The sequence below is a fragment of the Thamnophis sirtalis genome, unplaced genomic scaffold (genome assembly GCF_051295495.1).
Source record: "Thamnophis sirtalis isolate CommonGarterSnake01/CBP01778 unplaced genomic scaffold, rThaSir2_p1.2 scaffold_2, whole genome shotgun sequence".
NCBI lineage: Eukaryota > Metazoa > Chordata > Lepidosauria > Squamata > Natricidae > Thamnophis > Thamnophis sirtalis.
The window spans coordinates 122868828-123112620 of record NW_028261382.1 but is presented as its reverse complement, the minus strand read 5'-3'; the positions used below and the strand labels follow the sequence as shown (position 1 = coordinate 123112620).

General features: G+C 39.7%; 2 protein-coding genes and 1 long non-coding RNA gene across 5 annotated transcripts; 1 reads left to right on the top strand and 2 right to left on the bottom strand.

The window, feature by feature from the left end:
- Positions 1-3982: 3982 nt before the first annotated feature.
- Positions 3983-22584, bottom strand: LOC148049148 (uncharacterized). The gene is made up of 3 exons (XR_015695607.1): positions 22456-22584; positions 21674-21768; positions 3983-5075 (listed from the first exon to the last, which is right to left on the bottom strand). It is a non-coding gene; the product is annotated as an uncharacterized LOC148049148 (long non-coding RNA).
- A 2-nt stretch (positions 22585-22586) lies between these two features.
- GRHL2 (grainyhead like transcription factor 2) lies at positions 22587-122054 on the top strand. 2 transcript variants are annotated; one of them, XM_087706804.1, is made up of 16 exons: positions 22587-22965; positions 46550-46739; positions 47176-47243; positions 48431-48827; positions 50412-50467; positions 55430-55586; positions 59128-59239; positions 69646-69740; positions 81136-81294; positions 99717-99804; positions 99909-100042; positions 102707-102738; positions 104643-104737; positions 106666-106751; positions 114988-115052; positions 116949-122054. In XM_087706804.1, exons 1-16 carry the CDS (start codon positions 22946-22948, stop codon positions 117061-117063), a joined length of 1869 nt encoding a protein of 622 aa, XP_087562930.1. In that variant the 5' UTR covers positions 22587-22945; the 3' UTR covers positions 117064-122054. The 2 variants fall into 2 exon arrangements, with proteins under 2 accessions (XP_087562930.1, XP_087562929.1); XM_087706803.1 differs by having other exon boundaries at positions 99906-100042.
- Positions 122055-126426: 4372 nt separating this feature from the next.
- NCALD (neurocalcin delta) lies at positions 126427-181553 on the bottom strand. 2 transcript variants are annotated; one of them, XR_015695606.1, is made up of 6 exons: positions 181334-181553; positions 142116-142512; positions 137870-137975; positions 135535-135639; positions 126829-126911; positions 126427-126590 (listed from the first exon to the last, which is right to left on the bottom strand). XR_015695606.1 is itself a non-coding variant. In XM_087706805.1 (5 exons), the coding sequence occupies exons 2-4, from the start codon at positions 142491-142493 to the stop codon at positions 135542-135544; spliced, it is 582 nt and encodes a 193-aa protein (XP_087562931.1). In that variant the 5' UTR covers positions 142494-142512; positions 181334-181553; the 3' UTR covers positions 126427-126911; positions 135535-135541. The 2 variants fall into 2 exon arrangements, 1 of the variants encoding a protein (XP_087562931.1); XM_087706805.1 differs by having other exon boundaries at positions 126427-126911.
- Between the last annotated feature and the right edge of the window lie 62240 nt (positions 181554-243793).

The following is a 243793-nucleotide window of genomic DNA, read 5'->3' as shown; positions in this document are numbered from 1 at the left end:
GTATTTTGCAAACCAACGTATTGTATTATTTTTGGTTCAACATTCTGGGCAGGCAGGTAGGTTTGTAATATTGATAACATCTATATAGGCTATTTACTACTCATTTTAATAAGCAGCTGGCCACATTTCCAAAGCAAGCATAGAGTTGAAGACATGCAGCGTTTTTATTTTCTAAGCATGTTTCTGGATCTGTGTAGGACCTAGAAACATAAACCTGGTTGTTTTCATTTTTTAATTTAAATGTCTAAGATATACTAAATTGGGTGAGACCAGATTAATCGAAGGATGCAGCTCAGGAGTTCCATATTATCTTTTTTAAAAGAACTATAAACATTGGATATGCGAACTGGGTCTTTCCCCTCCCTTCCTCCTGTCCTGTTTTCCTTTTATTTCATGTCTTTCAGACTGTAATCCTACAATTACAGACTCTCTTATTTTGTTGCTAATCTGTAAAACTGTTCTGGGAGACTTTTTGGCTGAAAAATGGAGTGAAAAGGTCTAAAATAAATGGATGAGATTGTTTAGATAGCAAATCTAAAGAGTTTGGGACTCTGATTTGTAAAAGCAGCAAGTATGGGGTGGGAAGTTTCTCTTCTTTTACTCCATCACTTAACCCTAGAAGCTTCACCCTGTAAAGTAGACAAGTCACAAACGTAACAGTAATGGCTAGTGTTTTTTACACATCCTATTATTAGCTTTCCATGTCCCAACACAGGGCAGGCCATTCATTTAGATCTTTTGAAGAAGATATCACAAATTTGTAAGTAGACTCTATGGCCAATAGGTGAATGAAATGCTGTGGAGATTAATAATACAATTTTTAAATTTATACATTTGAGATGTTAATGGACTGCAATTCCTGTGATTCTTGACCATGTTAGTTAAGGCATATCAGAGCTGAAGGCTAACAACACTAGGAGGTCCATAAAATCCCCATCTCAATAGCAGCCCTTCAAATAAGAGTATAAATAAGATAATACCCTCCTTTATGAGCCCTTCTTAGAAATATTTTGTTGAGCATCTCACATTTTTTCCTTGCATTTTATAAATGCAGGCTGGTTGTCAAGTACCCAAAATGCAGTTGTGTGACCACAGGGGGTGGACATTAGAACTTCAAATGGTTGCTAAGCGACCAGTCATAAGTTGAGGACTACCTGCAAGCAACTAATACCCTTCATAAATTTCTCTAATATCCTTTTGAAACTATTTTAAAAGAGTCGTGGTGGCGCAGTGGTTAGAATGCAGTATTGGAGGCTAATTCTGCTGACTGCCAGCTGTTTAGCAGTTCGAATCTCACTGGCTGAAGATTGACTCAGTCTTCCATTCTCCTGAGGTGGGTAAAATAAGGACCCAGATTGTTGGGGGCAATATGCTGACTCTGTAAACCGATTGGGAAGGCTGTAAGGCATTATGAAGCAGTATATAAATCTAAGTACTATTTTTATTGCTATTTGAACTGAACTTGTCCTATAGCAGACAATTGTTGTCTACCGGTCTGGTTTGATCTATCTCTATCATCTATCTATTTTTCTTCCTTCCTTCCTTCCTTCCTTCCTTCCTTCCTTCCTTCCTTCCTTTCTTTTTCTTTCTTTTTCTTTCTTTACCTACCTACCTACCTACCTACCTACCTACCTACCTACCTACCTACCTACCTACTTTTATTGATCTATCTCTCATCTCAAAGAGTTTAATCTTCTCAAATATGCTAAATATAAGGCAGGCCAAGAAAGAGATGAATAGATATATCTTTTAACAAAATATGAACAGCCAGATAAACAAGAGATCCTTTGAAATGGAAATGACCACGGGCTTCATCAACAAGTCTCATTCTTTATACTCTTGTTCTACTGTGTTAGCATTGCTTTTTGAGGGTAAATGTTTACCTTAAGTTCCTGTCTTAGAGTATCTTTTAGTCATTCTGCATTACATGTTAGAACATGCTGAGAGATTCCTTCTCTATGGCAGAATGTCAATCAACATCTTTAAAAGCACCAGTTAATATAACTTAACAGATGTTCTTAAAGAAGTCATGGGTAAATTTCTATTTTTTATAACAAGTGTCTAAACAGCCATACATTAAATGCATATAGGAAGTAAGAATAATAAGTAATCGGTGGTAATCTTTCAGCCAAACATGAGAATGAGTAGTATGTGTGTATATATATTTTAAATTTTAAAATATTTATTTTATACATGCATACATAATTTTAAAATTTATTAATTTTAAATTAATCTATATTAAAAGAATTGACAAATGAGACAATCTACAGTTAAAAGGAAGTATAAACAAAAGGCAGGTTTTGAATGTTTTTATTTGAAATATTTATACATTACTTCACATTGGCTTATAAACTTAGCAATACATATACAAAATGTAAGGTATTTAAAGGGCAACAAGTAAAATATGTAAAACAAACACAGATCAGTAGAAGAATCCCTATTTTTCTCTTGGACCAGGAGAAATTTCATGTTCCTCTGAGAAAGCAGCACAGAGTCCTGGGGTTGCCCTACTAAAACCACTCTTCCATAGCAAAGAGAACTGTAGCCAAGCCTGGAAAGTAAATCTTAATAAGCAGGTAGATTTATGAATATCAGAGGCAGGTTGGTGCAGTGGTTAAGACACCAGGTTAGAAATAAAAAAACATGATTTCTAATCCTGCTTTAGGCCCAAAGGCAGCTGGATGTCTTGGGCCAGCCATTTTCTCCTAACCCTAGGGTGGGCACAATGGCAAATCACTTCTGAAATCTTGCCAAGAAAATGGCAGGGACTCATTCAGGCAATCACCACTGATTGATTCAACACTGATTCAAACACACCATCTATGTATAGGTCCTTATCAGGGGTGGGTTTTAACCTTCTATAAAAGAGGTTCCACAAATGTTAAGTGAGTTTCACCACATTTTACCAGTTGGCCAAGCCCACCCAGTCACATGGCTGACAAGCCACTCCCATCCAGTCACATGGCTGGCAAGCCACTCCCACAAAACAGGCCACACATACAGAAGAGGTTCTAAAAAAATTTGAAACCCACCACTGGTCCTTATCCGAATTACCACTAATAAAGAACTGTGAGCCAGCCACCACTAAAATTTTCTACTGATAATATACTACCTTAAGAAGCATGGGGAATTAAAAGAACAGCTTGCCAATAGAGGCAAGATCATCACATTCATAGCTTAACCTTGTTCCATGGTGGAGTGAGTACTGAGGAAGCTGCTTTCTTGGAAGGGTAATCACCACTTGCTTTTCTTAGCACTGACCTGCTTGATCCTCCTATTCATAAAATAATGCTGGACTTCTGGGTGTTCATTTTCCCTTAAGTCTCCAATCTCTTCTTACTAGTGGGTAAGCAGCTGCACTCTTTCTCTCTTTCTATTTTATTCTCAAGGATTTCCTATCCTCTGGGAAATGAAGATAATGGATGCAGCTGTTTATGGATTTTTTGCTTATAGCAGTGCATCTATTTTGTGAGAGGTTTTTAAAAAGTGTAGCAACTGCAACAATATTTGGGGGGACTTGTATATCTCAATCCAATCCAGTGGTGGGTTCCAGGTGGAACGCCCCAGTATGGGCGTACCGGTGCCTGCTGGGAGCAGCAGGCACTGTTCCGGTGCTTCGGAGGGCCCACCCGCCCGCCCACATTCCTTAGTTGTATTTAACACAACCAGGCCATCTGCACGCAACCAGGCCATCTGTACAGTACCTGCACGACACTCTGTTGAGCAGCTGGAGCTTCGCGGGCAGTGGGTGTGCATGCATGCCCAGAGCACATGCACCATGGTGGATGCCCAACCCCGTCCTGTTGCAACAGGATCCGGAACCTACCAGTGGTCCAATTCTAATGAACCACTGCACTTACCTTGGGTTGATGGTGAATCAGTCACAGGCTCCTGCCATGTGAATCTGTAGACAACAAGCTATCCATTTGGTTAACATCATGATGTGTGAAAACTCCATCTGCTTGAAATAAACCCACATGGAGTTTGTTTTTGGCTTTATTTTCAGGCCTCTTCCAGATGGGCAGAACTACATTTGAGCATTGATGCATCATGTTAAATTCGGCTAAATGAATCTTGTATATCTCATTAACCTTCCCTGCTCACAGAATGAACCAGTAGTTGTGAGCTTGCATATTCACAGTCTAATTTTATGCCTGGGTAAGTAGGGCAGGAAAACTGCCATTTTATCTCATTATGTTTAGTTTATCATATTAGCTTATTCAAAAATTTTTCAAATGTTCCTAAGTAAATGCACTGTCCCAGTATAGAAGGAAGAATGGCAGAACCCGGGGGCACAGTTAAACAAGGGATCAGTCTAGAATCAGTTAAACAAGGGATCAGTCTAGAATCCTTATGTAGCCACAAGCAAACTAAGTTCAACTTCCCTTGAATCCTCTTCACTCTTACCTACCCTGTTAATTGAGAAGATTCTTGTGCATAGGCATTATTAGCAATAAAACAGTTTAATTGGACCTTTCGCACTTGACATCCAGTCTATATTAAACCAAGCCATTGCAAGACAAAATAAGGAGGCCTGGTTGGCACAATTAAAAGGCAGGCATCTCAAAGTGATCCTGAAATCAGGATCACGCAAAGACTATGACAAACTTTAAAGTGTGCAAACTTTGAAGCAGGTTCCTTAAGTGAACACATTTAAGTTGTACCTGTTGTGAGCAGGGTAATATTAGGTTCGGAACTCTGTTTCCATTGATTTTCCTAAGTCATGCAGTGTTTCTCAACTATAGCAACTAAGATATGTGGACTCCAACTCCCAGAATTCCCCAGCCAGCCATGGGGCTTGAAGTCCACATATTTTAAATTTGCTAAGGTTGAGAAACACTGTTCTAAACAGAGCTTTTTTTTTTTTTCAACATTGACCAAATTCAAGTCTGTGCATAAATTTCTTCCCTCCCTTCACATTAGCTGAGTTTCATCCTCCAAGAATAGTTTTGAATCATGTCTTCGCTTTTTGGAGAGACGGCAGGGATGCCTTTTTATTTCCTGAAGTGCTGGAATTAAAGCCCACTTGAAATCATTTCAATTATAGGAGCGTTGTGGTGAAAATGGTTTGATTTCTGGAAAACAAAAAGGGAAATCAAGCACATCATTTTCTGTGTAACAGAGATATTTCATCATGAGTTGAGGCTTGTCTGCTTTATATTGCTCAGGCTATAGAAAAGGGGGGATTAAATAATGCACAAACAGCATTTAGAGTACCTGAAATGGCCTTATGGTAAAGTACACATTCCTCCTCACACAGTGGCAGTGGAGATGAGGCAAGAACAAAGGTGGTATACTGCCAATTTGCACGAACCGGTAGTGGAGGCGGTGGGAAGCTCCACCCATCCACCCAGACGTCATCAATAACCTTCTGTGCATGCACAAAAGATTCTGCACGTGCGCACTTGTGCTACCAAACCAGTAGTGAAGATAATAGAATACAATGACTAGGCAAGACAGCTTAAAGACCTCTATGTCTGAGGAATTAGCCTCATAAATTATATAATTCTCCAACATGAGAAGCCAAATATGACACTGGACATACTGATAGGTGTATGCCAATCTGGAGCAGGCCACTGTGAATGAATGGGAGAAGGTTGCGTTTTCCTCCAGCCCTTATTCTTATTTCACCCCTAGGAATCTCATTTGATGGGAAGGAGACATTTTATGGGGGATGAACAATGAAAGAATCACAACCTTCATCCCGCTTTTATCTCCATGTCTGAGGTTAATGCCATGCAAACATGGATAAAAATTGTGATTAAGATACTCTACCTACTCATGCTGTGACTGAGATATCATGCAAGCCAGATCTAATTAGTCCGGCCTGATGCCCCAATCTGTCTAAGCAAATCTGTTGAACTTGAAGCAAATTTCTCCAATATCATTGCTGAGAGCAGAAATACAATAATGTGTCCTACACCACTTTTCTTAGCTGTGACATTTAAACCACAGGTAACAAGAGTGATGAAAGGGTGACTTTATGATCAGTCCTCACATTTATGACCTTCAGAAGGCTGTAAAGCAAAGGAAAGTAAGATCATAGGCAAAGTTATGGTTTCAATTAGTGAAAGCGGCTACTTTGCTTAATTACTGATTTGATGCCAATTGTGGTTGCTACATGAAAACTATCTGTACGTTTTCATTGATTTCACATTGATGGAACAATTTTTAAAGAATTTAAAGCATTCCATAAAAAGTAGAAGATTACAAAACTTTTGATTTTGTATCATTTCGAAGCCATAAATGATGCTGGTCTTCCATCTCAAGCTCCAACAGTATCCGAGTTCGTTCAGAAGCAGTGAAGCAAAAAATTGAGAACTTCTATAGCAATTTGAAAAGGGCGCTAAATTCAACATTAAGAAAGGAGCGGTCCTCCTTATGGATAACAGGATGCAAAAGTTCGAGAAACAACAACAACAAAAAAAGAATCATAGAATGATTTGGATAGGTCAAGGCAACAAAGCAGGAAACCAATAAGGTTTTCTGAAGAAAAGTATCAAAAAACATAAAGTTCTTCAAATGGATATCATTGAATAAGGTTTGTATCTAATGCAGCCTCAGAAATAAGATATATTAAAGCTTTCTCTCTTTTCCAGGCACTCTTGCAATGCAAAGCAAATAATTGCTTTTTTCAATGCAATTAAAATGTGAAGCCAACTTTCAAGTGGATCTGGAGAGGCCATATTAAATGCATCAGTGGTTCATTTCACTTCTAAAACATACTTTTAAAACTACAGGATGTATCTTCATTTTAAAATAGTTGAATCCAGGCCCGGAGTTAGGCTGCACACATTTTACACACATATAATTGGAACTTTCCCTGTACTGAATTCCTGGGAGTCTCATTCCAAGTGGTCATGCATGCCATTCATTCAATGAAATATCCCATTTGTCAATGGCTTGCAGGAATAATTATTATTTAAAAAACTTGGAGGTGGAAATAGAATCTCCTTAGGCTTTTAAAACACTGGGTGCTATTTAAAACTATGTTTCCATCACTACAAAATTTTCCAAGGAACATGGTTTTGGTTTTTATTCTCTTATTGTCTCAAGGTGTTTTGATATGGCAAATTGTATGGATAAGCATTTAATTTTAACTGGACTATTGGGATATTTATTTGGACTACAGTAATCTATAAAAAAGGTTGGCCGTTCGGTGATTCAAATCCCTAGTGCTGCATAACGGAGTGAGCTCCCGTTATTTGTCCCAGCTTCTGCCAACCTACCAGTTCGAAAGCATGTAAAAAATGCAAGTAGAAAAATAGGTGCCTTCAGCATTTAGTCATGCCGGCCACATGACCACGGAGAGGTCTTCGGACAGCACTGGTTCTTTGACTTTGAAATGGAGATGAGCACTGCCCCCTAGAGTCAGGAATGACTAGAACATATGTGCGAGGGGAACCTTTACTTTCACCTAATCTATAAGAATAATTGGTAGACGAACTAGGTAAGATAAGGGCATTCTTGTGCAAAATGTGAAGGTGCTGAACATCTGAACTATTCGAAATATACTTTACGAATGCATAAGGAACAAGGGCTACAATGTGCTCTTCCATGCTGACAGGATTGCTTGAACCAACTCAATAGTTAACTAATCAGTTCTAGAGTGGGGGGGAGAACTTCTCCAGAAGGCAAGTTGAGGACATCTCTATAGAAGAAGACCAAGATTCATTTGTTCAGCTTGTTTAAATCTGTTGACCTGTCACTGTTACACAAAGCCTTGGTTTTGTTGACCACAATTTGTTGACTAAGCTATAATTGGCTGTTTGAGCCCATCAGGCTAAGCTATGAATTCTCTTTTTAAACCACAATGGCTAGTTTTGCACAACACACAAAACCAAGTAAATTACATTGCAGCTTATCATGATGTGTATAGCCCTATAGTGGTGCTTTTTCCTCTATTTTAGCTACTATCTCAAGGTACATCTCATATCTATCATTGTGCATGATTAAAATGAATTTATTTAAATTTTGCTAAATTTATATCCCATCCTTTCCCAAGATCTTAAGGTAGCATACATAGCAGATGTCCTCCTCTATTTTTCCCCATAACAATGATCCTGGGCACTAAATAATTTTCTGACCCCAAGTCACTTCCATAGTTGAAATGGAACCTGGATCTCGCTGTCCTAGTTCAACAGTCTGCAGTAATTATTACACCATGTGTCACGTTACTATCATGAGATATTTCGTGATGTTTTTTCTCTTCGTGGAGTTGGGGTGGGCATGGTCTACACATGATGCATCCGCCCCCCCCCCCAGTTTGACACCCTTGTATTACACTATATCGATTTAATAATCAGTTAAAAAATCTGATCCCAACTATTGCTGCAACATATGAATTCAAATTTCAGATACTGTTTGTTTCTTTAGTATTTAAATTTGAGAAAATCATAGCAAAGAAATATGTAATATATTAAATATTGACAAGATCTTTCAAATCTCATTGTAGAGGGTAATCTGATATCGGAGCTAAAGGGCTAGATTAGACACTTGGGTTAAATCTCCATGCAGATATTGCTCTCACTACCTAGTGTTTTTCAAATTTGACAGTTTAAAATCTATGTGGACTGGCTGGGGAATTTGGGAGTTGAAGTTCACGTATCTTAAAGTTGCCAAGTTTGAAAAGCACTGGACTAGTTGGATGATATAACAGCATACTTTACAGGAATGTTGTAAAAATAAAATGAGAAAGGATCTGTCTGCTGTAGTGCCTTTGGATTATAATTTTTATAAACTGCTTACAGAATGGACATTTCAAGCAAATGTTTTCTTTACAATGCTGCATTAGAAACATTTTCTTGAGGTTAGAGTTAGAAGTATACAGCACCGATACAAGACTGCATTTGGGACGATGATCCCAGATCCATGAGAGAAGGTAGAAAGAAAAGTGTTAAAGAAATCTGCAGCACATTGCAACTGTTACTAACTCGTGTCTTCCAAATATAGGTAAAGGTAAAATTTACGTGCTACCACCAAAGGTGGTTCCTATTTTTCTACTTGCATTTACATACTTTCAAACTGCTAGGTTGGCAGAAACTGGGACAAGTAACAGGAGCTCACCCCGTTATGTGGCGCTAGGGATTTGAACTGCCGAACTGCTGACCTTTCTGATAGACAAGCTCAACATCTTAGCCACTGAGCCACAGTGTCCCGCTCTTCCAAATATACTGGGCTACAATTTCCACTATCCCCGCTCTACCATAGATGATGGATAATGCAGCTAATACACTTGGAGAGCATTCATCTGGGGAAGGCTTGTATTGTATATTAAAATGCTCCAAGACACAACTATTCGTTCCATTCATTTGCTAACCAAACAGTTGTAAGTCTTACCGAACCAGCAGGAAAACAGAAAGGGGAGAGAAACAAGAGCTTTGTTCTTCCCTCTAACTCTCTTCCTTATCTCCTCTGCCACTATTTATTTTGTTTCTTTGCTGTGCAAATAACCAGCTACCTTGCAGTGGGGCTCAACCCAGCCCTTTTATGCCCTGCAGTCATGACAATGTCTTTTAAAGGGAAAATTGATTCTTTGGAATGCTGTGCGAGCACATACTTATCTTAGCCCTACAGCCCACACCTGTTGAACAGGTAAACCAGATCCTCAGCAATGGGCCTCAGCTACGACATTCCAGCTTGGCAAGCTATTACTCTCTAATTGCTACCTGTCAAGCAGGTAACTTAAGCTTTTGAACCAAGCCCAAACAACCGCATGTTCCCACGAAATCCTAAACTTCTTGACCTTTGACCCCAACACAGGGTTACAAATAATTTTAAGAAGGGATGGTTGGAATATATGAAGGCACTCTCAAATGGTCACCAAACTCAACCCAATCCAGCAACAGTCATTATTTAAAGGGGGCTCAAAACATCATGCCTGAAAGACACAACTGTATCTTACATGCAAACTTGAAATGCTTCATCTGTGTAGAGTTAGCCAGCCACTAACACCAATGCTTCTCAACGTTGGCAACTTTAAACTACTGTATTTTTCAGAGTATAAGATACATCCTTTTCCCTCAAAAAAGAGCCTGAAAATCTGGGTGCATCTTATACACAGCATTTTTTGCCTTCTGAAACCCCGCCCCCTTCACCAAAATGGGCATGCATAGCTTTTAGGAGCCTTGCAGAGTGCTCGTGGGGGCTGGGGAGGGCAGAAATGAGCAAACAACAGACCATTTTTTGCTCAGTTTTGCTCCCCCCCCAGCCCCCAGGAGCACTCCAAAGCCTCCTAAAGGCTATGCATGCCCTTTTTTTTGACAAAAAATGGGCCAATTTTTGTGAAAAACTGGCCATTTTTTGCTCATTTTTGAGGGGACCACCCCCCAGGAGCACTGTACAAGCCTCCTAAAGGCTATTCATGACCTTTTTTTTTTAAGGCCCATTTTTGCAAAAAACAGCCCATTTTTGGGAGGTCTGCAGAGTGCAAAATCTTTTTTTTTTAAATTGCCTCTTCAAAACCTTGGTGCGTCTTATATTCCAGTGTGTCTTATACTCCAAAAATACAGTATATGGACTCCAACTTGTAGAATTCCCCAGTCAGCATTGGGAATGCTCTGGATATTAAAGTTCAGCTTAATGTTACCAAGGTTGAGAAACACTGGTGTAGCAGCTGGAAATATCAACAAGTCACCTTCTGCTTCACTCTCTGGCATTGCACTGAAATCTGTCAAGTTTCCCATGAGGAAACCAGTTCCCAAAGCAGTATTTGGGAAAGGTGGAACAGGCACTTCTTGTTCTTTTCTTCCTTCCAGTTCAGGCTTGTCGAGCACAAAGCAGCAAGGCAGAGTCAGCACTTGTTCCAAATAAATGCACCTCCAAGCAGGCTTATGCAATACGTACGGTATTGGGCAACTATATTTTCTCTTCCTTTTACACCATAAAAATGAATCTCAGAAAACTGCATATACTCCCCTTGTGCCATTTCGTAATTAGGGGAACATAAGAAGTTTTGTAGATAAATCGAGGTGTTTAGATACGGTGTATCAGAAAGGGACAGATGATCAAAGGAAGTAGCTTCCCTAATACTAGCCAGAGATGTGCATTATCGGGTAACAAATAATGATTCATGTTTAATTATTTGGTTCAAATAAATAAAGTTCATGTTTAATTTCTTAGGCAGTGAATGGTTTATTCATTTTGACATCTCATTTGCGTCTTTGTTAAGAGTGTGGGAGAATTTATCTTTTTTCAGCTTAAGGATAGATGGCTAAACCGGTAGTAGGAATGCTCACTCACGTGTTTATTATTACTCAAAATAAATATTGCACCAAACAGAACCAAATCCAACCAGATACTGCATTTGCAAGCATATATATATATGAAATATAATCAATCCTATCTGCAATTAATTCAGGGTCCACATCTTCCTTCCTCAAATGTCTGTTTGATAAACTATAAATAATCATTTAAAAACACATATAGCCTGAACCATACAGCAATTTACAATCTGATGATAAAAGGAGAACTTTGCCCTTTGTTAGATGTTTTTTTACCCAGTGCAAAATTAATACTCAGATACAAGGCAATGAATGCTAATATAATTGTATCTGCAGATACCAATCTGCTATAACTTTTTTATTTTAGAGATTTAATTTTAAATTAAGAGCACTTTTTGAATACCTTTGCTAACACAGCAATAGCCAGCAGGGATGAAATTGCAACCACGCAAGTGTCTGGACTTCTAATGGTAGACAAGACTATATCTATTTTTTCTGTCATCCATGATTGGTTATGCTGGTAGTGGCAACACTGTGAGAAGTTTATTTTAGTTGTGTACCAGAATTATATTTTTCCAATCAATCTATGGGTAGTACAGATAATCAGATTATACAGCCTTCAACTAATCACAAAGTCAGCTAAATTACTAACATTTATGTAGGATTATTTTGATATCAGTTTACAGGAGAATATGAAAGTTTAGGTAATGTTATATGAATAGAGTTGTTTATCAAACTTTTGATTTCTGATTATGTCCGTGAAATCCCAGATCCAGGTCCAACTTAAAAGGGACATGTGAAGATTATCAATCTATGCTGGGTCCCAGTGGCTAATGTCAATGGTAAGGTTTCTCAGCCCCTATAAGTTCACACATTGAAACTTGCTTATGTTCCTGATACACTGCACATGCGGGTGTGAAGTGTGACAATAGCCAGGAGGGACAAGTTTGCAGATTTTTATTTATTTTTTGCAACAACATTAGTACTTTAAATGATGCTTCAAACCTTTTTTTTGCATGCTTCTGTTCTAGTCATCCAAATATATGCACAGTGATGCAATGCTAGTGATTTTTAGTAGAACCTGTTTATTCCTAAAGCATAAAATAATATGTGTGTGTATGTGCATGCCTGCATTTAGGTGTGCAGAAGAAATAACCATGTGCCAGCAATTAATATTTCTATTACTGCTTTGAGCAGCTGCCCATGGTTTCAAAACTGTGAAATGACTGTAAGCTTTTAGCACGTCTAATTGCAGAGTTGATTGTGTGACGGGTACTTTGAATATTTGCACAATAATTTTCTGCTACCAAACGCATGTTTAATTGTGACCAACTATAATATTTAATTAATATTTAATGTTTAAACACATGGGTGTCTCCAACGTGCTAAGCTTTAGTTAGGTGGAGCCTGGGAGAGGTTCAGTCAATTGTTAGCTCCTAATTAGTGATTAATCCTGGAGAGGAATATTCCCACACATTATCCAAATATTATTTGGTACCTTTTCCAATTATGAACCCAACATCAAAAGAACTGAACGGTATGGATTTTCTTACCCAGTTTTCTGACCAGTGTGGATTAATCAATTGTAGCAATCAATTTGACTATATATTCAAATCAATGGTGTGGAAGTTTGCTGACACAAGATAAAACAACCATAATTACAGGAAGAAGCTGAAACATTTGTTTTCAACTGTGTCGAAAGTTTGAGGATCTTAAACTGTGTTAATAAATTGCAATTTCCTATAAAAACAGTTAAGGAAGTCTGGAATGCCCTTCCTCTACCAGACAGATTCCAAATGTTTGTTTGGAATTTGAGGAATTGCTGTTGTAACATACTGATTATTTGGATGGGTGAGCGAATACTTTTGGCAATATAGTGTACCTATGGAGCAGTGGTGGGATTCAATTTTTTTTTTACTACCGGGTCTGTAGGCGTGACTTGGCAGCAGCAGGATACTGCAAAATCCCCATTCCCTCCCCACTTCTGGGGGACGGATACTGTAAAATCTCCATTCCCACCCCATTAACCTGCTTTCCAGCTCTGTTCTCCTGTGCAGGGCAATAGAAGAAGACCCAGCTGGAACTCCGATCAGCTGGGACTCGGGAGACAGCAAATAGATGGGGGCGGGGCCAGAGGTGGTATTTGCCAGTTCTCTGAACTACTCAAAATTTCTGCTACTGGTTCGCTAGAACCAGTCAGAATTGACTGAATACCACCTCTGCTATGGAGGACACCTACTTAAAAAGGATGGTGTCCAGCAATTTCCTTTTGGGTAGGACAGTCCTAGCCAAAATTAACTTTACTGTACAGAAGTCCGTTTCTCAGGCTGACTTCTGGGATTAAGTTTTATTGATACAAAGCCAACTAAAATGGATCAAGAGAGAAAGTATCAATTCATTCAGTCTTCAGAACTAGATGGTAGATTTCAGCTTCTTTTTCTGACTGAGTATCTTATTCTGCTACATCTTATTCAAAATATGTTAGTTAGAGGTAATATAAATCTACTTTGATTTTCCTAATTTGTAGAACTGAGTACTAGAGTTGTATCCTGATATTAAATCAAATTTATCCTGAAGAAAATAATGTCATAATGTGTGCATTCTTCCACAAAGGGCAACAGGAAAATAAAGGAAGAAAAATCCAGCGTCATTGGGTGGTGCCCAGCATTAATGTTATGTAAACAGTGAGATGGTTCATACAAAGAAATTCCAAGAAGAGCTTGATCCAGCTATAGCCTACGCTAGAAACAAACATGCAAACTTCTTCCTCTATAGATACCATGTAGACATAAAGTGCTTTTAAGGTGCAATAGAAAATACTGCAACATTTGCCTCAGTTAATGATAACATTTGCTAAGAATCTAGGAATACAAGCAGTTCACTTCAGCCCACACCACCAGCATTATGCAGTCCACTTATTCTGATTAGCAAGGTTCCTATGTTCCTATACTGTGGTCTAATCTACATCATCTATCCCCACCGAGCTTCATTTCCCATTTTAAAACCATCCAACCAGCTTATCTTTCCACATGGCTGAAACAATATTAAACAGGGAGCCAGAGGTACTTTGACTTTTGAACCAATCAGTATCAGGCTGCAGCAAACTGTAGAGAAAAAGCAATTTCTGAGAAAGTTACAATTAGGCATTTTCAGTGTTATCTTCAGTGGGTCTGAGAATCTTCCTTTAATCTTGTTTATGTGGAAATTTTCTAGCTTTTTCCCATCAGAAGCGATTTTTCTAAGAAAAGGCAAATTAGAATCTACATAGTTCAGGTACTCAGGAATCTTTTATGAATTCAAAACTGGAATGAAACTACAGATAAAACCCCCTTTTTTTTACATATGTATATATCTGTGCTTCCAATATCAAAATCTCTTTGAATTCATAATAAAATGAACAAAAAGATGAATGTATGATTTATGATTTTAATGATTAGACAGAATAGATTATACATAGAAGAGTGTTAAGTAACTTTAGAGGAAGAGGTAAATTTATAATTGTACTTATAGTTGTTATAACGAAGATTGGAAGCTATTTCCCCCCCCTTCTTTTCTATTTTTTTGTATGTTTCCTTGCTTTCTTTCACTTTCTTTTGATTTCTTTCTTTTTCTGTTTTCTTCCTTATGCTAGTTTGTATTGATTTTTATCTTTATTTTTAAAACTTTTAACAAAATTGTTTTAAAAAATGAATATGAGGTGGAAATCCACGCACATTCCCTTGGCTTACAAGAGAGGAAGGTTAAAAATAACAGAAAATATCCAAACCAGTGATGATATTCTGGTGCTGATCTAGACATAATGCAATCAATACTTGCTATGGTTTAGTTACCACATAATAGACTAAAATAACTTTCATCTCCAAAAGCTTTTATTTCAGAAATAGGATTGAATGTGTATCTGTCAGCATACCCTTTCTCTGACCAGAGAAAATAATGTTAAAGCCAAGTTTTTAAGAGATATATCATGGCTCAGATTATAAGAATTTGGCTGCATTGCTAAGCATATTGTTTTGGTCATCTAGCTTGCAGAAATATAGATGCAAAGGTGGGTAAATATTGCCCATAAAATTTGCGGTGGTTTCTTATGATCCTAGGGACATAGTCAGATTGTTAAAATCAACATCCTCTACAACTTTATTCATTCATGCACAGCAACATGAGAGGAAGTTAAATAAATGAAGATAACATCTTTTCCCGAATGCTAGAAAAAAAAGGGGGGAAGATCAGATATACAATATTTAACTACATCTATAAGAACAGATGTTTCACTGCCACTATAAAAGTGTGCAGTTTTTCTACTTTGAAATATAAGTTAAGTGACAAGATAGATGGTATTTTGAATTCATAGCTTACTCTTATTAAGCCATCATCAGTTTTTCATTTGACAACAAGGAAACAAATCTGCAAGGGCACACAGTGGGCTTGTGGCTGACTAGGGTCCCATCACAAAATAATGCAACCAGTCACTGAAGTAGCATTCAGAGCTGTCTTCCTTCACAATTGCACTGCTTGTGATAAAATTAGGAATATTTTCTGAGTGTAGAATATATTCTTATTTCTGTTTCCATTCCAGTTTCAAAGCTACAAAGGCAGAAGTCCCACGACTCCAAATGATTTTCCTGGGCATTATAAATTAGTTTTTTATAGTTCAATCATCAGCAAAAAAATATGGTCATCGTTCAAAACTTCCATGGCAGTAAATAGACACTAAATTGGAAGTAGGGGAAGGAACTGGCTAATGGAAGAGGGACAGATCACATTATCTTTCCATTTATGCCCAACATGGAAATAAAGTGGGCTGTCAGAGGAGAGAAGTACCATTCATCACACCCAACAAAGAAATGGTATTGCTGCTACAAATGGAACACAGTTTATTGGTTTCCATTGCAGCCATCTACTATCTCAATATGATTTTTGCAGGCCACTAATTTTGTAGCTACATTTACATGGCTGCAACAAACAGAAAAACTTCATGGTTCGCCCATTTAGCCGCCGATGAAGTTTGGGTAAGACAAATTACTGCTCCCATTCATCTCTCTTAAATATGCAAGTTATTGTTTAACGAACCTAACAAAATGGATCTTTAGAATGATTGCAAGCTGCAACCACATCAAACTAGTTTAATTTCTTTATTAAATCAAGTGTGGGGGTTTTTTGATGAAAGAAAACTTAGTAGTTAAAAGGAAAAGAAAAAAAAGTGAAGGTGCAGGGAAAATTGTGGCAAGTGTAAATAACTGCTTATTCTATTTACTTTCTGAACAGGAATAAGGAAGTAAGTTCTTCAACACCGTCACTGTTTTTTAATAAAATCATCTGGGGGGGGGGAATCATGCAGTAACTTGAAGCATGCAGTTCACAAATACACTGCACATTACTGAACACCATTCAGAGTAGTCTCAATTACATTTTCCTCAAAACATCATTAAAAGTAGTCTTTTTTCAAATTAATTCCAAAGTAACTTCATGGACACAGTCATGGAGTTTTCTTTGTAGAACAATGGAAATAGCTTGCCATGGTCCTCTTCAAGATGTTTCTGGACTTTTCAGGCTGGCCCACAGATTTGTTACTCCCTGGTTAGTCTCCCATCCAAGCAGGAACCTATCAAGGTCAACCAGGTAAATCTACCTGCTGAGAGTCAACATCTCCAAGGATAGATAAGTTCCTTTATAATGAGATGCAAACAGAACACAAGAAGTGTTTGTGAGCTTTAACATAGTACTGAAGCTAAAAAGCTCATTTACCTCTGTTACAAATTGACTAAGTACCAGTAATCTAATTCTAGGATGCTCAGTGAGGCAGTCTATGGTGCTGATATACTTTTAGTTGCCATTCTCAGTGGCATCTACCCCAACCTTTTTTTCACACTGAAAAAAAAAACTTTAAAAACTAAAAAGAGGGGCAGGCTGCAGATCTAAGTTCTGGCCTCCTTCATTAATTTTATTCCCAGAAATGTTTTGCATCCCATTAGCTTTCTCAGAAAATGAAGTAATAGGCAGCTACAGCCTAAAACCTGGTTTAGAAACATGGCATTTGCTCAGGAAAAAAGGTCATATTAAGCAGGGAAAATAGAAAATGTCATATAGGAGAGGGGGGTTAGACATGAATGGCAATTAACATTCTGATAAGTCTGTGCTGGTTATATCCCCCATGCAATTAACTATGTAAATCAATGTCCTTCTCAGTAGCCAAGATGTTACACACAAAGTAATTCAAATATTCAACATGATTATTATTATATGAGCTAATTAGGGCAAAATCTCATACCCTACTTTGAAAAGTCAGTAGATAAATAAAAATACTTTACATAAGTAACAATCTACGTGATGACAACTCTCAGCGTACAAAGCTAATACTAATACTGAGAGTTTAAGTGAACTCCTAATTCAGAGGCACTAATCCCAATTGATTATACTTATGTTCTGTCTTTGTTGTAGAGCGTGCATAGTTTCTTTCTCACTTCTATTCTTACATTAATCACCTTAGAAAGATTAACTCTGGAAAGCAAGAGGCTGGAGTATTTAATGTTTACTTATACTCAACAATTTTTTATTTTCTCATGCTGATTCCATATTCTGTACAGGTTAAATCTCTAAAACTGGTAAAGATCAGCAAGCACCACATCTACACTGTCTTTGCCATTGTTATTTACTTTTTCTACAGACGTTTCCTGTACTTCTAGCTATTTCTAATACTACTACGATATCCTTTTCTAACAGACTTACCGGTATATAGTAAGATAAGTTTTGTAGCAACTAAAGCATTTACTTTGGAAGAGAAACATGATCTGAAACACTCAGTGAGCCATAAAGATTTACTCAGTAGGTTTAGGCAACTGATTATGTCTAATCTACAATAATAATGTCTGGGTTGATTGAAAAAAAGGACAGGATAGAAGTGCATACCCCCCTACCCCACTTCAGATAATCAGAAAATACATCATTGATGAAGGTGCTTGTATCTGAAAATGTTTGCAGATAGTTCATTGCTCTCTCGTTTGTTTATATTGCAATTGTTGTTTTTACTATTTTTATAATGTTAATTGGACAACCAAATTACAACTAACCTTTTTTGTTAACTTCAACGGAAGATTCTTCACCATCAAAATTTATTACATAATCTAAAATTTTAGAAATATAGACAAAGCAATCATATGTATATATTCAAAGTACAGATATCCAGCATTAAATATTTATTAGTGAGCAAAGAAAGGTAGCCTATATTTTTACTAACATACCTAATCCATCAATCTATTCTCTTTATTTTTATTATATCAAGAGAAGGTATTTTTATGTGGTGTTTTATTCATGGAATGTTATTAAAAAAAATACTATTCTTGTACTGTGCCTGGTTTTACGGTTATAATAAACAATGACTGGATACTATTCTAATAATTGCAAGCACAAGGATTCACAAGAGCTTTGAAGGGTTTGTTTGTTTTTTTGAAGTGTTAACTGCTGCAATGAACCTCAAGGATATGAACAAAGTATAACTAAGTTTGGTTCAATTATATTTGTTGAAACTATGGCTATATTAGTGTAGAATAATCAGTGCTCACTTAAATATTTTAAGTATTTTCTTGACCTATAGGCTCAAAGAATAATCTGTACTTAAGGCATTCTGAACTGTCTGCACAGATAATTATGGTATTGAGAAGAGAATTAAATCTAATTCCAGACCGTCTCTACGTGTCAAATTAAGCAGTATTGCCTTTGGGAAGCACAGTGCTAATAACTGACCATATCAATGACTGTTTTTTTTTTTGTCTCCGGTTTCTGTCAACAGTTGCCTACAATAGGCAAAGTTAACAATTTACCACAACTGCATTGTTTAAAAGCTAACACACTGCTGTGTGAACTGCTGTAGCTCTTGCTTTGAGAAGTAATCCAGGATAACTCATGTTTGAACAGGTAAGACCAAGTGCCAGGGGATATGAAAGAACATTCATAAGGCATACTTTAGATGGTTGATCAGGATTCCATTTCTTATCTTCATCAAACCCTGATAATGCAGCTCCATCTGGAGAAATCTAGAGAAGGCTGATGTAACATTAATTTCATAGATTTTGGAAACCATGCCATTGTTCCTAATATAATATCATGACGAAAAACCAGTCATGATGGTAATAAAGTGTTTTTTTTTACTGAAGAATTGTAATGAATTGGGAACTATAATAAATCATTCCCCTAATATTAACTGTATTTGGTTGGTCATATGGAGATGACGAGAAACAACTGAGTAACATTATCCCAGATATACCTGCTAGTTATTTCCTTCAAGAACTCACTTCTGCATAAATATTGTTAGACTGTCAGAAAGTCAGTAATACATAAAATAATTCTCTAAGGTGTTGTGATAAATCATAAACATGGAGAGAGAGGAAAGGAGTTTTGCTGTCCTACCAAGAGATTATTTCGGCACCCTCCAAACATTTTAGATTGCAATTCCTAATATACCAAGTCAAATGTTGCTTTAGCCATGCATTCTAAATCACGGTAGGCTATACATAAAAAGAATGGCCACCATTAAGGTAAGGCAACCCAATCCATTACAATCAAGCTTCTATCTTCTGCTAGCTAAAAAAATAAATAAACCTTCCACGACCTAAGTCACAACCCCCTTCAAAACAAATTATATAACAAGATGATTGCTAAGTTTTAAGATACATAAAGGATTAAGTATAAGTGCTACCTGTTGCAAAATTAGTAGCTGGGTTTCTGCATGGTGCTCTTTATTGGAATCTAGTGCAGGAGCTTTCATTGACATACCGATAGAAAAGCACAAACATATGTAAGCCACCCCTGTGTTAAAAGAACTGTTATTCAAACATCTGTTTTCCTTCTATTGTATTTATTAGCAGCATTGCTTTGATACAAATATAACCCATTAGTATAAATTTGTTTTACATGTTTCTAGAACACATAATTTTATGTACTTGTAATTATATTTTGTAGCCTTCATCAAATGTTGCTTGAATATCTGTTTTTCTGGCATTATACAGCAAACCCAAGCAATACTATTATTAAATGGGAAAAAATTACACACCCATGCTAAATTGATATAGAAACATTTGCCTTTGACCTTGGTTTTTTTCACAGTAGAATTATAGCTGTTTGAGAAAGGAAGTAGCCAAAGTGAAAGTATAGAAACATTAAGTTTCAAATGTAATAAAGCATGAGACTTGCTCTTTAGTAACTCCCACTCTATTTTTCCTGTTTATTCCATTCAAATTGTAATTAGGATTACACATTTAAGCATCACATTCTTTTATTCTATTTTTTGGACAAAGGATTAAATCTTGATTTCTCTTAACATTCGGTCTGTTCGTTTTAATTCACAATGGGCAGGTTCAGTAATAAATATTACATTGGACGTAACTTTTTCGGTGTACAATATGACCCAAGATTCACAGTTTTTAAGCTAATATGCATCTTGTATTTCCACAGTGTTTGAGAATTAGGGTATTCATCCCCAATTCAGGGCTATTATTCTGAATCTATGCTATTTGGAAAGAAATTAAAGCGGAACTTGATTGCAAAAAAAGTTATGTAGGTTAAGTTTTAATTTGATATACAAAAGCCATCTAGATTTAAGATTATATTGCCCACTGAAAACATCCATCTCATTCCCTATTTTTGGTCCACGTATCTTATATACTTGTCTTGCAATAGTTGTTGACAGATTTTTCCTCAATAAGTCTATTCCACCTATTTTTTGAAAGCCATGAAACTAGTGATTATCATCCCATTGTGCAGTGTAAATTCCATTGTTACTTTTTTACTACCCCCATAAAACCTAATAGGGCCACAAGAGATATTTACTAGTCCATTGAATGATAACTATCAGATGGTCATTTATGTTACATCAAAAGAGATCATTCTCCTAAAATCTTTATCTGTTCAACTCTTCTTCCTCTCCACCACTGAATGGGAAAGTTCCTCCTTACATGGATATCACTTCCAGAGTGTTAAGAGGGATTGACTTCCAAATAAGTATAGATAAAATAGCAGACTGAATTGCTTATTTCCACGTCATTGATTGACAGTAGCCTGTAGCAAACACTAGATAAGTCTTTCCTGGAAAATGGGGGAAATCTTGCATTTCACTGGTAGGCCGCTCTATACTTACAAACAGATTGCTGTTTGTGGAAATAGCAGAGGATAAATTAGCAAATGCAAAGGACTAAGAATGAAGGATCCATCCAAGGTTTAGGGATTGGATATTGTGTATTATTGTTCATTTCCACTCCTAAATTTACTTTTTAAAAAGCTCCTAAGCACTTCCTGAAAGCTCTTTTAAAAAAAAAAGAAAAAAAAAAGAAAAACAGCATTAATTCTAATTTATTACACACCGTGCAGGGTTGAGGTCAGGCAGTAAGGCAAAAGGCTATAAATACTGCAAACATTACAGCATGGGGGTGAGAAAACACACAATTCATATTTATTCTTCTTACCCAAGGAAGTAGTTTGAAAGTTTTCAGTTGAAGCAAAGGGGGTAGAGGTGGGATGCGACTGACCTCCTTTTGTCTATCTAGCTCCATAAATCTAGCTAAAAACAAAACAAAACACCACTTTAAGCAAATCCGAACAAATTTGAGATCTGCAATGTAGAAGTCGCCATAACTTAAGTCAGTCCCTTCTTGGCCCTAGGCAGGCCTGCAAATCCTGCAGTATAAAACCCACGGCACTTCGAAACACAAGGAATTTATGTAACAGATTTAAAAAAAAAAGGTATTGTGGGATGGGCGGGGGAAAGGCTGCTTAAGGTGGCCGTTTCATGTCCCCCAACCTCTTGTCGAAGTCCACACAGAGGGCGGGCAAGTGCCTGGCGCTCTGCCTCGGGACTCCAGGCTGACTTCCCCGCCTTTTGGGCGCGAAGTTTAGAGGCGGGCGGCGGGGTGACTTCGGGACTCGGAAAGCAGCTGCAAAGCCCAAAGCGAGTTTGCCAGGGCCGCTCCCCGCAACTCTGTCCCAGCTCAAGTCCAGGCAACCCTGCGGCTTCCTTGCTGTCTGTCTTCTCCTCCTGCACCTCCCATTTGCAGGAACAGCGGCAATCTCCTCAGGCTAGGGAGTTCGGCTTCCTCTGCCGGGCTTCACCTGCCCCTGCTTTCCCAGTGTCCCATTCAGCTTCTCTGTCTGCCCCCAATTCCCCGCCCTTCACCCCCGCGCTCCTTCAACCACTGCGGCTCTGCTTCCCAGAGGTGCGATCGCGCCGAGTTCTAAGCCAGGGCCTTACCTGAGCGCGCCTCTTCCAATGGCTGCTCACCTGAAGGCCCGCTCCACCCAATCAGCTCGCGGCTCGTCCCTCCTGCCTGCTATCCTTGAGTGAAAGAATCCAGCTTCTCTTGGGAAAGTTACCTGTAGGCGCCTTCAAGCTTTTGTTGCTTGGCTGCTCGGTGCCCTAAACCGCGGGGGGGAGGGAGTGCAAGAGGAAAAAAAAGGGCCAGCCAGTCTTCTTCCCACATGCGAGGGGCGGGGAGAAGGGGGCTTTACCTGTCCCACTCCTACCTCTGCGGCTGGCTGAGGGAGAAGTAGAGGGGGGAAAGAAAAGCAGAATTACCAGTAGCTCTGGTTCTGCCGTCCCGGGAGCTCGCTCGCTCTCACACGCGAGCGCACACACACGCACACACGCACACACACACCTTTACCTGCACAGACTTGAAAGTCCAGTTTCACCAGAGAGACTGAGGCATCTGGAAAAAGGGAGAGAGTTCATTGGATCAAACATGTCACAAGAGACGGACAAGTAAGTGATCACAGCCAGCTTGCTACTTTTGCTGCTCCTGAACGGATCAACTGGTTGGTTGTGTTTTCTTTCCCTTAAAAGAAAAGAAAAAAAAAACCAAAACAAAACACGATCTCGGTGGTGGACGCACTGCGATTACATTTCCTCCTTTATACAAGGAATACAGGGGGTTAAATAGAACCCACAGGAGAGCTATTGAATTCCACCAACTTCCCCAATTTCTTTTTCATTCTTCCCCCTTAAAAAAAATTGGCTCTGGATTCTCTGTGTAACTTTCCCAAAGTTTGGGGAGAGCTTTACTTCTGTGCTATAGAACTGGAGGACCAATGCTTTCCTGTCCTTCAGGGCCTAGATATGAAACGTGATTCTTGGCTTTTGTATGTGAATGCAACAAAAGAGCTTTTATATTGGATCAGAAACGGCCATCTTCCCGTTTTCTTGGCACTTCTGCATGTGTATTTTGGGACAGAAAGATGTAAAAGGTGGATCTCAGGAATTCTTTATTTCAAACTGGGGGGGAGTTAAGATGGCGAGAAGGGGGGGGCAGGGGTAACGGATTAAAAACAGCCTGGTTCTAGAATTTAAAAAAAAGCATATTATAGAAGGGAGCATGGAGGGGGCAAAAATATGGGGATCCCCTCCCTTCAGTAAGAGGAAGTGATTTCAGGTAAAAATATTATTTCGTTTTTACACTACATTGTATGTACATGTGGCATAAAATATTCCACTCCATGATAAAAAAAAATATGAATTTCACTTCCTTAAACTCTCAAATAGGGGTAAAATCAAAATGCACTTTATTAAAAATCTCAAAATTCTTTGAAAAGCTCTAGGTTGTACATTGAGACAGCTTGAAATAAGCAACAAAGCCTATTGTTTAAGAATGTTCATAATAAACCAAATAACATTAGCATTTTTGTTAAAATTTCTAACGTGCCAACGCTAAGGGACATTATGATTCTGAGATTGTTGCGTGTGCAGACATAATAACGCTCTATTCTATAGTGGCCTCCCTTGTATTCCTCTCCCCATTTTCAAATGTGTGCAAGGTGGAAGTTAGACAATCTTGTACAGGCTTCATCTCCCCCTCCCAGCACCTCCCTATGACTGCGTCTTCCTTATGGCAGTTGTTACTGGCTCCTTCTGAGCTTCCTGGTAGCTGCAGATCCTACCAATACTAAAGGGAGAAGGCCAGAATCTTGCAGTGGGTTGGGTCTCAAGATCAGGAATAATAGATTGTATCTTGAACTTCCTTCTGAGCCTGTGCAGCACCATGCATAAGAAAATCATCTCTAGCACTGGGACAAAACTCCTGTTGTGGAATTTCTATCCTGGGTTATTGACCTACAGGTGTGGAAAAGGGAAAGATGAAAGAAGAGGGGAGGGAAGTAGAAATCAACAGGATTCAATTTAGCAGGAAAAAAGGATTTAACAAATTCTTCATGTGAGAAAGCTGGTTGCTGAAAAGGACTGACTCTCTTGAAACTTGAGAGTGGAATACATAAAGTTCCATAATTAGACAATGACTAATATAGCAGTGATGTATTGGTCCCCCTCCCCTGTCTGTCCATTGGGAAGAAATTTACCTCTTCATGATCAGTAAAAGCGGGCAAGATCATTCAAAATAAGGTGGCCTTTCCATGGAGTCTTTTGGAACTTCTTCTCATGCGTAACTCTCAGTTGATTCAAGATTGTGTGCAAAGGGCAATGATGGTTTTGATTTGATAAAACAAGATGAAAAGGTTTAATCTTTTCATCTTGTTTTATGTTGCTAAACACAACACCTATTTTAATTACTTTAATTATGGAAGGCCATTTGGCTCTATCTGGACTCGCTTTTTAACAACATAATCAATGCGCAATTCTATTTCTTTTTCTTCCTTTTTCTTTTTATTTTTTTTCCTTCTTACTGTGTTTGGGATATGTTAGGAGTATGTATGAGATTGAATGAATGATCCCACTTTTTATTATTATTACTGTTGTATTTTTTGTGTTCTTAATTATTACGTGGGGATTGTTTGAGTGAGTGAATGAGTATGTATGATTCGGAGGACCTGGTGGGATTTGCGGGGGCCACCGGGGTGGTTGGGGGGACTACATCCACGGGAGAGGGTCGGAGCATTGCGGTCATAACAGGGAGAGGCAGATATGGCGGGGACTTTAGGGCTGGCCATCATCGGGGAAGGAGGGTTCGCTACATCACAGAGATCCCTCCTTCCGGCCCTACAAATCCCACTCCAAGGTCAGATGGCGCGAGTAGTCAGGACCCTGATCTCAGGCTGCTGTCGCTAAATGCCAGGTCTGTTGTTCACAAGGCTCCCCTCGTCCGGGACTTGATAACAGACGAGGGCGCAGACCTGGCATGTATTACTGAGACCTGGCTGGGCACAGAAGGAGGAGTCCCCCTCGTAGAGATGTGCCCAGACGGGTTTCAGGTGCTTCATCAGCCGAGAGCTCAGGGAAGGGGTGGCGGTGTGGCTATTGTAATCCGGGAGTCTTTAGTACCTCGTAGGATCCCTGCTCCGGAGCTTGTCGGGTGTGAGTCCCTACTGGTGACGCTGGACCTCAAGGGTCAAGTGGGTTTGCTGCTTACGTACCTGCCTCCCAACTGCGTTGCAGCAGCCCTCCCCTCGCTCCTCGAGTCAGTAGCCGAGCTGGCAGTTGAGTTCCCTAGGCTTATGGTTCTGGGGGACTTCAATTTGCCTTCGCTCGGTGAACACTCTGATGGAGCGCAGGAGTTCATGGCTTCCATGACAGCCATGGGCTTGACCCAAGTAATTCGAGGCCCAACTCACTCAGCGGGTCACACGCTCGACCTCGTATTTCTTTCGGAGCAGTGGAGTTATGATCTTGGTCTGAGGGGAAATGAGATCATTCCCCTGTCGTGGTCAGACCACTGCCTACTGAGGCTAGACTTCCGGAGGCCAAACCCCCACCGTAGGGAGGAGGAACCGACCAGGTGGTTCCGCCCCAGGCGACTTATGGACCCAGTAAGGTTCCAGACGGAGCTTGGGGTTATTCCAGATACTCTCGCCCACAGTTCGGTGGAGACTCTTGCTGCTGCCTGGCACTCGGCAGCATCGGAGTCTCTGAACCGGATTGCGCCACTACGGCCCCTCCGGGTCAGCGGCCCACGGAGGTCTCCTTGGTTCACCGAGGAGCTCCGTGAGATAAAGCGCCGGAGGAGACGCCTAGAGCACCTGTGGAGGTCTGATAGGTCCGAGTCGAGCCGGGCACTGTTGACAGCTTGCACCAAGGAGTATATTCGGGCTCTAAGAACAGCCAAAAGATCATACATTGCCTCCTTGGTAGCGTCCGCCGAGTCCCGCCCAGCCGCCCTGTTCAGGATAACCCGCTCCCTCCTAAATAGGAGGGAGACGGAGAACCCCTTGCAGGGTAAGGCTGAGGAGTATGTACAGTTCTTGGCGGACAAAGTTGCTCGGCTTCGATCGGACCTGGACTCCACTCTTGCAGATCCAGCCGAGACACAGGGGAATGATCTGGCAGACCATCTCTGGGTTGAGTTTCAGGATGTTGCCTCCGGGGATGTGGACAAGGCTATGCGAGCTGTGAGTGCCTCCACCTGTATACTGGACCCGTGTCCCTCCTGGCTGGTTGCCAACAGCAGTGAGGTGACACGAGGCTGGATCCAGGCGGTTGTTACCACCTCTCTTCGGGAGGGGCATCTCCCCACCGCGCTGAAGGCGGCGGTGGTGAGACCCCTCCTGAAGAAACCGTCTTTGGATCCAGCAATTCTTAACAACTATCGTCCAGTCTCCAACCTCCCCTTTGTGGGGAAGGTTGTTGAGAAGGTGGTGGCCTTCCAGCTTCAGCGTACCTTGGAGGAAGCTAACTATCTTGACCCCTTCCAGTCTGGCTTCAGGCCCGGCTACAGCACAGAAACCGCTTTGGTCGCATTGACCGATGATCTCTGGAGAGCCAGAGATGGAGGCTATGCCTCCATCCTGGTTCTCCTTGACCTCTCAGCGGCTTTCGATACCATCGACCATGGTATCCTTCTGCGACGACTGCGGGAGGTGGGGGTGGGCGGCACTGTTTTGCAGTGGTTCTCCTCCTACCTCTCGGACAGGTCGCAGTCGGTGTTGGTGGGGGGGCAGAGATCGTCCCCAAGGCCCCTTACTTGTGGTGTGCCGCAGGGTTCGGTCTTATCCCCCCTACTATTTAACATATACATGAAACCGCTGGGCGAGATCATTCGAAGGCACGGGATAAAATACCACCAATATGCGGACGATACACAGTTGTATCTGTCCGCCCCGTGCCAACTCAATGAAGCGGTGGAAGTGATGAACCGGGGCCTTGAGGCTGTTAAAGACTGGATGAGAGCTAACAAACTGGTACTCAACCCGGAAAAGACCGAGTGGCTGTTGTGTTTTCCTCCCAAAAATTTGGCTAATGTTCCATCAATCAGGCTGGGGGGACAAAATTTACACCCCTCAGACAGGGTCCGCAACTTGGGAGTCCTCCTGGACCCACAGCTGAGTTTCGACCATCATTTGTCAGCTGTGACCAGGGGGGCATTTGCTCAGGTTCGCCTGATGCGCCAGTTGCGGCCCTACCTGAATCGGGAGGCCCTCACAACAGTCACTCGAGCCCTTGTGATCTCTAGGCTGGAATACTGCAACGTGCTCTACATGGGGCTGCCCTTGAAGAGCATCCGGCGACTTCAGCTAGTCCAGAATGCGGCCGCGCGAGTGATCGTGGGCGCACCACGGTTCGCCCACATAACACCGATCCTCCGCGAGCTGCGCTGGCTACCTGTTGGTCTCCGGGTGCACTTCAAGGTCCTACTTACCACTTACAAAGCGCTCCATGGTAGTGGATCTGGCTATTTGAGAGACCGCCTTCTGCCAATTACCTCCCTGCGTCCCATCAGATCGCACAGGGTAGGCCTCCTCCGAATTCCATCCGCCAGTCAGTGCCGACTGGCGACTACGCGGAGGAGAGCCTTCTCAGTTGCAGCTCCGACGCTATGGAACAATCTCCCCGTGGAGATTCGCACCCTCACCACAGCCCAGGCCTTCCGCACGGCCCTCAAGATCTGGCTATCCCGTCAGGCCTGGGGATAAAAAATCTAGTTTGTCCCCTCCCGAATGATGAATGAATGTTGTGCTCCATTTTTAAAATTATGTATTGTCTTATGTTTTTTGTCTTGTACCCCCTTTCCCGCGTTTTGTAAGCCGCCCTGAGTCCCCTCAGGGAAAAGGGCGGCCTATAAATTATAATAAATACGAAATACGAAATACGAAATAATCTTTTACATCATCTCCTGGAACTTTTGGAAAGTGGTTTTGTTCCCTATAGCACATTATTCATTATTAAAGTAGGTGTACCCATTAAAGTCTGGTATGAAGGACAATTGTTTAAACAACAGATTTTGATCAGTATCTGAGATGTTACGTATATGCCTGGGTTAGTCAAAATGTCTTGAAAAGCATAGGCTGTTCTAATCATTTGAGAGAAGTGAAGAAACTATGTGTTTTTCTTTACTTTTTGTTTTTTAATGTATTGTGTTTCTGTGGCTAAAGTAGTCAACCAGATTTTGCTTTAATGCCGAAATTAATTTGTGTAACGTTTAGGTACATTCCTATGAATATTTTACTTTATATCCTGAATTTGTTGGATTTGTGTCTCAATAAATGGGTTTAGGATTACTCTGCAAGACATATGTGATTGGTAAGGCATTCTCGTTTATTTCATGCGAGATTTTATACAAAGTTTTTAAAGTATTGTTGTTTTAATTTTTATTTACATAGTTGCATTAAAGTCATCTAGTACTTAAATTATTTGCACGTGAAAATAAGGCAAATAAGGTTCCTTACAAAACTAACCAATAAATCCACAATACCTTTTTTTAAAAATAATCCTTCAAAATTATTATATATGCTACTAATTTTAAATTATTTTTACACTATAGCAACTATTTTTATTACTTTTAATTCAGAGGAAACTAGATTGAAAGACTTCTAATGAAACTTCATCTTTTATTCTCAGAAACAGTTGAACTGAATTTGTGGGAGATGGGAGAATTGGGAAAGTTAGCGAAGGGTTCAGAAATTTCCAGATTTGAATCTACAATAAACCATAGAGACTTTTGTCAAGAGACAGCTACTTTAATCCCATGTTGTATGCAGCAGTAACTTTTCTAATTTGATGTCTTGTTTCCATTTGAAAGGGTCTTCCAAATGTTTCTAGCTGTGTACATATGCACAGTTATCTTCCTTTAGTTTTTATTCTTGCAACAACTCTTTGAGATTATATCTGACTCAAAGTCAGCCAATGATCTGGGATTTAGAATTTGGATCTTCCCTGTCCTAATTCAACCCTCTAATTATACAACAATAGTTCATTTAGCTGTGAAGCCTTGGGAAACAGGCAATTGTCTGCATTTCAGGAAGGCTATATGTGTTTTTTTAAACTATTTTTCTGAAGACAATGTAATTTTATTTTGTGAAAACTAATTTTTCTCCTTGTCAGTAGAAGCATTGCCCTTCATGAATGTTAAACACAACAGGCTATTAGAGATGAGGAGGATATAAAACCCACTTCATGCAATCCTCTCTGTGAATATGGAAGAGGTAGTTGAGTACATATTACTAAATTCGCATACTACAGTGAGCCAATAAGTAATATGATCTTGAGTTAATGTGATATATGAAGGGAGTGGAGGGTAAGCCACAGTTTGAAACCAGGGTTTGTTATTTTCTTACTAACTGTTACTTTCTTTGGAAGATGTCAAAATAAGGATGGCTGGTTGGTTTGTGATATCTTAGTTTAATCTTGAATTGTTTCTGTGCCCATTCAGGTTTCCAATCAATGCACAGAAATGCAAGGCCAAACCAGTTAAGACTGAACTTATCATTGGCTAAACAAGCCATAATTATTTTGCTCATCTGTAGAGTTTCTAGCATATTCAGTAAGCAGTGGAGAAAAATATTACAACTTGTTTGCTTTGAGCACCTTTGAAAAGTATCTAGAAACTTCAAATGGTGCAAATTCAGCAACAAAACATGTCACTGGTGACAATACTAGGATCATATTACGCCTGAATTGGGCAATCTGCATATCTTTCCAATTGTTTTGTGGACACAATTTAATGTGCTGATTTAAGTCTGCAATATTTTTTAAGGCACATAGTTCTCTCATTATACACTTTTTCACGCATTAAGATATGCAGGTAAGGCTCTCTTAAAAATGCCTTTGCATTCAGAATCGATTTATTGGGTGTTTGTGAGAAGGCTCCCTAACTGTGCAGTTCACTCTCTAGGAACTGGTGTTTGATTCCCAGTCTGTTTTCTGAAGATAGACTTAAGACTCATCATGGAAACTAGGCCTTTTTGTTTCCCTTAGATTGATTTCAATATGTATTTGTGTCATTTAATTACGTTCAAGGGTTTATGTACTTCTGCTAGCCATTTTGAGATGGAAAGTTGAGAGAGAGAGAGAGGGAGAGAGAGAGAGAGAGAGAAAGAGAGAAACAATGAGCAAATGAGCTATAGCATAGCATAATTATTGTATTATATTTGTAGCTTGTTTTTGTTGTTAGATCACTCAATGAACTACTTACAGCAATAAAATATTAACATAATATCATAAAAATTGAATAATAGCACCAGCACGTACACTTATATACCACTCCATAATGCACAACACTCTGTAAGCAGTTTATATGGTCAGCATATTGACCCCAGCAATGTGCGTCCTCATTTTATTGACCTTGGAAAGATCGATGGAGCCAGTCAGAATCAGACTCCTGGCAATGAGCAGTCAGCTTTAATACTGCATTCTAACCACTGCACCACTATGGCTCCTTAAACTACCACATAGAGCAGGGATTATCCACCTATGTCCTACAGGCTGGATGTGACCTGCCCCTTGAAATCACCTGGCCTGTGGTCATCCAAATAAATATATTTACCCAGTCTACAAGAGAGAGCACACTTAGCACCTCCTCGGGTGACCATCTTGGTGACAGCTTCACCAGATACATAGCCAGAACAACAATTCCTTTTAAAAAAAATGTTTATTTTCATATAAATCCACAAGTATGCCATTACATCTTAACAAACACTATTATATGTTATCCAATATTATATCAATTCCTCTCACCATATACCAACAACAACTCTCATTTGCTGTTTTGCTTTCCATACATCATCATATACCTTGTTCTACAACAGCCCTACCTCCTCTCCTTCTCTCCCTCTCCCTCCCTCCTTCTTTCCCTCAGTATTTTCTTCTCCCTCCTCTCCTTTCTCTTCTCTACTTCCCCTTTCTCTCTCCTCTCCTCTCTCTCCTACTCTTTTCCTCACCTCTGCTTCCCTTTCTCCTATCCCCTCTCGTCTTTCTCTCTTCCCCTCTTTCTCCCCTCCTCCCTTCCACTCTTCTCTACTCCTCTCTCCACTTCATCTCTCCATAGAACAATTCCTTTGGAAATGATACTAGTGATTCCATGGACTCTGGATCATACATAGAAGAAAATTGCCAACCCCTGATAATGCAGCAATTTAAAGTAGCACAAACTAAAAAGGACTCTCTAAAGAAAATTTTTGATGCCTTTTCTAAAAACAGAAAGTATGGAAGCTGTATGTGATCCTCAAGAATGTGTTCAGTTTGTGAAAAATGTAAGAAAAGAACTTCTCCTTTGGGCGTAACACACAGTCATAAAAAAGCAAGGACATCTTTAGAAGGCTAATAATACTTCTGGACAAGTTCATATAAAGCCAGGAAATCCCTCAGGTAGAGTAGTTTTTAAAAGGCTAAATTGAGATGTAATTACGATAGTCAAGCAATTTATGTAGGCAAGACAGTGTAAATGCAGTCATGTTGATTGAATGATGGCAATTCTGGGATTTCTGTTTTTCTGCTCACCACGATGTCCTGATCTGAATTATGATGTGCATTACAAGTCATTTTAGAAGTCCTTCATCACAGTGACACTGAAGACCGTTCACCTACCATGAGTACTCTTAGAATTATACTTCAAAAAATTTTTTCCCTCCTGGGATAGCTTTAATCAGTTCTTGACAGCTTCATCCCATTAACAGTTTCTTGACTGCTAAATTTGTCACTATTGCACCTGCATGACAATTCCTGAAGGAATTCCTTATCATTGTCCGCCATAAAGATGGGAAACCTTTTGGGAGTTAGTGGTTGCACTTAATCTTTTAGTGAGTCAACAATGGTATGAAATAGATACTGACCCAACACCCAAGATGATAGGGACAGGATTTCCAGTTTTAAATAGAAAATCCTGCTGGTGTCTTTGAAACCACAATTAGGCATCAGTAAATAATGGAGAGAGGGAGGGAGGGAGGGAAATAAAGTTGATTTGGGGGGGGGGAAGCTGGTATATAGAACTGATGATGAAGTGAAAATAATTCCAATTAGGTTGAATTTCTAATTTACCTCCCTTATTGCTACGTTTCAGGAGGCCAGCATAATAAACCGTCTAGTTTTAATGCACCCATCTAATATTTGATTCCAAAGAAGAGTCAATTGCCTTTTAAAATCTATTATTTTAAAACTATATTCATTATAATATATTGGATTTCTCAAAATTATTCTCATTTAAAGGTAAAGGTAAAGGTTCCCCTTGCACATATGTGCTAGGCGTTCCTGACTCTAGGGGGCGGTGCTCATCTCCGTTTCAAAGTCGAAGAGCCAGCGCTGTCCGAAGACGGCTCTGTGGTCATGAGGCCTGCATGACTAAATGCCGAAGGCACACAGAACACTGTTACCTTCCCACCAAGGGTGGTTCCTATTTTTCTACTTGCATTTTTACATGCTTTCGAACTGCTAGGTAGCTGGGACAAGTAGCTCACTCTGTTACGCAACGCTAGGGATTCAAACCACTGAACTGCTGATCTTTCTGATCGACAAGCTCAGTGTCGTAATCACTGAGCCACCACATCCCTTTGATTAAAAAGCAGCACACAAATATAAAATACACAATCAAGGAAAGCTCTCTGCATTCCTAGCAACCCACACATCTCCAGGCATTTATATACTGTATTGCCCTAAAAGTAGAATCCCTTTCATTTAAACAGGATATTCGCTCATTCGTTGGAGCCAGGTTTAGATCTCAAAATTTGTAAAAGGAATTCAGGCGAGACACGTTTCAGAGAGAAGGTCTCCAATCAAGCAGATGTAATCAAAATAGCTTCAGGGAGAAAACCAAGTTTTCTTCTCCAGCTCATGACAGCCTAGGAACTCTTCATTACATTTTGGATGATTTCTCCATGTACACTAAACTTTATGCTTGTAAAATTAAGAGGCGTGTACAGTACAGTTTTCTTAGGTTTGTGTGTGTGTTTTAATAAACATGTATATCGCAAATAAATAAGTCATAAAATATTAAGTGGGAATACATACAACGGGGAGCCACCGAAACACAATCCATTTCAAAATATCAACCATCAATGTGCACTTTAGCAAGCTGGCTAATCCAGTTTCCCATTCATAATAAACAAGCATCCATGGTGCCAAATTAAGATGACATAATTAAACCAAGACGATTAAAAAAATGTTTGCACATTTCCTCTATGTTGACTCTTTGTGTCCTTTTACTTTGGGAGAAAAGCATCAGGAAGAGACTGTCAATAATTATCCTTGCAGGGAATTATGGGAATATTTGTCCAATTGCACACTTGGTACATGAAATTGGCACTGTAATTCTGTACATAATTATTCAGAAATGATTTCAGCCTGTGCTGAGGCTTGTGTGTTAACCCCAAATTCAAAGACTTGATATAAAGTTATCTCGCTGTGGATTTGTTATAATGGATGAAAAAACTGGGATTGGAAAGTTATAAATAAATGTTTCTTCTTTTTCATTTTCATCTCTCTCTCTCTCTTTTCTGTTGCCTATAGAAAGTGAGTTAATAAGTTGCTTAAGGTAGAGATTTATCTCCTTTTGTTGTTTGAAGTGCAGTTCAATAACAAATTTTACAAGTCCATTGGATCAGCAAATATGAATTACTGAAAGACATTTTTGCCCTTTTAATTTTAAAAGAGTATAACAATTGGATATGTTTAACTAAATCTTGTCTGTAAAATTCTATCCTGTGCGGGATGAGGAAAGAACCTATTTTTGCATTCAGACTTTTTATGTATATTATAAAATAGTCCTAGCAGTCCCATGCTAGGACTATTTTATAATATATAACTTCCAGTTGCAGACATGAGCTAACATGAGCATGAGGTACTTTGATCTCAGGATCCCTCCTACAACAGGGGAAGAAGAAGAGGAAGAGGGAAGGAAGGAAGGAAGAAAGGAAGTTATTATCTATATTACAAATAAATAGAAATACTCTACTGGCTATATCTCAAAGTAGTTACTAGGACTTAAAATAATGAAGAAGTTATGAAAAGATGCTTCAAATATTCTATCTTATGTGATTCACCAAACAGAAACATAATTAAAAGAATGTCCACCCTACTTAGATGCCTTTCAAGTCAATAAAACTTCCATATTTTGTGGTGGTATTAAATTGAGGATGTCCAATCTATTACAAGTATCAAAAATGTTGCTGCCTCATTTGGCTTCTAATTTAATCTTTTCTTCCCCTGTTTCATGATTTCCTTAATCTAATCTCCATCATGTTTTCTGCAGCAGTTTTAGTATTCTTCTCAGTGCCCACAAGTCTTTCTGCCAAGTTATTCCTTTTTTTAAAATTGAAATAACTGTAGTTCCTATCACTAAAAGAAAAAGAAATAAGTATCCAGTTGTTTGTCAACTCATTTCCCAGCTTGGCCTTCTTGGGAGGGGGAAGGCAGAGTTTTCTTAAAGAATAATGGCAAGAGGCAGATATCATTCTGATCACGCTCACTGTTCTCAGAAAAGAAGAGGGGGAAATGAGATCTTGCTTGCTTCTAAGTTAGAATGAGATAAGAGTATGGGTGTACAGAGCCCGGGTGTACAGAGTATGATGCACTGATTGCATCTGACACTAGTGGTGAAATTCAAATGTTTTTACTACCAATTCTGTGGGCATTGTTTGGTGGGTGTGGTGTGGCTTGGTGGACGTGGCAGGGGAATGATAATACAAAATCTCCATTCCCGCCCCACTCTGGGGCTAGCCAGAGGTGGCATTTGCCAGTTCTCCGAACTATTCAAAATGTCTGCTACCGGTTATCCAGAACCTGTCAGAACCTGCTGGATTTCACCCCTGCCTGACACCATTGCCTTTGTGGTCCACAGATCAAATAGTTGGGTTAAAACATTCAGGATGTTTTTTTAAATAGGGGAATAGAAGAGATTAAGGAGCAAGAATGGATTCTTGCAAATGGTTACACCACCATTTTAGACCTTAGAACGGCTGAAAATTCTATAACCATGCTTTTTTTTTTCTTGTGTAAATATGTTTTATTTCATTTTCATTTTCATTTCATACGGTCACATATATACTGTGCATAACCGGGGCCATATAACATTGAGCAATAAACACAGCCATCCTTATCAACAATACTCCCCAAAATACAAACCCAATATACCACTTCAACCCTCCATACACCCTTTCTTTCACCCCCCTCCAACTTTCCTTTCTCCCCTCCAACATTCCCCTCTAACCTACTTCCCTTCCCCCTCTATCACTCCTCTCTCCCAATACACTCCCTCCCTTCCATCTCACCCTCCCTCCGATCCTCTCTCCCACCCTCTCTACCCCTCTTTCTTCTTTCCTTCTACTCCTCCCTTCGGTGTATTTCTACTATCTATCAATATATTCAGCTTCCTATTTTTACACTAGAATTAACAACGCAACAGTATACAAGTGCAATCATATTAATCAGTTTAAAATCCAGCACATACTATATTTCCCCCCTCCCCCCTCCTCCCTAGAACCCCCCTCCCTTCCCCCCCCCGACTTCCCAGAGCCCGTACACGGTATAGCTTTTTATCAAACACAGTCGAAATATATTAAAACCAAAGAAATTTTTAAAAAAAAGAAGGAAAAAGAAAAAAAATCAGTAAAGTCTCTACGTTGAACTCAGCTTCTTGCCGTTACTCAAACTTTAAGCAGTTTACATTATTCCTAATCTTAGTTGTTTGATTACCTGCAGGGTTTCCCCAGAGGTTATTTGTTGGTTCAACTTTTACCTGTACTCTTCTCTAACCAGGGGTATTATCTCTTTATCTAAGTATCTGTCTGTATCTAAACCCTTAATTTTGTCTCCTTTGTACAATTCTGCAAAAAAAAAAAAAAATTCTGGAATGCCTTTTAAATCTCCTCCTGTTAAAACACCTCCTTCCCTCTATAACACAATTTGGATACATTTCAAATTTTCCTTTTAATTTCCTCTTCCAATTCTTTTCGTTTTTGCCCTAGTTTATGTATTTTGTTTATATTCATCAGTACTCCTCTCATATACGCTTTACTTGCATCCCCTACAAATCCCATGAAAGTACCCTTATTCTTATTCAGAGCAAAGTGTTCAGATAGCAATTTTTTACAATCATTAATATACTTTTCATATCTAGATAAACTCTCATTCAACTTCCAAGACCTTCTTGCCTGCACTACCCTTCCCAATTCCATCCAGACTGAGTTATGGTCCGAAAGGACCCTCGCCGCAATCTTTGTCTTCTTCACCCTAGAAAATAAATCATTAGTAATTTGTGTAGAATCAATCCTTGAAAGGGGTAGATGTCCATCAGAAAAAAGGGTGAGGTCATATGCATCTGCATTTCTTTCTTGCCAAACATTTCTCAATTAGAAGTCGTCCATCAAGTCTTTTTCCCTTCTAGAGTTAAATCTAATGCGATATATCTTCCAAAGGGATCTGCTTCAATTAGTTCAGCCTTAATGTCTTTTCTTAAGTATACAACTATATCATTTTTCTTTTCCATAGCAGAGGTCACAAAATATTGACCAAGTTCAAGGTTGAACAAGTATTTTTGATCAATTGATTTGATATGAATTTCTTACATGTAGATTATATCGTTCTTAAACTGTTTGAGATAGTAAAATATTTTCTTTCTCTTCTGTAAAGAGTTCAGACCACAACTCCTTGGTCAATGGCCGGTGGTTATTGAGATTGTTGCGATGTACCTTGTTTTCCCATTCGTCTGGTAGTCATACGGTTAGATCTTTGTTCCCTGACCCCTTGCACTCCGGAAGAAGCAAATGGTGCTTTTGTCTGGTAGTTGTGTGATTTGCTGTTTATCTTGTCCTTCTCGTGGTCTTTCTCCAGATCCAGATAATTCAGGGTGTCCCACCTTCAGGATCTTGTGATAGAAATCTCGGGCTTCCCATACAGAGTTGAGACAATATTTTTGCTTATCAAATGTAATTATAATACCGAATGGCACATCCCATCTATACTGTATCTGACGGTTTCTAAGATCTTCCACTAGAAAAGCATAATCTCTCCTGGCTCTTAGCATTTGAGGTGATATTTTTTTGAAGACAATCAAGTCCTGCCCGCCAATTTGAAGCCTGGTATTATAAGACTCTTGTAGTATTATGTTTCTGAACTCTCTTGTAGCAAAGTATATAATTACATCTCGGGGAAATTGCTTCTGTTTTGCCAGCCAAGAGTTAGCGCGATAAATTTTTTCGATCTGCCAGTCAAAGTTGGACCCCGGTCTTTCCACCAGACGGTCAAAAGCCTCTGAAAAAATCTGCTTCAAGTTCTCCTGTTTATCCTCACGCAGCCCCCTGACTCTTAATGCAAGCTCCATCTGTGTGTACTGCATCATAACAATTTGTTTTTCAGCGTTTTCAACTCTTCGTTGCACCACTTCAATTTTGGAAGTCAAGTTAGTGTTGGCTTCTTCAAGAACCTCTAGCTTATCTTCCATTCCAGAAACATATTCTGTCAATACAGTTACAAGTCCCAACATATCATCATTTGTTTTGGCAATCTTGTTATCAAGCTTATCATATAAGTCTTTCATCTCATTCTTTATCTCCTCTCTGAATTCTCTGAAAGCTTTTGAATTCTGCTCTCTAAATTCTCTAAAAGTTTCAAAAAAAAGTTCTTTTGTTAGCAAATCTCCAGTAGGGGGTGTAGAGGGTGGAAGCTGCGACTTTGTGCCAAGTGAAGGTCTCCCCGAATTTAATTTTGTTGCCATTATATCTTTTCTTATTCAACAATTATTCAAACTCCACTGGCCCACTGTGTAGCTTACGAAGAAAGGAAGTATTAAGTCCCCCCTTTATTTTTTGAAAGCAACACCCAACTCAAAGAGCCTTTTGGACCAACAGAATTTGCCCATCCCTGGAAACAGAGAGTCGGTGCATATTTTGGTGGATTGCTTGATTTCCTTAATGCAGATCATGACAATGGTGGTAAAAAAATTTGAGGATTACCCTGCCCAATAAGAAAACTTGGGAAATTGTCCCCTGACTTCTGGCAATTTTTCAGACTCAGCATGAGAAGTTTTGGCTTTCCATAGCTTTCAGGCAAGAAAATTTAAATATTATAATGTAAAAATAAACTTAACATGCCTAATTAAAAAGAAATCAGAAGCTGGCCCTAAAGACAATTTTAAAAATATAAGTGCCTGGTTTCATCCATCATGAGATATGCCTGCCTCCTTAAATTAGTGTCCCGCCCTGTCGCTGCCTATCTGTGTATAAAAAAGGATACCAAAAAAGGGCTTACGTTCATCAGCTAAATGATTCACAACCCAGGCTAAAAGGAAAGCAATGTCTTTGAATGCAGATGTCTGACACATCTAGATCATTCAGAGATTCACACATTCTGATTGAGATAAAATAATGATACTATGAATCAGAACTGAGCAACCTGCATTACTGCATGAGGTTTCCACACCTAATTTTGTAGCACCTGAAGTGTCCTCCTTCCAAATTACATTACTGAAAACTAACAGCAAAAAACACATTTTTACTGATACAATTATTTATTTTGGTTTAACAGTGAAGATGGGTGCATTAAGTCTCTGCTAGGCTTCATACATCTCTTTTGTATTATATCTTACCCTATGCTAGTGGTGGGGTTCAAAATATTTACTACTGGTTCTGTGGGCGTGGCTTGGCGGGCGTGGCAGCGGAAGGATACTGCAAAATCCCCATTTCCAGGGGAAAGATACTGTAAAATCCCCATTCCCCCCACACCACATTAACCTGCTTTCCAGCTCTGTTCTCTTGTGCAGGGCAATAGAAGAAGACCAAGCCCATCAGCTGGGAATCCAATCAGCTGGGACTTGGGTGGCAGTGAATAGATGGGTGGGGCCAGTCAGAGGTGGTATTTGCCGATTCTCTGAACTACTCAAAATTTCCACTACCGGTTTGCCAGAATCGGTCAGAACTGATTGAATACCACTCCTGACCTACGCTAAAAAAAGCACTTGGAAAATTCAGCACCATCATCTCCAGTGGTGTTCCTCCATCACTCAGCATGCCTGTACTCCTTGTATCACAAATAATTATTCATCCCTGCTATAAAACATATTTCAATAAAGAAGAAAAGCCTTTTTAGAAAGTTTTATACTGTTTATATTTATTTAATCATGTATACAGTATGTTCCCCTTGAAGTCAGTCTACAACATAAATCATTCTGCACTGAAATATAAGAATAGGATGATGTGTTCAACATAAATTATTGAACGAACTATTTTTAATGTGGGTGTTTTAAGGCAGGGACCTCCAACCTTGGTAACTTTAAGCCTGGAGGACTTAAATTGGACTTCAACTTTAAGCCTGGGGGACTTAAAGCAAAGCTGGCTGGGGAATTCTAGGAGTTGAAGTCTGCCAAGGTTGGAGACCCTTGTTTTAAGGTATTGATTAAACATATGTTTAATATGTTTCCCTCAGAAGCTTAAGGAGGAATAGATGGTGCCCTTTCTCCTCTTTTTCCCACAAGTCTGTGAGATTGGATAGGTTGAGAATGACTGGCCCGAGATCATCTAGCAAACTTTCTTCTCAGCTCAGCTCATAAACCTAACCATCATGCCACAGTGATTCTCTTACAACCACTGTTATTGAGGGAGGGATTGTCATACCCTAAACTGATGCCAACCTTGTGCGATAGTCCAAACAGGAAGCACACCCAGAAGAACTAGCTCTACTTTCTTGTAAGTTTGTAGGTTAGCAGTAAATCTTTCTGCTGGGTAAGTTTCCCATTATCTAATCATTGCCCTGGCTGCAATTGTTCCTATTTCCTAAGATAGCAATAGACATATACCACTTCACAGTGCTTTACAGCCCTCTCTAAGCAGATTATGGAATCAGCCTATTGCCCCCTAACAATCTGGGTCCTCATTTTACCCACCTCGGAAGGATGGGAAGCTGAGTCAACCTTGAGCCTGGTGAGATTCGAACTGCCAAATTGCAGGCAGCAGGCAGGCAGCAGAAGTAGCTTGCAGTACTGCACTCTAACCACTGCGCCACCTTAGCTCTTTATTCCATATATCATTACAATTGTATGTAACCCATTCATTTGTACACTATGTATCCATCTGGAGATAGAGGGGATCTTCTCCAGGCAAAGCTAATTTAAGAAGGACGGACAAATGCAAGAACAAGTGAATAATTGTTTTTTTTAAAGATACACCTCCCCCTTTACATATAAAAGCTGATTTGACTGGGAACTGAATCCTACTTACGATTCGGTAATATCCTTTGCCTTAAAAGACAGCAGATGATCTTAGGGAGATGGTGGAAAGATAACATTTATATTTATTTTCAGATTATGTTTAGCTAGAACTGAACATAATTCCTAGGGTGGTTAGTGTGGTGCAGAGCTGTTCTTGAGTATCAGTTTTAAGGTACTGGAGCAGCTATTATTTCTTTGGCTTATCATCTTCTAGTTCCTTGACTTCATAGTGTTGATACATACTTTCAAAGACAAGAGAGGTCTTGTTTTTATGGAGACAAATCAATGCTGTGTGTGTGTGTGCGTGTGCGTGTGTGTGTGTATGTCTCTGTGTGTGTGTGTATGTGTGTGTGTGTGTGAGAGAGAGACAGAGATAGAGACCAAGACAGAGAGAGAGAGAGAGACAGAGACAGACACATAGAGAGAGACAGAGACAGAGAGAGACAGAGACAGAGAGACAGAGGGCAAGACAGAGAGACAGACAGAGACAGAGACAGACAAAGAGACATAGCGAAAGAGACAGAGACAGAGAGAGACACAGACACAGAGAGAGACAGAGACAGAAAGAGAGACAGAGACAGAGGGCAAGACAGAGAGACACAGACAGACAGACACAGACAGACATAGCCAGAGAGACAGAGAGACAGAGACAGAGGGCAAGACAGAGAGAGACAGAGAGACTGAGACTCACTCCCGGATTGCAAGCCTGCCTTTGGAAAACCATGGAATTATTCCAAAATAAAGCTCTACATATTATTTGGCTTAAAAAGAAATTTCCCTATTGAGAAATCTGAAAGGTGACCTTTCTTTGAAATGAGCTCAATTTTTTTTTCTCAGGACAATATTTGTTTATTTGTCAGGTGAAAAACAAACACACAGCCCAGTGTTTTGCGGTGGGTGATTTGCTACTTATAAGAATGAAACTGAGTAGATGCATGCATGACCCCCATTTGCTTTTTCTTCAAAGCTAAAATCCTCCTATTGACTCATTCTTCCTTGAAACATCAGATGTAGCCTTTCTTAGCCCTTAGGCCACCTCCCAGATGTATGGAAGGACAACTCCAGAATGCTCAGCTACAAATCTAAATAGGTTTGCTTGATTGACTTCTAGTTCCCTATGAAAGGGAGTGGATTGCAGCGAAGTAGAAGAGAATTTCTGGAATTGGCACCAGTCTCTTTAAGGCTTTATTTCCTGACACTCAGTGAAGTTCAGTACATTTTTAAACAATAGGTAATGAACTCTATCAAAGCCAAGGAGAGGTTTGTGTGTATGTGTGTACAGAATTTCAGGAATAAAATCCTGGATCACCAATCCTCTTCTGCACCATTCTTGGATCCATTCTGCTCTTGGTCCCTTTGCAGGTCTCACAAATTTTGCCCCCAGGAAATTACTCCTGTCTTTTGTGCTGCATCTGACTTTGACTGCTTCACGATTGCTTAATGTATAGATTGCATCTACCTTCTGGGTCATTCTCAATTAGCTGGCTTCATCAAAGCCAGTGAAGCCTTGCCTTAGGGGAAGGTCAGGGTTAGGTTGAGGTTAGCCACATCAAGATAACTAGATGAAGATTCCCCCCACCCCCACAAACACACTATAGAGCAAGCAAACTTTGCTGGAAGGCGATAGAGGAGATAAATAACATTTTTCTGCAGTTGGCAGAGAAATTGAAACTTACAGTTCAAGAGTTCCATTTAAAATATAATCATTAGCTTCTCCCACACATTTTTATCTACTCCTCCCAGGCCTTACCTGCCTCCCTCATATTCCTTCTGCCATTCATTCTTTGAAAATGGCACCTGTAAAATTATTTCAGCCAAGTGTTCAGATAAGCAGCAATGAATTTTCCTTTCAAATAATCCAGAGTGGCACTTATAATATTTGGTATAATGCAGTAATAATAGGGAAAAATACCCAAGCAAATGCAAGAAGCTCTTTCTACAGGAAGCTGCTATGCAATAGTGTGTTTCTTGCAATACAAAAGACCGTAACAATATAGCAATAGCAGTAGACTTATATACCACTTCATAGGGCTTTCAGCCCTCTCTAAGCGGTTTACAGAGAGTCAGCATATTGCCCCCAACAATCCGGGTCCTCATTTTACCCACCTCGGAAGGATGGAAGGCTGAGTCAACCCTGAGCCGGTGAGATTTGAACCGCTGAACTGCTGATCTAGCAGTAGCCTGCAGTGCTGCATTTAACCACTGCGCCACCTATCCCGACAACCCAAGATCTATATCCGCACAAATTGAGCTGCATATTCTTTGTAACTGAGGTAAAAAAGGAATGTAGTATTTTTTGGTGGTTCTAGGCCAGCAGCCCCCACCCCCCAATTTTTTGTGCACCAGGCACTGGTTCCGTGGAGGCAGTATGTGAAACCATACTGGATGGGGTATGGTTTCACATGTTGCCTGCATCACACAGATGGGGCTTCACTTGTTTGCATAGCCTGTTTTACGGCATGCTATGGCCCGGTGCCGGTGTTCTAATACAAAAAGTGATATTTGCTTTAATTTCCTTTTTTTAAACCGATTTGTTCCTGGTAGGAAGATATTTAAACATGGAACAGAACTCTTTTGAATCACCAATATTAATGTCATTTGTTTGATATTTGTTAAGTTCTGGAAGTCCATAATGGGTTTTTATGTCAGAGATATAAAAAGGTTTGCATGGAAAATATGTGTCCTTGAAATTTAGATAAATACCTAGAGACCCTTCAAAATTTAACACCAAATAATAATGATTAGGACATTGGAGAAACTTATTAAATTAATGGGAAACAATTGTTTTAAGCATCTTAATTTAATGTAAATTTAATTTAGCTTTTATCCCACTCCTAGCATTTTTGTAAGAAAATTCATGGCACTTTATTCAGTGATTAAAGACAATTCATGGCCTCAAAAAGATTGAACATTTCTGATTTTGAGCACACATGTTCAATATTTGGCATCTTTTCTTTTTAAAGAATCTAATAGCTGGTGAGATACACTGCTTACCACAGATAACAATATTACATTTCATAAACAAAAGTTAGATTCTGGTGTTAGAGCCAATTTCTTATATTCCTAAGGATGTGCTTAGGTTAGTTATCCTTAGCTTCTGATAATTTGTCAAGCAGTGGGTTGACATAAAGAAATGTCATAATTTCTTATGAATAAAGAAACTTTAAAAACATTTTAAAACTGCATGCTAATTCAGTATGGACAGTTTACACTATCTCAAGATATACCTAATTAAAAGGACGGAGCTGATATAGTATATGTCAACCGCTTGTTAAAATATTTTAACTTCTAGCATTTGATAATGGTAAAGTTATTGTGTAATTGATTCCTACCTACATGTTCTGACTTCTTGACATAGCCTGGTATTTCTCAACATTTTTCCATGTCTTGTGTCAATAACTCAACATGTTTGGGCAACTGTTAGGATTCGACTTCTGACATCTCATAGATCCCACTTCCCTTTAAAAAAAAAACCTCCAATCTTCTAGACTAAAGCCGGATGTGGATGGGAGAAACCTGTCTTCGTGGCAGTGAAAGATTGGACCATGTGATGGACTTGTGGGTGTTGGGGCAGAATCTTGAACTTTCAACTGGGTGGGAAAGCCTGGAAGCTTTCAGATTCGGGTTTTCCCAGATGTGCCAACATGACATCTCTAATAAAGTGGAACTTTGAGGAAACCCAAGCCTTGGAGTTTTATTTTGTTGGGGGTGTTTTTTGAAACCCTGACATTGGGGCTTCTAGCACATTGCTACTGTATGATCGCTATGTATCTTTAACAAGCTCATAGCACTGGATAGCGAGTAGATTGGAGGAAGATGCTGCCTTTGAAATGGACCCACTGGACAACATTTTTCCAAAGTCAATGTCAAACACAGAACTCACCATGGCCACTTTTGAAAAAACTCTATGGTTGATTTTGCACAATTTCAATACTTACTTTTTTAATTTTTAAGGTCTGATGTTGCAATTGAATGTATAACCAAACTTAGTCAATAATTAGAATTAGTAACCCACATTTTACTTGATTTCCAGAGTTATGGGAGTTCTGTATTTTTATTAGTAAAATCAGTTTTTTGGCTGGGACAACTGGACAACTCTTTCGGTCATCACAGCAGTGGTGGGATTCAAATTTTTTTTATTACTGACTCTGTGGGTGTGGCATGGCTTGGTGGGTGTGGATTGGTGGGCATGGCAGGGGAAGGATACTGTAAAATCTCCATTCCCTCCCCACTCCAGGGGAAGGTTACAACAAAATCCCCATTTCCTCCTGATCAGCTGGGACTCGGGAGGCAGAGAATAGATGGGGGCGGGGCCAGTCATAGGTGGTATTTACCGGTTCTCCAAACTACTCAAAATTTCTGCTACCGGTTTTTCTCCAAAACTGGTCCGAACCTGTTGAATACCACCTCTGCATCACAGTATCTTACTTGTATGTAACAAATATTGAACCATGTTGGGAAGTGGGAGGATAGCAAACAAAATAAATAGTTTAAAGGAATATTCTATTTTTAAAATCTTAATATTTGGGTCAAGACTGGCCATGTATTATGTAAGTTGAGTTATTATTATTTATTGGGATCTTCCACAAACAATTTAAAGTATGATTCCAGCTCTTTTTACAGGCTTTATGATTTTTGAATATATTATGGACTACTATAGATTCTTTGATTTTTTTCATAATTTCCGATGATTTCTTAAGCTAAGCGGGTTCTTCCCTATTACAAGTGGCCAAAAGTAATTACATGAAAGAAAAGCACATGTTTTCTTATATTACACTCTTCCTTCAAGGAATAAACATGTTGCCCTCATTTTGCATCTTGATATCACTGTATGAAATAATTCTGAGAGGATTTGACTTGCCTAAAAGCCGGGTACAAAATTTTGTTTTGGACCAGAGAGATTATAATCCCTAGTCTGCTATTCTGGTTCAAGATAACCCTGTGAAAGTTCTAGCAAAATGGAAACCAAGTCCCAACCTTTCTGATTCTAGTCCAATACTGTAGCCCAGTTTTTGTCCATCTCATCTTCACCTGTGGTGTTTGATGATACCATCATCATCATCAGAGATGGTATTCAGCAGGTTCTGACCAGTTCTGGAGAACCGGTAGTGGAATTTTTTAGTAGTTGGAGAACCAGTAAATACCACCTCTGACTGGCCCTGCCCCCATCTATTCTCTGCCTCCCGAGTCCCAGCTGATCAGGAGGAAATGGGGATTTTGCAGTAACCTTCCCCTGGAATGGGGAGAGTATCCTTCCACTGCCATGCCCACCAATCCATGCCCACTAAGTCATGCCACGCCCAACAACACCCCCCCCAGAATCAGTGGTAAAAAAATTTGAATCCCGCCACTGATCATCATGAAAAATGTTGCAGACCATCATATCTGGAGGATACTACATAGGCAATACTGCCCTAGTCATTATGCAAAATGGTTGTCATTGGAAATGCAGTATTACCCTGTTTCCCTGAAAATAAGACCTCCCCAGATAATAGGCCCAATCGGGCTTTGGGTCGCATGCACTAAAATAAGCCCTCCCCTGAAAATAAGCCCTCCCCAGCAGCAGCCATGAGGTGACCACACTCGCTGCCTCCTGCACCTCAAAAATAATAAGACATCCCTGAAAATAAGGCCAGGTGCTTATTTCGGGAGTCAAAAGAAAATAAGACCCTGTCTTATTTTGGGGGAAACACGGCAAGTTATGAAGAGGAATTTTTATACAAAACTATAATGAAATGTACACATTGGAAAGACTTTAATATTGGTTTAATATCTTCATCTTTGTTTCCAGTTATGGAATACAGAGAAGATCAGTTTTGTTCATTGTTTGTGTCTGGTTTTCAGTGGGATAACAGAGCATACCAATCATTTTTTAAAAACATTGTTGCATCCTATGTTTTTAAAATTATTAGATTAGTTTTTCCCCTGCCATCCTGTTTAGGATTAAAATGAGAAAGTTTCGGATGTGATAGCATGCTTTTTTGTATTTTTAAACCGCAGTAAAAACCGGCTTGTGACTATAGTGCCAAGCGATGCCCCCTTTAATACCAGAAGAGCTTACACAAGTGAAGATGAAGCTTGGAAGTCTTATCTGGAAAACCCCTTAACAGCAGCTACTAAAGCTATGATGAGCATCAACGGAGATGAGGACAGTGCTGCTGCTCTGGGATTATTATATGACTATTATAAGGTAGGGAATAAAATGCTGAAAATGGGTTTTTACAGCAGGTAAATCTGTTGCATGTAAATAAATCTGGCTCCAGTTGCATTTCCAGACTCAATCCAAGAGGTTGATGTGAGGATAATTGGTCTGACACCTAAAGGGCAAGGGCATTTTTTAAACTACGTTTTTTATGAATTGTTGTGAGCCATTTGGAGTCATTATATGAGATACAATCCTGGAAATAGAGTAATTAACCAAGGGATATATTTTAGAACTAGTTATAATCTGCCCTTGAAACTGTAGTCTGCTTTCATGTGATCCACAGGCTACCAAAGACCAAATAAAACTGATCTGAAGTTTTAGATCTGGTCATCAATTCTAACTAAGTTGCACCACTATCATTAAGCAGCCCTTAATAGCCTTTAAATAAAGGATTCAAAAGTTTTATGCCCTGATGTTTCAGGTTCCAAGAGATAGAAGATTATTGCCTGTTAACAAAGTGAGTGATAATCAAGAAGACCAGGAGAAAAGGTATGATATCTCTAAATCTGTCTCTCTCTCTTTCTGTGTATACAGTATGTGTGATGGAAGATTTTATCTAAAGTTAAAGATAAAATTAGCCAAGTTTTTTTTTTTAAAAAAAAACCAGACTGGAAGTGTTGGGAATTTTAGAAGACAATAGATTAAATATTGTAAATGCTTCAGGTTTTAAAAAAGAGATTGAATAACCATTTGTCTAAAATGGTATAAGGTTTTCTGCTTGAACAAGCTGTTGGACAAGAAGACCTCCAAGGTCCCTTCCAACTCTGTTATTCTGTTAAACATTTTCTTAAATGTTAATTTTTTTTTTATATTAGTAAAAAGTTTTCACTGCATTTGCCACTTCCCCCTCCATAATGGTGGCACATTCAATCACCTTACCCATGGTACAGTGGAACTTCCAATCACAACCGTAACCCATTCCAGGATTTCGGTTGGCACCCAATGACCAGAAGCAAGACTGTGCATGCGCGCACACACAAAAAAAGGCACAGAAGGGGAAATTGCGGCAGGAAAAATCACTGCGGATGTGATTGATTGCTACCTGAGGATGTGTTCGTGAACAGAGTGAAACATTTAGCGAATTTTTTGGTCTGCACCTGATTTGGTCATGGTCAGAAGCATTTGTGACCCGAGGTTCCACTGTATCTTGTTCTGAGACGTGCTCTTCTTTCATATGAGGGCCATGTTCCAGAAGGAACACTCCTGGCTGATTCTTCCACAGCTAAAGAAACAGCATAATTTCATAGTGGAATGATAGACAATGGACAAACTACCCAAAGAGTGGAACTGTTACATTCATGATACCTCAGATGACTTATTGTTATTTCTATACTGCCCTTCTTAAATATGTTCCAGGATTGTTTGCAATATTAATCCAAAGCATTATAATCATCAGGACAGCAGCCTGGAGTATTGTTTATAATTCACCTTTCTTTGAAGGAAGTCAAATTTGACATTCATAATTCTCTCCTTCCACTTAGCCCAAGGTTACTAGTGAATTTCATGACTCAAGGCAAATTCACATGCAGGGTTCCCTATTCTAGTTCAACACAGATGTCAACAGACATGCTAATAACATTTAATTAAATAAATGATTTGATTGTTTATTTGCTTCTATTTAATCTATTTGCCGCCTCTCAAGATTTGCTTTTACTCGCTGTATCTTTTCCCCTCAGAAACTGCCTTCCCACTAGCGAAACGCAAAGTAACTTGAGCAGCAATGGTGAAAACAGAGTGCAGGTTTTGAAAACGGTGCCAGTAAATCTCTCCGTCAATCAAGAGCAGTTGGACACTTCCAAAAGGGAGCAGTTCAGTTCAAATGTATCAGGAAGCCCATCATCCATTTCTGTGACTGGAGTGATGGTGGTGAAAGCAGAGGAATATACCCCAGTTTACATGACTCCTTCAGTGCATTATGCCAGGGGAGAAAATGAAGAACATCGGGGGGTCATATTTGAACATCCGCATTATGAAGTGCCCAGCATCACAGCCCATTCAACCTATATGAAAGACGATCAACGCAGCACTCCAGATAGTACTTACAGTGATACCTTTAAAGATGAGGGAACAGAGGTATGTCTATTATTTTGGGGAATGTGGGAGCAGAAGGTGTGAGGTTCATTCGTTGTTCACACATTTTTATTTTATTTTTATCAATGGAAGTCAGGGCAGTTCATTCACTTTATCACCCCAATAAGTCAGTGATTTAGATATGAGTGAGAAATAAACTTCAAAACAATGGCTTTGGCTAATGGTTATTCCTGAGTTGCCAAGTGGGATAAATTCCATCTTTGGAGGAGGTATTCCAAGTTTTTTCAAAGGCAGTAGATAACTAGCTAGTTTCAATGCTGTTATAGGTTTGTAGGATTATCTCTGCAACTGATGCTAATGTCAACATTCCAAGTAATAACCCCAGGTTGGCTTCAAAGCTGACAGCTAATTTTCTTTCAAATGACACACAGAGAGATAATTTTGTTCTATTACATTTTCTTATCTATTACCTTAATGTATTTGAATTTTGATTCTCTTAGAATTTGAACATATTATTTTAACTTTTAAAAAAAATTTAGACTGTTTTGAATTTTGTACGCTGCTTTGTATTTGTAAGTTGTCCTGGAAGATTTAATGAAATATAGATTGTATACTTTTTTAAAAAGTGAGATTTAGTGTAGTAAGAATCTCTTTTGTACAGAGGTCTGAATATGTTTTGGGAGATTCTTGGGTGAAATAACAGAGATATAACATTGTTAGAATAGTTCCCTTTTGACATTTTTTTTTCTTTTGGGACATTTATTCGAAGTATAAACAATGAAATGTTCCATTATTATGGGACTTGCACAGTAATTATGGCACCAAATGCTAAGATTGAAATAGGCTGTATGAACTCTTGCAAAAAAGCTTCTAAAAGGAGAATACATTGGGAGCCAGATATAAAAGATCTGATAGAAATTATTTATCCAACACCTGGAAAAATTTAGTGATGGAACACAAGCATGTGATGAGCTTAAGCACATTCTTTTTCTCCTGGAGAAATCATATTTTGAGAGGTGCGTGTTTCTATTAAAAAATGTTCTCTTCCTGGTTCTGCCAGATGACATTTCTTAGCAGATGGAATCTGGAGCATGCCTTTTTTTGCCAGGCCTAATGGAATGGGTAGACATAGTCAGATGGAGATGGTCCCTCAAACAATTTGGTCTCATGCAATGAAGTGCATATTGCAGCCAGCTGAATATAAATTGAATCCCAATGGAGCTCAAGGAGAAAAGGTATAACATGCGCCGATCATAACATGCGCCGATCAAGGAGTGCACATAATTGCATGTGCTACCATATTCCATACCAGACCTCACTTCTGAAGGCTCTTCAAGGGCAGACCCATGTAGAGTGAATTGCAATAGTCCATTTGTGAGGTTTTAAAAAAAAATTATTCAAAGTATTTTCGAGTATTCAATTTTGAATACAGGTGTTTCTAAAACTACACTTCTTGCCTCTTTTAAAGTTATCTCGATATTTTGTACCTCATAGGAGTGTTTTAGAAAATATTTTGTCTTTAGATCTCTTGGATTGGATCCAGTCAAGTGGAAATCAGTAGAGCTTAAGTTAGTCGTGATGATCTGCTCAACTACTCTTGATATATATTATTTCTTCATCTTTCAGAAATTTCGGAGTAGTTCTGTAGGTCCCGAGGAATATATTTATGAACAAACAGCCAAGTAAGTATTGACAATGAGAAAATACTGAAGGTACACTAGATTTATAAAAACTTCTGATTGGCTTCAGGCTATACATTTGCATGGAGGGCACTGATTTTGCTTGGGCATTTATCATGAAGAAGACTTTTTAAACTTGCATTCAGCATAGTCAGTCTCTTCTTTTCTTCTCCTCTCTAAATGAAATTCAGAAGAAAAAATATATCTTGTAATGAGATCCAGTAGAAGTACGTTTTATCCATGTAATTTGTGCCACGTAGCAAAGCGACAGGAAGAATTGGAAAATTTCTTCTCTACATCATTTTGAATGACCAGAGGGAGATATCTATGGTTGGGAGTGTGATTTCTTCATCTTACTGCAATATGTGAATGCAATATAGGTGTATCTTGCACCCAACATTGTTGCTCCACCTGAAAAGAAAATGGCAAGGATTAGTTCTATCTACATAGTTGCTGGATTCGTACACAGCAGAAAGTGCTTCACAGGAAATTTTGTAGTTACTAAGGCTAAAATGAAAATGCCTGGCATCTAGCCATGCTTTCTGTGCCATTCAGCCTGAACAAGGCTTCACTAGATCTTTGGGCTAGAAGGACAGAGGTGGAATAGGGTTCTGATAGCCAGGTATTTGAATTGAGTCCAAATAGCTATTGGCAGGTAGTGCTTTAAAATTGGTGAGATCCTGCAATCACTGCCCCTACCAACCATCTAGATCAGTGATGGCGAACCTTTTTCTTATGGCGTGCCAAAATTGTGTGCACATGTGCGCATGCCCACACCAATTCAATCCTCCCCGCCCACATGCATCTGTGACACTTCCCCCCTGCGCATGTGCGCATGACCCCTTTCCAGGCTCCGGAGGCTTCCCTGAAGCCTCGGGTGGGCAAAAAACAGCCGCAACAAGCCAACTGGAAAGTTTGGGAATGAACTTCTGGTTCGCCCATTGGGCCTATTTTTTGCCCTCCCCAGCCTCCGAGGCTTTCTTGAAGCCTGGGGAGGGCGAAAACGGCTTATTCCGGCCCTCCGGAAGGCTGAAAATCAGCTGGCTGACATGCACATGTGCTTCGGAGCTGACTGCTGGCATGCAAGCAAATATGGCTCCACGTGCCACCTGTGGCACACATGCCATAAGTTCGCCATCACGGGTCTAGATGCTACCTGCAAAGGCAGATTCACACAAAGTGCAGTCCAGTGATCAGGATGAAGGTTAACTATATTGGAAACATCTGATCCAAGTACGGTCATAATTGGTACAACATTCAAAACTGGATGAAGGCTCCTTAGCCACAGCTTTCACTGGCTACTTAATCAGAAAACCAAGAATCCAGGAAGAACGCCGACACTTCTTGAAAAGGAAGCACAAAAGAATAACTGTAAAGAATAATCACCAGGGCAGATACCTCTGTATTATCCAAATATTTATTGACAAATAGCAACATGATAGATTTTTGTTCTATCAAATCCTAACAACCTGCACAGCCACCAGTTCCAGATTTCCTTGGCATCTCCAGCACAGCCTGGAGTGGTGAATCATCCTTGGCAGTAACTTCATTTGAATGCCGCTTGTCCAATGAAGGGGTGCTTAATATTTCCCTTAGCAATTGATTCCAACTTACATTTTCCCAAGCAATTCAGGCAAGATCTGCCTTTCTGAAAATTGAATTCAGTAATCTGCCCTCTAGAACAGGGGTGTCAAACTGTCCGGATATGTCATATGCAGGCCATGCTCAGCCCAGCTCTGCGAAGGGAAAAAAACATTGTGAAATGTCACATGATGGTAACCTGACACTGTGAGTTTAACACCTGTGCTCTAAAATGATAAGTTATTACTCTTGGCCTTTTTTTTGGCTGGCACCTCTTCAGACATTTGTAAAATATTATTTCCTCCAGCTAACCATTCATACCATCTTTGGTTTCTTTCCCCATCACTTAGTTTTTAGTCCTTTAATTATTTCGTGTTGCCCTTCTCCAAACCTGTTCAAGATGATCTGAATCTTTCTTCAAATGTGATGATCAGAATTGAATAAAATACCCGAACAGAGTAAAAAGGAACGATGATTCCCTGTGATTTAGAAAACTTACATTTTCACTGATGTAGACTAAAAAGCATTCACTTGTAAGTGCCCTAATTTGGATTCCTGCACACAGCTGGAGTCAAGGCCCCTTTGTTGAAAACATGGATTGTGTGGACCAGAAGTGAATTGTACTGTGAATTTTCATATTTTTGTTCAGGGATTCTCTGAGACATGAAAGTCATTTCAAGTTTCCAACAGAGTAAAAAGATTAAGAAAGACTGCTTTAAGCTCTCCAGAATCTTCTATCATTCATCTTCATTGGATAAATCTAGGTTAAATCCAATCTATATTATTATGAGAGAAGGAAAGGCATTCACTATTCACATTCTTCACAACATGCATAAGTTTCAAAATCTCTACCATCTTGATCGTAATTTTTTTTTCAAAATGAAAAAAAAACCCTGCAACTCTAACCTTCATTTTATGTACAGCCTTTTCCAGTATTATATTAATTTTTTGAGACGCAGCAATTGAGGTTTGTCCAATATCTTAAATTTATCCATAAAGTATATTTAGAAAGACATTAAGATACAGGTTTTGTTTTTGATCCCTTTCCTAATGACTCATAGTATGAATAGAATTCACCTTCACAGCTGTGCCGCATTGTGTTGACATTTTCATTGGATTAACTATCAGAGCTTCAAGATCAACCAAGGTCATCTGCATATATGTGAAGATAGGATTCCTTTTCTCAAATGTGCATTATGTTGAGATTATTTGGATCAAAGCACATTTCGCATTTTGGGAAATATCCTCAAGCACTTTTTTATTTTACATTTGGACACCTGAAATAATTTGCACTCATGGTTCTAAGTCAGGGCTGTAAAACTTGCAGCCGACGGACCAGATGCATCAAATGTTGGCCACGCCCATGCCTGGTTTAGCGAAGTGGGAAAAAGTTGTGATACATCATGTGACAATGCCATGACAAGCAAGTTTGACATCCCTGTTAGAAGTCATTATTAACTATGTTAAAAAAAAACCTCATCCATGATCTCAGTGCAGAGATTGTCTGCACTGCATATATGTGAAGGTAGGATTCTTTTTCTCAAATATGCATTATATTGAGATTATTTGGATCAAAGCACATTTCCCATTTTTCTTCCACTTTTCACCTTTTCCTTTATAAATACAGAAGTGTGGAGGAATGCATTACAAAAGTATTATTTTCTTTTTAAAAAATGCAAATGATACCCTTTTTCTTTTCATTTTTTTCAGAAGCAGAAGCTTTCTTAAATAAGTGAAAGAGAGGAATATTATCAATATAACATAGGCTATTTCATATAATTAGGTTTCAAAAGTAAAGTAAAGCATTTAATCAAACAATTTCTTAGCAAGCCAAAGGTGTATTTTTATCTAGGAACTGGTGATTAAATAAGAATGAACCCTGTTAGTTTTAGCCCTGGAATAGCACTTTTTCAACTATTGACAGTTTTACAATCACATTTTTGTTCACATCATGTTTACCTACTGTTCTTTTAAACTTCTGTCTGTTCAAAAACACTATTGTGATCACTGTCAATGATATAGTGATTTGAAAACATGTTTCCATGAAACACAGGAATTTTTTTAAAAAATCTTTAAAAACAGGAAGCTAGAATTCTGCTGGTTGCATAATCATAATAACAACACATAGTGCAGACAGTGGGGTGTGGCATTTATCACACCAGTGATGTAATAAAGAGGAGGAAAGACTTAGGCTTGGGTTCACTTTGTTTTTCACTAAAGCCTAAGATTCACCAGACAGCAAAAGAATTGAACAGCAAGGGGCCTCTAAGGAAGAATTTAGTTTTTTCTTCCTACTAATAGAGTATGAGCTTGAGAAAGTGAGAGAGGCAGACAGATGCATAGGATAAAATGAAAGCAATCCTCCTCATTGGAGGAGAAACATTGCAAAACAGACACTCTCAAGATCTAGTCTTCACCCAGAGTAAATCTTTTGTAAAACTAATGAATTCATTCAAAGCCAAATACTTTGAATTACAATGGGATGTAATCCACTCTCCCTGCAGTCACTATGAGAGCTACATTATTTTAAACATAGAAGAAAGTTGAGTGGAATGGCAGAATATATGACAATCCCTGCTGAAAAGTAAATCCATTTTTGGTTTAATCTATCTTGAATTTGAGACTAAGTATAAAACCTAACATTCAGTTAGGAAGGATCCCTGGATTGCAAGCATGTATTTCATATGAAATGTTTGCCAGTTGATAAGGTGAGGAGACTATAGTGCTGAGTCTGGATATAGGTTCAACAGTTTGCTTAGTGCTGGGTAGCTACTCTTAAATTTAACAATTAAGAACAACATCCCCATACAGGTAGTCCTCGATTTATTACCATAATTGAGACTAACATTTCTGTTGCTAAGCGTACTAACTGCATTCTGGCTACTTCTGCTGTCTGCCAGCTGCCTCCAGTTCGGCAGTTTGTTTCTCATCGGCTCACCTTCCATCCTTCCAAGGTCGGTAAAATGAGGACCCAGATTGTTGGGAGCAATATGCTGACTCTGTAACCGCTTAGAAAGGGCTGTAAAGCACTTTGAAGTGGTATATAAGTATAAGTGCTATTGCTATTATATGAATTGATGCATCAATCTAAGGCAGTGGGTCTCAACTTTCCTAATGCCACGACCCTTTAATATAGTTCCTCATGTTGTGGTGGCCCCCAACCATCAAATTATTTTATGTTTTCCGTATTTTTTTCAAAAATATGTGTTTTCCGATGGTCTTAGGAGACCCCTGTGAAAGGGTCATTCAACCCCCAAAGAGGTCCTGACCCACAGGTTGAGAACCACTGATCTAAGGCATGAATTTATAATAATAATTCTAAGGCCTTTATTCAACTTTTCTTCAACAATGTATTTTCTACGTTTATTCTTATTTTCTTTATAGTAACACATTTCGATATACTTTGGAAGCTACCAAATCCCTCCGCCAAAAACAAGGAGAAGGACCAATGACTTACTTAAACAAAGGGCAGTTTTATGCCGTAACACTGAGTGAAGCTGGGGACAACAAATGCTTCAGATATCCAATCAGCAAAGTCCGGGTATGGCTAGTCTTGCATGTATAGTAATTGATAATGTTGGTTGGCTAAAGACTTTTAATATGTGTCCTTGTTTTCATTCTGCTGAAATGTGAATTCAGTTCTAACAACCAATCTCTTAATAGAAGTTTAAGCTCATTCTTTTCCAAAAAGATTGTGAATCAGAAACCTGAAACTGAGTTCTCAATACAAAATATCATGGACCACTATACCTGTCCTGGAATGCTAAATCGTTGTAGGCATTGCCTGTTTCTTTGAAATGTTAAGGTCTTGTTTTGCAATTTAAGATTTCTATATAAAAAAATAAAAAGTGATGATAAGGATTGCTCAAAAGCTACTAGAACTAGTGGAAATTGTTCCTTCAAACCCATAGCTTAAAGCAGGGATACCCAAAATTGGCAACTAAAGAAAGTGGACCCAGAATTCCCTATCAAGCATGGCTGGCTGAGAAATTCTGGAAGTTGAAATCCACATGTCTTAAAGTATTAAGACAACAGCATCTCTTCAAATTCAGTAGGGCTGTTTTAAGATCCTTTCCCAGTTTATAGCCATTTTTGTGTATGGATATAAGTTACTTGTGCCAGCATTGCTTTCAGACTACCTGAAAGCATTAGTTAAAAGGTTACACTAGGAACACAAGCAAATACAAATGTATCTTTCATTGGGTATTGAGAAAACGTCGTTTTTGATACCAAGTAAGTTTTTATGAGTAGGAGGTACCAGAAAAAACCGCATGGGGGGGAGGCAGGTAGCAACCTTGTTCTCTGCTTGTGGGCCAGAAAGAGAAGCTGCCTGTGAGGGAGCCCACGGAACAAAATAAAGGCGCTATGGGGATCCTCCCCTAAAAGACAGCGAAGAGCCCTTGCCTGGTGCGCCCCCCCCCCTCAATACTTTTCACCACTGCTTCGGTGGGCGTGGGTTGGTGGTGGTGGGTCATGTGACTGAGTGTGCATGAGTGATGTCAAGTTGACCATGCCCACTCAGTCACATGCCCATCATCTAGCCACACTCACTGACCCAGTAGTAAAAATTTTCAAAAACCACCCCTGTACATCTCCCTGTCATCAGTTAGTTCAGTAATTCCAGAAGGTATGGAGACTTGAAGAAAGATCTGTAGTGATAATGCTAAAATTCAGGCAGTTTCAGTGGAAGACGATGGTCCTTTACTTCTCCAAGATGCTTGGAGCTCTAAATATGAAATGTGGGTGATGGCAAACCACAGACCACAATCATAATTCTGGTATTCATTTACTAAGTTTCACAAGAAGGAATTATTGTGGTTTGTTATCTGGGAATAGCCAGGCTTCTTTCTAATTTGAATTGGTTGAGTGCCATGTGAAGCTGGCATTTTTGGTCTGTTGGCAGGGCTGGGATTTTTTTTCAGGTGTTTTTTTTTTCTTTTTAGCTATTCTGAGAAATACTAGGCAATTCGATTTAACCATCAGTTCAGTGTTACTATGTGCTTGATATGACACGACTCTAGGACACTATGGGAAATCTACCACTGTGGATAGCTGGTAATTCAGCAAGGAATTCTTTGTCCAGTGTAATCAGTTCAGATGGTAAAAGAATCTATTCCCCAAGGAAGGTGGTGGGCTCTGCTTCACTGGACATGTACAAACAGACCTTAAAAAGCAGAGCCTGGGGGATGCTTTAATGTGGATATCTGCAATAAGGAGGTCATAGGACTCAACAGACTTAATTGACTTTTCAATCCATTTCTGTAAGTTGAGGATTGCTTAATTGTTAGGCTTTATGAGTTTCTTCCTCGGTTTCTCTTGACATGGGACCTTAGTTAGTTTAGTTAGTTTACTTTATTGTCATTGCACATGGTACAACGAAATTAAATGCCGTCTTCAGTGTACATTACAATTATAAAAATAAAAACACAAACATACATCCTTTACATTCTATATAATTGAAATTGAAAACCCAATATTGCATTAATATTGCACTATACCCTACAATTCAATATAGTTATTGCCCTGGGATGGAAGCTGTTTTTCAGCCTATTTGTCTTTGTTTTTAATATCCTGTACCATCTGCCAGATGGCAATAGTTCAAACAAAGGGTGCCCAGGATGAGATGGATCTTTAAGAATGTTTTGAACTTTGTTAAGGCAGGGGGAGCTATAAAGCTCTTCCAAAGAGGGGAGAGGGCAACCAATGATCCTCTGGGCAATGATGTTGACTCTCTGGAGTCTTAAAGATCCACCTCATTCTGGGCACCCTTTTTTGGAACTATTGCCATCTGGCAGAGAATACAGGATAATAAAAACAAAGACAAATAGGCTGAAAAACAGCTTCTATCCCACCAATGATCCTCTGGGCAATGATGTTGACTCTCTGGAGTGCTGTCCTATCTCCCACTGTGCAATTGGCAAAGCATTGACAGATGCAGTAACTTAGAATACTATTTATGGTACAGCAGTAGAAGGTCAACAGCAGGTATTCATTCAGTTGTTGTTTCCTGAGAAGTTTCAGGTAGTATATTCTCCACTGGGCCCTTTTGACCAGTGCTGCAATGTGAACATCCAGGTCAGGTCCTCTTTTAAGATACACCCAGAAATTTAAAACTGGCCACTTGCTCCACTCAGTCTCCATTGATAAATTTGGTTGCCCTATGATAAACAAGGTACATTTACAAAAAGCATTGGAGCAGTGGTGGGTTCTGGATCCTGTTGCAACCGGTACCTTGCAACGGGCCCCGGCGTTGCGCAAATGAATGCACGCAGCGTGTGCGCACACATGTGCAGCGCGCACATGCATCTTACCCTCCAGCGATGCCTCCTTGAGCCTCCGCGTGGCTCCAGCTGCTCGACGGAGCATCGCACAGGCACTGTACGTGCCATGCACGGAAGTGCTGAAGAGTTTAAAGACAGGTAAGGAGTGCGGGCGGGCAGGTTGGCCCTCCAGAGCACCGTACCGGAACGGTACCTGGTGCTCCGGGCAGGCACCAGTACGCCCGTACCGAGGCGTACCTCCTGCAACCCACCACTGCATTGGAGGCACAACTGGATGATGGAGTTTTAAATAGAGAGCATCAGCCAGTCAGTACTCAACTGGATTCAAATCAACCATGGTAGATGCCAATATTGGAAATACAAATGGTGCCTGGTTGATAATCCTGACTGTGATTGTGGGAACTCATCAAACTTTACATCATATTATGATGGAATGCCTCTTCAGAAGGTTCCCTGGATCTCTGCATGAAATGCATCATCTCAAGGGCACTGATGTCCACTGGCTAAAAGATCTAGATACCCAGCCATAGGCTTAGCTACCCAGTAACTGCTCTCACACATAACTCAGTTTTACACGTAATTTTACTCATCACTCATGCTGTGGGTGTTTAAAATAATTCACTGCTCTGATGTTTTATATTTTGATAGACATTTTATATGTTTTGTGAATTTTTTATGCATTAATGCTGTATTCTGCTACACCATGGGAAATGTGTGTGCGCATGCACGCACATTTATATTGCTTAACATTTTGGTTAGTGACCATAACCAATTGAGGATTGTTTTGTGGTCTTTCTCTAGAGTGTGATCATGGTTGTATTCAGTGAAGATAAAAACCGGGATGAGCAGTTGAAGCACTGGAAATATTGGCATTCACGACAGCACACAGCTAAACAGAGGGTCTTGGACATTGGTGAGTGATGAAGTATCCCCGTGAATGCCTGTCTTCAGAGACGTTTTTTATTACCTTGGAGACTACCAACTGGAGAGCCAATTCACACCCAGAAGTCAATTTTATTCTGGAGTTGGAATAGCCAATTGGCAAACCAAGTCTGGTTGGTATGCAGCAAGGTTGCACTAAAGTATTTTTCACGCTTGGTGCAAACTTACAACATGGGATTTCCTTTTCACCTCTTGAAAACTGTAGCATAATATTTCTGTGAGAGTAGTATTCAGTCTAAGCAAAGACTACATCTTCAAAGCCTAAACTGAATTTATTTTATGAGTTAAATACTTTAGGTGAACTAGTAATATGAAAACAAAGTTAATTCAAAACTGCAGATTCCAGTTTCCAGAATTTCTCATCAGTTTTCTGTCACCAAACTGCCCGCTGAGATAACTTATTCTCTTTCATTACCATGGTAACCAGTAACACATATTCCTATGTATTTTTCCAACTGGCCATGAGATATAATGCATTTGACATCAGTTTTTAATGCTCCTGATATCTTCCTGATACACTCGGTTGTATCTCATTAGTAATCCTGGGAGTCCTTGTCCAAGACATTTGGAGATGTCTAAACTAAGGGAGGATATCTTTATTTGATCATCTTTCCTAATCTCACCTTATCCTCTTCTTCCTATTTACTCTTCTGTCATAAAGAATTCTATTCTATTGATTTATTTCCTCCATCTTTCAAAATAATTAACAAAAAATTAACAGTGGTTGGCAGTAAAGATTCATCCATAAATCATTTTATGCAATATAGTGCTTGTAGCCAATGTTCCCTCTAATTTTTTTTCACTGTGTGCAGAAAAGTATAGTGTTTGAGCGGCACATTTTCATGCCTGAGCACCTGAATATTTTACACAGATGTTTCACAGAGCAATTGTTTTATAGGATCCAAATTGGAATGGAGAAAAATGGTGTGTGTGTGTGTGTGTGTGTGTGTGTGTGTGTGTGTGTGTGTGTTTGAGTGAGTGAGGGATCCAGTAAGGGAACTGCGCCTATTTAGAAAAGAAGGTAAATTATTGCAAACATGATCAGTCAAAGATAAGTATGGGGACAGGTTGGGTGGTAGAGAGAAAGTGATAAAAGAGTGGGAGAGAGGATGAGAGGAAGAAAAAAGAGGAAAGAGAGACATAAAAAGATAGAGAAGGAGAGAGAAAGTGACAGAAGAGTGGGAAAGAAGGAGAGAGAAAGAGAGACAAAGAGAAAAGAGGGTGAGAGAGACAGAAAGAGACAAAGAGGAGAGAGACGGGAGAAGGAGAGAGACAGTGACAGAAGAATGGAAAAATAGGAGAGAGAAAGAGAAGAGAAAGAGGATGAGAGAGACAGAGTGAGAAGAAAAGAAGAGGAATGAGTAAGAGAGAACATCTCATTTCAACCCTGAGGTGCACATATTCTCTTTGATTGGTAATTTTATTTGTCCATTTACTATCCAATACTCTCCTTTCTCCTTAAGTTCATCAAGAATTCCCTTCTTTTTATTGAATTTATCACAATACCTTGAGAACAACATTTTCAGCATAGCTTTACAGCTATTTAAAATATATAGTAATTTAGGTCAGGTTTTCAGAACATTAGTCTATTTATAAGTCACTAAGTGCAAAGAAACAGAATTCAGAAAGTTGGCTTCCCTTTTTGTAATTGCTTATTGCCTGATTAATTTTCTACCTACATTTTTGATAACTGATATTCACTGTTGACCCAAGAAGCCCATCGGAGAAAGAAACCCTCCCTTTGAACTTCATTGGGTTTCCATGGAATGAAGTTTGATCTTTTTCTCAACCATACAGTAGCATATTCTTTCTAAGGAGGATATAATCAAGAAAGACCATAATTGCCTATCAATCTAACAGTATGGCGATTGACAATGCCTTTATATTTCAACTCTAACTCTTTCAGTCTTAAAGGTTGGGTGAGGAGAAATCCAAAAATTCTTTTAAAGAGGAAAAAAAATGCTTGTACAATTGCACTCATGGAGACATGTATATATACACAACACACAGAGAAACAAACTTAACAAAGTGTTAAGTCTGCCCACCAACACACACTCCCTCCCTCCCTCCCTCCCTCCCTCCATCTCTCTCTCTCTCTCTCTCTCTCTCTCTCTCTCTCTCTCTCTCTCTCTCTCTCTCTCTCTCTCTCTCGTATCCCTCCTTCCTTTAGCCCAACACTCTCGCTGGCATCCCGGCCAGATGAGAGGGACTGCAGAGGGTGTCTTCAAGTCTAGGGCAGCGAGTCATTCAATGGGAAAGTTGCCTCTTGGAAGGAATGACCCGGCTTGGCTGCCACTTCGTCTCTCCTGCCTCGTCTTTCCTGGCTCTTTGCTTCTCAGTTCGGTCATTGGGCGGCAGATCGAAAGCGGGAGCCAAGCCGGGTCATTCCTTCCAAGAGGCAACTTTCCCATCAAATGACTCCCTGCCCTAGACTAGAGGACACCCTCTGCAGTCTCTCTCTCTCTCTCTCTCTCTCTCCCTCCCTCCCTCTCCCTCTCTCTCCCTCCCTCCCTCCCCCCCTCTCCATCCCATGCCTTCTCCCAACCCCCACACCCCTTCTCTCAGCTACTTTCTGCCTTGTGGTTGCTGTCTCCAGGCTGGCTCTCCTCTCCTATTATCGTGGAAGGCGTCTCACAAAAACCACTGCGCGGCAGTTGGAAACTGCTGCGCGGTGTTTTGTTGCCACGTGTGCGGCCGCCCACCCGCGCAGCTTAGAGGGAACATTGCTTGTAACCCACCAACTGAAAAGCAGAGTTTTATAAAGTCTCTTGAAATAATTAAATTATGTAAAGTAAATTTTAAACAATTTTGAGGCTTTTGTCAAATTTTGTCCTATTCAGCTCAGGAGATAGTGGTGTGGTGGCAAATGTTGGAATTGCATTGCAATGTTACATACATGTGCTAAAACAGTAGAGTTTGCAATGTAATGGCATGAGACTGCCTTCACCATTTTTGTGAAAGGTTTTGATCTTGTGAAGAACTTCGGTCTACCATCTGTCTTCTTGATACTGAAATCCAGGTTGGCAGAGTTAGTATCCATGTGCCACCTGCCCTTCTTCCTTTTCCTTGCCAGACCAAGATATTTCATAAGGGAGCAGGGTTGTATTCTTTCTGACTTTAAAAATGAAAAATTCCCATAGTAGTTCAAGTTGCAGCTCACGCAAATCATACTTCTTATTAAAGAATAGCAATATAGCAATAGCAGTAGACTTATATACCGCTTCATAGGCCTTTCAGGCCTCTCTAAGCGGTTTACAGAGAGTCAGCATATTGCCCCCAACAATCTGGGTCCTCATTTTACCCACCTCGGAAGGATGGAAGGCTGAGTCAACCCTGAGCCGGTGAGATTTGAACCGCTGACCTGCTGATCTAGCAGTAGCCTGCAGTGCTGCATTTAACCACTGCGCCACCTTGGCTCAAGGTGCTTATAAAGAAGTTTATAAGACATTGTATGTTAATATTAGCTACTTGAATAGTGTTCTTATATGATCTTTTCCTTAGTTTTTTTTTCTCTCTCTCAGAGGAAATCAGCTTTTCCTGATTCTTCCAACCTTTTGTCAGATTTTAACTTTCATTTATGATGATCTTATTTGGACACAGCGTACAGAAGATTACTTAGTTGGTCTTCTATGTTCCATTTATTCAGTTGTGTAATATTGCAGTGTTTTATATGAAATTGTAGCCCTCTTCAGAGTTCTCCATTGCTCACATTAAAAGTTAAACTCCAACTTTTGTGTTTTTACCTAGTTTAGAATCATAGGAATTTTGGACTTCATCTGGTCTAACCCCATGCTTAATGTATAATCTATATATAGAATGTGAGCTCAGGTAGTCCTCGACTTATGACCAATATTGAGCCCAAAATTTCTGTTCCTAAGTGAGACATTTATTAAGTGAGTTTTGCCCCATTTTATAACCTTTCTTGTCAGAGCTATTAAGTGAATCACTGCAATTGATAAATTAATAACACGGTTGTTACGTGAAACTGGCTTCCCCATTGACTTTGCTTGTTAGAAGATTGCAAAAGGTGATCTCATGACCCCCGGAACACTGTAAACACTGTAAATAAATATAAGTTAATTGCCAAGCATCTGAATTTTGATCATATGACCATGGAGACACTGTAACTGTTGTAAGTGAAATAAGGGTCATAAGTCACTTTTTTCAGTGATGTTGTAACGTTGAATGTTCATTAAATGAACTGTTGTAAGTCAAGGACCACCTGTATAGTATCTCTGACAAAGCCATTGCTTAAATACTTCCAACAAGGGAGAAGCCACCATTTCAAGGGCACCCTCTTCTTTTCTTCACCACCTCTTGTTTTTAGTAATTTTCTCCTAAACTTCTCTGCCATTTCTTATACCAACTGATTCTAGTTCTGTGTCAGGAGTTCTGCTTGATAGCTATTTGAAGATTGTTACCATATCTCTCCCTTCCCCCAAATCTTCTCTACTTTGGCCTTGTCTTGCAGTACAATACAATACAATACAAGAGTTGGAAGGGACCTTGGAGGTCTTCTAATCCAACCCCCTGCCTAGGCAGGAAACCTTATACCATTTCAGACAAATGGCTACCCAACATCTTCTTAAAGACTTCCAGTGTTGGGGTATTCACAACTTCTGGAGGCAAGCTGTTCCACTGATTAATTGTTTTAACTAAAATTTCTTCTCAGTTCTAAGTTGCTTCTCTCCTTGATTAGTTTCCACCCATTGCTTCTTGTTCTGCCCTCAGGTGCCTTGGAGAATAGTTTGACTCACTCTTCTTTGTGGCAACCCCTGAGATATTGGAACACTGCTGGAACACTGCTATCATGTCTCCCCTAGTCCTTCTTTTCATTAAACTAGACATACCCAGTTCCTGCAACTGTTCATATATTTTAGCCTCCAGTCCCCTAATCATCTTTGTTGCTCTTCTCTGCGCTCTTTCTAGAGTCTCCACATCTTTTCTACATTGTAGAGACCAAAACTCAATGCAGTATTCCAAGTGTGGCCTTACCAAGGCATTATAAAGTGGTAATTAACACTTCATGTGATCTTGATTCTCTCCCTCTGCTTATGTAGCCTAGAACTGTGTTGGCTTTTTTGGCAGCTGCTGCACACTGCTGGCTCATATTTAAATAGTTGTCCACTAGGACTCCAAGATCCCTCTCACAGTTACTACTATTGAGCATATGTACCTGTGCATTTTGTTTTTCTTGCCTATATGTAGAACCTTACTCTTTTCACCATTGAATTTCATTTTATTAGATAGCGCCCAATTTTCGAATCTGTCAAGATCCTTCTGTACCTTAAGCCTATCTTCTGGAGTGTTGGTTATTCCTGCCAGCTTGGTGTCATCTGCAAATTTGATGAGTTCCCCATTTATTCCCTTATCCAAATCATTGATGAAGTTGTTGAAGAATACTGGGTCTAAAACAGAGCCTTGGGGTACTCCACTGCATACTTCCCTCCATGTAGATGCAATTCCATTGACTACATGTTGAGTGCGGTTGGTTAGCCAATTATTAATCCATCTGGTGGTGATGCTGTCTAACATCAAGCAATTACTAACAAGTAATTGCTTGATGTTTATACAAGTATTATGGAGTAAGAACCTTACCAAAATACTATAAGAAAAAGATATTCAAACACTGAAGCTCTATGTTTGGACATATTCACAATATAAAGATAAAATCTCTTTAGCTACCTTTGTAGAATTATGTTATCTAGGAATGAGGATCATTGATGAGCTGGGATTTTAGGAGGAAACAGATGAGGATTGCATTGCCAATCATTTATCCATTTCCCAACTAGCTTTCAAAACTTCTTTTGCGGTCTTTGAAAAGATATAGATATTTATTTTCTGAAATAAAGAAAATGGTAAGCAAGTAAAAAGAAAAATGCATCTAAACATTAGGAATCAAAGTTTCTTACAGCATTATCAGATAAAATCAGTTCAGTTACCAATTATATATTTTAACTACTGGTCAAACCTGAAAAATGACCTGAATCAGGTTATTATGAATATTGAGCAATTGTTAAGGCACAATATCGGGGGTAAACAGCCTTAAATAAAGAAGTTTTGCTAACAGGAGACCTTCATTATTTTAGTTTGCAAATTCCGGAGCAAAGTGTTGCATCTTTCTTTTCCGAGAGCTTCCATACAGGCACTTGTGCCCCGCAAGGTTTCATGCCAAGAGATGATGGAAAAGTTTACCATCTTTTGTTTCCAGGCCATTTTTTTTAAAAAAATTCTTCTTACAGAATCATGTAAGGTGTCAGGCCTGCAGTTATTAGGATCTTTGGCCTGCCATACTCTCTATTATTTTCTTATGCTGTTTCATTAGTGTAGTAATTGGGAGGGGGAATAGAAAGGAGTAGAATTGTGGAATTTGTTGTTATCATTCCTTTCTAGTCATCTTTTGTCTCCACACCTCTGCATCTGAGTGGAACTAGATGGGTGGAAATGCCAGCGTGGGCGAAGAAATTGCACCATGTGATGGATTTATGGGTGTGGGGATAAGATCATGAACTTTCAACTGGGTGAAATCCCAGGAAGTTTTTAGATTTGGGATTTTCTACAGATGTGCCAACATGTCTGTCTTATTAAATTGGAACTTTAAGGATAGCTCTGCCTTGGACTCTGATTTAATTCTGCATGATATTTGGAACACTGACATAAGGAACACGTTTAGATCACATATTTGCATCAACATGCAAACAATATATTTAGTTTATTCCTAAATTGGATGTTATCTCAGGGTCCTAAAGAAGGATTTGGATCTACTACCGTGATTGTGAACCTATGTCATGCGTGCCCTAAATGACATGCGAAGCCATGTCGCCCAGCATGTGCAGCCTTGCCTGTTTGTCTTCCGGGATTCTGGCACGCATGCGTGTGATGAGCAGCTGTCCTCTGCACGTGCGGCAGTGCCAAAAACTGGTGTGTGCATGCACGCCGGCTAGCTGATTATTAGGCATGCATTAGGCAAACCTGGAAGTTTGGCTTTTCCGGAGCATGGCCCCAATGACTGTGCACAGCATTTCCACACGACATTTTTGATACTCGGTGCTGAAAAGGTTTGCCATCACTAATCTAGTAGATTAATATTAGCAAATGCAGTTTAAGATTATTAATTTTTTAATGTTCATAATGCTGACTGTAGAAATAGTTTTGCAAAATGATATGTTTTCAGTGACATCTGGTGGGCCCAGGGATGGTGGCAGTGTATTCATTCTGGCCCTCTATCTTTTGGAAGCTACACTATGTTTCAGTAAGTTTTCCGAGTGAAATTCAAAGTACTGACTGTCATCTTTAAAACCCCTACATGCTTTGGGCCTGGTGCCCTCTAATATTTCTTCTAGTGATTTCTGCCCATCTTCCAGGACTGGAAGAGTGGACATCCTGCAGATACCCATTGCTGAAACAGTGTTACCTGGTGGGCCTTGGACATGTACCTTGATGCTTGCCCTGTGAAACAATCTAACCCCCATCCCCAAATTGGGATGGTCCTGACTCTATTGGCTTTCTGGAAGGCTATGAAGAATGGTGTCTTTTCCCAGGCACTGGGGCTAGGATGCTAACAACAGGAGTTTGGCATGGGTGCCCATGATGGATGACTTTGGAGATTGTATTGGACCTCGAGTTGCTTTGCTTGTTTTTGCTTTTAATGGAAATTTTTTATTTTGCTTTGTTTTGGCTTGCTCTCTACCCAACATTTCTTTGAGTAGATGGGCAGCCATATAAATTGGGTATATATTGCAAGAAAAGCCAGGGGAACAATAGGAGGAGGAGGAAGATGTAGGGAAAGGGAGATGATGTGCTCTCTACTAGAATTCAGGGTTTTATGTTAACAACATTGATGGTTGATATCTAATCTTCTATCTAATATTTTTAATGGTCCTGTAGTAGTAGCTTAACTTCAGAATACTATTCTATGTTGTGAAGATTTCCCCCCCCCCTTTTTTTTTACTAGGTAGATTAAAAATCTGATATATGGACATTTGGGAAACTTCCTCTTAAAGAAAACCAGATCTATTTGAAAATTCCACAGATCCCTGTGCCCTCCGGTGTGTTCAACATTCCAAGCAGATAGTTTCACTTGTCCAGACAGCATCCCAGTCTTTCAAAAGAGTCTACCCTAAATTCTTTCCTTTTAGTCAGTCAGAGATTGCTATCATGTAAATACTATGGGGAATATTAATCTTTTAATCTTCTCCTGAACAGAATGTATGTGTTTCATTTTTTTTTTTTAAAAAGAAAAGAAAATGAAGAAGGGACAAGAGAGTGGGCAGAAGTTTTTCACATGTTTATTATGGAAATGTGCATTTTGATTATGAGAGGTCTTTTCTATGAAGTTAAATTAGTTTAATTCTGTAATTCTTTTATTCCAAAAAGCTGGTTTCTGGGTTTATATTGCCCACGAATTTGTTTTGAAAGTGAATCCCTAGAATGTGTAATAAAAGCTTTAAAGGTTCTACTTCAGTTCATTTATATCACTACTTAAAATCTTGGGATTCCTATAAATCTATTTTGATGAATGATGAATCTTAGAAAATAGAATGCATTGCCATCGCAGAATAGATAATAAACCAACAATCTCTAGACCATGATCAAGAATGTGTCATACAGAATGTTCATGTTTTTCCCCCTTCCAGCCAAACCAGATTGGCACAAAACTGCATTTTGGAAAGCTGCCCAGGTGTGATGAGATCTACTTCCGTCTTCAACCCATGAACAATTTATTTATTTGTTATAAGCCATTGCAGTGGGAGTAATTCCTGATGGTTGGCAATATAAATAAGCCATAAATGTACAATAGCCTCAGAATATGCAACAATAAAACTGTAAAAACAATAAAAGCACAACAATAATAGAACTAAAATGAAAAAGAAAAGAACAGTTTACAAGCACCACTCCAAACTAGCCACAATAACATTGACTCTGAAGTCCTTTTTTTTACAGCCTTGCAAACCACAACTGCTCTACCACTTGGGGTTATTCTTCAAAATGGGGACCACTCTAGAAAAATGGTGTCTTTATGCAGGGAGTTGTTATATTTCCCTAATCTGGACCAGAACACCGAACAGTCTACCTCCACCCTATCCAAGCGGTTTACAGAATCAGCATATTGTCCCCAAAAAGTGGAAGTCAAAGCATGTTGTACTTCGTAGGCTAAAACCAATATTTTGAACGATGTCAGAGGAACTATGGAGAGCTACAGCAGTGCCTGCAGTGAAGGTCTTATATGGCTGTACCTGTTATCACAGCCGTGATGGCATAGTGGTTAGAACTGCAGGCTATTTCTGCTGACTGCCAGCAGTTTGGCAGTTTGATTCTCACCAGTTCACCTTCCATCCTTCCGAGGTTGGTAAAATGAAGACCCAGATTGTTGGGGGCAATATGCTGATTCTGTAAACCGCTTGGAGAGGGCTGTAAAGCACTGTGAAGTGGTATATAAACCTGAGTGCTATTGCTCGCAATTGCTATCACACACATTAGTATCTAGGCTGCTGCATAATGCAAACTGCAAACTTGGAAGGCAACGCCATATATAGAGCATTGTGATAGTCTAATTATTGACGAGGGCATGTGTTATTTTTGCCAGGGTCTCCTACTCCAGGTGGTGCCTCTTCTGCTTCTTTTACTCATGCTATTTTTTTAATGTTCTCTGTCTTCTAATCCTGGACAATATGTAAGACGATTATATCCTTCTACTTATTCATCAAGAGTGAATGTTTGTAGAACACAAGTACAAAGAGAAAGGACAACTGGCATCTCGTTACATTTTTCCGTGAGATGTGCAAAAGCTATTTAAAGCTAAATTTAGTTGACATCTACAGTTGATTGGTGCCAATTCAGAAAAAAAATCTATTTTTTGTCTTTTATTAATGGTTGAATTCTGCATACTTTCCAGGAAACCCTCCTCCAATTATTTGTTCTATAATTAACTGCCCCAATAAAATATTTGCTAATATAATGCCATCAACCCAAATTAATATTGGGCTGGCATAATTAGGCTAATATGTGGGAAGCTGGTTACTGTAATCTTTCAAGTATCTTATTACCAACTTTGAAGAGTAGATGTAGTATCGTTTAGAAAACATTTGTCTTGGCAAATTGAGCCACAACTGCAGTACTAAATTGCAAATCAAAAATTATCTATTATCTATCATCTATCTATCTATCTATCTATCTATCTGTCTGTCTGTCTGTCTGTCTGTCTGTCTGTCTGTCTGTCTATCTATCTATCTATCTATCTATCTACACACACACACACACACACACACACACACACACACACACACACCCCTACACCTACGTATACATGTACATTATATTGGAAGAAATGTCTGCATTTTATATAAGCATCTATGATCTTTTTATCGTTTGTTACAGCTGATTATAAGGAAAGCTTCAACACCATTGGAAATATTGAAGAAATTGCCTATAATGCTGTTTCATTCACTTGGGATGTTAATGAAGAGGCAAAGGTAAGATCTGCTTAGCAAACAAAATTTAAGGCATTATTTTGCACTGTTGGGGGGGAGAAAATAAAGCCAATTGTGTACCACCATAAGCTCTTGAGTAAAAAATACAGACATTGTAATAATGGATATTTTGTTGTTCAAAATACTAATCTAAGATTGCCAATTATTGAGAACTTTTAAATTAGTCTTGTTTAAGTACCAGATGTCAGTGAAGCTATTTTGAAAGTCTGCATGAGGTACTATTTCCTCTTTTATTAAGAATATCAGACCATTTAACTTGAAATTGTCTACATTATATATAGATCAATATTATGTCAAGGTTTTAGGAATGCACAGTTGATTAAAGCATAATAGTTCCATTTATGCCTAAAACTGAAACATAGGTTCAAGCATAACACTAATTTAAAAGCAAATATTATGGCTTAATGAGATGTGTGAGAAAAAAACCCTTGGTGTTCCAATAGTTTCAGTGAATCAGGGTAACTTTAGAGAATGGCATACCATGAAGTAATACTTTCCAGGACTAACAGAACATTGACCTTAGGTCAGGGGTGAAATGCTACCGGTTCGTACCAGTTTGCCCAAACCGATAGTAAAATATGCTACCGGTTCGCATGAACCGGTATTTCCGACGATCAGCTGTGACGCGCGATTTATATTAGCTAGAATCGTCAGCTTTCCTGCTTTTTAGCTAATCTAAATCGCGTGGCACAGTGGATTCCCCTGTCGCTGTTTGCTTATCTTTGCAGGCATGCTTGGTAACAGGCTCTGCCCACCCGCCTGGACGTCATCACGTCAATTTTGACGCTGTGCACATGCACAAAAGCTCCTGTGCATGCATGGGTGTGCACTCACATTTGTGAACCGGTAGCAAAGGTAAGTTGATTTCACCCCTGCCTTAGGTATAGTTAGTATAGGATCAAGAGAATCACTTCTCCCTGACCATGTAATGCTTCTAAAAGCAACACTTACTGAAAAGCATTTATCTGATCAACTTTGTCATCATCTGGAGATAGCTTTAGTGTTATATTTACAAGGGCAGAAGGTCAACATCTGCAAGATGGCAACCGCTTATTATAATATCAGGATCAGAAGGATGTAGCATGTTGGATGTTCCAAAATACACCCACAATCCTGTAAATTACCAATTGCTCTAGTAATATTTGCAGATGAAGGAACAATGCCTCCTGGAATTACTGAGGCAAATATTCCATTGCATAGTATAATTGTATAATTTGCTGGAGAGATATTCTTAATTACCATTCCTGTTTGTTCCTGCAGCATAACCAAAATTGATGGTACATTTGTAGAATGTGCAACATTTTGGAAGAGTTAAATATTACCTCTTAGTTGTCTCTTCTGCAGGCTAAATATACTCACTTCATTCAATTTTTCACATAGAAACTTGTCTTCAATGTGGCTCTTCTCTGAACACAAATAGGTTAGGGTCCTCTTCCTTATGATGCACTCTTATACTAATTAGTTACATGTGAATCTGACATCTGCATCATATCAGTCATTTCTATACAGATAGAATCTTTCATAACCATCTGGAATAATACCATAGGGAAAAAGCTTCCATAGTGCCAGAAATGAGTTGGTAAATCAGATTATATATGTGATACTACTGTGTCCCCAGACACTTCCTTAATTCTCACCATATTCACTGCCGATCTGATTTCTTTTTTGTATCATTATGGTAAAAAACAATGAGGACAATACGTTGCAGCGCATTGACCTTCGTGCATTTATAGCAATACCTTAGGATCCCACCCAGTTCATATGGGATAAATTGTGTGCCTTGTGGCTATGATCATAGGGAAGCCATTTTGCAAGTCTCTCGTGTCAAAAGAAACGGTTTCAGGGAATGTCTCCAGCAGGTAACTATTGACATAGAGTTCCTATATTAATTTACTGTGGTAAAATTCAGATTAAATGCATACTGCAGTCAGGGATGGGCTTCAAAATTGTTAGCAAGGGGTTCTCTGCCTGGTTGCTGGGTGGGCGTGGCCATGGCGGTTATGGCCTAGTTGGCCTCCTGTACCATGGCGGGAGGGGGGGAGGTGTTGCTCTCCCTGGGCTCCGAAGGCTTTTCTCAAGCTTCCGAGAGGGCAAAAACGGCCTCCCCAGGCTCCGGAGGCCTGAAACGGATTGTTTCCAGCCTTCCCGAACTTCTGGTAGACCTGTTTCTTTCCCTTCCTGAGACTCCGCACGCACCATGCACTTACCTGCAAAACGGGCCACGTGGGGACTCCTGGCAGGGGCAGGGTGGGCGGGGCCAGCCAGAAGTGGAATTTAGGGGTTCTCCAAACTGCAGAGAATCTTAGCTAGAGGTTCTCCCGAACCCCTGCGAACTCCCAGCAGCCTACTCCTGAGTCTGAAGCTGATTGGTTCACTAGAATAAAATTATCCTTCAGATCTTTAGGTGCTGTAGATTTTCCTAATCTAGTTCAACTGTGTATGTCAGTGAGAAAGAGATGTATATTTCATTTTCCTAGAATAATCTTCTTAATACAACAATCGTAACAATACATTTTCTGTTAATGATTGACATTTTAAAAAGGTGGATTAAAACTGGAAACTATATTTAAACACAACCATCAAAATATTTATTGGAGAATGCACTTCTTTCAAACACATTTAAAATAAAATGTTTTCCCCAATACACCATGACGTCTTTAAGAAAGGCAGTGTACACACATGATTGAACAGGTGTGTGATCGGCTTTTGCAGCAAATTGAATTTTTATGTAGTTGCTGGGGTGTGGTGCAGGGTTTCAGAAGCTGCTTAAATGAAATGTAAACATTTGTTGTAGACATTGGTATTGAGCTGAAACAAAGGCGTTGAATTTCTCTGGAATTTATAAGGAAAAAAAAAAGCTATAAAATCATGCTAACTCTGCACAAAGGACTTGTATTTATTTAATGCCCTACTCTAGCCTGAGTTGAGTATTCCCAAGTAACTACATAACATAAAAACAAACAAACAAATACAGTGGAACCTCCGGTCATGACCGCAATCCGTTCCAGGACTTCGATCGCAACTCGATTTGGTCGTGACCGGAAGCAAGACTGGCTGTGCATGCGCGTACAAAAAATGATGCAGGGAAAATTGCCGCAGGTGTGTTTGATCACCACGCGAGGATGTGTTTGTGACCAGAGTGAAACATTTAGCGGATTTTTTGGTTGGCACCCAATTTGGTCGTGGTCAGAAGGGTTCTTCTGTGCACAACTAGTACTTGAATTTGTTTCACAATATGTTGCTAATAGGATCTTTTTGTGGCATGGAATTCTCTTGAACTAAATATCTGTTCTCTCTCCTATAAATAGGATTCTTATTTTTAAACCATTAGGTTGTTAAGATTATAACTACTGTAGCTGTCTTATGCTAGACAAGACTTCAGAGTCTGTGGACATTATTGGTATCCGCCCTTTGAGGTGGACCAGGTCAGGAAACACACTCAATAATTTTGATATTGGCTATAATAATGGAATCATCAAAACCTGACAGTGTTTTCTTTCCCTTCCTCTTATATCTCAGGAAATTGGGGGAAGAGGGGTCATGAGAAGCTAACCTACGTTAGTTCACTGGCATAAATTGTGGTTTTTCTCTCTCGTGCCTTTTATTATTCCCTATGGCCATCAATAGCTTTGCAGTATCTTGTACTTCTGCATCTGTTTGGCTAAAACTAGATAAATGTTTGGCTAAAACTAGATAATTGACTCAGTGGCTAAGATGCTGAGCTTGTCAATCAGAAAGGTCAGCAGCTTGGCGGTTCGAATCCCTAGCACCACGTAACCGAGTGAGCTCCCGTTACTTGTCCCAGTTTCTGCCAACCTAGCAGTTCGAAAGCATGTAAAAATGCGAGTAGAAAATAGGAACCACCTTTGGTGGGAAGGTAACAGCGTTCCATGTGCCTTTGGCGTTTAGTCATGCTGGCCACATGACCACGGAGAAGCCTTCGGACAGTGCTGGCTCTTCGGCTTTGAAATGGAGAGGAAGACTTTCCCCTAGAGTTGGGAATGACTAGCACATATGTGCGAGGGGAACCTTTACCTTTACCTAGATAATTGAACAAACCATGAGCCGGATGACTGTATTCAGCAGAGCAAGAAAATACTTGATCCTAGATTGTTCACTTTATCTAGGATCTGTTATCTGCATCCAAATATTGGTTTCCTGTGTTGTGTCCTTAAAAGAGAATTCTCCTAATCTCAACCAGGGTGTGTTCCCTGCTGCATTGATGATCACTTGAGATGGGGACTTCTTGGTTAATGGCAATGAAACAACATCTTCCTCTCTGGAAAAATGCAGTTGGTCGCCACATTGGCAATTTTGATGGTGCTATACATTCAGAAAATTTTATAGCAATATGACCCAAAGAAAAATGTATTACAGATGTTCCTTGACTAATGACCACAATTGGGATCAGAATATCTGTTGCTAAGCAAGTTGTTTGTTAAGTGAGTAGCGCTAATTTTGCAAACTTTTTTCCCTGGTGGTTAAGCAAATCACTGAAGTTGTTAAGTGAATTGTGTGGTTCTTAAACGAATCTGGCTTTCCCCCATTGATTTTATTAGTTGGAAGACCCCTAGAAAGATATGAAAATGTCAGGCATGTGACCCTGGGATACTGCAGCTGTCATAAATACACGCCAGTTCTCAAGCACTCAAATTTTGATCATTTGACCACAGGGATGCTGCAATGATCATTAAAACCAGTCATAAGTCACTTTTTTCAGTGCCGTCATAACTTCAAACTGTCATTGAATGAATGGTCATAAGTTGAGGACTACCTGTCAAGAGCTTGTTGCACCATCACTCTTAGTAGTTTATGTAGATTTTACTTTTCTTTTACTTAACTACTTTGGAATTTTTAAAACTAAAACTTCCTTCTTCCTGTGAAACAAGTTTTGATTATATCGTTTCTTGCTGTTCCAGTATAATTTTAAGGAGAGTTCTGTGGAAGTCTTCGCAAAACTTTATTAGAGCATGCATGAGAAGCTTCTAGGAAATGTTATGCAGGTGTGGTGGTACAGATAAATTTCTTGATTCAGTTCCAATGAAACTCCAGTTAAAGAGAGGTGAGATGAGAGGATGAGCACTAGAGGAAACATTGCTGGAGGAGATAAGCATCCAGTCTGAATGGAATGAGAAAGCTTTTCTTCCTAAACCACTCTCTATGCCTGTGGTGTCTCCTGAATGTACTGGACTACAACCGCCATAATTCCTACTTACCAACAGGGGTGGGTTCCTGCCAGTTCTAACCTCTTCTATAGAAGAGGTTCCACAAATCTACCATGCCGTTTAGAACCGGTTCCAGTTCCCTCCCCCCACCCGTCCGCACTATGCTTCCCCTCCCGCCGCTCACTGATTGGCTGGCTCACCAATTGCCTCGCCCATCTCTAAGAGTCCTATCTAAACCTTAAAGTCTTAAAGCTGTCAAGTTTGAACACCCCTGGGGTATTTTTTTCTAAAGAGTTAGGGGTGCAAAGGTCTTGTAACTTGATAGCTTTGAGACTTGCGTTCTTCAAATGCCAGAGTTTCTGAGCCAACATTTTGGTTGCTAAGCAAGAGTGTTGTTAAATGAGTTTCACCACATGTCACAAGTTGGCCACACCCACTCAGTCACATGGCTGGCAAGCCACTCCCACTCTGTCACATGGCTGGCAAGCCACTCCCACTCAGTCACATGGCTGGCAAGCCACTCCCACAAAGCAGGCCACACCTATAGAAGAGGTTCTAAAAAATTTGAAACCCACCACTGCCTACCAGAGATGGGTGGGAGAGGAGATATACTCCCATCACCTCTGTTGCCAGTGCAGGAGAGTCACCTAGTCCTCTATAGCAATTTTGTAAAACTATAAACATGGGCATCTGAAGAACCTTAATTTAAGCACAGTGCCATTTTGGGGAAAAAAATACTCTTTTTTGTTATTTACAGTATTTGTTTCATGGTATATCATAGATATTTTAATTGTTATTGAATTGTATAGTTTCCAAGCTGCTAAGTGTTGCTAGATTTTGGCGAGGTACAAAATATTACCAAGTCTTGAAATCATGATACTGGTCCTCAGTAAACTTCTGAGAATTTGCTAGATGCTGGTACCAACCCTAGTTACTAAGCTGGTACTTACTTAACAGCTATTGAATATCATCTTTAAGGTCATCTCCATACTCTTCTATTGGTTGCTATATGGACTGTGCTACTCCTTTCAGCCCAGTCTGCTCCAGGCCAAAAGCTCACTGAGACTTTTTTCGTGCATCAGAAGGGCACTTTTTGAGACCTATGCATGCATTTTGATTCTAAGTTCTAACCCTACAGACAGCCAAAAGTAGTTACCAAATTGTAATTCTTATTGTAACAGGAGGAGAGAGTTATGAAATGCATGCCTGGAGATTAGTCATCATACTTACGTATTGTTTCACTTTAATTGAAACTTCTGTAGGTTTTTTCCTTCTGGCCCACCCTATCTATTCTACTCAAAGAAAGAAAAAATAGAGCTTTCAAACTCAAAAAAACCTCTAGACTAAAAATGTTTGCACAAGCAGGTTGTTCTCAACTTAATGACCACAATTGGTACCAGAACTCCCATCACTAAGCGCTGCTGTCCTTAAGTGAGTCATCACATGTCTGTGCTGATTTTACATCCTTTTTTGCCATGGTCAGTAGGCAAATCACATGGTGTTGAGCAAATCCAGCTTCCCCTTGACTTTTCTTGTTAGAACCTGGCAGGGAAAATTGCAAATGGCAATCAAATGTGCTGCCCCACTCACACAAACACACATACATGTAAGTGTGGTTTAGAGAGTTTATTAATGTTCACCAGCAATTCCCTTCATCCACCCTCAGAACTGTCCCAAACAACTCCAGTCACAAGCAGGCCAAAAGGTTAGTCCACAAGGCAATGGCCAACAGTCCATAAAACAATGGAAAATTACTCCAACAAAGAAGTCCACCAAGCCAAATTGAAGTACACCCACAGGAGCTCACTTGACAAGAGAAGTTCAGAGTTTCCAAAGTCTAGCAGGAAGCACCAGGAACAAATACACACAGCCAGAAACCAAACACATTCCCAGCAACGCCTCCCTCTGTCTGCTGTTGATAAATAGTTTTCCGGTGCAGGCCATCAAAACAGGCGGCACCTTCTCCCAAGTAATCTGCAGATCTCCGTTGCTCTTGTCTCTTCTCTGCCCTGCGTGCTCTCGGATCCATCACAGCAGTCAGCTCCTCCCCCTCTTCTTCACCAACCATCCACCCCTACAATCACCATGGAATTTATGTGATGTATAACTCTACAACTGTTATAAATACGTACTGGTTGCCAAGTACTCAAAAATCTGATGATGTGACTGCAGGGATGTTGTGACAGTTGTAATTGTGAGGACCAGTTGTAAGTTGCTTTTTTTCAGTGCCATCATAATTTGAATAGACGCTAAATGAAAGGTTGCAGTCGAAAACTACTTGTAATTGATTAAAGCGTTTGTGAAAAGATACATGATAATTCAAGAGTCATGTTTGCAAGCTTTATTTTTCCTTCGCTCAATCTTTACTCATGATCTCAAGGCAGTAGGTGCAATGCTTTATTCCATCCCAGTGTACTTGTTTAGCAAGATAATATGCTTTTGTGATCTTTGTTTCTTTTCCTTCAAACTTCTCTCCTTCCGTAGCATCCATATAGCATTTGGTGCTGTAAATCTACTCTTCTCTCTTGAACTTCTTGTTGCTGGAGTTACAAAAAAACCCTTTTGAAAGCACATGATACCAGAGTGTTGCTGAAAGATAGTTTATTTTCCAGATAATTGATGATGGGTTGTTCATTTTTCAGAAGCAACTGCCACTGCAGCACGATCATCCAAACCACAAAGCTAAACAAAAATTAAAAACAGACTCAGGGAATTGAGTAATGCTGATTTCACATGCTTGCAAATTGCCTTTCCATAATTAAATATAAATCTTCTCAGTGTGGGTTCAGAAGGAGGGTAATTGGATGGTGTACTGAGCATGAAACCTTTCCAAAAAACATTGATTCCCCCCCCACCTTCTTTCTATTCCACTTTCCTCTGTGTGCTATAAGGAAGAACATGACATTAATACTGATATGACAGGCACACATCACGAATGTGCCTCTCTTGATTGTTTAAGAGATCTGATATACAGTGTGTAGTGTCAGAAGAGGAATATTCTAATGTTCTGAATGATAATCTGTGTAACATATTTTGCATCATCCCTCTTCTTCGGTACATCTCTGTCAATATAATTTACTACAACTGAATTTATTTCTTTAATTCAGTCTTCCCAGCTTATAACCTCCAAAGGTCTTGTGTAAATCAGTTTTGCACTGTAGACTTTTAATGTCAGGAATCAACAAGGCACTTGTTAGAACGAATCCACTTTGTGATGTACAGACATGGTGATACCTCTAAGCTAGATTTGATGATAGAAAGGCAATAAAACTTACATTTTTTAACTTTTGAGTCCAATTAAAGGAGGTAACTAAAGTCATAGTTCCTCTATTCTCCCCCGCCCCCCACCTCAAGATACTTTGAAAATACTGGGGGGAAAACTGAACTTGAAAAACATGTTATGTCATATTTTCTGGAGGTGTTCTTTTTTAAGAATCCAGTGACTAAATTTCTGCTAACAAAGGGAATATTGTTCTGCATTGCATCCATTGTCAGAGATGCATAATGAAGCTTATCAACAGCTATCAATAGACAGACAATAGTGCTGTGGAAGACATCAAGGGGTGGGGGCAACAGAACAGCACTGCCACCCCCTTTCATACATGTTCTAAATTCTGTGTGCTGAAGGTGCCTGAGGAGTTTATATTAAGACAGGGAGCGCTGCTCATTGCTTAATCTGAATCTGTCATGTTTTCCCCAGCAACTTTCATAGCAGTTAAAGTTCAACCATGTAGTTCATAAGCATGGAGTTCCTGAGATACCATCAAGAATAGAAATGCTGCTGCGCTTTTAGTTCGGTCAAGTAAACAAGCTGAGCTGACTTCACCCTAAATTACTGGGCAGTACTATCTACTTGGTGATCAGATGATTGCTGCTAAATTCTCTGTGCAAAGCTTTTTCACTCTGTAGTCTATTAAACCAAGCTCTCTTTTCCTTTAGTCTTCTTTTTCTGAATGAATTCAACAACAGTGAATTGTTGTTGTCCAAGAGTGTCCAAGAAAATGTTGCATGAGTTGATTGTATTATCTCAGTATTATCGATACTTAAACTGATAGAAGGTATCAGGATTAAACTCCATGGACAACTGAGAGGTTCCTAATGCATCACAATAAGCCAGTGATGGATAACTTTTGATGGCCCCGAGCTGTGTTTAACATTTCTGGAGAGACTAATGGGAATAGTGTCTAGACAGGTCCCAGCATTTAGTCAATCATGATTGATCTCAAAATGTAAGGGTCATACCTGATTACTATTTTAATAGCCCTGTTGGCCAGTCTGGAAAATTGAAAAATATTCCAGGAGGAGGAAATAGAAAATGACTTTTGTAATTTTGCCAAGAAAATTTACACTGATACATTTATAAAGTAATCAGAAATTGAGATTTATTTGATGGAGTATGTACCTACAGTCGCAAATCAAAAGACAACATTGCATTAAGACTAGGACATAATTTTTTCTAGATATTTGTGGGAAATTATTAACTTTTAAAACTGTGTTAAGTCTACCTTAATTTTTATGAATTTCTTGCCTTCAAATGCTTTTTTAGTTTTCCAGAGGAAGCCCCTGGAAGCCACAAAGAAAGGATTATAGACCACATATTTTACTAGGGCTATAAATTGTCCCCAGAATTTATCTATATAATAGCCAATTATAACCAATCTTATTCATTGTAGACAATACTTAGCTAAATGTACAATGGTTTTAAGATGGGTTCTTCACTATATATAGCCAGTATATTTTGTCTGGAATTCCCTTAGCATATGGAATTGGTCTGGCCTGACTTTGTTGACTTCTCAGCCCTTCTTAAAGATTCCACCTAAAATCATTTTTCACGCAAAGATGCATCCTACAAGAACATATAACCTTTTCCCTCTGAGGCACTCATTACAGAAGTCATAGCAAAAGTCAATATTCTCAGAGTATCATCATTTCCCAAGATTAGATTATCAGACAGAAAAAGCAGAGTCTTTTTTGCAACAGTATGATTCTGAAATAATCTGCTTGAAGACTCATGTCATGGAGCTCTTAGCAACATTTATTAAAATTTGTAAAATCCATCTTTTACTTTAAAGAATTCTTCTGTTGTTTCCTGTTGTCATAAGATTTTTTGGTTTTAAGATTATTGATAAGGGGAAAGTTATGCAATGATTTGTTTTGTTATTAAATTTTAGAACATGGTCAGTGCCAGAGTTCCTCCAAAATTGTGTCCAGTTTGCAGAGTTTAATGTGCTAGAAGGGGAAAGGTATAGATAGATAGATAGATAGATAGATAGATAGATAGATAGATAGATAGATAGATAGATAGATAGATAGATAGATAGATAGATAGATAGATGATAGATAGAATGAATACATTTATTATATTTAATACTTGATTAAATATATCAAGTATATATTTGCATGGAGGCACCATGGGCTGGTCCTTCACTGTTTCCAGGATGGCCCCATGGACCAGATCTAAGCTGAATAGGGCCCACGGGCCTTGAGTTTGACACCCTTCTTCTAAAGGTATATTTGCCCTGTATCACAGAAAGATTGCTGCTGACCTAGACATAGGTTCATGCGCTAACTAGTAGTAGTAACTAATTAGTAGACAAATTTTAATAAAACAACAGGAAATTATCCACAGAAATATATGTATCTTTTCTAATGTCAAATCTTACACTAATAAAACCTATGACACCAAGCAGCTCAAGCTGGCCTGAAACCTCTACTTACTATTCAAGTCCTACAAGGGAATGAATATTGTTTATTCAGTTGGTTTTAAAACCTTATGTACAGTTGACAATTTTGTAGGGCAGCAGGCACCATCAGCAGGTTGATGATGGTGACTATTTTTGTAGTTTCGTTCCCCTGGGGAACAATGAGTTTCAAGAAACTATTGTGAAAGAGAGAGGAGAAGAATTTCATATATTGATTTCTGCGACTGAGACTTGCACTACTGTAATTTTATTGATTCTAACACTTCACTTGTCTAACAGGTATTTTAACTGAGCTGAACAAACTATTTTGCCAGATTAGTTCCATTTCTTGAAAAGAACTGTAAATGAAGTAATAATTAAGTAAAGCAACTCACGTGGATGTCTGTTGATACGGAAGAAAATTTCTCAAGGGGAGCTCCAAATGGAACTTGAAATATGAAATAGAGCTTGCAGGTCGTTCTGTGTGGAAAAGTGTATCTGTGTAAACCTCTATCTTTTCAACCCTATCAGATTTTCATCACAGTGAACTGCCTAAGCACAGATTTCTCTTCTCAAAAAGGAGTCAAGGGTCTTCCTTTGATGATTCAGATCGACACATACAGTTACAACAATCGCAGCAATAAGCCCATTCATCGGGCCTTCTGCCAAATCAAGGTTTTTTGTGACAAGGTAAGATCATATATTTCTCAATTATGACATAACTGGGAGAGCAAACCTTTTTTCCTTCTTTAGTTAATTATTCGTTTTCTAGATTCGGTTTTTATCACCGTTTATGTCTACAAGTCCTTTTCATTTTAGCTTTGTTTCCATTTCTTTCATTCTTTCTTTGCTATTGAGTATTTCAATGATAGCAGCAAGCGGGGAACTTAGGTGGGATAACATTTTATATTCCAGAATCCCCTAAAAGTTCTGTCACTCACAACTCTGAAGGGCAAATGACAACCTCTATGAAAAAATGGTTCCATGTGGTTAACGGCAGTCTTTCCCTCACACAATTTTATTTATTTATTATTGACTGAGTCCTAACTCCTGGTTATTGCAAGAAGTCCCTACTGTTTTCAGAAGTGATTTCAGAAATAATTTGCCATTCCCTTCTTCCTATGTCTGAGACAAAATGACTAGCGCAAGTCAGTGGTAGGATTCAAATTTTTTTTACTACTGGTTCTGTGGGCATGGCTTTGTGGGCGTGGGTTTGTGGGCGTGGGTTTGTGGGCATGGTAGGGAAGGATACTGCAAAATCCCCATTCCCTCCCCATTCCTGGGGGAAGGATACTGTAAAATCTCCATTCCCTCCCCACCTCACTAACCTGCTTTGCAGCTTCGTTTGTCTGTTCAGGTCAACAAAAAAAGATCAGCTGGGAGGCAGCGGGAGCAGGGCCAGCCTATTTGCCGGTTCTCTGAACTACTCAAAATTTCTGCTATAGTTTCTCCAGAACCTGCCAGAACTGGCTGAATACCACCTCTGGCGCAAGTGACCCAGCTAGCTTTGTGTCTAGGGAAAGACTAGAACTCATTGTCTCTCAGTTTCTAGTCTGATGCCTTAAACATTGCTCCAAACTGGATCCCAATAACAGTTGAGACCTGGAAACAAACAAACAATTAAATATTTGGCTACAGATTTAAAATTAAAATTAGCCTTTTTTGACCCATTACTGGAAGTACAATATCCAGAACTCAGAGCTGGGAGTTATAGATTATAGTCTTAATTTGGAGTACACCGTTAGAAGTTAGTCAAAGGAAGATATCTAGGAGAGTCCTGGAGAATACAGGTAGTCCTTGACTTATGACCACAATTGGGACTAGAACTTCCATTGCCAAGTGAAATGTTGTTAAGTGAATCACGCCCAATTTTTTTGACCTTTTTTGCCATGGTGGTTAAGTGAATCGCTGTGGTTGTTAAGTGAATTGTGCCATTGTTAAGTAAATCTGGCTTCCCTCATTGACTTTGCTTGTTGGAAGGCAGCTGTGATCATGTGACCCGAGGATGCTATAGACCAGTGATCCCCAACCCCCGGTCCGCGGACCGGTGCCGGGCCGTGGAGTACCTGGCACCGGGCCGCGCAGCGGCCGGGGGCCATGATCGCGGCAGCGGCCGGGGGCCATGATCGCTGCAGCGGCCGGGGGCCATGATCGCTGCAGCGGCCGGGAGCCATAGTTTCTTTCTGTATGCAAATTAGGGCTAACTGGCACAAGGGGTGTTACTGGACCACTGGTGGCACTCTGACGTCACCAGCGGCCCACCGCCCCCCTGTGTCCAGCGCCGCCCTTCTCATTCCTTTTCAGCGCTTCAGCGCTGGCCGATTCCTGAAAAAAACCTAAGAGCGCCTGCGCAGCTACGTAGGGCTAGCGTAGACAGCGCTAGTAGCGTAGCCTTGCACTTTATATTTATGTAATTGTATTTTATTTTGTAAGGCATGTTTAAATACAATAAAATAAAAGTTGTTTAATCAAAACAATCTGATATATAAACAATCAATGTGTCGTCGCGAACAACGCCCCCCCACCCTGCGCGCGCTCAGCGGGCCATGGTAAAATTATCAAAGGCTGACTGGTCCGCGGCGATAAAAAGGTTGGGGACCACTGCTATAGACCAGTGTTTCTCAACCTTGGTCACTTGAAGATGTCCGGACTTCAACTTCCAGAATTCCCCAGCCAGCATTCGCATTCGCTGGCTGGGGAATTCTGGGAGTTGAAGTCCGGACATCTTCAAGTGGCCAAGGTTGAGAAACACAGCTATAGACATTGTAAATACATGCCAGTTGCCAAGCTCCCATTTGATCATATGGTCATAGGGACACTGTGACTGTCATAAGTATGACGATCAGTTGCAAGTCACTTTTTTCAGCACCGACCTACCTTCAAACAGTCCCTGAAGGAATGGTTGTTAAGTCAATGACTAACTATAAGTAGACATTTCATGAAAGCCAGTTTAGAACTCTACTGGCAGACAACTGGGAAAGGATTCCTATTATAAAACTAAAGTCCTGGAATAGGACATATACAATTGGATTGATCTCTGAAGCATTAAAGCAAATGAGATGGAACGTGATGAAATCCAAGAGAAAAAAATGGTAAAAAGTAGATAAAGTAGGACAAGTTTCAAAAGGAGATAGCTAAAACCAGGAATCTGGTAGCACCTTTTAAGGTTAACGCATTTTATTAAAAGGGATAAGTTTGACTCTGTTGCTAAGTGACTATTTTTTATTATGGTCAGAATCATTGGAATCATGTATGGAATTACACGAAAATTTCATTCCATCTCATTCATATGTGTAGGAAATCTAATTGTGCAGCAGTGTTGATTGTTCAGGTATTAATACTAAAATGTTTCTTATAAGCAATATATTATTTTAATACAAACTTCTCACTGTGGCTTCCTTCAAATTCTTACTGAAGCCACTACTTATAACAAGTATTTTTAAGCTACTGCTTAGCTTTAAAAAACCTGTCCGCTTATCAGTTTAATAGAATTTTTGAATAGGATTTTAATAATAATTTATTTCCCAAGGCTATTGGAAGTTTTCTATTCTAATATCATCATAGAATATTTTATGAAAGGTAGAAGTTCTGCCTGAGCGAGTTATTTGCTCACAATATTTAGAGTAAATAAAGAAAACTGCAAATACAAACTGAATATTTTTTATTATTAACTTATAAAACTTAAACCATATAGTAATGCTATTTTCTTTCCGTTTCTTTGGCAAAAAAAGATAAAATGAACTGGCAACAATAATTTCAAGACACTGATATTTCAATTAAATCAGATATTTCCATTAAATTATTAATTATATTACATAGCATTATATTCTGCTATTTTTTTTATGGAGCACTTAGAACAAATTGACATTTAAAAAAGAAATAATACAATTAGTAAAAAGAAAAAAAATACAGATTAACAAACCAGTGCAAAATACATTGCAAATGAATAAACAATTGACATTCTTAAAATTATTTTAGAAATAGTAAAGAGCCCTTTTGTAGTTAAGGCATCAGGCTAGAAATTGGGAGATGGTGAGTTCTAGTCCCACTTTAGGCACAAAGCCAGCTGAATGACCCTGAGCCAGCCATTTTTTCTCAGCCCCAGGAAGGAGGAAATGGCAAGCCATTTCTGAAAAACCTTGCCAAGAAAACTGCAGGGACTCCAGACACCATTAAATGGAAGGGGGAAAAATGGTAACAAGGAAATCAGATAGCTCTTGGTTCTTTACACTGTTGTAAAAAAAAAGGAAGTGTAACACCCCAACACCCACACATGCACAGACACAAACACAGAGAGAGAAGGAGGGAGAGAGAGAGAGAGGGAGGATATGGTCATATTCATATTGTGTAAATGTGCAAATGAAGACAAAGATTTCTTACAATTCAAAGAGAAATACAACTAATTTCACCAATGGTGGGAAAGACTGAGATCCATCTATGAGTTCAATCTTGCTCTACTGTCTACGTGTTTTGCCCTAGGGTGTGACTTTAAAATCCTCTGTTCTCTCCTTTTTTATTAGTTTGTTTTTAAACTAAGCTTGGATTGGGCAGCCTTTCAAAAGGATGCCTTGAAATAGAGGACTATTTTTTTTTCAGAGTAAGATAGTTCTCTGCAAAGTATAACATCACTTGATCTCCACCAGAGGAATGCTTGTTCATATATTTCTCTATTAGATATTATTTTATCCCTTATAATCCCAAGACTCTTGGCACTGCTTAGGGGTATTCAGAAGTTGGAAGTTTGTTGATAGCCAATATGTTATGAAAAGGCCTGTTGGGATACCATTGGACATTACATCCCAGTCCAGCAATTTTACTCTGCCCACAGAGGAAAAAATAATAATAGCTGAGATCTGGTTGCTAAGCAATGAAAACTCATAAGATGCAGTAGCGGATGGGGTGGGGAGAAGGCATGACAGAGTAGTAGAGCAATGTAAGGCTATCCAAGCTGTCTCATTAGCTCACAGAATAGAACAGAACAGAAAAGAACAAAACAGAACAGTATAGAATTCTTTATTGTCCAATTGTGATTGGACACACAAGAAATTTGTCTTTGGTGCATATACTCTCAATGTACTGTATGTACATAAAGAAAAATAAAATAGAATATATTCATCAAGAATCATAAGATACAACACTTAGTGATAGTCATAGATTACTAATAAGAAATCAAATCATACTAGGAAACAAATAAAACAATATAAATTTTAAAGACAAGCAACATGGTTATAGTCATAGGTGGGAAGAGATAGGTACTAAGGATGAGAAGAACAATAGTAATACAGTCTTAGTAAATAATTTGACAGTGTTCTGGGAATTCGTTGTTTAGCAGAGTGATGGCATTAGGGGAAAAACTGTCCTTATGTCTAGTTGTCTTGGTGTGCAATGCTTTATAGCGTCGTTTTGAGGGCAGAAGTTGAAGCAATTTATGTCCAGGATGCGAGGGGTCTGGAGTTATTTTCACAACCCTCTTTTTGACTTGTGCATGCTTTACAATATGTATGTACTTTGCTTCTGGATTGTTCAACAACTACAGTTGCAATGCAATATCACAGTAACCCCCACATCCTTTTTTTAATAAAAAGGAGGTGGGGTTGTTGCAAGCAATGATTCTTAAGCGTTGTGTTTTAACGTCTATTTTGTTACGTCAAATATTTGCAGAGATTTAAGTATACAGCTGCCTGATAAAAGCTCAGTAAATACCAAAGGAGTTTACAGTCTTATTCGGACTATTCTTCCGCTTGATGGTTGTTGTTTTTTTAAAAGGAAGGTGGGGTAAGGAGGGGGGGGGGAGAACTTAAGAGACTAAGACTCATCAAAGGTGACCTATAGATGACAAGAAGTGGAGCCTTTGAATTATACATATTCATCACTTTGACTATCCTGTTTAATTGATACTTCAGATTTCATGGTTGGGAAGCAGGAAATGAGTGTTGACAGATCTAATCAAAGCCCTTTTAAAAGTGAGAGAAAAGAGCACAAGGGTAGTTAAAATGTTACTCTTATCAAACCTGGAGTCTGGGTAGCTCAGGAGGCTTAAATGAGGATGTGTGATCATTCAAACTGAAGCTTGCCCCAGGCTGCAGATTGCCAGAAATTGGGAAGGCTTAGGTTCTTTGTTAGGTTAGTTACAAAAGACCTCTCTAGGCCCCTGGATTCTGAGGTTGGTTGGGTTTATCCTTCTTGAACTGGGTCCCCTCAAGATATGTTGAAGTTCTCTTCAGTCATGGCTTGGAATTCTAATCCTACTGCATCTGGGGAAGACTAGGTTGGAGAAGGTAGGTTTATTTATCTACCTTACTTTCCCAGTAATGATTAGAATTAGAATTCTTTATTGGCCAAATGTGCTTGGACACACAAGGAATTTGTCTTTGGTGCATATGCTCTCAGTGTGCATAAAAAGACAAGAGATACATCCATCAAGAATCATAAGTCATATGGATCAACACTTAATCATAGTCATATGGATCAGTGGAACCATAAATCTCTTTGGGAATGTGGTCCTAAGGTAAGCTTTTATAGCCAAGAGTTCCTTCAAACTGCAGTTACTGGACTGCAGGCAACCCTATTCAAGCACTCTTTGAGACCAAGGAGTAACAAGCACATTAATAATAACTCAACTTCTTCACGAATGGTTCATGCATGTCAGTGCTTCAGAATATTGTTTTCAGATCCATATCCTTCTAAAACCTTTCTTGGGTTTATAGGTTGTCCTACACCACAACTGAGCCCAAAATTTATGCTGCTGAGCAAGACAGTTAAGTGAATCCCCCCCCAATTTTATGACCTTTATTGGCACAGTTGCTAAGTGAATCACTGCAGTTATTAAGTTGGTAACACAGTTGTTAAGTGAATCTGGCTTTCCCGTTGACTTTGCTTGTCAGAATGTTGCAAAAGGCGATCACATAACCCCGGGACACTGCCACCGTCATAAATATGAGTCAGTTGCCCAGTGTCTGAATTTTGATCACGAGACCATGGGGTTGTTGCAAAAGTCATAACGGTCACAAGTCACTTTTCAGTGTTGTGGTAACTTCAAACGGTCACTAAATGAACTGTTATAAATCAAGGACTACCTGGCTGCACCCTCAGGTTAGCCCAAACTCTTCTGTCCATTACTGTGTATTATGGCCCATTCATACACTGGATTCTGACTGCCCCCGCTGCAAACAGAGAGGAATAGCTATAAATTAGGAGATATTCCACCACACATACAAATACTACTTCTTCATCAAACATTGGGATAATATATACTGAAGAAAACTCTTCCCGGTTGTCATTTGAACCGTCTTTTAGGCCTTGTGGCACTTGTAGGAGAAGAACTATCAGTAGCTCGAGCAGAGATAGCCCTACCATTCAACAGAGTGAAGTGGCCATCCCAGGCAACAAATAGAGGGGCAGATTGGACGATAGAGCTATACATGCTCTATGAATTGTCCTTCGTATGTTAAGCTTCCCCGTTGCTCTCAGGTGGTATGAAGGAGGTCAGTAATGGCTAACATTTTTCTAAAGGCGTACCAAAACTGTGTGCATGTGGGCTATTGCGCATGCGCACGTCTCCACCCACCTGTGCATGTGCAAATGACCCCCCCACCTGCGCATGTGCGCGCGACCCCCGTCACTGCACATTTGCAAATGACCCCTGCGAATGGGGGGGGGAGATTTTCGCCCTCCCCAGGCTCTGGAGGCTTTCCTGAAGCCTGGGGAGGGCGAAAATAGCCTCTCCCGGCCCTCCTGAAGGCTGAAAATCAGCTGGCCGGCAGGCACATTTGCGCCAGAGCTGAGGGCTGCCATGCCGGCAAATATCGCTCTGTGGCCACCTGTGGCACGTCGTGGCACGACAAAACCGCTCTCGACTAAAGTGCGCCTGATTAAACTGCGTCGCTGACGTCATCAGCAGAGCAACAACAGCGAGCACAGAGAAAGAAGGGCGCTTTAAATAGCGCTTTGAAAGCAAGCCGATTCAAGTTAAGGTAAGGGTTAGGTTTAGGGTTAGGTTTAGGGTTAGGGTTAGGGTTAGGGTTAGGGTTAGGTTTAGGGTTAGGTTAAGTGTTAGGGTTAGGTTTAGGGTTAGGATTAGGGTTAGCGTTAGGTTAAGGGTTAGGTTTAGGGTTAGGTTTAGGATTAGGATTAGGTTTAGGGGGGTTAGGTTTAGGTTTAGGGGTTAATTTTAGGTTTAGCGTTTACAGCGTGCTTTTTTCTCCGTGCTGTTGTCGCGCTGTGATGACGTCAGGTACGCGGTTTCGTCAAGCGCTCTTTAGTCGAACGCGGTTTTGTGGTGGAACCGTGGCACGTATGCCATAGGTTTGCCATCACAGAAGTAGGTACTACTCCCACAAGTGTGGAAGAAGGGGGTCTTTACACATTAAATCAGCTTCTAGGATGTGAGGTATGTGAGAGGAAAAACAGTCCATTTTGTCTCTCATCTCAGGAAGTAAAAAGCCTTCAAATAACTTTTCACTGGGCTGCCTTGGTTACACGATCAGAAGCTACAGGGAGCAAATAATGGCATTTAAACAGAACTAACGACAGCAGAGTGGGACGTGGTCGCTAAGACCCGGAGGTTGTTGATCCGAAAGGTCGGCAGTTTGGCGGTTCGAATGCTTAGTGCCGTGTAATGGAGTGAGCTCCTGTTACTTGTCCCAGCTTCTGCCAACCTAGCAGTTCGAAAGCTTGTAAAAATGCAAGTAGAAAAATAGGAACCACCTTTGGTGGGAAAGTAACAGCGTTCTGTGATCCTTTAGCGTTTAGTCATGCCAGCCACATGACCACGGAGACGTCTTCAGACAGTGCTGGCTCTTTGGCTTTGAAACGGAGATGAGCACCGCCCCCTAGAGTTGGGAAAGACTAGCACATATTTGCGAGGGGAACCTTTACCTTTACCTTTAACAACAGCAGAGGTGGAGGTTAGGACAAACCTGGGGCCTATGTTGTATTTGTTTTCTCTCTGTAAATCCACATGTGCCATCTAGTGGCATAGCGTGAAAATACTGATAGTTTGGATAAATAAATATTGTGGAAAAGGAGGGTTAAGGAATATTTTATTTATTATTTTTATACCTTGTTTTTCTTTGAAAGAACTCCAGATGGCATAAATAGTTTCTCCACTCCTCACCTTGTCTTCATTGCAACCATGTAAATTGTAGGTTAGTTCTTTGTGATAGGCATAAGATATTTGTTTTCTTATTCAGTTTGTTTTAAACGCTTACATTTTTCCAGCATGTGTCCAAAGCATGTTACCCAAGATAGAAATAAACTACAATAATATAAAATGAATAATAATGTATGTGTTATAAAATATCCAGAATATGTTGCAGCCTGACAGGAAAAAAAAAAGAAATGCCACGAGGAAAAAATTCCAAAGAAATGAAAGAGAACAGTGACAGTCACTGACTTCACATGGCAAACACATATGTCATACAGTACATATCTCACACATGTGAAAACAGCTGGGGCTTTGGTTGGCCAGGCATTCCCGTCATTTTGAAATCAATGGCCATTGCTGCAGATCACCCTGGATTTATGGCAGGTCACAAAAACAAGGCCTAAAGATGAAACAGGTTAAAAGTACAATGGGTAAAATCAATTATAACCATCATTTCAAAGATCGGATAGTGTCATCTAGGATAAGATGACTAATGAACCCTGACGTTTCGGAGGCAGCTTGGGTTGTTCCTGATGGTCTGCTGAATGGTCTGATACAGGCCTCAATTGCAACCTGGAACAAGAGAATGTTGAGGTCTTAGATTGGATCCTCCCAATGCAGACTCTTTCCATTTTTGGATTCCATTAGTCCCTCTTGGTTTACAGAGAAATTGAGGGAGATAAAGCAGATGAAAAAATGCCTAGAACACTGCTGGAAGTTGACAAATATGAACTCAACGAAACATGGAATAGAGCCACTATTAAGCCTACTTTGTGGCAGTAAGGATGATGAAACATAAGTACTTCTCCGCCTTTACTATATCTGTGTATATCTGTCCAGTAACCCTTTTTAAGGAGACTTGGGTCTTCCTCTGTAAGAGGGGGAGCCAGGGGTTCTATCTGTGGGGCTACACAGAAAATATGCAAGACAATTGTTAGACCAAGATTCACCATAGTTAGACTCCAGATTTAGTGTAGTGGGTATTTTCTTTGGAGATACCTAAGATGCAGTTTTACTCTTTTATCTGGTATGGGTTTGATCCTTGAGAGAAGAGGTTGCCCCTCTCTCTCTTAAAGAAGAGATGGTTAGCATCTCTTCACAAAAAAGCATCCCGTCACAAAAAAAAAAAACCTTTGCTAAATCCAACTACATTACACATCATCCAGGATCCAACCTTCCCCCTTTTAGGGAACATTGTTGAGAAGATGGTCTCACAATATCTTCAAAAGATCCTGGATGAAGTGGGTTATCAAGAGTTGTGGGTCCAGGAAGACCTTTGCACAGCTTCATGTTGTGTTCCAGTTGCATTCTTTCCTGGAACAGAAGGCCTTGCTCTTAGTCATGGCTTATTTTCTGAATCTATTTTGGAGATTATTGTAATGTTGGTTACCTGGTGGCTGCCCTTGAAGAGAATTTGGAAGCTTGTGCAAAATATATACTCCAAGCAGTTCATGTTATGCCTCTGCTCTGCAAGATACATTTGCTATCGGTGTGCTCCCAGGTGCAATTCAAAGTGCTAGTAGTGACCCATAAATCCCTGTGTGGCATGGGGTTATGATATTTGAGGGACACCCTTTCTCCAGTTTACATCTACTCATCCTATCAAATCAGGGGTGGGCTTCAATAATTGCAGCAACAGATTCACTGCCCTGTTGCTGGGTGGGTGTGGCCATGGTGGGCGTGGCCTAGCTGGCCTCCTGAACCACAGTCAGGGGACATTTTTTCACTGCCCTGAGTTCTGGAGTCTTTCTTTGAGCCTCCAGGAGGGTGAAAACTGCTTCCACCATTTCCGGACTTCTGGAACCTCCAGTAGCCCCATTCCCCATACTCCCTGAGCCTCCACGCAGGGACTGCACTTACCTGGCATGATGAACAGGACATGTGGAGACTCCTGGGAGGGGCAGGGAGGGCGGGGTCAGCCAGGAGTGGGATTTGGGGGTTCACCGAACCATGAAGAATCTTCACTAGCAGATCACCCGAACCCGTGTGAACCCTGAGCAGCCCATCCGTGTATCAAATCCAGCAGCACAGACATGTTACAGATCCTGTTTGCTAACTAATATCACCTGAAGGATCTGGAAAAAGAAAATTTTCTGCCATGGTACCTGCTGTTTGGAACACAATTCTCACAGAACTTAGATTGCCCCCTGCCCTTCTAGTCTTTAGAAAGCATCTGAAGATATAGATGTGCCACCATGTGCCACCATGCTTGGGTGTGTGTGTCTCAGAATAGTAATGAACCTCAATACTTACACTGAATAGAATGTCTGGCTTTTATTCACTTGCTGATGGTCTTTATGTTTATTGTTTAATTGAGTTTTAATGGTGGTTGTAGTATGCTTGTGTGTTTGTTACATTTATTTATATTTTTAGTGCTTTTGCTGTTGTTTTTGTGGTAAGCCACCACTCAGATTTACATAGGTGGCAGAGGTGGTATTCAGCCAGTTCTGATAGGTTCCGGAGAACCGGTAGCGGAAATTTTGAGTAATTTGGAGAATTAGCAAATAGGCTGACCCTGCCCCTGCTGGCTCCTAGCTGATTTTCTTTTGTTGCCCTGAACAGGAGAACAGAGCTGGAAAGTAGGTTAGTGGGGTGGGCAGGGAATGGGGATTTTGCAGTAACCTTCCCGCAGGAGTGGGCAGGGAATGGGGATTTTTGCAGTATCCTTACCGTGCCACGCTCACAAAGCCACGCCCACAAATCCACACCATGCCCACAAAGCCACACCTACAGAACAGGTAGTAAAAAAATTGAATCCCACCACTGCATAGGTGGGACAGGTGGCTTATACAATTAAATAAATTAGACAACATCAGTGCCAACAGATCCTGTAGAATAAAAAGAAGTCAGAGTGAGTTGTCATTGATCCAGCCAATAGGAGGCAGCTATCACAGAGGAATAGCCTTTGGGGGGGGGTGGCTCTTCCAACTTCATCTATTGTAGATCAGAGGTGTGGGCAACCAATGCAGCGCCTACAGAATACGCATTATTTGACAATAATGACTTTCACCTATGAGGACAGGGGCCACCACGATTGGCTTTGAATGCAGTTTTCAGGTCATTTTTACAGGTATCTCCAGATATTTTGAATATATTTTTTAATGTAATCCATTTCTAAAAGGACTGCCATAAATTCACGCTGTATTTGCAAAACAGAAGCTGTTCTGTGTCTAAATTTGCAATGCAGTTGACTCACATTAAGGCTTGACAGTCCAGGGCAGAGATTTGTTTCCGTTCAGTGTTAATTCAATTGCTCTTAAAACCCTTTCACCTCCTGGAGAATAGCTAGCTATTCCTTATTACCATAAAATTGTACTTTACAAAAAAAAGGCCTTAAATAGCACTAGGCAGGTTGTCAAGGAAACTCAGCTCTGACACCAAGCAAATTTAAGATTAATTTATTGTAGGCAGAAGCTGCTATCAACTACTGGAGTGGAGGAGTTTGTGTCATAAATCATGGTCTTTTAAAATACTATGTATGTACTGCTCCTACAACTATTGCATCATTTTATCTTGGTTCTATTTCCTTGCTGTCCCAGAGAGACTCGAGAAATTGAACTATAGAAATCAAAAGTAGTCTTGCTGACATCAGGGTGATAGAACATGTCCATCTGGCCTCTGCAGTAAAAACTTTCCAAAGTTAATATTTGACTTAGATTCTGATAAGATATTACTTATCCATCTTGAATAAGCTATTACCTTATACATATACATATACATATACATATACATATACATATACATATACATATACATATACATATACATATACATATACATATACATATACATATACATATACATATACATATACATATACATATACATATACATATACATATACATATACATATACATATACATATACATATACATATACATATACATATACATATACATATACATATACATATACATATACATATACATGTTGTATTTTTTTGCTGATAAATAAATAAAGGGAGACTAGTATAGATCTATTTCAAGCTATTTAGCTCTCATCAGCTAGCCAAGAGCTAAATAGCTTGAAATAGATCTATACTAGTCTCCCTTTATTTATTTATCAGCAAAAAAATACAACACAAATGTACAAAAGGCAACAGTAAAAATATTGGGTTTCTGTCGTGATGGACTCTTGTGACGAGCCGATTGACAGATATGGAAGCAGTTAGCTTCCTCCCATAATTGGGGCATACCAGGGGTTGTGACACTAAATATATACATAGATACATAGATACATAGATACATAGATACATACATACATACATACATACATACATACATACATACATACATACATACAATCAACAAATGCATATACACAGGCACCAATCAGTCAGTTTGTCTGCCTGTCAGTCTATCTGTATCTCTATTTATCCATCCATCCATCCACCCACCCACCTACCCATCCTCTCATCCATCCATCCATCCATCCATCCATCATCTATCTTTACCTAAAATATCTGTATCTATCCATCTTTTTGTCTTTTCAACTTTTATAGGACTTACCACAGCTGTTGATCATGCTACTGAAAATTCCAGAAATTGTGGTCCTAAGACATTAGATTAGCAATTTACCACAGTAGGGAAGACTTATGCCATAGGATCTACAAAGTTGGCCAATCTATGGTCCAGTTGCTATATCTGGGAGGAGAACCTCAAAGCATCTCATTCTTATGAGATACTTTGTCTTAGTTTTGAGGTAATCAGTCCTTGGAATAGAGGAGTTCTCTCTAAAATAGGATATATGATGCCCTTATATCAGCCCCCTTCCAGATAAATTGGATTTTAGCACACTTAATGTATAGTCCCACTTCTATGCATTAAAAAGAAAGCAAAGAAGGAAGGCAAAAACGCCGTACTGTGAACAGTATGTGTGCATACATTTTTGCAAAAAATATATTCAATATTACCATGCTAGGGTCTGGAATGATTTAAGAAAATATTCAGATGACTAACCAAGCTTGTGAAATATTAACATTAAAAGTTTAGCCATTTCAAACACAGCACGGCGTTGTGTACCCTGCAACCCCCTGCCTTGGCATCATAAATTTCTAAAGCCTTCCCATGGCTTCCCATTGGTTTATAAATCCCCCTTCCCCATCTCATGCTAAGGGGGAATAAAATGCTATGGGGAAGGTAGCTTGTTAATTCACCAGCTTGGCACCAAGTTAAATAGCACAGCAAAATTCTAGGCAGTGGGATGCAAACCAGAATCCTATAGCCATTTAATAGAGATTCTGGTCTCAAGCAGTGAGAACAGCATGATACAATGAAGAGCATCTAAGATTTTCAGTATTATTACTGTTCGTGGTGATGAACAAAAGGGTAGTTTGACTCCACTGTGTTAGCAATGGATAAATGACTGACCCTGCTTTGCCTTTGGGTGACTTCCCAAGTATGATTTTTGTGACAGCAGTGAGGAAGTTGAGGCAGGGTTGAAACCCAAGAATCATATGCCTTGTGCTTACTTTCATGCCTGTGAAAAAACCTCTCTGCAAGAGGGAGGGAGGGAGAGAGAGAGAGAGAGAGAAAGAGAGGAAGAGGGAGAGGAGGAGATGGAGGTGGAGGGAAGGAAGGAAGGAAGGACAGAAGGAAGCAAGCAAGGAAGGAAGACAGGCAGGCAAACAGATAGACAGACACAATTTTAACTTTGGTCAATAGCTTCCTTCTCAGTTGTTTACTCTCAAAGGAGTAAAGTACTTTGTTGAGAAGATATTTCAATTGCTGATATTAATTATGAAACCTACTAAATCTTACCAATTTTATTTTCTGAATCAGAGAACCCAAACTATTCCTTTGAGTTAAAAGTGATCATTTTAAGCATATTTCTTAAAATAATTTTATTTGGGGAGGGGGGGGACCAAGGTCAGCCAGCTAGTTTTGTTCCTAAAATAACTCTAGGACTCACCTGGTTTCTAACCTGGTGCCTTAACCAGAACATCAAACAGGCTCTCTTTGGTTATTTTAGTTGCTCTAAAGGGAACATGACATTAATGGCTTATGGCATCCATTCACAATCTGACCTTTCCAAACACATTAGATATTCCAAACACTAATCAACATGGTTGGAGAAGTTGCAATCCAATACAATGAGCAAGTCTGATATTAGAAATGAAGTACTAATGGATTGTACTGGCTGTTCATTTATTATTTGATTTATAGGCTGCTCCGTTTAATCACAACTCAAAAGTGGTGGCAGTTTGACCTAAGGAATGAGAACATGACTGTATAGCACTTAACACTTAGACTTATATACCACTTCATAGTGCTTTTACAGCCCTCTCTAAGCAATTTACAGAGTCAGCATATTGACCCCAACAATCTGAGTCCCCATTTTACCCACCTTGGAAGTTGGAAGGATGGAAGGCTGAATCAACCTTGAATCTGGTGAGATTAGAACTTCCAAATTGCAGTCAGCCGGCAGTCAACAGAAGTAGCCTGTAGTACTGCCTCCTAACCACTGTGCCACCTCGGGTCTTATGTGTATATATTAATTGTTTCATTATTTTCTTTATTTATCAAATGTATTTTCTATTTGCTTGTCATATTTGAAAAATAATTTTGGAATGGCAATTTTTTAAAGGAAAGGTATTGTTCCTTTGGGCTCAGTTCAACTTCTAGGTGACTATACCAAAACAGTTTGCCATTGCTTCTTTTAGGATTATTGTCGGTGGTGGTTGTGCTGGTTTTTCAGTCCAGGTTGCAACCTTAGAATTTCTAGGGAATGGCTCTTATGCCAATATAACAAAGTTTGACCGCTTCGTCTTCTGATCCCAGACGAGGATAGGCAGACGCTGCCTCACCCCTAGACCAAAACAGGCATACAAGATTGAAAAGTAAAAGCATACAATAAGGCCAGCTCAAATTACAAGTCAAAAGCACCACAACAAGACACTTTCCTATAAGCTATATTTGCTCATTCTGGGTTTTTTTTCCCTCACCCACCCCCTCCATCTAAGAATGTCTGCATCTGGCCCCATAGGATTAATTTTTTTCAAGTGGAGATTTTGAGATACCACAGATACCAAACATGTTACACTATGGTATAATTTAGAAGCTTCCAAAGAGGTGCTCTGCTTGCTAATATGTGCACAGTAGTAATGAGTTCCTTAATGTAATATATTTAATATTGTAGAGCAGTGATTCCAATTTGCTGTAAAGCCAACTAGCCAGCAAAGCTAGATTTTGAAATCCCACAGAACACATCTGTATCTTTTAAATGTCTGCTTCAGTGGTGGGTTCCTACTGGTTTGGATCAGTTCGGCCGAACCGGTAGTGGTTTGACAGCCTGGGTCACTGGAACCGACAACAACCCAAGCTTGACATGCCCCTGAACTGCCATCTTGTTTTTTTGCTTCTGCGCATGTGCAGAACAATTGTAATTGCACTGGGCATGCATGTGCAGTGCTCATCAAGCGCGCACGAAGCACCTGTGAGTGAACCAGCAGCAGTGACTGCTGGAACCCACTCCTGGTCTGCTTGCAAATGTGATTACAGTTTCTGTATTATGGCTTTGTTCATTCTGATAACTGGTATTCATTAGTCTTCTGCCTCTGCAATCAAAAGTGGGACCAATATGTGTGTTTATCTGTGTATGTGTGTTGGAATTGGAATAAAATGAAATTCAATGGTGAAAAGAATAAGGTTCTACATTTAGGCAAGAAAAATGAAATGCACAGGTGCAGTATAGGTGTTACCTTGCTCAATACTAGTACCTGTGAGAGGGATCTTGGAGTCCTAGTGGACAACCATTTAAATATGAGCCAGCAGTGTGCAGCAGCTGCCAAAAAAGCCAACACAGTTCTAGGCTACATAAACAGAGGGATAGAATCAAGATCACGTGAAGTGTTAATACCACTTTATAATGCCTTGATAAGGCCACACTTGGAATACTGCATTCAGTTTTGCTCACCACAATGTAGAAAAGATGTGGAGACTCTAGAAAGAGTGCAGAGAAGAGCAAGAAAGATGGTTAGGGGACTGGAGACTAAAACATATGAGGAACAGTTGCAGGAACTGGGTATGTCTAGTTTAATGAAAAGAAGGACTAGGGGAGACATGATAACAGTGTTCCAATATCTCAGGGGTTGCCACAAAGAAGAGGGAGTCAAACTATTCTCCAGGGCACCTGAGGGCAGAACAAGAAGCAATGGGTGGAAACTAATCAAGGAGAGAAGCAACTTAGAACTGAGGAGAAATTTCCTGACAGTTAGAACAATTAATCAGTGGAACAGTTTGCCTCCAGAAGTTGTGAGAGATGTTGGATAGCCATTTGTCTGAAACGGTATAGGTTTCCTGCCTAGGCAGCAGGTTGAACTAGAAGACCTCCAAGGTCCCTTCCAACTCTGCTATTGTATTGTATTGTATTATAATTAAGGACTGGATGCCAAATCTCGAAGTACAGTAAGTGCTGTGTAATATTGTGATAAGAATGGAGTCTCTGCAAATTTACATCCTCTCCTGTTGTCTCGTGATAATTGGTTTTATTTCATTATTTGTGAGCTGCCCAGAACCATTTGGAGTATCCAACATTAGATTAGGGAGACCTTGGTATGATTCATCAAGATGAATTTTTTGCTTTTTATAAAGAACATCACTGTCTTTTCATTCTCATCTCAAATAAGTATTTATTGTCAAGGAGCCTTATTAATGTTGTTCTTTAGAAGTAGCAGAGTTAAAAGCACTGCCTCTCTCTTTAACTATCTTTGGGTAGGAAGGGGTGGGAAATAGTAATTAGCCTGATATCTACTGGGCTTCCAAAGTTGAGAATGGGTTTGGAAACGGATGCCACCATTTTCGTGCTACATCTTAAGCAGGATGTTGCTACCCACATATCACAGTCAAAGTACAAATAAAATAATCTGAACAAACCAGTGCCTCAAAAATTCCTACAACTTAGCTATAACACATATATAGCCTCATTTCAATATTTCTTCATTCTATTTGGCTACTTGTTTGTTTTACAGTATTTATAACCTTCTCCAATCCCAAAGGACCCTGGCAGTACACCCATATCAACACAAACAGTGCTGATGATCTTACCTAGTTTGGATAATGTAACGTTTGCATGAAAACAATCAAGGTCCAAGAGCACCAAAGACCTCTCATTTCAACCCTGAGCTATAAATATTCTCTTATATCACAAACAGGAGTGCTTGAGGGTGCGGCTAAAAGTCAACATGATGGCCATGCAAACATAATGGAAGCTTTGGCTATTTTTTTATGTGCTTTGTATGTATAACGTACATAAAAGGGACGCGGTGGTTCAGTAGTTAAGATGCTGAGCTTGACGATCAGAAAGGCTGGTGGTTCGGCGGTTCGAATTCCTAGTGCTGTGTAATGGAGTGAGCTCCCGTTACTTGTCCCAGCTTCTTGCAACCTAACAGTTCGAGAGCATGTAAAAATGCAAGTAGAAAAAATAGGACCCACCTTTGGTGGGAAGGTAACAGCATTCCGTGCACCTTCAGCATTTAGTCATGCCAGCCACATGACCATGGAGACATCTTTGGACAGCGCTGGCTCCTCGGCTTTGAAATGGAGATGAACACCGCCCCCTAGAATTGGGAATGACTACAACATATGTGCAAGGGGAACCTTTACCTTTATATGTAACATGCATAAAGTGTAAGCTTTGCTTTCATGTTGAATTTTTTTAAAAAAACCATATTCTGTGAACACCTCGGAACACAAAGAAAACCAGAAATACCATAATAAATTGGTAATCAGAACAATGTTCAACCCCCAAAATAATCACAACTAGTAAGAATAAGCCCACATGGTGACAAATGCCTTCTCTATACCAGGGGTCTCCAACCTTGGCAACTTTAAGACTGGTGGACTACAACTCCCAGAGTTCCTCAGCCAGCAACTCTGGGGGTTGAAGTCCACAAGTCTTAAAGTTGCCAAGGTTGGAGACGCCTTCTCTACACAACAGCCACTTACAAGTCTGTGCTTCTTGTTACAGGGAGCCGAAAGGAAAATCCGGGATGAAGAAAGAAAGCAAAACAGAAAGAAATCGAAAGGCCAAGTTTCTCAGGCAACTTGCCCTAATGGTGAGGATGCAAACTTTTTCCTCTTGGTCAGTACAGTGCTCCATCTGGTGTTAATAATGTCTTCCCAGTCAGTAACTTCCTCTTCCATTTTCCCTGAACAGCAGAAGGGAAGATGACTCCTGTGCCTCTCCAAAAGAAGAATGACATCACCTATTTCAAAACTATGGCTGACCTGGAGTCCCAGCCTGTTCTTTTCATACCAGATGTTCATTTTGGCAATCTCCAAAGAGCTGGGCAGGTAAGAAATCAGGCAATGTGAAGATCTATCCTGCCTTGCAACCGTTTGGTCCCTCCTCTATTTCTCGGAAATAAATGAGCATGATCCATTCTGTGTAAATAACTTTTGGGAGTCCACCAGTGGTGGGTCCCATTCCAACCAGTACGGTTGGAACAGGCCTGGTGGCGTCCACATGGATCTGCGCAGCACGCACATGCGTCTTAGCACCTCCACGAGCCGCTGTGACGCTCCAGCTGTTCAGTGGAGCATCGCACAGGCGCTACATGCACCATGTGCAGAAACGCTGAAGACTTAAAAGACTGGTAAGGTGCTCGGGCGGGCAGGTGGGCCCTCCAGAGCACCATACCGGAACGGTATGCAACCCACCACTGGAGTCCACTGACATAAAGATGAAGCTGCCTTCTTCCAGATCAGATTATAGGAATAGCACTAGCAGTTAGACTTATATACCGCTTCATAGGGCTTTCAGCCCTCTCTAAGCGGTTTACAGAGTCAGCATATTGCCCCCAACAACAATCCGGGTCCTCATTTTACCCACCTCGGAAAGATGGAAGGCTGAGTCAACCCTGAGCTGGTGAGATTTGAACAGCCAAACTGCAGAACTGCAGTCAGCTGAAGTAGCCTGCAGTGCTGCATTTAACCACTGTGCCACCTCGCAGATTATTTCACCAACTAAGCCAGTAGAGCTACTAGGAAATGGTGGTGGCAATTGTTGTGGCGGCTAGTGGAGCTGGCAGCAGAGTTGGACAGTGAAGAGGTTGGGGAGGAACATGGCCAGTCCTGGGGGCTGAGAAAAGCTCAGACGAGGGCTCTGCGTTGGGGGCAGAGAGGGAGCTAGATAGCAGTAAGGCAGAGGAACAGCTGGAGCCTGTTCCCAGTGTGCGCATGTGCAAAGCTGTTAGAAGACAAGAACAACTAAGAAAGTAGGGATGACTTGGGAGTAAAGCCATACCTTGGAGATGATTGGTCCCTCCCATAGGAAGCAAAAGAGGAGCAAATGGGGTGTGGGCTTTTGTAGGAAACAATTCATTCCTTCGGTCGTTTCAAGATTGGAAAATTCTGTTTGTGACTATAAGAGACTGTGCCAAGTGTTGCCTTGTCCTGCATTTGGAAACTAGTTATCTGGCAGCTCTCCAGACGAGATAAGGTTCTTGTTGATAAACATTCCTCTGAAAGACTGTTTGCTAAGCCTTGGAAACTGTGAATGAAAGGAATTCACAGTCGTGTAAATAAAAGAGTTTTTGCTGGGACCAAGACTCTGCTTCATGCTTTTTAAGGAAGCCTAGGTCAGAATAGCAATCTTGAATCTGCAAGGGCTCATTCATGTCATTGTTTCATCTGGTTGCCAAAGATTGAACAGAGAACTTTCTGTATGCCACTCACATCCTCTGTCTTTGAGGTGTGGATCACAACTGAAATTAAATCTACTGAACAGAGCTAAGATTTGAGCTATCAAAATCCAGCTCTTTTGCTCAGCCTAACCAAATTTAAAACAGAAAGGGCAAAAGTTAAATGTTTCTTTTAATCTACTATTATTTAATAGGTATGAACAGAGTTACTGTCACCTAAAAAGTATTTTCCAAGATTGAAGAAGGAAAGCTGAGATGTTAAGGTTCCTTTGATCATGTCTCTCTTTTTATGAAGAAATTCAAGGGGAAACTGTTGCAAACTCTTCTCAACGGAATTAGCAGAAATTACCAATTTTAGTGCATCCTTTGTTCTTCAGGTCCTCCAAGGCCAAATGTGACCCCTGTCCCAGAAAAAGCTGTGTCTTCCTCATATTAAAATGTCAAATTGCCTAGCATCAAGTCAAATATGGCTGGAAAGTATTCTTTTCAAGCAGGGGTGGGCTTCAAAAATTTCAGCAATGGGTTCTCTGCTTGGTTGCTGGGTGGGCATGGCCATGGAGGGCGTGGCTGTAGTTGGTCTCCTGCACCAAGACAGGGGGGGGGGCATCTTCACCTTCCCCAGGCTCCAGAGACTTTCTTCCAGCCTCTGGGAGGGCAAAATCTCCCTCTCCCGAGATCCCGAGGCCTTTCGGGAGGCCCGTTTTTCCCCTCCCTGAGCCTCATGAAGGCCCTGCACTTACCAAAATGGGCTGCGTGGAGACTCCTGGGAGGGGCATGGTGGGATGGCAGGGGCAGGGCGTGGTGCTCACGGCCAACCAGGGCTGGGATTTGGAGGTTCTCTGAACTGGCCATAACGTTAGCTACGGGTTTCCTTAACCCGGGCAAACCCGTAGCAGGCCACCCCCGTTTTAAGCCATTTTTTTCATATTAAAGCACAGCCACATCTTCTCCCCAGATTTAAAGGGTGTTGACTCTTCCAGGATGGAAGGAAATACAGAGCGAAAGAGAAGAATTCCATCCTATCCATATTTTTCAGAGCAGTTTACACCTTTGGCAGACAAACCAACTGTGTTTACCTGACTTTGTTTAATTCAAACAAGCAACAGAGAATGGAAGAATTCTAAACTTTGAACAGACATGACCTGTCAGAGACTTTTTTTTCTCACAAATCCTCTAAAAATGAATGGGGCATTGCCAAAACTGAACAAAATGAGCAACTGATTTATGTGAAAAAGAGCAAGGGCATGGCTTGGCCTCTTGCTTGATTTCCTGGACACACCCTAACTATAAATCTGTTTGTTGTTCTTTTTTGCAGGTTTATTATAACAACGATGATGAACGAGAAGGGTATGAGCTTTACAATACATTTTGTAACTTAGAACCCAACCCCCTTACACAAAATATTAATATAAACGTGAAAATTCTCATGCAGATCGAAGCTCTTCCCCTCCCCCCCAACAGTGCTGTTTCTTTTGTTGTAGAATTTTTATTGCTTCTGATAGAAATTATCTGATATTTAGTATCATAATCTGCACCTCCTGAAATATAATTTTGGCTTAGGTATGCTTCAAAAAGATGTCCACACCAGGACATCTGAAGCAAGGCAAAGCGAATTCCGGATTATAGAAGACTTAATACATTTTTGTTTAACAAGTTGAATAATGCACCTTAATATAGTTCAGCTTAATATAGTTCAGCTTGCCAATTTTGAAATATTTTGTGAAAATAATCATTGGTAAATCATCTGGAGTTCAGTGATTGTTGGAATTTCCTCTTCACTCCGCTTACCTTCCTGTGATCTGCCTGCCTGCCTTGTTGACCTTTAGAGTAGAAATTGCTTCATATCTATGAATAACACTGAAACAGATCCCCACAATTAAACAATGTGATCTGCAAGGACTTGGATGTATAGCTCTTCCGTCATAGAGCCTGCTTTCTGGAGCAGGATCCCCTCCAGAAATCCATATAGTCAGGGCTGTTGAACTCCTGGCCCATGGGCCGGATGAGTGATGTGCTGGCCACGCCCCCATGCCCAGTTTAGAGAAGGGGGAAAGTTTCAATACGTCACATGATGCCACCGTGACGATGTGAGTTTGAAAACCCTCTGTAGGTCAATCTTTATTGTTATGTATAATTTTTTTCCTTGATATCTATTATCTGCTTTTGAATTATTAGTGTTTCTTAATTTTGAAGCACAAGCTGCACAGAGACATTTGAAATCAGAAAGCCTCTAAATTATATCAAATAAATAAATGGAAGCTTAGTTCCCCAGAGTTTCAGTTTTGGTAATATATATAAGCATAAAACTGGTTTATAGTCTTAACTTTTTTTGTGCCTAGTATCTTACGTAACATCTCAAGCTGTTAGTTTAGATAATACATCAGTTTTATGCCCATGGAATTAACAGTACCTTGTTCTTAGAACAGGCCTATCAAAAGTGCCAGCATTTCCTTAAAAATTATGATTTCATCGTTTCACTAAACAGGCTGATCTTGACTTTTTTTGTAAACGATGAATTGATTTATGTTTATTATGTTTTAATATGGTCTGAGTGAAATTATAACATGATGTTTGATGGAAATAATTAGCAATTATTATTGCATTATATTATTGCAATTTGGAGAGAAAGCCAAAGGATACATGTCAGAATTAATGCTACCTTTTGAATGTTTTAAACAGAGAGCAAATATTATACTAAAATCAGCTTGCCTGATGGCTGCTGTCAAGGAATAAAGATAATTAAAACGGCAGCATAGAGAACAGACCCATAGTACTTACTGCAGCTTTTGCATTGATATCTATCAATATGCATTCCACAGCAAGAAGGATTTAAATCCTATCAAATAAAGTTACATCAGATTCAGTTAGTGTGAAGGTGCTGATTTTTTCATTTTAAAAAAAGTATGCTTTGTGGAGACTCCATTGGATCGATATTCTATCTTTAGTTAATTTTGATCAGCAATCATTCCCTAAACAAGAAGGATTATTGTCAAATGCAAAAGACGAGGATCACGTGAGAAGTTCCAATTAAACTGATTTATTGTTCATGCTTATTGGCCATCTACTAAACAAAAAGCACTAATTTTATGCTAGATAAGAGTTCAAGGGACTTTGTACTTTGTTGGTAACTACACAAGGATTCTAGGCTGATTCCTCTTTTGACTCTGCCTGCAGGCTCTGCTATTCCTTGTCCTACAATTATTGTATCTTGATTAATTTACAAATCTGTTTCCTTTTGTTTTTCTGTTCAGTGGCAGTATTCTAGCTAAACGGATATTCCGCACAGTTGAAGAGGACCTTGTTCCACCACCATTGAAACAAATAAAAGAAGAAGGAACAAAAAAAGGTATTTATTTGTTCTTAGTCTTAAATTTGTCTTTGTCTTATATTCCTTGCAGCAATTGATGATCAACTACGTGTAAAATACACAGCACTTTCCCAACTGGATGCCTCCAAGATGTAGTGAGTAGTGGTTCCAAAGAAGATGCAAATAATAGCCCAATACATTTGGCGGCTTTTGAAAGTTTGGTTAGCGGTTGGGACATAGTTGAGAAATAGCCAGGCTCAAAACCTCAAAACCAGGGTATATCACGAAATCACATAAATGCATATTATAAGTAAATTACATGTAGCCCAGTGGTGGGTTCCTACCACTTCAGACCAGTTTGGCTGAAACAGTAGTAGTTTGGTGGCCTGGGTTGCTGGAACTGGCAGCGACCCAGGCCTGCCATGCCCCCAAACTCTTTCTCCCGGCAGCACCTATGTCACCGCCATATTGTTTTTTGCAAAAATTGAGGCATTTTCCTCTTCTCCCATCCTCCAGAAGCATTTTCAGGCTTCACGAGGGCTGGAGGAAGGGAAAGAATACACCCGTTTTGGGGGGTGTTTTTACCTTCTCCCAGCCCTGCTGAAGCCTGCATAGTGTTCCTGGGGGCTGGGGAGGACAAAAACTTGTTTTTCTTACTGGGTAGTTTGCAGTCGCTCCCTTAGCTCGAGCAAGACTGGACCCCCCCCCTGTCAAAACTTTTCACCACCGTTTCAGTGGGCACAGCTTGGTGACGGGGCCATGTGACTGAGTGTGCGCGAGTGACATCAAGTTGGCCATGCCCACTCAGTCATATGCCCCCCATCTAGCCACTCCCACTGAGCCAATAGTAAAAAAATTTGAAACCTACCCCTGGGGTAGTCCAGACTTACAACCACAACTGGGCCCAAAATTTCTGTTGCTAAGTGAGACATTTCTTAAGTGAGTTTTGTACCATTTTACAACCTTTCTTGCCATAGTTGTTAGGTGAATCTCTGTACCAGTGGTGGGTTCCGGATCCCATTGCAACTGGTATGGTGCAACTGGGCCCGCCGTCCACCGTGCACGCATGCGTACTTACTATCTGTGACGCTCCACAACGCTCCAGCTGCTCAGTGGAGCATCGCACAGGTGCCGTACGCTCCCTGCGTGTGCGCGGAAGCCCTGAAGAGCTCAAATACAGTAAGGATGGCGAGCGGGCCCTCCGGAGCACTGTACCGGAACGGTACCCGGTGCTCCTGGCAGGCACCGGTACGCCCGTACCGGGGCGTACTGGTCGTAACCCAACACTGCTCTGCACCTGTTAAATTAGTAACATGGTTGTGAGGTGAATTTGGCTTCTGCATCGACTTTGCTTGCAAAAAGTGACCCAGGGACAACCATCATAAATGAATCAGTTCCAAGTGTCTGGAGTTTGATCACATGGGGATGCTGTAACGGTTATATATGTGAAAAACTGTCATGTCACTTTTAGTGCTGCTGTAACGTCGAACAGTCACTAAATGAACTGTCGTAAGTTGAAAACTACCTGTACTTAATTTGAAAATTCACTCTATCAGATTTGAGTATTTGCATTATAAGTTAATAAATTTTTTAGTTATTAATTGGTAAATTTGATATCAATGATGGCAAGTCATCCAATTCTTTAGAGAACTTCAAGAACTCAATTCTATAGAGAACTCCAGTGTAACTACCATGAATTGATTTCGAAGTTCTAAAAGTTTTAAGAAATGCTGCTATTCATAACAAAATTTCTTGGAAGGGGAAAAAGGACACCCTTTCCAAATCAGCTAATATCCCTCTTGCCCCATGACATACTTATTTTCTGTGATAGTTTTATTTTTAATAGAAGTGTCTGGCTTTTTTCAATTGTCAGTTGGGGGAAAGAAAGAACTTGCCGTCCAAGGGAAATGATTCATTTGTGGGACTGTTAAACGTCTTCTCCAAAGTTTGATTCTTTATTTTTTTAGTTCTGCTGTATGTGAGGAAAGAAGCGGATGAAGTGTTTGATGCTTTGATGTTAAAATCACCCACAGTAAAAGGGCTTATGGATGCAGTAAGTATTTATCACCTCATCTCACATTTTATTGCATTAAAGCAACAAACATTGATTTGATTTCTGGGGTAATTGCAGGAAAAGAAATAATAATTGTATATCTATACAAACTTAAAAATGACTGAACATTTATTCAAGACCAACCAAAATGCTGCAGAAAAATGACATTAATGAGCAAAATATTTATCATATACATAAATTCAACATGTGTTGAGAAAAAAGTTGTTTATTGCATTTATCCTTGGCTACTGATATCTTTTTTCAAGAAGCTGTTCCAGATTGAAGAGGAATTTGAAGTAGTTCATGTCCTTTTTGATTAGAAAGACTTCTTTATTTTTGTCCTTGAACCTTGAAAAAAAAAAATCAGCCATAACAGTGATTTTCTGGAAAGAGTATAAGAGATTCTCCCCTAATCCCTAAAATTATCAGTCTGACAGGACTGGCAGGAAGAAATCTCTTATACCTTAAGTTGGACCTGAAACATTGAATATTTATTGTGTCTAATCTCAATGTTGTCTCAAAAGCAATTTGTTTTCTAATTATTTTGAAATTCATCCCTATTTTTCTTGATTTCCAAGTCTGTGTGAAGTAAGCCTGTGTTAGCCACCTCCTTTTAAAAAACTTTCCATAACTCTTTCCTGCATTCCATATCTTAGGCCCATTGACTCAAAAAATTGAAAGAGTGAACCAAAATGTTGGTGGATGGTGACAAATAGACTTCTTGACTGCATAAGATGAGAAGGGATGATGAAAATGTGAAATTGTTTTGCTGAGAAAGACTGTAGAGCAGACTGATTGATTATGTGTATACTGCTTACTCAGGCAACTCTTACATGGCTCGCCTCAATAGTTTAAACATACGTAAAATCAATTTTAAGTATTAAAATATTTTAAAATATGCTGCTATGTTCCATTAAAACTCCCCAACTGGTTTCTTAAAGGATAAAAATCAGTGTTTTATTTAACCCTCAACAGTAAAGCTCTTCCAATGTGAATGGCCTTCCCATCCTTCCCTCCCCCTCCCCCCAATCTCTCTAGCATGGGCAGCCACAGAATTTCCTGTCCAAATCAATGTTGCCCCAACACTGGAAGTCTTTAAGAAGATGTTGGATAGCCATTTGTCTGGAATGGTATAAGGTTTCCTGCCTAGGCAGGGGGTTGGACTAGAAGACTTCCAAGGTCCCTTCCAACTCTGCTATTGTATTGTATTGAGTGGTGGATTTTCCTAGAAAAGACAATCACAGTTACCAAGAGCCTGTGCTAAAAAGAATTTTATAGGCAAAAACCAACACCATAAATTATTCCTGGAAACCAGTAAAGTTGTCCCAAAATAGGTACATTCTACTGCAATTTCATAGTTTTGTTCTGAGCCATTTTCAAACTGCAACAGTTTGCCTAAGAGATGAGAAAAGTATCATCCATCCCTTTGACATCTCTGGTCCAAGATGACACACAGCTGGTGGACCCACCAAACCTGGGCAAAAGTTCTCCTGGAGAAGCAGTAAATCTGGAAAAAATCCCCAGTTCTATATTATGCATCAGGTCTTCCTGGGGTATTCAATCCCAATAGGCACAAAAGATGAAAATTGGTGGAACTAAATGGCTTCCGTGCCTAGAATAATGCTGTCTTGCTCTGATTCAAATATTATCCATTTATTTGCACAATTTATTAGGTTGTTTTTTTTACAGTCAAGTTTATTTATTTCCTGTAGTTTGTAAAATGAACATGTTTATTTTAATAATAATTAAATATTATTGCATTTATGAAAAATAATTTATTATACATTACTTTATGTTCCTGGTGTATTTTTAAAAAATCCCATCATGAAAGGCAGTGGGAATGAGTAAACAGATCACATTCATGGATACCTCTTGCTAAATGGGTTTGTTTGCCAGAAAAGGTAGGGTTTAGAATGCAGAAATATTTTAACCTATGTGCTTTTGAAATTTATGCTGCATTGCAATGCAAACGTGCTACAGATATGTTGCAAATCTTTGCAACGGTGCCATCTTGATGACCTTCATATTTCACTTCCCATAAGGGAAGGAATGCTTTCATAGATATATGTTATACTTTGAAAAGGCAATATAAAATGTTTTTTTTTTCTTAAAATTGCACACTCATATACATAAATTTATGCCCACTTGAGTTGGGAAGTTCTTGGCACCTTAAGTGTAGCAATGTTTCCAGGACTACAACCCACCGTAATCGTAAAGCAAAAACTCTATTATTTACAACTTGCATATTTCTCCCATTTTTCAAATTTTGATCTGTGGGCTCACCCATACTTTGCATACTTGACAGTATTTTCTTATATTTATTATTCACATCATTTTTCGTCCTTTTATAATAGCACACCAGAAGAATGGGCAGTAAATCTTCTCATTCTGCTTTTTCCCAAGACAAGAAAATAATATGGCACCCTTGCAAACCAATTGTTCCAACAGGAGCTCTCACAGGTAGCCATTGTATTGTCAAAAGCTCAGAAGAAGCAAGAATAGAATTGCTGAACATAACATTCAGACTTTGGGGGATAAAACTTTTTAATAAGTTGAAAAGAACAATGTAATGCACCATCAAAGGAGAGGCAATGTTCCATTTTGAAGGGACAGAACTTTAATTTTATCAGGAAATTGCAAATATTTCCATCTGAAATACTCTGTCCCACTTCTCTTTATAAAACTTTATAAAGCCTTCTTCCAGAAAAATCAGAGGGACCTGTTTAATAGTAAGATATAAGAGGACTATATAAAAGGTCATATTTGGGACATATACATACTCAGAATAAAGCATGTATGTGTTGTTGTTGTTAGTTGCGAAGTCGTGTCTGACCCATTGCGATCTCACGGACAACATTCCTCCAGGCCTTCCTGTCCTCTACTATCCTGTGGAGTCCATTTAAGCTCACGCCAACTGCTTCGGTGACTCCATCCAGCCACCTCATTCTCTGTCGTCCCCTTCTTCTTTTGCCATCAACTATTCCCAGCATTAGGCTCTTCTCCAGTGAGTCCTTTCTTCTCATTAGGTGGCCAAAGTATTTGAGTTTCATCTTCAGGATCTGGCCTTCTAAAGAGCAGTCACGATTGATCTCTTCTAGGACTAATCAGTTCTACATACTAAATAGAACATTTGTTAAGTACCGCATAGTTCAGAAAAACAATTCTGGAAATTGGATAACTCGGGGCTGTTATTAAGAGTCTAACCAGTCATTATTGACAGCTAGAAATTACTAGTAAGTGATTAAAAGCAGTGACTCAGATCCCTGGCTTGCAATAATTTGCCACTATATCCATAATGCTCAAAACAACAACTATTGAATCTGCTTGCTATCGGTGCCAACTGAATATTTTTTGATTATCTGCCTCCTGTTTTCATGACAAAATTCTTCCTGCTTTTGCTTGTGGGGCAGCACTGCTGTTTCTATCTTTATGAAGAGCAAGACAAAGTCCCTTAACATTGCTTAAGAACAGGGGTGTCAAACTTGATTTCATTGAGAGCCGCATCAGGGTTGTGTTTGACCTCGAGGGGATGAGGGGGCATGGTGGCTGTGGCCAGTTTGACATCACTCATGTCGGGGGTGCCTAGGCAGCCCAAGTGCTCTGCCAGCGAAAACAGGCTCCCGAGCTGCATTTTCAGCTGCAATGACCTCCTGCAACCCTCTGCCAGTGAAAATGGAGCTCGGGAGGGCTGCCTGCAGCTCTCCCACCCTCCTTTGGCAGCGGTACTGCGAGCCGGTCCTTCATTGTTTTGAGGGCAGCCTCATGGGCCAGATCTAAGCACCATGCAGGCCGGATCCGGCCCCTGGGCCTTGAGTTTGACACCCCTGCTTAAGAGGCTTTTTCTGTTGCCATTTTCCCTTGGCTTGGCTCTTCACAGGAAAGGTGTGAAGTGATTCTTCATTAATTTTCAACTGCCTTTTTGCTCAGAACAGATTCCAAAGCTGAATTGCAAACACAAATTAAGACATAATTAAAAGACTTAAAAACACATTCACAATAAAATTAAAAACAGAGAAAAAAGAGTGAGAAAGCAAAAAAGATTCTAGAGATAATTCATTTCAAATTGCTGGAAAGCCAAACCGAGCAAACAAGATTTAATAGTCTGCTTTAAGTGTAAAGAACCATTGTGCAGGGAAAGACCTCGCATAACTAGTTTTCATGCCAGTATTTTCCTTTTCATTGGCATTATGCAAATAGTTTTTTTTTTCAATTAAGAGCAGTCATTCACCACCAATTGTGGAATCAATAAAGTCTGCCAGGCTGTCCATAAGCAAAGGGAACTTTTCTGTTACGTTCTGAATTAAAAAAAATACAGTGAGCTCTTGACTGAGAAAATGGTTTGTCTTCAATCTCTTTTACCTGTTAAATTAGAAAGTACGTATCTGCAACAATTTCATCATGCACATGATACAAGTCAACATATGACATGCACCATATTTGTACCATATCATTTCCATAATAGTATATATGAACCATCAATATGGATAAGCAGGGATAGTGATCAATTGCACTAATGAGCTGGGGACATTTGACCTGATTATGCATATTAGGAAGATAACCAGAGGTAGTATTCTGCTGGTTCGGATCAGTTTGCCTGAACCGGTAGCGGAAATCGTGGGTTGTCCTGCCCATCCGCCCCGGCTCTATGCCATCCCATTTAGGCACTTTTTAAAGTCAAAGCACATTCGCGGAAGGCTGAGTGCATGTCCAGACGGGGCGCATGCGCTCACCTTTGCGAACTGGTAGGGAAGGTAAGGGAATACCACCCCTGAGGATAACTATATAAAGGCATCCATCCTGTTCTTTTGTTTCCCCAATTAGTTTTTTTCCCCTTGCATTTCAATCACTTTTGAACACACACACCCCTCAATGGCTCTGAATTTACAGAAATTCAGAGCCATTTGAGTTTGTCTAAAGCAATGGTGTCGAGGAGGAAATGTATGATCATAACTAAAACAAGGTTGAGTTTTAGACACTTTGAAATTAATCACAATTGGCCATTAGGATTTTAGAATTGTATTTAAAGGGACCGCACTGGAGATCAGAAGTTCCATTTTAAAGGAAAGGAACAGTTTAATCCAGTGTTTCTCAGCTTTAGCAACTTTGATAGAATGTGGTCTTCCATTCCCAAAATTTCCTAGCAAGCATGCTGGGGAATTCTGGAAATTAGAAGTCCACATACTGATATATCCTTTCCTGTTGTCATTTTCCAGCAGCCTTCTGCACTGTTGCTGTGAAGTGCTCTCTGGAATTTTTTCAAGAGGCACAAGAAGGAATAAGGAAAAGGAGGCATCTTAAATATTACCTCCCACTCAGGGGTGGGTTGCTAATCCCGTTCCAACTGGTTCGGTTGGAACGGGGCCGGCGGCGTCCTCGTGCACGCGCGCAGTTCACGCATGCGTCTTAGCGCCTGCGCGATGCTCCAGCTGCTTGCGGAGACTCGCGCAGGCGCTGTATGTGCCATCCAGATGCTCGTGGAGAATCGCGCAGGCGCTGTATGTGCCATGCGCCTGCATGAAAGCGCAGAAGCCTTCAAAGACCGGTAAAGGAGCGCAGGCGGGCGGGTGGGCCCTTTGCTGTTCCCGGAAGTTACTTACTTCCGGGTTCGCCGACCAACCGGTTCGCGGGGACCGCCGCGAACTGGTTGAAACCCACCCCTGCTCCCACTCTCTGTCTAGTCTATTCTGATCCAACTCAGAGCTGCTTTCTCAGTGCAGAAATGTAGATGAGGTGATCCTTTAATCCTTTCGTTTTAGGTCTGCAATTTGATTGTGTTGACCTGCAATGGGGAAAGGTGTTTGCTTTGATGTGTTGTGAAATCTGGTTGCCAAGGACAGCCTGTATCCCCTCCCCAACCTCTCTTGACGTGTTTTCCCAATTTGAGTGTCCCTGAAAAGTTAGTTTGTTTAATTTATAAAGACAGCGGAGTGTGTCCTTTAAGAATGCAGAAACAATTCTGAGATCTGCATTTCTTAAGTGAAGAACATGCTGCAATGCATCTGCTCCCAGTTTGCATAAACATAGATGGATAGATTAAAACTTCTAAGCATTATCAAGATGGAAGAACTATTCTGGTACCCTGTTTTCTCCAAAATAAGCCCTCCCCAGATAATAAGCCCAATTGGGTTTTTGAGCGCATGCACTAAAATAATCCCTTCCCCGAAAATATTGCAGCGCAGCAGCAGCCATGAGGTGACCACACTCACTGCCTCCTGCACCTCAAAAATAATAAGACCTCCCTGAAAATAAGGACAAGAGCTTATTTGGGGGGGGGGGGAAAGACTCTGTCTTATTTTTGAGGAAACACCGCAGTACTGAGAACATATGGGAAACACAGAAGGGGAAAGAATGTTCAGCCATTACTTGGGAGATTTTCTGTTGGAATAACTCTAGGAAAAGCTTGCACATACGGAGTGCAAAATCATATTAAGGCAGTTTTGTGAATAGTTGAGATAATGGTAGTATGTCAGAGCCTCGTCTATTAATTCCAGTATTTTTGGGAATCATTTGTGTTTCTCTTTTGCCAGCAAAATCTCTCACAAGAATCTTTTTCTTCAGTCTTGGTTAATGCCATAAATGGGGATCAAAGATTCCACTCTGCACATATAACTTGAAATATTTTGGTTATAATATACGTGAAATAACTGGTATAACTCACTCCTTTGGGTGCTAACATTTTCTTAGAATCAACTAAGTTCTAAGATCTGTTATCTCATGCTTCATCAGGATTCTCCTTTGGGGATGAGGGCTGATGATTCATTGTCTTCTTTATAAGATGCTGTAGCTTAGAACCTTTTTCAGTTTGGCTTTCTGACAATGTGTCCAATTAAACTCCCCAGATTTCCAGATGGCACAGAGAAGGAATTATTTTTTAGGTTTCTGTATGCCCAATTGGGCACTAGTTGTACAGCACAGATTCAACTAAAACCGGAGCCTCTGAAAAGGATCCGTCTTGCTTGCTGTATTCCAACTTTATTTTCATTTATGCCAAAATGTGTGGTTTGGGATTGTAAATGCAGTCTGATCATAATGCTCTGCCTGGAACAGCTTCCTCCCACCCCAGCTTTCATCAAGTGAAGCTTCTGGGCACTCTATAAGGCTGTGCCACATATTTCCATCTGTCTGGTTTCATGAAACCAAAGTATGATTGGCTGCAAGGCAAGTGTATTACCATTGCTTAGAATACTCTTTGTTACCTTCAACATTTGGAAATTTAGGCCCAGTATCAGTATCAGATCATGGTATACTCCCAAATTGCTTTCTGTCAACTCACGAAGATTTCCTGACCTGCTCCTGAGTTGCCATAGGCAGGGGGATGGGGAATCGAGCCTCGCAGCTGCATCGAGGAATTTGCACCTCAGTCAAAACACCTCCTAGCTGGCCAAAGTCAAGGCCATCTCCACAGAAACATGCAACGGCTGGAGGGAGTGATTTTTACAACCCATGTTTGCTTTGTCGGGGAATGTGACTGATTACACACCTTGGGCGGGAGGGGGAAACAGGGTCAGAGGCAAGACGCGAACCAAATGAAGCCAGAGCTGCCTTCACTTGGGTCCGTGCTGACATGGCACTCCTTATAAACAACTGGATTTTTCTTAGGCTTTGCTTGAGGCTCCTGATTTCATTAGGGCATCAGTTGGAATCAGTGGTGAAATGCAAACTTTTTTACTATCAGTTCTGTGAGTGTGGCCTGGTGGGCGTGGCAGGGGAAGGATACTGCAAAATCTCCATTCCCACCCCACTCTGGGGCCAGCTAGAGGTGGTATTTTCTGGTTCTCCGAACGACTCGAAATTTCCTCTACCAGTTCTCCAGAACCTGCTGAATTTCACCTCTGACACTTTCACTAATCTGAAAAATTCTTGCAAGGAGATTCACTTTTGATCTTAGGGGCTCAGTTCTCAGAGGAGTTGATCTTAATTCATTCTTTAGAGGAGAAGCCTGTTTTAAATCAGTAGAGATGAAAGCCATAAGAAAGAAACCACACAGAAAGTGTAGTATAGGCAAATATTAAAATACTAAAAGTGGCAGGAAGCTACACCTAAAAGTGCTCCATTTCCTGTGTGTAAGTCCCACTCTGTCCTGCCGAACCTGGAGTGCAATCTCCAGGTTCTGCAGCACTAAGAAAGGACATTGTGTAGCCTGCTATGAATTGCCTAATTCTAACTGAGGGTGGAGATTCTGCAGTAGGTTTGCTTTTAATAAATCTCTCCTTTTCTTTTTTTTCTTAAAATATAGATTTCTGAGAAATATGGCCTTCCAGCTGAGAAGATTACAAAGCTTTATAAAAAAAGCAAAAAAGGGTAAGAGAAATCAACTAATCCTGCAGTTCGTGTTTTTATAAAATAGTCCTGAGACCGCAGCTAAGCTTTTAAATCTTTCACGGTCTGATATATGCTCACACTGCAAGACAGATTCCCAGATCCAGGTTCACACAGGGATTGCAATAGATATCAAATCAACCACTGGCTTCTAATTAATCTGGGTGGTTCTGCTATAGTATACCTTAACTTGGTGCCCTCCAGATATGTTGAACATATCCAATCATTGAACAGCACGGAGATGCTGTGAATGGTGTGAATTGTAGTCCAGTTCTTCTGTAGTCCAGCAGATTAGTAGAAATTGTTCTTGGAGGTTAGTAGCTTGGGACCTTCAGCATAGACTTTGGAAGCTGTATCAGCACAGTTTCTACCCTTATCACTTGTGTTATTTGGAGAGCCATAGTGGGCTACCACACACATGCTTATTCAGTGGGTCCTCAGTTACCCTACTTGTTGCAAACAATGCCCTTGGGACTTCTCAATTTGGCTTTGTGCTTTGACCCAAGTAGCTGAAGCATAAGTAACAAAGCTACAATTCACCTAATGATAACAGCATGAAAATGAACCCCTTGTAAGATGCCAGCTATAGAAATTCCTGTTTCCTTCTTAATTTTTTAATTGCCTCTTTTGAATAATGTGTAAATGTATTACAACGCATCCTCCCCAGCAGTCTACAGTAAAGAGAAAACCACACCTTCATCAACACTGGCAGGACAAGCTATTGTATACAAACCCCACGTTCAGTAGCACTGATGTTACCTGGTTGGGTAATAAAACATCTGCAATTTAACAACCAGGCTCAGAGAGCATCAAGGACTCCACAGTTCAACTCTGTGGTACATATATTCTCTTCTATTGGAACACCTAAATGAGGTCACTATCTTGATTTCCCTTCAGTTAACTTACCATAATTTAACTGTAGATGTTTAACCTACAAATTCCTCTATGGAATCTTGCTTCACCTCCTGACAATTTCCAATGGTCTTACACTACAGCATCAGTAAATCAAGCTTGATATTGTCTATTCTCTGGCCATGAGCCTCAAGCAAATGTTTTATCAGTTCTGTATACTATCATGGCTTAACCCATTCCCCTGACAATGGCCCTGGACATGTTGGCTTATAATTCCAGCCATTCCAGCAACTAAGGTGAAGATGAAGGTATATTAAAGTGGTAATCCAGCAGCATCTGTAATGTATGCTTTCCGCTTCCTGCTGTGGTGCACAGGAATTATATTGTAAAGTATTTTTTAAAAATACAATGAAATAACATAAGAAGTTGCACAGGAGAATTAAGTGGGATTCCCCTAGCATGGACCTAACTGGAGAATTAATATGAATTTGAATCATTAACAGAAGAATATGCATGTTGACTCAGGACAAAGAATCACAAAATATTTTATGGGGCAACTTGGAGTTGGATTTCAAGTTGGAGAATGAGTTTGCCTGTGAATTTTGTCAAGGCCCTCGTACAAATGGCTAACATAAAATAAAATCCTTGCACACAACCTTGAACCATCAATTTAAATCTATCCCTTAATTGATAGACTTCCACAGCCACAAAGCTACTGTTTTACAACCATGATTTGTTGAATAATCTAGAATTGTCTGAGTTCGGAAGGCATGCTAATCACAATGGATAGTTCATACAACAAGCTGAATCAAAATGTCTATGGAGGCTCCCAAGTCATCCAGATCATGGTTGTCCCAAAGGTGCTTTTTCCAAAGGCAACTGGACTTTTTTTTCCCTTGAAGATCCAGTTGCCTTTTGAAAAAGCACCTTTGGGATTGAATCAAAATGAAAAAAAAAACTTGTATTATGAGTTTGTGTATTTAGCCATTATCTCAACTTTCTTAATGTATCTCTTTCCTGTTTCAGGATTCTGGTAAATATGGATGATAACATCATTGAACATTATTCCAATGAAGACACTTTCATCCTAAACATGGAGAACATAATGGAGGGTTTCAAGGTCACGTTGACAGAAATCTAGCCTACACCGGCATAGACCTTGTGAAGTGAAAACGTTTTGCCATCAAGGAAGAAATGATAATAAAACCCTGATTTCATTGATAACGGAGAAGAAAGGTTGTTGCAAAACTAAATTGGAAACAACCACTTCTTTTTTTTGCCACTGGAAGCCAATTTGGCAATTACTGATGAGTCTGTTCAAAAGAACATTTCTTCACAAAGTTCATTATTTATTGCTCCTCACTCTGCAATATGTAAATAATCAGTGGACCCTAGACTTCACAATCATGATGTTGCAAAGGTATAACAGAGACTTTAAATAAAAACAACAAAAATAGTTAAGACAAGGAAAATAACAAGTTGAAAAATAATGTTAGTTCCACTGGGACTTAATCACTGAAATTTCACCTTCTAAATGAATTGCTAGAAAACCTGATAAGCGTTAACAACGTGCAAAGTGCCTCGTGATCTTTGCACACCTACTGTATACCAAACTTCTAGTGTTGGTATCACATAGCTTAGCCATATCCCTCCCTTTGCAGGTCAACTGAGGGCTTTTAAGATTTTCAGATGGCATGTACTTTGTAAGTAAAACACCATCCATTTTAACTTCTGTATATATGTGTTTATAATATGTAATAATATATTTTCCTATCAGTGTGGATGTGTTTACTGCCACTCTATTCTGTGTTTGGATAAGAAGTTGGCAGAATTCCTGTCCAAAGACCAAAGTTCTCTCACCAGCTATTGATTCTTCAGGGTTTTTGATACCTTTTGTTCAAAGCTTATCCAGGTGCCACATTATAAAGTTAAAACTCCTTATTGTCACAACTAAGATTATTCTATACCAGCTTCTCAGGTCTTTCAAAGAGATGCTTTCTGTTATTTTTAGACTTCCATTAAGTCAGTCATTTACAGAGTAGAACTGAAGGCCGTTTGGAGTGCAGCAGCTTGAGAGAGTCAGGCTTATTCAATTATGCTGCGGTCTTCCAGTTCCTGAAATAGTTTTCCTATCTCTTTATCTCTCTATCTCTCCCTCTCTCGCTTTGTTTTTTAAATCTTCTGTGATATGCATTCTTAATGAATGGCCGTTCACTTCTGCAATGCATCGTGCAAGATGTCATAAAAGTGACATTTCTATATCATTCCCACCAACGGCTGCTTCCAATTTTTACCCAACCTTTTCTAAACACATGTTTTTCCATTCAAGTTACCTCTGAAAGTTCCTGGCAACATGGAATCAGTGTGAGTTTAGCAAGGTATTTTATTTTTTTGCTTTTATTTTAGGGAAATTATGTGCTTTATAAAACAACAGACACATAAAATTGGAAGGAAAGTTTGGAATTGTGTAGTAGAGAAGTCCAATCCCCTGAACATGTCATATGTTGGAGGATATAAATACAGGTGGTCCTTGCCTAATGACCAATTGTTTAGTGACCCATTCAAAGTTATGACTGACCTCATTAGAGGTCCTGGTTCTGGAGTTCTGCTGGAAGGACACACACACACACACCAAACCTGCATTTACAACTATATGCAGGCACATGATTACAATGTTCAGTATTTTTTGCCAGTTTATGGCATTTACTTCTGGTTTCCATAAAAAAGCACACAATAAGAAAAATGGGTTCATTTAACAACCACTGCAAAGAAAATGTATAAAATTGGGCATGGTCCCATGGTGAACCACAACTCCTAGCTGTAATTCTGGGCTTGAATACAGTTGTATGTTTACAGTTGTAGAAGATGTAAATACCCAGTATGTATGTCTAGCAGAGGAGAACCCATCATCTGTGCATCGGCCTCTTTCATGTTCAAAGCATCTCTTAAATGTTCAATTGATTCTCATGCTGCTTTCAGGAGTAGCAGAGAATCGCAGTGCCCAACAGCTTTCTATATATATGGAGATGGCTACTTTATAAAGGGTTGGACTTAGATTTCTAAATACCTTGCACAAACCCAGAGGGTTTTTTCCCCACTCTTTCACTTCTTGAAGAAATCAAGCCATACCCATGATTAGGGCCAGAAATGAATTCAATTGATTTGCATTTTAGCAAAGGGACATTTAGCTACTGATTAAAATACACTTTTCTGACTTTTGTAGTTCATAGATGTGTAGCATGCATTTCTTCATGAAATTGTGTACAAAAATTACAGAACAGATTTGATCTAGTGCAGGGGTGTCAAACTCACATCGTCACAGCATCGTCATGTGACATATCATGACTTCCCCCCCTTCACTAAACCAGTCATGGGTGTGGCCAGTACATGACACACCCAGCCTGTGGGCTGTGAGTTTGGCACCTCTAATCTAGTGGTGAAGCAGGCTCGAAACCATGAATTCTACTCCCCTTCCTTGGCCATGAAAGCCAGGTGGGGGACTTGGCTAGTCATTCTTTCTCAGCCCAACTCACCTCACAGGGTGGTTGTGGGGGGAAATAGGAGGAGGAAGTTGGATATGTTTGCTGCCTTATTTGTAAAAATAATAAAGGTGGGATACAAATAAACAAATAAATGAAATAAATCTCCATTATGTTAGGGGACATATTCGTAAAATTCCTGCATAATAGATAAAATTGCAAACAAGAGAGTATGGACATAGACATCTGTCCCAGAATATGTATCAGGTTAGTAGTCCCCCCCCCCAAAAAAAAACCTTAAGTGCAATAAACCAAACCATATATATTTGCAAAAATTAGGATCTGAAAAGAATTAACTTCACAGTTTCATGAGAATTAGGGACTGGGGAAAAAAATGAAATGAATGTATTTGCTCTTCTCTACTTTTATACATGAGTCTTGGTAGTTTTTGCCTTATAATTCATACTGAAATGCAGTTCGTGAACTATATTTATTGAGAACATTTTACAATATGCATGAAGGTGGGTTTTTTTCCTCTCCTTAATGGACCTAAACCAAAAAAATACAGATCATTTTCTGCATGGATGGCAGAATAATTTTGGAAAGACTGCAGGTCATATCCCATCACGTTCGCTATAATTTTCCCCCTTCCAACTCAATCTGTTGCGAAAGTTTTGTCAGTATATCTCCAAAGGCATTTGTATTGTATGAATGGTTTTTTTTATTTTTTTATTTTTGTAAAACTATCGTTTCCGATAAATCCCACTAGAATGTAAATATAAAAAGTGTACAGAGGAATACTGTTCTTGATTTGAATCTGTGTACATATACTGCCTACCATTTTTTTGTTTTGTTATTGTTATTCATTATGTAGTCTGGTTTTTGTATTACTTTGTTGTTTTTAATGGCACTTAGCAATAGCAGTAGCAGTTAGACTTATATACCGCTTCATAGGGCTTCTCTAAGCAGTTTACAGAGTCAGCATATTGCCCCCAACAACAATCCTGGTCCTCATTTTACCCACCTCGGAAGGATGGAAGGCTGAGTCAACCCTGAGCCGTGAGATTTGAACAGCCGAACTGCAGAACTGCAGTCAGCTGAAGTAGCCTGCAGTGCTGCATTTAACCACTGTGCCACCTCGGCTCTTCCATGTATAGGGCTAATGGGAAAGGACACTAGCAAAGTAGCAGGACAGAGGTGACACATACAAAAAGGCCATTGTCTTCATCAGTAGAAACTAATGAAGACAATGGTCTACAGCATCAATCCATAAACATTTCTCGGATAAGCCTTCTCCAACATAGTAAGCTTTCAGATCTGTTGAGCAATAACTCCCAGGTTTCTGAAACTTTCAAAGCAATGGTTCCTGATATATATGAAAATAACTCTTTTTCATATAGCCATTGTTTTACAGCATAGTGTCTTCTAGAGATTCCTGCTACAATGATTTATTTGATTGCATGCCAACTATGTTCTGGGTTGGTTGGTCTCCTGGCAACAGCCTGGGCTAGTGCTAGCAATTTTCTTAGCCAGAATTTTGGTAATGTTCTGCCATTGCCTTCTTCCTAGGGTTATGGACTTCTAGCATTTGATGTATTGTGCATTAAGCACTACTAAACTGGCTCTTACGATCTGTCCTTTGCCTAAATCACTCCTTTATTTTCCAGGCTGTGGAATGTGACCTTAAAAATTTACCCTCTAGGTCATTCAACCCACCCATACATTCCTTTTGCCCTCTGCACAGATGATCAGGTGTAAGAACTTCCCTTTAGCTTGCTGTTGGTAATGGCTGTGATGCTAATCAGAAAAAAAGGCTTTTAAAGGTATTTTTTTATATAAATCAGCTTGATACCAATTTTAAAGAGCACTTCATCCTGCAGGCATTTATTTTTCTTGAAGCATCTTGGCTCTTTGCATCTTTGAAGTTTAAAATTTCATTGACTCACTTTTTATGTCTTTTTTGAGTTTTAAAATGTCACAGAAGAAATGTCAGACCTTGAGATATTAACAGCTTCTTTAACCATATATTTATTGGTTTTCAGTTGGAATTTCCAAGTTCAGCCAATTATTTTTCTTTACTTTGGAAACCTTTATTGTCCACTTGTATACTTGCATAAAATTGGATCTCTCTAGAAGTGTAAAAGTTTGAAGGCTGATGGATTAAAATTATAAAGATTTTTTTAATAGCAAACTTGTTTTTAAAATGACATATAGTGGTGAGATTCAAATGTAGCTTTGCTTTGTTTTTGATCAGCAAGGGTTGAGGAATCAGGTGTATTCGTTGAGCACCACTTGGCACTTGCCAAAGATGTGCAGAAGTTTCTGTATCCCTCCAGCACTGCAATTCACGACCGCTTGATAGGTTGGACTAAAAAAAGCAGACATACATCAGCCAAAGTAGATGAATTCCGGTTTTACAGGAAATTTGCATGTGATAATTTATACATACAGTAGATACAAATTTAGAAATAATTACTGTAATTTAAATGAGGAGTACAATGACAGGCATGCTTTAGGTCTTCTTATTCATAGGCAGCTTTCTTACCCAGAAATCAGCCAGAGTGCTTTCAACAGAGGATGCCTGATTTAGAGGGTTCCTTTCAGATTTTGTTCAGCTCCCCCACCCGACCCCACTGGCAAGTAGGTCTTTCATTGAAATAAAAGAGACATCAAATGAATCTATTTATTACTGATGTTCTTCTAAATGGAGCTGGAAAACATTGTGTGTGTTCTGTTGTACAAGATGGAAAAGCCACTGGTTTTTTCTTGACCAAAGTGCCCTAGATCATTGATGTTAATTTTTAGATATTCCTAGCAGCTTGACTGTTGATGAGAATTTGGAGTTTTGGTGTCTGTGTAGATGTCGGTATCTACAGTTACAACAGCAATTAGAAGTCATAAGGGAAGTTGGCTTTGTCTAAACTTCCTGTCCAGATATCATTTTGGTGTAAACCATATTTATGGTGAAGTTGTCCATTCAGAAATCTAGGCTCATCTGATAGTTGGGCACAGTTCCTGGTATCACAGAAACTGGTACCAAATGCTAATATTTCATTAATATTTATGCAAATGGAATGAAATGTATTCCCTCCTGATCCAATATGTTGCTTTTTGGGAATGCAACTTGCAAACACCATAAAAAGGTACAATGTATCTCTGAACTGCGTATTTTATGGTTGATTGGATCAGACAAAGCCAACTAAATGATGGTTTAATTCAACATCTTAGCAGATTGCGGGAACCAAATCATCCATTATAGCTGCCCCCAACCTTTTGGGCACAAGGGACTGGTTCCATGGGGAGGGATTTTTCTGCAGATCCAAGGGGGCATAGTTTTGTGTGCTGTCTGCATCCCACACAGATGGGGCATTGCTTGTTTGCGCATACCAGTTTCTGGCATGCTGCAGACTGGTGCCAGTCCACAGATCGGGGATTTGGGACCCCTGATCTACTAGGTCAAGGAGCAAATGTTCACAAGTATCTCAGCAGATTAGGTTATAATGCTGAAAATGAAAAACGATTATTATCTTAAGAAATAAAGATTGTGTGTGTGTGTGTGTGTGTGACCTTGATGATGCATCCATTAGTCAAGGAGTTAGTTCAGGGACAATATGTAGCATTTACAGATTTTGCATTTAGATTTTGCATTGAGAATATTTTAATAAATTGGTACAGCTACAGTCTATATGGACTAGAAGTTTGGGGGTTTTTTTAATGAAATTTTCAGGAAGTTGAACTTAAAAGTTTTATAACATTATGGAATCTAAAAGAATTGCAGATTACACAGGAATGATATATACATTAAATATCAAAAGCTCTCATCTCATTATAAGATGATGCTTTACAGATCTCGGCACTGAATGTTGCAGTTAATGTCAGCCTTTAACTTGTCTAATTGTAAGGACCATGTTATGACTTCTTATCCTAGCAAAAGTAATCATGATCAGTTAAATCTATCCATTTTTAACTTATCTTTTACTTTTACATGGGAAAACAGGGACATATAGAAGCTTAATTTAGCTTTATATATTTTTTTCATTATTGATCTCACTGCCAAATAAAAATGGCTGATACAGACATAGAAGCATTGGATTTATGATTTGAAACCTTCCTGTTTATTTTCTAACTTGATATACCTGTTGGTTCTAATTTGATATACCTGTTGGAAAGATGCAAATTAGCAAAATTTCTCCTGTCATGACACAGTGATTGAAAAATTGTGGATTCAGCCTATCATCACACTGCAAAAACTGTATGGGGAGAAGGCCTGCTGAAATTTTTAAAGTGGATACTGTTTGTTAACTGTTCTAACCTTGATGGTTTTCTTCTAATTTCAATTCCTCCTGCAAGATACTGACATGGTGTAAAAATGAAAGAGTACTTATGCCAAAAACTCTGTGCAGTGCCCTCATTTCTGGAAAGCAAGCTTTGTATATAAATATTGCGTGTTACCTAACGATAGTTTTGTAAATGGGAAAGGGGAATCTATAAACATATAAATAATACAGGTTTATATTTTTTGTACATTTTTAAATGGAAAGAAATAAATGTTCATAAAGTATAATAATCTTTTGTTGATCTTTTTTCCCCACAGATGTTAGCCATCCCTGGGTATTTATTTACATTCCCTCAAAAGCACACATTGAATTATATATAATCTACTTGGGACATATTATGCCTGGATTCACACAGAACAATACACCTAAATCTAGTTTAACAATACAGGCAGTCCTCATTTAGTGGCCATTCACCATTACAACAGTAGCGAAAACGTAATTCTACAACCAATCCTTGCTTTTATGACTTTTGGAGATCTATAAAAGGAAGAAAAGCTGAAATCATGAAATCATGTTTCACTTAGCGACCATTTTAGTGAGAGTTGCTGGTCCCAAATGTGCTCATTAAATGAGGACTACTTGTACACAGTGCTCATCTTTACAAAACATGCCATGTCTGCATAAATGAACTGTATTATGGCTTGATTCACACGAGATGGCAATCTTATTTTATAAGAGTTATAAACTCCAAGAGTATACTTCATGTGGGCTTCATTGGCACCACGTTCCAATCATACCAGTGGTGGGTTCCGGATTCCCTTCCAACCATTACGGTTGGAACAGCTCCGGCATCATCCATGTGGACCCGCGTAGTGCATGTGCATGCATCGTACTTGCCTGTGACGCTTCTGCAAGCCTCCACGACACGTCACTCAGGCACCATATGTGCCATGCGCGTGCACGGAAGCACCAAAAGCTTAAAGCACAGGTAAGGAGCTCGGGCGGGATGGTGGGCCCTCCGGAGCACCGTACCTGAATGGAACCTGGTGCTCCGGGTAGGATCCAGTACGCCAGTATCAGGGCATACCGCCTGCAACCCACCACTGAATCACACGTCCTTATTAATAGTGAGATACGATTCAAAAAAGGCATTCATCTGGGGCCAGGTTGGAATGAACAGCAGGTGTAACTTTAACTATAGCTGCTAGGGCAGTCCTTCATGTTCTTATTGTTTGCTGTTACTTGGCCACACTTTAAATTCATACTCAAATCCAGAGCTGTGGAATTGCAGCCGCCAGTTGTCTAGACTCTAGCCAATATGTGGCAGCCAGCAATTAAATCAAACACGCCTTTGACAGGCTCATGGGCAAAGCAAAAGACACAAAATCTTCACCTAAACCACCGAAAAGCAAGTCCCTGTGCTATCACTGGTCTTTTCCCTCCAACTTTCATTTTGACAATTTTATATCAATCTCTAAAATGTTTGTTTGTTTCTGGTGAACTGGTAGGTCTTTCATGCCTCTTGGTGTCAGACACCATGCATATCTCAGGGGTTGCCACAAAGAAGAGGGAGTCAAACTATTCTCCAAAGCACCTGAGGGCAGAACAAGAAGCAATGGGTAGAAACTAATCAAGGAGAGAAGCAACTTAGAAGTGAGGAGAAATTTCCTGACAGTTAGAACAATTAATCAGTGGAACAACTTGCCTCCAGAAGTTGTGAATGCCCCAACACTGGAAGTTTTTAAGATGATATTGGATAATCATTTCTCTGAAGTGGTGTAGGGTTTCCTGCCTAGGCAGGGGTTGGACTAGAAGATCTCCAATGTCCCTTCCAACTCTGCTATTGTATTATTGTAATATTGCATTTATCTGAAAGACCACTGCCATTTGGACTTTTCTGAACCCTGTGGACATCCATAGGCTGTATGAGAGTAGGAATATTCAGAATACTTTGAAATCATGCTGGCGGCTTCCGAAAATGATTTTGGTTTTCGTCAAGAAAGATGGAAAGATGGAACTTTCTAGAAAGCATAACAGCAGTGAATAGTTGGAAGGGAACAAAATTTAGGGGTACCGTGACAGACATGATATCTGCATACCTTTCAAAAATAGTGGGTTACAGTTATGTATTCATAAAAGGAAAAAATATGATCAGCTGCAATCAATTATTCCAGTATGAAAAAGTACCATGTCACAAAATGGTGTACAATACAAAATTATTTAAAATTCAACATTTAAAAACAACATTTGTTCAGCAGTAATACAGTAAAAAAAATATCTTACTTTTCTTCAAACAATATTGTCATATGTTTGGCACTGTAAGAATACATGATCACAGGTTCATCGTTCTCTCTCTGATTCGACTTCTCTTTTTTAAAAACCAATCAGCAATGTTGCTGCTGTTAAGTATCTGCATATATTATACTGCACTTCAACATACATGAAAGAACATGTGGGCTCCATTCCACTGCTAAAACAAACAAATTATGAGGGGAAAAACCTGTCCCACATCAATAAGACAATATCCAAATTTCCCACCTGGTCAGTATCTGTGGCGCATGAATTACTCTGTAACATTTCTAATTTTGATTCTGATATCAAATCTGAACACTTTGGGGAGGGGGAATTAAACAGATCTAGGAAACATTGGGTTCAATATAAAAAAAAGTTAAGCATGTTTAAAGTCATCTTGCAAGCTGTTGATATTTACTAATTCATCAGTGCATGAAATTGAGTTGATAAAAATCATTCAATATAATAACTTTTAATGTATCTGTTTAACATAAAATTATACATCAGCTATTTTCCAAATGGAATCTCCACATGTGTTTTGGACTTCAGTTTCCAAGATTCACAGCAATAAGATAAACTACTGCGATGGCTGAGAATTCTGAAAGTAGGTTTCCAACATAGCAATAGCAATAGCAGTTAGACTTATATACCGCTTCATAGGGCTTTCAGCCCTCTCTAAACGGTTTACAGAGTCAGCATATTGCCCCCACAGTCTGGGTCCTCATTTCACCCACCTCGGAAGGATGGAAGGCTGAGTCAACCCTGAGCCGGTGAGATTTGAACCGCCGAACTGCAACTAGCAGTCAGCTGAAGTGGCTGCAGTACTGCACTCTAACCACTGCGCCACCTCGGCTCTTACTTCCAGGGCAGGATGGGGAAAAATAATACAAACCATGTGGATAGGAACTTACAGAAATGACCATTTTTCAGGATCAATTTTTCTATGAAAAGATCAATAGGAAGAGAAGGAAGGAAAGAAAGAAAGAAGGAAGACTTTTCAGGCAGATCATAATAACAAGTTCCAATTTTAAACAAAACAAGTGGACAAACATGGAATGCAATTTCCCTATACAAGTAAAAACAGTTGCATCATTTGTGCATCATTAGAGCAATGGGGTAGAAAGGAATAATCAGTTTAATTAACATGCAGGTCTCAATACTTTTAATAAGCCAAACACTAAGGATTCAGATTTAAGTAGCTTTTTCCCCCTTACATTTTACAACAACATGGCCACTACCAACACACACTAGGATCACACAGTCAGTACTGCTTTAAAAATGCAAATCACACTGTTAAGACTTTCACAGAATTTGCATATCATGTGAATGATGGACGGAAGAGCTCATCCAATAGGAAACGAGTCAGTACAGTTAAAGTTATTTTCAAAACAGTATATACAGAAATACAGATGCATTTCCCAGGGTAGGAAAAATATAGTCCAGCAAAAAGCATAGAAAAGGAAACCATGAATGCCATGCTTTGGAACACAGAAATTATATTATCATTCATCGAATCAGTTCTCAAATGAACTAAATGGGTTATGTTCTACAGATATGCTTTAACGTATCATGCTGAACATTTAAAAACAATATATACTTTTTCACTTGATCCCTGAAAGGAAGTAACACCCACAGAAGCCACTTTTATCAATGGATTCCTTAACTTGATCAGGAAGCATGCTACATAGTTTGGATACTTATGAGCACAGGAATGCATGGTTGATTCACACTACACACGTAGAAAAAAGGGCTGATTTGTAACAAACCCACAGATCTGAGGCCATCCAGGGCTAGTTTAATGTACTCATGTCATCCTGCACTCAGAAAGACTCATGCTGATCATGACCGATGTGTCTCACAGATGTCAGTGAAACACAGCAATGACCAGCATCCTCTAAACTAAGGTCAACACACTGATAGCTTTACTGCCATGGAAATTCTGTAGATAGCAAAGCAGCACTTATTGTGTTCTAAATTTGTTCTTGAATCTTTATTCAGTTCCAAGATTACATGTGCTACCCTAAAATATCTGAGAATAGAATGGCAATTGTCTCCAAAATGTGTGGTAATACTGGGAATTAAAGGAACACTCCCCCAAGCATTGCATCAGCATCTCCAAAGGGCTGCAATCAAAATCCCACAAAAGCAAATGGAAATTGTTCTGAATTTAATATTTACTTGCGAAGGCCTATAGTAAAAGCCGGGTGTATTAAAAAGGAACCCTGAAATGTCTTTCAGGTGTGTGCTTGCATATATGCTTGAATGAAAATATCTCAAAATTTGGCATGAATCATTCCCGATAAAATCAGCTCTTCTAAAAGAATAAATAATAAAATGCCTTTGCACTCCTTCAGGGTTGCCAGCATTGCAACAAGTTGTCACAGCTTTGGACCGACAATGCACATCACTGTTTAAACGGCACTTAAGAATGAATTATGGGTCAAAGACAATCATCTTGTAATTGGTCTCTAGAAACAAAAGACTTCCCTCCATCTACTTTCTGACACAGCTGCTGACTCTGTTAATTTAAGATAAAACATGTAAGCTATGTTGTAGAAAAATCTGCATCCTATATGCCCGATCCCAACTTTTTCCCATTCAGAGATGTCCATGCAGTAGATGTAAAGATGGTGGCCACAACTCTGTGATGGAAGACCTGAACTTCTTTACCTGCATCAAAGTCACCCGTTACCTGAATCAAGACAAGAATTCTGCTACTGTCCCCCTCAGTGGAAATTCATGCTTCCACTAATTCTTACTCATATTTTTTTTATAGGAACAATGGAAATCTGAGCACATAAAATGAACACAAACGCTGGTCAACTGTATCCGGTGGAGATAGGAAAGGTAGGCGCTTCCCCCCCCCCTTGCAAAATCTGTGAGCTGGTGAATCTGGATAATGTGGAGAGAACTACAGAGTAGAAGAAAACATTACTGTTGAAAATGTCCTACTCTTCCTCAGAGAAGTGAGGAGAGTATTCTCCTAGATTCCTATTTGTTCCATAAACCATGAGGGTCTACAACAACTCACCGCAGACAATTCGCTATGGCCAACTTGCCACAGGACAATTTGCTGAGGAAGAAGAGTAGTAGTGGGTTCTGGGGGTACGGCCCGGTACGGCTGTACCGGTATTAGCTGGGAGCAGTGGCCATTGTACCGGTACAGTGGCTGCCCGCCTGCGTTCCTTACCGGTTTTTGAAGCAACCGGGCTAACTGTGCATGTGCGCACAGCGTGCAGCGCCTGCGCAACCTCCGCCAAGCAACTGGCTGTCACAGGGGGGTGGTGTCTGCATGCTTGCGCAGCACACATGCCCGATGAGGACACCCGGCCCCATGCACAGCGTACCGGTTGCAACAGGAGCCAGAACCCACCACTGAACAAGAGTTACACTAATATTGAAGAAATGATGGCATATAATCATTAAAGAAAGGATGCCAAAGGAGGGACAAAATGGAATGTGAATGACAAAAATTAAAATAATTTTTAAACTATTTTAAATAATTAAATTGAATTGTTGAATTGTTCCATGGCAGGTTGTCCTGCAGCAAGTTGACTATGGCAAGTTGTCCTGTGGCAAATTGGGCGGAGCAAGCTGTCCCATTCCAAACAAAGAAAACCTTCTATTATACAGAACACCAATTTGGGAGGAGCAAGGAAATGTTAATATACCAGTTAAAATCTTGCCTTACTTGTCTTCCTTGCAGCTGTTCTCAGGACTTTAGCATCCAAATGGTTTCTGCTTTCAACCATTAATATAAAAATGTATTCTGTTCTTCATATTTTAAGTTAGCAGAGAGGAAACCACACACGGAGTCCCTAAATCAGGAAACAAGGCTCTGGGCCAAAAGATTTGCCAAGCATCCAAGCAAATGGATGAACACAGCTGCTTAAACAAAAGGCAATGTTTTTTTAAAAAGGGGGGGGGACCCAAGACACATCTGGCTGCTTTTTTGAAAGAATGAATTGTATCCATACCCTTGCATGACCTCAATTAGACTTTTAGTAAATTTGCTTTTTAAAATTTTTTGAAATCAGCTATGATTTAAAATACTCTTAAGCAATGTTATGAACACCCATTTCTTCATAAAATACTTTAGAAATTTGGTCAGAAATGCTTTAAATTTACAGCCATCGGCTTGTGGGACTCATCATTAAAGAATGGTACGTTCCATCCAAACTTTTAATATAGTGGAGCTACTATATCAAATACTGTAGTCAGGTGGATTGGTGAAAATTTAAACCATTTACTGCCTGATTTATGTACAGTTTTACTTTGCCAAAATTATGTCCATTATTTCAATAAAAATATCCAGGAATAGATTTGTAAGGTGCCCAATGCTCTTAAAAATCAAAGATGTTGTTGGTCTGTGGCTTTTTATTTTTAGAAGAAAAATAACACACTGCCTCATAACAGCACAAAGTGTTTTGAAGAGAGTTATTCTTGATTGCAATGCCTGGACATGGAACAAATTGATTCTCAGCTCTGTAAATTCACAATTGAGAAATCATACATAATTTCCCTGTCCCCTCCCCAGTTTTTTTTTTACCGTAAATCCAATTGTAGTAGCCAAAAAATAAAATTCAGAAGCATGATTCTTTGGAGATAAACTTTACATATCTCTTCATGCAACCTTCAAAAAACCTCCTAAAAGCAGAAACTTCTAAAAGGTTTCAGCTCTGACTCTTCCAAGCCAAGATTGCTACATCTCTTATGGTTTTTAAGAGGCCAAAAAAGCAATTAAAAAAAACAAAACAAAAAACAAGGCCACAAATCTAAAAGTTCAGCCAACCCCCAGTTAAATGCTCATGGGAGGATTTGACTAATTTTCTTTTTGGGTGGAATTCAAAAAATATGTAGCTAAACCCAAATAAACATTTTTAAAACAATCCTTCTTACCATAAACAGTACTAATCGTTTCACAACCAACACCTTGGTTGAATATCTTTTCCACAGTTTCCTTACTGAAACAAATCCAACAATTTAGGTCGAAAGGGACTATTGTTATTTACAAATACTGCCTCTGTTCCCACTTAACTATGCCAGTAAGGTCTCCCATTTCATCTCTTCTTCTCTTACATGTCAAGTGACCCTGGTGCATTTGAAGGCATAAAACATCCCCCTTAATCAGCTTATTCCCAAATTCTGAACTGAAGCTGCTGCCTGACAAATCATGAAACCAGACAGTTGCTTTGGGAAGGGTTCCAAAATGTTTATAAACTCCATTGTGTCCCTCCATTTGTCTTCAACGTAGCTAACATTTTGTACAAGGGATTTCAAGGAGATGGAGGAGAAGATAACTGTATAATAAAACAGTTACCTTTGGACAAAAAGCACAAAACATTTAAAAAATCAATTATATGTGTATTTGTGTGTGTGTGTGTGTGCTCGCACGCGTATGGATATATTTATAAATACATTACAAATAGTATCCTGTATTTTAATTAACACCTACCCGAGTCCTGTATTTTACATTTTTTGAGGTGCAGCTCAGATATGCACATTTGTGAATGTGCTGTCACAAAATGAGCATGATGAATTTGGAAGAAATACAGGCTGTTTTACAAGTTACTTCTGGGGTATGAAAATTATTGAGATGGGGAATCAATGGTGGGATTCAAATTTTTTTACTACCAGTTCCATGGGCGTGGCTTAGTGGGCGTTTCAGGGGAAGGATACTGCAAAATCCCCATTCCCTCCCCACCCCACTAATCTGCTTTCCAGCTTTGTTCTCCTGTTCAGGACAACAAAAGAAGATCAGCTGTGAGGCTGGGAGACAGTGGGAGAGGACCAGCCTATTTGCCGGTTCCCCGTACTACTCAAAATTTCTGCTACCGGTTCTCCAGAACCTGTCAGAACTGGCTGAATAACCTATCTTGGGAGAACTCTTTCTCTGCCACTCCAGAACTTAAAATGCAGTCACATCAAACTCCTCCTTGGGTGCCAAGTGCTTACAGTAAATCATGTAATTTCTTTGGACCCCTTTCCATTCAAACTGGGGCAAAACTACATGTTACAAGGCAAATGGTACTATTGTGCAAGAAAGGGAATTGCAGCACAACAACATTAACCCTTTCCCAATTTCCCAATTCTCCATTACAATATTCCCTTTTCTGCTCTTTTCGTGCCAGTGGGACTCCAAAACCATTGATGATGGAGGAAATTGCCGTGGCAAGATATTTGAACAGAAAACCTAGCTGGTGCTAAATGGTTAAATATATAGATGTCTTGCCTGCCAGCTGATTCTCTTTTTTGCCTATACTTCCAGATCTCTAATTCTTCCCTGGAACAATGTCCTGTTTCCCATTTCTATTGTTTTTCTAAAAGCCAAGCTTCACGACTGGAGCTAAAGAGGGAAATGGCTTTGGCGTGGCAGTGGAAGAGGAAAAGATCATGCATAACCATATCTTTCCTGCCTGCTTTATTTCTGCTCTACAAATCTATCTTAGTAAAGTTACATGCTTAGAAAATATGTTTTCAATTATATTGGAACTACTGATTCTCTTCACCGAAGTACAAACAAAATAAGGCTCTGTCACATGCAAGTACAACATTCTATCATTTATCACCATATCCTCATTTTCCAGAAGTTCTTCAAAGCTAGAGGCCTTCCAGATTTAAAAAGTGCCTTCATTCTCCTCTACCATGGCATGCATTGCTCCCAATATTTAGCTCAGTATTCAGCTCAGTTCTCAACTTGCACAATTACTCTTCCTGATTCAAGATGCTAAATGACAATCAAGATAACGATAAAATAAAATATAATTCTCCTCTGGCCTTTCTCCAAACAAATCTCTATTTAAGTATAAGGAATTTCATTTATAGAATCTGATTTTTTTTAAATGGCAGAAAAATTTATATAATCTGTATAAACCCATTATTTTCTATAGTTTTACAAATGGCACGGCATCTCTGAAGGGTACAGCATAGGCTAGTCTGAATTATTCCTTATCATTAATTCTATTATAGCTCACAGCTTTGCAGACAAAGCATTAATTGTGTATTACTTCAATTTACTCCATGGTGCTATTGGTCCCTTTGTTGCAACACTCAGACTGGAGGATTGAACTCACCATCATTTAGAAAAGAAATTTCATACCTCATATACTGATCACTAAGGATTTCTTAGAATGAATGACATATTCATTGTATTTATTCTGTACAATGACAATAAAGACTATAATATTTAATTTGCCATCTTGGCTTCTATATTGGAAAATAAGATTTGCATTGATTTCTTCAACACCAGTAGTAGTATTTCTGTTGCTGTTATGGTCCATTGAAATAACCCTGATTCCTGATGATTACAGAGATAGGTCTTGGCAACGTTTTCAGAAATAGCCTGCCAATGCTTTCTTTCTAAGTGTGAGAGAGATTGGCCCAGAGTCAGCCAGCTGGCTTCCATGTCTAAGGCAGAATTAGAACTCAAAGTATCTTGGCTTCTTATCTAGCACTTTAGTTACATGACCAAACTGGTTCTTCATGTATTTCTCATAGCTACGAATTTAAGCCTAAATCCTAGCATAAGCTAGTTTTCGAATACCTTTAAGGAAAATGTGTAGTGAATAATACACCCTATGTCTAACCTCACATGGTAACAGAAATTTGTATATAAGGTATCTTAACCCCACATCTCATATAAACATTAGCACACTCTCCCTGGCAAATGTATTAAACCTCCCCCCCCCCCAAGATCAGTGGCCTCTTTATTCACTAGAATGATATTTAAAAAAAACCTATTTGGCATTCCCCAATATTGGAAGGAACATGGTTTCTATTGGAGCCAAGACACTCATTAAATGCATGACCCGTCAAAACCACGGAGGACAAAATCGCGCTCGACGAAAGCGTGCATTTGACGTCATCACAGCGCGACGAAACAAATTAAAAATTGAAATAAAAATAAAATTAAAGCAGTTAGGTTAAGGGTTAGGTTTAGGGTTAGGTTTGGGGGGGTTAGGGTAAGGTTTTCGCTTTATTTTTACATTTATCGATCACAGCGCGATGTTTTCGTTGCGCTGTGATGATGTCAAATGCGCGCTTTCGTCGAGCGCAATTTTGTCGTCCGCAGTTTTGTGGTGGAACCATTAAATGGAATGTAGCCTGGTCCCCAATCTTTACTGCCAGTGAAGATGGAAGGTATTTCCCAATGGAATACCGAACCAAACCTGAAGTACCTAACCAACAGAGACTTTTTATTCTGGAATGATGCCATGCCCTCCCCTCAGCTGTCTTTGAAGGTCAATACAGTAAGATTACCTATCCAGGGAGATGATGCCCCTGTGCTACCGGACACACAAAAACGACCCAGCATACACTTCTCCTCTACCTCTTTTGCAAAGACCTTCATATTAGCCTTCTCTCTCCACTATTGCATACACACCCAGAGTGCAGAGGACAACTCTACCCCTTCCTGCTGCTTTCAGACCTTGCTATAACATAGAACAGTGATGGCCAACCTTTTTCTTGCTGAGTGCCAAAAATGCGAGTGGGCACACACAATAGCGTGCATGCCTGCCGGCACCCATAATGCAAAGTGCACCCCCACATGCGCATGCTTGCACAACCCCCCCTTCCCCCCCCATGTGTGCCGCACTGCTCGCCTCCATGCTGAGCTTGGTATTTCCTCCGGGGGAACGGGGGAAGCCCTTTTCACCCTCCCCAGGCTCCAGGAAAGCCTCCGGAGCCTGGGGAGGGTGAAAATGGCCTCCCTCTCTGGAAGGCCGAAAATCAGCTGACCAGTGCGTGCATGCACGCTGGAGCTGACGGCTCGCAGGCTGGCAGATATGGCTCCGTGTGCCACCTGTGGTCTGTATGCCATGGGTTCACCATCACAGACATAGAATATTGTCAGGTTCTGTGCAGCGGTGCTGAACGCCCATCAGATGTTCCATAAATTAATAATAAGGAGCATTCAGTGCATCACACAAAATGCTCTTTACCATGACAGGTTTAGTTTGTCACACACCATCCTTCATGCTCCCTTATACCCATTTAATGCGTCTACCTCTCCTGCTAAGATTTCTTTTAGACTTTTGTTTTTATATATACTTTGTTTTATAGCTTTTGGGTTTTTTAAATAATTACTTGATGTATGTTCTATGCTTTTAAATTGACTGTATCCCATCCTCCTTATGCTGGTCTCTGACCATAAGAAAGATTTGATTGATTGATGGCAGTTATTGGCTGACTTCAGTCTTCTCCACATGCGCCTCAGATCTTACAGAGTTTTAGAGCCAGCTTGGAATTGGCAAACTAGACATGACTTAAGGCATTAATCCAATTAGGAAATAAATCCTATTCATACTCAGTGGCACACAGGCCGCACTAATCACAATTTGAAAAAGGACACGGTTGTGACAGTTGCACTCTCTGTAATCCAGAATGCATTTTAGAGAGAGTGTAAGCACAACATCTTCATGGCTGGCCACGAGGAAAGCAAATAATGCCACAAAAGAAGGCAAAGGTAGCCTTTAAAAGGCAACACCACCCATGAATGTTGTTCTGGCAAAGAGACATATGAGACAAAAGAAACAAACCAGAAAGACACAAAGTAATACAAACATCAGTTTTAAAACTGTCCGGCACTGCTGGGATCACATTGAAGGAGACGAACAATAGATGGGTCGCTCTTGGCTCCTCGAATGAACTCTTCCAGAGAAAGTTTTCCTAGAAAATAAACGGAGATGCTGGTTTCGGTTTTCAAAATAAATATGAATCATCACTACCTATTATTAGGTTCACATAGTAGGCTAGGCCAGAAGTTACGGTTAAAAAATACAGTGGTACCTTGGTACTCAACTGCTTTGAAACTCATGAAATTTGGTTTCCCATTTTGATGTGAAAAATTTGTCCTTGTACTCATTGTTTGTTTGCTAATCAATGCAAAAGCTAGAACTTGTCAGTGTCAGCTGCCTTGTGACTTGCTACATTATTCCTTACAGAAAAATTTGTTTGGTACTCATCATGCCTCTCAGAACCAATTAACAATAAGTACCGAGGTACCACCGTTTCTTTGTCCTCCCAACATACTAATTCAAAACAAAACATATTATAATTTAATATGGTAGTCCAATTCATGCAACATATTGAGTCATAATTTATTTGAGGTTTGGTTTAATCCCTGTGATTTGTAAACTAAATTTTACGGTTTAATATGCAATGCAAATTTAGCCAGTTTGTACAAGCAAGTATAACCCTATACATACTTTCCTTAAAAATAATATCTTGATCTTAAGCATCGTATGATTGCCACTATACATGAAATTTCTGCAGTGCTGAATGCACTGAGTTAGTAAGGGAGGCAACCACAACTTCTTCTGCCCATTTTTCCATCTCAATCCTTTGAACCACATCAGTTGCTCTGCACTTTTTAGCATAGGGGTCATCAACCCCCAAACTGTGGCCCACTACTGGGCCATGATCCGTTCGGAATTGGGCCACACAAGCAGCAGGTGAGGACGAAACGCCACTCACGTGAGTGGCAGGTGCTTATGTTCATGCATGAAGCTCTACTCGTGCGAGCAGCAGATGCTTGTGTTAACACAAATAGAGCTATGCTCTGTTTGTGAGGATAACCATTGTCTGAAGTGGTGTAGGGTTTCCTGCCTAAGCAGGGGATTGGACTAGAAAACCTCCAAGGTCCATTCCAACTCTGTTATTCTATGATGTTTTATGACAAGGGCAAGGGAATGTTTTGGTATAAATGGCCAAGAGAAGCTAATATTCAGTAGCAAATTTAAATATGAATTTCTACCTTACACCAGCTCAGATATTGTTGACACAGCTTATTATTGTGTACTGTAAGCTTCTCCAAGCTACAGACCTCTTAAAGTGCTGGATTACAACCTCCAAAACATCTAGAAAGTCATCCTGGGAAAGCTTGGTCTGTTCAGATTGGCACTGGTTCACCCGAATCGTATCTATTTGCTCTTAAATTACAGATGCCGAAAACTGAATCTGAGACTCCTTCTTTGTGGAAGATGATCTTTACAATGGTTCCTGCTTCAAAAGTGTCCTAGTCTACATGATTGTAAAATCATCTCCATTACTCAAGAACTGGGAAATATCAACTTTGGTGGCATTGATTAGTTATGGGGCATTTGGCATCTGCAAAAACTGAATTATTTGGGTATGTCCTAGGGCTAGGCAAACAAAATCTCTCCATAGTGCATGCAATTAGTAAAGCCTTTCCAAAATTGATCTTTTATACTTTGGAAGTGAAAAATTACCTACAGTTCCGGAAAACAAGAAAATTTTGAGTCAATCAAGACACTGTGCTATCAAAGCACAATGATGCTAAGAGGGAGAATTGGAAGACACATCTATAGCTTTCATAATATCATTATAAAATAAATACATTTTTTGTAATTGGATTGTAATCAATTTTTAAAAGCAATTTTCAAACTATTTCCATACAACCATAAAAAAAAGATCTGACTTCTTTCTTACTCCTAGATTTGGAAGCAGAAGTCATGTTTAAAGGAACTGAGGAATAGATTTTAATTGTAATGTTTCCAGGATTTGTCTTGCTGTGCCATTATAACTGGGATCTGTGATGTGTGTGTGTGTGTGTCTGTCTGTCTGTCTGTCTGTCTGTCTGTGTGTATATGTGTGTGTGTCTGTGTGTGTATTCTTCCTGGCTTAAATCTAAATCCTAATATTTATCTGAGTAATGGGTTGAGCTGCAAGACAGCAACCTAACAAGAGGCAGCATTTGGCTTGTCAAAAATTTTTTCACAGTAATACTAGCCATCATTCTTTCCCAGAGGTTTATTGATGGATCTATGAATCAGTGGCATACTTAGACTACTTAGTCAAAGTCTGCTCTTCAAAAGGCATCAAGAGATCAGAAACAACAGAAGCAAGTTAAAAGGAAGATAATCCAAAGATAATTTACCATCTCTGTTGGTATCCATCTGGCGAAAGATTTTCTCAGTTCTTTTCTCTGGTGTTGATTCATCTTCCGGCATCTTCATAACTGAAGAAACCATCTTGTAGATTGCCTAAAAAATGGAATATGAAAAGGAAGGGTCTAGAAGAATTGCATAATTTCATAAAGTTCATTGGGAATTTGGTGCATTGACAGACCTATCCCAAAATAGCTTTCAGGAGTTTAGGTAATTAAAGCTGTCTTTTCTACCTTCGACTTCACAGATATACCACACAATTCTCATTATCCCCAAAAACACATTGAGATGAGAAGACATAATGATTATCAATGGAGTTATTAACCAAATGATATTTGGCTAGAGAAATTTCATTACAGTTTAAGGATGGATGCTTCCTTAGAAAGGCCTCTAGATGATTTGCTCAGATTCTAAAATTATAAGGGAAGATTTGGTTTTTCCGAAAACGGTAATTACAAATAGTCTTGGTTTACAGCAAAAGCATCCTTTGGTTAATCCATCTAAATGTTATCCCTGTATTATGATCACTGGGACAACATGACTGCAACTCAAGCAAGTTAAGGCATGGGCAAAAAACTGAGCTGAACAGCATCTACAATGCAATCAGTAGCTTGCTATGGGGCACATAGAGGAACAATTCTAGTTATTCTGAATTAAATCCTACTGACAATTTAATTTCATATAAATAAGCATACAATTATAGCCTTAAATTGATTTTCACACCAGTACACAGAGATCTTGGTTTCCCAGGGCTAGTCCCCTAGTCCCTTTGTTTCCCTTTGTTTTCAAGTACACATCACACCCTTTATGCTATACTTTTTTTGTACGTGAAAAGACTTACTGGAACCACTTCTTGTCCCATTCCTATTGGTTATGTCGAAACACTTGTTGCAATAACCAATAACAGAAAATGCTAAATGAATGCTCATTATTTACGGCATTAATTACTGAACAGTGGGAGTAAAAGTTAATGACCAATCCAGTACATAATCTAATTGTACATTCGAATGTTTCTGTGCTTATTTACTGTAAAGATTCAGTATATTGTACATTTAAAATAAAGGGGGGGGGAAATAAAGCATCTTTAAAAAGATTACTGTATAATTAAAAAACAATAACGGGGAAAAATCTTATTTGAAAAAAATATAGAATGGTGATTAGTTCGTTTAAAGAAATAATACATACAATTTCTTGAAAATAACTCCTACCGAACACTAGATTTATGTGATGCAGTATACATAATTGATGTGTGTACATGTAGTGTCTGTATGTGTGTGTATATATATATGGTCTTGTTGTATTCGGGTCTTTTCCCGTGTAAGATTGAGATTGTCTTGGCAACGTTTTGGCGAGATCCCACTCACCATCTTCATGCTGGTGTTTTGGGCTTAAAGCGTGATCGAAGCTTCCGTCCCTCTACAAACCTTGAGGGTAGGGTTTCAGCAAGTGGATTGATTGGATGTGTGGCTGTATCATGATTGGTAAATTGGTGCTGATTGGTGTTGGCTGTGGGTCCATTGTTGTTTTGTGTTGTAACGGCCTGGCCGAAACGTTGCCAAGACAATCTCAATCTTACACATAGTATGTATGTATGTATGTATGTATGAATGTATGAATGTATGTATGTATATGTTTTCGTAGATTTTCAAAGGTGTAGGTATGCCAGTCTTGTTGTATTTGGGTCTTTTCCCATGTAAGATTGAGATTGTCTTGGCAACGTTTCGGCGAGGTCCCACTCGCCGTCTTCAGGCTGGTGTTTTCGGCTTCGTGCTTGTGCAAGAAAGTAAATATATAAAGGTGGATTGCAAGTATAATAAATGTGTGCCCTCCTAAGCATACTTTAAGGAAGCTCTATTCCCTCCCATGAAAGAAGCAAGTCCACTTAAATATGCTCTGAAATGTGTTCAAATGATACTGACATATGGTTGAACCTTAGAATATATCTTAACCATGAAATCTTAGACATCTCCACTGAGAATTAGTCTTGATAATTATAGTTATTCTCAGTTAATTCAGCACTGTACTACAACCCTTTATTACGTGTGTGTGTGTGTGTGTGTGTGTGTGTGTGTGTGTGTGTGTGTGTGTGTGTGTGTAAAAATTACGTTACTGTACATTTTACGATTCATGTATATTCCTTTCAGTTAAGTAGACATCTTCAGCCTGGTGTCTTACTGTGGATGTCATGAATTGTAGCTACCTGATACCTACGCTGGAGATCCTCTAGTAAACTACTAGTATATTAGTTCCGCCTATACTAGCGATCTTTGCATTTAGAAAAAAATACTGGTATATTAGTTTCTCCTATATTGGACATCTAAATAGATGTTTATTTTTATTTACCAGTTTTTATTTCTAAATTCAACTGCTACTCAGTGAAGTCAAATTAATAATAAAGTATAAATGAAAAATAGTAAGTATCATCTGTTTAATGCCATACATAATTGAACAGGTCTGCAACAATCCATATGACCACTTGACAACAGGAAAGTGACATAGAAAATGTTTCGCCCTTTAGCAGTCATTCAGATTTTTGCAACAAGTGTTTATGGTGGCACTAACTGAGTCACTAGGGAAAAAACTGAATATTGAAGAGAAATAGCATCAGGAAAGAAGATGCTTATAGATCACACGGAAAATGGTAGTATAGATTTTCCTCGGGTTGGAGAAGACTTAGGTGCAAGCCTTAGGATATGCTAATGTAGTCTTTAATACTTTTCCAGAAGTAAGGGAATTTTTCCGGCAATGTGCCACACTATATCTAAGTTTATCTATATTTTTAACACATAAGAAATTCAAATTGCTTCCTGATAGACTGGTCTAAATTGTCCTTTCCCTCCTCTTCCCTTCCCTTCCTTCACCTTGCCATTATTGTGAGCAATTCCAACAAATACTATGGTGATGACCCAAGTTGCCAAAAATAATAAAATTCAACATTAAACTTGGGAACTCTAATATGAAATCAAATTGGCAGGTAACAAAGGTAACCTTAACAACAGTCCTTCATTAAAAATGTGAATGTCAGAAACCTAATTAAAATAGGTTATTGATAGAACTACAAAAAATAGTTGCTATATGCTAAAATAGATCGCTGAGAAAATATTTCTGACATCTGACATTTTTTTATTCCTGCCAGAAACAAATTGGAAACCGAAGAGCTTGTGCCCCAACTTTGCTGGCCCACGTCTCATTTGAGATTGTATTAATGGTCATCAGTTCCACAGAAGGGACATGAAATAACACCAGTTTAGCATGCCACCTGGGGTAGATGAAACATTTATACTAAAACTTTATCTCAAATACTCTGGGGTGGCAAAATCCACCTGTTATTCTTTAAATGATGGTAGCAACAGCACAAAGAACACTTCAAAATAGGCAAAAGGCAGGTGTCAGCTCAAGGAACAGAACAACTTTAAAGGTGATGAAAGGCAAGAATGCAGCACAAGTGGAGAAATGAGAGTAGAAAAGCACACTTAAAGTGCTAATCCAAGGTTAATTGCTGCAACATATTGGTTTTTCACTGGCTTGGCTATAACCAGTGGTGGGATTCAGCCAGTTCCCACCACTTCAGGAGAACTGGTTGTTAACTTTCTGAGCACTTAGGTGAACTGGTTCTTGGAAGAAATCATTAGGGCAGAGAACCCGTTGTTAAATTATTTGAATCCCACCACTGGCTATAACCATCCATACTGCACATATCCACACTAGCCAAATAAGGAATCCAAATTGTGTAATACAAAGTAGACCATCCCAAGAATAGAATTTTCTAATTGCCTTGATTACTGTAGACTTCCTTTTACTTCATTTTTTCAGTAGAACTGACAGCCCCTGTTTTTTGGTCACACATGGAGGGATTACAGCTGACAGAATAGCATAATTTACCAATCAAAATATGGAACAATTAGATAAAACAGAATTTACACTGAGAAACCAATTTCTTATTTAATGGTCTTCAGAAGGAGACACATCTGAATATCTTGGCAAAGATAAGATTTTTCTTTCCACTCTAGCCAGTCCTTAAATATTAATATTATATTACATTTTAATAGTGAAAAGAACGGTGACAAATTTACTCATTTATTGTTTGTGGAGGGAGGGAAGGAAAGAGGGAGGGAAGGAAGGAGGGAGGGAGGGAGGGAGGGAAGGAAGGAAGGAAGGAAGGAAGGAAGGAAGGAAGGAAGGTAGGTAGGTAGGTAGGTAGGTAGGTAGGTAGGTAGGTAGGTAGGTGATACATACCTGGACTATTTCTAACATTTCTGCTTTGCTGATGTATCCATTTCCATCCAGGTCATACATACTGAATGCCCACTTCAGCTTTTGCTCCAGTTTCCCTCGTGACGTTACACTCAAAGCTATGATAAATTCTCTGAAATCTATTGTTCCATCGCCGTTTGCATCAAATGTACGGAACACATGTTCAGCAAATTTAGAAGCGTCCCCATAAGGAAAAAAATTCCCATAGATTTTCTTAAATTCCTCCATGGACAGATGCCCACTTGGACAGTCTCTGAGAAAGCCTTTGTACCATTCCTGGATCTCATGTTCAGTAAAGTCTGTGCTTTCTAGCAAATCTTGCATCACTTCTGGGCGTAACTTGCTGTTCTGTTTTCCCATGGTGGTATCAGGATTTTATCTAAAGAAGGGAGGGGAAAAAAGCAGTTTATTCTCTAGTTACAAAACCAAGGGATGATGAACAGCATGGGCTTTAGACAACCTTTTAAAAGGCTGGTTCTCTTGATGATGATTAACATTTTCATTTGAAATAGCTCAGCACAGTCCACTTCTCCCAAACCAGAAGAACCCCTCAGCATGCAAATGAGAAGTACCAAATTTTGACTTGTGGTTGAACTTCCTTACATCGATACCATTTTATATTTTATAAGACAGTATGGAGGAGTATGGAAGTGGGACACAGTGGCTCAGTGGTTAAGACACTGAGCTTGTCGATCAGAAAGGTCAGCAGTTCAGCAGTTTGAATCCACAGCGCTACGTAATGGAGTGAGCTCCAGTTACTTCTCCCACCTTCTGTCAACCTAGCAGTTCGAAAGCACGTAAAAATGCAAGTAGAAAAATAGAGACCACTTTGGTGGGAAGGTAACAATGTTCTGTGCGCATTCAGCATTTAGTCATGTCAGCCACAGGACCATAGAGATGACTTCGGACAGCGCTGGCTCTTCGGCTTTGAAACGGATGAGTACATCCCCTAGAGACATGATATAATGAGCCAATGCAAAGCCCCATAGGAGGAGGCCTGCTTGGAAGCTCTATTTTCCTTAGAGATTGTTTATATTCTGTAGTGCAGAGTTTCTCAACCCTCACATCTTTAAGATGTGTAGACTTTGACTTCCAGAATCCCCCAGCCAGCATGCTTTATGGGGAATTCTAGGAGTCGAAGTCCACACATCTTATAGTTGCTAAGATTTTAGAGACAATGTTGTAGTGAATAGTTTTATTTACCACATTCCTATAGTCATCTATTTCACATTGTGACCGGGAACGGCATACATAATAAAACAATTATCTATTTCCAGATGGCATAACCAAAAGGGATTTTCAATAAAATGCCAGTTTTACAAATTTCACCCTAAGAGCTTATTGCAGATATATTATCCTAGAGATCTCCAAATGATTTTGACTGCAATTCCTACAAGCCATAGCTAAACCCATCCTTTACAGGCCTTGGGACCTTTAATCTAAAATACCTGAAAATATTTATGGGAGGATTAGATAGTAACAGTGGCATTGATCAAAGCCAGGGCAAGGTAATTCATACATATTTTCCACAATGTAAAGAACACAAAGGGTTACAAAAGCATATTACTCAACTAATTTGATTTGTAACAACCATATAGCAGAGACAACATTTCTGTGTTTAGTGCACATTACTTTAAGTATTAGTGATGCTTTTCTATTGTTAAGGCTAAGAGTAAGTATGAACTCCCAGTAAACTGCAGTAATAGTTACATCTTCTACACCATCTTAATGGCTTTTCTAACTTGGGGTTCCCTCTAGCAACAATGTATTGGCTCATTTCTAATTACTCCCAGCCACCACAGCCACACATATCACCATATATGGATGGTGTCAAATAGAAGTGCTGTGGAAGGATTTTTTATTATTCAGTGTGTGCCCAATTGCTCATACCTAAGACATCCATGTTCCCTCAATCGCTACTTGTTTCAGAGACGGGTTCCTACCTATTCGGTCCGGTTCGGTCGAATAGTAATAACTCCGGCAGACACGTGACTGTACCGGTTCTATCTCTGGCGGCGCCATCTTGATTTTCTGTTCTGCACATGCGCAGAGCAATCTTCATTGAAAAAAAATGTAATTTATATTCCTTTTTTAATGTTGTGCACATCTGCAAAATTTTCCGGGCACCGAACCAGTAGTAATGGCAGCCGGAGCCCACCCCTGACTTGTTTGTGTATAAGTCAATAGATTGAGCCTACTTGTTTAGTGTAGAAATCAACAGATCAACAGTCACTAAACTGCTTAACTATCTTTCCTGAATACTATTCTATCATGGCATATATTTTCCTTGAGTTGCAATCTTTGTTTAATCAGTGAATGGCATTTGATTCACAAATGATGTCTCCATAAAGTGTAACGTTCTCAAAGATGCTGATAATAGTATTATAGCATTACCAAAAGGTAGTCCAGGGTAAAACAATTAGAATAACACCCAGCTTGATTGGCGTTCACGGGGCTCAAGCACCTTTTTACAATCTTGCCAGAAAGGAGGATGAACAGAATTATGTATGTCCTAATTGTATTCCTTATCAGTTATAAAGCAACTCTTCGTTAATGGTCAAATGTGCTCTTCTTTAATCTTTGTAACATATATAAGAATTTTGCTGACAGTCTCTGTCATTCTTATGGCAGGAGACCAGTGATTCACTCTTAACTGGGTAGCTTTAATAAAACAATTATTGGATCCCCTCCAATTGTTGGCGTGTTCTTAGGTAAGTTTTTTTCCAGGATGTTGCCTTACCTGGTTGTTTTTTTCTCTACTTCTGTGATTGGTCTCTCATTCAAGTTACTTCCAACTGGAAGAGAGAGTTTTACTTCTCCTAATAGGTAACATGACGTGTAGGTGCAGTTATCCAAACAAAACCTGCAAAGGGCTAATAATCAAATATCCCAGCTGCCAAAAAAAGGGAACCAAAACAAGGAAACATTTTTTCAGCCAACTATCCAAACTGTAAAGGTCAGACGGCACAAAGCTAAACAGGAAATCAAAGGGTATATGTGATCTTTATGGCCAACAAAACATAAAGCAAACCAAAATCCATGATTATATGAGCATCTCTGGTAAAGGGAATACAACCAGGAAGAAAGCCACAATTACATAGGCTTCACAAAGGTTTGGGAGGTAGTCAAATGCGAACGCGCATACATACATACACTGATCATGTTCCAGTGAAATGAATGGAGCATGTGGAGCATAAGGAGCAACAGATCTGAAATGCATTAATGTACTTAGCACAGCGTTATTTCAAATACTTTGCAGAGCCCTACTAAAGAACATATAGTTTCAACTGCATTTGTTTTTTTAATATTTAATTAGCTTCAGCTGCTTACTGATATATGTTTGAACTATTTAAATATTTTCCTTTTTTTCTCCCAATAGCTTAGCGATCCAATGATGGTCTTGATAATTCATGCCAACCAACTTTGACTGGGTTCAAGCTTCTTAATGCGTGTCTTACATAAATATTCCTTATGTACTAGGAAATCTCCATGTTAAAAACAGAAGTCTGTCTTTGACAATTAACACCATGAAGCAATTCAAAAGGATTTGTAAATTAATTCATAGTAGATTTATCTTTTCAGCCTCCCAGTTCCCTTTATTTTTGTCATCTGGCAGATCCTACACTAAGGGATAGGGGTAATTCTCCAGCTGCTCTCTTCTCTTTCAAGGCCACAGAGCAGAAGCATATTGAACACCTGAGACAGGAAGCCCCAAGAGACACAATTCACAAATGCAACAGTATATCCAATTCAACATCCAACAAATAACTCAATTCAGTGATCCAGGAATGCTACTGGAGTTACCAAGCCAGGGATTTGTGTATGACAGGTAGATACTTCTAACATTTACAAAAGCAAGAGCCCGTAACACTTTGGAACTCTCTGATTTAAACATGCTATTTTTATCTTGCCTTTATTATACTAATAAAGCTGCTCGATTCCTAGTGACAGACATTCCCCTGCTGTACTTGGCAAACTCAAAGAATATGTTTTGCAATAGCAACTGAAAACAACATGATTTTTGCAAATGGCACAAGGAATGGAGATAACATTTGGGAGCCCAATCTTTGATGAAGACCAATTTTTTTAAAAATATCTATCGATGCATTCAGGGCCAGTGCAATGCAGTGTGTAAATTCTGCAACATAGAAGGGCACTGACACTAGTTGCAAGTACAAAAAAAAAAAAGATGCAATATCACAGGGACCCTTCAGCTGTTGAGACTGGTGAGAGAACTTATAATCAGGACCAAGCAGGCCCTTATGTAATTAAAATTATACACAATAAGCCATATTAAAAATGGTTTGGTAGAATTCTGCAGAAGGGTGCCTTGTATGCCTGCAGTAAATTTGCCTGCATTATAAAGATTTATTTTTGAAGATTTGCATTATTATTCATGATGCTATTAAAATGATATAAACACCTTTTGCAGAAGAGGTTCTGACAAAGCATGAAACCTTAAAGCTTCTTAGGAAATGATAAGTTATCACACGATGTGTGTAATGACAGTGATTCGCTGTAGCTTTGTCAAATAAATGTTTACTTTCCCTGAGCCCTAGTTGAGCATTCTTCCTCACAGAATTTCAGTCCTATGAAGAGAGTCTCCAACAGCCATATATATGGGTTTTCAACATTGCAAACTGTGTAGTAAGACTCCCTAGACAATTTAAAACCCTACAGCAATCTACTTCAAGAACAGAAGTTGGGACTGCAACTCTCACAATTCCCAGGTATCCCAACAAATTGGGAAGGAAACAGATTGGAAGAGGATACAACCAAGATTCTGTAACAGTGATGGCAAACCTTTTTTCCTTTGGGTGCCGATAGCATGTGTGTGTGTGTGTCGACACCCATAGTGCAATGTCCCCCACAGGCCCCGCCCCTGCGCATGTGTGTGTGACCCCCCCCCCACGCTCCCCGTGCATACATATGTGACCCCTGTTTTGATGCTAGCAGACCTCCCTGAAGCCTGCTGGGACCAAAAATGCACCCCCAAGCATGCGACCCCACACACACATGCGCATGTGACCTCCACCCCATGTACATCCAACACACACCCCACACACATGCGCATGTAACACCCCCCCATGAGCACACGTCTCCCAGCAGAGATTTGAAAATCAGCTGTCCGGTGGGACAAGTGCGCTCATGCGCAGTGGAATTGACATGGGCGATGGCTCGCATGCCCGCAGAGATGGCTCTGCGTGCCACCTGTGCCATAGGTTTGCCATCACGGTTCTATAATATAAAGGAGCACCAGGTCCTCTGTATCAGATTGCCTGCTTGAGTGTGAAGGGCTGGTGAGCAATATGGATATATGTCACAGAACATCTTGTTAGTTGAACCCAAGGTTTTCGTCTGACTTCTAAACCCTATTCGTAGATCAAGAAATTAGGTCAACTTTTTTCTAAGTTTTTCCAAATTAGGATTCCCCCCCCCCCAATTATTTTACAAGGATAAGACTTCTCCATGTAGGTGACAAGCCTTTCTCCTGGTTTCTAGCCTGGTGCTTTTACTGCTAGACTAAGATGGCTCTCCGTGTAGTTGACAAGTCTTCTGTTATCTAAATCAGGGGTCTCCAACCTTGGCAACTTTAAGCCTGGCAGACTTCAACTCCCATGTAGGTGACAAGCCTTTCTCCTGGTTTCTAGCCTGGTGCTTTTACTGATAGACTAAACTGGCTCTTCTGTTATCTAAATCAGGGGTCTCCAACCTTGGCAACTTTAAGCCTGGCAGACTTCAACTCCCAGAATTCCTCAGACAGCTTTGGTCAGCCCTGATCTAAAAAGCCCAATGAATAGAGATCTTCCCTGACAGCTTTCCTTGGAATCAGATAGAAGTGTGGGAAACCCAGGAGGCTCGAAAATGTATAGGTAGTCCTCAGCTTACTACCATCTGTTTAGCGACTACTTAAAGCTACAAAGGCATGGAAAAAAAGTGACTTTTAACCACTGCAGCATTTTGGTCACCACGTTATAAAAAAGATGTTGAGACTCTAGAAAGAGTACAGAGAAGAGCGACCAAGTTGATTAGGGGACTGAGAGGCTAAAACATATGAAGAACGGTTACAGGAACTGGGCATGGCTAGTCTGGTGAAGAGAAGGACCAGGAGAGACATGACAGCAGTGTTCCAATATTTGAGGGACTGCCACAGAGAGGACGAGGTCAAGCTATTCTCCCAAGAACCTGAAGGCCAGACAAGGAACAATGGATGGAAACTGACCAAGGAGAGATTCACCCTAGAAAGACGGAGAATTTTTCTGACAGTGAGAGCAATCAACCCATGGAACAGCTTGCCTTCAGAAGTTGTGGGAGCTTCATCACTGGAAGCTTTCAAGAAGAGACTGGACTGCTATTTGTCAGAAATAGTGTAGGGTCTGCTTGGGTGGGGGATTGGACTACATGACCTACAAGGTTCCTTCCAACTGTTAATCTGTAATTACATGATCAAAATGTGGATACTTGGCAGCTACAGTAGCATTGTATTTAGGACAATTGCAGTGTCTGGGGTCATTTGATCACCATTTCCAATCTTCCAAGCAGTTCTTTAAAGCAAAGTCAATGAAGGAAGCCACATTCACTTAACTACAGTGATTTATTTGAGAACTAAAGCAAAAATGGTCATAAAATCAAGTACAATTCATTTAACAGTCACCTTAGCAACAGAAATTTTGATTCCAATTGTGGTTGTAAGTTGAGGACTACCTATAAAGAACAAGATATCCACAGGCATACCACACAACCATTGCGTGAGTTTAAAATGACCACATTCCAGCATGGAATTTCTCCTCATCTGAATGCAAACGCAAAACCTCTTTCATCCAAGGTTGAAAAAAAAAGAAATAGAAAAAATTCTGGCATGACCTGTACCCCAGACTTCTTATCATCTATTTATACATATGTTTTGATAGTTTTATGCTGTCCAATAACCAAATGTCTTTGGATACTTTATGTAAAAATATTTCAAATTCAATATTAATTGAAGTACAGTACAACATTGTCTGAAAATACACAATAGACATAAAACAATACAAATTCAAAAAAGCCTTTAACATTTTTAAAAAGTCAAAATCCATGGAAGTAGCAATCTATTTCTTTCTTCAGAATTTGGCCCTTACCAAACCTAGAACACAGTTATATCTATTTTCCAAATGTTGTATCTCACACTTTTATTCCAGGGACAATATCAATTTTTTAAAAAGGTGCAACAAATGTCACACAAAGTTATTCAGGTTATCATGAATATATTTATAAACCCATTCTGAAATTTGAAATAGGGCTTTTAAGAACCCATCCTGCTAATAAATTACAGCATGGAAAGAAATATTAAAGCATTCCAGAAAAATTAGCAAGTAAAACAGTTAGATCATCTAAAGAACTAAGATTCTAAGCTTAGTAAAAATATGTGACCTCACTTCCCCAGCCCATAGCCCAACTACTCTGTTTTCTACATTAATGTAAGGACATTGAAATTATTACCTGCTCAAAGTATAAATGAATATCTTTCCCCACACATCATTCTCCAAACTATGCTTGTTAATGTCAAATGTCAAAGGTATAAACAGGAGTAATTGCAGACTGCTATTTTTTATGAGCTTCTAATTGTTTGTGGAATTTAAAGATCAAAAGAGAAGGCTCTGTTCCTCTAGATTTATTCTGGCATAGATGTCCTACAGCTGCTGCATCTTGTCTTCAACTTCCCTTTATCTTTTCTTTGCAGGTGTCTAGAGATGGGAGGGGAGACAGGAAGAAGCAAAAATGTCCTCATCAAAAAGTTGGTGTCTTCCAAGCACTACAAAGACCATATATAGAATGGAATAGAATAGAATAGAATAGAATAGAATAGAATAGAATAGAATAGAATAGAATAGAATAGAATAGAATAGAATAGAATAGAATAGAATAACAGAGTTGGAAGGGACCTTAGAGGTCCTTCTAATCCAACCCCCTGCTCAGGCAGGAAACCCTACACCACTTCAGACAAATGGTTATCTAATGTCTTCTTAAAAACTTCCAGTGTTGGAGCATTCACAACGTCTGGAGGCAATTTGTTCCACTGGTTAAGGGTTCTAACTCTCAGGAAATTTCTCCTTAATTCTAAGTTGATTCTGTCCTTGATTAGTTTCCACCCATTGCTTCTTGTTCTACCCTCAGGTGCTTTGAAAAATAGTTTGCCTCCCTCTTCTTTGTGGCAACCCCCTCAAATATTGGAACACTGCTATCATGTCTCCCCTAGTCCTTCTTTTCATAAGACTAGACGTATCCAGTTCCAGCAACCATTATTTATATTCTTATCCCCAACTCCCCTAATCATCTTTGTTGCTTTTCTCTGCACTCTTTTTTACATCGTGGCAATCAAAATTGGATGCAGTATTCTAAGTGTGGTCTTACCAAGGCATTATAAAGTGGTATTAACACTTTATATTTTGTCAATAGTTTCTGAAACTTGGCTTCATATTTCACTATTGCTTCAGTTAGTGGTCATGAGTCCTCATCAATGGTCCCTATCACCACCAATTCATCATTATTGCACATGCCAGGAGATAACTGCCATGATTTAGCCAAAGTTAAGCACTTGAAATCTGTGTTTGTCATATGAGAACCTTAAGTGGTACACGTGAAATCAATGAAGCCCAAACTACTAAATTTAGAGTGGAAGAATTATTTCTTTACGTATTTCTATAACACTATTCATCATTATCACATAACTGAGTAAAATCCAAACATCAAAGGTCAACTTTTCCAAACTAGCATTCTTTAGATGGGTTAGATTTCTACTCACAGAAGTACCAGCTCATCTGAGTAGAAAATCTGGAAGCTAAGGTCCAAGTCTTTCTATGAGTGGCATAGTCTTCCTTACTTTGAGCTCTCATACAATATAGATCTTAGGTCATGCCTTCATATTAGATGTTCCACGGCTAGACTCCTTAAAGTTTGGGCTTTTTCAATATATATATTTGAGTTTTTTTTAATGACTTCTGACTACTAGGAGGAAGTGTAATTGATGTGATCCTTCTTACTGGGATGAGACCACTAGTTGTATACTGCCTCCTGGGTATTAGTAGTTTTAAAGTCAAGGAAGCTCTGAATCAGTATTCTTCAACCTTGGCAACTTTAAGTTGGATGGACTTCAACTCCCAGAAGTGGTATGTAAGTCTAAGTGCTATTGCTATTGCCAGAAAAAGCAAGTCTTGACTGGTTGGAGGTTCTTTATGACCTTGTAGACCAGGGATGTCAAACTCAATTTCATTGAGGGCTGCATCAGGGTTGTGTTTAACCTCGGGAGGTCAGGGTGAGCATGGCCAGATCAACATTACTCGTGTTGGGGGCACCTGTGGTGGCCCGACCACTTTGCCAGTGAAAATGGGCTCCTGAGCTCTGACGGCCTCCTGCAACCCTCTGCTGGCGAAAACTGAGCTCGGGAGGGCTGCACGCGGCCCTCCCGAGCTTTGTTTTCACTGGCAGAGACACCATGGGCCTTCGCTGTTTCCAGGGTGGTTCCGCAGGCCAGATATAAATACCGGCCGGATCCAACCCTGGGCCTTGAGTTTGACACCCCTCTTGTAGACCATTTAGGTCTTCACACCTTGGTTGCACTTCTTGCTTTAGGACACCTGCTGCCATCACCAATGAACACCCCACTCGGGGTCCTAGACTGAAGAGAGATAGGCCTCTCACAATCTATGGTGATTAGAAGATAAAACTGAAAAACAATGTAATAATTTTTGCAATGAAAATCTCCTAGACATATAGCTTAGAGGCAAGTAACCAGAGATTTTTAGCCCTTCTTATCTCCCTGGGGAAATAAACCAATAACACTAGAGATAATAAAATCAAATTTAAGAAATGCTCCAAGCAGACTAAAGGAAGAAGTTATGAATGTTTTTTTTCTTACAGACTGAAGTAGATACAAGTTAATATGCTGAATATTACAAACAAAATTAATATTTTCTTCTCAAGCCCTAGGAATAAAAAGCAAAGCCGAGACAGATGCTCAATTTTTCTAATTTGTATACAGACTTAAAAAAAAGAAAATAAAGAAAATAAGTTTGGCTTAGGATGACACATACACAAAAGGAAGAATTGAACACGATTTCATTCCTAGAGTTTTACTATTGTCGCTACAGAAACCAGCAATTTTGCAAAGGAGGGGGGGGGTCTGTTTCATTTGTCTGATTTCTTTCACTTTAATCAGGTACTGTTAAGATACTGAACCTCACTCTTGTGCGGTCTGCTTCTCCACATTTTCCCCATTTCAACTATAGGTAGTCCTCAAGTTATGACAGGGATTTCTATCGCTAAGCAATGGGTTTGTAAAGCACATCACATCACCGCATTATTTAGCAACAGCAGTCCCTGCAGTCTCCATTGCCATCATTAAGCGAGGACTGTGGGTCATTAAAGCAAGCACCGCAACACAATTTCTTGCTGACCTCCAATGACTAAAGTCATTTATCAACTACCCTGGCTATAGCACTAGGCTAAACCCATGCCATCAATTTCAGTAGGAGTTTTTAGCCTGCAATCATCTCCTCCCCACAAAACTCCAGTTTCCAAGAGTCCCTTCTGGAATGTCACGCCTGTTGGAAAATTGAAACCCTTATTCTTCATTCCAACTGACTTCCTGGAATATAGGAAACATTCATAATAATCCACTCCAAACGAAAAAAAAATGTTTATACCTCCACATTCTTTTCCACATATATCACTTTCTCCAATGGGGAACTCCGGATGATCTGGCTCTTAACTCCCACTCTGGCTGGGGATTATAGGAGGAAAATACCTATTTGGGAAAGCCTTACTTAAGGTCATTAGGCTTCAGAAAAGCTGTCTAAAGGTAAATAATCTAATTAAAGACATATGGAGGATATATACACATATAAAAAGAGATTCTATATTCCTGGAAGGATACGCGTACATATCAGAATTTAAAGCCTGGTTAACAAAATTTATTCATTCTCAACTTCTGAACTAGCTTTTTATTGAAGAAAAGGGCAGTCTAGATATGATTCCATGCGGTCAAGGATAAAAAGTGAGTTACAGTGATATTACAAAGATGTAATTACTATCTTGGAGAAAGTGGAATAATTCAAAGGGTTTCTTTCCATTTTTTTTTACACTAATGCTAACATGCTAATTTTATTTTGTTTTTATATATAGTTACATTTGAATTATATTCACACATTACTAAAATTTACCTTTGTAATTTTAAAAAGATTGATACTGTTTTTAAATTAAAGACAGAGATTAACTAAAAAAGATACACCACCGTTTTATTGGAGTGTAAAGTAGGTCCACATAACTGTTAAGAGACCACCATATTATAATGAACATAGCCTTTTGAAAATGAAAATGAAAATACTATATCTAAATCCACTTAAATAAAACCACTTTGCAGAAAAATCCATACATCCTGCTATAAATTAAACCCTAAAGTCAGTGAACCACTGCCTAAGGTTATTGTTAAGGGGCATTATTTACTTACTATTAAGTTGTTGGCTGTTGTTTCCTTGTGCTGCCAAGCCCTTTTCTCCTAACTACTTGATAAACTGGTGGTAAATCAGCACTCCTGTTGGCTGACGAGAGGCACTCTTCCCAGGCTTCAATCACTTCCCTGGCTATTTTTGTGCTTGCTCATCCAACAATCTTAGTGGCTGCAAAATTGAATGTATGCCTTTGTTCATTGCACTATAAGGCTACCAATGACTTTGGGTTTCCTTGTCTGACCGCTTGCTTGTATTCTTGCAATCTGGTAGTTAGCTTCTTCCCTGTCTGTCCTATACAGTCATGGGGCAATCCATGCAGGAGTTCTGGTATATTATAATGGAAGTATCTCCCATCTCCAAGCGATCTTTACAATGCAAAATTTGTCCTCATTCTGTAATAACTTTCAGGATGGTAGTCAAAGTATTGTCCATAATCAAAATGAAAGTTCATTGTGTAATTATGGCCATGAACTTTCTTTTACCCAATACTGATCACTGGATTATCTCATTGGACAATCCCTCACTAAATTATCTTTATCATTAGATAATATGCATTACTGCATAATCCATTACTGGATTATTTTTCAACCAGTATCCACACCTGTTTTTGCTACGATTAAAATTAAAAACAGAGTAATCTACATTAGCAATAGAGATTACTTACTAGATTTTATCCCTCCTTTATCAATCTATAAAGAACTCAGCAAGTATACATAATATTCCGTCCTCCTATTTTCCCCCATAGCAGAAGGTTTTTTTTCCCTAATTACATTGCAAGATTTGAACAATTATATTAATCTAACCTTATAATAAAAATAGAGCTGGTATTTCTGGACATGTTTCTTATCTGGACTACTTCACAAGGCTGGTATTAATCTTGCAAGTCTCAAAGTACATCTCTTCCCACTCACTTTTACAGTCCAAGAAACTTCCCTTGTGAGGCATTTAACATGCCCCATTTTTTCTACGGATTCAACTGCCTCTAGTCCAGCGGTCCCCAAGTGGGATTTGTTCAAAACCGGGTCACAGGAAAAATGGGCAAGCGCTTGTGCATGAAACTCCACTCGTGCAAGTGAAAGGTGATTGCCCTCGCTCGTGAAGCTCTGTTCATGTGAATGGCACTTCACATGAGAGTGCCCTCTGCTCATGCAAGTGGAACTTTGCGCATGAGCTCCAGCGCCCTCTGTTCAAGCAAGTAGAACCGTCAAACTGGAAAGGTTGGGACTGCTGGTCTATTCTGTGGTCTTTCCTCCTGTCTCCCAAGGTCACTCTCACATATCATTACAATGACCAAATTTTTCTGTGCCTTCTTTTTACCATAGGTGGGCAATTATGGCACTTTTATAATCTGTGAACTTTTAACTTCCAGAATTCCTCGCAGAATTCTATCAATAATGGCCCAAATTAGGAGCATTGATGGGAAAGTAATGAAAAGACAAGATGGCAGTCTCAACCATACAATTAAAGCCTCACCCCTTTTATATGATCCTACCATGCCATACATCTAAAAAGGGCCAGGCTTTGAACAAACAGTAGCAGCTGCTATCTTGATTCTTTCGATCTCCCAACTACAGATGCCTCTGATGTAAGTGGAGTATTTGCTTTTGTTTTAAAATTCATAATATAAAAATCCTAGTCTCCATTTCTCAGAGGAGTATTTATCTTTGTTTTTTTTTCCAAGGCAGGTATTAAATAGACGCATATTTTTTTGAGCCCTTTGAGAGTGTTCTGAAATCCTTCCATAAGAATCTGTGGGTTTGAATTATTCATCTGCCAATATAGAAATTAATAAACAAGTAAGTATTAAATACATACTTTCAAATGAAACTATTTTATAATGCCATCTGTACATTTAATGGACTGAGTAAGAATAACGTAATTATACATCTGCTCTTTTACTCTTATTAATTAAATAAAAAAAGCACAATATGGTGAAGGTTGTAGTCATGGTAACCACAAACTAACCTAAGTAATAAGCAAAATTTACTCTTACGATTCAAGGTAAGTATCTGATTTTCTTGCTCCCACCTACATCCCATTATGTAAAAAAAAAAAAATCACACAAGATTTTACACGTATCTTTTCTAATTTACAATTTCTTTTGCATTGCAGCAGATGATGTTTGAATAACTACAAAAATGTAATATAGATAATTTATTAATACACCTAGGATAAAAACATTTTAAAACTGTGTGGTAGAAAGCAATGACACAACTAAAGGTCACAGTCTTAAATTCCTGGCAAGCCAACTGTTAAACAATAAACAAATCCACCTTTTAGACCAGGGGTGTCAAATTCAAGGCCCAGGGGCCAGACCCGGCCCACAGGGTGCTTAGATCTGGCCCACAAGACCACCCTGGAAACAGTGAAGGATCAGCCTGCCAGCAAAAATGGAGCTTGGTAGGGCTGCGCACAGGAGGCCACTGCAGCCGAAAATGGAGATCGGGGACACATTTTCACTGGCAGAGCGCTCGAGCCACCACAGACACCCCTAGCATGAGTGATGTCAAGCTAGCCATGGCCCCCTCAGGTCAAACACAACTCTCAAACATAACCCTAAATGAAAATGAGTTTGACACCTCTGCTTTAGGCCAATGCAGCCAATTTGATCAACAGGAATTTCTGCATGGTACAGCAAGTCAATACATTGCTAACTTTTTAAAAAAAATGGAATTCACACTCTCTCCTCATCTCTTCCATTATTCTTATTTACCATATCTTTCCCCCATCTTCTTTCTCGGCTTCCTAATTTTTTTTTTCTTTCGTCATCCAAGTTTCACAATGTACCTTCTTGCTTAATTCCCAAATATTCCCATAGGATCTGTAGAGGTGGGAAAATGATGCCGCATAGGCTATGTACCATGTCATTAGGAGTACAATTTCTATTAAGCATGGCCAATTTATGACTCCTGTGGTTTATCCCACTTTTATTAGTTATACGTAGCTTGAGACGGCAAACCTGCCTAATATTCCTTCCTCCTAATTTCCCCACAACAACAACAACCCTGTGAGGTGAGTGGGGCTGAGAGGGTGACTGGCCCAAAGTCACCCAGCCACCTTTCATGCCTAAGGTGGAACTAGAACTCAGACCACCTTCACTACTACACCAAACTGGCATGACGAGGTCAGGATGTATGTCACGCCACTGTGCCTTGCACAGGCTTCTATGGTCCCCAGTGGGTAAGATTGCTGATCCTGCAGTTCTGATGGTCAAATGCATAGCTCTAGAATTAATTTCACTGGAGTACTGTATATCTGAGGATAACATTGCAGACCAGTTTACCAAGGCCCAAGGTAATATAAAGCATAAACGTTGTTGTGAGGAATACAGATTAAAATTGTAGGATTTATATATTGTTCTCCCCAAAGGGGAGAATGTTAGGAATATAATCTAACGGTTGGGTTGGCAATATATAAATCATGTAACAATGTTGTACCTGTTTCTTTAAAGCATACTGTAAAATGTGATTGGTTGCTGTTTTCCTCAATCGGCCATAAGAGGGAGCCAGAATGACTGTTAGCTCTCTCTCTGTTCATTAGATGCTGGGCTGATCTGATCTGAATGCCGTGAGCTATTGTAAGTTTTGCAACTGTTAGCAAACTTTGGGTACCAGACTGTTTGTATGATTATGGAATATGTTATTTGGATTATCCCTTAACTGAAAGACATTGATGACTGACTGTCTTATCCTTGTATGACTTGGACTGTTTGATGGACTCTGATACCTCTATTTCCACGAAAATAAAAGCCTATTTAAACTGCAGTGTCTCTGTATGCTGGTTTGTGTGTTCTCCAACACAACTCTAACAATGCTTCTCTGAACATACTCGCTCTCCCAATGGGGAGCTTACCTAACAGGCAGTACTTGGCTCAATAAGAATAACTGTGAGAGGGCTCTTGGTGCCCTAGCAGACAATCACTTCAGTGTGAGTCAGCAATGTGCTGCAGCTGCCAATAAAGCCAATGCAGTCCTGGGCTGCATCAACAGAGGGATAGCATCAAGATCACAAAAAGTGATATGGAATACTGCATCCAATTCTTGTTACAAAAAAGATGTTGAGACTCTAGAAAGAAGGTAGAGAAGTGCAACAAAGATGATTAAGGGACAGGAGGCTAAAGTGTATATGATGAATCGTTAAGAGAACCAGATTATGACTAACCTAACAAAGAGAAGGATTAGGGGGTGATATCATAGCTGTCTTCTGGTACTTGAAAGGCAGTCATGGGGAGGAGGTGTTGATTTATTCTCCAAAGCACCCAAGGGCAGGGCAAGAAGCAATGGGTGGAAGCTCATTAAAAAGAGATCGAATCAGGAGCTAAGGATAAATTTCCTGACAATAATAACAGCTTACCTCCTTGATTTGTGGGTGCCACAATGCTGGAAGTCTTCAAGAAAAGATTGGACAGTCCAGGATGGAATGCCTCCTGTGTTGGGCAGGGGGTTGGATAGAAAGACCTCCAAAGTTCCTTCCAATCAGAGGTGATCTTCAGCAAGTTCTGACCAGCTCTAGAGAACCGCTAGCGGAATCTTTAAGTAGTTTGGAGAACCGGTAAATACCACCTCTGACTAGTCCCAACCATCTATTCTCTGCCTCCCGAGTCCCAGCTGACTGATAAGGAATGGGGATTTTGCGGTAACCTTCCCCTGGAGTGCGGAAAGAATGGAGATGTCACAGTATCCTTCCCCTGCCACACCCACCAAGCCACGCCCCCACCAAGCCACGCCCACAGAACTGGTAGTAAAAATTATTGAATCCCACCACTGCTTCCAACCCTATGATTTTAAGAAGAGAGGTTTCTTCTTCATATGCTTCAAGCTTTCTGTGAATTGCTACACCTCAGCATGTCTGTAAATACTTAAAATGTAAACTAGATATGTAACTGCAGGCTACATATTAATTCAATATCCAATTTCTCAGGAGGTTGAAAGTTCAACCTAAAATATCCCAGTTAAAAGATCTCAGGTTAGTGTGGGAAAAGCCCGTGTTTAACAAAACCATGAGCTGCTACTTCCTGTCAGCCAAAGCTAAAATAAATCACAGGAGTATTTTGCTATTTAACTCCTCTATGTATTTAAAGGAAAGTAAGAGAATAACACAAGGCGAGGAGGCATGTTTTCTAAATCTAAAAAGAAAAATATAAATGTTTGGACTGAATCTTATACTTGATTGGAACCACTCTTTCTCTCTCTCTTTGCATTTTACTCTCACATCACAACTATCAACAATCAGAACAGATGATTAGGTGGAAAGATGCTACGGCAACTCTACTAAATTTGGATCAGATCAGCTCCCCTTTTCTAATTGCAAAAAAGGAATTTAGTAACAGATATTTTAGGGAAAACTGAGTTTACTGTTGACTTCAAATCTCTGATGTCAGAAAAACTACAGCCCTCCCTCCAGCTGTTGAACCAAAGCTGAAAAATTAGGTCACCAGATTTATTGATGTAGAAGCTGAAAGTGATACAATTGTTATAATAGAATGAAATATGAACTCTTTCCATCGGGACGGAAGGATAGATTGGATCATTTTATAATTGTTTTAGCTGTAGATTGCACTTATTTCTTCACATTCTGGTCTCAAGCAATTAAAAATCAATATTCACTGCCTAATGAGCACAAGGGACATCACTGTGTAGATAAAAAGTGCAGGATTTATTCTATAGTAATGTCCTCTCTTGGTCTTCATTTATAAGATTCCTGCTTCAGGGTACCTGTATTTGCAGGACTGGAGTCCCTGAGCACTTGTTCCTGACTTCGTTCTGGTGGGGTACCGTAAGTGGTGGACTTTGCCCACCCTAACACGTATTTCCTCAAATGAACCTTCTTTCTTCTGAAAGCTATAAGCCTGTTTCACTAATCCTTGCTCAAATTACTTTCCCACTCTCAGGAATGTTCATGTACATACACAGATTCAGACTAGGTTACAATCCAGATGTTAGGAAATTTAAAAGACCCAAGACTGGCTTAGTTTTGTGAGAAAGACGAGAGAAACCTGGTATGCGCTAAGAAACTTTGAACCAAGTTTCTCCTAGGGTTGTTTTTTTTTTTTTTTTTGTTCTAAAAATAAGAGTCACTTTGGAGTGGTGATGTCTGTTGCAGAGTTATTAACTGCCTTTCCCCTTTCCGCTACTCCAGCATAGCAGGAAATAAAAGGACCAGCTGTGTTTGTATCTTGCAAACAAGAGACAGAAAAAGACTACTCTACACACAGTCTGGATAGCTGGATTTAAACGGAATGGCACTTTTACAGTATATCAAGCAATTACCCAGACTCATTTTAAAAGGGCTCCGTAGACATTGTCTTCTCCCTGTTCTGAATTTCTCTGCTTCTTCACTCCATCTTGCCACAGTAAATGCATTTACAGAAGAAAATATAGAATAACTGCATTTATTCTTTCTCATTTATTTTTACTATGTTTCATCCTATTTTTCTGCCTAAATGGTATTTCTTGGAACAGAATTTTTTAAAAAATGAAAACCACAATACTAAAAACCTTAGAAAAACAGATAAATCCTCATGAACTATTTTAAATTGAAAAGGTCTCATGAAGAGGAAAGGCGGCTCTTCCCAAAAGATCAAAGAGTAGACAAGGGGTTGAGTACAAGTTCCAACAGATGCATTCCAGAGCTTGGGGGTGTCACATAGTGTCCTCCATCTTGTGCATGACAAACAAGCCTGAGAAAGTGATGTCATTTTTAAGGTAGAATCTCCTGCTGACCTTAAGACCTCAACACTCCTATTACAGTCAGTGATCTCTTAGAAAAAGAATTGACCCAAGCAGGAACCATCTATCCAAAAAGGTTTTTAGCTATTTTGTTAGAGAGGCTGAGATGCAAAATATATTCCTTTGCATGACATAACTATCTTCAAGTGGTTGGCACATCCCTTGTTTAATGTGATTTGTTTTAACCCATCCTAGGAGAGTATTTAGTTTGGGAAAATAAAGAGTATGGGAATTTTAATCAGTGTCGGTTTTAATCTGATTTTTGCCTCCGAACAACTACTATTCATTAAAAAGAACTCTTAGACTGGACATTTTTTACATAATAAGTCTTGCTGCTTACTAAATAGTAATAAATTTTTCATTGCATATGTTTTGATGGTTCATAGTCCACTTCATTAGGAAAATCAAGATCATCAAGGTAGCTGTACACATATAATATTTAACTTTTACATATACTAACCCATCTCTCACTGCATTCTGAGAAATAGACGTGAATAAACCTGATGATAAATAGCGCTTTATTACAAATAAAGTTGAAGCTGAACATTTCTTTTTCTTGTGAACAAATAAAAATGAAGAACTTAATGGTAAGTCTAACTTTCATAATATCTGGTTTAAATGAGGCTGCTCTTGATGAGCATTTAGAAGTGGTAGTTTGTCCAAAATATAGCACTTTGGTTTGTAATGAGTACCCATTGAGGCACCCACCTAATATCTTTAAAAAGCTGCACTGATTGCCAGACACCAGATACAATTCAAGGTGCATCTTAGCATTGATAGATTAGCAGATCCGAGCTATCCCTGTAAATAAATAGATAAATAAATGTCCTTTAAAGTATAAGGAAGGCATCACAGCCCAGGTGCTTGGAATAAGTTACTAGGGAATCAGAAATATCAGCCCAGATAAACATTGGGGAATTGATGGACCAATCTCTCATAAAGAAAAATAGGCAAAATGTCTAGTAATTTGCATTTGTACTAAGAAATAGCAATAGCACTTGGACTTACATACTGCTTTATAGCCCTCTCTAAGCGGTTTACAGAGTCAGCATATTGCCCCCAACAATCTGGTTCCTTGTTTTACCAACCTTGGAAGGATGGAAAGCTGAGTCAACCTTCAGCCGATGAGAATCGAATTCCTGGCAGTGAGCGATGAGTTAGTTTGCATTACTGCATTCTAACCACTGCACCATCATGGCTCCAATTACTATCATTTCAAACAATCAGTAAGATATTCATTCTTCATTAGCAGGCAATGGAAAAAGTTTTAATTTTATAAATTCATCTTATAATCAATTTTGCAAAAATAACGATCCATTTACAAATCAGCTTTCAGACTTTCCGTATGAATCCTCTCTTGTAGACTTGCCAAATTGTCAACAACATCCATCGAATCCTAGAAATGTATTTAAACATTGTTTTGTTCTGTCTTCTTCTTTTTCATTCTTTCGTTATATGCTTTATTCTTATAAGTTAAGCTTTCAATGACTTTTTAATAAAACCAGGTTTTAAGATGATTTCAGAATTCAGCCAACTATCAGTAACCAAAGCAGCTTTAGGACTAACCTCAGGATCAATCCAAGTAATCCCTCAGCTAAGTACATTAAAGCAATAGTTAGAATCCAAACTTAATCCCTCCGAATCCTACTGATTTCAATAGCAGAAAGAAGCATAATGCTTGAAATAATTAGAATTTAAACCTCCTAACTATAAAAGACACTGAAATTCTTTCTCACAGTTCTGCCTTGAATATAATATTTAATGTTTTTAAAAGTCCTTCCTCCCCTCAAACTTTTTCATTTCAGATTTAAATAACCTCATTTTATCATCCAGATCACAAACACTAATTTTTTTCTCTGTTTTTTTTATTTGGAGAAGGAAAAAAAGAAAGGATTAAGTTTACTAAGCTTCAAAATATTTGAAATTTGCCAAAAATCTTCTTCAGAGGTCATCACTAGATAAATAACCTGCAGCTTTTAGGAGAAAGAAATAATAGCTATTAGCCAGCCAAGGAAGAGCCAACGGAGAATCACGAAACACCACCTACCCTTTTCATTATACAAAAAATCCAAAATTTTATCTGAAGTAGCTGCAGTAAGCGTTCAACTCAGTATAGTATTACTGAACAGGCATTCAATATTGTGCCAGTTTATTTTCATTATTAGTTTTATGGCACAAAAAACATCTAATTTATCTATGAAAATAAGGAATATTAAAGGAAAATAAAGAGAATGCGATAAGGATGGATAAATTTTACGTACTTATTTTCACTGAAGAAAATGAGCAGCCTATAGCTATGTATAAAACTGATACAAGGAGCCATGATATTGCAGTGGTTAGAATGCAGTATTGCAGGCTAAGTCTGCCCACAGTCAGGAGTTCGATCCAGACCAGCTCAAGGTTTACTTGCCTTCCATCCTTTCAAGGTTGGTAAAACGAGAACCCAGATTGTTGGGGGCAATATACTGACATTTGTAAGCTGCTCACAGAACGTTATAAAGCTTTGCAGAGGTATATAAGTCTAAGTGTTATTGCAATACCATTAGAAAGAAAGCTTTCTAACTAAATCAAGAGGTGGTGATAAGAGATGCAGTGCTAAAACTTGGGGGGAAACAAAAGTTAACAAAACATAAACAAAGTAGCATGGATGTGCAAGTGCTTTAAATGATTGAATTGCCATAGTGCTAATATTCTAATAAAATATTAATATCATAAATCTGATCTTCGTATTGGAAGATGAGAAAATGACCAATGACACTTTTTAAAAAGTAAAGAAGAAGGATTTAGATGGTGTTGGTAAATTATATTCCTGTTGAAGTAAGTCTCTTTCAGATAATCAGATGGAAAAAATATTAAATATAACATTACCAAATAGGTAGGACAAATCTTTCAGAAGAATAGTAAGCACAGTATACAAGTCCTATGTTCTAAGATTTGTTTCAGAATGCTAGCAAGGACACAAAGAAAGTAAAGTTAAAATGTTTCCAATGGAGGTCCTCCCCAGGAAAGCCTAACCAATTGGGTAATTGGACATTCTTTTTAAGAGTGATAATTGGTTAAAGAACATAGAGATATTAGAAATAAGTGGAAAGGATTGCTAAAATAACCTAGATGATAAAATGCAGGAGATGTCAAGGATGGAAAAACAAATCTGTTCAATAAAAGAGTGGGCAAGGAGAAACTTCTGCAGGATTTTTCAAGTTTCTATTATTATATGCTTTGGCAGCAATTATCAGTCTTGGGTATTTTAAGACTTGCGGACTTCAATTCCCAGAATTCCCAGCCAGTATGGGAATTACAAACATTCCTGTAATTTTTGTGGTATCGGTTTCTATCTCAAAAGTCTGTCAATAAATGATTAATGGAGCATAAATGGTAAACTTTCTGGATCCATAGAGACATCCAATTAACTAAAATTCTGTTCTATCTGGAGAGAAACTGATAATATAGTTACTAAAGTTTTACTACAAGATAAAGGCATTGAATACTTCGTATGCTACATATTATTTACTGAGGCATAGAAAACATTCAATGTAAAGCGGCAAACAAGTGTAATTATTTGAAAAGGATCTCTTTAAATCAATCCAAACATTTAAAATTGATACTGATTTAAAGCCAAACTTAAATGGTAGAAATTTAGAAAGCTAAACTTATTTAGGAATATATCTTAACACAGGAAAAGGCATCCTATTTAACAACTGAATATGATAGTGTAATATTGTCCAAGTTCACCAATTACGCCTTGCATTTGCAATTAGCTGAATTTTCTGCGGTGGAGGTTTTTTTTTGTTTTTTTTTTAAGAAAATGCACTCTAAAATATTTCATTAAATAAACAAACAGGGTCAGTGCAATGGAATGCACAATGATAAGGCAGTTTGAAAGAAAATGTAGCTCTTCTCTCTTTACCTTGTTCTCATTTCTCCAAAGACCCTGTAAACATTTTCAATGTTGCATATTATGTCTGTGGAGCATGTAAGGAATGGTGAGGATTTGAATTAAATCTTGAATTGTCATTCTCCTTCTCAAACTATACTTAGATTCACATTCTTTTTCCAGATTTAAGAGCAAATTTAATTAAACAAAATGTTTATTCCTTTTCTCCTTCATAACATGAATATATTTGCCCACTTCGATACACAGAATTTATTTTCGTCTAGATTCCTTGTATCTCATTCATTTGTATTTACAGTACCTTTAAAATCTGTAACATAGGCACTACTGTATTGCTAATTCAGTCCATGTGCCTATACATCATACAATCTTGTCTGACAACAGTTTAAATATATATATTTTAAATAGACCCTGGGTGTATCTTTTTTTTGTATTTGTTGCATTGTATTATTTTATTTTACTTTTACTTTTTATTATTATTTTATTTATTAAATAGCTTTATATGCCTGCCCAATTCACAATGACTCTGGGCAGCGCAATTATTGTATGATCAATAATTAATTAAAAGATGAAAAGGGAGACAGTAGGCTTTTTTCATATTGGAAAGGATTAATATACTGTATTTTTAGGAGTATAAGAAGCACCATGATTTTGAAGAGGCAAATTTTTTAAAAAAGTTTTTGCACTCTGCAGACCTCCCAAAGATGGACCAGTTTTTTGTCAAAAAAAAAGGGCATGCAGTGCCTTTAGGAGGCTTATAAAGTGCTCCTGGGGGTTGGCGGGCCAAAAATGAGCAAACAACGGCCCATTTTTCACTCATTTTTGCCCTCTCCAGCCCCCAGGAGCAGTCTGGAAGCTTCCTAAAAACTATGCACTGCCATTTTTGCAAAGGGGGTGGGGTTTCGGGAAGCCAAAAATGCTGTATTCAGTGTATAAGATGCACCCAGATTTTCACCCTCTTTTTTGAGGAAAAAAGGTGTGTCTTATACTCCGAAAAATACAGTAACTGTTTTTGATATGAAATACTGTAATAAGGATATGTAAAACATTTTATGCAGGTCATGCTATACACACAATAAGCACTTTCGGATGGACCATATCCCAGCAAAATATATAAGGTGCAAACACAAGACAAATGTCTTTGATGCACTATGGACCAAAACATGTTGAATATGTTCACTGCCTTATTTGTAAAAATAATAAAAGTGGCATACAAACAAACAAAGCAAATTGCGATGGTTATAAATCAGCTCATCCACGTGACCGACCTGATTTTACAATCTATTTGTGATGACTGTTAAGCAAATATTTGTGACCATAAAGCAAACACCTGAGTCATTAAATGAACCAACTATGGTCTAGTTTTGCTGAAAACCAGAAGCAAATGCCGCTTTTTGGCCACACAGTTGTAAAATGCAATCATGTGACAGTGGGAAGTTACATCCAACATGCGGTAATATGAATATGGGGAGGGGCAGGACTTGTTTGTAAGTACCCCAGGAAAGTCCTTCATAACTTTGAAAGGCTGCTATGTGTCTGGTTATAAATCGAGGAGCACCTAGTCATTGATTGTATTGTATCCAACTACTTTTATTGCTTCAAAACTATGAATGCAATGCAATTTCTGGTTTGCTTTTGTGTCCTGGGTAGTAACTGAGTTGAACTAACGCAACAATTCAGATGTGTTTTACACATGCATTTTAACTACACAAATCAGAATCTAATTGGCTCAATTTAGACCATCCAAATCAATATGGATATCACATCTATAGTTCATCTCAATTATCCAAATGGAAACAATGATTCACGCAGATCTTTTTAATTGTGCTGGGTGATTTTACAGGAGGCATACTCTGAATTTTTTTCTAATTTGACTTTTCACCCCAGTTCTAATGAGGCTTGTATTTCAATCCCAAATAGGCAAAGATCTTACAGTAACTGCTATCTTGATCTGTCCATTACAGTTTGTTCTTCCAACTATTATATATCCTACTCTGCTTGGATTTACAATGTTTTAATGATTGAAGTTATTGTTTTAATTCAAGAAAGATGGGATTCAGGACCCCTTCCTTGGGCGGATGCCGAGAAAACCTTTATAGGTGCAGAAGTAGATGTTATTTTGAGTTTCTCCAGTTTCAAATTTATATGATCTCTATTGTGTTTGATAAGAATTTCACAATATTACGCATTCTCTTTCTGAAATGCTGCATGTGATACATTTTTCTTTCTTCCCTTCTAATTTGATTTGCCTTTAACATTAGAATTTCTATACTACTACAAGGAGAAGGCGTGATGGCTCAGTAGTTAAAGACATTGAACTTGTCAGCTGGAAAGGTTCGAGGTCCTGCGGCCCATCTAGCAGTTTGAAAGCATGTAAATGCAAGTAAATTAATAGGTAACACTTCAGTGGAAAGGTAATAGAATACTGTGCATCTTTGGCCTACAGCCATGCTGGCCACATGAACCATGGGAATGTCTTTAGCCAATGATGATTCCTTCAGCCAAGCATCCTAGAGTCAGACATGACTGAATAGGGAAAATGTTACCTTTACTACAGGTGATGAGCTACATTTCACTGCATCTCTATTTTTCGAAACGTAGATAAGGGATGCATGGAAAGGATGCAGTTCTATGGAGCTCCTTAATCATCCAGGTCACGGTTGTCCCAAAGGTGGTTTGTTTCCCCCAAAAGGCAACTAGATTTTTTTTGTTTGGTTTTTTTCCCCCCTTTGGAAACATTTCACTTCTCGTGGAAGCAAAAAAAGAAAAAGAAAAAAACAGAAAGTCCAGTTGCCTCCTGAAAAAGCACCTTTGGGACAACCATGATCTGGTTGACTAAGAATCTCTACAGACATTTTGGTTCTCATCCAAAAAGCATCTTCAATTCTGACTGATAAGGAATTTCCCACCAATCAGTTAGAACTGAAGAAGTTTCTTGGATGAAGAACTGCAGTTAGGACTGTTACCTTTACTACAGATGATGAGGCTTCTTGGATGAGAAGCAAAACATATTCAAAGAGGGGAAAAAAGGTTCAGTTGCCTTTTGGAAAAAAAGCACCTTTGAGAAAGGATGCAGGTAGATTGGAAAGCCTAGCTGACATAACCCAGTCCTATATTTTAATCACACAACAATTTCCCCAAAACATTGAAATCATAGCTAACAGGGGTCCCCAAACCCCGGGCCGTTGCCCATTGGGAACTGGGCCATGGAAGTGGTAGGCAAGCTTGCAGAGTTCCACTTGCTCGAGCAGCGGGTGAGTGCAAATAGAGCTGCATGTGCATCAGAGGTGGTATTCAGCTGGTTCTCTCCAGTTCGGGCGAACCAGTAGCGGCAGCTGTGAGAGGCTCCACCCACCCACTCCGAGGTAATGCGCAAGCACTATGCGCATGCACAGATAAGGTGTGTGCACTCACATTTGCAAATTGGTAGGGAAGGTAAGTGAATCCCACCTCTAGAGCGCATGCACACACACCTGCCACTCATGTAGACCCATCCCCTCCTCCCCACAAAGCCAAAAAGGTGGGGAACACTGATATATAACATTCCTTTTTTCAGCATATAAGAAGTACATGTTATAACTGTTCTTATTTTAAGAATTTTCCTTTTATACAAATATGGACACAGAAGGACGAATGCATCAGGAAAAAGCTAGGCACAAATACAATTTTCTATATGACGTCTTTATTCCTACAGCTTTTAGCAAATAAAGTGTTACGCATGCTCCTTTTCTCCCTCAGAATGCAAAGAAACTTTCATTTCTACCTCTTAACATTCTCATCAAGTTTCCATTCTGTTTTCTTATGCCTGCGTTTCTCACTTTCTTTCTTATCTGTCCACTTGTCAAAATCATTTTCTCTATCTGATCAGCTTCTTCAAACTTTCCACTTGGTAGCGGGGCAGATGGTTTTCAGCATTCAAAATAGGTTCAACGGTTTCAAAGCCGTGCTGTGGAAGAAGAGGTCGGGAAGGGTTTGATGCAGAAGACAAGCAGTTTATTCAGAAATTATGAGTGATATATTCAGTATAATGCACAGTATCATAAAAGCAGGATGTGTAAGGTTGTTTTTCTTGAATCACACAAGAAGCATGTTACAATATAAACTTCTATACTTCCAGCTAGTTGCTAGGCAATATAGAAGTAGAACTCTGCACCGAGAATAACCTGCTACTGTACATTTAGAGACTTCATAAAACAGCTCTGGAGGGCACCAGGAAGTGCGGGAGGGAAGAGATTCCAAATTATAGCTACAAGCTAAACTGAGAAGTCAAAAAAGCATTTTAGAACTCAGTGAAAAACCACTTCTACATGGCTGCACGGATGTGTCCATAAAGTTAAAAAGAGTTGAGTTCAACGTAAGGTAGACTTTACCTTTTTAGTATATTTGAAAAGTCCTGAATCTCAACTTTAAAAAAACAACACTAATGACATTTTGTCCCTGCTATCAATGCTCCTCTCTTTGAAGTAACTACAGAGATGAAAACAATATTCTGGAAATATATGACAATGATAAATTTGACAATAAAACAATATCAGTTAGGTCTGGTTTTCAGTTTTAGTACACACTGTTCCCAATCTTTTCATTCTTCTGTCTCCTTATAAATTAAGTTGTAACTTACTATTCCGCTAAACTTGATAAGCCACTTTATCTGATTTTGTAAGGGTAATTTTCTAGCAATTTCATATTGTTTCATTTAAATTACAAATTTAGAACTATTATTATGTCCTTTCCATTCCTTCCCCAACATACTTAGAAACGAACAAACAAATGCTTTATAGTTTCTCAGAAATGGGAACTTTTTAAGTAACAAAGATTTTGTTCTTAAAACCAAGACAAAACTATGGAATTCACCACCATCCAATGGGGTGACATGCCCACCAATTCAGGTGGTTTTAAATGAGACCTAGGCAAATTCACGGAGAAGGGCATTTATCAGTGGTTACTAGTCGATGACCAGACAGTGGAATCTCAGGTCATCCACACATATGAGGAGCAAGAAGAAAACTCATGTTGTCAGGGGTTGCCACTATTACAAACCTTGACATCGCCATACAGCCATTGTGCCAGGTGATGCTTCTCAGAGCTATCAGGTTATTAGCAGAATACGCAGGGAAAAAATGTGAGTCTGTACAAGTAATACTCATGTACTCATTGGAGTGCAAGAACCATTTTATAAAGGATTTTTGCATCAAAGCAAATTTTCTTTGACATAACCAGGATAGGAAGGAGACCCAAAGGTGCTTTTTTCAAGGGGCATCTGGTTTTTCTTTGAAAAAGTTTCACTTCTCATCTGAGGGGAGGTATACAACATCATCTATTTCCAATCTGCAACACAATCCTTTCAACAGTTCCAAGGTGGCTCCACACAAATTTGCACCACTCGGGTGACTCTCATGACACAGATAAACAACCTGCTTAACGAGTGCAAATGTATAAATCCTTCCATTCCCCACCATCCAGTCAGAGCTGAAGAAGCTTCTTGGATGAGAAGCGAAATGTCTTCAAGGAAAAACCAGAAAGTCCAAGTTGCCTCTTGAAAAAAACTTCTAGCACAGCTGTTTTCATAGCTGTTTTCAACTCAACTCGGGCCAAATTTGAAATTCATTGGTAACCATCACCACATCTTGTGGGAATGAATTTCAAATTTTAATTACAATTTCAATTACAAAGCTTTGCTCAAATCAGCCCAGCTTGCCTTGTTTTCTTATATTTAAGTCAATATTTCTTCAGTATTTGCAAGTCTATCTTATTTTATGTTTTGCTGAGAATGCTTCACTTTGGATTCCAGACTGAGCAGGGAATCAGACATGATGGATGAAAATGGACCCTTCCAATTAAAACAAGGAGAAATGTGGGTTGGGTGAGCCCATAATTTGCCAATTTCACTACCCACTGATGTGAATATACACTATTTTGCCAAAAGTATTCACTCACCTGCCTTTACTCGCATATGAACTTACTGTGACATCCCATTCCTAATTCATAGGGTTCAATATGACGTTGGTCCACCCTTCAACTCTTCTAGGAAGGCTGTCCACAAGGTTCAGGAGTGTGTTTATGGGAATTTTTGACCATTCTTCCAGAAGCACATTTGTGAGGTCACTCACATACACTGATGTTGGACAAGTTTACGTGGCCTACCACTTCGGGGATGAGTTGCTGTCGTTCCCAAGCCCTTCCACATTCTTATAATACAGCTGACAGTTGACTATGAAATATTTAGGGACAAGGAAATTTCACGACTGGATTTGTTGCAAAGATGGCATCCTATCACAGTTCTACGCTGGAATTCACTGAGCTCCCGAGAGCGACCCATTCTTTCACAAATGTTTGTAAAAACAGTTCTGCATGCCTAGGTACTTGATTTTATACACCTGTGGCCCTGGAAGTGAATGGAACATCTGATTCTGATTATTTGGATGGGTGAGCGAATACTTTTGGCAATATAGTATATGTTGTGGACAAAAATACTGATATTGGAGAAGCACTATCAACACAAAGCATGAGTTAAAATGCATTGATCTCTTTACTATATTAAAAATTTAGTCCTATACATATTTACTCAGAAGTAAATTCTATTTACAGGATTATAATCCAACTCTATGTGAGTCTACAGTAAAAAAAAATTTGTATCGATGCAATGGACTAGGTAGAACTGAATCTTTGCTGCTATGGAATGAAACACCTGTGATGAATGAATGTTAAAAGATACTCTGCTCTGTAAAAAAAAAAAAATTCTAAAGGAAAAAAATGTGATACCACTTAACTGCCTCTTCTCATATTTCTGGAATCCTTCGTTCTTTTGCAGTAGGATGTTAACATGATAAATAAGTGGATTTGTTCAATGAAATCTTTGTACACAGCAGGGTAATAATAAAGAAACTGTTCTCAAGCAAAATGAACAATACTGCTTTTTATATATTTACACTGAAATCACAAAGAACACGATATGTTTCAAAAAGAAAGCAGATTCACATCATTTAATAATGCTAACAAACTAGGTGAAAGAACTGGTGTTATCATTTATATTCCCAATTTCAGGTAGTCAATTTAGGACCATAATGGAGCCTGCCCATTTCTGAGAATGAAGGACCACTATGTAGATACCGGTACATCTCTGCCTTCTAGAAAGGACACTGAGATTGAGAGATTTCTTACAGGATAAAGAAAAGAATCAACTTTGGGTTTTGAAGATTAGATTGGACTTGACTAGAGAAATAGTAGCTATAGCTTTTTAAATAAAGGTTATTTACATTTGATATCTTATTACCTTTTAGATGACATTAAGAGAACATTTAATGAATATTGTCTTTAAAAGGTAAAGGTTCCCCTCGCACATATGTGCTAGTCATTCCTGACTCTCGTGGGCGGTGCTCATCTCCATTTCAAAGCCGAACAACCAGCGCTGTCCGAAGACATCTTGGTGGTCATGTGGCTGGCATGACGAAATGCCGAAGGCACACGGAACGCTGTTACCTTCCCACCAAAGGTGGTTCCTATTTTTCTACTTGTATTTTTATGTGCTTTCAAACTGCTAGGTTGGCAAATGGGTAGACTTCAACTCCCAGAATTATCCAGCCAACAAGCTCGCTGGGGAAATCTGGGAGTTGAGAGTCCACCCATCTGAAGACTGCCAAACTTGAAAAACACTGTGCAGAAGCCCAGAGGAGTCTCAAAAGAGGTGATAAAGAGTTTTGTTCAATAGCGTTCTCTTTCCATTTTCCACTCTTTACAAAAGTAAAAATAGACTTTTTGCATTTTCTAAGTAATATATGGAACATCTTTTCTTTCAGTTTCCAAAACTGCAGAGGAGAACTTTAAGTCATCTAATATGGAAGGAAGAGCAGAATAAGGCAACCCTGCTGCTTATTTTCATCCCAAGAAGTGAGGAGACCATGTTGCTCCATGAAGAAGCTTTGAGGAAAAGTTTCACTACTGTTGTCAAAGTGAAGAATCCTTGTAAAAATCTGCACAATCCTAGTGCACAATCCTAGTGAGTATTAAGCTGGACACTTCTGACCGATTCTCCACCTTGAATAGCCATTTGTGTGTCTTGCTCCTTTCATTAGCAGATGTAGCCAGAATTGATACAGATAGTCCTTGATTTACAACCACAATTGGGACTGGAACTTTTGTTGATAAACAAGATAATTGTAAAATCAGTCATTCCCAATTTTACAGTCTTTTTTTGCCATAGTCATTAAATGAATCACTGCAGTTAAGTGAAGCATGTGATCATTAAGAGAATTCAATAGCTTCCACCATTGACTTTGCTCATCGGGTGCCATTTGGGAAGGTTGCAAATGGCAATCACATGATCTTGGGGCACTGCAGTCATGATAAGGCCATGCCAGTTGCCAAGGGCCTGAATTTGGATCATGTGACCACAGAGACTCTGTGATGGTCATAAGTACAAGGACTGACCATGGGTCACTTCTTCAGCAGCATCATAACTTTGAATACCACTAAATGCATGCCTTTAAGTTAAGGATTACCCATAATGACTGATGAACAGAACTAATGTGTACTGTTGCTTCAAGCTGTAGCATCAGGATTATAATCAATAACTTATTTATCTGGCAAAGGGAGCAAAATATACTTTCTCCAACAACTTCCTGTCAGCTGATGAGGGAGCCAAGTTGGTCTTCCTCTTCCCATGACAATTGCTCTGGGAAGTTAGCAGAACGAAACTCTTAATATCCTTGGATAAACAATGTACATATTACTTGACTCTCTGGCCAACTAGGAAGTGTTCAGATTTATAATTCATTGCTATAACCTCATGAACAACTCATATCCTTCCTTTTAAGGTACTTGGATCAATTTCCAGAACTCCCCAGTCTGCATGGAGAATTAAGGGAATTGAAGTCCGCATGTGTTAAAGTTATCAAGTTTGAAAATACTGCTCTAGGCTTTATTGATGCATCTTTCTTTCTTTTTTAATTAAATTAGCAAACCTAAAGGAAGAGATTATTCTGCAATGAATGAAAGGAGCGCTTAGAGGCAATGGTCAGTTTGAAATATCTGAAATAAAATATAATGGATGTATTTGTGTGATTGGTTGCCATAGAATGAAATCAAGCCAGTTTGACAATCAAAATCAGCTGCTTTGGAAGAAATTGCAAAGTTGTTTGAATGGGACTTAAGTCAGTTGCATAAAGAAAAATAAAATTCCAAATGCTTCTCTCTCAAAAGAAAAGACTCCACAGAGCAAATATCAGTGAGAATTGATTAGCAAGGCCAACATTATTTGTAATAACTTCCCAAAGTTGGAGCACTTGTTTGAATCAGTATCTTAACTTTACCAATTGCTCTAATTAAACTATTTAGTTCTACTAATGTTAACATAGTGTGTAAAGGGATAGTGCAATTCAAAGGCATAAATGAGACTGGTGTCGTGTAATTTTTTTCCCCAATAGCACGGAACTGCTTGAATATTTTATCTGACAAGACTTCCTATTAATTTTTTTTTTGAACCAGAAAACCTCATTGACATCATCTGAAATGTCTAAAACATCATTTTCTAAAAAAAAAACCTAAAGCTAAACTCCTGCTAAAATTAGCTTAATTATTTTCATGCCACCACCTTTGTAGCTAAAAAAACAGAGAAAGAAATCCTAATAACCCAGATATCCATCTGTTATCTATGTCCAATTAAATTATTCAACATAATGATAGTTAATTTTGTTTTCTTTCACATTCCAACGTTTTTTTAAAAAAGCAGGCAACTCTTAAAGATAGCTACTTGATTCTTCAACACCTGCTAGAGTTATTTTGCTTAAAAGTTCACTGTTTCTTTAGCCAAGAACAAATGCTATTTTAAACATTCCCAAAAGATTTCACTGAGTTATTTCTAAACCTGAAACTCAACGAAGATTACACATTTGCTGTTTAGGAAAGTTTTTTGTACCTTTCAAGCAGCATTATTGTTCATAATGGATTTCAATAAGCTACTGACCAAGTCCAGTAACATAACACAACAACAACAAAAGAAAAATGGAGTAGCACCTGATATACACACATTGGTTGCATCATAGGGTTTTAACATCTTTTGACACTTACTTAAAACATTGCTTTCCAATGACTTTAGATATGATAGCAACAACACGATATACATATCCCATTTAAATGTATATTTCTATAACTTACTCAAGACTTTACTAAGATAACATGTTTCTCATTGCATGTTTGGACTATAGGGTTTTAATCCTAGAATATGCTCAAAATCTCAGAATTTGCCTAATATTGATTATTTTAAGATGTTTAAATTATTCTTGGCTCCATATTTGTGCATTAGTCATAAAAATGTTATGGAAATATAATTAGAAACTAGAGTTCAAGCACTATGGGATATAGCATTTCCCAAAGGAAGCTTTCTCAAGCAAGATATTTCATTAAAATAGAAGTCAAAATCCTGGAAAATGACCTTCAAAATTTCTTTCCTCTGTGTTACATATGTGTGTTACTTCTTTTCTTCACAGTTAGGTTAAACATAATTTATGTATTTAACATTACTTTCTTTTGTTTTGTTTTGTTTCCTACTAGTACAACACTGTGATGAAATGTGGAATATTGACTTTTAGGAGTTTATTGACTTATAGGAGAGCCAGTTTGATCTAGTTGTTAAATCACCAGCCTAGAAGGCAGGGAATTGTGAATTCAAGTCCTACCTTAGCCATGAAAGTCAACTAGGTGACTTTAGGCCAGTCACACTCTCTCAGTCCAATCCACCTCAAAGAGTTGTTGTGGGGCAAATAGGAGGAAGACGTTTTGTTGGATAAGTTCACTTCCTTATTTGTAAAAATAATAAAGGTGGGATACAAATAAATAAATATTTATTAGGGGCTAGATGTTATTGCTATTATAGTATTAAGAAACCGGTATATGTTTTCTTTTTCTCCTGCAAATGTTTGCTAACTTCTCAAGTATAATCTAGACCACAAAATTGCTAGTGATAGTAGACTGCAGAATGGAAAAAATGTTGTGGTCCTTTCATTCAACTTCCCCCAGGATACCTACAGCAGCAACATCAGAATTTGGATCAACAGTGATTCTGTCAAAGCCACATAATAAGATGGTATCTATAGTATCCCTGCCACAAAATAAATACTGACATACTCACAACTTATTTCTAGTATACTTATTTATTCAGGAGACATATATACCACCTCCTAGCAAACATATATAAATATTAAAGCAAGTAAAAGAAATATAGTATCCACAAAACAAATAAAAGCCCAATCAACTGTACCAAATACTTTATATTCAAGAAAATGTGATTCTTTAAATTTGCCATAAATGAAGAGAGGATAATGTCCTTTTCTCTATTTTTTTGTTAACATCTTTATTTTTGTCTTTAAAAAGTTTTTATCTTAAAAAAGAAATGTAAAACATTAAACAAGCAAAATAAAAACACAAGTAGTCCTCAACTTACAATCGTTTACTTAAACAACCATCTGAAGTTACTACTACTATTTGAAAAAAAGGGGGATTTATGACCCAGATCCAGAGTTCTAATTGTTTTCATATCTTTGCAATCATTTGACCAGCATTTGGGCGCATTACAGCCACTTGCAGTATCCCATAGTCACATGGCTGCATTTTACCAGCATTTATTTCCAGCTTTCAGAAAAAAATGCACTCAGTGAACAATGAGTGGGTTTGTCACGTTTCATGACTCTTATGATTTGCAACCTTAATAGACAGATTACATTCATAACTCAAGGTCTATCTGCACAAGCTTAAGAAAGAAAGGGGGAGGGATCTCTTATGTTTGATGCTTATCAATAGTAATTGTTTATCAATGAATTCACTATTATAATATGAAGAGTACATGATATAACAGAATAACAGAGTTGGAAGGGACCTTGGAGGTATTTTAGTCCAATGCCCTGCTCAGGAAACCTGCTGTCCCACTGCTCAGGAAACCCTATACCATTTCAGACAAATGATTGTCCAATCTCTTAAAAACCTCCAGTGTTGGAGCATTCACAATTTGTTCCACTGGTTGATTGTTGTAGCTGTCAGGAACTTTCTCCTTAGTTCTAGGTTGCTTCTCTCCTTGATTAGTTTCCACCCATTGCTTCTTGTCCTGCCCTCAGGTGCTTTGGAGAATAGCTTGACTCCCTCTTCTTTGTGCAACATATTAGATAGCAACACCGCTATTATGTCACCCCTAGTCCTTCTTTTCATTAAACTAGACATACCCAATTACAACAACCGTTCTTTATATGTTTTAGCCTCCAGTCTCCTATACAATATATTACTGTAATATGTCACAGAATCTTTGCCACAGTAAGACAGCGACAACACCATTTGATAAATTCTCACCTCTCTAAAGCAGTGTTCCAGACACAGCTCTGTTTGCTTCAAAAATGGAAAGAATGACCCTGTAATTTTTTACAATTACTCAGTTCCAGATGATGGAGTAAAGGCTGTCAGATACACAAGAGTGCTGCTTTCACTAGGATGTATGAACAGTATCCTGTGATCTGTCACCCAAGTTGCAGGGAGGACAAAGCAAATCAAAAAGAACTGTTTCATTCAAAAAAGGATCAGTCCTCCTAGAGCTACTTCCTAACACGGGTTCAGATTTAAACCACCTTACCTGAGAGATCTCTGCTTGCATTTCCCATGGTCTTGGCATTCATAGTTGGATCTTGGAATAGGGAGAACAGCAAATGACCCACATATCCCAGACTATTAAAGTGACCAACGAATTAGAAAACTGTACTATTTACAGTCTAAATACTAAGTGTTTCTATTTTTTTTTTATTAACTGACATTACCTGCACAAGGTGGGTGGAGTTGTTCCTTCCATTTTCAACAAATAAACAAAACTTTTTGGTTTTGTTCTTATGGTCATTTCAGGCCATCACTTTAGTTTTTTTGACTCAAGAAAAAAGAAAACTCTCCTTCCTATCTGTCTATAGAGATTCTCAGTCATCTAGGTCATGGTTGTCCCAAAGGTGCATTTTTCAGGAGGCGAATGGACTTTCTGTTTTTTCTTTGAAGACATTTCACTTTTCATCCAAGAAGCTTCTTCAGTTCTGACCGGATGGTGGGGAATGAAAGGGTTTATACTCCTTGCAGACAGCTGGACATTTGCATCCTTTTAGCGGGTTGTTTATCTGTGTCATCAGAATCACCAGAATGGTGCAAATTTGTGTGGCGCCTTCTTGGAACTGTTGAAAGGATTGTGCTGTAGACTGGAGATAGATGATGCCGTATACCTCCCCCTCACCCAGGTGAGAGGCAAAATGTCTTCAAAGGAAAACCAGAAAGTCCAGATGCCTCTTGAAAAAAGCACCTTTGGGCCTCCTTCCTATCCTGGTTATGTCAAAGAAAATTTGCTTTGATGCAAAAATCCTTTACAAAATGGTTCTTGCACTCCAATGAGTACATGAGTATTACTTGTACAGACTCACATTCTTTTTCTGCGTATTCTGCTAATCACGTGGCACAATGGCTGTATGGCGATGTCAAGGTGTGTAATAGTGGCAACCCCTGTCAACATGAGTCTTCTTCTTGCTCCTCACAAGTGTGGATGACCTGAGATTCCACTGCTAACATGATCTCTAAATGGTACAAAGGCACTGTTGTGTTTTCTGGAATGCTACAGGCAGGTCTGTCATTTTGTCATAAGCAAATAACCTGTGCATTGGATATGCTGGTTTTCCTAGTATATATTCTCCTCCTCAGGCATGATATGAATGTATAACTGCTTTAGTCTGAAGTAAGAATGCAATCCTATTGAAGTGCTGAAACAAGTAAAAACAGCAAAGAAACCCAGTTTTCCAGTAACGTTTTTCCACCTGAGATTGCTCATGATTCAGAATGTATGATCAAATGTGCATTCACCAATATGTATTACAGTATTATTACTCACAGGGTTGGTTTCTAAATCAAATCCTGGCTTTACAAGTGGTCTACAGAGGTTCCATTTTCATTTAATGGCTTGGGGGCTTGGGAGGAGAAGATGCAATTTGGGGAAAAGTATGAATCCTTTTTTAAATAGCCTACTTTTCTTCATCAAATGTAACTTTCTTGATATTGCCTACAGCAATTTAGCCACACAAGTGAAAAAGAAAAATGTAATACTTCTAACTAAGTACAGCAAAGCTCTAACATTTTTGAGGTAGCGAGCACATGAAATATCTAGAAATGGAACTCAACAAAATGGCTGCTGTGGGAGGAGATGCCCCATCAAAAATTGGCTGTGGAATGGCATCACAAAAAATCTACCTGTTGCTCTTTGTTACAGTCTCTAAACTCCAAGGACACTATTTACCCACACCCCACTTACCTCTATCTATTCTAGGCAGGTGGGCAGAATATAAACAAAAGAAATTGCAATTTAAAAAACTAGTTTTTTTAAATTTTCTATGAACATTTAAGGCTGTTATTTGGGAAAACGCAAATCTTAAAATTGATTCCGGGGTTGATGCTTTGCTCTGCAATACAACAACTTTTTTTAAAATACTATTTAAATTTAAAATCACTTTTAAAAATGTATAATGTTGTTTGAGCCAGCAATCATAGTTTGGCAATCATGGTTTATGAGTCAGCATGTTGAGAAAACCCATACAAGAGATTACTTGCCCCCCCCCCATGGCTCCCAAATGCGCCAATCTAAATCAAAGTGAAGAACAACAACAACAGTTTATGGCTTTACAAGATACATGAATCCAGTTTGCCCAATAGAAATTGGGTGGGTCCTTTGCAACTCCAAAGTAGTTTGCATCTGGGTGGAGAACAAAGCTTCTTGTAACAGTGTGCACTGATGGGTCACTCAGTTCAGATGCCTTTTCCAACCCCACCCATTGAGCACCAATCGCTGCAAAAGCAAAGGAGACATGATTGCATGCACAGGAGACCAACTCTGCCAACCACTCAACACTGCTTTGGCAGCAGCTTTGAAAATTTCAATCTAATCATTCATCCAGGAATTGCTTCACCTCTGTCTTATCACCACTGCAAACTGTTGCTTCTATTATCTGACATAGTAAAAAATGGAAAGACTACAATTTTAGCTACCCATGAATCATTATAGAAATTGTCAACACATTTGGTGTGTCAGTGTTGCTACATGATTATACATATACAAACTTAAGAATGCAGCTGAGTGGAACAGTTATCTTGCACTGCAGCTGCATAATTATCTTTTCTCCAAAAGTTTTGCTTAAGAAAATTAGGGCAGAATAGCATTTTGCTGAGTTGCATCCTATACCTGTCATCAATACAACCTCCCTCCCACCCAAGATTATCTTTAAATGTCAGGCAATGCTTGGTTCCTTTCATCTTTTAGCAATTTTATTAATCCAAAAACACATGTTATCATTAGGTTAAATCTATCAGGGGTCTCATTCCAAAAATAGACCAAATTTATTAAAACTGATTGATACAAAAAGTGAGGTTTCAAAAGGCACTGTTTAACCTCTAAGAAAATAAATGCATCTATATTTTTAATAATTAAAAACTATATTGCAAACTATCTTGGTTAGTTCTTTTTACCTCCGCCAATATATTAAGCAGGAGACAGATCCTAGTATTTTACTGATAGGCAATCATCAAGTATTACATTTTTGAAAAGCTGCTTAAAAGGTTCAGGAATGCAACACAAATTATTAGGAAACAATAACTGAAACAAGGTATATATTCCCCTTCATGAACATAAAATGTACAAATATGATCCCACATGTTAAGACCCCCATATCAAGACCAATTATATGCTATTCTTTTTCCAAACTTCCCTTTTATGGTGTACCTGGTAAGTTTCAAAGCCATTTTTGTCACTCATTAAATAGGTGCGTTTCAAAGAGATATTTTAAAAACAGCATGCAGATCTGAAGCAAATGTCATGCTGTTCCTTTCAAAAATATCAATATTGCAGTTATTGCTCCTACATTTCTAATTAGACAAAAGGAAGAATCGCAACGCTCTAATTAATGTTACATGAAGGCATCCATGCTAACTCTCATTCAAATACAACTCAACGAATCATTATTTATTTAAATTCATTGGTCGCTGAACTCCAGAGAATCAGGAATTCTATACAAGATGCAGTTTGTTTGTTTTTATCCCTCATACAGGAAGCAAGTAAGCAAGCAGTGTTTTTATTTTTCAACTGGGAGTAATATCTTTGAAATGAGAGCTCCTATTTTTCATTACTGCAAGTCATTTGTTTCCCCCAGAAGGAAAGTTTAAAAGGAAAGCTGCAAGTGGAGTGGGCGAATGGAAAGGTAGTTGAAAACACACAATTTAACTATTCTATTGGCATATCTCAGATTTGGAACGGTTTGTTTCTGGCTCTCGTTCTTACTACATACAACAACATGCGAAAGGCTAGTTTTTAATATAAAGTAATGCTAATACCAGGAAACCCAGAATTCGTATTGGCTTCCCTTCTTCTCGGCAGTCAAGAGACGCCGGTGGCTTCCCACCATTTGCCCCGACTTGGAAGTTGAATGGGGCTTCCTTCCAAGTTCGTGCGTGGAGCCTCGAGCCCCCACCCGAGATGCCAGTCGAAATTCCTCTGGAAGCCAATGCCATTCCCAATGCTCCCAACTTCGATCCGGTGGGAATCCAGCACGGCTCGTAGCAATTAAGAAGGGCCAAAAGTGTTCTTTTAATCGGATCAGGCGACCCAGTAAGGTGCTTCTTTGAACCTGGCCCAAGGGGAGGGGAAGCAAAGGAAGGCAAGAAGCCGCGTTTCGTGGACTCCGGTCCCCGACACGTTCTCCCACGCCTGCCGACAGCGTCCCGCCCAGTCTCGGTGGCTGCCTGGCATTTCCCTCGCCCGCCCTGAACTTTTGCTCCCCGCCGCTGCCCGCGCTCAGCTCAGGGGAGGAGCCGCGCCGCTTCTGCCCCACTTTTCGGGGGGACCCCGACTCGCCTTCTGCCCCGGAGGGGAAAGTTGCAACGCGCCTCAAAGAAGCCCACGCGAGGCAGGAGGAAAAAGTGAGCGACGCGAGGCGGGAAAAAGGAGCCGCTTTTGCACCGCAGGCAACACAAAACAACAACAACCCCCAAAGCAAAGCAATGGTCCTAAAGCCGTGGAAATGCTTAACCGCAGCCCCCTCCGGCAGCCTTTACCTCGCCCCGCAGAAATGCAATTCTTCTCTAATGCGCCATGCTCCGACTGCTCGGCGGAGGAAGCGCGGCGGCCAGGAACGAGCGAGCGAGCGAGCAGCCCCGGACGCGGCAGATTTCTCACATACGGCTCGGGCTCCGCCGGAGACTCCAGCCACACCGCCTGCCTCCGGCTGACGTCAATGTCACTGTCACACGGCTCGCTGCGAACCCAAAGAGCATTGGTCGTCGTAGCAACCGCAGCCCGGCGCTGTGAGATAATTTCGAGAGGTCATTTGTGCACGTTTGGAGCGCGGTTGGGGCTGACCCGGGTCCCCGGACCTGTGGAAAATAGGGAGGGGGGCGAGGGAGGGCTGAAAGGGGGCGGTGAATTCATTAAGGTCTGCAGAGATAACGACCGACTTGCTCACCCACAACCCTTTTGGGTTGTGTAAACTGGGGAGCAGGAATGTGGCATTGGCGCCCCCCCCCCACACTTCTTAATTTCTTCTCAAGGCATTCCCGAGTCGGGATGATTTTTACCACTTCCTTCCTTCCCTCCCTCCCTCCCTCCCTCTTTTTTGTTTGCTTGTCTGCTTTTGTCAGTGGGCCAGTGAAGAGAAAACTTCAAAATAAATAAATAAATCCCGATTTAAGCCTCAGGGGATTATATTTTAACTAATTATTTTAACTGTCATGATCCATCAGTTCAACTCTTCAGTGAGACATTATGGGATATGTGGAATGGATGCTTCTTGGTTTCCTCTAAAAGAACCGGCACAAATCAAATTATTTCTCCTTTTCAGCACATAACAAGCATAATTATTTGTATTGGATTTTTATCAGATAACTGTCCTGGCAAACGATAGATTTTATTTTAAAAATCTAGAAATAAAAGTCAGTAAGTAAAGTAATAAAAATTCAAAGGACAAAAATGCTCATGGTGTACATGAAAACATATTTCCAAAGTTACTGCAGTAAAATAAGAGTACTACTGAGAAAGGCCTGTCTCTGGTCTTGGTCAATTTGAATTTAAAGAATGGAAGACCAAAAAAAGAGAATAAATTAATATCGATCACATCAAATGTTCAAATGTTAACCTACACAAAATGCTCCCCGTTTACCATAGTTGATTTATCAGATGCAACTAGTAGTCCACAAATAAGAATATAAATCAATAGTCCTTTTCGTTTGCCATCTATCAGTTGGAATTAAGAAACAACACAATTTTTAAAAAAAATATATTTTTATTATTTTTACATTTAAAACTATGCAGTACCGCAGAGTCGAAGTGACCATACATTCACATTATATACAATTAGTCTCAACTATTAACTATTAACCTACTTAGTGCATTATCTATCCTTCTGTCCAATCCCAATATATACAGTTCGTTCCAGTCTTGTCACCTTGTCTTATACTAATCATAAAATCTGTTCCAGACTTAAAATATTCTGATTCCCCTTTATTTTTAAGTTCAAGAGTGAGCCTATCTGCTTCCACACAGGTCAACACTTTTCTGTTTATATCCAGTTCTGATGGTGTATTTTCTTTTTTCCAATACTGCACAAAAGTTATGTGCGCCTCAGTTAGTACATGTATAATTAGATAGAGTACATTTTTGTTAAACCCCTCCGGTATTTTGCCTAGGAGAAAAATTTCTGGTTTAAACAAAATTTGGTCTCCCACCATTTGTTCCAACCATGATTGAATCATTTTCCAATATCTTTTGGCCTCATTGCATGTCCACAGAAACAACACAATTTCATGAAGATTCCATTTAGTTATTGTACCTTGTAATAATCATAGTAGGAGTTCAATGACTTCATGGATGAGCTATGCCAAAAAGAATGATCATATAATTAGAAAAACTAGTTGACAACTTATTTAATGTATTAAAATTGTTGAAACTATTGAATTCTTGCCCATGTTTGATTTGGCTTGTTCTTAACAGATAGATAACAATACTATATTTAAATACTTTGATCAAATGTTCAAGATTTCTTAGTTTATATATTTTCAAGCAGATCTTTCTTTTTATTTCTACATAATTTATTAATATATTTTATGCAGTTCTGATATATCCAAATGTATTTACAGTAATATCTGTACTGGAAAACTTATGTTTAAGAAAGAAACATTCAAAAAAATCTCAACCATTTGCCTGATTCAGGAAAACAAAGATATCATAATCCATAAAAATTAACTAAAGATATTTGCAATGTTTTTAGGAAGAAGCTGTTGGTCCACTTTATTGGATGTCTTTGTTTATAAGGGACAATACTTTAACCCCTATACAGATGCTCTGTTCTATCACTGTATTAACCTTAATAATTAAAAAAATACACATAAATTTAATGTAAATTTATAGAAAAGTTTCACATCATGCTGCAATAGCAGTTGGTTAAAAAAAACAAAAAACACCAAGATCTTCTCAGCTATATCTCAGAAATCATAGGAATTCTCCCTGGCATGACTATGATAACAATAGCACTTAGACTTATATACCGCTTTACAGTGCTTTACAGCTCTCTCTAAGCACTTTACAGAGTCAGCCTATCCCTGTCCCAACAATTTGGGTCCATATTTTACCCACCTTGGAAAGATGGAAGGCTGAGTCAACCTTGAGTCTGGTGAGATTTGAACTACTATATTGCAGGCAGGCAGTAGCCGACAGTCAGAAGAAGTAGTTTGCACTACTGTGCTCTACCACTGCACCACCACGACTCATCATGATGTTAAGAAAATGGTGAGATGTGCACCTTGCATAATGCAATTCCTATCCTTGTATCATGATACATTTCAAGGACACCTATGTTTTTTATTAGCTATAATAAATTCACTGTTAGAAAGAAAGACTATCTTGATATTTTCCCCCCATATCTTCTTACTGTATAAAATGCAACATGTAGAGTAGAGGCGACAATTTCTCAGAATTACTTGCAGGTTTCCATTAATTATGTGAAAACTTCCATAGGTTTTCTACTGATTCTGATTAAAGCTCACAAAACTGTAAATACCTGTGTTTACCCGCTACATAATTTGGAAAATAAGACCAGTTTATGCTTTGTTGCTTTTGGGTATTTTGTGTGTGTGTGTGTGTGTGGATCAGTTTTCAGATTCCAAATACCATTAATTTATGGACTTCCTGAAGTGATACTTCCAAAGCAGTGATTTTGCCATCTAACTGGCTGTTTTTTTCCAGTCAGGCCATCGATTCATCACATTTTATTTCTCTGGAAGAAACGAAAAGCAATTGATGGTAAAGAGCAGCTCTTGAGTTCAGTCTGACCCAATCTGAGTATCCTACATGTCAGGGCTCTCGAGTTGCCACTACAGATAAGTGGTCTTCAACTCTCAATGTTGTGACCCGTAGGCTGCCTGCAGAGATAGCTGCAGAGTCAGACGAAGAGGAGGTTGGCCAGCTTGGGAGCTTTGGAAGGCTCTGATAAGGAAACAGCATCAGAGACAAAGCCTTCTGTCTCCCTCCACCCCCAGGTGGAAAGGTAGCTGTCTTCTGGGCCTGAGCTGAATGAGGGGGAGGAACAGATGGGGCCCAGCCCAGATGCGCATATGCACCAGGGGTGGGTTGCTGCCGGCATTACTGCTAGTTCAGTGCACGCGCATTTGCCCATAAAGGCAATTACACTTGTTCTGCGCATGCACAGAACTGAAAAACAAGAGCAGCACCACCCACGTCACTTAGGGAACTGGCGTGGGGGCGTGGCAAACCTGGGTCACTGCCGGTTCCAGCGACCCAGGCCACCAAACCTCTACTGATTCGTCCGAACCACTCCGAACCAGTAAGAACCCACCACTGGTATGCGCAGAAAGGAAAAGAGAGGAGAGCAAAGGAAAGCAATAATCTGGCTCTCAGGGAGAGGCAGACACAGACGATAACCAGGCTCTCCCTGGCTGGGAAATAAATAAGAGGGGTTTGGGAGTGGCCGGTTGTCGCAGACAACTGTTCATTTCTAGTATACAGCAAGCAATTCGGATTTCTTGGATAAACCCAGATTTGTTGGGACTACTTACATTTGATTTTTTTGTTTATCCCTGTGAATAAAAGACGGCTACTGCCTTGTTATCAAAAGATGTTTGTTTTACTCCTGAGTGAACGTCTTATCATTTCTTGTGAAAGCTGCGTCAGAACACTCATGTTCTCAAGAAAGGTGGTGGTGGTGAGGAATTATTGGTATTAAGGCCCACCCACCTGCTTTAGATTTGAGTTCTTTGAGTCTCCCATTTTTTCAAAGACAAATATATCTTGATTTAGCTGGCAGCCCAGTTTTACTACCTTTTTGGTTACCATCCTATTCATTTGGATAAGAAAGGCTCTAGGCCTCTGCCGCATATCCAATCTCATTAGAATTATGTAAATATGTACACCTTTGTTATATAAAGTAGTGAAACATTTTGTAATCATCTGTAAAAGTAGTGATTAAAAGAACGTTACTTGTATTTTTGAATGTTTTGTACCCAAAGCCTAAGGTATAATTTTGTTCAACAATGTATTTGTTAAAATGTCATTATTGTATTTGTTTCCTAAATCGAAAACAGAGACAGGGAGGTGAATTTAATAGAATGCAGTCAGTTTGAGTGCTTGTATTAAGATGGCAAAAATAAAGAGTGCCCTTGTTGAGAAAACTTTTTTTTGTTATCAAAAAGAGGTAAAAAAGCATTTTGACTGATGAAAGCTCTTGAACAAAAGCTGTAAAATAATTCACAGCTTTCCACCGACTGCATTATTGGAGAGCAAAAGAATGATTGTTTAAGTCAAGTCAAGTGGAAGGCAACTCCTCAGTAAATACAATATTATGAGAAAATCCCAAGCTCTCCCTTTTACTTTCCACCTTTACTACTATTAATTCCAGTTCCCCGGGGGGAAAAACTATAATCATCCCATTCCCCAAATCAGTAGTTTATATTTACACTTATGATGCAATATGGTTTTTTGAAAACATTACAGTGGTGTTTAAGTAAAAAGAAAAAAATAGATGGGGCCTGTCACAGGGGTTGATTGCTACCGGCATTACTGCCAGTTCTGTGTGCATTTTTGGTTCTGCGCATGGGCAGAACGTTAGAAAAAGGGGGGAGGGATTAAATTTTTCAATAAAGATTGTTCTGCGCATGCACAGAACAAAAAATCAAGATGGTGGCGCCGACAATAGAAACGGTTCGGGAGTGTGGCAGGCCGAGTTACTACCTACTCGGCTGAACCAGTCCAAACCGGTAGGAACCCACTTCTGGCTTGTCACCAAAAGTTAAAATTAATCCTCAAATATGAATAGGTAAGTTCCTGATCAAGATAGAGATGCAAAAGAAATCAATCATGGATTCTATCAAGAGCAGATTTGTGTACTTTATTCCAAATGAATCTCATTATACTAACATTCAAACATTCAAAGTCTGTCAGCATCCATCTTTCCATAATCAAAAATTCACAAAATTACACCTGACAAAAATTACCCCTGAAAATTACATATAAACAGCCTCTATTAAATTTAAAAAGTTTTTTTTGCGCGAAATACATTTTTAAAATCATCGGTCCAAAAAATGTACATTCTAGGCACATTGAAGTCTTCTTTTTCAAAGATCTCATGACTCAATCCTTATACGCCCCAGGCAATTTACAGATATTAAAACAGTAATAAAATAAAATAATATTTCAAAACTTCAGTAACAAAATTGGAACAGCTAATATCTGATAAAAAGAAAAATATGCATTTATACAATACATGGAATGAACTGGTTCCATAGAGACCCAATCAGAGCTGCAAACAAAGAAAATGGGTTGTCAAAACTTTAAGCATATTTCCGCACATATCTTTAGTATAAATAGATCTTTTTATGCCTAAAAGCTTCTACTGTGCCCACTCACCTTATTTATCTTTTAGTAAACTCTAGGTGATCAGACCTCCGGAGGATGGAAAGCTGAGTCAACCCTGAGCTGGTCAGGATCAAACTCCAGACTTTGGGCAGAGTTTTCCTGCAATACTGCATTCTAACTACTGTACTACCAGGGCTCATTCAGTGGTGAAAATTCTGGTCTCAATTACCTTCATTAACTAAAGACTATCTATAATAATCATATGCTTACCACATCAAGATTTAGAAACAATGATTGTCAACCACAAATACCAAACATGAATAATACAAAGCATTAGCATGTACACAGTCTAAGGAGGTGCTGGGCCGAAAAAAGCCTTTGTAAAAGAGCATTTTGGTTGAAAAAATGTGGCTAACACTGATGTACATGGTGATTCTATTGTCAAACAGTTAAAGGTCGAGAAAATCAGGCTTGCTTGTGTGTCCAGGCACCATGGGAATGATTTTTTCCCTCTCAGATGGACAAACCCCACTTTTCCCTTTGTATAATCCTACTTTCCAAGACTTTCTATTAAACTGACCAGGATACAGAGACAGAAGCACAAACCTGGGACAATATCAATCCAACCTAGACATGTGATTAAGCCTAGTCATGCTTATAAGAGCTGTGGTGGCACAGTGGTTAGAATGCAGAGTGCAGGCTAACTCACTGCTCACTCCAGGAATTCGATTCTAAATGGCTCAAGGTTGACTCAGCCTTCCATCCTTCCAAGGTCGAGGACCCAGATTGTTGGGGGCGATATGCAGACTCTGTAAACTGCTTAAAGAGGGCTGTAAAGCACTATGAAGCAGCATATAAGTCTAAGTGCTATTGCTATTTGATGCCTCATAGCATAGCAGAAAAGCAGATGCTGGATTTGCAAGGCACATGTTTTCTACTCTTAGATTACACATCTTCACAAAAAGGGAAAGAATTGGAACCGAGCAATTGATACTGTTTTCACACCATAGAAAACAGACCCTCAGACCAAACTCTATGATTAACAACACTTTGGAGTAGGAGCACTCTCTCCCCAGCTACTCTCACCCCATAGGCCATTTCACAGAGAACCTGTTAACACCCCCTCAAAACTCCAGATATGCCCTCCAGTCTAAAAGGATTAGAGACCTTTGAATGTTGTCCACATAAATTGACAGCAGATCAGAGATGGGATTCAGCAGGTTCTGACCAGTTATAGAGAACTGGTAGCAGAAATTTTGAGTAGTTCAGAGAATCGGTAAACACCACCTATGATTGGGCCCGCCCCTATCTACTCTCTGCTTCCTGAGTCCCAGCTGATTGGGAGGAAATGGGGATTTTGCAGTAAACTTTCCCTGCCATGCCCACAAGCCACGCCACACCCACCAAACCACGCCCACAGAACTGGTACTAAAAACATTTGAATCCCACCACTGCAGCAGATGCCAGCAGATGCTCACTCATGCTGGAAATACCTGGATTTAATTTCTTTGATAGGAAGAAACACCTAAAGGAAAGGCACACTCAGGCTTAGGCAGCAACAGCTTTTTATTGTAACAGAACAACTATGTACAATCCAGCAAAGGCTCAGTCTGACAGCAGCCCTTTTATAGGGAGCTGTCAGACCCTTTGACCAATGAGATTGAATCTCTGTTCCCACCGGAACAGAGGACCTTGGTGGAAACCGTTATAACAATTGCTAGAATCTAACACACCACTTTTGAAAAGAAGCCGGTGCTGAAAATATTTGAACTTCACTTATTATCATACTTTTGCCTTGAGAAATAACAATTTTCATTATTACAGGTTTGTATGTTAAAAAGCGACTCTCCCCTCCCTTTTCTAAAACATTTCTCTGCTCGGTATAGGACATTAAATTTTAGGAATAGCTCCTATCTCTAACTGTACGGTGGATTGTATTTAAAATGTTGCCATTATTTAACATCTTCAAAAGGTCCAAAATGTTCACATTCTCAAAATGTGTTTTGCCAGCACTGAAATTTTCTCATCACACCATCACGCATCATGGTTACATAAATCTGCCTGTTTTTATTTTAAGAAAGTAGTCCAACAGCCTTTTTCACTGCCATGTTTAATTGACCACATCCAGAAACAAAATGTTATGCTATGATGCCATTATTTTTTTCTCTTGGCACAGCAGTTTTCACTACAGTAAAACCTGTTAGTTATTGACAGCAGGGATTTTTTAAAACTCTTTTCAAAATGTTGCAATCCATTTGGGATGATCAACAGAGTACCACCTCGACTTACAACCATCAAAGTTATGACCAACCTGAAAAAGGGGACTTACTATACAGATTCAGTCACATGACTGACCTTTGGAAGTTTGGCAACAACGTTTGAAGCATTCTGCAGTCATGTGACCACTTATTTCTGGTTTTCAGCAAACCACACCCATAGTGCGCTATTGTTTAATGACCATGGTGTTCACTTAATGACCACTGGTTGTAAAATCAGGCCAACCACTTTTTATGATTGTTATGACATATGACTATAATGGGCAGACCCCATTATGGTCATATGTTAAGGGACTACCTATATGTCTACATTATGGCTGCTCAGAACATAAGCATGAACTGCAGCCTACAAACACACCTGCCTGGATGAAACACACCTGCAGTTTCTATAAATCAGTAAACTACTTTGTTTCTCACATTTATGTATCTATCATCACTTATATGCATAGCAAAATTCTGGTCTGCCTACCATAAAGCCACACTGAACTTCTCAAATTTGCTCCATGTCATCATCTCTGCTATCCTTTCAATTTGGCCTGATGTGACTCCAACACTATCAGCAAATCTTTCTCAGAATTTTTCTTTGTATTAACTCTCTATTCTCTATGTTTACAAAATTAAATTTTTATTCTTTGCTTTTTCTTCAAGAAGAGCATCTGAAAAAATCATCCCAAGTTATAGAGCGATGGTTCAGGGAACCTTCTACAACCCTCTGATTTAGCTTTTCATTCACAATTTAGAGTTTAGAGAAAATTTATAGAAAGAAATATTGTGGCATATAGGTACCGTATATAGATATATAATTAGGCTTTCCTCGGTTGTCAATATTTCTTGATCGTTAATTCTATAAGTTCACTACTCTTTGCAGAATGAAATGAATTCTAAAACCAAAGCATGAGAATAACATTAACAGAAAAATAAAGAAGAAAACAGTAAGCCTAACCACCTCAGAGGAAAAACAGTTGGGTGAAACAAAAATCTAGAATGTGAGTAGTAATCCTTCAAATACATAACAGTCCTTCAAATATAAAACAATCCATAATCATAGGACCAGATGTTGTCCGTCAGCCATCATGAACTCCTGTCTTAAAGCTGAATCATTTCGATCGGTAGTAAATCCATCCATACCCAGCTGAACCTCCAAGCTACACATTGTGAATACTGAAAGCAAAACTAGTGGAAGCCCATCATCTATATGAAAAAATAGAATAACCACTGCTTCTTTTGATTATCTCTGTCCTAACCTTTCTTTCAACCTCGTAAGGTATTATTTATCTAAGAGAGACAAATATCATCTATATTGAATTTGGACACAGCAACCAACTGGCTCTGCTTTATTTTCTTGCTGCTATGGTTCATGACATTCCTCCCTCTTGTCTCTTTTAATCTTATTTTTCTCTTCAGCAAAGGCCACTAGATTTGCTTCCTGCTGCCAGTTGAATAAATAAGTTCCAGCTGTCATAGTCAATCATAAAAGTTGCTTGACTTCCTTTTTCTTTTACATTATTCAGGCAGTATAATTCAAACTATTCTGAAAGGGATGCGTGTAAGATATAGTGCTTTCTTCGTGTACATGGGGAAATTATTCTGTAAAGAGCAACAGCGGTTATTCTTTTGATCAGATGCTTCATTCCCATCTCTCCCATCTGCAAAGATAATTGATAAAAAGTTCACATTCATTATGCAGAATGTTTAGAAGAGACTCTAATGAAAAACATGTGGCTGCTGGCCTGGAGCATCAATTAAATAAGCATTTTTTTCCAATTTGGTTAAATTATATTCTTACCACAACTGAAAAATTAGCCATTCATCGAACAAAATGGGTTCAGTGTGAGATTGTCCTCCACAGCCACATAAAAATATATTTTCCCAAATTATTAGACTTGCAACAGAGATAGTAGGATTGATGGTGTAGTCCGTGGCAACAGAAGGAAATAATGCTTGTGGACCTTTATTATCATTTATCTGAGAACAAGCTGAACTAAATGAAGCTTGCAGTCTGTTTGCTTACAATTCCAGTTATTCCAGCACTGTTTTTTTCAGCGATATAATTTGTAGTAGACCTAAAAATCTTTGCTGATATACTACAAATCTCTCGCTGTAGGCATTATAGTAGGAGAATTGTGTTAACCTATAGCAGCAAAAAATCTGAAGGAGATGCTACTGTTAGGAATATAATCTAACGGTTGTGTTGGCAATATATAAATCATGTAACAATGCTATACCTGCTTCTTTAAACCATACTGTAAAATGTGATTGGTTGCAGTTTTCCTCAATCGGCCATAAGAGGGAGCCAGAACGATTATTAGCTCTCTTGTTCGTTAGATGCTGGGCTGATCTGATCTGAGTGCTGTGAGCTATTGTAAGTTTTGCAACTGCTAGCAAACTTTGTGTACTGGACTGTTTGTATCAGGGGTGGGTTTCAACCGGTTCGCACCGGTCCCTGCGATCTGGTTGGTCGCCGAACCCAGAAGTAAGTAACTTCCGGGAACGGCGAAGCCCCCCCCCGCGCCCGCGCGCGCCCGCACACCCGCGCCCGCTCCTTACCCGGTTTTTACAAATTCTACGCTTCCACGCATGCGCAGAACGCATACAGCGCCTGCGCGATCCTCCAGGAGCAGCTGGAGCATCGCGCAGATGCTAGTACGCATGCGCGCGCCGTGCAAGTGCACGCGCGCGCTGCGTGCATGCGCGAGGACGCCGCCGGCCTCGTTCCAACCGAACCAGTTGGAACGGGGCGAGAAACCCACCCCTGGTTTGTATGATTATTGGACTATGTTATTTGGATTATCCCTTAAGTCAGACATTGATGACTGACTGTATTATCCGTGTATGACTTGGACTGTTTGATGGACTCTGATAACTCCATTTCCACGAAAGTAAAAGCCTATTTAAACTGCAGTGTCTCTGTATGCTGGTTTGTGTGTTCTTCAACAACACTCTCACAACGCTTCTCTGAACATACTCGCTCTCCCAACAGGGAGCTTACCTAACAGCTACCAGACTCATTCATAAACCCACCCAAAAAAATCAGACGCTTCTTTGGTTCTTCCTGCTTTATCTAAAAGACATCATGTGTTTTTGTTTGATTTTAAAAAACAGCAACAAAAACCCCAGTCTTTTTTTAAGAGAGAGGGAGGGAGGGAAGGAGAAATAGAGAGAGAGAGCCAAAGTCTAGTTTAATATTAGAAATGATCATAATTTTATGTCCATTGTCACTTCTACTGTAGAAATTAAAACATGCTCCAGGGCTCAAATATACAGAGAATTTAAGGGTGATCTCTGGAAATATGTGTTAGATCAGGTAAAGGAGTCACAGTAGGCTTCAGTAAACAACAGCTCTTTATTGCAAGTCAAGTAAACATCCAGCTGGGGAATGGTCGGGCATCATCCCCTTTTAAAGGGATCTGTCAGACCTCTTAGCCAATGAGATTCAATCTCTGTTCCCGCTGGAACAGAGGACCTTGGTGGAAACCTCTTGCAGTCTGTCAGATGGGGGGAATATCTAACAATATGCATGATATCTGAAGTAAACAATGGATGAACCAGGATCCAAATCTAGAAGTTTTCTATATGATGCTCCCGTTTGTTCCATCTTGCAGATAAGTTTTAAGAACAAATAGTCCTTCCAAGAATATACTATCATGTATAGACCTCAAAAAGTTGCTCATCCATCTACTGCTTGAAGTGCCGCCTAATGTTTGCTTTCAAGGTAAAGGGCTTTAAAATTACCTGTCAATAGCTAGCAAGACAAACGGAGAAGACCCACAAAAAGTCTATAAACCACAGTGGAGAAATTAGATACGGTGCTAGAAGGGGGGAAAGGGGGTTTATTTTGAATCAGAACTAAAGAAGGCAGAAAGTAGGCGATCACATGAAGCAGAGGAATCAAGGGACATTAATGAAATTCTTACATTAATCATTTTTCTTGCACATATCTGTAATCTTGCACATGATAACAAATACGGATGATGCATGAATATCCTCGTTTAGTGACAGCCTCACATACAATAATTTGCAGTGAAGGTGGCAATGAAAAAATAACTTTGTGCCCCATCCTCTCATTTACAACATTGCAAGTCTGTGAACCAAAGGAAATCTGAAGTAAGATCATAAGCACAATCATGAGTTCATGAGTTGTTGGGTAGAAAAGGAGAAAAATAGCAAGATTTCACAGTACATTTTTCCCCTATGCTGCCAACACAGATTCTCATGATAGATCTAACCTACTCTTTAATGGAGTGCTTGTTTGGCCATCACTCTTTCTCCCTGCTATCATCCACCATATTTCAGGAATATTTTACACATTCTTTCTGCCTATAGGTATTGTCTAATCTCAAGCCCCATGATTAAAGAAATGTAATAAGTGAGATTTGGCTTTTTTATTTATTTAATTTGTATTAAATTTGTTTTCCACCCATCTCACCACGGTGACTTTTGATCTTGAGCATATGCATTCTTTCATATTCAATCTGAGCATGTGGGAGTTATCACAATTTAAGAATAGTAAGCTGTTGTGGCCCAGCAGGAGCCGTTGGAGCTGCCACCAGACTCCGACAGCGAGAGGCCCTATGAGTTGGCTCTGGAGGATGTGGAGGACCCTGGACAGGGTTCCGACTCTGAGCAAGGCGCAGAGAGGCTGGTTGGCCACCAGGAGGCACCTGAGCCTTGGACCAGTGGGGAGGAGACAAGGGAGAGTGAGCCGGACACCAGTAGTGAGTTGTTCCTGGATGCATGGCATCGAAGAGCTAATAGGCGTCAGGAACAGTTGCGCAGTTACAGGAGGTAATTGCACTCAGCTGGTGGTCATTAGGCTCCTCTCCAGACTATAAAAAGACTACTTGTGCACACGCCCCTCTTTGCAGAAGTCAACACAGGATCGAATGTCGGAGAACATTGTTAGACGCTTGGCAGGCTGGATTGCTGCCAAGCCTTGTCTGTGTTTATTGCTGCCCAAGCTTGTCTGTGCCGGTTTGCTGCCAAGGACCTGTCTGTCTGTTAATTAAATGCCATAACTTATCTTTGACTCGGAGTGTGCTTCGGTGTGGAACGAGGGGGGTCAGAACAGTAAGCCATTAGTAAGGAGACTCTGGAAGGTCTGGAAATCAGCTGCAAACACAAACAGGCCCACGAACCATCTTGTATCATTGTATTTTCATTTATATCAATGATTTACTTATTAAATAGAAATATATATTAGCAAAATACATTTTAATTTTTACATTCTTTTTATTTATTCTCTCTTTTGGTGATGTGGTCATCATTAACACTACATATTTAGATATGACTCTTGGCTTGTTTCTTGGCATGAAGTTGGATCCAGCTGTATGTATTTTATATTTTATATTTGACTCAAGGCAACAAACATATTGAATGCCCCTTCTTCCTCCTATTTTCTCCACAACCACGCTGCGAGGTAGGTTGGGCTGAGAGAGAGTGATTGGCCTAAAGTCACTCAGCTGGCTTTCATTGCTAAGGCGGGACTTGAACTCACGATATCCCGGTTTCTAGCCCAATGCCTTAACCACTAGACCAAACTCCTTTGCTATAGCTTCGTGTTACTCAAACCTTACATTCACTCTACTTCATAGAAGGTAGTTCTCACACAAATCTTGAATTTAAAAGTTATAGGAAATGACAATTGAATTGTGTTTCTGCTTTATTTTGACAAACACTTATCATGTAGTCTTCCAAATCCCCCAGCACTTTTTCTGTAGCCAGAGTGGAGGGGAAGAGGTCAAGAACTGTTGTTTTGGGAGATTTGTGCCCCAACCTGAGAGGGCAGCAGGACATCAGATTGCTATATTTAATCGCCTGCCTCTCTCTCTCAAAATATAGAGAAGAAAAATCTTATTCGGAGCAAAAGTTGCTTACAGCCCAGATGTCAAGGGAACTTGGATGACCTGAGGTCAGCATATGTAAGATGGTAAACAGCAGGAGAAGAAAGGCCTTTTCTAACGGAACAGAGGGAGAGCATTTAATAATGTGAAGAATCTAACATCTGCTCCTCTTCTTGAAATATTGACTGTAAAGGAAAGATAATAGCGGGAGACTGGAGCTGGAGCTGTGCAGCTCCAGCTAAAGAATCTAATTCAGGACTTATGGGAAGGAAAGTGTACTTGCTCTTCATAGAATTATAGCTCCATACTCAAAGAGAAGTATTGAATGAATTAGAGCAAAAGTAAATTATAATCTATGCTCTTTATTTGTGTCTGTGAATGTGTACGTGAGAAAGAGCTGTTTTTCAAGCTTTCTTGTCTTGTCTTCGCCTTAATTATATTTTTTCCCATGCAGCAATGGTGAAACTCAATAACCATAATGTGTTTTGGCTGCTGTTTTGAAAGATTATTCAATTCTCTCAAACTGATCCATTAAAACAGATATTTTTAACATCAAAGGGTTTAATATGACAAAGGGAGAGAACCATTAAATCCATGACTGGAGAGCAATCTTGTTAACTGTATTTACTTCGATGTAAATGAAGTCAAATCACATTTTATTTTTGTCCTGGCTCTATCCACTCTTTTTTGAAACGCAACTCTGTACAAGCGCGGCCCTTATTCCAGAAATAGTTTCCTAGCTCAGGTCTATAGTTACTGAGATTGATGGAATTTAAGTAGCCAGGTCTTCTGAAATTTTAAGAAAAACATATGGCATTTATGATTAAATGGATGCCACTTGTGCACTTGTGAATATTCCTTTTTCATTGGATTAAATACCAAGTTCAGGAGAGATCTAGATACTGACTTAATAGTGTGGGAAGTTATCATCCAGCCTCTCCCAGAAAAATGAAATATCCTAGGAAATATTGAAAAGGCAGAATATTTCTCTGGATATGAAAAGAAAGAAACATGTTTTAAAAGACAGAATAGTTGCCTGTAGCTTCCTGCCCATCCCCACTGTTAATGGGCCATTAAGAAGGCCAAGCTAGTTCACTCTACATAATAAAGACGTCTCCACCAGCTACAGGAAAGCATGATAATATTAGCCCTTTACTCAACTGACCACATGGCATCTGAGAACTCAACCAAACCTGGATTCAAAACACAGCCTAGAGAGTAGCTCCTGCATGGGAGTCTGACAACCAATCAGAATACATTTCTTACACAGGAACAGGAAACAGAGAGGTGGGACTAAACAGGTTATAAAAAGCCTAGCAAGCCCCTCCGTCAGCCCTTCTCTTCTTCTCCACCAACATTGAAGCATGTGATCACCTTTTCTGTTCAGGGCTCAAGCCATGTGACCCTGTCCGCCAATAAACCATCTTTCCAAGCAGCCTCCATGTCTCCAGTGTCTTTTTCCCCACTTGGAGCCGAACCCAGAAGGACATTTCTTTCATCAATAGGGAAGAAGGTTATGATCTTTAGAGCTTTTCTTTCTTCCTCTCTGGTTGCAATCCAGTTTGTTCCATGATAATGTTTATTTGTATTTCGGGAAAAAGATCTGTTCGTATCAATATATAAAAACAGGACATACATACAAACACACAGCTTTTATATGAAAAACACTGTCACAAAGAACAGCCCAACAAATAGAATTTAAGAGCAACAATCAATGCAACATAACTTCATGATGAAGTAACAAAAATGGTAATATGGTAATAACAAAATGGTTCTCAAAATGGGGAAATGGAAATTTATTTATTTATTTTATTTGGTTTATTTGTATGCCGCCCTTCTCCAGGAGGGACTCAGGGCGGCGAACAACTCAGGGGGGAAAGGGAACATAAACAACAGTACACATAATTAAAATACACGAAAATCACACAGCCATACCAGTCGAGAGGGGAGGGGAACTCATCAACCCCAGGCCTGCTGGCACAGCCAGGTTTTGACGGCTTTCCAGAAGGCCTGGAGAGAGGTGAGGGTCCGGATCTCCGCGGGGAGTTCATTCCAAAGGGCCGGAGCTGCCACAGAGAAGGCCCTCCCCCGGGTAGTAGCCAGATGGCATTGGCTGGTGGACGGAACCCGGAGGAGGCCGACCCTGTGAGATCTGATGGGTCTTTGGGAGGTAATTGGCAGCAGGCGGTCTCTCAAGTACCCAGGTCCAATACCATGAAGGGCTTTATAAGTTACATTAATTAATTAAATGTAAGAAATGTATGCAGCTGTCCGACTTGAGTATTGCAACTCTGGGTGGCTTATTAAAAAAGAACTGAGGGGGAAAAAACCAAGAGCAGATTAACGATTCCTTTAAAATAAAAACAAATACTTTTTAGGCACTTGATCAGGAACATGTTGAGTAGGTGATCAAAAAAGGCTGGGCACAACATTCCAAAGGAAGGATATTTGATTTTATTTGATTTGATTTATTGCATTTCTCTGCCGCCCTATTCCCAGAGTGACTCAGGGCAGCTCACAAACCAAAGTAAGGGGAGGGGAATACAAACAGGAGGAAAAACAACAGACAAACAACTACAACAATTTAAAAAACACGCAACAACCACACAATTTGAGCGGGGGCGGGGAACTCGTCAGCCCCAGGCCTGTCGGAACAACCAGGTTTTAAGGGCTTTGCGGAAAGCCTGAAGGTTTCCGCAAAGGGTCCAAATCTCCACGGGGAGCTCGTTCCAGAGGGCCGGAGCAGCCACAGAGGCCCTCCTCCGGGTGGTAGCCAATCGGCATTGGCCAGTAGATGGAATTCAGAGGAGACCTAATCTGTGGGATCTAATAGGTCTGTTGGAGGTAATTGGCAGCAGGCGGTCTCTCAAATACCCAGGTCCAATACCAACACCATATTATCATTGATAAGTCTTTTTCCCCCCTACTTTGCCTCCGTCAGTGGGAATACCTAGAGAAGATCCTTGGGTGAAGACCTTAGAATCCTAATAAGTAATTGTAGAGAAAAATTTTCCTTTGGACACTTTGCAGCCATGAGCTTTGGCTAGATGTTATCATCCAGCTCCCCAAGATAGCACTGCAGATGGTAGCAAAATGGCCAAATAATAGGACTGTGATATTCTAACATTCTATTGAGAATTATACCTGGAATTGGTAGCAAGTCTTCAGCCTTAAAAGCAGCCTGAAAAATGAATGTTTTTCAGGGTAAAGGAGTTAAAGATAAGAAGCAGTCTCACAGACACCTTTCACTCCTATCTCTATTCTTAAAACAAAACAAAAATGAAACAAATGAAACAAATTTCTACCGCAACACTTGAGAGCCTCTGAAAGTTCTGTTGGAAGAAATGCCCATCTGGGTTCAGTTCCAAGTGGGGAAAAAGACACTGGAAACTTGGGGGCTGCTTGGAAAGATGGTTCAATGGTGGACAGGATCACATGGCTTGAGGTCCTGAACAGAAAAGGGGGATCACATGCTTCAAGATATTGGGTGGAGAAGGCTTTGAACTTGAGCTTGTATTCTGATTGGTTGTCAGGCTCCCAAGGGGCCATGCAGGGGCAACTCTCTAGGCTGCGTTTTGAGTCCAAGTTTGGTTGAGCATTGCTTCTTCCAAGGTGCCACGTCGTGAGATCAGTAGAGGGTTGATCCTACCTTTGTTATGTAGAGTAGACTGGCTCAGGCCTTAATGGCTCATTCACAAAGGTGGGGGCGGCTAAATTTCTGTCTCCCATTTAGAGGAAATATTCTGCCCTTTTTAATATTTCCTAAAATATTTCATTTCTCTAGGAGAGGGGTGGATTTTAACTTCCAACAGTTCACAAGACTGAGCTGAAGTTGAAGCTCGTTTCCTGCTTCATAGCTCAAGGCTAAGACGTGGAAGGAGGTGCAGGACCATATATTACAACAGTGTTTCCCAACCTTGGCAACTTGAAGATGTCCAGACTTCAACTCCCAGAATTCCCCAGCCAGCATTCGCTGGCTGGGGAATTCTGGGAGTTGAAGTCCAGACATCTTCAGATTGCCAAGGTTGGGAAACACTGTATTACAACACATTGCCCACCAGTGACTCTGTTATCTTCCAGATATTGCCCATAACTAGGCATTATGCAAAGAAGCAGCATCACCAACCTGTAGCACCATAGATTTGGATAGACTACACATTATCTCCTCCCTCTGATATCTGCACACCAAGAGAGGAATCATTGTGCATTTGAATAATGAAATCGGGGCTATCCATTCCCCTAGGCTGCCCAGCTGCAGCCTACAAAGTCTCAGGATTCGGATGTTATAGATCAGTGTTTCTCAACCTCAAAGCCTTACAATGTGTAGACTTCAACTCCCAGAACTGAAATCCCAGAAGTCCACCTATTTTAAAGACTACTAATATAGATGTAGTTAAGGGACACGGTGGCTCAGTGGCTAAGATACTGAGCCTTTAGATCAGAAAGGATGACAGTTTGGCTGTTCGAATCCCTAGCGCCGCATAACAGAGTGAGCTCTCGTTACTGGTCCCAACTTCTGCCAACCTAGCAGTTCTGAAGCATGTAGAAATGCAAGTAGAAAAATAGGAATCACCTTTGGTGGGAAGATAATGGTATTCTGTGTGCTGTATGGTTGTGGGACCGCACTCCTAGAGCGGCCGCTGCTAGAAGAATTGGAAGCCGAGTTCCGGAGTTTGGAAGCTGGAGAAGAAGTTATTCTCGGAGTGCGGCGGCGGCGGTGTCCTCGCCCTGTAGGGAGAGCTGGACCAGGGCATGGTGAGGCTGGGAGGCATGCGAGCTGGGGACGGAACAGGCACTCGCACAACCACCCTCTCCAGCCGGGCAGAGCTCCATGCACTGACCTAGGGGGTATCCCGAATCTGCCAAGCCACAGGAGCTGGTGGGCGGGCAGAGCACCACGTGACTTGGAGCCTTAGGGATACCCCCTAGGTCAGTGAATGGCGTTCTGCCCGGCTGGAGAGGGGGTTTGCTGGGCGGCTGCTCATGAGCATGGTCACCTCATGGCTACTTCACCCCTGAGGCTGTGCCCGGCTCTTTGGGAGCCCGCTCACAAGGGAGCAGCTGCCCGACAACCCCAAAACAATAAGCCCATCCCTGATAATAAAGGCCAAGCCATATTTTGTGGGTCAAAAGAAAATAAGACCCTGTCTTATTTTCGGGGAAACTCGCTAGTGTCAGGAACTACTAGCACATATGTGCAAGGGGAACATTTACCTTAATATAGATGTTACAAATAAACTGGGGTTAAAATAGTAAGCAGCAGAAAACCACATATACGCTGATGGTCTCTTTAAGGAAACACCCCTTAGCGCTTTCTGGCCTAAGTGCAGAGCTGTCTTTCTCATTTCCTTCCTGTAAGTGACCTGTTATATTTGAGCATCATGTATAACCGCAAAAAGCAGCAATGAATACCTTTTTTCTCTCACAAGGCTTAGTGAATAGTGACTTTGCTTCTAGATTTTAGCAGCAAGGCATTTTGTTTCTAGACTTTAGAAGCAAATTAACTTTTAAAGTAATTTTATATATGGGGAAAACAAGACAGAGTTTTCATTCTTTTGTCACCTTTTTGAAAGCAAAATCCTTTCAGATTAAGGTGCAAAACAGCTTCAGAAAAGAAGTGTAGGGGTGAGAGGGAGCACAGAAGAGTGCAGTTTTGTGACATATCCACCCTGGCCAGTCAGTGTTGTCTTGTTACCGTCTTGCTACTGAAAACTACACAACCAGTTTCAGTAGAGGAATTAGTGGTGGGATTCAAAAAATTTTACTACCGGTTCTGCGGAGGTGGCTTTGTGGGCGTGGCAGGGGAAGAATACTGCAAAATCCTCATTCCCTCCCCACTCCTGGAGAAGGTTACTGCAAAATCCCCATTCCCTCCCCACCCCTTTAACCTGCTCTCCAGCTCGGTTCTCCTGTTCAAGGCAGCAAAATAAGATCAGCTGGCAGGCAGCAGGGGTGGGGCCAGCCTGTTTGCCAGTTCTCCAGACTACTCAAAATTTTCACTACAGTTTCTCCAGAACCTGTCAGAACTGGCTGAATACCACCTCTGAGAGCAATCTATAAGATCAATGTTTATCTACTAGAACAGTGTTACTCAGTCTTGGCAACTTTAAGAAGTCTGGACTTCAACTCCCAGAATTCTCTGGCCAAGATTCTGGCCAGGGAATGCTGAGAGTTAAGGCCCAAGCATCTTACAAGTTGCCAAGGTTGAAAAACACTTCATTAGAATAATCTTCAATATTTTGTCCATACCAAGGCAGAAAACCAACCATTGATCATTAAACATGATCAGTGGCTGGTTTTCTGGCTGGGTAAGCTGGCTTCTAGATTTTATAGCCTGTAGCTGAGTTGGATACTTTCTAGGTCAATCAAGTAGGTACCAAAACATTGGGTGTCTGAGTACTATGTTCCCCACAAGTGGCTTCAAGACAAGTCTAATGAACAAATCTAGGTCACTCACCTAAAGCATGAGATCTCCGGGGATTTTAAATTTGACAAAGTCTCTGCTAATTAAATGTGGTGTTCTTAATATCACACAGACATCAGAGGTGGGTTCCTACCAGTTCGCACCTATTCGGTAGAACCGGTTCGTCAAATCTACTGAACCAGTTAGAAGAGGTTCCACCAGTGGACCCAGAAAGCAGGCCACACCTACAGAAGAGGTTCCAAAAAATTTTGAAACCCGCCACTGGTGGGTGTGTAATGTCCCGCAGTTATCCACGCATTAATAATGATCTAGTAATATTTCCTTATACATTTTAGGGACCTTTCCTTACATAATTGGTGTTTTCTTTCATACTTTTGGATTTCTAATTTCTGTTTCCGTTAGTTGGCAATTGCTAAAACCAATCCCACGTGAAAAAGTATTCAAAGCCTTCTTGATTTTAATTGTCAATTTATTTATTCCTGCACATTGTAATATTTCTTCATTTACATATCTCTGTTTTTCCACTGTTGTGCAAACACAATTCCAGCAGCTGTTAACATGTGTAAAATTAAATATATATTATAATCCCTTTCAAATAGCCAACAAAATATTTCTGTTTTTAATTCCATATCTTGCTTTACGATTGCTTCTAACCACTAACTTCTGAATAGCTACTTGGACTGACCTAAGTACTAATTCATAATTTCATATCTGGTCACATGGATGGCAAGCCACTCCCACAAAGGAGGCCACACCCACAGAGTAGGTTCCAACAATTTTTGAAACCCACCACTGACAGACATGCACACACACATCCATCCATGTCCACATGGAATTGAAGACAAATTCCATGCTGAGTTTGGTTCTGTATGTTTAAAATAAATCAAAGATTATGTCTGAGCTTTCTTCCAATACACAATGATATCACATATAATAAATACTGTACATCAGAGATGGTATTCAGCAGATTCTGACCAGTTCTGGAGCACCGATAGCAGAAATTGTGAGTAGTTTGGAGAACCAGTAAATACCATTTCTGACTGGCCCTGCCCCCATCTACTTGTTGCCTCCTGAGTCCCAGCTGATCAGGAGGGAATGGGGATTTTGTAGTAATCTTTCCCTGGAGTGGGGTGGCAATGGAGAATTTACAGTATCCTTTCCCTGCCATGCCCACCAAGCCACGCCCACCAAGCCACACCCACAGAACTGGTGGCAAAAATTTTTGAATCCCATCACTGCTGTACATGACATTAATCATGAAACTTTAAAAAAAATCCTTGTTTACATGTAAGGAAGTTTGTCTTATTTATTAATCTTAAAAATACACAATTGGATAAAGCACTCATACTGAAAGATCTGAATTTTGACTTGCATCTTCCAGTTACTATAGTAATTACTACTATTTGTAATACAATCATGGTACCATTCCTTTGAGATTCATATGTACTCCACCCTGCTGTAATTAAATAAGTCCTACTGTTGCAACCTCTCACAATATGGGCAATATCTACAACCATCAGTCTACAAGAAAAATTCCCTTTGGACTTGGTCAGGAGAAGGTGTGCATAACTTCTTCCCTCTCCAGATTTTGTAACTAATGGTTGCAATGTTGGCTAAATTTCTTACCGGAGTGAGACTATGGATTTCAGAAGAGGTAAATTACTGTACTTAGTATGTAATTAGGGTGTTAACTGAAAGCTAAAAACAATGGAAGAAAAGAAACAGAAAATCTCATAGGTACTGCAGGATTTAATTCACAATTATCTTCCAAGCATGAATGCAGACATTGTCACAGTACAGATAGAAAAAAGTAGAACCAAGGGGAGGGAGAGAGATGGGGGGAGGAAGGGAGAAAGAGAGAGAGAGAGATCAGATCAATCCATAATAAATAATAAAAAAGGGCAGGGACTTAATCTGCATTTAGCTCCTTGTTTCCTTGGATATTTCGTCTGATTCACCAAGCTTCCTTCTCATTCTCAGTGTCTCAGTCCTTTCTTGGCTGAACCAAACAGAAGAGATTTCCCCCTTCTGTGATGGATGATACCGAAAAAAGGTAAAATGGGCATTGTCTCTCTCCCCATTTGCAGTCAATTTTATTTGAGACAGAAAAAACACTTCTTTTTCCTTACTGGGTCTTAGAATTTATCTGAGTTTTGCTTGGTTCTGTCCATTATTTAAAATGTTTGATTAATTCTTTCACATCTGAATCTCTGGCGTGTTTCCTTCCCCTTCCCTTGAAGGATTAAGAGGTGTTTAAGGCTTCTTGAGCCTCAGCCAGCAGTCCCTTGATAAAGGGAATCCCTGCATTAAAAGTAGCGGTGTTGTAAATCAGGAAGATTTGCAGTTCTGCATGTTACTATATTAGGCATTTCAGTCACGTTTAATATGGCAGAAAGCGCTGCCAACTAAATTGTGTAAACATTAGATCTCTATTGCCCCTTGTGAATATCTCTTATGTATAAAACTGATTAAGAATAAAATAAATAGATAAATGACAATAAGTCCATCTCTCTTTACTGTAGTTACTCTGACTTGTTTTTATCTTAATATCTATGGAGATTCTCAGTCCTTCAGGTCCAGGTTGTCCCAAAGGTGCTTTTTCAAAGGGCATCTGGTTTTTCTTTGAAGATGTTTTGCTTCTCATCCAAGAAGCTTCTTCAGCTCTGAAGAAGAAGCATCTTGGATAAGAAGTGAAACCTCTTCAGAGAAAAACCAGAAAGTCCAGTTGTCTCTTGAAAAAGCACCTTTGGGACAATTGGTTGGTTTGCTAAACAAACAGAAATAAAATAACAACAAGATCCAGTTTATCCATGTTAGGTAATACAATCAGTAAACTGAACTTTTATGTAGACAGCAGTGGAATGAGAAACTGAACCAGGAAGATGCCATGTGTTATTTTATAGAGAATGCTTGACCAGTTCTTCATCAGGTCAGTTAATTCAGGAGGAATAAATTAAAGGGCAGCTGGGAACAGACTACAAATTGTGCCATAAAAACACATATGCCAGTGTCATATGTATGCTTTTGACTCAGCCTCATACTTACTGAACTGTGGCTTATTCAATTAACCAAATGTTTTCATTCACACAATACACTGAAACATAAATAGCCACACAAGCTGAAGTTGCACAGTATAATATGATAAAATATGATGGGCAATTCTGTATTTACATGCGCCATGCAAACAAGCCCATTCTGTAATGAAATGGACAGTTTATTTATGAAGTTTTATAGGCAACCTCAATCTGTTATGGCTCAAGGTGGCTTACAAAATAAACAGTAGACATACAGTGTTTTTCCTCCCCCCAAAATCATCAAACATTTCCAAAAGTCATCATCTAACACCAGTGTTTCTCAACATCACAATTTAAATGATGTGGACTTCAGCTTAGTTTTGCCCTAAGATAAAATCATAATGTTGGAATGGAGGGTTGGAATTGGGAAATGAAGAGGAAGCAAATTGTTTTAAAACTCTTCTTCCATAATCACGGGTCTGGTATCCATTGTAGCATCTAGAAGAGGGATGTCCAACCTTGGCAACTTTAAGGCTTGTGGACTTCAACTCCCATGCTTTCTGGGGAATTCTGGGAGTTGAAGTCCACAAGTCTTAAAGTTACTGAAGTTGGACACCCCTGATCTAGAACGTGAGAAGGAAGATGTGAAATCCCAGGCATCATATCCAGACACGTTCCATATTTTAGTTAAATCATACTATCTAGTAACCTAGAAATGAGTTACCTGTGGGTTATATCTACTCCCCTCCATTTTAATACCTTCCTATAATTCAAGGAATATTGAAATGGGTACCCTCTCTGTCCATCTCTCTGTCGCTCCATCAGAACATAACTCTCTGAAAACTGAACAGAATGGGACAACATTTGGTATGGTGGGAGAATATAGCAAAAGAAAATCTGGATTTGAAAATAGGCCAGATCAGACTTGAAGCTGTGCAGAAAACCATTCCAGAAAAAAATAATCTGTCCTTGTATCTCTATGGTGGGCTATAGCTCAGAATGCCACCCACTATTCCATGACAGACTTCAAGGTCCAATTTCTTTCTTGGTTGTGTAGGAAGTTAGCACCCACCTCTCTCCTAGAAGAATGAAATATCCTAGGAAATATTGAAAAGGCAGAATATTGTATTTCCCTGGACAAGAAATGGAGAAACATGTTTAAAGCAGGAAACAGACTCACTCTTTAAAGCCCCCACCTTTTTAATGGGCCATTAAAATGCCGGAGCTAGTCACTTCTACATTAACAAAGATCTCCCCTTCAGCTCCAGGATGATGGGATTAAGGCATGATAGTATTAGCCCTTTACCCATCTCACCACAGGGCACATGGGAAGAAGCAATGCTCAACCAAACTTGGACTCAAAACACAGCCTATAGAGTTGCCCCTGCATGGCCCCATGGGAGTCTGACAACCAATCAGAATACATTTCTTACACAGGAACAGGAAACAGAGAGGTGGGGCCGAACAGAGAGTATAAAAAACCCAGGAACTCCCCCTCTTCTCCTTCTTTTTCTTCTTCACTCAACATCTTGAAATATGTGATCACCTTTTTCCCCAGGACCTCAAACCATGTGGTCTTGTACACCATTAAAACCATCTTTCCAAGCAGCCTCCATGTTTCCAGTGTCTTTTTCCCTCACTTGGACCCCAGAAGGACATTTCTTCCAACAGTTGTTCTCTGGTTTCTCTGCACTTCAGTCCCATTTTTTAAAAAGGACATACAGTGGTCCTAAGCAATACATCTAATTTATGAATTAATACTTGTTTTTGAAAAAGAGACACCACATCACCCACAATGTTTTCACTCTTTGGGATAATTCAATAATGTTAAAGACAGGATGCAGTCTTGACAAGCCATGTCAGAGCCCAGCATGGGCAGCAAGAAGTGACTCCAGGTGAAAGGAGGAGCAAGAGCAGGAAAATGGAAAGAATGAGGGGAAAAAATATCACAGGCCTTGCGAAGATCTTGGCTGCTCTGCTAGAGCTTCCCTGGTTCAGCAAAAGATCTCAGTAAAAGCCAAAAGAAATGGAAAGAATCTGAGACTCTAAAAACATTACAGAGAAAAGGTAACCTGACCTTTTTAAAGAAATGAATGTTTACTTTTAAAGCTGCTCCATGATGCAGACTAACCTGGGAGCGAGCTGTACTGCCTATAGCAATATTTATTTCTGAGTGGGTAGGTAAGGAATCTGTGCCCAGGCTGGGTTTGAAGCAAAGATATATATGCCATAAATTCCCTGCCAGGAAATGTCATTGTTCTCACACTTCTAACATAAATATATCTCCATGCAATCATCTTTCAACTCATGCCTTCAAGAATGACATTCAGAATTCAACCCTCTCAAAAGTGAACATGCGGTGGGCAAGCCCAGCTATTATTGTGAAAAGCAGCCATTTAGAAATGAACATTCCTGCAGGCATTGGGTCTGTTTCCCTCTGCAAGAATTAGAAGGTTTCTCTTCCTTGCCTTTCAGTGGGGGCCAAGGGTTTTGCAACCCAGATCTTGTAGCTCTAGAAAAGAGCCTCGAGGATGAGTATTTAATTGCAAATGTTTAGTTTAGATGAGGGTTTATATGGAAATAAGCATTTTCCTGCCTACTACTTGTGCCTGTACATCTGCACAACCACTTGTTATTGAATTATGTCATTTTCTACCCAATAGGTTGCAATGAACCCTGAACAATCATATAGAACTTTGGCTAATAAAAATCCGATTTAAGTGTGTTCTTGTCTAAATATATGTACTAGGACAGGGGTATCAAACTCAAGGCCCAGAGACCGGATCCGGCCTGCGGGGTGATTAGATCTGGCCCGCAGGGCCTCCCTGGAAACAGCGAAGGACCAACCCATGGTGCCTCTGCCAGCGAAAACAGGCTCCCAAGCTCCGCTTTTGGCTGAGATGGCCTCCTGCAACCCTCTGCCAGTGAAAACAGAGCTTGGGAAGGTTGCACGCGGCCCTCCCGAGCTCAGTTTTTGCTGGTAGAGGGTTGCAGGAGGCTGTCACAGCCAAAAACGGAGCTTGGGAGCCTGTTTTCGCTGGCAGAGCGCTTGGACCACCACAGGCGGTCCTGACACAAGTGACATTGAGCTGGCCACATCTACCCCAGCCACATCCACCCCTGGCCCCCTGAGGTCAAACACAACCCTGATGTGGCCCTGAATGAAATCAAGTTTGACACCCCTCTGCTAGGAGATGACCTGATTAAGCACATTATGTGAACACCGTCTATTAATAAAAGACAAAATAGGAAATACGCAACTCTGTGCAATTTACAAGTAGTACTCAGTTTAGGATCACATGGGAAAGTAACGTATGAAGTGATCTACAACTGGACTTTCTAACCATAAGAAGGTTGCAAAGCTTGCTTGGCAAAATAGCTGCTATTCAGTAGCTATTTTGGATTCTCCCAATTCACTCGCTATGAGTCAGTGTTGGCTGAGACTGATGGGGAATATTTCAAAATAAGGACAGCGGGGTATCTCTCCCCAAGACAGCACAGGAACTGATCTGGGACTGTTCTTATACTGCTGTAGATGTAAGGCATCAATAATATATAGTGTCAAATATGGACATTTGATTACCACAGAGTGAAACTGCTTCATTTCACATTGCAATGCACTCCACTCCCCAGTACAGTTTGATATGTAGCCTTATCCAAAATTGCTCAAGGGAATGGACTAGGGCTGTCAATCATTCTTCTACTTTCTGCTTCTACTTCAGAAATTTGTATTATTTCAAATGCACATCTCTGCAGACATGGATTTTCCCCCCAGTTCTGCCACTTTAAAAACAACAACTGCTTCCCTTAATGTATCTTTTGAAACACAAACTAACTTCAGATTGTGTATTGCTTCATAATGCAAAAATTCATAACTTGACATTTCTGTATGAATTTTCCTCCACCTTAAAACAAATTGCAAAAAATATATCTTCAGCAACAGAGTTGTCAACACCTAGAACACTCTACCCGAATCCTTTCTTACAGCCTCAGACCCTCACAGCTTCAATCTCAAACTGCCTACCGTGGACCTCACCCCATTCTTAAGAGGTCCATAAAGGGGGCGTGCATAAGTGCACCAGCGTGCCTACCATCCCTGTCCCACTGTCACCATTTATATATATTTATATTCCTTGTTCATGTTTATGTTCATACCTATACTTGTTATCTAGTACATATTTGACAAACAAACAAACAAGCAAGCAAATAAAATGCTCCAAATCTGGCAATTACTTGCTAGCATGTTACAGAATTAGGTGAGATATTATTTTACTATAAACAAATATACATAATTTCTAATAGTCTAAATTCATCAAATAGTTTGCACACAACAATAATCCAAAGCCACTCCAGAGCCAAAGACTGGGTAAAACTTGGCCACACTAGGTGTGGCCTACTGGTGGGTTGCAGGCGGTACGCCCCAGTACGAGCATACCGGTGCCTGCCGGGAGCACTGGGTACTGTTCCGGTATGGTGCTCTGGAGGGCCCACCCGAGCTCCTTACCTGTATTTGAGCTCTTTGGTGCTTTCGCGCATGCGCACCAAGCATATGGCATCTGCCGAGCAACTGGAGCATCGCAGAGGCGTCACGGAGGTAAGGACGTGCATGTGCTGTGCGCGTGCATGCGGGGGACGCTGGGCCCATCGCACCGTACTGGTTGCACCAGGATCCAGAACCCACCACTGATGTGGCCATGGTGAGTGTGGCCTAGTCAACCTTCTGCACCATGGTAGGGGGAGTTGCCTTCCCCAGGTTCCAAAAGCTTTCCTTGAGCCTCTGAGAGGGCAAAAACTGCCTCCCCAGGCTCTGGAGGACTTCCAGGAGGCCTGTTTCCCCCCCCCCTTGAGCCTCCATGTGGGCCCTGTGCTTACCTCTCATCCAAAATGGGACATATGGAGACCCCTGGGAGGGGAGGGGATTTGGACCACAGGCGGTCCAAGCGCTCTGCCAGCGAAAACAAGCTCCCGAGCTCCGTTTTTGGCTGTGACAGCCTCCTGCAACCCTCTACCAGCAAAAACAGAGCTCGGGAGGACCACGTGCAACCCTTCCAAGCTCTGTTTTCACTGGCAGAGGGTTGCAGGAGGCCATCTCAGCCAACAATGGAGCTTGGGAGCCCATTTTCGCTGGCAAATCCCAAGGGTGGGATTTGGAGGTTCTCCAAACCGGCCATGATGGCTACGGGTTTTCCTGAACCCAGGCGAACCGGTAGCAGCCCACCCCTGATCTTCTCCAACACCAAAGTTCCAAGATGTCAACGCTCTTCTTATCTTCTTCCACTTTTATAAAACAGGGAATATCATAGCTTGCACAATCTTTGTAGGAATAGACACATCAAAGCAATTGAACAGAGTCATCTTTGGCAAGATCGGCAGCAAAAAAATTTGATAAATAAATAAACAAACAAACATCCAAAGCCTTCATGTTCTACCAAGAACTAGTCAAATAGAAATATGTGACATGCACAATATATTAATATATTTGCGTGTGAATGTTTGGGATTGGCTTCAGTTGGATTTGGCAACTTTAGGTTGACAAAATGAAAATTGATTTTGCATCTAGGATTGCCATCTATGCCATCAAAAATGTGGTCCTTGGATTGACAAAAAGTCTCCACCCTATTCTAAACTTACAAATCATGCAACTACTCTATAACCTTTAGCTTACTCTAGTGCATGTGGAGCCACCAAAAACAACTGAAATGAACCATCAGTATTCTACTCTATAATTTCTTAGAACAGTTATACAAAGCAGATAAAGTTATTGCTTGTCAAAAAACTAATTCAATGTGATCAGCATTCAATTATTTGCACAGCTAAGGTCATTGGGCCAACACAACTGCTTCCCAAATAGCTGCACAAGTATTTCCCAGAGACAAGCTTTAGAGCATGGCTGAGCATGTTGAATTCATCTATTTTAGGACAGAAATTTAAAGGGAAAATAAAAAGTTTCCCCCAACAGAAGTACATTGAATGCTGAATGAATGCAACACTGGGTTTATACGGTATATTAGCTTTTTATACTCACATTCATCAACAGTGAGAAGAACAATTTCAGAGGACATGTAACAGGGGTGTTAACCCTGGCTGTTTAGAGAATTCTGGGTGCTGGTTCACAAGTCTTAAAGTTGTCAAGGTTGGACAACTCTGACACATAATAAACAAAGGCCATTGTCAGACCTGTTATTTTCACATTATTGAGTTTTCTTAGAAATGCCAATCCTTTTGCAGCACAACCATGTCAGAACTGTATCATCAGTAAAACTTTATTCTAGATTTCCAGTATAAAGCCCTCTAGATCAGGGCTGTGAAACTTCCAGCCCACGGGCCGGATGCGTCACACCCTGGCTACGCCCACGCCTGCTTTAGCGAAGGGGAGGGGAAGTCCCGATATGTCATGTGATGCCGCCGTGACAACATGAGTTTGACACCCCTGCTCTAGATATATGGCTCTATAATTCCAGGAACAAGAAAGTGAGCAAAGGCAAAACTTAGAAATATTTACAGGCTTAAGAATCAAGGTACTTTAAATAATTCTAAGCCTATGTTTAAAGTTAGAGTAATTTCAGGATGTTAGAAATCCACAGCAATATTTACCAATTAAGATCAGTTGGGCTTCAGGGCTCCCATATACCCTTTGAGTTGTAGGTTATACAACCTGGCATTCTAAGATGCAGACACATAGCAATAGCAATAACACCAAGATTTATATACCGCTTCATAGTGCTTTTACAGCCCTCTCTAAGTGGTTTATAAAGTCAGCATATTGTCCCCAACAATCCGGGTCCTCATTTTACCCACCTCGGAAGGATGAAAGGCTGAGTCAACCTTGAGCCAGTAAGATTTGAACTGCCAAACTGCAGCTAGCAGTCAGCTGAAGTAGCCTGCAGTACTGCACTCTAACCACTGCGCCACCTCGGCTCTATAGCCGAGATAGATATAGATATTAAAATAAGTCCATTGTAAAAAAAAGAAACTCCATCCATGCAACTCACTAACCCTGATCATCCCTGACTCATCAGTGAAGCCAGATCATAAAGCAAAATATAGCTTAATCCTTTTAGGATTTTGATGCCTGGGCTGAAACTGACGAAGTGCATCATTGCTAGGAAATTAGCAAATACCAGCAATTCAATTAAAAGGAAAGAAAATCCTCTCAAGATATGAAAAACTTTTATACATACAATAAGTTTTCCCAACTCCAAGCCCATCACCCAAGATCAACACCTGGATTCACGAAGAGCAAGAATTGCAAAGCCCTTCAAGGTAAGGCACCACATTTCCCTCCTTACCAGGCTTCCCGGGGGGGGGGGGGGAGGAGGTGGGGGCATTCCATGTTCACATCAGGGGTGGTATTCTGCCAGTTCACACTGGTTTGGGCGAATCGGTAGTGGCAGCAGTGCAAGGCTCCACCTACCCACCCAGACATCATCAAGGACCTTCTGCGCATGCGCTTCTTGTACTGAACTGGTAGTGAAGGAAATAGGATACCATTACTGGTTCACATGCTTTCTAAAATAAAATATGGCTTTTTCTATAAATGTAACCAACCTTTTCTTTTAATATGTTGCTACCTTTGATTGCTAAACTATTTTTGCTGTCAAATAAACTCTACCTTTGCTTCAAGCAATTATCTTGTGCTCTTTGAAACCTGGCTCAGAGTGCACCAGAATTTTCCTCCCAAACTATTATGAATTTTCCTTAGAGTGATCTGGGGAGATCCGACTATGGCAACAATTCCTCTGGAATAGCTTTTGCCACATAAAAAACAGGCACACACACACCCCTAAGCTAATCTGAACATGAGGAGCTAATATTCATACAGTTTATCTGAGATAATTACTAAGCCCTTCTGATTCAAACAATGAAGCACAGTACAAAACTTAGAAGAATCTAGTCTCTTTTTTTACTGCACTGTATTTTGGGTTACTGGGAAAATACTAGCAACTGAATTCTTTTTAGCAACAAAATCAACAGATTCTATTTCCAGAAAGAATGCCAGAAACTGTTTCAAATCTACAGCTCAGAGAAAAATAATACATCCATTTCTCAAGCTGGTCTTCCAGTCCAGGCAGAATCAATTGGCCGGAACGCAGGCAGTCATTTAAGAACTGAAGCTGAAGCAAAGAAAAATGTATTCTGCCTTGAAACCAGGCAGATTTAGATTTCACGCTTTGTAAGAAACCAATAATATTTGCACAGCAAAAACATAAGAGTTGGTTTTATAGAGACTTCTCAAGTCTTGAATACTATGTGGAGTGTTCTTTGGCTTCAAATAACCACCATATGTCCACCTGGGTTTGTAAAATCTTGAGCAGCAGCTGGGTACAATAGATGCTTTTAGAGATAAGAAATTTTAAAACCTTGAAAGATTGAACAACAGTGAAGGCGGCAGCACAATTGTCTTCCAACAATATAGTGTATCATACCCTAGGGAATGAATTCTGAAACATCTCAACAGTTAACCACAAAAGGTAAAAGAAAGATAAAGAATCAATGGAACCCTATTTAACCCAACACTGTGGTCATCAAGAGTTCGTCAATTAAATTTTAGAATAGAGATAGAGATAGAATAGGATAGAATAGGGATAAAATTGAATTCTTTATTGGCCAAATGTGATTGGACAACACAAGGAATTTGTCTTTGGTGCATATGCTCTCAGTGTACATAAAGAAAAATAAATAGAATACATTCATGAAGAATCATAAGATACAACACTTAGTGATAGTCATAGGTTATGAGCCAAGGTGGCGCAGTGGTTAAAGAGCAGCACTGCAGGCTACTGCTAGATCAGCAGGTCAGCGGTTCAAATCTCACCGGCTCAGGGTTGACTCAGCCTTCCATCCTTCCGAGGTGGGTAAAATGAGGACCCAGATTGTTGGGGGCAATATGCTGACTCTCTGTAAACCGCTTAGAGAGGCCTGATAGGCCTATGAAGCGGTATATAAGTCTACTGCTATTGCTATTGCTATTGCTATTACTAATAAGCAATCAATTCATACTAGGAAACAAATAAACAATATAAATTTTAAAGATACAAGCAACATGATTATAGTCATGTGGGGGAAGAGCTAGGTACTAGGAAGGATGAAAAGAAGAATAGTATTACAGTCTTAGTAAAGAATTCGACTGTTGTAGGAATTAGTTGTTTAGCAGAGTGATGGCATTCAGGAAAAAAATTGTCCTTGTATCTAGTTGTTCTGGTGTGCAGTGCCCTATAACATCGTTTTGAGGGCAGAAGTTGAAACAATTTATGTCTAAGATGTGAGGGGTCTATAGATATTTTCACAGCCCTCTTTTTGACTCGTGCAGTATATAGGTCATCAATGGAAGGCAGGTTGGTAGCATTTTATTTTTTGCAGTTCTGATTATCCATTGAAGTATGTGTATCTTGTATGGTTGAAGAGCTAAACCAGACACTTGTAGAGGTGCAGGTGAGAGACTCAATAATTTCTCTGTAGCACAGAATCAGCAGCTCTTTGGGCAGTTTGAGCTTTTTGAGTTGGCACAGAAAGAACATTCTTTGTTGTGCTTTTTTTGATGACATTTTTGATGTTAGGTGTTCATTTTAAGTCTTGAGATATAATAGAACCTAGAAACCTGAAGGTCTCTACTGTTGATACTGTGTTCTCCATAGAACACAATATCAACACAGTACAGAGCCTCAACATATATCAACAAGTTTTATAAGATATCAACATATGTTGATTTCAACATATCAACATACATATCAGTATATTTAGTCTATAGAAGACTAAATAGCAAAAACTCCAAAATACGACATGATTAAATGTGATATTATGTCCATCTGTCTAGCTGGGGAAAAAATAAACACCCCAAAGCCTATTTATATATGAAATTTATATTCCACCACAACTCATTTGGGTTGTTGGCAGTTTTTATATATATATTTGCTTCGTAGGAGTTTCCTCCAAGTTCAGAGTCTAGGTTTTTTTGGATCAAAAAATGTGTTTGGTTGCAACAGGGATTGACCAATCAGCTTTTTTTTCCAAGGCTAATGTCAATGGGCCCACATTCACTTGGCTAGCTTTCATACCTAGGAACAGGGGTGGGTTCCTGCTGGTCCTAACTGGTTCGGTAGAAGAGGTTCCACAAATCTACCATGCCGGTTAGAACCCGTTCCAGCTGTGGAAAGAAGGAAGGAAGGGGCTTCTTCAGAAGACCCAAGGCAAGAGAAGCGTTGAAGCCCTCTCTGAAGCAGCTGGAAAAGGTACATGTGGGTCGGAGGGAGGGAGAGGAATTCAAACTTCATCCTCCTGGTGCTGTGCGGGGCTTTGGCCAAAAGCTGGAGGAAAGGACCCTGGCTCGCTTGTGCTCTCCATAGCTGATCGGGGGAAAGTGTGTGTGCTACAGCATGGCTCTTTGCCTGGCTTCCTGCCTCCTCCTGTGGTCTCCTCAGTGCTTGCTGGTGCTCTCCCTCCCCAAGTGTAGTGACTTCCTCCCCAGGCCCCCATCCATTTCTCCCCCCCCAACACACACACACAGCTGAATAAAGCTATGTAAAAATCCAGCCCAGCTTCACTGATTACAAGTTTGAAAAGGCAACGTGGCTTCGCCTGCAATCAAACTACACTTGATGAGGGAGAGCACAAGCGAGCACTGAGGAGACCACAGGAGGAGGCAGGAAGCCAGGCAAAGAGCCATGCTGTAGCACACACATTTTCCCCCAGCCCCTTTCTTTTGGAAGGCTCGAATCGGCTCCCCTCCAGCTTCTCTGCTTCTCCTCTCACCGCAGCCTGCCAGCAGGAGGTGAGTGGGTGGGCTTTATTGCATTCCAGGCATTTCCCACCCAGACAGCAGGTTTCATTTGCAATGGGGGAGGTGTTTGGGGAAGGCAGCGGGGGAATGGGGGGGATGGCAGAGGAGCTGCTTTCAAGCCATTGGAAAAGATATCCAATCCAACTTGTAATCAGTGAAGGTGTGTGTGTGTGTGTTTGTTTGAGACAGAGTGAGGGGGGGAAGGGGGTAGGAGAGATAATCCAATCCAATTTGTGTGTGTGTGTGTGTGTGTGTGTGTGTGTGTGTGTGTGTGTGTGTGTTTGAGAGAGGGGGAAGGGAGGGAAAGAGGGAGGAAGGAGGGGAGGGGAGAAGATAAAGAAAGAAGGAAACTTCTTTCGCAAAGGAGAAAAACAAATGCTGTCGCTTTAAATCGGAACTGAGCATGCCTGGCTGTGGAATTCTGGGAGTTGAAATCCACAAGTCTTAATAACTTTAAATTGAAAAGATGCAGGAAAGAACAAATTGGTTATATATGGTTATATGGTATATGGTTTTATGTTTTTGAAGTTTTGGGGTTTGTGCAATATGAGCATTGTGTTTCTAAAAGGGTTTGGATGATTCCCTGCTTAGGAATGGAGCCAAACTTTCTCTAGGGTCATTATCTCATTATCTCTATCTGGCAGGCATGTGGAATGAGCCTCAGGCAGGTTTCTTTGTTAGCAGAAAAAAAGAAAAACAGCACAGCAATTTAGGGCTAGAAGACTACTAGGAGGTCATCTAGTCCAACCCCCTGCTGCAGCAGGAAATTGTATGGATTATTTTGGTGCCTCTAACAGAGAAGAAAATTGCCAGAAAGGAGAAATAGTTTACTAGGACAAGGCTGTCGTGCAGAAGAAGGCAGAGATAGTCCTTGACTTATGACTACAATTGAGGCCAAAATTTTGGTTGCTAAGGAAGAGCGTTGTGAAGTGAGCTTCACCACATTTTACCCAATCCATGACATCTTCTGGTGAGTGACATCAAGTTGGCCACTCCCACCCAGTCACATGACTGCCAAGCCACTCCCACAAAACAAGCCACACCTACATAATAGGTTCTAAAAAAAATTGAAACCCACCAATATCTAGGAACTATAGTTCTTAGGCATGAAAGCTAGTCGAATGACTGTGGGCCCATAACATTAGACTGGTCAATGAAATGAAAATCTTGCATCAATAGCTCCAGAAGCATATACCAAAAAAGCCCTTGGAAAAGGCAGATCTTTACAATTTTCCAGAACAATATAAAAGTGAGGGCCATCCTTGCCTTAGGTTGGCAAATGTACCATGTGTTGGCAAATGTTTTTGGCACCAAGTGCCGAAACGGAGTGCGTGGACGCACACATGTGTGCATGTGCTGGAAACCAGAAGAGAAGCTGTCCAGTGCGCATGCATGCACCGGGAAGATGATCTTCCAGTTTCCGGCACATGCATGCACATCGGCCAGTTGGTCTTCGTGCGAGCATGCATGCCAGAAACCGGAAGACAGGTGATCAGTACTCATGCACGCAACGTTGCCCAGAAGATCATCTTCCTGGTGCGTGCATGAGCACTGGGCAGCTGCTCTTCTGGTTTCTGGCACCCCCGCACACGTGAATACCAGCTGACTGGTGCACCAGAACCCGGAAGAGCAACGGGTGATGGTTTGCGTGCCCGGATAGATGGCTCTGTGGGTCACAGGTTCGCCATCATGGCCTCAGGGTAAACTATTCCATAGGAAGGAAATGCTTATAAAAAGCCGTTAGGATCAGTTCTATTGTACCTCCAGGTACTGTAGGTGAGGGCTCTGAGCAGGCATTCTGTGATGGAAAGGTGGCTATAATCAGGAAAGAGCTCTCTTAAATACAGTTTAATATTTGCAGCTCAATCCCAGATTACTTTCCAAATAGATAATGTTTGGATATTAATGAGAGTCAGCTTTTCTGGCAATTTTCACTCACCTTACTAGCATCTGTTGCTTGTACAGCTAAGAAAGCAATACATTTTCATAGCTGTTCCAAAATAATCTAAGTAATTTAACAAAATGCTCTGGAAATAGCACAAAGTAAATTGCTCTGCTCTATGATTCATAAAATGCTGCTGGTGAAAATAATAATAGGATGATATTATTTTAGGTGAAAACTTCAGATTAAAGTATATCAGTAAAGAACTAACAGAATGTGGATGTTTATTTATAGGTTTGGGCCATTTCAGCAGATTCTGTCTTTTTCTGTCTTTCCAAAACTGGATCCTGGTGAGTAACACACACAGATGATTCTGAGATAAAGATGCTGTCAGCTAAAACATACAACAAATCAACATTTGACTATACAACAAATCAACTTTTTTTTAAACAGCAGTATGCCACTCATTCCTTCCTTACTGTTGTCTGCCTTACAATCCTGGAACTCCACAGTGGTCTTCCATATGAGCTCCGCTTAGCATCAAAGCCCAGACAAAACTTTTGAGACATTGACTTTAATATATGCAACTATTTTAATTTAAATGTAAATGTTTAATCATCCTTCTCTGGATTTGTAATAGGTATTATTTTAAATTAGCCTGTCTGTTTTTGTGGTCAGTCTGTCAACTATTTAATAAAGCCAGTAGTTCTGAAAAAAAGATTTTTGAAATAATAGCTGGACCACATAATAGAGGATAATACATTGGAACAATAGAATCCTACAGGGAATGAGACTGTGGAGGTAACATTCAACAGTGTCAAACCAATACATCCAGTGCATTGTAATTGAGTGTGTGTGCATGTCTATACACAGGTAGTCCTTGTCCTTGACCACAACTGAGCCCAACATTTCTGTTGCTAAGTGAGACATTTCAAATTATCACTAAATGAATTGTTGTAAGACGAAGACTACCTACATACGCCTTTGTGTCCGTGTGAATGCCTGGTGATTCCCTGGACTAGTCCTTGCAACTTTCCTGGTTAGATTTCAGAAGTGGTTTGCCATTGCTTTCTTTTTCATATGGGTTAAAGAGAATGATTGGTTCATGGTATCCCAGCTGGTTTAGTGCCTGGGTCAAGACTAGAACTCACAGCAGGGATGTGCAGTCAGGGGAGGCAGGGGAGGCAGAGCCTCACCACTGTCATCATGAAAAGAAAAAAAAATGTAAAAGGAAAAAGGCTGAGGTAGTTGCTGCCAGAGTCACAGTGGATGACTCTGCTTAGTGCTTAGCTGTGTAAAAAAGCCTCTTAAAAAGTGTGCTCTACAGAGGGTGGCAGGAGAACGAGGTGCCTCATTTAGTCTCACTTTATGATCACTCGAGCAGAGCTAAGCAAGGGTTAAAAGCCGAAAAATCCCTTATGTAGATGAGGCACGTCGTCCTGCTGCCTCCTGTAGAGGGCATTTTTTAGAGGCTTTTTAGAGGCTCTGGGAACAGCTAGCTCAGTCTGACCTCAGAGCTCTTGCCTTTTTCCTTTTACATTTTTTTTCTTTTCATGATGGCAGGCAAGAGCAGAGTTGAAATCTTCTCTGAAACAGCTGGAAAAGGTACATGTGTGGGGAGGGGAGAGGAATTCAAAAAGTTTGATTGCATGCAGAGCCACGTTGCCTTTTCAAACACGCACGCACACACACACACACCTGGATAAAAGTATATAAGCCCAGCTTCACTGATTACAAGTTTGAAAAGGCAACGTGGCTCCACCTGTAATCAAAGGATCAGATAGGACGGCAGCAGGGGAATGGGGGAGGGGTATGGCAGAGGAGCTGCTTTCAAGCCATTGGAAAATATGTCCAATCCAACTTCTGTGTTTGTGTTTGTTTCAGAGTGAGTGAGTGAGTGAGGGATCCAACTTCTCTGTGTGCATGTGTCTGTTTGAGAGAAGGGAGAGGGAGGGAGAGAGGGAGGAAGGAGTGGGAGGGAGAAGAAAAAGAATGAAGGAAGACTTATTTCGCAAAGGAGAAAAAATGTTGTTGCTTTAAATCGGAACTGAGCATGCCTGGCTGTGGAATTCTGGGAGTTGAAGTCCACAAGTCTAAAAAAATTTGAAACCCCTCACCAGCCATAAACCTCACCGCACATCACTGACTCACAGTATCCCAGTTTCAAGATGGATGCCTTAACCACTAACACAAAACTGACTCTCTAAGGTAACTGCTAACAGTGCTCAAATGCAAGTCCCTTTGAGATTTTGCACTTGTTTGTACCTCTCATAAATTGCTTAATTCAACTTTAATCTTATGCATTATTCTCAAAATGAACTCCATTGAGGGCTTAGTGCCAAATAAATGTCCATAGGACTGCATTATAAAATCACATTAAGAAATCTGCATCTCTTTGCTAAGAATTTCAGACCGCCACAATCTAAGTATTTAAATTCAACAGCCAGCTGAATTTATGCCGAGAGGTTTGATATATGTACATCACAATTGAGTGCCTTTACATTATTTGCAGAGTCAAATTGAGCACAGCACCTGGAGAGATGTTTGCATAATTAAGAGCTGTATTGTAGGTGGAAGCATAATGTGATCTGTACACTGTAAAGGACTTGAGTGAAAGATATGCCAGTTACAAAAACAGGTTTGTTTTTATCAAGCTATGCTTTCTCATTAGTTATTCATTGGCAATTATCATCTTAATGAAGAGCTAGTTTGATCTAGTGGTTAAGACATAAGATTAGAAACTAGGAGGCTGTGAGTTCTAGTCCCACTTTAGGCATAAAAGCTGGATGGGTGATTTTGGACCAGTCACTCTGGCTCAGCTCACAATGCCAGGCAACAAGCTAGTTGGTCAATTCCTGTCAAACCAACAGATCTACACTTGGTTGATTTAAAGAGAGAGAGAGAGAGAGAGACCCCACCCTTGCAGGAAAATGCTGGGGGGGGGGGGAATATTATTTTGATCATCCATTTTTCACAGGTGTTACAGGCAGTGCTAAAAGTCAGCAAAATAGGATTTCAATAGAAGTGGGCATATTCTACTGTGGGAGGACATAGTTACAGAGGTGGTATTCAGCAGGTTCTGACCAGTTCTGGAGAACCAGTAGCGGAAGTTTTGAATAGTTCAGAGAACCGGTAAATACCACCTCTGACAGACCTGGCCCCCATCTATTGTCTGCCTCCCGAGTCTCAGCTGATCAGGAGGGAATGGGGATTTTGCAGTATCCTTCCCCTGGAGTGGGTTGGGAATGGAGATTTTACAGTATCCTTCCCGTGCCACGCCCATCAAACCTGCCACACCCACCAAGCTAGGCCCACAGAACCAGTAGTAAAAAAAATTGAATCCCACCACTGCATAGTTATATCAGTTTAAGAACACAACAGAGTAACAGAGTTGGAAGGAACATTGTATGTCTTCTCGTCCAACCTCCTGCTCAAACAGGAAATTCTATATACCATTTCAGTCAAATGGAAGGAAGTATGCAGTGGAGTACCCCAAGGCTCTGTTTTGGGCCCAGTACTCTTCAACATCTTCATCAATGATTTGGATGAGGGAATAAATGGGGAACTCATCAAATTTGCAGATGACACCAAGCTGGCAGGAATAGCCAACACTCCAGAAGATAGGCTTAAGATACAGAAGGATCTTGACAAACTTGAACATTGGGCACTATCTAATAAAATGAAATTCAATTGTAAAAAGAATAAGGTTCTACATTTAGGCAAGAAAAATGAAATGCACAGGTACAGTATAGGTGGTACCTTCCTCAATAGTAGTAACTGTGAGAGGGATCTTGGAGTCCTAGTGGACAACCATTTAAATATGAGACAGCAGTGTGCAGCAGCTGCCAAAAAAGCCAACACAGTTCTAGGCTACATAAACAGAGGGATAGAATCAAGATCACATGAAGGGTTAATACCACTTTATAATGCCTTGGAAAGACCACACTTGGAATAATGCATTCAGTTTTGGTCACCACAATGTAGAAAAGATGTGGAAACTCTAGAAAGAGTGCAGAGAAGAGCAACCAAAATGATTAGGGGACTGGAGACTAAAATATATGAAGAACGGTTGCAGGAACTGGGTATGTCTAGTTTAATGAAAAGAAGGACTAGGGGAGACATGATAGCAGTGTTCCAATATCTCAGGGGTTGCCACAAAGAAGAGGGAGTCAAACTATTCTCCAAGGCACCTGAGGGTAGAACAAGATGCAATGGGTGGAAACTAATCAAGGAGAGAAGCAACTTAGAACTGAGGAGAAATTTCCTGACAGTTAGAACAATTAATCAGTGGAACAGCTTGCCTCCAGAAGTTGTGAATGCCCCAACACTGGAAGTCTTTAAGAAGATGTTGGATAGCCATTTGTCTGAAATGGTATAAGGTTTCCTGCCTAGGCAGGGGGTTGGACTAGAAGACCTCCAAAGTTCCTTCCAACTCTGCTATTGTATTGTATTGTAAATGGTTGTTCAATCTCTTTTTTAAAATCTCCAGTGTTAGAGCATCCACAGCTTCTGAAGACAAGCTTTTCCACCGGTTAATTGTCCTCACTGTCAGGAAATTTCTCCTTATTTCTAGATTGCTTCTCTCCTTGGTTAAATCAATTTAAGAAGTGGGCATGTATATATTCCTGAACACAAATGGGACTTATTCCACTTGCAGTATTGACAAAAAGGATTACTGTAAAAACTGGAGGTCAAATATTTTCAATACTCTCCTACTATACTATAGTAGGAATAGATCCTTTTTTATTCATGATTTTTTTGTTTTTCCTAATTTTCAGTCTCTATGGTGACGTGATGATATAGTAGGAGTGTGTGGAGTTGGATCTGCTGGAAATAACACTGAGGATGTGTAAAAAATGCTGTGTGGGATACTACAATGCTGGGTCATTCTGCCATTACATCCTTCTGTATAAGGAGAACTCAGCATTAAGTTGTTCAAGCACCTGGGTGGTTCTTTGTTCTGATTGGTAGCTTTTTCCTCTTGCCTCTTGTCTTTGCCAGCTCAGATTGTTAGCCCTCCGGCTGCCATCCCGGGGGAAACTGTCCATCACCACGCCCGCTCGGCCATGCTTACACGCCACTAACGCTGCCACGTTGATGTTGCCTCTCTGATGTCGATTGAGCCTGTAGCTGCATGTGGCTCTTCTACTCGGGTGCAACTACCTACTCTGATGTAACTCTTTTGGTTGGATGCAGCTAATCAGGAAAGAGGCCATGATGACACTGAATGGGGGTGTAGCTGAGGGTGTGGGTCATGGTGATTGGTGATGGTGGTGGGTGTCATCTGGGTGGAGTTGTGGGTGGAGCTGGGTGGGGTAACCACATACATACACACACACACACACACACACACACACACATATATATATATGTGTGTGTGTGTGTGTGTGTGTGTGTGCGTGTTTAGTGTCACAACCCCTGGTATGCCCAAATATGAGAGGAAGCCCACTGCTTCCATTCTCTGTCCATCGGCTCGTCACAAGAGACCATCCAGACAGAAACCCAATATTTTTACTGTTGCCTTTGTTACATTTGTGTTGTATTTGTGCTGATAAATAAATAAAGGGAGACTAGTATAGATCTATTTCAAGCTATTTAGCTCTCATCAGCTAGCCATACCCTTACTGGGATTAGAACCTGTGCTGTATTACATCTTAGGCAGATATATATGGGTGATGGTGTTAACTTGGTTAGAACTGACTTGGATTTGATTACCTTTGTATCATTGTCAGTTAGTGCTGGTTATCACGTAGTTTCTTAGATAGAGATAAAAGTTTTTCACCAAACAAACTGATTCTCTGTTTGTATGCAACATGAACATGACAGATTTCTGGATTTGACTCAGGACTCTTCAAGCCTTTCATATGATATTAAAACATCACATGGGAAAACAATTGAAAAACAACAAGACTTCAAATCATAGTTTGTTGAAGGAGAAACTAGTATGTTTAGGCCAAGAGTTCTGTTTTCAACTCAGGGCATCTCAACATAGTTGGTACACATACTGTATCTCATCAGATGTTGTTTATTGAACCATAACTATGCCACAGCGAGTTGAATTCAGACATAGTGCTAAATCTAAACCGAACTAGGTCTATAGGTTTCTGAAGTATTGTTCCTTTACGTCATACCCAGTGGTGGGATTCAGACAGTTTGCACCCATTTGGGAGAACCGGTTGTTAACTTTCTAAGCAGTTCAGAGAACCAGTTGTTGAAAGAAATCTCATTTTGTTTTTTCCCCCGACTTTACAGGTCTAATCCTGTAAGGAAGGCAGGAAGAAAACATTCTGGGGTTGTTTCTAGCCTAATCTTTATTGCCCTGCTTACAGAAACTGCCGCTCCGGTTAACCCCTACCACATTGCAACAGCTAAGGTGAAGCACCCATCAATGTGAGTGATGTTGAGTGGGCCACGCCCACCCAGTCAATGACCACTGAGCCACGCCTACTCAGCTGGTCATTAGGGCAGAGAACCAGTTGTTAAATTATTTAAATCCCATCACTGGTCACATCCAAATAAACTATGGCTAGTAAATTCTGAGAGGATAATGGCTATTGTTCAGGGGCTAACTCTATCCTCCATGTTAGAAGAGGTTATCTGCAAATAGGACATGTTATCCAATCCATTGTTTATAGAAAAAACATCCAGAAAAGTTGTCACCTGACAACCCTTCTAAGTGCTATAAAGTGGATTCTGTGGCCATTATAAAATTAATACGTTTACATGAAATCAACTTGAGGCTGATTTTTGCCTGGAGTTTGTGTAATTTTCATGGTACAGTACTGAGCCAAGGTGGCGCAGTGGTTAAATGCAGCACTGCAGGCTACTGCTAGATCAGCAGGTCAGCGGTTCAAATCTCACCGGCTCAGGGTTGACTCAGCCTTCCATCCTTCCGAGGTGGGTAAAATGAGGACCCAGATTGTTGGGGGCAATATGCTGACTCTCTGTAAACCGCTTAGAGAGGCCTGAAAGGCCTATGAAGCGGTATATAAGTCTACTGCTATTGCTATTGCTATTACCAATGGAAGCCCACATTTAGACACATTTAACTCTACAACACATTTTTAATTCTACAACTCTACAAATCTAAAACAACTTAAAGCTCCTTGAAGAAAACATAATTAAAAACCACATGCAATAATAATACACTGTCCTTTTAAAACAGCTCTCCTACCAATTCAATAAATGGAGTGTTTTAATTTCAGAAGATCTGAGTATGCCAGATCATTCCTGGATCAGAATTCTGGGAGCTGCAGCCCAAAACCTGATGGGTTCCAGGCAGGTCCAGATTGCCTTGGAGAATTCCTCCTTAAATTTGTACCCTGTTTCCCTGAAAATAAGACCTTTCCGGATAATAAGCAATCGGGCTTTTGAGCACATGTGCTAAAATAAGCCCTCCCCGAAAATATTGCAACCCAGAAGCAGCCATGAGGTAGCCACACTCGTCACCTCTTGCACCTCAAGAATAATAAGACCTCTCCGAAAGTAAGGTCAAGTGCTTATTTTGGGGGGGGGGGGTGAAAAGAAAATAAGACCTTGTCTTATTTTAGAGGAAAAATGATAATTATTAGATTTCTATCTGATTTCTATTAGAATGGCTGCCTGAAAACAAAATGTTTGCATGGCTAGAGGGAGATTAGCCAGATTTATTTTTATATCATGCACCAATTCCTCAAACTTAATAAACAAAGAAACAAACTTAGAAGAAGAAAAAACCCTTAAGTTTACATAATTCCATTAACATTTTCCAAACAGTATTAAGTACCAGATTTTTAAGACAGATTCAGAAAATCCATCTAAAAGAAAGAATTCAGAGACATAAATAAGCAAATAAATTTATAGTTTTAAATGCAGGTTATAATAATGCAATAGAACAATATAAAAATAAAGCAAATAATATAAAATGTATGGAGGCAAAGAGGTTGAAACAAAATTAAGTCATGGCTTAAATGTTTATTTTAAGTTTAAATGATAACCAAGCAACAGTAACAACCTAACTTCTAATAGTGGGAAACGTCTGCAAGACAATAAATAATTAAATTGCTTGAGTTCCAACTCCTTAAATTTGACCTTCAGTGGAAATGGGGCAGTGGAAGACATGATAAATAAAATGTCATTTCAGAGATGAGTAGTACAGATGATCTGTGGACTGTAAACTTCTCTTAAGGAGACTGAGGGAGTTTGGAGTGCTTAGTCTTGAGAGAAGCTAAGTGAAGTCTTCCTCAGCTTCTCGATGTTTTGATACATACAAAGAGGCATAACCAATCTCTATCAGTGCAGAATTCTGGATAGAGCAGAGGTCTCCAATCTTGGCAACTTTAAGCCTGGTGGACTTCAACTCCCAGAATTCCCCAACCAGCTTTGCTGGCTTGGGAATTCTGGGGGTTCAAGTCCTCCAGGCTTAAAGTTACCAAGATTGGAGACCCCTGGGATAGAGAATAATATTGAATCTGGGGGCTATTAAGAGTGAATCTGTTTCCTGACTAAAAACATGTTTCTCCATTTTTCATCCAGGGAAATATAATATTCTGTCTTTTTAAGATTTCCTAGAATATTTTTCATTTTTCTAGGAGAGGGATGGGTGCTAACTTCCTACAATGAATGAATCTGAAAACCTTACAATTCATAGTGTTGAACATTTTACTGGACACAATTTATAATATTAGTAAAAGCAACTCGAAGCTCAACTCAAAGATTGTGTGATAAAATGGATGCATTTTGAATACAGTCAGAGAAGTGGAACAAGTTCCGTGGAAAAAAATAATATTAAATTTACCCCTGACATTATAGTTAGAGGGAATTGAACATGATGTTTTACTGTTGATACATTACTCCAATCATAACCGCTAAAATTAGAAGTGATGGAAATACAGTGAATAGATTGGATCCTTCTTCCCTATGTCATGACAAGAACTGCAGGACTCAACAATATTGTAAAATGGAACATCCTTTGAAAGTCATAATTCCATTCTAGGCTGAGATACTTTTTACTAAAGTTCACTAAATCGTAACTTTTCTTCAAAATATACGAAACTGCCAATGCACATATTATATAGATTCAAGGATTTTATATGCTTCTTATTGGACAAGAGACTATCCTTCTATAGAAAAATGGTTCAGTGAAGTTTGCGATCTCTAGAATAACCTCCTATTTAAAAAATAAATCTTGTATAGTTCGATCTTATTTGGAAACCATTTCTAGACTTCTATAAATAGAAATTTCCACATCTGAAATTTGGGTTCTAGAGTTTATGTTTTAATTTGACATATAATCTATCTGGTTTCCCTGAAAATAAGACCCCCCCTGGATAATAAGCCCAATTGGACTTTTAAGCGCATGTGCTAAAATAAGACCACCCCAAAAAATAAGCCCTCCCCGAAAATATTGCAATACAGCAGCAGCTATGAGGTGACCATGCTCGCCGCCTCCTGCACCTCAAAATAATAAGACCTCCCCCCCAAATAAGGCCAAGCATTTATTTCAGGGGTCAAAAGAAAATAAGACCCTATTTTATTTTTGGGGAAACAAGGACCCTAATATTACCAGTATTATACAAATGCACTGTTTATTATTTGTAGCTTTTATTTTTGCTGATTTCATTGAATTAACTGAATTTAATTTAATTCAATTGAATTGAATTAACCAAATTCTATTACAATTGAACAGTTATATGTTTTGAGTAAAACTGAGTATGAAATGTTTTGAGTACTTTAGATGTTGAATGGTGTATTGCAATGTGTTGCACACATGTTTTAGACTTCTTGTTGATTTAATATTTGTTGCTTCACCCTTTATTTACCCAAAATTTATTGCTTGCTAGCCGATAACCCGACATTGCCCATATATTTATTTATAAGGGGAAATGTCTGGACCAAACATAAATTCTAATGTTGGATTTTCTCCCTTGCCAGAGGGAGCCCCCTTGTGGAGTACTGTGAAGCTGTTACCATGGCAACTCCACTGCGCTGTACAGTAGAAGCCATTTAAAGGCACAACAGGCTACATTTTAACAGAACACACACCCTAAGAGGTGTTGGAGTATTGTACCCCCACAGTATTTGTCTCTAGAGAGTAAGTCATCCATGTACCAAGTTTGGTTGAATTTGCTCAAGGTGTTTCAGAGTTATACTGGCACATATACACACAAAGCCATTGATAGATCGGTAGGTAGGTAGGTAGGTAGGCAGGCAGGCAGGCAGGCAGGCAGGCAGGCAGTATATATTCTCATAAACAGCATATGGATTTGTATCAGTACTATTTCCTTCTCCTTTCTCTGAAAATTTTTGTAAAAGCTAATAAAATTTAATAAAAAACCTAATTAATTAATAAAACTAATGAAAAATAGTTATAAATGTGGCTGCGTTTCTGAGCCCCTAAAGTGCAATCACATGATGTTAACCTAAATATTTGTACTCATAAATTATTTGAAAGTAATATTTACACATTGTTCACTGTAAGTGGTTTCTGCAATAAATATCCATATGCAACACTGAGGTTCAGGACTGCAATTCTCATTGATATTCCAGCAGAGAATTACGGAAATTGTAATCCAACAAATTGGAGCACATCAAGTTGGGAGGTGTCTGGCATTACTTATTTTTCCATTTATTCTTTGCATTACCCAGATAACAGCACTGGAATGTTTATCATTTTTCTTTTTTTTTCTTTTTAAATAAAATGAGACATTTTCTTGAAGGTCATGTTGATAATTATTGCCAAGATGCCAAAACAGCATGTAATTATTGCAAAATGCCACCTGCAGGAAAAATTACTTCTGCTCAAACATTTCAAGTAGAGATAAGAAACTGTAATTCTCATTTTTGAATGAAGTGTTAGGAGCAAGGCAATGGCAAATGCAAGGGTTTTTTTCCTACCAGAGTTTTGTTTTCTTCTAAAAGGGTATAATTTAATTCTGAAAATGAAGTGCTCTGTGCTCAGATTGTCTAGTGCAATGTTTTTTCCACCTCAGCAATTTTAAGATGTGCAGACTTCAACTTCCAGAATTCCCCAGCCACCATGCTGGTTGGGGAATTCTGGGAGTTGGTTCATATTTTTTAAAGCTGCTGAGGTTGAGAAACATTGCTCTAGTTAAAAAGCCTTACATTGTTGTTGTTTATATTATATTACATTATATTGTTGTTGCTTGCTATAAAGCAGTGGTAGGATTCAAAAAAATTTACTACCGGTTCTGAGGGCGTGGCTTGGTGGGCGTAGCTTGGTGGGCATGGCAGCGGAAGGATACAATCTCCATTTCCACCCTACTCCAGGGGAAGGTAACTGCAAAATCCACAGCTGGGACTCGGGAGATAGGGAATAGATGGGGACAGTGGTATTTACCAGTTCTCCGAACTACTCAAAATTTCTCCTATTGGTTCTCCAGAACTGGTCAGAACCTGCTGAATACTACCTTTGCTATGAAGATATATTTTGCCTTTTTTTTCAAACAGACTTTATTCTAAGACGATTACTGCATTGCCTTTCAAAAAGTAATTTGCATTTGTCAAAAACATGAATAATATTGGCTCAAAAAGTATATTTAATTCTTTATTCATGCAGAGTCCTAACAATCTCGTAATAAACTACATTACATATAGATTGGATATGTATCAGTGGTGGGTTTCAAAAATTTTTAGAACCTCTTCTGTAGGTGTGGCCTGATTTGTGGGAGTGGCTTCCTAGCCATGTGACGGGGTGGGAGTGGCTTGGCAGCCATGTGGCTGTGGGTGTGGCTTGGCAGTCATGTGACTGGGTGGGTATGGCCAACTTGCAAAATGTGGTGAAACTCACAACGCTCTCGCTGTTAGCTCAGAAACTCTGGCATTTGAAGCACGCAAGTCTTAAAGCTGTCAAGTTACAAGACCCTTGCACCCCTAACCCTTGAAAAAAAAAACCCAGGGGTGTTCAAACTTGACAGCTTTAAGACTTGTGGACTTCAACTCCCAGAATTCCTCCTCCAGTCATGTTGGCTCAGGAACTCTGGCATTGAAGTGTGCAAGTCTTAAAGCTGTCAAGTTACAAGACCCTTGCACCCCTAACCCTTTAGAAAAAAAAACCCCAGGGGTGTTCAACTCCCAGAATTCCTCCTCTTGCTCTTCATCTTGATGATGTGCAGACGGCCAGGGGGGGGGGAGCTGGAACCGGTTCTAAATGGCAATGTAGATTTGTGGAACCTCTTCTATAGAACAGGTTAGAACTGGCAGGAACCCATCGCTGGTATGTATATTCTGTTAGACAGAAGTTCCCTGAGGATGGGCTCCAGCACTAGTCCAAAAGCTTGGAAGACTAGACCTCTGATCCCAGAAACCAACCCAGATTGGATCCTACAACATTATCCTGAGAGATGTATATTTGTCTTGGTAAACATGTGGGGTGAACTCAGCTACTACTACTTGTATCATGCCAATTTACAGCTGGCTACCTCTAGCTAACTTGTAGAACAATGTTTCTCAACCTTGGCAACTTTAAGCTGGGTATGTTGTGGCCTGCCAGCGGCTAGCAGAGCAGGCAGCAGATTCGGACAGTGAGGAGGTTGGGGAGGAACATGGGCCAGTCCTGGAGTCTGGCGAAGGCTCTGATGAGGGCTCTGTGTCAGAGGCAAAGAGGGGTCCAGAGCCATGTGCCAGTTATCAGCTGCCTTCAGAGTCAGACATCAGTGAGAGAGACGAACAACTGGAGCCTGTTGCCAGACGAAGGGAATAGCTGAAGAACGGGGGTGGGCTTGGGAGTTAGGCCACAGATGGATGATGAATGGCCCCTCCCATAGGGAATAAAAGAGGAGCGAAGGGGGAGTGGAGTTTGCAGGAGACAATTAATTTGCTTAATTGGTTTGTGACTCTCTGAGACTCTTTGCCACGTTTTGCAGATATCGGCCTGTCAGCTCTCCAGATAAGGTCTGTGACTGTAAATCCTCCCTTGAAAGACTTGGCTGGATGTGAATGAGCAGAATTCACAGTAAATTAATAAAAGGGGTTGTTGTTGGGACAAGGAGTTTGCTTCATGCTCTTGGGAAGCCTAGGTCAGAACAGGGTGGACTTCAACTCCCAGAATTCTTGCGGGGCGATTATGAGACTGGAAATGCACACAGCTTAAAGTTTCCAATACTGAGAAACACTGTTGTAAATGCTCAACCTGGGATTGGGCTACAGAATGGTATCTCTCAAGACTGTCTTATTTCAGTGGTCATGACCTTTGGAGAAGATTACAAAGGTCTACAGAATTAGACAGAGCACATTTGAACATCTTTTACCACTACAGCAGTAAAAAAAAAAAAATCAACACCTCACCTTCAGTTATGTGGTGGCCTTAAATTACAAGCTTCTCTGCTTTTTCTCTCTTTCCCTCCTGCATACTGAAACTGTTCTGGAAGCATGACTATATGAAAAGAAAATGCATTTTCAACAACAAGCTCTCACAGCTTGATAGCACCAGAAGTAAATGTGAATGCACAAACTATAATTTCCTGATAGAATCACGCAATTTGCAAATAGCTATAATAAAAGCCTAGGGTTTTTCGGGGGGGTGGGGGAATTATTATACAGTGTGCAATATGGAGGGAGAGAGAGAAAAGGCAGGAATAGAACTGAAGTATGTTAGGAGCAGAAAAAGACTGCCAGCCCTTCTGATCTACTGCTGTGAAACTACAGATGAAATATAATTACCCTCATTTGTTCTTCTCTGGGCAATCAGCCATCTTTGCTTTACAGTTCCAACAAGTCATCTGTGGAGTCTGTTATGGCAACAAACAGGAATGACTAAGGAAGACCTAACATTTCCTCTGTCCACAGAGGCAACTAAACAGAAGTAAATTCCTAAAACAGGAATAGGCAGTGTATTGTTTTTATTACAGGATAAACAAGGGCAGATTTGTGCATGCTTGAAATGGGATGAGAGACCTATCATTAACCAAGGACTAAAACATTGGTGATCACAGAACCCAGGAAGCAAAATGCAGCCTTTGCATGCAAAAAGGTTGGAGCAGCTGGAGAATAATAAACAGGTCCTCTTCTAAAATATACTGAGGTCTTTTGCTATTGCATATACCGTAGTTAATTAGAAAAGGTGTTTTGGGTTAGATTCTATTCACAGTGTTTTGGTGAAGATGCCAAAAAAATGAAAACAACCCAAAGCTGATGAGATTTCAATATATGCATCTGATCTCAGATAAAAAAAATATTGAATAGTTTCAGTGTACTTGCTGAAGTCTCAAAAGAGTTCTGGGGTGAAGGAAGTTAGCATCCACCCCTCTCCTAGAAGAATGAAATATTTTAGGAAATATTAAAAAGGCAGAATATTATGTTTTCCTGGATGAGAAAAGGAGAAACATGTTTTAAAGACAAAGCAGCTCCCTGCAGCTCCGTGCCCCCCCCCCCCCACTTCAGCTCCAGGGTAATGAGATTAAGACATGGCCCTCAGGACATGATAGGATTAGTCCTCTACCCATCTCACCACATGGCATCTGGGAAGATTACATCATCCAGCAAGGCTCAACCAAGTCTGGGACACAGACAGCCTACAAAGTTAGCTAAGACCCCTGTCCAATGGGAGTCTGACCCTAACCAATCAGAATGCGAGCTCAAATTCAAAGCCGCAAAACCATGTGGTCCTGTCCACCGTTAAAAACCATCTTTCCTAACAGCCATCATCGTTTCCAGTGTCTTTCTCCCCACTTGGAACTGAACCCAGATGGACATTTCTTCCAACAGATGAAAATACACAGTTCTCATGAGATTTGGTGATCTCACAAGATTTTGCCCATTTTTATTTCTGGTTTTTGTGTAAGTTTTGTTTAATATTGAGGGTTAATGGAGTGTTAAGTAATTGGATACCAACCGAATGATATGCATGATCCAGCTGTATAATAATTACCAGTGTGTTTTCTATCATCAGTATATCTGTAAAAGTAAAGTACTCTTATTTAGGGTATCAAGTATCAAGACAGAAAAATGCTTCTGTCCCCTGCCCTTTAATGTGCCATTTCCCTACCCTTTGATGTGTCCCCTAATGTGCTATGTGGCAAGCCAGAGATCATACTTTGAAAAAAGGAACTATTTGTAATTGACTCATGATTACATTTCAGGATTGGTAGGAATCATGAACCTATCAATGTGCACACTCCCTTCAGTCACCCAGCGAGTAAGAACATCATACAATCAAGATTCCATCTTCTGAACTACCACAATAACAAGGTTTCCCCTCTACTACTAGATGAAGAGATAATTAAGAAGATATTGGACTGTGCAGAAATGGGCAGACTTACATTGAAGATCAAACAGAAAGAAGATACAGAATACTATCAAACATGGAATTTATTTTATCAATAGCTGGAAAAAAGGGGTAAAGATTAGGAATATAATTTGTATTGTTAAGCAAATAAAATAACCCAGACAGCACGATGTTTATTAACACTAATTAAATATAATAGTAGAAAATTAATTTTTTTAAAAAACAAGGTTTCCCCTCATGCAAAATACTGACCAAAAAGGGAAATAAATAGCTAGCACATTTCTCAATCCATAATAGTTTTTTGGAGTTTGTTGAAATAAAGAGCCATTTAATAAGTGAAGCTTGCTTTTTTAAAAATATATTGTAAATGGAAGTATTGATATTCTCTAAGGCAGGGGTAGTCAACCTTTTTATACCTACCGCCCACTTTTGTATTTCTGGTAGCATTAAAAAATTTTAACCGCCCACCAGTTCCTCAGTAATTTATAAAGTAGGGAAGTAACTTTACTTGATAAAATTTATAAAGCAGAGTTACAGCAAACCCCTACCGCCCACCATGAAAACTGGAACGCCCACTAGTGGGCAGCAGGGACCAGGTTGACTACCACTGCTCTGAGGCTATTATAAGTGATACCATGTTAGCAAATTTGCAATCAGTCACTTTTTTCCAATATTTGGTTGTTTTTTGCTATAGCAACTGGCTTGGGGAAGTGAATCCAGGACACAAACTTTTAAATGGGATGAACGTGGTTGTGGCTGTTTTGAACCCAGGAATTAGATGAAGCAAAGGTTTCTGCCAATGGGAAAACAGACCTCCCGCCAATTCTTCAGAGCCGCTGAAATTAAAAATAAAACTAAATAAGTCAGAAAGGAACTGTCAGCAGCATGAAATAAAACAAATTCAGATCACAGATTTTGGTGCAAAATATTGATATAGAATGCCCTTGGCCAAATAGAAAATACATCTGATTACTATTACTGTATTGTTGCAGAAAATAACAGACTTTGACTTCTCAGGATACAGGAAGAGTTTCTTTGGCAGCCAGGTCCAGAAAGCTAGCATTGCAAGCTCTGAACAACCTTCATTATTGAAACACACATTCTTATACATTCTCAAAGGCAGTGTAACACGGAAACACTTAACTCATTTCTTATTGGTTACCTTGAGGAAAAAGCCTTATAAGGAGATGGGGTCTTACTTCTCCTTTTGTCTTGGGCCATAGGTTCTGACTATGTGTCTTTGTGCGAACTTTAATTGAACCTTGTGGTTTTGGGCTTTTGACATAAGGACATATATTGGAACATTGTGTGGTTGAAGGCTGATGACATTTCCCTGTCCCTTTAAGCAAGCTCCTAACTGTTCCTTTTGCCACGTCTCCGTTTTTATATTTTTAATCCATATTTTATTCTACTTTAGTACCTCTGCTGTTTTGGCTAAACTGATGGCCACATCTGATACCATATCTCAGTCCATTTCTGTACCATTTTTGTCCTTTTTCATTTGATAGTGGCATTGCTCTGTGCTAAATTTAAGTGAGAAGAGCAATTTGGTGAGAGCTATTGTTTGTCATGAGGCAGAAACTGTTGCCAGTCTTCTGAAAATCATTGAAGATATATCAGCAGGTACTGAACTGAATTCAGTCAGTTTCTGAGTCAGTCACTGAACAGGGTAGAGTTTGAATCCATTAGTCCTACAACCTGCCAAATTCAAAAATGGGAAAAGGACTTATCCATATTGAAGAACTACTGCCGTTGATAGTTATCAAGAACTGTATTACAGAATGGAGACGGTAAACACCATTTGCCATCCAGTCATGTGACATCCCAGACATACAAACTAAACCAGAAGTGGGTTGTTCGACCCAGTTTGGCTGAACCGGTAGTGGAATTCAGGCCTGGGTCACAGAACCGCGGCAGTGACCCAGGTCTGCCACGCCTCCAAACCGGTTTCCTCGCTGCCACTTGGCCACCACCATTTTGGATTTTAGTGACTGGACACGCGCAGTTCACTGTAAATTGTTCTGCGCATGCAGGACCTATGAACTTTCATAGGGAAAGAAGTATAAATGGACTAAGAAGGTGCAAGAAAATTGGGGGAAATGGAGAGGGACAGGAAGAAAGAATATGGCTAACAAGCAAGGGGGGAATTACAGAGTTTCAGTTGCTTAAGGAGCACTAGTTCAAGATGATTCAAGACCAAAGAGGAATTCAGCATTAAAGATTGCTAGATAAGGATGATAATGCAGTGTGAGGTCTGTCTCATCTGCATTGCTATCTAGAGCTATGGTGGCGCGGTGGTTAGAATGCTGTACTGCAGGCTATTTCTGCTGACTGCCTGCTGACTGCAATTTGGCAGTTCAAATCTCACCAGGCACAAGGTTGACTCAGCCTTCCCTCCTTCTGAGGTCGGTAAAAATGAGGACCCAGATTGTTGGGAACAATATGCTGACTCTGTAAACCACTTAGAGAGGGCTGAAGCAATACATAAGTCTACTATTGCTATTGCTAGAAGATCTGAAGTCCCAAGAAAAAAGATCCAGGTTTTGCTAGCCATGAGATAATTTACCAGGAACCATTGATTAACTCTTTGTGGAATTTAATAGCAGCTACTTTTTGTCATAGACACATTTGCATTTTCTCAAAGGCATCACTATTGCCAGCAGGCAAATAGTTAATCTCAGACTTGTAGAGCAATCAAGCTATCAAAAAATGCCTATATTCCAATCTATTTTGCAAGGAAGACACTGCAGATAAGCAAAGAGGAGGAGCAGTGGGTCTGTTTGTATACTTTGGCTGAATTCTACTTGTTTAAGTATTCTGAATGCATAAGTCAATATTGTAAAGAAACCTATGTCTTTCTACTGATGTTGTGCTAAGAATAAAGGAAAGGGTGATATGGTACCAGGAAGGCTCTTGTGTCATGTATTCTATTTGATCAATCTTGAAATCTTACAAGCAGCATGCCTTAACTGGGACTGAAAGCTGATCTGATATTAAACGTGTCTTTGTACTTAAACATGCAGGTAGCATCATTTTGAGGGCATTTCCACATTGCTCCCTGATGGTGTCAAATAAAACCCCCAAAATAAAACTGTCCAATTATCTTGTGGAGGTGTTTGACTTCAGAACATGGAGACTTAACCCTACAGGTACAGAAAGCAGCCAAGAAATGCAGTAAGAGTTCCCACCATGAGCCGTGGTGGCGCAGTGGTTAGAATGCAGAACTGCAGGCTACTTCTGCTGACCGCCGGCTGCCTGCACTTCGGCAGCTCAATCCTGACCGGCTCAAGGTTGACTCAGCCTTCCATCCTTCCGAAGTCGACCCAGATTGTTGGGGGCAATATCTGACTCTGTAAACCACATAGAGAGGGCTGTAAAGTCTAGCTGCTACTGCTGCTGGGACATAGCAAAGATAAGAAATCCTGCCAATGAGGAAAAAGGCTGTCCTGATATTTAGCAGAGCTGTAGCACTTCAAGAAGGAGACAGTGTGCTGCAATTTCACACTTTACAGCAGAGAGAATCATTACACCGTTCTTTCACCATCCTGAGAATGAACAAGTTCAAAGATGACTCCACATTGTCACTAAGATTATCAGGAAGCATCCTGGTTCTTATCTTTGGTCACATATTCTTTTAAATGCTGTTAGTGTAGCTAGAGAGGAGCAGATAATTAATGGGTTACAGCCAGGATGGAAGGGGAATTCAGCGTTTTCATCAGAAGAAATGCTGCCTTTTGAAGTTCTCTTTCCTTTGGGCTATAATAATAAATTCCATATGCATTTCAAATCACTGCGATGGGAGAAAAAAGAGTTTTGCATCTCTATGGCAACAAACTGTGAACCGTATATAAACTATCTCCATTGATAGAAATTGTGTCGTTCTAGCATAATTTTGATTTTTTTTTTTACAATCATCTTATACATCACATTTTAAATATTTCTCGGTAAGGAAAAAGAAAGAACGTTAAATTTTATGACAATCCAGTCCCGTAGATTCTCAATGGTGCACATAATGTTCAAAGCCTTTTCAAAAGCAATTATTTGGTTTAAATGAAGAATCATAATTTTGCCCTCACATCCATCCTTTACAATACTCTTACATGCTTTGTAGTTTGCAGTCTCAGAGCTGCACAGCATTCAGTGCTCTTTTTTTCTGAATTTAGATTAACAAAGAAATGTTTTTAATGGCCAAATCAGCCATATGACACAATGTGCATATCAGGAGTGGGCTTCAAAAATCCAGTAACGGTTTGCTGCCCTGTTGCTGGATGGCCATGGTCAACATGGCCTAGTTGGCCTCCTACACCACAGTGGGGGGGCATGTTTTGCCCTCCCCAGGCTCCAGAGGCTTTCCTAGAGCCTCCGGGAGGGCAAAAACTCCTTCCCCCAGGCTCCAGAGGCCATAAACAAGCCTGTTTCCAAACTTCCGGAACCTCTGGTAGGCCCATTTCTCCCCCTTCCCAACACTTAGCATGGGCCCTGGACTTACCTGACATGATGAACAGGCCACGTGGAGACTCCTGGGAGGGGAGGGGTGGAGTGGGAGGGGCGGGTTGGGCATAGCCCGCCAGGGGTGGCATTCGGGGGTTCGCCGAACTGGACAGAATCCTAACTAGAGGATCATCCGAATCCGTGCAAAGCCGCAGCAGCCCACCCCTAGGGCATATGCTTTTCCAGTAGAGCAATTAGTTGTTTTGGACAGCAGAGTAATCTTGAGATAAACCTTCATCCACAAAACAAGGGCTCTCCCCATAGTAGTGAAGGTAATCAGAACCAGTGAAGATGATCAAAGAACAGCTGATGATAGAGAAACATGACCAACATCAGCAGTGAAATCTATGACCAAGTGCTGTTAAGGCTAATACCAATTGATCAACATTATTTTTTCTTATTTTTAAAAAACATTTTACATCAGGGGTTTCTTGGCCAGATAGTCCTTGGATAATCCTTTATTTTTTCTCTTTACATTTTTACATTTCAGAACTGATTCAACAAACCCAGTCCACCAACCCATCCAAGCTATTTTAGTAATATGGGTCCATAGAAAATAACATAAAATTTATAAGTGGCAATATCTTTCATTCAGATTAACCAAACCCAAAGAGAGGAAGTGGTCAAGCTATTTTCCAAGGCACCTGAAGGCCAGACAAGGAATAATGGATGGAAACTGAACAGGGAGACATTCAACCTGGAAATAAGGAGAAATTTTCTGACAGTGAGAACAGTCAACCAATGGAGCAGCTTGCCTTCGGAAGTTGTGGGAGCTCCATCACTGGAGACTTTCAAGAAGAGATTAGATTGCCATTTGTCACAAATGGTAGGGTCTCCTACTTGGATGTGGGGGTTGGACTAGATGACCTACAAGGTTCCTCCAAACTCTGTTACTCTGTTGCAAACCCATATAAGAATGTGCAAAATTTCCACTTCTCCAGAATTCTTCATCAGATAGTGAGAAGGGAGGAAAAGCCATCATACGAAGCTAGATGTCTTTAAGACTTGAGGCTTGTAAACCCAAGTCAATCTCTAGACAAGGTTTGTGGAATGATTTTTTTTATTAACAAAATAATGCTTTACCCTAGTCTGATATCTGACTACTATGTTGTAAAAACAGGAGATACAAGATGAGGCAAGCATGCATTCCATCCTACGGGATACAGAGCATGTGAAAGCATCTACATTATGTCATCATCATTGTATATAGCAGAGCAATCGTAAAAGTTTGTGTTTCATCCTCCAAATAAGATAAATTCCCCCTCTAGAGACAGACTCTTGCCCAAGAACCCATCCTTATCAGAACTGATTCAACAAACCCAGTCCATCAACCCATCCATTGCACATTCTGCTAGCACTGATAAGATGATATCATCGGATTCTTTAATTTACTTAATTTGATTGTAGGATTAGGAGGGAAAGAAAAGACATTATTATTCAGAAGATCCTGCCAGACATAAGGAAGAACCAGGAAAGATGCAATATTTCGGAACAGTTTCAATGAACAAAGCATCTTCTAGGCCCGTGATGGCGAGCCTATGGCATGTGTGCCAGAGATGGCACGTAGAGCCCTCTCTCTGGGCATATGTGCCGTTGCCAGCTGCTCTTCTGGTTTCTGGCACACAAGTCTTTGAGGGTACCGCAGCACTGGAAAATGGCCAAAAACCAGGCAGTTCTCCAGGTTGTTTCTGGGCCTTTTCCAGGCCATTTCCAGGCCATTTTCCAGCATGCTTGTGAAGACCAGCTTGTGCCCACAAAGACCATTACAAAATCAGCTTGAAAACGACCTAAAAATGCCCCTAAACTGCCCCCAAACCAGCCATGTGCGTGCTGGCCAGCTGGTCTTTGGGTTTACAGTGCTCCAGCGCACGCACATGCACACACATGCATGTGCATTCCAGTTTGGGCACTTGGTGCCGAAAAGGTTCGAAACTATTCTAGCCTTTGGGTTTTGTTTAAAAGGACTAATTTGGCTGTTTATTGTTATCATTGTTATCATTGTTCCATCATCTCATGCAGTGGTGGGATTCAAATAATTTAACAACCGGTTCTCTGCCCTAATGACCATCTGGGTAGGTGGGCCTCGGTGGTCATGTGATTGGGTGGGCGTGACCAACTCAACGTCACTCAGGTCGATGGGCGCTTCGCCTTAGCTATTGCAATGTAATAAGGGTTAACCGGAGAGGCAGTTTCTGTAAGCAGGGCAATAAAGATTAGGCTAGAAACAACACCAGAATGTTTCCTTCCTGCCTTCCTTACAGGATTAGCCTTGGAAAGTGGGGGAAAGACCAAAAGGAGATTTCTTCCAACAACCGGTTCTCTGAACTTCTTAGAAAGTTACCAACTAGTTCTCCCGAGTAGGTGCGAACTGGCTGAATCCTACCACTGATCTCATGTCAGCTGCTTTGGGCTCTACCTTAAAAATGGGTGAGAATTAGATTCAAATTCTAAAGCAGACAACAAAGGAGCCCGTGAGTCTGCTTTCAAGCAAGCAGATAGCCCACTGTTGGTGTGCCCAGTAATAAGTAAGGGCAAATGTGGCTGAAAGCAGCCCTATCCAATTATTGAGCCATGAAGCTGAAACCAGTTCTTCAATCATATTGGCTCACCTAGGAAGAGAAAGCAGAGGTCAGGGAAAGTGCTGAACCCCTGAATGACAATTAGATATGGGTGAGAGCCTATATTCAGTATGATGGCAAGAGATCGCATAGATCCACATGGGCTTTTCATACACTCCGTCCCGCCTTCTTCTCAGGGACAGAGCCCTGTAACAAGCTGAAAGAAACAAGTTTCTCAAAAAAAAATATGGGTTGTAGGCTTATCCGTCATAGAAGAACCATAGATCAATGTGTGCTACACCAGCCGTGTCTGTTTTATTAATCAAATTTATCAACATAAAAACGTTTTACAAACCCAGGAGCCCAGAAAGCTTTTAAATTGCCACCTTCTCCTTTGAGATTTGTAACAACTCATTAATTGCCGACTCCTGATACCTGGAGGCATATTAAACACAGCATATGGCCTCAGTAATTTGTTGTTCCCCAAATAGAACCCACCAATATTCAATAATACTCCCATCATGTTGCTCTTTCATCTTCACAAATGTGATTTAAAAGAGATTTAAAGGAGGGACAAAGAGAAGTAGACACAACATAAAAGGTATCCTGTACCTTTTATGTATTAATGAGAATATTAATTAGTTCCTTCAACCTAATTGTTTTAGTTACACTAAATCGACTAGGTAATATATGATTCTACCAATTTCCTTCTTCAACAGAGCACAAAATTAGACTAGTTGAAGCAAGAGACTAATCAATGTGGAAAATTATTATTTTCAGAAAGAAGCCTGGCACCAGGAGATTTAAATCTGTGTGACATCAAGGAGGAATATTAAACTCATTATCTCAACTAAATCCATTTATATACCTGACAGTAGAAATCAGGTGATTCATTGTGTCCCTCGTGATTTTTCAGGTGGCAGCAAAACAGGCAGTGTGTGTTTTGTGTGCTTGCATACATAAGCAGGGTATCCATAAAGAGCAGTAGAGAATAGATATAATAATGTTTCAACTCCCTAAAGAGAATGAAGGCTCTTTCTCTTTTCTTGATAGGCTGAGTCAATTAGCTATGTTCTTTCAAGTTTTATTCATATATTCATACAAAAGTAATTTAGTGCTTTTTTTTTAAAAAAAGAAAAGGATCAAGACACAATTTATAAATTATGTACTTGTGACAGAATCACCAAAAATGACAGAAATGGTTCATCAAGAACATTCCATCTTCATTCATCTCAGCATGATTATACGAAGGTTTCAATGTTGATTATGATGGCTTTACTTGTTTTCATCATTTGTTATCTAAGTCATTTATTTAATTTATTCACAATCTTTTAGCACATCCTAGTCTAATTCTGTCAGTCCATCCCACTGAGCCCGTCTTCTTAAAAAATGAATGTTGATGCATCTTATTGTGGGTGCTGCTACATTTCAGAAGATTTTTGAGTGAAAAGAGAGAGAAAAACACTTTGTCAAAAATGATAGGAATAAACCTCCACACCACATCTGTTCTGCTTGCAATATTCTACAAGAGGCCATCATTTCTTGTAATACATCTGCTCTCGAGAAAATATAGTTACCATATTTGCATTGTTATAACACCCACATCGTCAAATTGTAGCCAGTTGAACAATTTATCTCTGAGTTGTACCAGTAATGTTTGTCACAATTTTCAAATGATCAGAAAATCAACAATAACAAAAAGGGTTCACATAGCAATAGCTGCAGTCTTCTGAATTAGCCTTCTGCAAAGAAAAGCCTCCAGATGCAAATTCCCACAATCCTTATGCAGTAGTTCAAGATATTACCTCCACACGACCTATTAGATCTCACCGGTTAGGCCTCCTCCGAGTCCCATCTGCCGGTCAATGTCGCCTGGCAACTACGCGGAGGAGAGCCTTCTCGGTGGCAGCTCCGACCCTGTGGAACGATCTCCCCGTGGAAATTCGTACCCTCACCACCCTCCAGACCTTCCGCACAGCCCTCAGAACTTGGCTATCCCGTCAGGCCTGGGGTTAAGACTACAACCCGCCCGAATAGTATGAATGTTGTGTTTTAATTATGTATTTGTCTTATATGTTAAAAGTTTGTCTCCCCCCCCCCTTTTTTAAGTTGTAAGCCGCCCTGAGTCCCCCCAGGGAAAAGGGCGGCATATAAATAAACTTTAAATGAAAAATGACATGAAATATTCCTCAGCATCCTGAAAATAATACTTTTCCAATATTTGGTTTATCCAGCCAAATACAATAGTTTAGCCATGTCGTTCGATACATTCATCCAATTTTTCTGCTTATTTGAAACTAAAAAAATATTCTCTAATACTAAATAGTAGATTGCACTCAACTTGATAGTTCAAATATTGTGTAGGTCTATTTTAACACATCAGATCTCAAAGGGCAAATTAACATACTATAAAAACAGATACTGCTGTGAATAGAATAACTAGAGAGAATTTAAAGTGACTAAGATCATATAACAAGCGAAGTCAGAATTCTCCAACTCTGTTCACGCAAAACATCATTGAAAGTTACAATTTAATAAGGGATGCCTAAATGTTTGCATGGAACTTTAGGCAGAAGCCACTAACGTAATTTTTCAGGGCATAGAATTAAGGTACAGCTAAAAATTTTCCCCTTTCATTCATGTCTGACTTTAGGGGTGGTGCTCATCACTGTTTCTTAATCTAGGGAGCCAGCATTTCCAAAAACATTTCAATGGTCATATGGCCAGCATGACTATATGCTGAGGCACACAGAAAGCTGTTACCTCCCCACCAAAGTGGTACCTATTTATCTACTTGCATTTGCATGCTTTCGAACTGCTGGGTGGGCAGGAACTAGGGCAAGTAAAGAGCCAAGGTGGCGCAGTGGTTAAATGCAGCACTGCAGGCTACTGCTAGATCAGCAGTTCAGCGGTTCAAATCTCACCGGCTCAGGGTTGACTCAGCCTTCCATCCTTCCGAGGTGGGTAAAATGAGGACCCAGATTGTTGGGGGCAATATGCTGACTCTCTGTAAACCGCTTAGAGAGGCCTGAAAGGCCTATGAAGCGGTATATAAGTCTACTGCTACTGCTATTGCTAACTCACCATAGAATTAAACATGTCGATTCATTTACTGATTAATATAGACCAAAATACTCATAAAAGATCTAGATCAAAAGTTAGAAACCATATCTGAAAAGACAATAAAATACAATATATTTTGTCTATTGCAATCAGATTCACATTTTAATGCAGATGTGAGGGATTGCTCAAATATATGAATGCAGCTTCCTCTAAGGACTCTGCTATAACTCTATATAGAATGACTAGAGAGAATTTAAAGTGACTAAGATCATATAACAAGCTAAGTCAGAATTGTCCAACTCTGTGCACGCAAAACTTCATTGAAAGTTACAATTTAATAAGGGATGCCTAAATATTTGCATGCAACTTTAGGCAAAAGCCACTAACATAATGACCAAAATGGTTCTTATTTCAACCTATTGATGGAAGGCTGCCTGACCATTAAAACATGCTGCATTACACAGGCTATAAGGAAAGTAATATTGCTCAAAACAGCATGTAGAGAAAGGACGGAAGAAAGAAAGTTTGATGAAAAAATCTTTCTAGTTCACAAATCAAGAATTTGACTAAATGGTGAAGAAATGATTTTACTAATCAATCTAGTAATTGCTAATTATTCTGGGCCCAAAAGGAAACGTTTTGGAATTTCCCAATATAGCAAAAGGTGTAAGCTTTGGCACAGTTGACTTAATTGGCTGTCTAGTTAGTTCATAAAATTCATAGACCAGTTTCTCGGCACGCACAAAAACCCCATCCCATTATCTTCAATGCATTCAGTCAGTTTGATATTTTGATCAAGACAACTAGGTTTTCATATGCTCCTGTTATGGAGCCAGCTTCTGGATGTAATTCATCATCATGTCAGTGATATGTGTAGTGATCATTCTCATACAGTATCATTATAAATTAATTCCTGGTGTCTTCCATTTCAATGTGCTTAGGAGAGTCTAGATGTGGAAACGTAATACGCACCTCCTTTAAACCTCCACAAACTCTCACCTAGATGAACGGTGGAAGAATTCACTTGTCTTCAGAAGTCATCAAATGTAGAATGTTAGAAACCATCATTTGTAAAGGGTTAGAAGGGGAAGATGAAAGCTTATTTA

Bases quoted from the DNA above. Each gene is read 5' to 3' on its own strand.
- GRHL2 (XM_087706803.1), top strand. From the start codon at position 22,946: ATGTCACAAGAGACGGACAA. The intron at 81,295-99,716 runs GTAAGATCATAT...TTCTTGTTACAG, and splicing joins TCAAGGTTTTTTGTGACAAG to GGAGCCGAAAGGAAAATCCG. The intron at 102,739-104,642 runs GTATGAGCTTTA...TTTTCTGTTCAG, and splicing joins AACGATGATGAACGAGAAGG to TGGCAGTATTCTAGCTAAAC.
- NCALD (XM_087706805.1), bottom strand. From the start codon at position 142,493: ATGGGAAAACAGAACAGCAAGTTACGCCCAGAAGTGATGCAAGATTTG. The intron at 137,976-142,115 runs GTATGTATCACC...TCCATTTTTTAG, and splicing joins AAATGTTAGAAATAGTCCAG to GCAATCTACAAGATGGTTTC. The intron at 135,640-137,869 runs GTAAATTATCTT...TTTATTTTCTAG, and splicing joins GATGGATACCAACAGAGATG to GAAAACTTTCTCTGGAAGAG.